The sequence below is a fragment of the Rhinichthys klamathensis genome, unplaced genomic scaffold, assembly GCF_029890125.1.
Source record: "Rhinichthys klamathensis goyatoka isolate OS25496 unplaced genomic scaffold, OSU_Roscu_1.1 h1tg000595l_1, whole genome shotgun sequence".
Lineage (NCBI taxonomy): Eukaryota > Metazoa > Chordata > Actinopteri > Cypriniformes > Leuciscidae > Rhinichthys > Rhinichthys klamathensis.
In genome coordinates this window covers 2829401-3080901 of record NW_026607051.1, presented here as the reverse complement: position 1 = coordinate 3080901, position 251501 = coordinate 2829401, and the positions used below count along the sequence as shown (strand labels likewise).

The window sequence follows — 251501 nt, the reverse complement described above, 5'->3', positions numbered from 1 at the left end:
GTCTCGCGTTGGAGAAGTCGCCTAAGTGTGACTGGGATGGTCGGAAAACTTTTCTCCCTCCCCCCTTGCTAAACATACCTGCTCATCTTGTACGAAATCCGGCTTCCCTTGTCCGGAGAGGACGCTTGAGACGCCGTGGGAAGCGCAGCGGCCAGCTGGTGAAGTTGAAAGCTTACCTAGCGGACTATTCTGCCTGTGGAGCCCGGCGTCACTTTGGTTCGCCCTTGGTTCACTATACAGGTCCTTCTCAAAAAATTAGCATATTGTGATAAAGTTCATTATTTTCCATAATGTAATGATACAAATTAAACTTTCATATATTTTAGATTCATTGCACACCAACTGAAATATTTCAGGTCTTTTATTGTTTTAATACTGATGATTTTGGCATACAGCTCATGAAAACCCAAAATTCCTGTCTCAAAAAATTAGCATATTTCATCCGACCAATAAAAGAAGTGTTTTTAATAAAAAAAAAAAAAAGTCAACCTTCAAATAATTATGTTCAGTTATGCACTCAATAGTCAATACTTGGTCGGGAATCCTTTTGCAGAAATGACTGCTTCAATGCGGCGTGGCATGGAGGCAATCAGCCTGTGGCACTGCTGAGGTGTTATGGAGGCCCAGGATGCTTCGATAGCGGCCTTAAGCTCATCCAGAGTGTTGGGTCTTGCGTCTCTCAACTTTCTCTTCACAATATCCCACAGATTCTCTATGGGGTTCAGGTCAGGAGAGTTGGCAGGCCAATTGAGCACAGTAATAACATGGTCAGTAAACCATTTACCAGTGGTTTTGGCACTGTGAGCAGGTGCCAGGTCGTGCTGAAAAGTGAAATCTTCATCTCCATAAAGCTTTTCAGCAGATGGAAGCATGAAGTGCTCCAAAATCTCCTGATAGCTAGCTGCATTGACCCTGCCCTTGATAAAACAGTGCACCAACACCAGCAGCTGACATGGCACCCCAGACCATCACTGACTGTGGGTACTTGACACTGGACTTCAGGCATTTTGGCATTTCCTTCTCCCCAGTCTTCCTCCAGACTCTGGCACCTTGATTTCCAAATGACATGCAAAACTGAGCAACAGTCCAGTGCTGCTTCTCTGTAGCCCAGGTCAGGCGCTTCTGCCGCTGTTTCTGGTTCAAAAGTGGCTTGACCTGGGGAATGCGGCACCTGTAGCCCATTTCCTGCACACGCCTGTGCACGGTGGCTCTGGATGTTTCTACTCCAGACTCAGTCCACTGCTTCCGCAGGTCCCCCAAGGTCTGGAATCGGTCCTTCTCCACAATCTTCCTCAGGGTCCGGTCACCTCTTCTCGTTGTGCAGCGTTTTTTGCCACACTTTTTCCTTCCCACAGACTTCCCACTGAGTTGCCTTGATACAGCACTCTGGGAACAGCCTATTTGTTCAGAAATTTCTTTCTGTCTTACCCTCTTGCTTGAGGGTGTCAATGATGGCCTTCTGGACAGCAGTCAGGTCGGCAGTCTTACCCATGATTGCAGTTTCGAGTAATGAAACAGGCTGGGAGTTTTTAAAAACCTCAGGAATCTTTTGCAGGTGTTTAGAGTTAATTTAGTTGATTCAGATGATTAGGTGAATAGCTCGTTTAGAGACCCTTTTCATGATATGCTAATTTTTTGAGACAGGAATTTTGGGTTTTCATGAGCTGTATGCCAAAATCATCAGTATTAAAACAATAAAAGACCTGAAATATTTCAGTTGGTGTGCAATGAATCTAAAATATATGAAAGTTTAATTTTTATCATTACATTATGGAAAATAACTTTATCACAATATGCTAATTTTTTGAGAAGGACCTGTATATCCTGGCGTGCTATGGATCCTGCCGGGACCTGGTTGATACCGATTGTCGGCTCAGATATGGAGTTTTCTTGCCAACACTCACCTCGCCCTAGGAAAGGCGGTATTAACCATGGAAACCTTCGGTCTTTGAGTTATGTAACTCTTATGGCCAGTTCCCTTGCTCCTGTCAGAGCTGCCCTGGTCAACGCTAGATCACTGGTGAATAAGACCTTTATTTTAAAAGAGGTTTTTTCCCAGCATAACTTGGATTTTTTATTCGTGACTGAAACTTTAAATATTGGTGAGTTGAGCCCTTTTTCTACCGCTGGACTGTACATACTTTAACTCCCCGAGGACTTGGCGTTATTTTTAAGGAAAAATACAACTGCAGGCAGTTGTCAATGATAACATTTTCGAGTTTTGAGTTAATGTTTGAATTGGGCAAATTTCAGCCCGTTCTGTGTGCTCTCATCTATCGACCTCCTAAATATAACAAGCATTTTATCAGGGACTTTACTGAATTACTGTCTGAAATTATGCCAAAAAATGACGGATTTTAATTGTAGGAGATATGAATATTCATGTATGCTGTCCCATGAATCTGCTGGCTAAAGTTTTTTTTTTTTTAACTAATCGATTCATTTAACCTTACACAGTTTGTAAGTGGTCCAACACAGATTCATGGCCATACATTAGATCTTGTCTCGTCATGCAGTTTGCCTATTTTAAATATTGAGATACAAAAGGCTGTTTTTTCTGATCATCCACCAATTTATTTGATGTTTCTCTTCCAAACAATACTGTTAAGCTTTGTGCTCCACCTCGTATCCGCAGGATGATTAAACCTTCCACTGCTGCACAATTTTCCGAAGCATTTAGTATGTTATAGAGACTATAGAGCTGTCTGCCTTCCTATGTACAGATCAGCTTATTTCATGTTTTTCATCCACCTGTATAAATATTCTTGATAAAATTGCACCACTAAAGCCCAGGCGCTCCAAACCTAATTCTGAACCGTGGATTAATGACTTAACTCGAGCGGCTAGGCAAAAGTGTAGGAAAGCTGAACGCCAATGGAAAAAAACATAAGTTGCAGGTTTTTTATGATATCCTAAAGGATTGTTGGCGTAATTACCAGAGAACTGTTAAAACTGAAAAGGCTAAATACCTCTCTGATGTTATCGATAAAAATGGCCATAAACCTCATGTTCTTTTTAGAACAATAAATTCTGTTCTTCATACCCCCCAATATATAATGCAGGAAGAATCTACTGTGACCTGTGAAAAATTCCTCCACTTTTTTGTGGAAAAGATTACCACTATTAGAGCTAGCATTTCACCTCCAGCCTTTGATCCTTCCATTTTCATAGAGTGTGCTGCAGTCTTCGCTGAGTTTGAGCCTGTTTCCATCATGGCCCTTAATGATATTGTTACACATTTAAAACCGTCAATCTGTTCCACTGATATTATCCCACCACGTATTTTTAAAGAGGTATGGAACACTATTGGACCAAATAGTCAAGCAATCATAAACAGTACTTCTGGTTATGTGCCACTTTGTTTTAAAGAGGCTGTGGTGGAGCCCCTTATTAAAAAAGAAAATCTGGACACTTTAGTTCTCTCAAATTATCGTCCGATTTCTAAACTTCCTTTTGTGTCCAAGATTTTAAAGAAGGCAGTTCTAGTGCAGTTACAAGCCTATTTAGATGTGCATGGTATTCTTGAGGTGTTCCAGTCTGGTTTTAAAGCTTTTCATAGCACAGAGACTGCACTTATAAAAGTTTTTAACGATCTTTTGATTTCAACAGATTCTGGAGATTCTACAATTCTGATGCTTTTAGATCTTACAGCAGCATTTGATACGGTTGACCACAGTGTTCTTATCTTGCGTCTCGAGCACAGCGTGGGGATTAAAGGCACTGCATTAAAATGGTTTAGATCATATCTCTCAGAGAGAGTGTTTAAAGTTGAGTATGGGAGCTCTACTTCACCAGTTGCACCAGTGACATGCGGAGTACCGCAGGGCTCTATTTTGGGACCGATTCTCTTCTCCCTTTACTTGCTTGCTTTAGGATCTATCTTAAAGAAGCATAATATTAGTTTCCATCTGTACGCAGATGATTTACAAATCTACCTGCCTATAAAGAGTAAGGGTGAGGATTCGACAAAAAGGCTGTTAGATTGCTTTTATGACATTAAAGCATGGATGGCTCTAAATGTTTTACATTTTAATGAAAGTAAAACTAAAATTATGATTTTTAGACCTAGCAGTTCTACTAGCACCTCAAAATTGGACCTGGGACCCCTGACGCCCTACGTCAAGTCTATGGTAACGAACCTTGGTGTAAAAATGGATAGTGATCTTAACCTAGAGAAACAGATAAACTCTGTTGTAAAAGCTAGTTTTTTTCAACTTAGGCTACTCACCAAATTGAAGCCATTTTTATCTTTCAAAGATTTGGAGAGGGTTATACATGCTTTTATCACCACCCGCCTGGATTATTGTAATGCTTTATATATAGGAGTTAACCAGATCTCTCTCTCTAGATTGCAAATAGTTCAGAATGCTGCTGCTTGACTCCTTACAGGAACCCGTAAACGGGAGCACATTATGCCTGTTCTTGCCTCTCTTCATTGGCTCATTGGTTTGTTTTAGAATACAGTTTAAGATTTTATTGTTTGTTTTTAAATCTCTTCATGGACAAGCTCCAGCTTACATAGATGACCTACTGATGATGCATGTTCCTCTGAGGTCATTAAGGTCTGCTGACCAACTACTCTTATCTGTTCCTAGAACAAGACTTAAAAATAGGGGAGATCGAGCATTTTCAGTCGTGGCCCCTAGGCTGTGGAATGATTTGCCTATGTGTGTCAGGGTAGCTCCCAGCCTTGACACTTTTAAATCATGACTTAACTCACTTTTATTCATTGGCTTTTAAACCAGCCTGAGAGTTAATTTTCTGCTTTTTGTTTTGTTTTGCCTTGTCACTTGTTTAACTGTGTCTTGTGCTCTTGTCATGTGTTTATAATTTGTCTGACACTATGTCAGTGTTCAGCACTTTGGCGAACCTCGGTTGTTTTAAATGTGCTTTACAAATAAAATTGTATTGTATAATTGTATAAAGTAGTCCATGTGACATCAGTGGGTTAGTTAGAATTTTTTGAAGCATCGAAAAATACATTTTGGTCCAAAAATAACAAAAACTACAACTTTATTCAGCATTGTATTCTCTTCCGGTTCTGTAGTCAAGCCACGTTCAGTGACGCTGCTGACGTAAGATGCTGATGACGTGTTACAGCTTCGTTTACAGTCTGAGGGAGACGCACGCTGTAAACAAAACAATCTTCGCAAACATGTCTAAGGATTTCGACACAGAGGAAGACTTGCATTTTTTTGCCCAGCCATATTTATTTGAACCCGAATACACGGACGCTGCAGATAACACATCCGCAGCGTCTTACGGCATCAGCGTCACTGCGGACTCGTGAACGCGGATTGACAACAGAACCGGAAGACAATACAATGCTGAATAAAGTCGTAGTTTTTGTTATTTTTGGACCAAAATGTATTTTCGATGCTTCAAAAATTCTAACTAACCCATTGATGTCACATGGACTACTTTGATTATGTCTTTATTTCCTTTCTGGACAAGGACGGTATACCGTGTATACATTTTCAATGGAGGGACAGAAAACTCTCGGACTAAATCTAATATATCTTAAACTGTGTTCCGAAGATGAACGGAGGTCTTGCAGGCTTGGAACGACATGAGGGCGAGTCATTAATGACATAATTTTCATTTTTGGGTGAACTAAGATTTTCTTCTCAAATAAAAGTGTCATTCAGTCAGACTGTGTTCTGCCATGAGCTGCTTGCCCTGCTCGCTGTGACTAAATCTGCGATCAAAGTGCAGACTGATATCCAGCAGTGGTTCTCAAACTGGGGTACGCGAGGTGACAGAGGGGGTACGCAAACAAAATGTTGAGTTTTGCCCTTTTTGCCGTCATTTAATTCTACCCCACCTTAAATAACATTAAAACTGAGAATGTGTTTTTAGCAGGTAAAATGCCGTAAATACATGACATCCAATCAAATTACCTCATCTTTTGCGGTCAAAAGTGACTGCATCTACACAAGCTAGCAAATCGCGCTACATTAGTGATGTTCTCGACAATATACCTTGGTAAAAGTGGGGATTTAGCACTTAGTAGGGCTGCACGATTAATCGCAATTTACATGTAATCGCACTTAAATCGAGTTGTCTTATCGCGATTTTGAAATCGCAAAGGCTGCGATTGTTTTTCATGTGCAGCTTGTCATTGATGTCGGCTCTGTAAACGCTGTTCCATCTGAAAGCACTGTGAGTTTATGTCACTTATAGGCTAACGTGAATTTGAAAAAGCAACACGCGTCAAACATCTTTCCAAACATGAGAAGCATTTATTAACCTCTTGTTACTAAAAGACAACATTTAATAACATGCTTTTACTCCAAACTCATTTCATAACGACAGTTGAGCTCTTCATTCTGTGAGATGTGGCTTCTTAAACAGAAAAAGGCAGTCGTGTGTTTATTAGTCAGGTTTAATCAAAGCGTTTCAATCTTCTGTTTATTCAGCTACAGCAATGTGCACACAGGGATTTCCTGGAATGATGTGTGTTATCGTACTTCTGTGGTGGGGGCATATTTGGCGTGTCTGCGTGAGATGCCCTCTGGCTTTCAGATGGAGCAGCATTTACTACCAATCAGCCGTGCTGCACTGAAAGCTGCACAAAATAATCACAGCCTTTGCAAAATCGCGTGCGGTTTCATTGCGGTTAATCGTGCAGCCCTACTTTCTAGCATGAAGAACAATTAGACACAGACGGTGCTTAGAGATTTAAAGGGGTCATATAATGGTACATGCACTTTTACAAGTTGATTGTACTGAAATGTGTGTTGGCAGTGCCTGTACACAACCATCATAAAATGATAAAAATCCATCCAGTGTTTTTTTTTTAAATCTCCTTATACGTTTTCCCGTCTCAAATCAAGCCGTTCGACCGTGTGACGTCACACGGTCGGACGCCCCTCCCACGATTGTTGATTGACAGCAGCATTTCAACACAGACCCGCCCTCGCTCGTGAGCGAGCTGTCAATCATAGTCCGCGCGGACCGGCGCGGTCATTGTTGATATGCTGGAGCACTGTCTATGAGCAGAATGGCGTCTAAGCGATTGTGGTGTTCTGTTCTTGGGTGCAATAAGGAACACAGCAGTCATTTTAATGTTCCTAAATCCGAACCGCTGAAGACGCAGTGGCTGAGTTTGTTTTCGAAGGGAATATTCCCCACGAGCAACGTCAATGCTTTCATATTTGCGCGAATCATTTCACACACCAGACTGCTTAATAAACGAGGAGGGTCAGTATAAAGCTGGTTTTGCTAAGAAGCTGCTCCTGAATAAAGGACAGGTACCAAATATTCTTGTTCCTGCTGAACCTCCAGAAGAACTGAAGTGAGTAACGTTTTATTAACCTTTAATATTTATATTAATCTTTGCAAATCGCTAGATGCACGCTTCACAATGAATGTGTCTAAGGTTTACACTCAGGGTACATTACGCAATGTTTCTATGTACGACGTTCTCAATATAATTCATAATCCCACGTCTATAATGAACAACGCGTTATGGTTATTGTGTTACAAACGGTATACGCACAGAACAGAGAGGCGCGGTGAGCAAAGCTCATTATCATTTAAAGGCATATGCACTGAAACGGCGTGCTGAAAACAGAGCTGTTTTTGACCAGGTAAAATAAGTGTTTTCTTACAATACTAATGATAATTTTTAATTAAAGTATATTACAAAGTTTTAATTTAGACTCTAATGAATCATATTAGCTTGTACAAAAATGGCATTATATGACCCCTTTAAGATTAAAACTCTTCAATAGAAAAACATACCGTGTGAGTTCTTGTTTTTAAATGTTGATCATATATTATACTAGCAAGAATGCTATGTTTCCCGAATATACACACAATTTCAAATGTGACAGTTCAACAAACAAAAGGGTAATATTAATTGATGTTCATTTTAAACACAGTATTGTCTTTTTTTGCCCCATTTTGCAACGAAATAATAGTTACAACAAAAGCCACAGCAGAATTGCAGCACACAGCGGTGTTTCGCGAACGAATCTGTGGCTTTGAACAAAACGTGAAAGTCAATGATTCAATGCCCCATTCATTAATACAGCCACTTGCTTCATTACTGAATGAATGAATGAATGACTCACTCATTCAATGACTCTTCTTCAGTATGGAAGTCTATGGCAGCCCATAGAACCGCTTGCGGGAAAGTTATGAAATATGGCACACTGATAGAGGACAGTATGAACAGTCACCATAGCAAATTTGGAGTCTCTAACTCAATCCCTCTAGTGCCATCAACTGTCCAAAGTTTCACTCATGTTTATGCTAATAACTTTTGAACCGCAAAGACTAGAAACAAAAATCTAGTTTCCTCTGATTACGTGGCTCAAGACGATTCGATTGCACCCTATGACATCATTTTCTGTCATGGAAATCTTTTCGCCATTTTGAATTCTCAGAAAAACCTACTTTTTCGAACTCCTTCTAGACAGTTGCTCCGATTTTCAATTGAACCAGATCATCTTCAGACCATGCAGACAAAAAGTTATGGAATTCAAGTTGATTCGTCAAACCATTCTTGAATACCGTGCAAACGAATTTTACGTAGCGCTTGCGAAAACAGACTTTAAGGCTGTATGTCCGCAACGCTTTATCGTATTCAGACAAAACCTGGTACATGTCACCACAAGCATAACCTGGTACATGTCATCACAAGCATGACCTACCTATGACCCACCTACTGGTCCGGAGATACGGAAAATGGCTATTTTGGCTTCTAACTTATGAACGATTTGTCCAAAAATCATAAAAGTGGTCTCGTTAGATTCAAGGCATCATGTTGAGTCGACTAATTTCTAATTTTCCCCTATCGGCCATTTTGGACGTCGGCCATTTTGAATTTTGTACTAAAATGCTGTATTTTATGAACGCATGAACGTATCGTTACGAAACTCGGTATGGGTCATCAATACGATGCCCTGAAGGAGCCTGAGAAGTTTTGAACCAGCGCCACCTAGTGGTAAAATGTATTTTTCAAATGCTTATAACTTTAGGTGTGGTAGACTTATTTTCACGTGAGTCATCTCCTTAGATTCCTGAATCCTTGCCGAGTCCAAAGATATTAAACATGCTAGGTTTCGCCTTACTGTTTGTGTAACGTTGTGACTTAATGCTTAAAAAAACATTTGCCGATATCTTCGAAACCGTTAGACCAATCGAGGCGAAACCACTGTAGGAAGTTTGGAAACATAGGTCGTTGGCTGAATGCAAATATCCAAATGTCAAAATTTTGATAGTAAGCGGCAAATAAATCCAATCAAAGTCGCCCATGGGTCATTTTTTATGCTCTCACACATATACATGTCTATAACTCTAAAACAAAATGAGATATTTCACCAAATTTGACACATGTATGGGCTCACTCTGAGAACACACAAAAAAACCTATCAGGTTACCCTTCAGCTATCAGGTTAACCATAAGCTACATTAGCATCAAGATAGCTTAGCATGCTAATCTGGTTAACATGCTTTTGTGTGCTAATTCTTACACTGAAGCCTCTCCTCAGCAGTTTGGCAAGTCAGGGTCAACTGAGTGGCGAAAGCTGTTAAACCACATGCACCGAACCATTCAGGCCGTGGGTTCGAATCCTGTGTGGCACATGCCCAGACCTCAATAGGTACTGTGGTGCAAAGATGCTTCAGTTCCATACATGGTGTCTATCTGAGAAGAAACTCAATAAATAAGACATGTGGATGCAAAGACTTTTCGTCAACTAAAACTAGACTAAAACTATGAAAGGCAAAAATTACTAAAATGTGACAGACTAATAAGCATTTTCGTCTGAAGATGAAGACTAAGACTAAATCAAAAATGGCAGTCAAAATTAACACTGGTTTGTGCGCAATCACTTGAATTGTTTTCTTATAACAGGGTAAACTACTTAAAATACTCAATTTGGTAATTTATGGTCATACTGATAAGAGTAAGCCATCCTTGATCATACTTTTATCTGTGTATACTCACAATAAAAACATTGTGCTTTTGTAAAATAAAGAAAACAAACAGGATGAGGTTTCTGCCGTTTCAGTTTCCTTTCCAAGAACTTGTTTTCGGAGGGCGTCACAAAAATAATCGAAACTCAGCATATAGCGTACTACTTGTCGCAGTTTTTTAATTTCGTTTTGTTATAGTTTTAATAATGTAAGTGAACTATATTTTGCGTTTTTTTTTCTTTTATATAGTATTTTATTCCATTTCCAGTACATATTCCATATGTACTGACATATCGCTTGAGACTTACTGCTATAAATATAATTAGACTTTATTTGGAGTACTACTTTATTGCACAATGCACATTTCTTAATATTAAGCCTAAAATGTGTTTTAATATCACTATTAGTAAGGATAGTATGATCTCTGTATAATATCATTCTTTAATGCAAGATATTTAAAGTGTACCTAAAGTATACTTGCAATAGTTCCACTTTAGCACAATCAAATATACTTAAGTATAGCTTCAGTTGGACCTCAGCACTATTTCCGGATAACTAAAGTGCATTAAGTACAAAATTACAACATTGTTCAAATTTAGCAGACTTTAAATATGCTTCCTTGCGCCTTCGGGTCATGGAAAGGCAGTGCAGAGTATCCGGCCCTCTTGGAGTCTCTGGGAGGGGTGCTGGAAAGTGCACCGACTGGGGACTCCGTCGTTCTACTGGGGGACTTCAACGCTCACATGGGTGGCGACAGTGACACCTGGAGGGGCGTGATTGGGAGGAATGGCCCCCCTGATCCGAACCCAAGCGGTGTTCTGTTATCAGACTTCTGTGCTAGTCACAGCTTGTCCATAACGAACACCATGTTTAAGCATAAGGGTGTCCATCAGTGCACGTGGCACCAGGACACCCTAGACTGGAGATCGATGATCGACTTCGTGATCGTTTCTTCCGACCTCCGGCCATATGTCTAGGACACTCGGTAGAAGAGAGGGGCGGAGCTGTCAAATGATCACCACATGGTGGTGAGTTGGATCCGATGGTGGGGGAGGAAGCTGGAAAGACTCGGCAGACCCAGAGTACTGTGAGGGTCTGTTGGGAACGTTTGGCCGAGTCCCCTGTCAGAGAGATCTTCAATGTGTGACTCCAGCAGGGCTGCCCTTTGTCACCGGTTCTGTTCATAATTCTTTTGGATTGAATTTCTAGGCGCAGCCAGGGGCCGGAGAGTGTCCTGTTTGGGGACCACATAATTTCGTCTCTGCTTTTTGCGGATGATGTTGTCATGTCGGCCTCATTAGACCAGGACCTTAAACATGCACTGGGACGGTTTGCAGCCGAGTGTAAAGCGGCTGGGATAAGAATCAGCACCTCCAAGTCCGAGGCCATGGTTCTCAGTCGGAAAAGGGTGGCTTGCCCGCTTCAGGTTGGTGGAGAGTTCCTGTCTCAAGTGGAGGAGTTCAAGTATCTTGGGGTCTTGTTCACAAGTGAGGGAAGGATGGAACGGGAGATTGACAGACGGATCGGTGCAGCTTCTGCAGTAATGCGGTCGATGTACCGGTCTGTCGTGTTGAAGAAGGAGCTGAGCTGTAAGGCGAAGCTCTCGATTTACCGGTCAATCTACGTTCCTACTCTCACCTATGGTCATGAACTGTGGGTCATGACCGAAAGGATAAGATCCCAGATACAGGCGGCCGAAATGAGCTTTCTCCGCAGGGTTGCTCTAAGACGCTCCCTTAGAGATAGGGTGAGGAGCTTGGTCACTCGGGAGGAGCTCAGAGTAGAGCCGCCGCTCCTCCACATCGAGAGAGGCCAGCTGAGGTGGCTCGGGCATCTGTTCCGGATGCCTCCTGGACGCCTTCCCGGGGAGGTGTTCCGGGCACGTCCCACCGGGAGGAGACCCCGAGGAAGACCTAGGACACGCTGGAGGGATTATGTCTCCCGTCTGGCCTGGGAACGCCTCGGCATTCCCCCTGAAGAGCTGGATGAAGTGTCTAGGGAGAGGGAAGTCTGGGCGTCTCTGCTTAGACTGCTACCCCCGCGACCCGGCCCCGGGTCTGTTTGTAGTATACTTAGCATAAAATATTTTAAATACATTTTAGTATATTTATTTTTCACTAGGGTAGACATGTCAAGTCAATTTAATTTGCCACAGGTAGACTTAAATCAAAGTGTAAAAAGATTCTCAAATGTCCAAAGATCTAGAGAAATGGGATCCAGCTGACCATCATAACAAAGGGTCTGAAATTGAATATGTCCGTCAATGTGATTTTTCAGTTTTTCCTTTTTAATAAATTTGCTTAACTCGTCACAAATCTAGCCTTGTCATAATACTAAGTGACGGAGTTTTGATTGATCTGAAAACAAAGTATTTCAGCATAAGGCTGTAAAATAAGAAAAAGTGGGGGAAAATTAAAATCTGACACTTTCAGAAATACTTTCTGAATACACTGTATATGTAAATGAGTGATTTTAAAAACATTAAGGTGAATATTTATGACAAAATGTAAAAATTGTACTTATTCACCAATCAATGGTGAGTGTACAAATGTGATGCTTTGAAAAAGCACAAGTCTTGTGATATTTGGTTTGATATTTGGAGAAGAGTGTGACTGAAGAGTGTTTCAAATGTTTCTGAAGAGTCCCGATCCGATCCACGTCATCAGTATCGTGCCGATACTGGCCCAGAACGCTAGATCGGAGGGGAGAAAAAAATACAATCCGATACCCATCCAACACAAACCATGGGAAAATCTAGCTTAAACCATTGCCTAAATGCTTGAATATTAGCATTTCCCTTGCTGCGACATCCAGTTAAGCAGTACAGCCTGTCACGTCAGGGTTGCCAGATTGGGTGGTTTCGGATCAGTTCGGCGGGTTTTTGTCGCCGAAACAATGGCACTTCAGATCCTTCTTTCGGCGACCCTCTGTTCAGCAGGCAGTAGTCTCACTCACTCACACACACACACACAACATCTCTGGCTGACGTGCCCCCTAAACTCACAACAGACACTCCCTCCCACTACCTTCGATGTACTTTTACATGTCCGGTTTACATTCCTTTTTTAACTCGTAGCCTAATAGAAAAACGAAAAACATGCTTTCTTCTTTATTCGTTTTTAGACTGGTGAAACAATATTCACATACAAATTTATTTTCCTTATATACAATACTTAGAGATTAATTGAAAATCAAATAATTGACAAAACTTTTTTTCCATTTTACGAAATTTGATTTCTGCATTTTATTTGCGTTGACCTGGAACATTTAGATAATAGCCTACTGAGTCACCTGTGAAAAAACCCACACGGTTTTGCAATCCGTCTCCTCAGTTTATAAACCGTAAGCTGTAAACTGTAGCTACTCACGGATTTGTCTATGCCGGCTGATTCAACCAGGCCAGCTGTTTAGGTGCGGGATGCACAGGATTTTTCAAAATGGATAATTTCAAGTCCATTTTTTGTGAGGAAAAAGCTCAGTATAATATAATAAGCAAAAAAAGACACCACATATAAAAAAGAAATATAGCCTAAAACAAAAACATTTCAAAAACTGTAAAATGTTAGGTTATATAAAAATAAAACATTAATAAATTATTTTATGATAAACATATTACTGTCTTAAGTTAACTCATTTATAGTTATAAACGCAAATAATAGTTGTCATTATTATTAGCCTACATTTTGGCTAGAAGACACTTTAATCCAAAAAAGGAACAAAGAAATTCGTCAAATATCAGTCATAATACAGGTTAGACAATAATAATACAGGGCTAAGATTATTAGTATTAGTTCAAGAATAAAATAAAAATATCGGATTGATATCGGTATCGGCAAATAGCCGATATTAGGGACATCCCTAGTTTCTGTCTTTCATATCTGGAGCTTTTCTCTACAGTCTTTAGTAACTTGTCTTGTAAAACTCTTGGATTTAGTGCAATATCAGAATAAAAATCTCTAAATGCTACCTTATATATTAATATAGTAGGATTAAACAGTATTTAATATAGTATTAACCTACACAGTTCTTACATGCTGATGTCTTGACATTCTGGGAAACGTGTGTCATTGAAGAATGTTCCATTGAAGAAAAAGAAAGCAGACTTGTAATGATCCTAAAAAAAAAAAAAAAATCACTTTTTAGCTGTATGTTTGCTACCTTTGCCAATGTCAGTTTGGCCCTGTTCAAATGTGGTTTATATTGAGAAACATCTTGTGTGTTTGTTTCTAACCTTGCTGATGAACTGTGGTACCATGTCTGGAGTGTTGCTGAACTCTCCAAACACCTGCAGGTCACTGACGCAGCAAATCGCATCTCTAAGATCACTCAGCCTCTGAGAGCCCAACACATGCAGAGTCTGATATGCCCTCACATACTTAAACTGGCACAAAAAATAAACATTCATTCATTGGAGAAGCTTACTGAGACTAATTTATATTGTTAAATCAAATTAAACTTATATTAGTGTTTATGTGTTACATACATACCCGCTGAAACAGAATGGGATACATAATATTAAAGGTCAATATGATTTCTCCTTCAGGAATCAGGTCTCTGGGGTTATCAGGCTTCTTACCCACAGATATCATCTCCTGCATGAATAAGACATGGATTAAAGTCTGGGACACACCAAGCCGATGGGTCAACCATCGGGCAATGCGGGGCTGTTTTTGAGCATTGGTCAGCTTAGTTTCTTCAGTGTGTTCCACACTGTTGGCTCTAGTTGGACGCCGTCGGCTGTTTTTTGGCCAATTCTGCATGTCGAATCGGTGGCGGAACTCGCCCGTAAGAGAGAGGTCACTTCAGTTGGCTGTTCACCTTAGCGAATCCCCACACGCATAAGCGTAATTTGCGGGTGGGACATGTCCCCACCACTTTTTGCCAGGGTCGACAATGTCCCTACCACTTTTTGAAACATCTCGTGGCACGGATGTAGCCTACCTAATACAATGAAATATCTCCAGTTGATTAGCAAAATATTAATTTAGTTTTTTTGTTAATGAGAGATGATCTGGCGCTGGAATGTGTTTGAAATCATGTTAAGCATTTGTTGCTGCTGTTATCAGTGGTGGAAGGAAACTGTGCTCTCTTGGCGCTCGTGCACAATCCATCGCTTAACGCCATTGCGGTGAAATTAAAATGCACACAAACATGTCTCTGCTCTTAATATACAATCACTGATGAACATCTTTAGTTTTAATGAGAGAAAAAATATATATTACTATACGAGGATATAGAACTCAGAACCTCAGACACACTTAACAAAAATTCTACCACCAGATTGTTACTGCACACGAGCATTATTATCAAATTATGCATTTATTCACTGACATGAAAATATCATGTTAAAGGGGTCATATGATAGTTCTAAAAAGAACATTATTTTGTGTATTTGGTTTAATGCATTGTGTTTACGTGGTTTTAGGTTGAAAAAAGTCATTAATTATTAAACGACATTATTAAACGACAAACAAGTGCTACTCTATACTGCTCAAAACTCGCGTTTGAATAGTCAGTAGCAAATTCTTAAAATATGAAAACATAGTTACACATCACAAAACGTCTGTGAGTCAGAAGCGCCAGACTGTACTTGAAAAGCCCCACTTTTTAGAATCAGCCTTTGTGCACAGCCGACCTTGATACTCTCCCAGGTTCTGGAAACAGTCCTCCGAAAAATGCGCAGCACAGTCGAATATTTTGGTTGTACTGTTCTGGAACAGTGTTGTTAATTAAGCTTAACCACTGTTTTATAATTGTGTCCTCTTTTGGAAGGCCAAACAAAGTAGTTTGGCTTTCGCAAAAAAAAAAACAGCGTCTCCACGACATGGCGACAGCGGAGGCAACAATAATACAGCGAGAATAAAAGTTAATCCTTTCTTTGCGTATACATTTGGGCGGCGTTATGAAACTCTCCCCCCACATACTGACGTAGATTTGTGGGGGCGTGTTTGAATGAAGCGTTTTAGGAAGGCGTGGCTGAGCCTTAACTTTTACAAAGAATATCTCTTTAGGTTTGAGACTTTGAGCTTTGTAACTCTGCAGATCTTATACATGCAAAAACAGCTACATTACACACTAAAGAAAAAGGAAAACAAGAAATCATATGACCCCTTTAAACAAATTAAACTCATTGTAGGCCTGCTATTGAAATTGATTTCTGGACATTGTAATGTTATTTTTTTCTGCAATTGTTATTGTACATATAGATCAGTAGATCATTTTAATAATAACCAAGGGCTGACAATACCGATGACAACTTAGCAGACATAACTGAATAAGCTAGAAATAAACTGAATAAGCTAGAAATAAAACGTGAAACTCACCGAGTGGTCTGGGGTGTTCACCGATATGCTCACACAAAAATCGCTGCAAAAGATGCTTTCCAACAGATTTTATCATAGTTTTTGTCCAACTGGAAAGCATCTTTTGCAGCGATTTTTGTGTGAGCATATCAGTGAACATCCCAGACCACTCGGTGAGTTTCACGTCTTTGTAAACTAAAGTTGAATGCGTTTTATGAAGGATTGTTCCAGTGCACCTATGCAACCATTTTGGAGGTGGGGGGGTGCAACCACAGAAACCGAAAATTCTCGGGCCAGCAGCATGTGTCCAAATTTCAATCTTAACCGTTCTATTTCATCAGAAACGATCTTAAAACAGGGCTTTAAGTGTAAAATACCGAACTTGTCCTTTAATATATACTTAACCCTCTGGGGTCGGCAAAGGCGCCGGAGCGTTTTAATTGATTTTTTTCACATAGCAGCAAAATAGACTTAAAATACTAATTTATGGTCATACAGACTTAAGAAATATGAAAAAATAAACTGTAAAATGTCTACTTCTTTATGTGTCCACTTACAATCGAAACAAAACATTGTGCTTTTGTAAAATAAAGAAAATAAACAGGGTATGCTTTCTGCCTCTCCGTCTCTGTGAACTTTTTTTCTGGAGCACGTCTCTAAACTTAAACAAAACTCAGCAAATACTATTCACCCAGGCATGAGCTATATATCTTTATAATCATTTAAGCATGTACTTTTAAATGATCTAATTCAAAACTAAAAAAAATATTCTCTGTTTATGTAATCTGTATGAAAAGAGAGAGATGTCAGTCGTTCTCATTTCAGCTCATTATCTGATAATGTAAACACGCCCACGGAGAGCAAGCGCTATTCAAACGCAAATGATCTGAGGCAATCCATGCAAACCTGTCATCAAGTTTAATCAGATTCATGTACTTTTCGTCGTCTTGCTACGCTGTGAGGAATAATACTACCGTAATAATAATCCTAGGAAATTTACCTTAGAAGTGCTGCTTTAGTTTCACTTCGAGGAGCAACGGATCCAGCTGAGGATTGTGAATAGTAAGTTCTTTATTCTTAAGTGCTTTGTTCTAATCGCAATATGGAATAGAGTCTGTAAACCGCAAAACGACTGTTTAAATATGAATAACGTGTCTGTGTGTGAATGAATGAACATTGAATGAATGTTGTTTACTACAGCTGTGCCATTCATTCACACTCGCACTTACATTAGTAAACATGTTATTTTTACATGGACACATCTACTAGTTTAGCTTTTACCAAACTATATTGCTATACTGAGATGAGTAAATCAACTGAAATATGTTGAAATAAAATGTCTTTGTATAAGCAACGTATTAAACTGCAAATTAATATTTTATATGCTAATATATCATAAAAACTATATGTTACAGACGAAATATGAATGTTTAGACAAGATTTCGTTGATTAGTTTTGGATAGAAGTTTTTACTGTAAAAAAGACTACTGCCACATCAAATAAGTTTTGTTCGCCAATTTTTGCTCATGTTAATAAATATATAGTATGGGCTGTTTCGTCAAAAATAAAGTAGGTATATTGAATTATCAACTAAGATGTTATTATAGTGTTTGTTCCAATATTCAAACTAATGAATCCTTAACTTTGAAATACGTATGATAAAATGTATACTTTTTACAAGAAAGTTTACACTTGAAATACTGTTAAAATTGTAATTGTTGTTGTAATTGTAACCTTTTTAATAAAATAGCAAAACATATATTTACAAGGTAGATGTAAACAAAGTCTCAATATAAGCCTTCTCATTAAATTTGGGGAGAGGATACATATTCCAAAACTTTCTGAAAATACAGTACGAGAATTAACAGCACAATTACTAGAAATGTTTACCTTGGATATTATACAATTTGCATGCATACAAAATTTGTGGAAAAATATACATTTTTTTCAAGACTTTTCCAACTAACTTTGAACCAATTTCTGTAGAATATATACATTTCTTTCGTCCTCACATTCTTTCTTGTGGTACCCTCTCAGTGACATACCTGACTGAAAGGCTCATTATATGGCTCATTATGCGGGTCATTGTCTTCTCAGGTGTGATCACAACATTATTCATGATCATTCACGCCCCCACACATATTGTCTTTCCAAACAAAAAGTGTCTTACAAAATTTAAATCAATCTATTGTTTTATATGAATGATTAGGCAGGATGGTTTTCAGATCATTTTGAAGCAAAAACTCTAGTCGACAACATCCATTAGTCAAAAGTCTTGTGGACACATATTTAGTATGTTTTGTGGATTTCAGAAACTTTAATTTTTAGTTTTTTCAATAACCATGCATAAACATTATTCTCAAAAATACAAACATGTACATACATGTTGCTCACATATTATGGTAGCCCTGTGTGTGCTAAATAGAGTGTAATGACACCTTTGCCATTAACCCTCTGGGGTCCAAGGTGTTTTGGGCTCCTTGAGATGTTTTGACATGCTCTGACATTTCAGCTTTTTTCAGTTGCTTATAAACATATTAATGGCACAGGTGAAATTACACTCTATTTAGCACACACAGGACTACCATAATATGTGAGCAACATGTATGTACAAGTTTGTATTTTTGAGAGAATATTGTTTATGCGTGGTTATTGAAAAAACTAAAAAATAAAGTTTTTGAAATAAGGACACAAAAAACATACTAAATATGTGTCCACAAGACTTTTGACTAATGGACGTTGTCGCCTAGAGTTTTTGCTTCAAAATGATCTGAAAATCATCCTTCCTAATCATTCACATAAAACAATAGATTGTTTTAAATTGTGAAAAACATTTTTTTGTTTGCCAAGGCAATATGCGGATGGGCGGAACGGCCCAACCCCTATCATGAATAATTAAGTGGTTCTCAGACAGTGACCCTGCATAATAATGAGCCTTTCATTCAGGGGTGTCACACAAGAAAGAATGCAAGGACAATATATATATATGATTCTGATGATTCTCATGATATATGAGTCTATGATTGTAGCGCCTCTTAGCGGTAAAAGGCAGCAAATACACCCCACATTTTACCGCCGCGGTGGAACGGCTGATGTGGGCATTGTCATGGCTTGCCTCAACATTTGCGTTTGAATAGCGCGCGTCCTCCGTGGGCGTGTCAGATTAACGCGTAATGAAGTGTAATGAGCTGGGGAAAAAAATACTGAAATCACTCTCTTTTCATACAGATTACATAAACTGAGAATATTTGTTTTTTATATAAATTACTTCATTGAAAAGAAGAGAATTCAAGCTTCATAAAGAAAAATCTCTCGTGCCTGTATGACAAGTATTCGCGGAGTTACAGTTAATCTTAGGACGCGTTTCAGAATGGACTGCACTGACAGAGAGAACGCAGAACGCGCATCATGTTTATTTTTCTTTATTTGGCGAAAAGCACAACACTTTGTTTTTATTGTGAGGTTCCACAAAAAAAATACAAACTTAACAGGATCTAATGATGTATAACACTTATATGTAAGATCAGAATCAACAAAGTAATTTGAGTCTCTTTTGCACTGATAAGGAAAAAAGTGAGCTGGTATCGCCGGCGAGACCGCCGACCCCAGAGAGTTAATATGTTTATAAGCAACTGAAAAAAGCACAAATGTCAGGGGATGTCAAAACATCTCAAGGACCCCAAAAACACATTAGACCTCAGAGGGTTAATATAAGACAAAGATAAATGCAGGACAATATTAATATATATATTTTTTTTAAATCAACAACATTTAAACTCCTAAAAGAACAAATTGGAGTAGTTTGATGCAACTCAACAGTAGGGATGGGCATTTCAAGCAAAAATAATATTCGAAGATCGCTGGGTATTATTCGATTATTATTCGAAAATCACACACCTCCCCCATATGCACACACACATGCATGTATAGGCTACACACATGTGAGAAAAGCGGAGCGGTGTGACGCTTAAATATAACTTAAACATACGTTTCATATTTATGTTTAAATAATATAATGTTATTTTTTTTTATTTAATCTATGTTGATTATATGAAAAGGGAACCACATGAGATGGGTAAGATAGGATCATAAGATGCCCAATATATCGGGAGACATTTGGAGTGGGTCAGACATCATTTTGACCACAAGTTTTGTTTTGTAGAAAGCCATTCTTTAAAATGAATTTTGTTTTGTATAAATTGTATCTGAAATTAAAATCAATGTTTCATCAACCAATTGCCTGGATTTAATAAATAAGCAGCAAATATAGCAGACAAAATAATCAGGACACGGAGGTGCCGGCGCGTGAACTGGAGCGCATCTCATAAATGAACCGAAACTCAGCGTATAAGCTACTTGCCTCACAGACCAGAGAAATGTATGTATAGAAAGCTTGAAATGTCTACTTAAAAAAAAAAAAAAAAAATTCAAATCGAAAAGAAATGGGCTACTCTCTGCTTATGTAGGCTAATCCGTATGAAGTGTGCATTTCTCTCTATGGGGCTGTTTACACCTGGCCACTTCATGCGTTTTCTGTGATCGGATAGCTATCCGATCGTGAAAAGACCAGGTGTAAATGCCCTCCGAAACGCATTCGAGACTGATTTGAATCCGATCACTCAAACCAATTCAGGAGGTGGTCTGGGCCGCATTCCAGACAAAACTGGACAAGTGTAAATGCATCTGGTTGTTGAAACCACATATGTAAATTTTACTCCTCCCAAAAATGCTAAAAAATAAACGTGTGAGAGAGTGTTATAGGCTATACGTCATGTTATAGTAAGATATGACGGCGCTACTGCGACACGCATCACCTCAGATGAGCAGCTGAAAGCAACAGATATTGCTGCATTTTATTGATCATCAGCAAATTTCAAAATCAAAGACAGCAATAAGAGAGAGCGTTAACAGAACTGGTAAGATCATTTCGTTTCTTTACTTTTAATGAAGATGATTGTGTGTTAAGCGTCTGCGACTTTCACTTTGATTTGCGATAGTTTGCGGCGCGTTGGCTTGATGAATAGACGTGCACGACTAAAATGTTCTTCTAGTCGACTAGTAGTAGTTCATTTAAGCCATTAGTCTAATCGCATATTTATATTAGCTTTATGCATGCGCTTGAGATGCGGAATAGGCAATATATTACGATAACGCTCATTATGGTTTAGTATTCTCTCCCATATATATTAAAGTAATTAAATTAATATAAATATGCGATTAGACTAATGGCATATTAAAGTAATTAAATTAATAATAAATAAATATTACGTGTATACATCGATATTTAAAATCAAAAGAGTCAAGGATAGTCTATACGTGACTTTCACGTTTCCATGGTAATCAGTCACTCGTGCATTAGCTTACGACACGCCCGCACCCGCGCCGAATCCATCAGTTCTCTTACGAGAGGTTATCTCGTATTGCGTAAGTTTAGCTTACGCTACGGGTAAAGTTCATCTTTGCTCGAGATACTGAAGCCAAAATTATCCTTAATTTGTATATATTGTCAACGCAGTGCAGCAGCTGCAGACCTAGAGCAGGCTGCCTAGCGTGCTCATTGGCTGCCTTGCGGCAACTGCAGCAGCCTACCAGTGAGCCTGGCGTGACGTCACGCCCAATGGTGGCGCTTCGCTCCCACTACGCGTCACAGCCCGCGCGAAGGGGTGTGGCTTAGCGTATAAATACGGGGCTCAGAGGCTGCTTCCCTGATTTTTCATCTCTTCAGCGAAGCTCTTCATTTCCGCTGGATCCGAGAGAAGCCACCGCCGTTGAAACCAGCGACTGCAAGCAGAGGAAAGCGCCTGAGGAAGCCGGTCGACTTCTCGCCGCCTTCAGCCTTTCGTGCCAGCAACGCTATCCGGCGACAATATCCTTTACTGCTCTTGTCTGTTTCTGTGTACTGTGTGTGCTCGCCGCCGCGACACACACTTCTACTAAAAGAGCGCGAGCGTTCTTTTAAGAATGCCTCGCACGTCCTGTGGCTCGTGCCGAGCCCGGCTCAGCGCCGGAGACCGCCACGTGATTTGCGCTCTCTGCCTGGGCCAGGACCACGCAGCCCTCGCACTTTCGTCGGGAGGCTGCGTCCACTGCGAAGAGCTGTTCATGGCGACCCTGCGGGCTTGTCTGGAAATCTCTTCAACGCTGAAGCTGTCACTCTGCCGCGCAAGAAGCGCCGTGCTCAGAGGATGCCGGAGCCCGACGCGGAAGACAAACACTCGCCGGACAGGCTCCCTCGAGTGTCTCTCTCGCCTTCCCCTCCCCCCTCACCGACGCGCAGATGCCGGCTTCCGCCCGCACTGCCGTTGCTTCAGAGGACGAGGCGGACAGGGGCGCCGCGGGCGACAGCTGTTCCATCCTGGCCTCGGACAGCGAGGAATGGCCTGGATCTCTCCACTCCTCCTCTGCTTCCATCCAGGAGTCCGGACGGACACGTTCGGGTGTGGATGCCGAGCTGATGCGTCTCCTGGTGAAGGCCGTCGACCGCCTCGGCCTCGAGTGGTCACCGCCCAAGGAGCCCGCGCTTAACCGCCTGGACGGCTGTTTTCTTCAGCACCGCCATCAGCCACCGGCTTCAAGGCCTGCTCCTTTTCTGCCGGAGCTCCACGTCGAACTCTCTAAATCGTGGAATGCACCTTTCTCCGCGAGGCTCCACTCCGGTTTCTCCGCGACGCTCTCCCATGTGGACGGCGCTGCCGAGAGGGGGTATGTTTCCATTCCCCAAGTGGAAGAAGCGGTAGCAGCGCACCTTTGCCCGCCCTCCTCTGGATGGCGCTCAAAGTCTGCGCTCCCCTCAAAAGCCTGCAGGACCACGTCAGCTCTCGTCGGCCGCGCCTTTTCCGCCGCCGGACAAGCTGCTTCCGCCCTGCACTCTATGGCCGTTCTGCAGATCCTGCAAGCCGACCTCCTCCGTGAATGGGACGAGAAGGGCTCGGATCTAGCTGCGATCGCCGATCTAAGGAGCACGACGGACCTTTCCCTCCGCGCCACGAAGACCGCAGGCCATCGGCAGATCCATGGCTGCGCTAACCGTCACAGAGAGGCACCTCTGGTTGACGCTCGCAGACATGAGGGAGTCTGAGCGCGCCACCTTCCTCAACGCGCCGCTCTCCCCCACCAGTCTCTTCGGCCCAGCGGTCAACGGCATTGTGGATCGCTTCTCCGAAGTACAGAAGACTTCGCAGGCCATGAATTTGTTTCTGCCACGACGCTCTAGCTCAGCCACAGGCCGCACACATGACAAGCCGCCTGCTAGAAGCTCCACTCAGCGTCCAGCCAAGCCTGCCGCTTCGCAACGTCGACAGGGCGGCCGCCCTAGATCGCGCTCGGACAGCCGCCGCAGGCCGCCCCGGCCGAGGATTGCGTTGAAGCCCGAGCAAGCGAAGCCCTCCTAACATCAGGGGAGAAAAGACGGGTGAGTCCCGCTGCGGCCGGACCACCGTCAAAACGCCATGCCTCGTCAGTCCCCCCACAGAGGGCTACTGCAGGAGATTATTTAGCAGCCAACGAGCCGGTTATAATGCCCTCTCGCCTGCACACAAACGCCGTTTTTACGGCGACCCACAGAAATCCCATAAAGAGTGTAATTTCTGTTTATCCGGCTCACGCCGCTGGTGTTTTAAGTGTAGGAAATGTGCCCACGCCCCAGTGTTCACCCCTACACACAAGCACTCAAAAACATGTGTCCCTCTGGCCCACAGAGCCCACTCTCATAAAGCTGGCAAATGCCGCTCGAGTGTTAGATGTAAACATCTCGCGTCCATCTCATGCAGACAACTCGCGATGGACGAACTCGCGCTCGCGTCCATCTCATGCCCGCTCTGTCACACGGCCATTTTAACCTCAAGTCAGTCAGGTTATGAGTTTAAGTCACGTGCCCGCTCACAAGCGCTCACTCTTACTAACAGAAACACTGTCTCCGGCGCTGCTCACGCGTCACAGAATGTTCATGGCACGCTCCCCGTTCACGGTAACCGGGTCGCCTCATGTAAAACAGCCAGCTGTTGCTGTCAGCGAGCCACCGCATACAGACACCCATATGAGTCAGGCTGCGATTGTAGGTCACGTGCCAATAAATGCCTCGCCTCTGGCGCCGCTCACTCGCTACAAAGCTCTCAGAAAACGTTCCCCGCTCAAAGTAACCGGGACGTCACATATGAAACAGCGTGCCATCGCTGCCAGCGAGCCGCCGTGTCTAAGCACTCATACCGGTCAGACTGTGAATGTATGCTACGAGCCCGCTCACGAGAGCTCGCGTGTACTATCAGTCGCTCCGCCTCAAGCGCCGCTTGCGCTACAGAAAGCCATTGTAAAACGCTCCCCATTCAATGTAATCGGGTCGTTATGTGCGAACCAGCCCAAAGCGGCTGTCGGCGAGCCACTTCGTCCAAGCACCAAGGGCGCGCGCGCCGCGCTCACGTCTCCGTTTCAGTTCCCGAAGCCCAAAGTGTGCGGCGATCGGAACCCGGAGGCCATTCTCCCCCTATCCACACATGCACAAGCATGGGAAGCCATTCCAGGGGTTTCAGAGTGGGTGCTGAGCACAATAAGACAGGGCTATGCACTACAGTTCGCTCGCCGTCCCCCGCGTTTTCACGCTCGGACCGAGTCGACAGTGAGCGCGAAAGTAGCACATCTACTCCGGGCAGAAATAGCCAAACTGCTGTGCAAAGGAGCTATAGAACCGGTGCCGCCTTCTCTGAGCGAGTCAGGCTTTTACAGCCGTTATTTTCTCGTACCGAAGATGGACGGAGGCCGGAGGCCTATATTAGATCTGAGATTTTTGAACAAAGCTCTCATGAGGAGACCGTTCAAAATGATTACAACCAGGCAGATCCTCGCACAAATTCGCCCGAGGGACTGGTTTATATCTCTTGATCTGAAAGACGCATATTTTCAGATACAGATTATACCCCGTCACCGGCCATTCTTGAGATTCGCCTTCGACGGCCAGGTATATAAGTACACTGTCCTCCCGTTCGGCCTGTCCCTGGCACCCCGTACATTTACGAAGTGCGTGGACGCGGCGCTCGCCCCCCTCAGATGTCAGGGTGTGCGAATTCTGAACTATTTGGACGATTGGCTGATTCTAGCACAGTCAGAGATAGAGCTCGTATCTCACAGAACTATGCTTCTCAGTCACTTGGAAAGATTGGGTCTCACGGTCAATTGGACCAAGAGCTCATTACGGCCCAGCCAGTCAATCTCCTTTTTAGGGATGGAACTGGACTCCGTGGCTATGAAGGCTCAGCTGTCGACAGAGCGCGCGCGCCGTGTTCGACACCTGGCCGCATCTTTCCAGAAGGGCAGAACCGCCTCCCTGAAGAAATTTCAGAGGATGCTGGGCTGTATGGCCTCAGCTGCAGCAGTGCTTCAGCTGGGCTTACTGCGCATGCGCCCGCTACAACGCTGGTTGAACGCCCGCGTACCCCGTCAGGGGTGGACGCGTGGCTACAAGCGGATCACGATATCTCAGAGCTGCATTTCAGCTCTGCAGCCCTGGTTAGCGTCCAATTGGTACCAGCAGGGGACGAGGATGGGAGCGATTTCCCACCGGAAAATCATCTCGACAGACGCCTCCAACTCAGGTTGGGGCGGCCTTTTCGAGGGCAGACCGGTCTTTGGCCTGTGGTCAGACCGAGAGAAATGCCTTCACATAAACTGTCTGGAGATGTTGGCGGTCGAGAACGCGCTGAAGCGCTTCCTCCCGTTCATACAGGACCAACACGTTCTAGTCCGCTCGGACAACATGTCGGTTGTGTCCTACGTGAACCGCCAGGGCGGTGTCAGGTCCAGGAGCCTCTGCAACCTGACGGAACGCCTCCTCGTTTTGGCCCAGTTCTTCCTGCGTTCGCTGAGAGCGACGCACGTGCCAGGGATCCTGAACGAGGGACGGGATAGATTGTCCAGGGACAATATCCCCCCCAGGGAGTGGTCATTACACCCCCAAACAGTCCAGCTGCTGTGGCGCCTCTTTGGCAGAGCGGAAGTCGACCTATTCGCGTCAAAGGACAATGCTCATTGCCCAGTGTTCTTTTCAAAGAACGAGGATGCGCTGGCCCAACTCTGGCCCAGACGCCCGCTATATGCCTTCCCTCCGATCTCGATGTTACCGCAGGTAATCAAGAGAATCAGGGAATCACACAGCCCGGTGCTCCTCATAGCCCCGCGATGGGAGAACCAAACCTGGTTCCCGGAACTAACACGGCTGTCACACACAGCCCCGTGGCTGATTCCGGTGAGGAGGGACCTCCTCTCTCAAGCCTGCGGCTCGATCTGGCATCCCCACCCAGAGCGCTGGTCTCTGCATGTGTGGTTGATCAACGGATACCCGTTATCCTGCCAGAAGGAGTTATGAACACGATCACGCAATCTAGAGCCCCCTCTACGAGACGGCTATATGCGTCCAAATGGTCCGTGTTCTCCAAATGGTGCACCGACAAAAATCTGGACCCCAAAACGGGTGAGGTTTCGCAGGTGCTCAGTTTCCTTCAAGAGCTGCTGGATAAGGGCAGGTCCCCATCCACGCTCAAAGTTTACGTGGCGGCCGTCGCAGCCTTCGCTGAGTCGAAGCAAGGCCGGTCGCTAAGAAGGAATGAGCTGGTCATTCGCTTCTTGAGGAGCCAGAAGGATGAACCCTCCGCGCCCACCTTCGGTTCCTATTTGGGATCTCTCCGTGGTCCTAGAGGCCCTAAAGATGCATCCCTTCGAACCATTAGATTCAACGAATCTAAAATACCTCTCGCTCAAAACCGTTTTTCTTTTGGCTCTGTCATCAATTAAACGTGTGGGGGACTTACACGCGCTATCTGTTAGCGCAGCGTGCCTTGAGTTTGGCCTGAATGACTCTAAAGTCATCCTCAAACCGAGACATGGCTATGTCCCGAAGGTGATTGGCACTCCCTTCAGAGCGCAGGTCATTTCTCTGTCGGCTCTGCCAGCATCCGACAGCGCGGACCGCGACAGTCTCCTATGCCCTGTCAGGGCACTGAGAGCTTACGTAACACGCTCAGCCCCTTTCAGACGCTCCGAGCAGCTTTTCGTTTTGTTTGGCGGGCGCACCAAAGGTCTCGCCGACTGGAAACAGTCCCTATCCAGATGGATAGTGGACGCGATTTCTGCTGCCTATGCGTAAAAAGGTCTGCGATGCCCTCTAGGCATCAGGGCTCATTCCACAAGAGGCATGGCCTCGTCGTGGGCATGGTCCAGTGGAATTTCCATTCACGACATCTGTATGGCGGCGGGCTGGGCCTCCCCGTCTACATTTGTGAGATTCTATAATCTGGAAGTTCCTGCCTTGCAGGCCAGACTTCTATCAGTCTAATGTATGTATGTTCTGCCCACGTCACTGGTGCGCAGGCTACCTCAACGTTAGCTCTCCTGGTTGAGCTGCACTAATATGGGGTGATTTACATGTACATGCAGCCCGGCGCCACCGCTCTGCATTCCCCATGGGTGCTTATGCTTATACATGTGTCGGCCCGCTTGCTGGCCGCCTGAATTTCCCACTTTCACTGTTCCCCGGGTTGGGACTCATAAAGTGGATGCTGGGCACGCACGGCGTTGACAAAGTGTTCCCGTAGCGTAAGCTAAACTTACGCAATATGAGAGAACCTCTCGTAAGAGAACGTACTCTGTTACCTAACGTAACCTCGGTTCTCTCTAGAGAGGGAACGAGTATTGCGTAACCGGCCGTGCTAAGCGCCACGAGCGATTTTCGCTTCAGATCATGAAAACCAGGGAAGCAGCCTCTGAGCCCCGTATTTATACGCTAAGCCACACCCCTTCGTGCGGGCTGTGACGCGTAGTGGGCGCGAAGCGCCACCATTGGGCGTGACGTCACGCCAGGCTCACTGGTAGGCTGCTGCAGTTGCCGCAAGGCAGCCTGCTCTAGGTCTGCAGCTGCTGCACTGCGTTGACAATATATACAAAATTAAGGATAATTTTGGCTTCAGTATCTCGAGCAAAGATGAACTTTACCCGTAGCGTAAGCTAAACTTACGCAATACTCGTTCCCTCTCTAGAGAGAACCAAGGTTACGTTAGGTAACCGAGTACGTTTCATAGAGTTCAAAATGGCAAACAACTCTTCACTCCTTTTTCACAAAAAAGTCAAGCACTAAGTAAGTTGTCATGTAGTATCCGAATTGTGTTGCACAATGATGAATAACTCCGCCTATTTCTCTTGTTGAATAATTAACAGGTTTTGTTGTAAATTCACTACCCGAACAAACATGCAATATTTTCAATCTTTTTTTACTCGTAATGCATTTTATTTTCACAGATATGTTATCAAAGCCCTTCAAATTAGAATAAACATGGTGAATGTTAATGCTGAACTTGTATTTTCATGCATTAACAGCCACGATCTGCTTGAATCAGGCAGCGTTGTAACGTGTACATGATGTTTATCATAATTTGGTAACACTTTACAATTAGATAAAAAAAGTTTGTAGACAAACTTTAAGTTCTCTTGAAAAAGCCTAACTAGAAAGTTTGTAGTAGTTTTAAAAGCTTGAAGTTTGAAGGTTTTCAATTGGAAAGTTTTAGTTTAGTAAGACAGACTTTGTTTAGGCTAGTAAGAAAATGTAATTTTGCCAAAAGAAGAACTTTTATTTTAAGTAAATGTTATTTTTAAATCAGCTTCAGTGTGATATTTAACCATATTATCATACTTTACAATTATTCAAATGATCAGTGTTATGCGATGATCAGATATCTAAATCAGAGAATATCATATGTTTGGGCAGTTGGATTATTTATTTTTAACAGCGGATTCGGGGCACTCAAAGTGCCCCAGATTAGTGAATTTATCTTTAAAATGTACAAAATTTTCTTTCAGGGGGGCATGCCCCCGGACCCCCCCAACCCCTAAAGGTACAGAGATCGACCTACGAAAATACTGTGGTAACACAGTAGACTATATGACGGTCTATGAAAAATACACATTTTATTATCTTATTAAAATACATGATCAGGATTTTACCACCTTCGCCTCATTTTAAGCCAGGAAAAATCCTGCATGCGCAATATAAAGTACTGGACAACTTTCTTTCTTTTTTTCTGCTTTATTGCTTTAAAATAAATAGCATATTAAGCCAATTAAGCAAAAATCTGTCAACAAAAGTCTGAAGAAAAATAAAACTGGTATTACACTTGACATTCTGTCCCCCTCACTTTTGAAATGATGGCTACGCCCCTGCCCATATATATTTAAGTAATTAAATTAATATAAATATGCCATTAGACTAATGGCTTAAATGAACTACTACTAGTCGACTAGAAATAAAACTTTAGTCGTGCACGGGCAGCCCAACTTATTTCACATATTTTCTAACCAGCATGTCACAAAGGGTATTCTGAGCGAGCGGCGCTGTGTGGACTAAGCGAGCGAAGCATAATCTTCAGAAAGGCACTCTCACTCTGGAGGAAATATTATCACTCCGCTCACATGCTCTGGTGTGAGACAATGTGTATCTTCTTCTGTTGTCTGCGAGTTGATTGACATCTTTTAGATGCGTTATTGTCATCGCCACCCTCTGGTTACATGAACGCGTCACCGCCACATCAGAACCAAAAACAAGGGGATTTTTTTAAAGACAATAATCGCACAACCTATTTGTTATTCTATAATAAAATCAACTAATTGAATTTTCGAAAATCGTGACTCATCCCTACTCATTAGGTTTAATTAAACATTGTTCAATGTTAGAGAGACTGAGAGAGGATAAAATAAATAGAAACATTTAAACTCCAACATGGAGAAGTCTGATGTAACTCATAAGGTTTAATTAAACATTGTCCAATATAAGACAGATGATTAATTTTAAAAAAATAAATATTAGTTTTTCTGCATTTTGGGAAGATAGTCTAATCTTCTTTTCATCCAAACGTGTGGGGCTGTAATGAATAGCGGCTCACTATCAACACTCATCGATGGAGCACTAAGGTAGACTCGTGCTGCCTTTTTTTGCAGTTGCCAGTTTTTCGTATTCGCCATACGTCTCGCGGTGGCTCGTCCTTAAGTGCCGAATCAGGTTCGTCGTATTAAATATTTTGGACAATGCTCCTCCACGTGAGATTTCTCTGTAACACGGCAAATAGCTAATTATTTTCATTGTTTCTCGAAACATCATAGTAATTCCACACCGGCGATGAAATGACTGTGGCGCCAAATCATTTAAGTCCCCTCGCATCATGTACATCCTCACGTGTTGACGTCATCAAATTGTGATCGGTTTGTGAGATCGGCCAAGTTTAGGGAGTACCGATCGAGTCATAAAATGTGATTATCAGCCGATACCGATCTCCGGCCAATCGATCGGAGCAACCCTAGTGTAAACAATGGCAAGTGCTGCTTGCTTTGTATATCCACAGTAGTAATGCATGGATCGCAGTTGTTTTGGGCAGGCCAAGTAATAAGAAACAACATTCTAATTAAATGTGGGTGGGTCGCGGATGACATTAGTTGTTGATTTTCATTATCGATTTTATTGATTAGTTGTTGCAGCCCTAGCTAGGTATGAGATATGGAACGGCTGTGAAGCGATGTATGTATATGACAAACTAATAATGCCTATATCCAACCTTTGCTTGGGCTGAAGCTGAACACATTTAATTTGTGTGTGTGTGTGTGTGTGTGTGTGTGTGTGTGTGTGTTCGGGAAGTTGCAGTGACGGAACCGGTGAAATTTTAAGTTTGAAAGGAGTAAAGCCTGTGTTTAGTCTATTAGGGAAATGTAATTTTGGCAAATAACTTACTTTAAATAAATGGTCATTTAAAACAGCCTACTTCAGTGTAATACCACATCATAGCGCTTACCACTGAGAATTAGAATAATTATAACATGACTGTCGGGTGTGTATATCTAAATAAGAGAAAATCATAGTTCGGGTAGGTGGCAGGTGGATGATTTATTTTTAACAGCAGATTCGGGTGAAGTGTCCGCGCATCTCTTATCCACAGTTCTAGCCCTTCCAGGTTCCATTTTTAAATGCAGAATAAATACTACTGCCACCTGCTTGTATGGGAGAGTTATGTCCTCTCACACAGGAACAAAGCGTGCATGCTAGTTGGCCGTCGATGTAGTCTGTGAGAAGTGTTCAAGCGCAACTTTTTAGCCCTGACACAGGCAATGCGAGTGAACGCCACTGTCGGCTTCCATCAGCGCTAGTACTTTTATCAGTTTGGTGTGTCCCTAACTTAAGAGTGTAAATGTCATATTCAGATGTTGTGTGTAAAGGATTACTCACACTGAACATACCATTTCATTGGCATAGACTTCATGTCGGTCAACAGTGTCTCTGGTCAGTGTTTCTTTATAATCTTGTCTTCTCTTGCGTAATCTGAAGAAACAGCACACTAGATATTTCCAACAAGTTTAATCAAATCAAATTAAATTCAGCAGTAGACAGTTTGCAGTTTGAAATTCAGATTTATTAGGGGCCAAGCACAGAATGTGCATAGGCACCTATTGTTTTCGTTGGCGTTCTTATTAGGGGCCAAGCACCGAAGGTGCGGAGGCACCTATTGTATCTGTTCAGATTATTTTTATTAGGGGCCAAGCACCGAAGGTGCGGAGGCACCTATTGTATCTGTTCTGGTTCTTCTATTCTATTCTATTCTATTCTATTCTTCCGTTTCTTCTTCCGACTGGGTGTCTATGGCAGTCCATAGAACCGTTTACGGGAAAGTTGTTTTGGTTTGACATTCTGATAGAGGACAGTCCCAACATTAAACACACCAATTTTGGTGTCTCTAACTCATTCCCTCTAGCACCACCACCTGTCCAAAGTTTCACTTATATTATGCTAATAACTTTTAAACTGTAAGGCCTATCAACAAAATTCTTTTTCCCTCTGATTCCTGAGCTCATGACGATTTTTCCATCATAAAAATATGTCCGCCATTTTGAATTGTCCAAAAAACCTACTTTTGCGAACTCGTCCTAGACGGTTTGCCCGATTTTCACCAAAATTGCACCAGATCATCTCCAGGCAGTGCCGACAAAAAGTTATGGAATTCAAGTTGATTCGCTTAACAGTTTTCGATAAACGCACAAACTCATTTTCCGTAGCGCTTGCGAAAACAGATGTAAGGCTGTATCTCCGCAACGCTTAATCGTATTCAGACCAAACTTTGTACATGTCATCATAAGCATGACCTGAGGCTACATGCTGCGTTTCGGCACAGCGCCACCTACTGGTCCGGAGATATGAAAAATGGCTATTTTTGCTCATAACTTCTGAACGGTTCGTCCAGAAATCATAAAAGTGGTCACAGTAGATTCAGGGCGTCATGCCGAGTCGACTGATGTCCAATTTTCCCAGATCGGCCATTTTGGCTGTTGGCCATTTTGAATTATGTCCTAATATGCTGTATTTTTTTAACGCATGAACGAATTGTTACGAAACTCGGTATGGGTCATCAGTACAATGCCCTGAAGGAGCCTGAGACGTTTTGAAACAGCGCCACCTAGTGGTAAAATTTAATTTTCAAATGCTTATAACTCTGGCTATGGTTGACTTATGTTCACGAGAGTCATCTCGTTGGGTTCCTGAATCCTTGCCGAGTCCACAGATACCAAACATGCTACGTTTTGTCTGACGGTTTGTGTAGCGTTGTGATTTAGCGCTTAAAAAACATTTGCCGATATCTTCGAAACCGTTAGTCCGATCAAGACGAAACCACCGTCAGAAGTTTGGAAACATAGGTCGCTGGCCAAACGCTAATGCCCAAATGTCAAAATATTGATAGTAAGGGGTAGTAAAATTCAATCAAAGTCACGTGTCAGTCATTTTTGAAGTGCTTTTTCATATAAATGTCTATTAGGGCTGTCGCGATAACCGCAATATTGCAATACCGCGCTACTGACAGGCCAACCGCAGAGGAATGCAAGTAACCGCAGCAACCGCCAAACCGCGTTTTCTTTTTTCATAAGGCCACCCTTCGTAGTTCGTACCATGTGTATTGAATGTTAAATAAGTTAATAATGATAACAAGACTGTTTATCATGGTGATTTGTACAGAGGCTTCGTGGATTTGGACTTAAGCCTAAACAGACAGTGAATGAGATCGCCTGAGCGCGTGCGATTACCTGCGTCTGTCTTTGAAGTCAAGTCATGTATATTCGTGAAAAGGTTGCCGTTTCCAAGGAAAGCGAAATATTTGTCGTATCATCCTTTTAACGTGTAAGGGTATTTACCATGAATGGCGTCAGCGCTGGTCAGCATTACACAGCGCGAGGAAGCCGTGGGGGGAAAGCAGCGAGTCACGCATTGGTCTCTATTAAGTGAAGCATTGCTTCAGCTTTGCCCAAAAGTGAAGCATTGCTGGCCAGCTGAGCCTTGAAAAGTGGAGCTCAAATTTAAAAAAAATAATTAACGCCTTGTTTCATTAGCCTACATCTATCATTTAAGGAATTAGCTTTTTTGAACGTTTTCGTTGAATGAACGGTTTAATGACTCACTCAAAGACAGTCCGTTGGCATAACAATGTAACTGCGCGCTGAGTGACAGTCTTTCAATGCGCAGAGACGCTGTTTAGTTTCGGTTACATTGGTTACATTGTTTTTGTGTATGCTGACCACGTCGTAACACGTATTTATAGCAACAAATAAATATAAATAAATAAATAAATGGCGGTAACTCAAAATTACCGCAAGGGAAATTCCTTCACCGCGACAGCCCTAATGTCTATAACTCCGAAGCGAATTGAGATATTTTCACCAAATTTGGCACACACATGTATGGGCTCATTCTGAGGACACATGAAAAAAATTGTGGGATTTTGCCTCTTGGTGGCGCTATAATAGAAAAAAAAAACATGAAATTCCCATTGACTTCAATACAGTTTTGTGATGTAACATGCTATACTTAAATGCATTGCTGTAACATTATGAAACTCAGAATTTGCCACCAGCACCATCCCCTGAAGGTACTCAAAAGATTGAGACAGCGCCACCTGTTGGTCAAAAGTTAAATTAATTTTCCAAAAATGCTAATAACTTTTGAATAAATATACTTATTGTAATGACACTGGTCTTAATAGATTCATTGGGTAATGCCGAGAACATAGATACCAAGACGTATTTGGACGATTTTCCTGTCCGCCATCTTGATTTTTATTGAATACCTACTTTTTCAAACTCCTCCTAGGCCGTTTGTCCGATTTTCACCAAATTCGAATCGTATCATCTCCAGACCGTGCTGAATAAAAGTTATGGATTTCGTGTTGATAGACGAAACCGTTTTCTTATACTGCAGCAGCATATTTGAGGCATGTGGCCAAAAGGACTATTCAGGCTTTATGTCTGCAATGCCTCGACATATTGACACCAAACTTTGTATGTGTCATTGTCACCTCACTCTGACCACACCACATCGATTTCATAACTTCGCCACCTATTGGTCGAAAGTGATAAACCATTAATTCATTTAATAAGTTACTGTACATGTAATTTAAGCCATTTTGCCTAAATTCATTTTTAAATGTCTTTAATTGCTCCTTGCTGCAGTTGGTCTGAAACTCCCAGCCATGTTGGCATGTCTTGTCGTCTGCTTTTGCGCCTGGCCCCGGTAATGGCTGCTTGCAGCTATATTTTTGGCTATAAATCTGCAGTGCGCTGTTGTAAACATGCAAATAAAATGTCATTCTTCATGATTTGTGAATTCAGGTGATGCGGTCCTCTGGTCTGAAATCTGTATTTTTTCACAGTAACTCTTTTATTCAAAGTGACTTATAATGAATTAAGTGTATGCTAAATGATTAAATGTAAAATTATTGTGATTTGTGAAAGGTTTTACAATACAGTTTTAGTCCGTTACCCTTCACTGAGTGCTTAACATCACTATTCTAATTTGTGAAAACTAAAGTGGAAATGAAGCAGTTAGTCAAGTTAACATTAATAAACACATGGATTTCCACTCTTAATCAAATTATACAACAAACACCATAAATGTAACCATTTAAAAGAAAAAGTTATAGCTTTTGTAGCAAGTGCACTGTCTGAAAATGACTCGTTTTCGAATGTGCCGATTTATGACATCACAGAAAAAACGCCTCTGCAGAAGAAGGCTACTTCATCGTAACTTTTGCCATGCCCACTGGAGAGGCGAGAAGAGTGATACAGGATCACTGGACTAAAACTCTAAAACTACTGGACTCTGGCCAGTTGATAATACCTAGAATATCAAAATCGACTGCTGGCGGTAGATCCTTTTCCTATTTAGCACCAAAACACTGGAACAGTCTTCCTAACATTGTCCGGGAAGCAGACGCACTCTGTCAGTTTAAATCTAGACTAAAAACGCATCTCTTTAACCAGGCATACACATAGAAAATTATACGTTCCTATTATTCAAATCAGTTAAAGGGATACTTCACCTCTGGAAAGATGAATGTGTATTTAAAATGGGTCATTTATGTAGAAGAAATGTGAAATTATTTTTGAATTTGGAGCTTTCTAGACTGAGAAAAGCCAGAAAATTTATTTTTGGCTTATGTGGATGAAAGACAACAACTCCCAGAATGCACTTGCTTCACTGCCCTAGGAGGCCAAGCCTACCAGTAATAGAGCGCAGTAGTTAAACAACAAGTCTAGGCTACTAGCAGTGAGTTTCCGTGATGAGTCTGCCCGGGATTTCGAGATCGCCCAAAATGTCCGGGATTCGGCTTTACATGGCGAGCAGGACGAGACTAGGGCCGCGGGAGAACAGCGCTTGGCCGGTGGCGTGATTACTGATTCCTGTATCTCTCACGGAGGAGCGGGAATTTTCTTAGCAATGTTAAAACGCACATCAACCGATCACTTGTTTAGCGTTCATGTAAACATTAGGGCTGTCAACTTTAGTCGTTTAGTCGACTAATCGGTCGATGCCGTCTTGGTCGACTGACATTCTTATTGGTCGACCAGTTGCATTTTTTTTTTTTTACCAATAGAAAGAAATTTTCAATGATTTACTCCTTGATATTTATTCCTTTATAAGCAGTTAAATATTACTGTATTCTAAATATAATTAGCCTATGGTTTATCCCCAACTTTAAATGCTTTAATTTAGGCTATTTTGTAACAGCGCCACAGTTTAGCGCACACACATAACACTCGGTTCGCACCTGTGGCTGCGCTGCTGCTTCGTGCTCAGTGAGGGATATAGGTAGTTTAGCTGTATTCATTCAGTTAGAACGCTACTTGTTTCGGTTTTTATGTTTTTATACACTATATGTTTGTATCTCGATGCGGCGTGGACGCACTTGGAAAAAAAAGAGCGCGTCGCACCGCGACCGTTGCTTCCATCATTAGCGCACACCGCGCGCCTACATTTGAAATCGAACTTGAGCGCGCAAAAGACGTGAGCAGTCCCGGCTTTATCATGCTGACTTAATAGATTGTGTTTTCTTGATATGTTTTTGTTTTTATTTGTACACTTGACGCATTTGAAAATAGCCTAAATAATGTAACAAAACGAAAATAAACCTATATGCGGTCCTACAATAAAGCCTATTATTATTAGGATTGTTTTTTAGGCTCTTTGGGTTTTTGTGTGTGTTTGTTTTAAAACGCCTAGATAGGCTGGACAAAAGTTAACCTATAGCTTTGAAAGTAAAGAAGAATATACAGCCTGTATAAACGAGAGCTTTTGTTAGGATTTTTCATTGTGGCAGATAGCAGTTATATTTTTTGTAGCGTGTGGTGTGGTCAGGTGCGCGATTGTGACTGTCACTATAGACCTAGGACAGAGCTCCTCACTTTTTGCAGTTAAAAAAAAATCACTTAATTTTCAAAGAATTGTATTATTATTATAGTTTTATGTATTTTTGATGTTTTTTCGTTGTTGTTTTATAAATGCTCTATGACAATTGTTAAAAAATGTTCAATCAAAACATCGCGTCTTTTTTTTTTTTTTTTTTTTTTTTGTCGACTAATCGTTGCGCAGGACAAGACTTTGGTCGACTAAGGATTTCTTTGGTTGACTACAGCCCTAGTAAACATTACATTCAGATTCACCAATCGGAATGAATTCAGTTAGATTGAAACAAAAGGTGTGCATGTAAACAATGAATGGCGACTGCAGAAAGCAAAAGCTGAATCCCGGACATTTTGTACGATCTCGACGGCCGGACATGTCCGGGAAAAAGAGGATGAATGGTAACCCTTACTACTCAGCTTTCTCCTACTAAGTTACTCATCTTTCTCCACAGAGCAAGAGCCTGGCTGCTAGCTTAGCTTCCAAAAAAGATGTCTGACACTATGTGTACATTCTGTGAGTGAGATCCCACCCTCTATGGGCGGGTTGAGAGCATGATGACGCAAAATGACGATTTTTGCGTCATCGGAGGATTTTTTCCAGACAAAAAATACATAAATCTCTCGTCTCAGGGGGATATGAGGGTGGAAAGCACAGTAATTTGAAAATACTACAGGTTTTCTACTAATACAAAGCTTAATGCTAAATCCTGAAGTATCCCTTTAAATGATTATTAGGCTGCATAAATTAGGTCAGCCGGAACCGGGAACACTTCCTATAACACCTGATGTACCCGTTACATCATAAGAAGAATGGCATCTACGCTAATGTTAGTCTTTCTGCTTATATCCCTGCCTCTGTTCTTCTCTTCTGATGCTGCGGACTTGGCCCATCTGATTAGTGTTATGGTCTTACAATTTTACTATTTCTGAAAGTGTTTGTGTTTGTAGCTCCGTCGAATTGATTCATTAACCCTTTAAGACCGTTAAAGACGTTTGCGTGTGTCTGTTTAAAAGCCTATAGAAACTGAAACCAAATTGCTAGCTCAATCATTCTTTTTGCATACAAAACCAGAGATGTAACATGTTCAGATCAAGCCTCCAACATGCCCATGTTGCGTTGTTTTCACCCTCTAATCAGTCTGTACAAACTGCGTAATATGCGTTTACAAAAAAAAAACACAAAAATGCATTGCACGTCTTTGCACACATGTTCTGTAGATCTGCGATTGATAGTTACGTCTTCCGATGGCTCATTGACGTATCACGTTCTGTGCACCATGACCCCCGGGTGTGTCGCATGTTGTGACGTCACAAGCTGCGTCATTTGACCATGCGTTTGACTCGCGTGATTTTTTTTTCCCAAACCACTTCAGCGGAAATCCCGCCCTGCAGCCGATTCTAAAGTTTTCATTGGTCATGTCAATCACTGTACAGATTGCCTACACCAAACACTGATCCCTAAACCTACCCGCCACTGTAACCTAAACCAATGAAATCGGCTGCAGGGCGGGATTTCCGCTAAAGTGGTTTGGGGAAAAAAAATAAAATAAATCACACGTTTGACTCCCGTTTGACTCCCATTTGCTATATGTTCCTTCTTATCGTTATTGTCTTTTTACCATTGCTTTATTTTATCATTTCTTTCTCCTTTAGACACTCACAAATACAAGCACATTCACACACACACACACACACGCGTGCGCGCACGCACGCACGCAACGTTATGTCTAAACGAAAGTACATGGAGGTTTTGGAAATACTAATTGCGTCCGATGACGATGAACTATACGTCTGCTCATCTATTTATTTTATTTTTTAACCAATTCAATGTTCAATCAAAATTCAAAAGCAAAATGTTATCTGTTTGACCACAAATGTAATTGAATATTTTACATGGCATTTCCCCTCCCTTTTTTTGAATGAGTGTAAAAATGAGTGTATCTTAAAAACTAATTTATGTAAACAGTTCAAATCAATTCTGTATAGTTTTAAATTGTTTTATGCACGTTTTTCACATTGACAAGTTTGAGGTTGACATTTATCCATTTTTTGTATTGAATAAAATATGTAAAAAATAAATAATTAAAATTGTTTTTATTTTTCTTTATTGCACTTTTGAGATATTTATCTAGTTACTATTGATTTTTTACAAACATAGCCTTCAAATTGGGAGAGTAAGGATTATTTTGATGTATGGCATATGAAAATGCTCAAAAGAATGACAGCACAGCATGTAAAAATACAAAGATATACTCTGGTGGAATTGTTCTATGGCAGGTCATAAAGGGTTAATCCTTGATTATTTTCTTTACCACTCATTTATAAACAAGCACTTTCTATTTTTACATCGTGTGAACTTATCCTCGATACTATTCCCTATAAAAAACAATCGGATTGCTTTGATATCGCTACTTAGATCCAACTTTGCGAATCTCGGCTACTAGCCTTTCAGCCCGCTAACATTTCACGCGTGGCCTCGCGCCTATTGACCGTCTGATTTTACACCCGTTTAACTGAAAGGATACAGGTTATATCCAGCATTCCAGTCCTAAATTAGTAGTGATATTGGTAGTATCACTACTAATTTACTGTTCATCTGTTATAATGGCGAACATATCGGATGTGTGTCTAACGTTACCTCTGAGTGCAGGTGAGGACACATTCGAGCTGATTTCGGTACGATTGGAGCTGGAATCGGTGGAGAAACAGATCCGTGGTCTGCTAGAGAGGCAAGCCGAGCTGCGGGATCGGCGATCAGCGCTTGAAACGTCACGCGCCGATGCTCATAAGTCAGTGGTTAGTAACTTTTTGACTCCGACTTCGTCTACTCCGTGCGTTTCTCTGCCCAGGAGGACGCGATCATCTCTGGCTTCATTCACTCCGGCACCTACACAACACCATGGACCCTGGGTGATCCCACAGCGGAAGACACGAGCCAGGACCAGAGCAAGAACCTCTCTGCCCCTCCCGGTCTTCGAGATCTCCACCCGGAACCGCTTCTCCCCTCTTCGCGAGTCGGAACGCGACGACGCCGTGATCATCGGCACTTCCATGGTCCGTCATGTCCGTGCTACCTCAGGTAAGGGTAAGGTGCGCACTCACTGCTTTCCTGGTGCTCGTGTTCTTGATGTCGCCGCACAGGTTCCCGAGATCCTGAACGGTGAAGAGCGCGTCGGAGCTGTGGTGCTGCACGCGGGAACGAACGACATCAGGCTGCGGCAGACGGAGGTTCTGAAGAAGGACTACAGGAGCCTGATCGAGACGGTACGCAGCACAGCGCCTGAGGCAACGATCATCGTGTCTGGACCGCTTCCCACGTACCGACAAGGACAGGAAAGGTTCAGTAGATTATTTGCACTAAATGAATGGTTAATGTCATTGTGTAATGAACAGAAACTGCTCTTTGTAAATAATTGGAATCTGTTCTGGGAGCGACCTAGGCTCTACCGTGCTGATGGCCTGCACCCCAGCAGAATCGGAGCGGCAGTTCTGTCGGACAACATCTCCAAGACGTTACACTCCATCTGACTAGTAAGTCAAAGTCCAAATCACAGTCTTTGCTGTCCCAACTTAATTGATATAAGTAGTGTAGAACATTATATAGAAACTGTGTCTATTCCTCGTCTAGTGAGGCTCTAGGAAAGGAATCTAGGAAAAATCTTATTGTAATTAAACCAGAAAATTCTAAAACTAATTCTTCTAAACATTAGATCACTCACACCTAAGGCGGTTATTGTAAATGAAATGGTCACAGATAATAGCTTCGATGTACTTTGCCTTACTGAAACCTGGCTTAAACCAAATGAGTATTTCGGTCTAAATGAGTCTACCCCGCCAGGATACTGTTATAAGCATGAGCCCCGTCCGATCGGTCGTGGCGGCGGAGTTGCAACAATCTATAGAGATATTCTTAATGTTACTCAGAAAACAGGTCACAGGTTTAATTCGTTTGAAGTACTTGTGCTAAATGTTACGCTCTTAGATGTAAGAAAGAAATCCCTATTATCTCTAGCCTTGGCTACTGTATATAGACCTCCAGGGCCATATGCTGAATTCCTAAAAGAGTTTGCAGACTTTCTCTCAGATCTATTGGTCAATGCCGATAAAGCAATAATTGTTGGAGATTTTAACATACACGTAGATAACACAAATGATGCGTTAGGGACTGCGTTTACAGATTTATTAAACTCCTTTGGGGTCAAGCAAAACGTCAGTGGTCCCACTCATCGTCTAAATCATACACTAGATTTAATTATATCATACGGAACCAATCCAACCGATATAGATATTATACCGCAAAGTGACGATCTCACTGATCATTACATGGTAACTTTTATACTACGCACTGCTGAATTTTGTCATGTTGCGCCACGTTATAGACCAGGCAGAACAATCCTTCCGACCACTATAGATAGATTCTCAAATAGCTTACCTGATCTATCTCAGCTGCTAAGTGAACCCAAACAAACAGATGAACTAGAGGAAATGCACCATTTTCTTTAGTACATTAGATATTGTTGCACCAATTAGATTAAAAAAGGTTAGAGAGAAAACTAAAGCACCATGGTACAATAGTACTACACATGTTATCAAGAGAGAAACTCGTAACTTAGAGCGTAAATGGAAACAAACTAATTTAGAGGTCTTTAGAATCGCGTGGAAAGACAGTATGTCACGTTATAAAAAGGCTCTAAAAGCAGCCAGGGCTGAGCATCTCCGCAAACTAATAGAAAATAACCAAAATAATCCAAGGTTTTTATTTAACACCGTGGCTAGACTCACAAATAAACAGACATCACCAGAGCAAAATATTCCGTTACAGTATAGCTGTAATGATTTTATGAATTACTTCAATGAGAAAATAGAAAGCATCCGAAACACAATTGTAAATGTACAATCCTCTATGGTGTCTTATGATTCAGCCTCAATTATGGCCCCTCAAGAACAACTACACCGCTTTACAACTATAGGACAGGAAGAGCTAAATAAACTTATCATTGCATCTAAACCAACAACATGTTTATTAGATCCAATACCCACTAAACTACTGAAAGTAGTGTTACCTGTAGTGGAAGAGCCTCTTCTCAATATTATTAACTCGTCTTTATTTTTAGGTCATGTTCCAAAAATATTCAAGCTGGCAGTAATAAAACCTCTTATTGAGAAACCGCAATTAGATACAAATAACTTAGCAAATTACAGACCCATTTCAAATCTTCCATTTATGTCTAAAATACTAGAAAAAACTGTGTCCGCTCAATTGTGCTCTTTCCTGCAAGAAAATGAGATATATGAAAAATTTCAGTCAGGATTCAGACCGCATCATAGCACAGAAACTGCGCTAGTTAAAATTACAAATGATTTACTTTTAGCTTCTGACCAAGGCTGTATCTCAATACTAGTTCTACTCGATCTTAGCGCTGCGTTTGACACTATCGATCATAAAATAATCTTGGATCGACTACAAAACTACACTGGTGTTCAGGGACAGGCATTAAGCTGGTTCAGATCGTACTTATCAGACCGTTACCATTTTGTCTGTTTAAATGGGGAAAAATCGAAGATAACGTCAGTAGACTATGGAGTGCCGCAAGGATCGGTGTTAGGCCCTCTGCTATTCTCAATATATATGCTGCCACTTGGTAATATTATAAGAAAACATGGAATTAATTTCCACTGCTATGCTGATGACACTCAATTATATATTTCATCACGACCAGATGAAAACACTAACTTATCTAAATTGACAGAGTGTCTTAAAGATATAAAATGCTGGATGATGTGTAATTTCCTGCTATTAAATCCAGATAAAACTGAGGTATTACTTATTGGTCCAAAAAACTACCCACAAAATCTCTTACAATACAACTTTAATTTAGAAGGATGTCCTGTTACTTTATCCACTACAGTAAAAGACCTGGGTGTTATACTAGACCGCAACTTGTCTTTCGAAAATCATATTTCATATGTTACAAGAACTGCCTTTTTCCACCTTAGAAACATTGCTAAATTACGTAACATGCTATCTGTTTCTGATGCAGAAAAGTTAGTTCATGCATTCATGACCTCGAGACTAGATTACTGTAATGCTTTATTAGCTGGTTGTCCTGCATCCTCAATAAACAAGCTACAGTTAGTGCAAAATGCAGCCGCTAGAGTTCTTACTAGGTCAAGAAAATATGATCATATAACACCAATTTTATCATCTCTACACTGGTTACCTATTAAGTTCCGTATCAATTACAAAGTATTACTACTGACCTATAAAGCCCTAAATGGTTTAGCTCCTGTGTATTTAATGGATCTTCTATCGCCCTACAATCCATCGCGTTCTTTAAGATCCCTAAATTCGAGGCTTCTGGTCATTCCTAGAATATCTAAGTCCACTAAAGGAGGGAGGGCGTTCTCACATTTAGCTCCTAAACTCTGGAATAGCCTTCCTGATACTGTTCGTTGCTCAGACTCGCTCTCCCAGTTCAAAACTAGATTAAAGACGCATCTCTTCAGCCAAGCATTCACATAATGCTTACCTTTTATACCACTGTTGAATCAGATCGAATGCATTAATATTATGAACAGCAGCTACGCTAATTATTTCCCATCTGCTTTTCTGCTGTTATCTCGGGACGCTAGTCCCGAGGTAAATAGCGTTCGTCAGCTCCAGTTTGTATCCAGCGTCTCACGGAGACTTCAGATGCCCCAACACCTGCGATGAGACGACTCGACGCCTGTGAAGAGACGACTCAACGCCGGCGATATGTTATGCCCTAAATTAATACATGATGATTAACTAACTGTATTTTTCTATGTACATTTCTGAAATGCACTTTCTGTAAAGCTGCTTTGAAACAATATGTATTGTGAAAAGCGCTATACTAAATTTGAATTGAATTGAAAGCTGCCTTCGTAGCTTTGTACTAGAAATAAGTTCCAAGAATGAATCCTCGAATCAATCATTTAAATCACTTAAGCTGAGGTGTTTAATTGTTCCGTTTCTGTTGATTTCAGGAAATGTGCAACCCAATCCAGGTCCAGACTCTGTTATAAGTTTTAATACCATTGCTGATTTTAAATCTAGGGCTGGTCTTGGTTTTATTCACTTGAATGTTCGCAGTTTGATCGCAAAGATGGATATGATTCGTATTTGGGCACTCTCAACTGATGCTGATGTAATTGTTTTATCACAAACTTGGCTAAGCAAATCTGTTCTGAATGAGGATATCAGTATTGATGGTTATAATGTATATAGGACTGATCGTCCCAGAAGGGGTGGGGGTGTCGCAGTATATATCAAAAGTAAGTTTCATGTAAATGTACTTCTCTCTAAATCAGCGAGTAAGCAATTCGAATTTTTAGCTCTTGATCTCAAGGTCTCTAGGACTCTCCACATTACGGTAGTTGGTTGCTATAGGACACCCTCAGCTGTTAGGGATGCTCTGCCTTCTTTAATGCAGCTTTTATCAGGACTGAATCTGAACGAAATTGTAGTCATTGGAGATCTAAATTACATCCAGTATCTGATGATTTTAAAGGGGTCATATAATGCCATTTTTGTACAAGCTAGTATGATTCTTTAGGGTCTAAATTAAAAGTTTGTAATATACTTTAATTACAAATTCTCATTAGTATTGTAAGAAAACACTTATTTTACTTGGTCAAAAACAGCTGTTTTCAGCACGCCGTTTCAGTGCATATGACTTTAAATGATAATGAGCTTTGCTCACCCCGCCCCTCTGTTCTGTGCGTACACCGTTTTTAACACAATAACACAATAACCATAACGCGTTGTTCAGTATAAACGTGGGATTATGAATTATATTGAGAACATCATACATAGAAAACATGCCGTAATGTACCTTAAGTGTAAACCTTAGGCGCATTCATTGTGAAGCGTGCAGCTAGCGATTTGCAAAGATTAATATAAATATTAATATAAAGTTTAATAAAACGTTACACTCACTTCAGTTGTTCTAGAGGTTCAGCAGGAACACGAATAGCTGGTACCGATCCTTTTTTCAGGAGCAGCTTCTTAGCAAAACCAGCTTTATACTGACCCTCGTTTATAAAGCAGTCTGGTGAGAAATGATTCGCGCATGACGTTGATCGTGGGGAATATTCCCTTCGAAAACAAACTCAGCCACTGCGTCTTCAGCAGTTCGGATTTAGGAACATTAAAATGACTGCTGTGTTCGTTATTACACCCAAGAACAGAACACCACAATCGCTTAGACGCCATTCTGCTCATAGACAGTGCTCCAGCATATCAACAATGACCGCGCCTGTCCGCGCAGACTATGATTGACAGCTGGCTCGCTCACGAGCGAGGGCGGGTCTGTGTTGAAACGCGGCTGTCAATCAACAATCGTGGGAGGGGCTTCCGAGCGTGTGACGTCACAAGGACGAACGGCTTGATTTGAGACAGGGGAAAACATATAAGGAGATTAAAACAAAAACACTGGATGGATGTCAGTTTTATCATTTTATGATGGTTGTGTACAGGCACTGGCAACACACATTTCAGTACAATCAACTTGTAAAAGTGCATGTGACCCCTTTAAAGCTTACTGTGACTCGCTAAATCTCTTTCAGCTCGTCGATAGTCCCACCAGACCTAATCTGAAATGTCCAGATAAATCATCTCTAATTGATCTCATCCTAACCAACGTTCCTTAAAAATACTCAGCAGCTTCTGTTTCTGCAAACGACATTAGTGACCACTGTGTTGTTGCCACAGTCAGAAACACAAAAATTCCCAAAACTAAGCCACACATTATTATTAAGCGTGACATGAAACATTTTATGGAACAAGGGTTTTTCTATGACCCGTTTTATTTTGACTGGGATAAAATGTATCTTATTGCTGATGTTGAAAATGCTTGGAAATTTTTTTTATGATGGTTTTAAAGAAATTGTTGACAAGCATGCTCCCCTCAGAAAGTATAGAGTAAAAGGCCGAAACAATGCATGGTTCACTGTAGATTTAGCCAACTCTCTTCATGAGCGTAATAAGGCCTGGGCAAAAGCCAGGAAAACAAGCCTGGATTCTGTTTGGCTGCTCTTTAGGTGACTGCGCAATTTGTGCACAGTGGCTATTAGAAAGGCCAAAGCAGACCACTTTTTTATAGAAACTTCAAACAATTTAAATAACCCCTTAAAATTTTGGAAGACGATTAAATCCTTGGCTGGAAATAACACTGTCATCGAGCTGCCACCATGCATTCTTTTTTTTGTTTTCTTTTTGTTTTTGAAAGTCTTTTATTCTCACTAACACTGCAATAATTTGATCAAAAATACAGTAAAAACTGAAATATTACAATTTAAAATAACCGTTTTCTTTTTTTTATTTATTTTTTTTATTAAAGAATTGTTTAATAGTTTTACAATATCAGAGCTGTGGTACAAGTGTCTCATGGCAGCACATACAATCATCCATCAACTGGTAGTAAAGGGTTAGTTCACCCAAAAATGAAAATTAAGTCATTAATTACTCACCCCCATGCTGTACCAACCCCGTAAGACCTTCGTTCATCTTCGCAACACAAATGAAGATATTTTTGATTAAATCTGAGAGCTGGATCACTGCTACATAGGCTGCCAAAGGGAATGATACTTGACGGCCCAGAAGGTCATTAAAGAAAATGTTTAAATATTTAATGTGCCTACAGTGGCTCCACTATAAGTTTATCAAGCGACGAGAATACTTTTTGTGCGGAAAAAACAAAAAAGTTCAAGAGATTTCCAGGACGCATGCGCGAGAACTGACATTCTTCTTCTACTACACACTACACAGCGCGCGTCTTACAAGCAGAGGAAGACGCGTGCTGTACATAGTAGTAGAAGAAGAATGTCAGTTCTCGCGCATGCGTCCTGGAAATCTCTTGAACTCTCATCTCAGGCCCACAAGGAAGCAATGGAATAGTCGAATAAAGTCGTTATTTTTGTGTTTTTTTCCGCACAAAAAGTATTCTTGTCGCTTGATAAACTTATAGTGGAGCCACTGTAGGCACATGAAATATTTAAACATTTTCTTTAATGACTTTCTGGGCCGTCAAGTATCATTCCCTTTGGCAGCCTATGTAGCAGTGATCCAGCTCTCAGATTTAATCAAAAATATCTTAATTTGTGTTCCGAAGATGAACGAAGGTCTTACGGGGTTGGTACAGCATGGGGGTGAGTAATTAATGACTTAATTTTAATTTTTGGGTGAACTAACCCTTTAAAGGATCGAGTGAAGGGTAGTAGCAAAAAAAAAAAAAGAGAAGAGAAAAAAACAACAAAAAAAACAACAAGAGTGAAGAATTAAAAACATTCAACAGTCATTCTCAAGAAAATTCCAAAGAGGGGACCAAATACGCCAGAAATCAATAGACCTCCGGCGTAAGTCACAAGTTAGCTTTTCTAAAGGAAGGAAAATAGCAATTTGATTCATATTAACAGAAGGGACATGAGGAGTGGACCACAACAGGAGTATACATTTCCTCGCTAAGTAGGTACAAAGATATAGAACACATTCTAGATCATGGTTGAGGTGCAATTCAGCTTTATAGTTCAGGAGATAGATACTCGGAGATAGAGCAAAAGATTTACCAATAATCCTCTGAACAATTTTATGTATTTCTTTCCAGTACACCTTGATCATGTCACAGCTCCAAAACATATGCATCACTGTGCCAATATTAGACTTACTCTTGAAACACAATTGGGAGACATTAGGAAAAATCTTATGGAGACGAGCCGGTGTTAAATAAGTCCTGTAAATGAACTTAAAGTTTTGCTCGTGATTCAATATAGAGGCTCCTCTAAAAAAAGACACCGGAGCAGACCGATAGCCACGCCTCATCACTGAAATTTGTTTCAAAGTCTTTTTCCTATATCAATTGCAGAGGGTCAAAGGAGGAAGGGCCGACATTAGATAATATAGTATAAAAAGCAGAAATCTTCCTTTTGAGGGAAATTGAAGAATGCAATTGTTTTTCTATAGCCACCATGCATTCTTAAAGGGATAGTTCGGCCAAAAATGATATTTAAACCATGCATTACTCACCCTCAAGCCGTTCGAGATGCATATGTCAATCTTGTTTCAGACGAACACATTTTCAGTTATTTTAGAAAATGTCTTAGACCCTTCAGTGGATATAATGTGAAGCAATGGGGTCCACCTCCTTTAAGTCCCAAAATGTGCATATATCCGTCACAGAAGTAATCCATCCGGCTCCAGGGGGATAAACGAAGGCCTTATGAGGGTAATCCGTGCGGTTTTGTCGTAAAAATATACATATTTAAAACTTTATAAATGAAAATATCTGACTTCCGGCAACGATCGACGCGCGTTCACGGGTGATGTTTTGCTCTGCTCTCTGCATAGCTCTCTGGCTGCGCGGGCGCGTTCGTTCTACGTCACGACGCTACGTCCTACCTCGTATGCCGACTTCCATCACCCGTGGACGCGCGTCGATCGTTGCCGGAAGTCAGATATTTTCATTTATAAAGTTTTAAAAATGTATATTTTTACGACAAAACCGCACGGATTACCCTCATAAGGCCTTCGTTTATCCCCCTGGAGCCGGATGGATTACTTTTGTGAAGGATATATGCACATTTTGGGACTTGAAGGAGGTGGACCCCATTGCTTCACATTATATCCACTGATGGGTCTAAGACATTTTCTAAAATAACTGAAAATGTGTTCGTCTGAAACAAGATTGACATATGCATCTCGAACGGCTTGAGGGTGAGTAATGCATGGTTTAAATATCATTTTTGGCCGAACTATCCCTTTAAGGACTCGCGTAAATGATCCGATAAGGCTGAAATGCTTGGCTGTTTTAATGAGCATTTTATTGCCTCTGGTTCCTTGTTCGACTCCCTCAACATTTCACATCAGAATCACCCTAAAGGACATACTCATGGTCATATTAGAGTCAGTAATTCTCTTAATTTTAAACCATTTTTAGTTTCAGAAGTGCATAAAGCCCTCACACTTTTAGACATTAGAAAATCGGCTGGTCCTGATAACTTGGAGCCTTATTTTCTACAGTTAGCATCTGATTTTATTGCACCGCCTTTGACTTATCTTTTTAATCTCTCTCTGGACACAAACGAAATTCCACTTATATGGAAATCTGCATTTGTTCTTCCTCTGTTAAAAGGGGGAGACCCGACAGATTTAAACAATTACAGACCCATTTCGAATTCGAAATTGTCCGTCCTGGCCAAGGTTATGAAAACTCTGGTGAATGAACAATTGAAAGAGTTTCTAACTACCAACAATATTTTGTCTAACTCTCAACCAGGTTTTCGTAAAAAACACAGCACAACTACAGCAGCCCTAAAAGTAGTAAATGATTTCATTGACTCTTTAGATAAAAAACAACATTGTGCAGCTCTTTTCATTGACCTATCTAAGGCTTTTGATACTGTGGATCACTCAATATCAAAACAGACTTCTCAGTGTCGGGTTGTCAGAACAAACAGTCTGTTGGTTTGAAAACTATCTATTAGGGATGTGCACGAATATTCGAATTTTCGAATATTCGATCTGTAATTATTATTCGAAAAATAAAATACTATTCGAATTTTACTACGTTGCTTTGCTAGCCGCAGTGAATCCATGATAAATCCCAGCACTAACTCGCAATTATAATTAAATGCACTGGGTGGCGCTGTGGAGTGTGTTAACAAGTTGTGTGTATTTGATCACATAATGTTGTCGTCTGCCTCGCGAAGTTTGGAATAGGGCTGCACGTTTTCAAGTTTTTCATTAACCGTTAACCGAGGCCCTTAGCGGTTAATACTCGGTTAACCATAGTGTGCGCGCCGCAACCCCGAGATACAGACACACGAGAAAGGGGTAGTTCATTTTTAACACCTTTAATAACTGGTTGGACCACATTTAAAACGAAATTAATTTATAGAAATAAAACGCAGTGGTAAGGACAGAGCAGTTATGGTGTGTTCAAACCGAACGCGAATTTAATTATATGCGCGAGTGATTACATACAAAGTCAATGCAAAGACGCGAATAGACGCATCATTCGCGCCGGGCGTTGCGAATGACGCGAATTGGGCGACGCGTTTGCCGCGAATGTCTTCCGCGCAAGTTGAAAAATTTGAACTCGAGCGAATGTTCAAGCTAGACGCGATAGACGCGTAACGTTATTTGACGCTCTATTCGCGTTCGGTGTGAACACACCAGACCATAATGATGCCCGGGTGTTGGCTGTTGAGATGGTACAACAACGAGGTTGTACTTGAAGTATATCTAAGCACTGCATTGCAATACTTACATTTTGCCCCGTCATTCTCGATTTTAAAGTGCTCCCACGCTGTGCTTTTCTTTGCCCGCTTCATATTAGAAAACTGTGCTGCGTCCCAATTCGCCTACTTATACTCCGCCCTAAAAGTATGTACTCTTTTTGTGAAGAAAAAGTACATACTTTTGAGTGTGTAGCAAAAGAGTAGGCAAGCTTTGGGACATACTACTTCGTCATCTTTAACAGACAGATCTGTCGCGTGCATCCTATCACCGTAAACTGCCCTGTCAATCATCTCGTCACAGTTAAAATCCTCCATTCAATCTAATATAACTTCTTACCATTTCGGAGAGAAATGTTGTCGCACGTTCATCTGCCAGTCATGGGTCTTTCATGCCGAGACTCTCCTCATGTGTTTGGAATTTGAATATAATAATGCATTTAAAAGTTAATGGCTAAACGTATCTTTGCAAAAGTTCACAATGCTGCTGCAGATGCAATATAATGTGGACAACATTGAATAAATACATTTTCGTCAGGTTAGATACGGATAATTAATCACTCAAACCCCTTTATCTAAACCTCTCTACATAACCGTCGGACTCGCGCGTCCTCCATGTCTGTAGTTTTTGAACACTTTTCATTCGTGTTTGTAGTTCTAACCGAATCCTCGTCCAACGCGCGATGGGTTGTGGGCAATATCAGCCGTTAGAGTGCGCATCGATCTGCACTTCGGATTCTGACCGGATATAGTAGACCATCCGGGTCTCTTTGGGACACTCATTTCAACATACAGTATTTGGGACGTACTAATTCTATTTTCGAATACTATTTAGGACGGATAGTATGCGAATTGGGACGCAGCACTGGTCATGACTACTTCTTGTGGACATTACAAATGTATGGGAGCGCTCTGGCGGTCTCTGGTGGTGCAAAAATGTATTACAACTAAATTCAATGCACGCCATTGACGCCACTTAACCGAGCAAAATGTTTCACTCGGTTAAGCAATTTTTAACGGTTAATCGGTTAACCATGGACACCCCTAGTTTGGAATTACTTGAAAATGATCTTACTAAATGGAATTACTTTTGATCAAATTAATTAATTAACCTGAGTTATAATATCATCACCACAATGAGAAATCGCATGAAATCCAAAGAGTCGAATGAGGAAAGACAGCTGACCATCACTGCATCACGACTGCCAGTAAGCGCAGCTGGACCCCGCGTGATCCGAAATGATAACTTATCTTATAGCAAAATGATTTTGAGACATATACTTCCTTTAAGTTTCGTGGAGGGAGACAGGTTTAAGAACAGAAAACGCAAGTGCTGTTAGAAACTTAGAACACCGTTATCTGTCTCTCAAGCGTCTGTCAGCGCAGCGCCTTTTCTCACTCGAGCATAAAATGCTGGCGGCGCCCCTGCATGTGGATATTGTTTTTCTCAATATAAACGTGAAACAATATAAACACGATAATCATATGCTGATTCGAGTGTGTGTGTACGTTCTGTACGATATCTGCCGCAATCTGCTTTATTAGGCGTTTTTTTCCGTTCGCGCTGCTTGAGCATGCTTTTATTAATGCTTTTGTTTTTTATATTTTTGTTTACACATAGGCCTACTGTTTAATGTTTTCAACTAAAAGAAAACTTTAACATATATTGTAAGCTTGTTGTGTATATTGCCTAATTGTAAGCTTGTTCAGAAATGGTGACAAAAACTTAAAAAAAAAAATTAAACTTAAAAAAATGACGTCTTTTTCGTTAAACGTCATTTAAATAAACGAATATTCGAATATTCGATTTTTATGACCCCGAATATTCGAATGCAATATTTTTGAAAAATGCCCATCCCTACTATCTTGAAGTGAGCCCACTTGAAGTGAGCCCTCACTTCAAGTGGGCTGGAAGTGAGGGCTCACTTCCAGCCCTCTTAGTATATCCAAGGGTGTGCCCCAGGGGTCAGTGCTTGGACCACTCTTATTTATATTATATATCAACATTCTTGATCAAAATGTCTCTAACGCAAATTTTCATTTCTATGCCGATGATACTGTGATATACTGCTCTGCATCTACTCCAAACTAGGGCTGGGCGATATATCGAATATACTCGATATATCGCGGCTTGTAGTCCGTGCGATGTAGAAAATTACTATATCCTGAACATCGCGGACATTTTCTTTTCCTTTGTTTTTTCCCCCTCTTGTCCTGTCCAGCATCGAAGCGCAAGCATAATGATTACCTTGATAACCTAAGTTAAGAAGCTCATTTTATTTTATTTTTGATGCTTGTTTGTAGATTAACTTTTACATACTCGCAGACATTTAACTCCAGGGTTCTCACACTCTTTCTCGGCTTTCCCTCTCACAGAGAGACAAAACAAACGCACATAGTTACAAACGTCAGTCTGTCGCGCATGCAACGTCATACGCCCTCGACCAGCAGAAAGATAGCGGCAGCAGGTGCTAACGGTTACACATGGAGGACGAATTAATAAAAAAAAGAAACAGCACTGGATCCATCGTCTGGCGGTGGTTTGGTTTCAAGAAGGAAGATGTTGAACAAACAACGGTGATATGCAAAATCTGTCGCAAAAGCATCGCTTCAAAATGTAGCAGTACATCAAATTTATATCACTATTTGAGAACCCACCCGCTAGAAAATGAAGAGTGCTCGAAACTCCGCACGACAACATCTCAGAGCGGTGCAATATCAAAGAAAGTGCCTAAGCAACCAGCACTCACGCAACTGAGTCTGGCCTCTTCTATTTCCAGATCTACGCCGTACGACAAAAACAGTCAAAAACAGAAGGAGATAACGTGTGCAGTAACCCACCACATCGCGAAAGACATGGCCCCGGTTAATGTTGTTGAAAAGCCCGGGTTCAGAAAGCTCATCAACACACTTGACCCAAGATATAATCTGCCGGGTCGCAAATATTTTGCAGAGAAAGCGCTGCCTGAGTTGTACATTAAAGTGAGGGAAGAGCTGGCCAGTCAGCTTGTAAATGTGACACACTTCTCAACAACTGCCGACATATGGAGCAGCCGAACATGTGAGCCATACCTCAGTTTGACGGTCCACTATATAGACAATTGGGAGTTGAAAAGCAAGTGCCTTCAGACGAGCTTTCTTCCAGAGGATCACACTGGCGGGATCATCGCACAAGGCCTGCAAGATGCTCTCATGTCATGGAATTTAAATGAATCTCGTCAGGTGTGCATCACCACCGATAATGGCGCTAACATCGTCAAAGCTGTGAGCCTGAACCACTGGACACGTGTACAGTGTTTTGGCCATCGCCTGCATCTTGCAATTGGTGAGTTTTTTACCACTGTGATAAAATAGTAATTATCTTTATTGATATATGAGAATGATGCTAAATCATCACTAAATGAATCACTTAATTATCTCATTAACTTTAACACTCTTGATTGTTAACAATATCTGCGATATATCGCCCAGCCCTATGAGCAATGTTATAATAGCCTACTGCAGGGTTCACCAATCTCGGTCCTGGAGGGCCGCTGTCCTGCAGAGTTTAGCTCCAACCAGCTCCAACACACCTGTTTGAAAGTTTCTAGTATGCCTAATGAGACCTTGATTAGCTGGTTCAGGTGTGTTTAATTGGGGTTGGACTTGGAGCTAAACTCTGCAGGACAGCGGCCCTCCAGGACCGAGATTGGTGAACCCTGGCCTACTGCATGGTCATAACACAGAATTTAATGTTAACATATGTTTCCCATGCCAATAAAGCTGTATTGAATATTAGAGAGAGAGAGAGAGAGAGAGAGAGAGAGAGAGAGAGAGAGAGAGAGAGAGAGAGAGAGAGAGAGAGAGAGAGAGAGAGAGAGAGAGAGAGAGAGAGAGAGAGAGAGAGAGAGAGAGAGAGAGAGAGAGAGAGAGAGAGAGAGAGAGAGAGAGAGAGAGAGAGAGAATGAATGCGAGTGATTTTTCAAAAAAGTACATACTGTTCTATACTAGCTTAGGCACCTTAGAGTTACATGTTCTTTCTTTTTCTGCATTAGTGTGTCAGTAGACTGCTCTTTATTGTGCATTTTTTTTATATTTTGAAACTTATATTTTTTGATAGCATCTTCACTTTTACACAGTACTATATAAATAAATAATTACCAAGAATTAGTTAAGTGTTTGGCTGAGTGGATTTCTTCACAATTACTATACCCTTTTAAATTATTATAACATTTTAAATGTTTGTTTTCATTCTCAGAGAGAAGCATGCAGTGTTAATTTTGTCAGCAAATTTTGATTTAGTTTTAGTCTTAGTCTTTTGACTAAAATGCCATTTAGTTTTAGTCATATTTTAGTCATCTGAATTGTTTTAGTTTTAGTCTAGTTTTAGTCGACGAAATACAATAACATTTTAGTCGACTAAATCTACAGTAGATTTAGTCGACCAAAATATAATGGGTTTAGTTCAATTGTAATGCGTTAATTTAGAATTTCTCTAAAATTTCCAAACCCATATACTCCCGGAGAAAAAATCTATTAACCTATTAATATGAATGATTTTTAAGTTTGAACATGCAATACAGATACAGATTTAACTGCTGTTACTTAAAAAATATCTTAAAATGAAATAAAACCACTTTTCCTAAAGTACAACACAGTCTTCTTTACAATGAATGATATATTCATTCCTTATAACTACTTACACATCATTCTTTATTCTTTCAAGCAGACATATTTATTTGTATGAATTAAATATAATTAATCCTTATTAAAGCTATTAACAAACAGTGAATGCTTTTCTCTTTTTCTTTTGTTGCTTGATCATGACTGCACGCTTCGGGTTAGGTGTGTGCGCACAGAAAACCGCACCGAATAGAGCTCTTTTTTGCATCGTCACTCTTATTCAGAGATCTATATGTCTGCTCTACTCATTCTCCCAGACGTTCACATTTTTTAACGTTTTATGACCGCGGGGTAGATCACGTTACAGTAGCCTACAAATGTGCGCATCTACCACACACGCAGGACATCAGTTCTGACGGATCGCTTCCCAAATCGTCACTATCTAACATTTGTCTAGTTTTTATTCGTTGACGAAAATGTCAATAGATTTTCGTCATAGTCTTTGTCATTCAAAACTAGGTTTTATTTAGTTATCGTCTCGTTTTCGTCTGTGAAAAAAAGTCGTTGACGAATAATTTGTCGTTATTTTCGTCAACGAAATTAACACTGGAAGCATGAAGGACCCCCGTATTGACCGTGCTGTTGCTGTGTGCAAGAAGGTAGTGAGCAGCTTCTCTTTCAGTTGGAAGAGGAGGAGAGACCTGGCCACAGCGCAGCAAGAGCTAAATTTCCCCGCACACCAGCTCATCAGTGAGTCTCCTACCAGGTGGGGATCCCGAGAGAAGATGATTGAGCGGGTACTGGAGCAGGAGCAAGCTATTTCTCAAGTCTTGGCTGCAGACAAGAAAACCCGGCATCTCGTTCTCACCTGGCAAGACCTGGAAGTTCTAGAGTCAGTGCACAAGGCTCTCAAACCTCTGCTGGAATTCACCGACGCTCTATCCGGTGAGAGCTATGTCACAGTGTCCTATGTCAAGCCTGTTCTCCATCTCTTCCAGTCCAGCCTCTTGGCACGTCAGGAGAATGACACCCCACTGACCCAATCTATCAAAGCCTTCATCCTGGATTACCTGAGGGAGAAGTATTCTGATCCTTCCACTAACGACCTGCTGGACATGGCAGGCTTAGTGGATCCCAGGTTCAAGATAACATACTGCACAGAAAATAAGGTGGAGGCCATCAAGAGCAGAGCCATAACCGAGATGGAGGCAATGCTCTATGAGACTGACCAGGGCACAGCTGAGTTGGCTGCTTCACTGCCTCAAGATGCAACAACGGTATCACAGCCAGAAGAGCCACTAAGGAAGAAATCCCTGGGCAGCTTCTTTAAAACTGCAGCAACATCTTCCGCCACACTGTCGCAGAGAGAGCTTATTGAAAAAGAGTTGTCTGCCTACTTGCAGTCTGTTAATGTTGACAGTGAAGCAAATCCATTGCAGTGGTGGAACGACCATGAGGAAATGTTCCCAAACCTGAAAAATGTGGCAAAAAAATATCTGTGTGTGCCCGCCACCAGTTCCCCATCGGAAAGGGTATTTAGTACCAGTGGTAATATAGTTACATGCCATCGAGCATCTCTCAAACCAGACGCCGTTGATAGGCTTGTGTTTTTGGCACAAAACCTCTAAACAACCTGGTATTCACTGGTTGTTGTTACAAAGGGACAACATAGTATGCACGAAATACAACTACATATTTTTTTACTTTTCATTTGTGCCATATATTTCATGTAGAAGAAACCAAAACTAAAGCTGCAAACTTTTCCATAATGGACCAGATTCACCTTTTGTGAATTGTTTTATGTTTAGGTATTGTGTTTGTAACCATAGGATTGTTTATTAAAAAACTAAAAGGAGGGTCCTTTTTATAAATACACTTTCTTTTCCAACATTTGATTTCCTATTATGCAGCTATTTTTTATTTTACTGATTTTGAAATTACCTGTGACATCCTGCACAAAAGCGCATTATATATATTTGTTTTAAAATTAAATATCCTAGTGGCATTATGCACAACAGGTGCACTTAAATTTAGTGTTGTTTTGAAATGTCATCTTAATGACAACATGCACAAAAGGGCACTTTATTTGTTTTAAATTATTGTAGTGGCATTATGTACAAGAAGTGCACTTTAATTTTGTGTTTTGAAATGCCATGTGAGTTTCAGCATGCACAAGCGTGCCCTAATGTCTTGTTTTGAGATGTTGTCTCTGACTTTCTGCACTTTCTGTTGACAATTTTATGTTTGTGCCACTCACTGTTTAATAAATACAATTATGTTAACTTTGACTTAGTTGTGATATCCCCTTTTTTGCATGAAAGTTTAAAATTAGCATATTAATGCAGTATGAACAAGAATGTTTAATGTAGACATATAGAATCATCATACTGGTGTGATTGTATGCATCAAAGTTTTAATTCAAGGCTAAGGCAAAATATCGAGATATATATATCGCGTATCGTGACATGGCCTATATATATCGCGTATCGTGACATGGCCTAAAAATATCGCGGTATTTATAAAAGGCCATATCGCCCAGCCCTACTCCAAACCAAGCTCTTTGTCAGCTACAACTTGTTTTTGATACTGTACAACGTACCTTGTTTGATTTAAAACTTGTTTTAAATGACGACAAAACAAAACTTATGTTATTTTCCAGTGCAAAATCAAAGTCACGGAACCTTTTACCCATCACTACTTCTCAGGGCTCCGAGATTGAGTCTGTATCTCAATGCAAGTATCTTTGTTCCCTAATTGATGATTCACTCTTTTAAACCTCACATTCAGCAGTTAGTGAACAAACTGAAGCTGAAACTGGGTTTTATTTTAGAAACAAATCATGTTTTTCCTTTGAGGCCAAAAGGAGGCTTGTTGCTGCTACTTTTCATGTCAGTGCTGGACTATGGCGATATTAAAGCTGCAGTCCGTAGCTTTTCCTCTTTGTCGCCATCTCTCTGTTCGAAATCTGTAACTGCAGTGATTCGCGGAATTATCATCTTTACGTGGGTTGTAAATCGGCATGAAACAGCGCGGAGGAACACAGTGTTTTGAGGCGAGTGGTGCTGTCAGTCACCGCGCTGTGTGGATACTGTCATACAGAATCAAAGATTCACTTTTTGAAAGTTTGACCAACATAAGAATTTTCATAAGAAAATGTCTTCTGAACAAGTAAGTAACATCCATTTTTGTTCTGACCAACTAAGAGGGAAAAAGCATTCGACATAAGCTTCGTTAGATTTAATCAACGCGATTTACAGCAACCGTGCAAATTATAGCCTACTTTGTTCTCAAATTGTTCATGTTAACAACATCACATCAGCATTGCGTGACTAATGTTAAATTTAATGTGTTTTATGGTTACCTGTGTAGTTCAGAATTCATATTCTCCATAATAGCAAAACGAGAAAGGCACAACAAAGGAAACTCCATAACTGTGTGAATTAAGAAAACGTACTGTTACACGATTGAACTATTGAAATGTCTTAACTTACTTGTTCAGCAGAAAAAAGCCGTCTCTTCTTCCGTTTTGAACCCCTTCAAAACACGGAGTTCACGCACTTTTCAAAAGCCCCGCCGATGTTTAAATCCTTGTGTTCGCATGAGACGGTTTCTTTCTCTTTCTCTAGCCACCTTAAATCCGAAGTACGAAGTCTTTTGGGTTTTATAACTGCTGAATCTCCAGTTGACACTGATGATTGTTGTTTGGATCTTTCTGGATGCCATAAGTTTAATTATGTAAAGTGCTGCGAGAAAAGCCTATACATCTAAACATCTCGTCACGCGCAGTATAGCCGGCTAGCCGAAACTCCTTTATGTGTACGGGTGTGACGTAATGACGCAAAGACATGCTCGAATTTCCCGCGGAAACCCACCAGTACACTGGAATTAAAATCATTATTACAAGCTAACCGTTTTGAATCTAGCTATGGCAAGCAGATAGTTTTGACCACTGGCAGAATACGTTTTTTTTAATATAATTATTTTGGATTATTTTTAACTTAAAAAAGTTGCAGACTGCAGCTTTAAATACATGCATGCATCTATTACAAGCTTAAAACTGTTGGATACTGTTTACCACGGAGCTCTTAGGTTCATCACAAACTTTAGAGCACTTACTCATCACTGTTCTTTGTATGATCGGGTTGGTTGGTCTGCATTGTCCACTCGTAGACTTAATCATTGGCATTTTTATCTACAAAGCTATTCTTGGTCTGCTTCCCCCATACCTTCAATCTTACATCAAAAAGAAAGGCACAGGAAGATATTGTCTTCGTTCTGAGGACTTAGTATTGATATCTGTCCCTCAAGTCTGGACCGAATTGGGAAAAGGGGCGTTTAAGTATGCGGCCCCCTGCACTTGGAATCAGCTGCAAAATGTCCTGAATCTTCAGGAGCCGGTTTCACTTGTTGATTTTAAATTACTTTTAAATGACATAGAGGCTACACAAACTGGCTGTAGATGTTATGACTGACTATTCTGATGATCCTTGCTGTTGTTTATCGCTTGTGATAAATAGATTTGATTTTTATGACCTTGTAACTCACTATTTTTTACCGGCGTAAATTGTTATATGTTTTATGTTCATGTTATAATATTTAACCAAATGAGTCAATATTGAATTAAGATTGAAATTAAATTCAAGAATTTAATTGAATAATACAAACAGTAGCCTACCAGTCATTGTACCATGTAAACATTGTAACATGTTGTCACTAAACTTAATACAATTCTGTTTAGTTACCATATGTTTTGAAAAATCACAATTACACATTGTGATGCAAGTTTTTTTTTTTTAGATACCCACAATCCATCCAGTTTCTCTTGAGCAATTAAAATATCGTGATAATACCGTATACCGTGATAAAATCTCAATCAATTAACCGCAGCATGAAAATTTTATACCGGCACATGCCTAATCACAGTGTTAATTTCGTTAACGAAAACTATGACGAAAAATGTTCGTTGATGACTTTTTTTCCCTGACTAAGACAAGACGATGAGAGACGACACCCATATCATTAAACGATGTGACTTAAACTGTGACTATCAACACATGCAATATCATTGACTAAAAAGGCGAGACTGAAATGTGTTTAAAAAAAAAAAAAACGACCAAAACCACTAGTTTTTGTCAAATAAAGGAGACGACAACACATTGACTGTTTTTACGAGGGTTCATGCTTACGGTTGCCAGATTTCAATAATTTAAACTTCCAGTCAGAGCTTTTCTGTTAAAAGAACATGTTTTTTACCTGGTCTTTTCAATAGTATCTGGCAACCATGCGCACACCCTCTCTTTACACTGCTGAAGAAGTGCGGATGATCGGAAAACACAGACAAGCAAGCTGGAGTTCAGCGATCTTCCTTTGAAATTTTCTACTTAAAGGGCCCTATCTTGCACCCGGCGCAAATGACTTTGTACACTGACGCATGTATCATTCCTATTTTGCACCCGCGCAAAGCGGGCTTTTCCCTCCACAGACGCACGTCGGTAAACTAGGAAATGAATTTGCGCTCCCTGGGCGGGTCGGCGCAAAAAGGAGGCGTGTTTCGGCTAGTGCTGGGTTTCGATTCAAATTTCAAGAATCGATTCGATTCCGATTCTCAAGATCTTGAATCGATTATCATTATTCGATTCGATTCGATCCGATCCGATCTTCGAGATTAAGATAAGTGTTTTTGAAAAAAGCATATTTTTTTTCCAGCTGTTGAATTACAGGACTGTAGTTATGCAACATATTGATACAATTATTATAGACATTTAACTGCAAATTAATGGAGTATTGATGGTTGTAAAGAACAATCCCCCTTCCAGAGTGTTGATACAACTGCTTTCACAAACTTGCACTGGTGTAGACGACAGAGGACGCAGAGGTATCAGCAGCAGTAACCGCAGAGGATTGCAAGTAACCGCAGCAACCGCGATATTCACGTTTTTTTATAAGGCTATACCCTTCTTGTTTTGAACTTCATGCATGTGTATTGAATGTTAAACAAGTTCATAATGATAACAAACAAGACTGTTTATCGTGGTGATGTGTAGCCTACAGAGGCTTCGCACAGACAGTGAATGAGAGAGATCGGCAGAGCGCGTGCGATTACCTGCGTCTGTCTTTGAAGTCATATGTATTTGTGAAAAAGGTTGCCGTGTCAAAGGAAAGCGAAATATTTGTCGTATCATCCTTTTAACGTTCACGTCACGGGTATTTACCATAAATGCGCGTCAGCAGCAGCGCTGGTCAGCATCCCACTGCGCGAGGAAGCCGCGGGGAAATAAAATCAGCGAGTCACGCATTGAATCAATGCCATATTGGTCTCTAATAAGTGAAGCATCAGCTTCAGCGTTACCCATGCGACGCATTGCTGCTCAGCTGAGCCTTGAAAAGTGGAACTCAAAGTTAAAAAATAATTAACACCTTGTTTCATTACATCTCTTTTAATGAATCAGCTTTTTTGAACGTGTTCGTTGAATGAACGGTTTAATGACTCACTCAAAGCCCGTTGTCGTAACAATGTGCGCGCTGAGTGAAAGCCTTTCAATGCGCATACAGGGATCTCCCAGTCGCGGCAAGTTAAAGTTCACGGGGAAAATGTAAACCTATTAAAATCGATCCTCTGAGTTACGGATCGATCTTTAGAAATTAATATGAAAATCGATTCCGAATTGGTGAATCGATTTTTTCAACACAGCACTAGTTTCGGCGCAAACATTCCCTAGTGCTATTTTGCAGTTCCAGAAAACAATTCCACCACTGACCAGAAAAAACCTAGTCTAAAGTCAGTGGCGCGTTGCGCGTTGTTCATAATGCTATTTTAAGCGCGCATGCTTGGCCATAATGTAGCTGGTGCACAACAGCGCATACACTTTGATTCTCTCATCAACACAGATTCAGCAGTTTTTATTTTTGCAAATCATACATTATAACAAGGAAAAATATCAACACATGAGGGAAATCATTGTGGTTTCCATGAAGATGTAAAAAAATGTAGGCCTAAATCTAGCTTACACATTTACCCAAATTTTTCAGGCTAATTGTAGTAATGGCGGATCAGACCTGTTTGCCCAATAGTGGCAAGACACATATGTATATAAGGACATCTGACAAATTAGTTTGTCTGTCAAGAACCAGAAGAAAAAAAAAAATACCCATCCCCATACAACGTCACTTCTCTGTCTTTCACTGCCCTGACAAGAACGTCTGTCTCCTCGGCTATGAACCGCTCCTGGCGCGCGCCTGGTAAATCCGCCATAATAATAACAATCCGCCATGCAACATGCGCACCTGCTCTTAAAGGGTATGTTGGATGACGCTCTGATTGGTTTATTTCACGTTACGCCCAAACCACACCTATGAATAATGAAGCTATTTCAGACCAACCCCTTTTAAACTTGCGTCGGGCGCAAGAGTCATTTATCCCGCCGGTAAAATAGCAACAGCGCCCAAGACCCGCCCACAAAGTTACTTGCGCTTCGCGCTTGATACTTGTTTCAGATCGTTAAAATAGGGCCCAAAGTGTCATTCAGTCGGTCTGTGTTCTGTCACGAGCCGCTTGCGCTGTTCGTGCGGCTAAATCTGCGATCAAAATGTAGGCTGATATCCAGCAGTGTTTTTAATGTTGATCATATTATACGAGCAAGAATGCATGTTTCCTGAATAACCACAAAATTTCAAATGTGACACTGATTTTATACAACAGTTCAACAAACAAAAGGGTAACAATAAGTGATGTACTACATTTGTGAACGAATCTGTGGCTTTGAACGAATCGTGAGATTCAATGATCCGTTCATAAATACAGCAACTTGCTTCGTTACTGAATGAATGACTCAATGACTCACTCATAAAGACAGTGACTTACCGCCACCTACCGGCGATTTTAATTTAATATTTAAAAGTATAACTTTGTTTTACCATCATTGCATATTTATTGAACATTTTTTTATTTAAAGCATTATTTATTTTATAAAAGGTATTTATAAAGGTAAAATATTAACTGGAAAAATCGATTAAAGGGGGCAAATAATGTCCCTTAATGGAAAAGGTGTGACTGCAGTCTAAGTGGAAGAGAGGGGGTACGGCACAAAATTGGAGAACCACTGAACTAAGGAAAAGGGATATGTAGAATTGCACAAGTGCTACTGCTAAAGATTGCAATGTCAATACAGCCTGTTAAAAAAATATATGATCCGATACCTATCCAACACAAACCATGGGAAAATCTAGCTTACACCATCGGCTAAATGCTTGAATATTAGCATTTCCCTTGCTGCGACATCAAGTTAAGCGGCGCAGCCTGTCACGTCAGGGTTGCCAGATTGGGTGGTTTCACGCCCAATTGGGCGGTTTTGCAGGCAAAAATGGGTTTGGGCGGGGGGATAAGGTCCGTCCGTCCGTCCCTCCCTCCCTCACTCAAAAACAATATTAACATACAAACTTATTTTCCTTATATACAATGATTAGATATTTAATTGAAAATAAAATAATTGACAAATAAAATGCAGAAATCCAATTTCGTAAAACGGGAATTGCATAACTGTTTTTGTCACACATTTTCCATTAAGGGACAATATCTGCCCCCTTTAATCAATTTTTCCATTTCATTTTTTACCTTTGTAATACCTTTAAAATAAAACAATGTTCAATAAATAGGCAATGTTAAAAATAGTTTAAAGCTGCAGTCCGTATCTTTTCCTCTTTGTCGCCATCTCTCTGTTCGAAATCTATAACTGCAGTGATTCGCGGAATTATCATCTTTACGTGGGTTGTAAATCGGCATGAAACAGCGCGGATGAACACAGTGCTTTGAGGCGAGTGCTGCTGTCAGTCACCGCGCTGTGTGGATACTGTCATACAGAATCAGATTCACTTTTTGAAAGTTTGACCAACATAAGAATTTTCATAAGAAAATGTCTTCTGAACAAGTAAGTAAAATCCATTTTTGTTCTGACCAACTAAGGGGGAAAAAGCATTCGACATGATAAGCTTCGTTAGATTTAATCAACGCGATTTACAGCAACCGTGCAAATTATAGCCTACTTTGTTCTCAAATTGTTCATGTTAACAACATCAGCATTGCGTGACTAATGTTAAATTTAATGTGTTTTATGGTTACCTGTGTAGTTCAGAATTCATATTCTCCATAATAGCAAAACGAGAAAGGCACAACAAAGGAAACTCCATAACTGTGTGAATTAAGAAAACGTACTGTTACACGATTGAACTATTGAAATGTCTTACTTGTTCAGCAGAAAAAAGCCGTCTCTTCTTCCGTTTTGAACCCCTTCAAAACACGGAGTTCACGCACTTTTCAAAAGCCCCGCCAATGTTTAAATCCTTGTGTTCGCATGAGACGGTTTCTTTCTCTTTCTCTAGCCACCTTAAATCCGAAGTACGAAGTCTTTTGGGTTTTATAACTGCTGAATCTCCAGTTGACACTGATGATTGTTGTTTGGATCTTTCTGGATGCCATAAGTTTAATTATGTAAAGTGCTGCGAGAAAAGCCTATACATCTAAACATCTCGTCACGCGCAGTATAGCCGGCTAGCCGAAACTCCTCCTTTATGTGTACGGGTGTGACGTAATGACGCAAAGACATGCTCGAATTTCCCGCGGAAACCCACCAGTACCACTGGAATTAAAATCATTATTACAAGCTAACCGTTTTGAAACTAGCTGTGGCAAGCAGATAGTTTTGACCACTGGCAGAATAAGTTTTTTTTTTATATAATTATTTTGGATTATTTTTAACTTAAAAGTTACGGACTGGAGCTTTAATATTAATAAAAATATTATATTAAAATCGCCAGTAGGTGGCGGTAACTCATTGTCTTTATGTGTGAGTCATCGAGTTATTCATTGAATCTCTCGATTCGTTCAAAGCCACAGATTTTGTCGTAAAATAGAGCAATAAGCCTGACTATACGGTTTTAAATGTAGTAAATCACTTAATGTTACCCTTTTGTTTTGTTTTTAACTGTTGTATAAAATCAATGTCACATTTGAAATCGTGTGGATATTCGGGAAACATTGCATCAACATTAAAAACACTGCTGGATATCAGCCTTCATTTTGTTCGCACAAACAGCGCAATCGGCTCATGACAGAACATAGACCGACTGAATGACACTTCAATTTAAGTTGAAAATCTCAAATGAAGATTGCTGAACTCCAGCTTGTCTGTGTTTTCAGATCATTTGCGCTTCTTGAGCGGTGTAGAGAGCGCGCGCGCATGGTTACCAGATACTATTGAAAAGACCAGGTAGAAAACATGTTCTTTTAACAGAAAAGCTCTGATTTGGGGTTTAAATGATTGAATTCTGGCATTTGTGGCCACAGCGGATTAAACTGAAACTTTCCCATTTCAGACAAACTGCGCTTGGCTACTATCTTGTTCTGTAACTCACTTGCCTAGTAACCATAGTAACGATATGCTTTCGCGCTTTCTGCTATGACGTTGCGTGAGAGGTGCACTCAACGTTGCATGAATTTTTTATTAGTCTGCATTAGTAACAGTTAATTTTGTTATGGTATGAACTTAATCCTAGTAAAGGCAAAAAAAATATAATATATTTGTAACGAAATCCAAGACTTTGTATACCAAATTCAAGGCTTTTTTCAATGCTTTTAAGATCCCGCGGGTACCCTGGTTAATGTGTCTTGTCCCCTCACAATGACAGTAAACTAATTATTAGGCTACATTACATGAGTCACGGTCTATTTTCAGTTCAAAATGGTGAAAATAGACAAAAGTTTATTAGTTTGCCTGATTATTTTTGTGATTCGTTTAACATTTATGACCTAAAAAAATTGTCAAATAGGAAATGTTTAGTTTAGCAACTTATCTTATCTCGCACTTGACCGACAGTAAACTGAAGCCCGTCGAGTCGCTCCTTTACTGTCTAAATTTACTGTCTAAATTTCGCTCTGCTAAAATTCGCGCTGTGAACAAAGCCCGCCTACTTTGATTTGATTGGTCATCTCAAATATTCCGACATTGACGAGCAGTGTCAGACCAATGAGGCTCAGATGAACACACACAAACACCACCCAGTCTTCTGTTTGTTCTGACGTGGTCGGCGCTGCTGCGGAAGAACGCGCTGATAACAAGACTGAAGCGAACACGAAGGCTTATCACATATTTAAAGATTGAAAGGGAGAAAACAGGACAGAGTAACACGGCGCATATCGCTCATATAATTTTTTTTGACAACGTAGTTAAAAGGTATTGTAGGTAGGAATTTTATTAAAAAACTTTTTTCCAAATTTGTTTAAACTTTCTGTATATATCAATGCATAATTAAAATGTAAGTACTCTGATAAAAAGAGTATAAAAATCGAGTGACTCTAGACCATTTAATCTGCACTAAACACAGCTCATTATTTCCTTCCGGGACGAAACAAAGGATTGGCTTAGGCGACTGTCACTCTCTCGCAACCATGGCAACCACCATTTTGCCACACAGGACCTGCCCACTTGCGCGTATCCGTTTGATTTGAGAAATTCAAGAGGCACGGAACCTAGGAATAGCAAAACAATGGCAAAGAAAGACCAATCAAAATTCACATATGCAGTTCGCGAAGGCAAACCTTAACCAGGCAAAAAAAGGAAGACAGTAACGTTACTAGAAAAGGTAATGAACAAAAAGTCTTTGGATAAACAACGAAATAAAACGCGTGTCAATATCGGCAAGGCTTTCCAGCGATGGTGAGAACTGAGAGACCTCAAGGGGAGAGAGAGAGAGAGAGAGAGAGAAATTTCCTTGTGCTTGAACGGACATACACACTCTCGGTTATGTCTTAAGTGAACGAAAACTGTTAGGAAAGAAATTGGATGTCTCAGTATATTCGCTCCATGCATTCGATCTTAACCCCCTGGGGTCGGCGGTCTCGCCGGCGATACCAGCTCACTTTTTTTCTTATCAGTGCAAAAGAGACTCAAATAACTATTTCAATTTTTGTAATACAGGCAAGTGTTATACATCATTCAAAACTGTTAAATGTCTACTTTTATTTGTGTACACTAATAATAAAAACAAAATGTTGTGTTTTTCGTAAAATAAAGAAAATAAACGATGCGCGTTTTGTCGTCTCTCTCAATGTGAAGTTCATTCTCAGACCTGCAAACTCGTCAGAGTAAAAAAGGTGACAGTGTTCCTTGGGGGGGTTGGTTGGCTTATGGAGGGTGCTTGCAGTGGCAAAACTCGCCGCTCGGTTGCTAGGATAGTTGCTACAATGTTGTACATGATTGCATACGAGCCAACAACAATGTCTTAACGATGTTGTGGAGCTGCAATATGGCTTCTATATGTTGCAATAGACCCTTTTACAGCCCACGTGATCAAATAGTTGCGCGCGCATTTTGGCAACGGAAGTGGTGTTTTTTCCCACTGGCTCTAACGCGTTAACAACTCTGAAAATTTACCAAAACTATTTCCCAGCATCAAAATGTCTGGTTGTTGCGTTTACGGTTGCTCTAATCGATATTCCACCAAGGGGCTTAAGTTTTACAGGATTCCGACAGGATCACGGCCGTTTCAGAAGAACCGGCGGCGCTTGTGGCTGCAGGCGATTAAACGTGTTGATTGGAGCGAGGACATCATAAAAAATGCTCGCGTCTGCAGTGCCCACTTTATATCAGGTACGTTTATCTATGTACTCTTGAGTTTAATGGAAAGCATGGTTTACATTATTGATTATCTGTAGCCTACGGTGTAGTTTACGGTGTAGTTTATCAATGCAGCGGAAGTTTGATGACTACGTGCAGCTAGTTTCAGAAGCTGTTGTTGGATTTGGCTAGTAAACAAACTGTGTGTGTGTGTGTGTGTGTGTGTTATTTGCAGATGAAGCATTATTGGACTCTAGTAATCCTCGTTTACATTAGTGATTGTCTGTACGATGTAGAATAATATTCAAATGCAGGTAAAGTTTGATAAACTGGCGGTAGATTTGGCTAGTAAACAAACGTGTGTGTGTTTTATTTCAAGGTGAGGCGTCATTGGACTCTAGTAGTCCTGATTTTGTGCCTTCTGTGTTTGTGTACACAAAACCGAGCCAGAACCCCGAAGCAAAGTTGGAGAGGTAAGAATATTAAATTTCCCCCTCTGTTCTATTTAGTTTGTTTTTCTCTCTTGCATAACTGTACATTTCTGCTGTTTTTATTGTAGGTACCATAGGAAAAGGAGGAGAGATGATAGACCTATAACGGCAGCAAATCTATGTGTTTCTTCTGAAACTCTGAAACAAGAATGCAGCATGGATCATAGTCCAGGTATGAATATCTTCTCTTCTATCATGGAAAAGTTTTGAAAAATCATTGCTAAAATGTGTAAGAAACCCCCAATTGTGAAATTGTCTGCAATGGTTGCAGCACATGCTAATTTTTCACTTTTCTTTATTAAAGCTGAAGACGACATCCCAGTTACAAAGAGGGAATATGATGACCTGAACCGTAGACACTGTCAGCTTCAGGAGGAGCATGTACACCTGTGTCAGAAGTTTGAGGCACTACAAGCAGAAAATGTAAAGCTGAAAGAGGAGCTGCAGAAATCTACATTTTCGTACACAACTGTTAAGTGCAACATTGGACACTTGTTTTTTCTCACCGGACTGACCTCCGTGCTCTTTGAGTGGCTAGTTACAAAAATAACAGGCAGCTTAGAAAGAATTATCCAAAAACTTACACTAGAAGACCACCTGTTGGTTATATTGATGAAATTAAGGTTGGGTCTATCTAATACTGACTTGGCATATAGATTTAAAGTATCAAAAACCACGATTTCAAATATTTTGCGGAGCTGGGTACCTGGTATGGCCTTGGTCCTTAAGCCACTCATTAAATGGCCAAGTAAGGGTGCAATACTTAAAAATATGCCAAAAACATTCAAGCGGAACTTTAAAAACTGCCGGTGCATAATAGACTCCACAGAAATTTTCATAGCTAGACCCAGTAATCTGACTTCTAGGGCCCAGACATGGTCAAATTATAAACACAACAACACAATTAAATATTTAATCGGCATCACTCCAGCTGGTGCAATTTCATTTCTATCTCCTGGGTGGGGTGGACGGGTTTCAGACAAGCAGATCACAAAAGAGTCAGGTTTCTTAGAACTTTTGGAGCCTAGGGATGAGGTTTTAGCCGACAGGGGATTTCTCATCAGAGACGAGCTTGCAGCTTATGGTGCAACCCTTCGTATCCCTCATTTCACAAAAGGAAAAAAGCAGCTTTCTGCACAGGAAGTTGACGCATCTAGACAACTTTCTCGTGTGAGAATCCATGTGGAGCGAGTTATTGGTCGGTGGAAAAACTTTAAGATTTTGCAAACAGTTATTCCAGTGTCGCAGGTTAACATGCTAGACGATGTTGTGACTGTATGTGGTGCCCTCACAAACCTCTGTAAGAGTGTTGTTTCCAAATGAGTAACACATTACCATGTATTAGTTTTAACGTGATTTACATTTGTAAAACCTATTTACTGTACATGAAACTAGGGCTGGGCGATAAAACGATAACGATAATTATCGCGATATAATTTTTCTCGATAAAACGATATCAAGAGGTCGATAAATGTTCGATAATGTGTATGCGCCAAAAGCGGAACGAAACTCATTTTAACCGCGCGCCACACGGACCGTTTATCCGCTCCGCTCAAAGTCCAAATGGCAGCGCGAGCTCACTAGAGCAGACGCGTTTGTCTCGCTCACGAGATCCAGTGAGAAGCGCTTAAGTTCAGCGAAGAACACAAATGTCCAGTTTAAATCAGTTTAAAGGCAGATGAAACACCGCTGACAAACAGGAGAAACACTGTACGCAACGATACAGTCAGAATCTGAATTGAAACTGAATCCATTTAGCCTACCATGGATTTACTGTAACGTTAGCCTAGTAACATTAACTGCACCATGAAATGTGGGATATACATATTGAATTGTATAATATTATTAATGTAGACAATGTATTAAATGACTAATGGAATATAATTACAGTATTTAATAATGTATTTAACTGTTTGTAGGCTAATGTAGGCTACTGTTTTCCATACAAATACCATAGAAACCATAAAGTTACATTTTGCCATGATAGTGAGGTGCTAAGTTATAGGCTGTACCTGGCTTCTGTGGTTATCATGATCTAAATGCATGATACTGGATGACCAATGGTTAATTTTAATAAAACTCAAACAGTCAGAATATTACATTTTACCAAATAAAAATGTGGTCCTTAAATAAAAATAAAAAAACAAACAGATGTTACTGTTTTTGTTAATGAACATAAATTTAACATAGTAGCATTAGCTTGAGTTTGGATGTAGATTTACTGTCAACTCACTGTCAAATATGCATTTCGAGACAAAACATGTAATTTGAATATTGCAGCCTGCACTGCAAACTGTGCTGAAGAAATATTTTTCTTTTCAAATATTTATTTTGTTAAGGAAAAATGACAAATGTTTGAATGTTCTACCTCAGATTTTTAAAACGAATCGGTTACCTAACGTAACCTCGGTTCTCTCTAGAAGAGGTTCTCTCGTATTGCGTAAGCTAGCTTACGCTGCGGGAAAGATTCATCTTTGCTGAGATATTGAAGCCAAAAAAATTATTTCATAATTTGTATCCATACACAACGCAGTTCCTTTGCGGCAGACCTAGAGCAGGCTAGCTAGCAGCTCATTGGTTCGCTCAGAGAGAACTGCTTAAGCCTATGGGAGAGCGGGGCTGAACCCGCTTCCAATGAGAGGCGCCCGCGCGCTCATTGCGTCATGGCCCGCCAGAATGGGCGTGGTCATGGTGTATATAACAGTCTCTCCCAGGCTTATATGTTGATTTATTTCAGCGTGAAGCGAAACGCTAGTAGCACAAGCACGGCCGGGAACGCAATACTCGTTCCCTCTTCTAGAGAGAACCGAGGTTACGTTAGGTAACCGATTCGTTCTCTAACGAGAGGTTCTCTCGTATTGCGTAAGCTAGCTTACGCTGCGGGAACACCTGGTCAACGCCGTGCGCGCTATGAATCCACTCATGAATCCCAGGGTGATACCGGGGGATTTTTAACGTGGAGTGAATGTATTATGAGGCCGGCAGAGCGGGCACATGAAGTGTATACATAAGCATGTATGAGGCCGGCAGAGCGGGCACATGAAGTGTATAAGCATTTAAGGAGAGCACAAGGGGCGAACCGGTTGTGTGAGGGACTCCCAGTAATGCAGCTTCTTAGGGAGCTGGTCGTTTAGACAGCTAGTAATTTTGCCTGCAAGGCGGGAACTTCCAAGTTGTAAAATCTGACAAAAGTGGACGGGGAGGCCCATCCCGCGGCCACACAAATGTCATGAATGGAAATTCCACAGGACCATGCCCACGATGAGGCCATGCCTCTAGTGGAGTGCGCCCTGATGCCCAGAGGGCAGGGCAGGCATTTAGATGCGTAAGCAGAGGCGATAGCGTCTACTATCCATCTAGACAGTGTCTGTTTAGAGGCGGCCAGACCTTTGGTGCGCCCCCCAAACGACACGAAAAGCTGCTCAGCGCGTCTGAACGCGGCAGCGCGATTAGTTTACAATCTCAGAGCCCGCACCGGGCAGAGGAGATTGGCGTCGCGCTCACTATCGGATGAAGGCAGAGCCGATAGGGAAATAATCTGAGCCCTGAACGGGGTACCAATCGCCTTCGGGACATAACCATGTCTAGGTTTGAGAATGACAACAGAATCATTCGGACCAAACTCGAGACACGCGGCGCTGGATGAGAGCGCGTGAAGATCCCCCACGCGTTTTACTGAGGACAGAGCCGTCAGAAAAACGGTTTTGAGCGAGAGGTATTTTAGGTCCACAGACTCGAGCGGTTCGAACGGGGGTGCTTTCATAGCTTCGAGAACTATAGAAAGATCCCAGATAGGAACCGAAGGGGGGCGCGGAGGGTTCATCCTCTTAGCTCCCCTGAGGAAGCGGATGACTAACTCGTCTTTGCCCAGGGACTGAGCGCGTCGGGGTTCAGAGAACGCCGCGACGGCTGCCATGTAAACCTTGAGAGTGGAGGGGGACCTGCCCTTGTCCAGCATCTCTTGAAGGAAAACAAGCAAAGACGGCACCTCGCATGACCGTGGGTCCAGATGTTTGTCGGTGCACCATTGAGAACACAGACCATTTAGACGCATAGAGCCTTCTCGTGGAAGGTGCTCTAGCCTGTATGATAGTGTTTCTTACTCCTGGCAAATCAACGAATAGTCGTTGATCACCCATGCATGTAGCGCCCAGCGCCGTGGATGGGGGTGCCAGATCGTGCCGCGAGCCTGAGAGAGGAGATCTGCTCTGACTGGGATGGGCCACGGGGCTGTCTGCGACAGCTGAGTGAGCTCCGGAACCCAATTCTGACTCTCCCAATGCGGGGCTATGAGGAGCACCGAGTGGCGTGTGTCCCTGATCCTTTGAATTACCTGTGGTAGCAGAGCGATCGGAGGGAAAGCATAGAGCGGGCGGCGAGGCCATTCCTGGGCTAGCGCGTCCTCGCTCCTTGAGAAAAATATTGGGCAGTGAGCGTTCTCTTCTGACGCGAAGAGGTCCACCTCTGCTCTGCCGAATAGCCGCCACAGTATTTGGACCGTTTGTGTGTTCAGGGACCATTCTCCTGAGGAGATGAGGTTCCTGGACAGTATGTCTGGACCGTCGTTCAGATGGCCCGGCACATGCGTCGCTCTGAGCGAGAGCAGGCGGCTCTGAGACCAAACTAAAATGCGGTGTGTCAGTAGGAAGAGATTCCTGGACCTGACACCGCCCTGACGGTTGAGATAGGAGACCAAAGCCATGTTGTCCGAACGGATCAGGGTGGTGTCCCCGAATGAGCGAGAGGAAGCGCGAAAGCGCGTTCTCGACCGCAAGCATTTCCAGACAGTTTATGTGTAAAGGGCTTTCCTGTGTCGACCAATGGCCGAAGGCCGGTGAGCCCTCGCAGACTGCACCCCAACCCGTGTTGGATGCATCTGTCGAGATGACTTTTCGGCGAGAAAAGGTCCCCATCGTGACGCCCTGTCGAAACCATTCTGCTACTGTCCATGGCTGCAGCGCCGTGAGACATGTCTGCGTAACTCTGATCAGCTGGCGGCCCGTGTTCCACGCGCGGTGGGGTACACGGCTGTTTAACCAAAGCTGAAGCGGACGCATGTGCAGAAGGCCCAGCTGAAGTACAGCGGAGGCTGAGGCCATGTAACCCAGCATCCTCTGAAAAGTTTTCAGAGGTGAGCGGGTGCCCATCTGAAACGAGGCGGCCAGTCGCTGTACACTGCGCGCGCGCTGTGTAGACAGGCGAGCCGTCATCGTGACCGAGTTCAAATCTATTCCTAGAAAGGAAATCGATTGACTGGGTTGAAGGGAACTCTTTGTCCAGTTGACAGAGAGGCCCAGCGTTTTCAGATGGTCGAGGAGAACTGCGCGGTGCGACAGAAGCTCCGTCTGTGATTGGGCCAAAATCAGCCAGTCGTCCAGATAATTCAATATGCGCAGCCCCTGGCTCCGCAGGGGGGCGAGCGCCGTATCCATGCACTTCGTAAATGTGCGGGGCGCCAGAGATAAGCCGAACGGGAGAACGGCGTATTGATAAACATGACCCTCGAAGGCGAAACGTAAGAATGGCCTGTGACGGGGATTTATCTGGATCTGAAAATAGGCATCTTTCAGGTCTAGAGAGATGAACCAGTCCCCCTGGCGCACCTGCGCGAGGAGTTTCCTGGTAGTGAGCATCTTGAACGGTCTCTTCATGAGCACTTTGTTCAAAGACCTGAGATCTAAAATCGGTCTGAGGCCGCCGTCTTTCTTGGGAACCAGAAAATAACGGCCGTAAAACCCCGACTCGGGATAGATGGTGGGACTCTCTCTATGGCGCCCTTTTGCAACAGCGTCGCAATTTCTGAGCGGAGCGTGCCGGTGGCCAGCGGGTTGACAGTAGATTCGAGCCGCGCGCGCGCACGAGGCGGGCGGCGGCGAAACTGTAGCAGATAGCCGTTCTTTATAATGCTTAGTACCCACGGGGAAATGCCTGGAATGGCTTCCCACGCTTTGGAGCATGCGGCTAGTGGCCGAATGGCTATATCGCCCTGATTGCTGCACATAGCGGGCTGGACACAGTGTGTGGGCGCGCTTTGAATGTGTGTGGCAACGGGATTTGCACTCAGAGAGGAGTCTATGGGCCGTGAAACAGAGCGAGCAGAGAGGGGAAACGCGCACGAGCTCGTGGGCGTGTTTATGTTCTCTGATATTAGAGCGGGCTGTGCCCGTTTCATGTGATGGGGCTCTGATAGAGACACGGGATATGTTATGCTTGTGTGTATGGGTGAGCACATGATTGTGGGCACATTTTCTACACAACTGGCAAATTTTCTCTTTTTGAGATTTCTCTGGGTAGCCGTAAAAACGGCTTTTTGTCGCTCGCAAGCGGGCTGGGACACCGGCTTGTTTGTGGCGGTCAACACTACAGCAGTCGGCGAAATAACGGGGACTGGCAGAGGGCGAAGCTTTGACGGCGGTCCGGCCGCAGCGGGAGAGCACCGTCGTTTTCTTAACTTTGCTAGGCAGACTTCTGATGATCAGGCTTCAGCGTGATCTTAGGTCGCGGGCCTCGTGGGGGCGGCGGTCTGCGGCGGCTGTCAGAGCGAGAGCGAGGGCGGCCGCCCTGTCTGCGCTGGGCTATTTGAGTCTGCGGAGGGGGGCGCTGTGGTGGAGCTCTGGCAGGAGGCTCGCGAGAGCGGCCCGCGGAAGAGCTAGCGCGGCGGGGCAGAAACAAATTCATCGCCTGAGTAGCTTTCTGGACCTCAGAAAAGCGATCGACGATTCCCGTGACAGCAGATCCAAAAAGGCCCGTCGGGGAGAGGGGCGCGTTAAGAAACGCAGCGCGCTCAGAATCTCCCATGTCGGCGAGCGTGAGCCATAAGTGTCTCTCGGCAACACAAAGGCTGGCCATGCATCTCCCCAGAGCTTGTGCGGCGGCTTTAGTGGCGCGAAGGGCGAGGTCCGTAGCACTTCTCAGATCCGTGACAGCAGGGGAGGGGTTTCTACCGCCTTCGGCCCACTCACGGAGAATATCGCTCTGTAATACTTGGAGGACAGACATAGAATGTAGCGCTGCGGCGGCCTGACCGGCGGCGGCGTAGGCGCGAGCATGAAAGCTCGAGGTCGCTCTGCAAGCTTTCGAAGGAAGCGTGGGGGAAGAGCGCCATCTAGCAGAGGGCGGGCAGAGGTGTGCGGCGACCAAGTCCTCGACGGGCGGCATGGCTGAGTAACCTTTTTCGGCGGCTCCGTCCACCGAGCGCAGCGAGGCGGATATATCAGAGCGGTTTCTAGCCGAGAGCGGGGCATTCCAGGACTTCGTCAGCTCTGCGTGAAGTTTAGGCAGGAATGGAGCGGCCCGGTTGCACGCGGGGGTCGAGCGCCGATGAAAAAAGCTGCCGTCCATCCGGTTCGGGGCCTGCTCGGGTGGAGGAGACCACTCGAGACCGAGGCGTTCGACGGCCTGTGAGAGGAGGCGCATTAGTTCCTCCTCTATCCCGGCGCGGATCCCCGCCGATTCTCTCGTGGATCCGAGAGATGACCATTCTTCACTGTCTGATGCGAGCAGTGAACAGGAGTCCTTCTCCTCCGCGGCGTCATCGGAAGCGACAGAGCGGCCACTCGGCGGCAACTGTATGTCCGGCAGGGGCGGGGAGGGAGAGCGGGAAGCGGGAGGCGGCGGCGGCCCGCATTGTTCCGCTGGGGGCTCCGGCGGCCTCTGGGAGCGGCGTTTCTACTTACGCGGCGAAGAGGAAGGCGGCGCGGGAGCGGATTTTGCTGCCAGAAGTCGTGCCCGCAGGGACGACAACGGCAGGCTCTCACAGAAGTCGCATCCTCCATCCGCGAGGGCGAGTTCTGCGTGCTCGAGTCCCAGGCAGAGAGCGCAGATGACATGGCGGTCTCCGTCCTCGAGACGAGCGCGGCAAGAGCCGCAGGAAAAACGAGACATCTTTAAAAAGACGCACGGCTCTTTTAGATATAATGGAGAAAAGAGAAAGGATACAGTCGTCGGATGGCGCTAGCTTGCAGGGCGGCTGAAGGTGGCGAAGACGGCCGGCTTCTTCAGGGTCCGGGAGCTCGCTAGAGAGATGCCTTCTCGACGGCGACGGCTTTTCTCAGGACAGCAGAAGCGTGCAGCTTGCTGAAGATGAAATGAATCAACATATAAGCCTGGGAGAGACTGTTATATACACCATGACCACGCCCATTCTGGCGGGCCATGACGCAATGAGCGCGCGGGCGCCTCTCATTGGAAGCGGGTTCAGCCCCGCTCTCCCATAGGCTTAAGCAGTTCTCTCTGAGCGAACCAATGAGCTGCTAGCTAGCCTGCTCTAGGTCTGCCGCAGAGGAACTGCGTTGTGTATGGATACAAATTATGAAATAATTTTTTTGGCTTCAATATCTCAGCAAAGATGAATCTTTCCCGCAGCGTAAGCTAGCTTACGCAATACGAGAGAACCTCTCGTAAGAGAACCACAACGCTCTGGTTTATACATCTTTCACCTAGGAGCAAAAATCTGCCTTTAAACTTGAAAGAAATAAAGATTTGACATTTATCGTGATAATTATCGATATCGACTGATATAAAAAAAAATATCGTGATATTTTTTTTGGGCCATATCGCCCAGCCCTACAAGAAACAATGCATTATAATAAACCTCTCAACATTTGCTGCCACTGGTGTGTATAATGTAACTGCTGCTTTCTCAGTCCTTCCCATCCTAACATAGAGCTCAACTTTGAATAATATTGCAGCTGCATGACTGCAGCATGACCCAAGCCTGAAATTTCACAAAAAACATAAACTTACTGGCTGATCAATAATGTTATGAACAGGGCTTGAAAGTAACATTTGCTTTCAGCCAAATTTCGTCTCGGACTAGAAGTAAGTAAACATCTGACTTACTACGCGTGTATTCGACCTAAGCCTAAACAGGTTTTGAATGTAACTGAATGATATTGGCTGGCTGCTGACATTTTGAACACTGTTGGCACTGTTATTTCGTGAAAATTGTAGTTTCAAACCCTGGTTATGAGAACATGAGAATATGTAAAAGAGAGTAGGTTAAGCCTAAGTTAAACCTGAAAGGACAGTAACACTAACAAAAGGACAGCATAATTCATCTTTGTATGAATATGAAGCCCACAACACCAAATAATAGCCTACTTACCCCGCCATACAAGTGCAGTTCGCTGTGAGGACGTAGTTCTCTCGTTGGTTGATAATAACCCAAGCCTCATACATCGTTGTCTTGTGTCCTTATCTTTGACTAGGAAGAATTTCTGATTTCAACACACAAAACTCTGAGGCTATGTCATGGTATTTGACGTTCTGTACATGACCACAGACAACGTACTCATAAGCATCCAGTGATTTATATGCTCGTAATTTCTCTCGGGTGTACACGCTCGGTTTCTCAACTAAATACGTATATATATCTGGCCACTGTATATTTGGCCATCTACTAACGTCTTCTATCCACTCCACTATAGTACACGGATCTGGTAGCCGGATACCATTTGATAAAGTTAACTTTTTTAAATAACTTTCTCTGTCTGTGTTGCTTAATCCGCTCGCGTAGCTTGACATGTTGTTGATTCTCGCCATACTTCCGTTGCCAATATGCGCGCGCATACGTTGCTACGTCATCATTGTGTACAAACAGTAAAAGGGTCTATATGGTTGCTAGGTAGCTTTAAACGGTTGCTAGGGTGTGGTTACACAGTTACATGTTGTTCTGGATGAACACTATACTGTATATATAATTATCATAGGATTGGCAAAGGAGAAAAAAGGCAGTAAAATATAAATGAACCATGATGAGCAATACATTTGTTACTGTATTTATTATTCTTTGTTAATAAAAATACAGCTGTTCGTTGTTTGTTCATATTACTTCACAGTGCATTAGGCTAACTAATGTTAACAAATAGAACTTTTAATTGTAATAAGGCTACTAGTAAATAGTGAAATGAACATTACCAAAGATTAATAAATGCTATTTATTTATAAAGATTAAGAAGTGCAGTTTATGAATAGTTAATATTAACTAGTTTGGTGTTATCGATTTGTTATAGACCGATTCAGATCTCTTTTGAAGAGACAGATGTTGGACAGATCAGTTATTTTAACCATTCATAAAAGTAAATCGGTTCAAATGAGTCATTAGTTCGCGAATCGGACGTGCCATTAGCTGACACACGGCACGTGTTGTGTGATTATCCCAGCAGATAAGGACATCGCACAAGATTTGTCTCAACTCTCAACACAGAAAACATTTAATCACTGGATAGGTTTTTTGTTTATTGAAAATGTGGTTTATGTCAGCTGAATGTGCGGAACGCTTTTCAGAGAGGATAGGGCAATTTTAGTAGCCTGCAATTCACACCCAGCGGTAATTCAGGAAAAAAAATCTCCACGTGAAACTTTGGTCTTTTACTATCATCGTGTCAATTCTCAATAGATTTTGATTAATATGCGCGATGGAGGGAGAGCAAGGCAGTTTGAATACAGTGAGAGTGCGCGCGCTACCGGCTCTCTCTCTCTCTCTCTCTCACGAGCGCAGCATAACAAAGCGGTAGCTAATTGAATCAAGCAAACAACTAGCTGTTGTTTTTGCTCTAAAAAAGCTTGATTTACCTCGAATTTCACATAAGATTCCTTCACGTTATGAGTTTCCATCAGATTCGCGTGGTAGCCAGGTGTCTCATCCGAGTGCTAAGATTCCGATTGGCCAAGAGAAAAAGTACTAAGATTCCGATTGGCCCAGAGAAATGAATTATCCAATAATGTTTCGCAATTCTAGCCTGCGTGCAGATTAAGGGCAGATTTTTTAGGTAAGACACATAAGCGTCTTATGGTTGTATATACTTTACATTGTAGCTACTAGTTAAACTGGTTCCAGACTAAAATGTTATGAAATGAGATTGGAGTGAATACATGTACACACAAGAATGTTTTTGTCTTCGATAATTAAACACAGCATGATACACTCTTGAACAAAATCTTAAGACCGGGGGAAACATTGCAAGTATTCGCATTTCGCACTGGTGGATCATAACCGGGTTGTAAGTACAGCTTCAAAATGCCAAAAGAAGAAACAGGAGCAAGAGACAAAAAATAGAGAGTAGGCAATTTATTGAAAACGGCATTTAAACTTAAACAGGCTGGTCATCAGCTGATCAAAAGTTTAAGACCATAGGCATAAAAAGGTCAAATCTGCACAAAAATATGGCTTTCGTGTCATTGATCTTCAGGCAGTCACACTGTCATGATCTCCTGATGGCAAAGGCAAAAAGGCTTTCTCTTTGAACGTGGCAGGATTGTTGAGCTGCACAAGCAAGGCCTCTTGCAACGCGCCATCGCTGCCAAGGTTGGATGCAGTAAGACAGTAATTTTACATTTCTTAAAAGATCCTGAGAATTATGGGACAAAAAAGTCAAGTGGTTGACCCAAAAAAAATTTCACCTGCACTGAGCCGCAGGATCCGACGGGTTGTTCGTGAAGACACAGGTCGATCCTCGACCCAAATTAAGGCACTTACTGATGCTGACTGTAGCCCAATAACCATAAGACGTCATCTGCGAGAGAAGGGCTTCAAGAACAAAAAACGTCTTCAAAGGCCACGTCTCCTCCCACGCCACAAACTTGCCCGTTTGAAATTTGCAAGGGAGCACCAAACATGGGACATTGAAAGGTGGAAGAAAGTTTTATTCTCTGACGAGAAAAAATTTAACCTGGACGGTCCTGATGGCTTCCAACGTTACTGGCATGACAAGGAGATCCCACCGGAGATGTTTTCTACGCGGCACAGTGGAGGAGGCTCCATCATGATTTGGGGTGCTTTTTCCTTCAATGGGAAAATGGAGCTTCAGGTTGTCCAGGGGCGTCAAACGGCGGCTGGCTATCCCTCTTGACTGAGGGCCCCCGTCTGTGCGGTAATGACTGGGTCTTTCAACAGGACAACGCTGCAATTCACAACGCCCGCCTGACGAAGGACTTCTTCCAGGAGAATAACGTTGCTCTTTTGGACCATCCTGTGTGTTCTCCTGATCTAAATCCCATTGAGAACATTTGGGGATGGATGGCAAGGAAAGTTTACAAAAATGGACGTCAGTTCCAGACCGTGGATGCCCTTCGTGAAGCCATCTTCACCACATGGAGTAACTTTCCCAGCAGCCTCCTGGGAACAGTCGCATCAAGCATGCCGAAACGAGTTTTTGAAGTGATCAACAAGAACGGTGGGGCTACTCACTACTGAGTCCTTTTTTGACACTTTTAGTTCTGTTGTAGGTTTATTTTTGGGCTATGGTCTTAAACTTTTGATCAGCTGATGAACAGCCCGTTTAGGTTTAAATGCAGTTTTCAATAAATTGCCAACTCTCTATTTTTTGTCTCTTGCTCCTGTTTCTTCTTTTGGCATTTTGAAGCAGTACTTACAACCCGGTTATGATCCACCAGCGCGAAATGCGAATACTTGCAATGTTTCCCCCGGTCTTAAGATTTTGTTTAGGAGTGTATAAAGTATGCTTATTCTTCAATGGTGAATATTATAATGTTTAGACCCGTGTTTACTGTTAAATACTGTGTTTGTGGATATCTGCTCAAACGTAGATATGTATAATGTAACAATAATGTTTCATAGTTTGGAGCGGCTCGATCGCTTCAGTAAACATTCTCTGCACGCGCTGAGTTTGAGTCACTCGCGCTGTGGGTTTGAAAAGCAAAACACGCCAAACATTAGGCTTCATGTTTTTCTCCAATCTCATTTCATAACGAATGGAAACGTTTGAAGTAACATGATAATCCATATATTTTTGTCTAGTGTAGTGTTACTGAAGTGTTCCTTTTTAACGATATATAGGCTGCCTGCTATCTATCTGTATTATTTTATGCAGCCCTATACATAGGCTAGTATAACAATGCACAACAAACGTGGTGTTTATATACAGTTATGTCCATATATATTTGGACACAGGCACAATTTTTTTTTCTTCAGATATTTACCAAAACATATTCAAGCTATAGTTATATAATGGATATGGGCTGAAAGTGCACACTCTCAGGTTTAATTTGAGAGTATTTAAATCCAAATTGGAGGAAGGGTTTAGGAATTACAGCTCTTGAGAGTAGCCACCCCCCTTTTTCAAGGGACCAAAAATAATTGGACAATTGAATCAAAAGTGGTTTCTTGGAAAGGTGTGGGCTATTCCTTCGTTATTTCTTTATCAATTAAGCAGGTAACAGGTCTGAAGTTGATTCTAAGAGTGTTATTTGCATTTGGAATCTATTGCTGTGAACCTACATCATGCGATCAAAGGAGCTCTCCATGCAAGTCAAACAGGCCATCATTAGGCTTCAAAAACAAAATAAATCCATCCGAGAGATAGCTGGAATATTAGGAGTGGCCAAATCAACAGTTTGGTACATTCTGAGAAAAAAAGAATGCACTGGTGAGCTCAGCAACATAAAAAGGCCTGGACGTCCACGGAAGACAACAGTGGTAGATGATCGCAGGATCCTCTCCATGATAAAGAAAAACCCATTCACAGCATCCAGCCAAGTGAAGGACACTCTCCAGGAGGTAGGCGTGTCATTGTCAAAGTCTACAATCAAGCGAAGACTTCACGAGAGCAAATACAGAGGGTTCACCACAAGGTGCAAACCATTCATAAGCATCAAGAATAGAAAGGTCAGATTAGACTATGCCAAAAAACATCTAAAAAAGCCTGACCAGTTCTGGAAAAGCATTCTTTGGACGGATGAAACTAAGTTCAACCTGTACCAAAATGACGGTAAAAAAAAAGTATGGAGAAGGCTTGGAACAGCTCATGATCCAAAGCATACAACGTCATCTGTAAAACATGGTGGAGGCAGTGTAATGGCATGGGCATGCATGGCTTCCAGTGGAACTGGATCACTGGTGTTTATTGATGATGTGACAGAAGACAGAAGCGGCCGGATGAATTCTGAAGTGTATAGGAATATACTGTCTGCCCAGATTCAGCCAAATGCAGCAAAGTTGATTGAAAGGCGCTTCACGGTACAGATGGACAATGATCCAAAACACACAGCAAAAGCAACCCAGGAGTTTAAGGAAAAGAAGTGGAAAATTTTGCAATGGCCGAGTCAATCACCTGATCTCAACCCGATCGAACATGCATTTCACTTGCTGAAGGCAAAACTAAAGGCAGAAAGACCCACGAACAAACAACAACTGAAGACAGCTGCAGTTAAGGCCTGGCAAAGCATCACAAAGCAGGAAACCCAGTCTTTGGTGATGTCCATGAGTTCCAGACTTAAGGCAGTCATTGCCTGCAAAGGATTCTCAACAAAATATTAAAAATAAACATTTTATTAATGATTATATTAATTTGTCCAATTACATTTGAGCCCCTGAAAATGGGGGGACTGTGTATAAAAATGGTTGCAGTTTCTAAAATGTTTACTTGATATTTTTGTTCAACCTCTTGAATTAAAGCTGAAAGTCTGCACTTCAAATTCATCCTGATTGTTTCATTTAAATTTTATTCTGGTGGCATACAGAGCCAAAAGTGTGAAAATTGTGCCTGTGTCCAAATATATATGGACCTAACTGTATATATATATATATTTAATAATCATTTTAACCAGAAAAATCTAAAATGTATTCCCAAAATCGTGCAGCCCTATAGTTTCTCTTGATATCAGCATGTTCACATGTGTTTATTTTTTTTTTTACAGGGACCAGATGCCACTGATGAGTCCTGCTGACTTCAACATTCACAGGAGTCTCTGTACATGAACATGGTAAAATGAAAAATCAAACACCTTGGAAATGACAGGTATGTACTATGTTTCAGGAATGACACAAAGTTGTGTGACTGTTCAAGCCTCTGTCTTTAGATTTGTCCTTTGTTGTGTATCTTTGGATTATGTTGTGTTTTAAATAGGGATGCACCGATCCACATTTTTTCACTTCCGATCCGATCCCGATACCTGAATTTGGATATCGGCCGATACCGATTCTATTCCGATACCAGAGCTGTGTTTGCTTTAATATGATTATCATCATTATTGTTGATTTTATATGATGCTGAAATAAACTCCTCTCAACAGGCAAGTATGATATGTACGTATCTATGTGTGTATGTCCTAAAAGGCAACTTTAGGTAAATATAAGGTCAGAAAAACAGGAAATCCTGTTAACAGGAAAAATCCCATTCTGAAAGCAAATATGCAACTGTAAGGGTTTTAAATTGATTGTCATGTCAATATTTATTACATTCCCAAAATGTCAAATACTTGAGTCTTGAAATATAAGAAAAGTGCAAGTGTAAACATCTTACACACACACACTATCAATAAAACAGTTTGCATCAACAGCAAAAAAACAAGTACACTGGCTCTTGTAGCATCAACAAATCAAGGTTTTAAAATGTAAAATATTAGAAATATAAGAAAAGTGCAATAGTCCAACATTTTCGTAGGCTATTCGTGATTCAGCTGCTCTGAATTGTCAAAACACCATTCAAACTCTATTAAAACTTCTTGCTACGGATGCGAAAAACGCAGATTTTTTTTTATGACGGACGAAAGTTTCAGTGGCAATATATGCAAGCGTGATTGACATAACGTGAGGTCGTATTTATTTTTTAACGTGCGAAAATTTCAGACGTGAATTTCGGACTCCGTGTGCAAGGGCCTTAACGCACACACACACACTATCAATAAAACGGCTCCCGTTGTCTTTCTGCCCACTGGCTAAAAAATCCTCATGCTCTTTAACGTGGTGCTTTTTTAAATGTTTGATTGCGTTCGTTGTGTTGACCGACGCGAGGGAGCTTCCACCTCTCTGAATTACAGCTTTGCAAACATTGCATTTTGCTGTCTTGCTCCGCGGTGTTTCCAGTGTGAAGTATTTCCACACAGCGGACATAATGCTGCTCAATGCTTTCCTGCTAGCTGGCTGCAAACTGCGGAATGGATTTTCTGAGCGGAGGCGTGTCTCATGACTCTGTGTCTATTTGAGCCGCGCCTCCGTTCAGGAAATCCATTCCACAGTTTGCAGCCAGCTAGCAGACTAGCCGGTGGGAACCAATTTTGGAGTCATTTCAGCAGACAACGTTAAAGCGCAGACATGGCTCATGGATATCGGATATCTCCGCAGGTTGGATCGGGAAAATCCGATACGTGAATTTACGCTGGTATCGGTCCCGATACCGATACTGGATCGGATCGGCCCCATCCCTAGTTTTAAATAAATCCAAACAATCTAAAAGCCATTCTTTTTTAAATCTCATTTTTTGTGCAAGGCTCCTCGTAATGATAGGGCCTGATAGCACCTAATAGGGCCATTAGGGGAGGGTCTTTGTCTTTCTCAGGTGTCAAACCCATCAATATTAATGGATAGTTAACGCCTCCCCGCATAAAGCTTTCTTACACAAAACACATCATTCAAATTTTAAAAGACTTTATTGACTTATCTGAATGCGTAATCAGGATGATTTTCACATAGTTTTGCAGCAAATATTCTAGGCTATGTGATACAATTTTCAAAGTCTTGTGAAGAAATAATTAGTATGGGTTTCATGACCTTATTTCAGTGACAATGTTTTTTAGTTTTTTCACAAACCACGCATAAACGTCATTATCTCAAAACTAAAAACTTTTACATACATGCTGCTGACATATTACTGTAGCAGAGTTTGTGCTGAATACAGTGTAATCAGACTTTAGCCATGAAAATGTCACAAGTATCAGAAAAAAGCATAAATGTCAGAGCATGTCAGAACACCTCCAGGGCCCAGAAAACACCTCAGACCCCAGAGGGTTAAAGTGACAGCAGCCTAATATTCCTGCTATTGTGTCATTAAATGTTAATAAAACAACAAAACAGCTTTAAAAAAAGATTAATTTATATTTAACATTTAGGGCCCTATCTTGCACCCAGCGCAATTGACTTGACGCATGTATCATTCCTATTTTGCAGCCGACTCACAGCGGATTTTTCCCTCCACAGACGCACGTCGGTAAATTAGGGAATGAACTTGCGCTCCTGGGGGCGGTTCAGCGAAAAGAGGCGGCGTGTTCCGGCGCAAACGTTCCCTGGTGCTATTTTGCAGTTTCAGAAAACAATTCCGCCACAGACCAGGAAAAACCTAGTCTAAAGTCAGTGGCGCGTTATTCAGATGCTATTTCAGGGCTCCAGACTAACTTTTTTCACTAGGAGCACAGTGGCCCCCAACTGAAAATTTTAGGGGCACAACCAGAAAATTTAGGAGCACACACCGTAAATCAACATACTAACCAAATATTCACATTTCTACTAATTTCCAGTGTATTACTAATAAATACTTTGATAATAGATGCAGAAATTATAATGCCTTTGCCCTCTGATTTAACGTTACAACCTCTGGTCTTCTAAAAGCAACCGGCAGTGGCGGTGCTTTTTGATTTATTAACATGTCGCCGCATACTCTATGCTTGAGGCTAAGATTGTGTTTAACTATAGCGTATTGTGTTTAAACTGTGAAGAGCCTGCACTGTCGGCAAACTTCGTGTTCCCCGCAGTTACTGTAACATTTGCAGGTCATGGAATTCGTCTCCTTCCAGTACTACCTTAACCAGCTGAAGTCTCGCAGCCAGTCTTCACGAAAATTGTGGGTTTGGCCTTTTTCGCCACAAAAACCTCTCACTCTGAATCATCTTCCGACTGTGACACTGTACTAGCTGCAACGTTTCAAATAGCTCACGGTTCAGTTTTTATCACGGTTTTAGGTTCACGGTTTCGGTATGATTCGGTATGTGCTATGTTCAGGGAAAAAAAGACTACTGTCAAATAAAATAAAGAAAATATGAACAAATAATCTAACCACAAGCAAAAGCACAAATAAATACAATAGAGCAAAGAAACTAATAAAATAAACAATGCTTTTCAGATAGGTCCAACATTAGTTTTCAGGTACAGAAATTTAATAAAATAAATCAAATGTAAAATAACATTGCATATTTGACTATATAAATTAAAGATTAATCCTTATTAAAGTTACAAAAGCTATTCAATTCAGAGCTGATTCAGTAGGCCTACACGATACTGTGAGTTTCTTTCTTGACCATATAAGTTCACTTAAGGCATAACAGACTATGTCTGCTATAGGATACTCATCAAGACGGACATGTTTACATACTTTTTGTGTGAATTTGTCCATTCAAGTGCAAGACTTGAAAGAGAACTCAATATTTGCGCCCTGTCTGAGATGAGTAGCCTACACACACACGCGCACAAATCTTCTAGACGCGAGTTCTCTATCGCGTCTTGCTCTTCAATGTTTACATTGGCAAAACTTAAATGAGTTTAGTTTAAAGGGTCACTCCACCCATTTCAACATTAATCTTTATTGAAAGTGGGTTATATATGTAGTCGAAATGTAAAAGAAATTTTGAATTTGGTGCCCTCTTGACCGAGAAAAGACAGAAAATAACTTTAGGGCGCATTTGTATGTAAGACAACAACTCCCACAATGCACCACATTGCACAGCTCCGCAAGCCACTCCCACTAATCCAGAACAGCGCAAACAGAGAAATCACTCTTCCGTCTACAAGACTTGCTGCCAAAAGAGTTTGAAATTCATTTCACACAAAATGTCTAGTTAATTGGCTGTGGCGGACAGGACGAGGGACGTGAGAGGACGGCGCGAGTGATAATGAATGACACCTGTGAGACGCAGCGGTCTCATATCTCTCACGGAGGAGCGGAAGCACAAAAGGAACAGGCCTGATTTTATGTTTTGTTTCTGTTGTGTGTGGCCAGCTGGCTTATACTTTTGTTTTGTATTTGTCTATTTTACTATTAAAATGTTTAAATGTTCGCCGGTTCCCGCCTCCTCCTTCCCACGACAACGAACCCCGTTACATTGGCAAACTCATTAGTGAATTACTCCTCGTTTGTATTTCTTTCTATATGGTGAATTATTGCATGATACCTGGATGTTCAGTCAGAACATATGCGGTGCGACACTAGGATGGTTCACATTTCAAGCAGTGTTTTTTAAGTGTCACTTAAATTTTGAGACTGTTTTTTTTTAACCTGTGGTATCGATTTAGTATCGATACCGAGGTATTAGGTTCTGGTATCGTACCGAAGCCAAAATTGTGGTATCGAGCCATCCCTACCCATCCTCTGATGGCTACTTCCAGCAGGATAATGCACCATGTCACAAAGCTCGAATCATTTCAAATTGGTTTCTTGACCATGAAAATGAGTTCACTGTACTAAAATGGCCCCCACAGTCACCAGATCTCAACCCAATAGAGCATCTTTGGGATGTGGTGGAACGGGAGCTTCGTGCCCTGGATGTGCATCCCACAAATCTCCATCAACTGCAAGATGCTATCCTATCAATATGGGCCAACATTTCTAAAGAATGCTTTCAGCACCTTGTTGAATCAATGCCACGTAGAATTAAGGCAGTTCTGAAGGCGAAAGGGGGTCAAACACAGTATTAGTATGGTGTTCCTAATAATCCTTTAGGTGAGTGTATATATATATATAACAAAAATAACCATTAAGAATAGCGTTAAAGTAGCGGACAGTAGGGGTTCAATCTTCAGCTGGCTGGCAGGAGCCGCCACTGGCATGTCATGTGACCTGTCAGTGGCTGGCTAGTTGTCTGGCAGTCTGCCTTTGCCAAGTATCAGAAACCATTGATTTTTGACAGTTTTTGTGTTTTGTGTTCCTCCCTTTCTAGCTCATTTATTATGCAACTGTTGATATGATTATGTTCTTTAGTATGATTGATGTTTTGGGGACGGTTATCCAAATTAAACCAGTCAAATGGCCATGATCAGACTGGCAGCTTACTGACGGTTTGCTGGATGCTCATGGAGTCAGCCGCGGCTGATCTGCGAGTATAACGCGTTGCCTGACACTCTCGCTGCAAGGAAATAATTTGTTTTCTTATTAAGAATATAATCTCATGCATCTATTCTTTAGTATAATTGATGTTTTGGGGACTGTTATCCCAATTAAACCAATCAAAAGTGCCATGATCAGACTGGCAGTTTACTGACGCTTTGCTCGAGTCGCTTAACGCTCATGGAGTCAGCCATGGCTGATCTGCGAGTATAACGCGTTGCCTGACACTCTCGCTGCAAGGAAATGAATGGTTTTCTTATTAAGAATATAACCTCATGCATTTATTTATAACAATCATATCAACAGTTGCATAATATATGAGCTAGAAAGGGAGGAACACAAAAACTGCCAAAAATCAATGGTTTCTGAAACTTGGCAAAGGCAGACTGCCAGACAACTAGCTAGCCACTGACAGGTCACGTGACATGCCAGAATCAGACTGGCAGCAGCCAGCCAGCCACTGACAGGTCACGTGACATGCAAGTGGCGGCTCCTGCCAGCCAGTTGAAGATTGAACCCCCACTCGTAGCGGATTGATAAGCAGGTTCGGTAAGACAGGGTTGCCAACTCTCACGCATCTGGCGTGACACTCACGCTTTCAGCATCAATCTCACGCTCTCACGCACACGCAAGAAATGTCACACCAAAATCCATTTTTCTCCCCTCTAAATCCATTAATATTCTGTTGATGACTAGACTACCACAGCCTATTAACCCTCTGGGGTCGGCCGGCGTGCCGGCGCGACGAGCTCGATTTTTTCCTTATCAGTGCAAAAGAGAATCAAATTACTCTGTTGATTTTGATCTTACATAAGTGTTGTACATCATTAGATCCTGTTAAGTGTCTATTTTTTTTGTGGGTACTCACAATAAAAACAAAGTGTTGTGCTTTTCGTCAAATAAAGAAAAATAAACATGATGCACGTTTTGCCTTCTCTCTGTCAGTGAGGTCCATTCTGAAACACGTCCGAAAAATGAAGCTGAAATTCTCTTCTTTTAAATGAAGTAATTTATTTATTTTTTAAATATTTCCAGTTTATGTAATCCGTTTGAAACCAAGGAGAGGTACAGTTTTTTCGTTCTCCCTTCATTACCTTTAATGAGCTGAGGCCGCCACGCCCCCAGAGCTTTTCACATGGTAAATAGGTGATCTATGCATCGCACACGCGGCACGGCACGCCCCCCGATCAATGCCATAACACGAAGATTCTTCATCAGAATCACTGATAGTTCATCGCGTTTTGAGGATGGCAGCACGCTACTCCTTCAGAGGATTATGGACAGCGGGAAAAAATTCACCTTTCCCTCAGAGGAATTTGAAACTCGGACGACGAACAGCTGCATTTTGAAGAACGAATTGACCCCGCCGATGATACAAGCTCGGAGTAAGTTGTTTAGTGTTATACAATTCCTTTTCTGATCATAGAGCTCAAATGAATTTTCAGACTATATTTTGCCTAGTTTTGGCTAGCTTTTGACATAGGAAATATTACCTTACAATATCCCTAACATTCGTGTAGGCCTATACGCTCGTGTAAACTTTTTGAATAACTGCTTAGGTTATAATGATTTAGTGAAATATATCGATCCGCAAGTTTTGCTCGAGTACTTCAGTGGTCTAGTGGTTGATCTTTTGCCAAGCGTGTCAGAGGTTACGGGTTCTAATCTGCCCTCGGTATAGTTTTTTTTCTCTCATCAAAACCGAATATGTTCATCAGTGGTTACAGTCTATATCAAGCAGGGACACACGTTTGTGTGCATTTTATTTTGTGATTTCACCGGAATGAATAGTGTCCCCCGCAACGGCGATAGATTGAAGAGCGCGTCCAAGTGAAGACTGCGCGCGCGCCGCCACAAGAGAACACTGTATCCATGACACTGATAGCAGCGGACACGCACGCTTAGCTTGAGTTCAAAAACAAAACATTTTAGCGCTAGATCTCTTATTTAAGAGCGGACTAAATGAATGCTCTGCTAGTTAACTGGAGAGGTTTTATTTGTATTAGGTACATCCGTGCCTCAATGTTTCCAAAAGTGGTGGGTACAAAATGACTCATGACGAAATCTGGTGGGGACGCGTACCCACCGCCCCCACCGAAATCGACACCTATGCAAATATGTGATACTGTCTAAATACAATATATTTTTTTACATATAAATGTTCAGTTTTGGTTAGTCTATTACCCAGGCTGCCAAGGCAACTGCAAAAGGCTGCAAATATAAATGGACAGATGTCAGCATCAGTGAGATGTACCGCTACCTAACTAACCATCAGCCTTCAGAAATCATTCTGATATGATTTTTTTTAAATCAATGTTGGAAACAGTTGTGCTGCTTAATTTTTTTAACCTGTAATAGTTTTTTTTAGGATTCTTTGAATACATTTTTTTTTTATAAAAAAAAAACAAGTTTGGTCTTATGTTTGTTTTTTTGAAAGGCTATATAACATGGCCATTCACACTCCCACGCATACAGCAGTGCTGACCAAAAACTGACGTAAGAAATTTAAATTGTTATATTGTTGTTTGTGAAAGAGTGGTCAGAATGATTTTCACTTCATTTTGAAGTAAAAATTCTAGCCTACAAGAATAGTAACTCAAAAGTCTTGTGGACAACTATTCAGTATGTGTTAAATGGCCTTATTGCGGTGACATTTTTTTTCCCAAAACGTACCAACCACGCATAAATTTTTTTTTCTATAAAATGCAAACATGTATATCCATTTTGCTCACATATTATTGTAGCAGAGTTTGTGCTGAATACAGCAAATTTATATGTTGGCAAATGGTATGTTTTAAGTAAATGAAATAAGCACAAATGTCAGGGCATGTCAAAACATCTCAAGGGCCCCAAAAACACCTCAGACCCCAGAGGGTTAAGGGACGGAGTGGCAACCGGGAGAGTTTTTGGGGCAAGCCTGACCTGTTGAAAAGAGATGGTTACCATCCCTCCTGGGCTGGTGCTGCTATTCTCTCCAAGGTCAGATAAATCCCATCACATAGAGCCTCTTTCACCTAGATATTAGGGCTGGGTATTGACACAAATTTCACAATTCGATTCAATTTCGATTCACAAGCTTGCAATTCGATTCGATTTCGATTCAATGCAATATTGATTATTTTGGATATCAGGTACAATACATGGCAAATTTTCTCAAGGAAAACAAATCTCTTAACTAATGCTGTAAACTATGGGAGTCAGTTGTAGCCTACTAGGCTCCATTAGCCTACTATAATATTAGTAATTATATACTGATTTGTATACAAACACTTAAATTACACTTTTTATTTATTTTTATAATAATAAAGTTATATGAAATATAAACATTTAAATGGTGGCTGTCATAAAAACTTGCCAGATTTATTCAAACATGCATTAAATATTGAAGAACATTAAAAATTATAATGAATATGTAATATGGTGCATATTAGTGTTGTCAAAAATATCGATATTTCGATAAATATCGATACTGAAATATCTGAACGGTACCAATACTAATTTCCCGAAGTATCGATACTAGCCGAGCAGTCACTTTCACTTCTCTCAAAAGGCGCGTTGACAAACACCACACGTGACGCACTCGTCTCATTCGCTCTGGTTAACCCTCATGTGGTGTTCAAAACCCTATAACACCTGTGGTGTTCCCGGTCAAAAATGACCGGGCCATAAAAAAAACCTTATAAATCACTCATTATACCATATTTTCACCCAATCTTGGATTCAATCTTTTTGTCAACATGTTCTCTTTCAATTAGGACTGGTTTTATATTTTGATTTGCATCTGAATAATCATAGGCCTCATTTATTTGAGAGTAGGCATTTCATTTTTTGAGTAATTTTTTTTAATTTTTTTGAATAATTTTGGAAATATTAAATAAAATCTGAAGAAAATTGGTATTGTTGATCACACTAGTCAACTTAACATTTTCACCAGGAATTTTGTTTTGAAACTTTTGTTTTGTAAAAAATATGGCACATAGTCACACTTGTGGTGTTCCCGGTCAAAAATGACCGGCCTATAAAAAATAGCTTTTAAGTCACTCATTATACCATATTTTCACCCAATCTTTGATTCAATCTTTTTGTCAACTTGTTCTCTTTCAATTAGGACTGCTTTTATATTTCTGTTTGAATCTGATTAATCGTGGGCCTCATTTGTCTGAGAGTAGGCATCTCATTTTTTGAGTAAAAAACAAATAATTTATGAGTAAATTTGGAAATATGAAAAAAAAAAATGAAAAAAATGGCTGCTGTTGATCACACTTGTCTACTCTAATGTTTCACCAGGAATTTTGTTTTGAAACTTTTGTTTTGTAAAAAATATGGCACATAGTCACACTTGTGGTGTTCCCGGTCAAAAATGACCGGCCTATAAAAAATAGCTTATAAGTCACTCATTATACCATATTTTCAATCAATCTTGGATTCAATCTTTTTGGCAACTTGTTCTCTTTCAATTAGGACTGGTTTTATATTTCTATTTGCATCTGATTAATCGTGGGCCTCATTCATCTGAGAGTAGGCATGGTCAAAAATGGTCACAATGGCCGACCATTGAAAGTGAATGGGAGAGACTAAAAATAACAGAACAATTTAGTTTTCAGGAGCATGTTCATTATTTTCATGTACACATATGAGCATGTGTGCTTGCAAGCATCGAGCCCTTGGACCTGTGCATGTATCGATACATTTATAAACACGCTACCCAGACACACACATGTTAAAACACACAAACTTTTTTAAATATTACACACATTCTTTTCCACAGAGAGAAATTTGATCCTACCCTAACCTGCATCTAATATACATTTATCCATCTGACATTACCACACACACACACACACACAGGCCGTGATCAGATTTTTGACTCAGAAACTAGTGAGGAGGAGGAAATTCAGGATGCATCTTGCAGTGAAGATGTTTCTGAAGAGGAAGGCACCACTGAATCGGCTACGGAGCTTGAAACAACTGATGAGGAGCAGTCTTCCAGTGATGAGGGCCCAGCTGAGGTTACCGTTTCATTCTGGTCAAAAGATGGAACTTTGTCCTGGCCTTCATCCCCACCTATGAGGCAAGGCAGGTTTTCTTCTGAAGGCCTTCCTCTTCAAAAACATCTTCACTGCAAGATGCATCCTGCATTTCCTCCTCCTCACTAGTTTCTGAGTCAAAAATCGGATGAATAACATCATGTGCAGAGCTGTTTTGCCATTGTGCTGCCACAAATGAATGACAAGCAAGGTGCTGTGAGGCATTTTATATATGCCTGTGCTATCACATGATGTATATTTGTAAATATTGTCTAGTTCTGTGTGAGAACCTCACAGTTCCAAAACAAAATGTCATAATATTTTGTCTGGAAGCTGTGATGAAACAAGACCATGAAAGAAAGATTCTTTTGAAGCCGGGTCACTGCAGTCACGGCCAGTTTGTCTCTGTGTGTGTGTGTGTGTGTGTGTGTGTGTGTGTGTGTGTGTGTGTGTGTGTGTGTGTGTGTGTGTGTGTGTGTGTGTGTGTGTGTGTGTGTGTGTGTGTGTGGGTGTGTGTGTGTGTGTGTGTGTGTGTGTGTGTATGTGTGTGCGTGCGTGTGGTAATGTCAGATGGATAAATGTATATTAGATGCAGGTTAGGGTAGGATCAAATTTCTCTCTGTGGAAAAGAATGTGTGTAATACTCAAAAAAGTTTGTGTGTTTTAACGTGTGTGTGTCTGGGTAGCGTGTGTATAAATGTATCGATACATGCACAGGTCCAAGGGCTCAATGTTTGCAAGCACACATGCTCATATGTGTACATGAAAATAATGAACATGCTCCTGAAAACTAAATTGTTCTGTTATTTTCAGTCTCTCCCATTCACTTTCAATGGTCGGCCATTGTGACCATTTTTGACCATGCCTACTCTCAGATAAATGAGGCCCACGATTAATCAGATGCAAACAGAAATATAAAACCAGTCCTAATTGAAAGAGAACAAGTTGACAAAAAGATTGAATCCAAGATTGGGTGAAAATATGGTATTATGAGTGATTTATAAGCTATTTTTCATAGGCCGGTCATTTTTGACCGGGAACACCACAAGTGTGACTATGTGCCATATTTTTTACAAAACAAAAGTTTTAAAACAAAATTCCTGGTGAAACATTAGAGTAGACTAGTGTGATTAACAGTAGCCATTTTTTTTCATATTTTTTTTTCATATTTCCAAATTTACTCATAAATTATTTGTTTATTACTCAAAAAATTAGATGCCCACTCTCAGATAAATGAGGCCCACGATTAATCAGATTCAAACAGAAATATAAAACCAGTCCTAATTGAAAGAGAACAAGTTGACAAAAAGATTGAATCCAAGATTGGGTGAAAATATGGTATAATGAATGATTTATAAGCTATTTTTTATAGGCCGGTCATTTTTGACCGGGAACACCACAAGTGTGACTATGTGCCATATTTTTTACAAAACAAAAGTTTCAAAACAAAATTCCTGGTGAAACATTAGAGTAGACTAGTGTGATCAACTGTAGCCATTTTTTTCATATTTTTTTTTTCATATTTCCAAATTTACTCATAAATTATTTGTTTTTTACTCAAAAAATGAGATGCCTACTCTCAGACAAATGAGGCCCACGATTAATCAGATTCAAACAGAAATATAAAACCAGTCCTAATTGAAAGAGAACAAGTTGACAAAAAGATTGAATCCAAGATTGGGTGAAAATATGGTATAATGAGTGACTTATAAGCTATTTTTTATAGGCCGGTCATTTTTGACCGGGAACACCACAAGTGTAACAAGGTAACAATACTCCCACAAAAAAATAAGAAAATTTTCAAAAAAACACTGAGATTTAGTTATACCGTTTGGGCACAAAGTCACTAAGTTTCAGTCCAAAGCGATAACATTAACTAGTATTTTCGGGAAAAAGAAAATCTTCTCCGGGTCAAATTGACCCGAACACCACATGAGGGTTAAATAGCAAAAGTGAAGTGAATGGAATATGGCGAGGGCGGCGCCCCCGCGACCGGCTTTGGTTGATTGATAAAGAACACCGCGAGCGGGCATGTCGGAGAATAGCGCGGACACGCGTAAAAAACACACCGCGAGCGGGCATGTCGGAGTCGGAGAATAGCGTGGACACGCGCTACACACCGCGAGCGGGCATGTCGGAGAATAGCGCGGACACGAGCTACACACCGCGAGCGGGCATGTCGGAGAATAGCGCGGACACGCGAGCGGGCTGCGGGCACCCAACAGATTGTTTGACTATCAATAATCCCTCACATCACTCATTTTTTTAAATTATTGTATAGGTGAAAACAGACTTAAGGAACAGGCTCCAGGGGTAGGCTACTATTTAGCAGCATATGCTCAGCATCAGGGGTGTTTGTTGTTTGGACAGACCTGCCCCCACTGCTAAAAAAATCCTCAAGGAAACACTAACTCTTCTCATTTGAACTTTTCTGAAACATTAACCAAGATGGCCTAGTATTGTTGTTGATAAGAGTCTGTGTTGTCTCGTTTTAATTCTTAAAGTTAACATAATCTGACTGGAATCTTAGACAAGTAAATATTGTAACTGTGGTCAAATGTAAATTAACTGGTGCCTATTTAACTTTATTCAAAAATTATTTAATTCTGCAATTTTCCTTCATTAGCGATTATCATCAATTTGATTACACAGATATTAATTAAACTAAACAGCTAGACAATGGCATCTCTGAATTCAATAATGACATGCCTTTAACTGAAAATTGAATGTTTAATCTTATCATTACTGACTCTCTATCCTCCAATTTGATACTGTTAAGTGCTTTTTTGTTACAGTATATTTTAATCTTTGATAACAGTAGGTAATAAAAATACATCATGTTAGCTCTGGTCCAATTAAAAAATATAAACAAATAGAACTCAGGACATTTTTGTTCATGTAAAATATACCTCATTGTCATGTTCTAGACTTGTTATATTTAGCTTTAAATAAAAAAAAATACCCCCTTAATATTGTGGCAGTTTTTTCTCCGTGGTATCGAAAATGGTATCGAATATCGATATTTTTCAAGGTATCGTATCGAAGTTAGAAATTCTAGTATCGTGACAACACTAGTGCATATATTTAGCAAAATGCTCCTCTTTAGAGTTAATTTTTCTAGCTGACTAACGAGTTTATGGTCACTGGATATGGTTTTTCTGAGGTAAATGTGACGTTACATGACGCTGTTTTACTGACGTCTTTCCACGGTTGAAACACTGATTGAGCGATTCCATGTGACATGATACGGATTTCGATAAGTTGTACTCTATCTTTTAACACACTTTCAGATGCTCATTCATGTTTATTTCGCGCTGTAACTGGTATTATTAAGGCAGAAGAGGAGATCATGTGCGCTCCGCGCTGCTGCTTCTCTTGAGCTGAGCTGAGCCAGAGCGATCTCACACCACAGCGCCAAAACGGTATGTTTTTGAATTTCGTTAGAAAATGGACGTACTTAGAAATCTGAGACTTTGTTTCATATCAATAGTAACAAAGCACACAGATTATTGCGATTTATTGGATGGGATGAGTGCTACAATGTTCCATTCATTCATCAACTGAAAACAGGATAGCCTAATCGATTCTTGGGATTTAAGAATTGATATCGGTTCGTAAAAATGAGAATCGATTAAAATCGAGAAATCGATATTTTTTACCCAGCCCTACTAGATATCATCATATAGAGACTGTGTCTGTTCCCCGAATTTGGAAATCCAAAAAACATCAGGTTAAAAATTTAATTGATGTTCAACAAATAAAAAACAGATATAATACAGATGAGCAAATGATAAAGCTTGGGTTGCTGAATATTCAAACCCTTACTTCAAAATCTCTCATAGTTAATGATATGATTTCAGATTATAATCTAGATGTGCTGTGTTTGACAGAAACCTGGCTAAAACCAAACGATTACATTATTTTAAATGAGTCAACCCCACAAGATTACAGTTATAAACATGAACCTTGTCTGAAAGGCAAAGGGGGAGGTGTTGCTGTAATTTATAGTAATATTTTCAAAACCACTAAGAAATCTAGTTTTAAATATACTTCTTTTGAAGTATTGGTGCTTAATGTAAAAATATATAGTGTAAACGATAAATCACATTTTAGAATTCTGCTGGCTACTGTATACAGGCCACCATAAAGATTTTATCAAAGAATTTGCGGACTTTCTATCAGAATTAGTATTGGCTGCCAATAAAGTACTAATTGTTGGTGATTTTAATATACATGTAGATAATGAAAAAGATGCATTGGGATTGGCATTTAAAGACATTGTAAACTCAATTGGAGTTAGACAACACGTGTCAGGACCTACTCATTGTCGTAATCATACTCTAGATATAATATTATTATCACATGGAATAGATGTTGATGCCGTTGAAATTCTGCAGCAGAGCGATGACATCTCAGATCATTATCTAGTCTCATGTAAATTACATTAAGCCAAGGCTGCAAAGCCGACTCCGTGTTATAAATATGTTAGATCTATAACTTCTGCCACTAAAGATTGCTTTATCAATAATCTTCCTAATCAGTTTCATCATCTCAGCATCCCAGATAGCTTAGAAGAACTTGATATTGCAACAGAAACTTTTAACTCACTCTTTTCCAGCACTTTAGACGCAGTTGCTCCGTTGCGCTTAAAGAAGATTAAAGAAAATAGTCCAACGCCGTGGTACAGCGAGCACACCCAGGCCCTTAAGAGAGCAGCCAGAAAAATGGAGCGTAACTGGAAGAAAACTAAACTAGAGGTATTTCGGATTTCATGGAAAGAGCTCGATTGCTTACAGAGAGGCTTTAAAAGCTGCTAGATCTGCTTATTTTTCAACCCTATTAGAAGAAAATAAACAATCCAAGGTATTTATTTGAAACAGTGGCTAAACTAACGAAAAAAAAAGCTTCAAGCTCAGAAGTGTCCAAGCAACACCGCAGTGATGACTTTATGAACTTCTTCACTTATAAGATTGATAATATCAGGGACAAAATTATAACTATGCAACCGTCTACTACAGTATCGCATCAGGGAGTGCATTGTAGTCTCCCTGAGGAAAAATTTGATTCATTTGTTGCTATAGGAGAGGAAGAATTCTGCAAACTCGTTAATTCATCTAAATCGACAACTTGTATGTTAGATCCTATACCGACTAAGCTACTGAAAGAGATGTTTCCAGAGGACATATATCCTCTTCTTAATATCATTAATTCATCTTTGTCTCTAGGATACGTACCAAAAACCTTTAAACTGGCTATGATAAAACCGCTTGTTAAAAAACCATAACTTGATCCTACAGAATTAGTCAATTACAGGCCGATCTCGAATCTGCCTTTTCTGTCAAAGATATTAGAAAAAGCAGTATCTTCACAACTGTGTTCCTTTCTAGAAAGAAATGATATCTGCGAGGATTTTCAGTCCGGATTTAGACCACACCATAGCACTGAGACCGCTCTCATTAGAGTCACAAATGATTTGCTCCTATCATCCGATCGTGGTTATATCTCTCTATTAGTGTTACTTGATCTTAGTGCTGCATTTGACACAATTGACCACAACATTCTTTTAAATAGACTCGAAAACTATGTTGGCATTAGTGGACTTGCACTAGCATGGTTTAAATCATACTTATCTGACCGTTATCAGTTTGTAGCAGTAAATGAAGAGATGTCTTATCGATCACAAGTTCAGTATGGCGTACCACAAGGCTCAGTACTAGGACCGTTGCTGTTCACTCTGTACATGCAACCATTAGGAGATATCATTAGGAAACATGGAGTTAGCTTTCACTGTTATGCTGATGATACTCAGCTGTATATTTCTTCAAAACCTAACGAAACTTACCAATTCACAAAATTAACGGAATGCATAGCTGATATAAAAAATTGGATGACTAGTAATTTCCTACTACTAAATTCTGAAAAGACAGAGATTCTAATTATTGGACAAAAAGCTTCCACACGTAATAACCTAGAATACTGTCTAACACTTGATGGCTGCTCTGTTAAGTCTTCGTCGTCGATTAGGAACCTGGGTGTGCTCTTTGATACCAACCTTTCTTTTGAAAGTCACGTGTCTAGTATCTGTAACACTAGGGGTGGTTAATCTGTCTGATTTCCCGATTCGATTCGATTACGATTATTGAAGTCCCGATTCGATTACAGTCGATTTTCGATTATTAACGATTCTCGATTAGCGATTATTGATTTTCCATTTCACAACAGTAAACGAAAAAACACTACAAAGTGATTGCAGTATTAAAAAAAGTCAGCTGCTGAATTACTTAACTCTTTTATTGAGTAACAACAACTCAAAGCACTTTCTGTGTCGTGTAGTTATAATTTCAGAATTATTTGTATGTAGCTTATGTTCTGTAGAACACAGAAATGAATACATCACATTGTGTTGTGACTCATCAAGTTGAACGAAACAATAACAAATAAATGAAAGGCTTATTTCCTTAAGGAAGTAGATCAGAAACAACATACTGTAGAAATTGGACAATTTTCTTCTAGAAAGACAAGGTGTTGTTCAGGTGGAGGAAGAATGCAGGTTGCAGTCGAAACATGTCAAGGTAAATAAAAAGTTTATAATGCTAAATTTTTTTTGCATTATATGCGGTTAGAACAGCGGTCAGCAGCGCGTCCTCATCCATATCAAGCGCCTCGTCCCCTGAGGCGGCGGCAGCGCGGGCGGGAGCCGGCGGCTGCGAGTCCGGGAGAGGGGGCGGAGAAGGAGAGATAGACGCTCGAGGGAGTCATTCCGGCGAGCATTTGCATCAGAAAACGACGGCAGTGCAACCCGCAGGGTCGACATCAGAAGTGCGTCGCTGAGCTCACAAACCCCTGAGGGCAAGAGCTGCGTGTTCCTGGCCCAGGCAGAGAGCGCAGATCACATGGCGGTCTCCGTCGCTGTGCGGGGCTCTGCACGCGCCGCAGGAAGTGCAAGGCATCTTGAAAAAGACGCTCGCTGCTCTTTTAGACAGTAAGTTTTGCAAGAAAGGATCCGTCGCCGGATAGCGTAGCTCGCACGGATGGCTGAAGGTGGCGAAGACGGCCGGCTTCTTCAGGCGCTGTCTTGTCGCTTCCTCGACGGCGGCTTCTCTCTAGATCCAGCGATGCGGCAATAATAATAACGCAATTTTTTTTTTTTTATAATAAAAAATCGATTTTTGAAAATTTAATAATCGATTCATAATCGTCCATAACATAATCGCGATTAATCAATAATCGATTTTTTTAACCACCCCTATGTAACACTGCATTTTTCCATCTTAAAAAATATATCTACAATACGCCATATGCTCTCATTGGCCCTCATCTATCAAAAGTGCGTACACCAAATTTCCAGCGTACACCTGGCGTACACCCAAAACCACGGTGACTTTGAAATTTATCAATATGGACGTTGGCGTATGGCACGCTCAAATCCTACGCCAGCTCAGGAGGTGGTGTACATGTACGCACGTTTTGAGTTAGTGCGGAAATGCGCAGAAAAACAATTCACACCATAAAATGCACTGACAAACTAAAAGATATGATATATTATGACCCACTGTAAAACAAAAAAACAAAAACATAGTAATTATTTACTTCAGTGTTTATTTTTGTGCAACATGGACTTCAATGTTTAATTTGTGTGACTTTACCAAAGCATTTGATTTATAAGCATATGTATTCCTTCAGTTGCGAGCCTGTGCGCTTTACCCTGACGTTTCATGGTTAGGCCTATACCCGGCAGGTCCGCACGGACTGGGTTCGGTAACGAAAGGCTTTCAATGACCAACAAATAATTCAGACTGACAAAATAATAAAAAATACATTCTTCTTCTTTTAAATAATAATAATAATACAAATAATAATAATGACATTCTTCTTCTAAATAACAATAAGCGTCATTAATAATACAAATCATACTAATAATAAGAAGCAAATTACAAATTGTCATGCAATTATTAATGTGAATGAATGGTAGGCCTACTCCACATCACATCATCATCATCACTATTGTACACCCCAATACATGTAACGTGATTCGAAATTGAATGCTAATTCAGAAGACGTGCTGTAAAATATTGCATTGTGATAGGTCATTTCGGCTCCACGTCAGAGAAGTTTCTCTTCTTTGCCGTCTTCCGTGTGTCCATGGCGTAAAATGAGGGCGTGGGGGAAGCGGAGACTTGGGCGTGTTATTCTAATGACGATCGTTTTCAGCCGTGGGATTTATCAAGGGCAGGTATTGCGTACACCTGGATTTCAAAGGTACGCACAGCTTCATAAATCAGGCGGTGAGAGGAGTGTAAGCATAATCTTGCGCCAACATATACGCCCGTTTCTATGCAAGAATGATAAATGAGGGCCATTGGGAAATGCGGAACAATTAGTTCATGCGTTCATGACCTCAAGGCTAGATTATTGTAATGCTCTACTGGGTGGTTGCCCTGCACGCTTAATAAATAAACTACAGCTAGAACCAGGAAGTATGACCATATTAGCCCGGTTCTGTCAACACTGCATTGGCTGCCTATTAAACATCGTATACATTTTAAAATATTGTTGATTACTTACAAAGCACTAAATGGTTTAGCTCGGCAGTACTTGAGCGAGCTCTTAACGCATTATAGTCCTTCACGTCTATTGCGATCTCAAAATTCCGGCCAGTTGACAATACCTAGAATATCTAAATCGACTGCTGGCGGTAGATCCTTTTCCTATTTAGCACCAAAACTTTGGAACAGTCTTCCTACCATTGTCCGGGAAGCAGACACACTCTGTCAGTTCAAAGCTAGACTAAAAACACATCTCTTTGACCTAGCATACACATAATACATTATAGACTTCTATAATTCAATGTTAGGCTGCATAGATTAGGTCAGCCGGAACTGGGAACACTTCCCTTAAATCTTGATGTACTCGTTACATTATAAGAAGAATGGCATCTACGCTAATATTAGTGTCTTTGTTTATCCCGAGGTTTTCCCGCAGCCTGCCGGATCCAGGCCGTATCCAGATCTGACGAAGGAGCTTCGCCTGAACCCGATGGCAATGCAGTGCTGAAGTGTCAACTATCCTCTCCCTATGGAGGATCCCTTTCCCACTCTACAGATAAAGCGTTGTGAATTTCGGTTCGCGTACCCCGAAGTGATAAAATAAAACAAAATTCTGTATCAAAATTTATAGGCAAGACAAGTAGTTTGTTTAGGCATGGAATTACAAACCTGCGCACATTTTCAAAAGCACATAACTATAGAATCAATTCTTAATGTGCATGTGAACGCCGTCAGCGGTAATCACAGGTTCGCGTTTAAAGTCCGTTTAGAGAGAACGGCGTCGTCTTAGCGGCCCCTAATTTAATAACAAATGATCATTTAGACGGAGGTGAATCAATCAAAACTAACTTTAGCTGGAAATAACATTATTCAAGAACCGCTATAAAGCCAAACAATCTCTGTTACCTTAAATTATATGTTTATCTCTGTAAAGCTGCTTTGAAACAATCCATTGTTAAAAGCGCTATATAAATGAAGATAACTGAAGATGACTTGACAAACGCGCCGGCGCATTTTGCTGGATTTTTCCGCATAGCGACATAATATCAATATGAATATATGCCTACAGAGAGCGCGCGCTATTGACATCAACTCGACAAAACTCATCAGATGCCGATCACATTGCGGGAGTTAAGACCGCAGTTTGAGCCAGCGGCTCGAATTGATATGGCCCTGTGTTCACAGACAATTCACCCTCCTCCACTTCAGGTGAAGGTGGGGGAGAAAAGACCGCTTTCACTTCAAATGACCGCTCTGTTGCAAAGCTACTTGCGTCACTCCAGTCACTCTCCATTTTAGAGTCTGACAGCAGCTGTCACTGCGGTCTCAGGTGCACGCCCCCCGCTCAGCCCCGCCCTCGGTTCGTCCCCTCTATAGAGCTGGTAAGTCCCGCCCATCCGTAAAACTCCAAGTGGACCTCTAGGTTGAAAAAGCGTCAATGCAAGTGAATGAGAGAAAATAATTATTTTCTGATCCGGTTTGAATTGGCTTTATGCCACACCTTCATACTTCCTGAACTTCAGCCAGCCCTTTGTTTCCTGTCTGTCATTATTGGACAAACTGATTAATCCAGGTGTGCCTGGCCTCAGTAACAATAATCAGGCACACCTGGACAGGGTGTCTACAGATATAAACAAGTTAAATTTAAGACTTTTTAAGACCTTTTTAATGCCACTTTGAATGAAATTTAAGACCAAACCTGTGATGGAAATACACATTATTTTACATACGTATATGTAATATTTAATGTTTAACCTAAGCAATTGAAGTAATTTAATATTAACTACTTGTTTATTGAACTAAAATCAATGTAATATTTGCAATCGTGAGAATATTCAGCAAAATAGCTCCTGTCATGTTACTTAACTATATCTTATGATAAAAAAAAATAATAATAAAAAAAACTATATCATATGTTATAAATAAAAAAACTCAACATTTTTTATTTTTACCTCAGTATGTTTCTTCTTTGAGTTTTTTTATGTGCTGTTATGCACATTAGTTTTGATTTCTCACTTTAAAATCTCTCACACAGACAGGCAGCGTGAGTCTCAACAGCGCTGCAGAAATACATTACAGGGCTCGACATTAAGCCTTTTCATGTGCTTGTCCTTTTGACAATTCACTTGTCTGAGTAAAAAAGTTGCTTTGTCCGGATTTTTTTTTTTTTTGTGTTAATTTATTCTGAAGCAATATTCTCAGTGTTCAATCAGCTTTGATATTTAAATCGGCATATTGTAATATCTGCACCTTTAAAGGGCAAATTTTAAATTCCTAAATTTGATCAATAAATTAAATTATTTAGAATAATAAGACACTATAGGGCTGTTACCCTAGGTAGGGCTGATCAAATTAAATCATTTACACTGAAAAATTACAATTGCATAAAATAATGTTATGAAATTGATTTAAATATACAAATAAGAAACGTTGGAAAGAATGATACTACTTTTAAACATAACACTAAACCGCCAGTAGGTGGCGGCAGGCGACCGTCTTAATGAGTGAGTCATTGAGTCATTGAGTCATTCATACAAACGATTCGTTTAAATGGTTGATTCATTCAAGAATGAGACAGATGTTTATGTATGGGTCATTGAATCTTTGACTCAACCGATTCGATCAAAATGCTGAATCATTCAGTAATGAAAACAGGTCGAGTGTTCCTGTGAGATGCGCCGTGGTTCTGCTGTGATTTTTGTTTGGAACTATTTTCGCTGCTGAAACAGAACAAAAACAGCCAATATTGCATCTAAAATGTAAGTGACTTAATTTTAACTGTTTATTGAACTGTTGTAGGAAATCAATGTCACATTTTCAATCGTGATGGTATTTAGGAAAAATAATTCAGTTTGCTTAACATATGTTAAACATATAAAACTCCACATTTAGATTTATTATTGGCAGTATGTTGTTAAATGAGTGTGTGTGTGTTGCGCTCATTTGTGTAGATTTCTCCTCGAGAGGCTGCGCGAGCGTCAACAGCGCAACCTTACCGTCAGTAATACATTAATTATCCACAATCGATCGCAACTTACAATAAAAGTAATAAAATCAGAATCATTCTCTCGGTTTAGTCATTCCCTAGTTATTTTTGTTTTTGTTGATGTTCTCATCAGGCGGACAAGCGTTAATGTCGAGACCTGCATTATCATTATCAATCACTGTTTATGTAATAAAATCAGAATCATTCTCACGATTCGATGCTTCACTGGTTATTAGACGGACATTGGGTCCGTCAGACTGGAGAAATTTTAGCGGTAATGTGACCAGAAATATTTAAGACCCATAGAATCTGAATTTAAGACATTTTAATACTTTTTAAGGCCTTTTATTATGAAAACTTTATTTAAGACATTTTAAGACTTTTTAAGGACCCGCGGCCACCCTGCTGGATTAATCAGTTTGTCCAATAATGACAGACAGGAAACAAAGGGCTGGCTGAAGTTCAGGAAGTATGAAGCTGTGGCATAAAGCCTATTGTGCCATGAATGTGAACATATGTTGTCTGTGAATTTTTTATATAATTTCTCATGTAACGAGTTTGACAGTATATTGTATGATTCTTTGGCTAGCAGTTGTGGAATAGACATAACGAGAAAGACTACACGTCGCATATGTGACGTCACCGCATAACACATTTTTCCTCTACAAATCACGGTGCGATAATCTAAGGAATTAGATCGAGATGCCTGTGTGTTTTGTACCCAAATGTCACCATTCAAACAAAGGCATGTTTAGCGGGATCCGTGTGCTAGTGGTGGTGACGTATATCAAACGCGTCGAAAGCAGCGAAGAGTTGTAGTCCACAAAGTGCTCTCACACAAAGTCTAACCGTATGAAAATTCTACCCGCTAAATTGTAGCATTCTTTACACGAAAAATTATATAAATTAAAGCTGCAAGCAGCATTTTAGCGGTGTTCAAGCAGTTAAGGCCTTTCAGGCCGTTAAGCACAAAAGCATCAAAAGACATTAAAGCTGCAAGCAGCATTTAGCGGTGTTCAAGCAGTTAAGCCCTTTTAGCACATAAGCATTAAAGACATTTAGCAAGCATGTAACCACTGACATAATAGATGGAAAACCGTTTACCATGATTTACCATGATACTAGCATGATTTACCATAGTTTTACCATGATTAACCATGTTCTAGTATGATTTACATGATTTACCCTGTTGTAGCATAATTTACCATCGTTTACCATGATTTACCACGCTCTGGTATGATTTACTATGAACCTAGCATGATTTACCATAGTTTTACCATGATTTACCATGTTCTAGTTTGATTTACCATGAATCTAGCATGATTCACCATAGTTTTACCATGATTTACCATGTTCTAGTATGATTTACCATGAATCTTGCATGATTCACAATGTTCTAGTATGCTTTACATGATTTACCCTGTTGTAGCATAATTTACCATCGTTTACCATGATTTACCACGCTCTGGTATGATTTACCATGAATCTAGCATGATTTACCATAGTTTTACCATGATATTCCATGTTGTAGTATGCTTTACATGATTTACCCTGTTCTAGCATGATTTACGACTGTTTACCATGATTTACTGCGTTCTAGTATGATTTACCATGCATCTAGCATGTGTCAGTACAAATAAAGTGTTACACTCTGACAAAATATGATTGTGTTATAATAGTAATTGTTATAATGGATTTTATAGTAAGCATGGATAATGCAGTTAACATGGAAAAACTGGTTTGCTTTAGTTCAGAATTTTGTTGAAACTCGAGGCTGTTAAAATGAAAGTGAGCCAATAAGTGGTCTTCTACTGCCCTCTGCTGGCCACTCTACTTATTAATAAAGTCTTTTCACAGGTGCTTTCAGATCTAGACACACACACACACGCACAAGTCATTATGAAAATATAATGAAAATATATGAAATGCTTATAGACCATTAAAATATATGTCTTTGCAAGCTATTAATCAGATTATTCAGGATTTATTCAGAAACATGGGACTACACACACACATTCTGTTGTAGATAAAGTGATCTGAACTGTGTCTCATTCAGGATTAACATTTGTCTGTGACACAATGCTTCAATAGATGAATTTTGACAAAATGTGAGTGTAAATGTTAAAATAGTGATTTTATAAACTCTAAATAAGAATTATAGAATATTAGTAGTTAGTAGCATGACAAAATGACTATTTTAAACAGCAGGGGGCAGTAGAATACCACTTATTGGCTTAATATGCCATTATGTCATAACTTTAACCTTTTAAACTGTTATAGATGCATTATTTCTTATCTTATTTAGAGTCACATGTTCTGACTTGTTTTTAAGAAGATCTGAGCATTCATTGAAGAGATATAGGCTTTCTTGGTCAAGGCTACATATTGAAGTGACCCTAATAAAGTTATAACTTTTCTGATAATTATTTATCTAGAGAGTCCAGAGAATTGTACTGCACTGATTTTGAACATTATGATATAAATATTATATGATCATAGATGGAACACACCATTTACAGCCAATACAGGCAATTACCATAGGAAATACATGGTTTTAAAGCTTTTCAACAGTTATAGCGCCACCTATTGTCCGATCTCCATAAAACTTTGCATGCGTGTTCATGATGTTATGGCACATATGCTCACCAATTTTTGTGAAGTTCTGAGTTTTTAATTATGATTTATAGGCTTTTGAGTGTGTTTTGACACGCCCCTTTTTATAAATGATCCTGTTATAATGAACCAAATGGCAAAGTTCAACTTTTTTTCGATAATTATTGATCTAGAGATTCCAGAGAATTGTACTGCACTGATTTTGAACATTATGATATGAAAATTATATGACCATAGATGGAAAAGACCATTTACAGCCAATACAAGCAATTTACCATAGGAAATACATGGTTTTAAACCTTTTCAACAGTTATAGCGCCACCTATTGTCCGATCTCCATAAAACTTTGCATGCTTGTTCATGATGTTATGTCACATATGCTCACCAATTTTTGTGAAGTTCTGAGTTTTTTTGAATGATTTATAGGCTTTTGAGTGTATTTGGACACGCCCCTTTTCTAAATGACCCTATTATAGCCATACGAAAAATGCAAAAGTTAAACTTTTTTTTAATAATTATTGATCTAGAGAGTCCAGAGAATTGTCCTAGACTGGTCTGGTTCCGATCGGGCAAAAAACCAGGGACTAGTTCGCAAAAGTAGGTTTTTAACATATTCGTGAATATTTAATGAACGGTTTGATTGACAGCAATGGTTCTAGAGGCAAAGTTGTTCAGCATGAGGAGATCTATCAAATTATAGGCATTTTGTGGGGATGTGTGCAACACCACGTGATTACAGAGCCATAAAACTCGTTAGCGCCAACTAGTGGCCGATTTCTTTCAAAACTCTTACAGACCTCTTGGGCCATGAGTCGAACATGCCCATCGAGTTTCGTTCCGATTGGCCTCCGTTAACCTCGTCTCACAGGTGCTCAAACTTAATTGGCCGATGGCGGCCATGTTTTTTGAGATACGCCAATGTCCTCATAAACATACATGGGGCCTTGGACCAAGACACTGCATACCAATTTTCAAGTCAATCGGACTAACCACTAGGTGGCCATATGTTTTTTTCATGTTATAGCGCCACCTAGAGCTCAATCAACGCAATTTTTTTACTGTGACCTCAAATTGAGCTCATACATATGTCTAGCAAGTTTGGTAAAAATATCTCATTTTGTTTACGAGTTATAGCCATTTTAGTAAAATAGGCTCCTCCCACAACGTTTATTTTGCACCCCCTAGCGACCGGAAATCGAAATTTCGACTTTTTTTCAATAATTATTGATATTCAGACTCCAGAGAACATTTCTGCACTGGTTTGGTTCCAATCGGGCGAAAAACCAGGGACTAGTTCGCAAAAGTAGTTTTTTGACAAAATTCAAAATGGCGGAAAATCTATATTGGCGGAAATTAAATCGGAGATATACGTTTTTTTCGTCAGGTGACCAGCTTTCCAGTGATATAAGACACTTGAGTCTACGACTTACGGTCTAGGAGTTATGAGCAGTTTCGCGCAATTGGTTGCTATAGCGCCACCTATGGGCCAATCGGGCTCATAATTTGATAACCTCTCCTCGATTTTTGTACTACCATCTGACAAAGTTTCAAGGCTCCAGCTCTTACGGTTTGGGCTGCACGATGCGTTTTACGGCGGAAGAAAAATAATAATAATAATAATAAAAATCCTTACAAATACAATAGGTTTTCAGCACTTCGTGCTTGAACACCTAATTAAGTTTTATGTAGCAAGCATGATTTACCATGATATACTACATTTCAGTGTGATTTTTCATGATTTACCATGTTCCAGTATGATTTACCATGAATCTAACATGATTTTCCATAGTTTACCTTGATATACCATGTTATATGATGATTTACCATGATATAGCACATTCTAGAATAATTTACCAGGATTCTAGCATGATTTACCTTTTTTACTATGATTTACCATGTTTCTGGCGTTATTTACCATGATTTACCACGTTGACAGCAATTATATGAAGCATAAGAACAATTGAAGTGATAAACTCTGACAAAATATGAATGTGTTATAATAGTAATTGTTATATAAGTGATTTTATAGTGTCTATATACAAAAAAAGACTATTAATAAGAAGAGTGGCCAGCAGAGGGCAGTAGAAGACCACTTATTGGCTCACTTTCATTTTCAACTACTTTGTTACTCCAGTATTCTCCACTGAAGCAAACCATTTTTTTCATGTTAACTCCATAATGCATGCTTACACACACACACACACACACACACACACACACACACACACACACACACACTTTTGGGATATGTTATTGTGAAAATCTGTTTTAATGGTATATGAGCATTTCACATATTTCTTTGCAATGTAATAATATAAAACTAAATAAAGAAAATGCTTTGAGCATTTGTTTGTTAGCCAATGCTGAAAGCTGATAAAAAAAAGATTAAAAATATCTAATGCTGCTGCTCCATCTAGTGGACAACAGTGCTATTACAGCCTACTTATACAATAGGCCATGTTTTTCATATAATTTAATCTACACACTCTCATTCTGATGTAGATAGAGACATTTGGAACTTCAGGAGCCAATGTGACTCAATTGTCACTTCAATAGACGATTTTTGACTAAATGTTATTGTAAATGTTAAAATAGTGAATTTATAAAGTCTAAATATTACTTATAGTTGAGTAGTGTGACAAAATGACTTTTTTTAAACAGCAGGGGGCAGTAAAATACCACTTATTGGCTGTTAGCCTTTTTTCAAGCAGTTATAGCTGTTTTTGACCTTTTTTTAAGAAGCTATGAGCATTTATTGAAAAGATATTGGCTTTCGGTCAAGGTTACATATTGAATTGACCCTATTATAGTCATACAAATGAAGTTATACATTTTTCTATAATTATTGTTCTAGAGAGTACAGAGCAATAGATGAATTTTGACAAAATGTGATTGTAAATGTTAAAATAATGATTTAATAAAGTCTAAATATCAATTATATATAAAATTAAAGCTGCAAGCAGCATTTAGCGGTGTTCAAGCAGTTAAGGCCTTTAAGGCCGTTAAGCACATAAGCATTTAAGACATTAAGTTTTATTTAGCATACATTTAACCACTGACATAATAGATGGAAAACACCATTTACAGCCAATACAGACAATTTACCATAGGAAATGGATGGTTTTAAAGCTTTTTAACAGTTATAGCGCCACCTATGGTCCGATCTCCATGAAACTCTGCATGCTTCTTCACCATGTTATGACACATGTGCTCATCAATTTTTGTGAAGTTGCTGTAGCGCCACCTATGGGCCAATCGGGGTCATACTCTGATAGGTTCTCCCCAATCTGAGGCCCTAGCACCTGGCCAGGTTTCAAGTCTCTAGGCCTTACGGTTTGGGCTGCACGATGCGTTTTAGGTTTTTTTTTTTTTTCAAATAGCAATTACAATAGGTTTTCAGCACTTCGTGCTTGAACACCTAATAATAGGGGACCTTTTCGACAGTTATAGCGCCACCTATGGTCCGATCTCCATGAAACTCTGCATGCTTCTTCACCATGTTAGGACACATGTGCTCATCAATTTTTGTGAAGTTCTGAGTTTTCATTTATGATTTATAGGCTTTTGAGTGTATTTTGACACGCCCCCTTTTCTAAATGACCCTGTTACAGTGAACCAAAGGGCAAAGTTCAACTTTTTTTTGATAATTATTGATCTAGAGAGTCCATAGAATTGTCCTAGACTGGTCTGGTTCCGATCAGGCAAAAAACCAGGGACTAGTTCGCAAAAGTAGGTTTTGGACAAAATTGGCCATAACAAATTTTTTTTTGCTCAAATCGAGAATCCGAGATATACATCTTGTCCGTCTTGAGCCAAGGGACACAGTGGTGTACAAATCTAGATTCTAGGTCAAACGGTCGATGAGTTATGGGCAATTTAGTACTTTTGGTTGCTGTAGCGCCACCTATGGGCCAATCGGGGTCATACTCTGATAGGTTCTCCCCAAACTGAGGCCCTAGCACCTGGCCAGGTTTCAAGTCTCTAGGCCTTACGGTTTGGGCTGCACGATGCGTTTTAGGTTTTTTTTTTTTTTCAAATAGCAATTACAATAGGTTTTCAGCACTTCGTGCTTGAACACCTAATAATAGGGGACCTTTTTGACAGTTATAGCGCCACCTATGGTCCGATCTCCATGAAACTCTGCATGCTTCTTCACCATGTTAGGACACATGTGCTCATCAATTTTTGTGAAGTTCTGAGTTTTCATTTATGATTTATAGGCTTTTGAGTGTATTTTGACACGCCCCCTTTTCTAAATGACCCTGTTACAGTGAACCAAAGGGCAAAGTTCAACTTTTTTTTGATAATTATTGATCTAGAGAGTCCATAGAATTGTCCTAGACTGGTCTGGTTCCGATCAGGCAAAAAACCAGGGACTAGTTCGCAAAAGTAGGTTTTGGACAAAATTGGCCATAACAAATTTTTTTTTGCTCAAATCGAGAATCCGAGATATACATCTTGTCCGTCTTGAGCCAAGGGACACAGTGGTGTACAAATCTAGATTCTAGGTCAAACGGTCGATGAGTTATGGGCAATTTAGTACTTTTGGTTGCTGTAGCGCCACCTATGGGCCAATCGGGGTCATACTCTGATAGGTTCTCCCCAAACTGAGGCCCTAGCACCTGGCCAGGTTTCAAGTCTCTAGGCCTTACGGTTTGGGCTGCACGATGCGTTTTAGGTTTTTTTTTTTTTTCAAATAGCAATTACAATAGGTTTTCAGCACTTCGTGCTTGAACACCTAATAATAGGGGACCTTTTTGACAGTTATAGCGCCACCTATGGTCCGATCTCCATGAAACTCTGCATGCTTCTTCACCATGTTATGACACATGTGCTCATCAATTTTTGTGAAGTTCTGAGTTTTTATTTATGATTTATAGGCTTTTGAGTGTATTTTGACACGCCCCCTTTTCTAAACGACCCTGTTACAGTGAACCAAAGGGCAAAGTTCAACTTTTTTTTGATAATTATTGATCTAGAGAGTCCATAGAATTGTCCTAGACTGGTCTGGTTCCGATCAGGCAAAAAACCAGGGACTAGTTCGCAAAAGTAGGTTTTGGACAAAATTGGCCATAACAAATTTTTTTTTGCTCAAATCGAGAATCCGAGATATACATCTTGTCCGTCTTGAGCCAAGGGACACAGTGGTGTACAAATCTAGATTCTAGGTCAAACGGTCGATGAGTTATGGGCAATTTAGTACTTTTGGTTGCTGTAGCGCCACCTATGGGCCAATCGGGGTCATACTCTGATAGGTTCTCCCCAAACTGAGGCCCTAGCACCTGGCCAGGTTTCAAATCTCTAGGCCTTACGGTTTGGGCTGCACGATGCGTTTTAGGTTTTTTTTTTTTTTTCAAATAGCAATTACAATAGGTTTTCAGCACTTCGTGCTTGAACACCTAATAATAAAAATCAGCACAAATACAATAGGTTTTCAGCACTTCGTGCTTGAACACCTAAAAATTCACAGACAACATATGTTCACATTCATTGCAAAATTCAAACGGGATTAGAAAATAATTATTTTCTCTCATTCACTTGCATTGACGATTTTTCAACCTAGAGGTCCAGCGGGGTAAGCGGAAGGGGCGGGACTTACCAGCTCTATCTCCGCTGGAGTCTGCCCATTTTTTCAGCATTTTTCAAATATTGCCAGTGGGTGGAGTCAGGCTCTGACCAGGGGTTTAGTTACCCTTTAACAGACACATTGCAGACGTACGTGTGCTATCTGGGTAGTGACCAGTGATTTCTAATATGTAATGATTCATGTACAGTCAGGTGTTCTTTAGTCTCAAAATCGTTTATTGCTGTTTCTGTGTCAGTAAATCAAACTACTGACTAAACGGTCAACTTCACATTGTTTCTCTTAGTAGGATAAAAATAACTATAAAATTAAGAGTCACTATGAAAAAAAAAGATTTCGGATCGGAGAACCGCGTCAACTGAATTCACAAATCATGAAGAATGATATGTGAAATAATTTTCATGTCTATGACAGCGCACTGCGTTTTTATTGCCATAAGTTATCTGTATTTCAAACAACTAACTATCTTTACTGCGGTCTGGGACCGGAGACTTTAACTTACTTCAGTGTGGATAGATGAGGATCTGATGGCACATTGTCTGCGTCTTCATGTCCACTTCGCAGGGAATCAACACTGAGAAGACAGTAACGTTATATGTCATAAAATAAATAAAACTGAAATAAAATACTAATCTCTCTATTATACCTGCAGATGATTTTGAGTTCATCCAATGTCTTGGGCTCGATGCCCATCTCTTCAATGAACTCCACATCCTCAATCTCTGGGGCTGAGTTACAGTATGAATACACCTCCGGATTTAACACATCCAGCCATAAAGCTCTAAACGTGCCAATATGAAACTCGTTTGAGTTTACGTTAATGAATTCATAAGCAGGCACGTTTTCAAGTAGCTTTTCTTCGCGCATCAAACTAACGTTACTTCCTTCCGCCATAACAAGCTATGAATCAGCCATAGACAGTAAAAGAGGAATCGACATCGCACAGGACCTTCTTCTGTGGATTTTCTGGCTGCTGCTTCTTCTTCTTCTTCTTCTTCTTCTTCTTCTTCTTCTTCTTCTTCTTCTTCTTCTTCTTCTTCTTCTTCTTTATGGAATTTTATTGGCGATTGGCACACAACGAAATGGTGCATTACCGCCACCAATTGCTGCTGCCTATGGCTGCTTCTTCTTCTTCTTGTTTTAATGGCGATTAACTCCTTAGGAGCATTATCGCCACCTACTGTACTGAGGTAGGGCACTTTTTAGTCCCAGTAGTGAAATTTTAGATTTAAGTTAAAATTTGTCATTTGATGCTTCATAAATAAACGTAGTGTCAATACACACCTTGACATAAAAATAATTAATAAATAATATGATTTAATGTAAAATTATGAAGCATTTAAAGGTCCAAAAACCATTTTTGCTCATGTCCCACACCCGTGGTTTCAATGTTGAGATACTTAAAATTAGCTCATTCTTTTACAGTATGACATTATTTCAAATGAATTAGTTTTATTTACATATGACTTTACACCATATTAAAGTTATTTTTTTTGTTTAGGCTACTGATTGTTTATATGATTTTTTTTTCATCTAGATAAACCTGCATGTCCCACACTTTTGAGTCCTTAATGCAACACTAAAAAAGACTCTTAATATGACATTTGTTCAAAACCAAACAAATCTAGTTTTATATGGTAACAGAAATTAGCATGTGAGCACATGTCTGACAGATTGGTCCACCTCCATTAGGTTACTCACAAGATCCAGAAAAAATAAGATAAAGATAATCTTTTCTTCTTGAGTATTTATTGTGCGTCCTTACCATTCAGCTTAGTAATTGTGTATTTTGAATTACATTTTAAAATTTAATTTATATTACTGTTGAATACATATATATTTGTTGCTAAAAGTCAAAACTGATGTATCAGACCTTGCTAGCTGCCAATTATCTGCAACATTAGCAAAAATGTCTTTACCGCAGCATTTTTAGTTATTGTGGTAAAGACTTTGTGTTGCGGTAGAGACAAATTCAAGGTTTATACTGTATATTACATTGATCAGCCACAACATTTAAACCACTGGTGTGGTGAATATAATTTATTATATCAGTACAATGGCACCTGTCAAGAGGATATATTAGGCAGCAACTGAACAGTCAGTTCTTGAATTTCTTGAGTTGGAAGCAGAGAAAAGAGTAAGTGAAAAGATCTGAGTGACTTTGACAAGGGCCAAATGGTGATGGCAAGACAACTGCATCAGAGCATCTCCAAAACAGCATGTCGTGTCACGTGTGGGGTGTTTACGGTCTGTAGTAGTACCTACCAAAAGAGGTGCAAGGAAGGACAACCGGTGAACAGGGTCATGCACTCCAAGACTCACACATGGAGAGCAAAGGCTCGCCTGCCTGGTCCAATCACACAAAACAGCTACTGTAGCTCAAAAAAATGCTGAAAAACGTAATGCTGCCCATGATAGAAAGGTGTCAGAACACAGTGCATAGCAGTTTGCTGGTTTGCAGCAGACCGGACAAAGTGCCTATGATGACCCCTGTCCACCACCGAAAGTGCCAATGGGCATGTGAGTGTCAGAACTGGACCACCCGACCAAGAGACACTATGGGAAGAAGGCAGGCCAGTGGAAGGAGTGTGATGCTCAGGGCAATGTTCTGCTGGGAAACTTTCGGTCCTGGCATTCATGTGGATGTTACTTTGACACGTATCACCTACCTAAGATTGTTGCAGACCGTGGCAATGGTGTTCCCTGATGGCAGTGGCCTGTTTCAGCAGGATAATGCACCCTACCACATGCAAAAATTGTTCAGGAAGGGTTTGAGGGACATGACAAAGAGTTCTAGGCGTTGCCTTGGCTTCAAAATTCCCCATATCTCAATCCGATTGAGTATCTATGGGATGTGCTTGATGAACAAATCTGATCCATGGAGGCACCACCTCTCAACATACCACAGGACACATACGGATGTCTTGTGGAGTCCTTGCCTTGACATCAGAGCTGTTTTGGCAGCATGAGGGGAAACTACATGATATTAGGCTGGTCATTTTAATGCTGTGGCTGATCAGTGTATATTGCAAATATTAAATCTATTGTAAACTAAATATAAACATGTTATTTTTGCAACCCTTGATGATACCAGATTAACCTACAATAAGATGACAGAAGAGGGGTAATGAGAAAAGACCCAAACAGATATGAAAAGTCATGGAAAAAGAGCATTAAAAAAAAAAAAAAGACAGTGGAGGATAAACAAAAGAAACCAGAGGACAAAACAAAATACTGAAGGCCTCAAATTAAGTTTGTTGTTACAAAAGAAATTCATACATGTATTGATACAATACATGTATTCAATACATGTATACATGTATTCAAATTCATACAAATTCATACAAAATACTGAAGGCCTCAAATTAAGTTTGTTGTTACAAAAGAAATTCACACATGTATTAGTATTTGAAACAAGAAAATCAGTTTGTCCCAGTCTTTACTGCAATACCACTACTATCTTTGACAAAATACCTTCTGTTTTTGTCTGTTACTTTTTTTCTCTACAGTAACCTATTGTTAAGGTTACATTATTAACATGTGCCATTAACATTGTGTCCTTACCAATACAAACTGCCATTACCGCAGCAATGATTTATTTTAATTATTAATCAGATTTTTGTTTGCAAAAATTATTTTAACACTTCAGTAGAGATGATTTACACATTAAAATGATAAGATTTGTCATAAAAAAGCTAAATGTTTTATCTTTGGCGTGTATCAAAGCAATTGATATCTAAGGTTAACATCAACATTTTCCACAGAATAAAGAAAATCATAAAACCCCCTAATTTTAAATAACTTTTCAATATTAGTTTTTACAAAAATGGACAAATCTTGAAAGTAACTGTGTAAATGTATATTTTTTTATAGAAATTAAAGAAGAAAAGTGTTTAAATTTAACGTTATTGGAATGTTGCGGTTAGGACATTTTGTAAAAAGAAGAGATGAAAACCATAGTTTTCATCAACCATAGTTCTCTTACGAGAGTACTCTCGTGTTGCGTAAGCTAGCTTACGCTATGGGAAAACCTCTTTTCTCGAGAATACTGAAGCCAAAAATTATCCTTATAATTTTGTATTAATTTAAAACGCATTTGCTGCAGCGAGCAGACCTAGGCGAGGCAGCTCGCGCGCCTATTGGCTGCTCTGCGGCAACTGCTGCAACCTATCGAGGGACTGCTCGTGACGTAAGCACCAATGAGGGCACTGTCGCCCTCAGTCGTCACGTCCCGCGCGAATGGGCGTGGTTTATGCCTATATAAGCCAGAGCTCAATAGGATGCGCCTTGATTTTCATCTCTTCAGCGAAGTCTTCACATCGCTGGATCTTGGAGAAGAAGCCTGCGCCGTCGAACAGCCTTTTCAGCGTGACGAGTTCACTGAGGAAGCCGGTCGTCTTCTCGCTGCCTTCAGTCGCTGTTCCTGCTGCGCTATCCGGCGCCTATATCCTTTCACGCTCCATGTGTGTTCGGCGCTGCGACACTCACGTTCTTGTGTCTAAAAGAGCCGCAACGCCTTTGCAGCAACGGCTCGTGTTTCCTGTGGCTCGTGCAGAGCCCCCCTCGCCAACGGGGACCGCCATATCCTGTGCGCTTCCTGCTTGGGCCGGGACCACGCGCTGTCCAAGGGCGGATGTCCTAAATGCGACACCATGGCCTTGTCGACCATGCGGGCTCGACTAGCCATTTTTGATGTGGATTCCGCGCCTCCGCCTCCCTCTTCTGCGCCGCGCCGTAAGAAGCGCCGCTCTCAGAGGCCACCTGAGGAGGGTCCGTTGGACGAGTGCACGCCGGCGGGTTCCCCGCGTGCCTCGCTTTCCCCCGTTTCACTCACGGATAGCCAGCGCCCGACTTCGGCCGCTCCCATCGCCTCGCCTCGGGGAGTGAAGAGTGGTCGGGCTCCGTTCCGGTCCCCACCCCTTCTCTTCAGGAGTCCAGTGGGGTTAGAGCCAGCGTCGACGCCAAACTTCTCCGCCTCCTTACGAAGGCCGTGGAGGACCTCGGCCTGGATTGGTCGCTGCCCGATGAGCCCGCGCCCAACAGACTCGACAGCTGCTTTCTCCCTCACGGCACTCTATGAAATAGCCGCCTGCCCGGAAAACAGCCTCCCCGGAAAACCGCCTCCGCCGCCAGCTTCTCAGCATCATCGACCAAGAGAGCGCCAACGCTCGAGCTCGGCTGCCCAGGCCGTGCCCTGCCCTGCCCGCCCCCTCCTCGGGGACCCAGGCCCAAGATCACGCTGGATCCTGTGCCACCAAAGTCTTCCTGACTCTAGGAAGACGCCGAAGGTCGAGTCCCGCTGCGGCCGGACCGCCTTTGAAATCAGCACGTGTCGCTCTCACAGTTCCCGCGGCTGCGGTGACTGGAGATTTGTATTCTACAGCCAACGAGCCAGTTGCGCAACCCGCTTGCCTGTACCCAAACGCCGTTTTCACGGCGACCCAGATAAATCTCAAAAAGAGCATTATCCGGCTCTCGCCGAAGGTGTTTTGAATGTAGGAAATGTGCCCACGTCCCAGTGTTCACCCCTGCACATAAGCACGGCCCATTCAGTGACACACACTCATTCAGGGCCTATTTCAATAAAGGCGGTTCATGCCGATTGTGTTTTAAGTGTAAAGAAGGTGCCCGCTTCTCAGCACGCACGCTTACTGTTAAACACTGCGCCCTCTGTGCCGCACACACACATAAATCATTCCCCGGCCCACGTGACCAGAATGTTATGTGTAAATTATCCCGCTGCTGGTCTCAGCGCGCTGCCTCAGATAAACACTGCAAGCACAGTGTCAATTTATCAGCCCTATCAGGTCTCCGGGTCCCTAGCTTACAGTGACCAGAGCCCAGATACCATTCTACCCCTAGCTATACGTGCAAAAGCATGGGAAGCTATCCCGGGCGTGGGTGCTGAACATTATAAAACGAGGCTATTCACTGCAGTTCGCTCGCCGACCCCCGCGCTTTCGAGCCCGGGTCGAAACTACAGTAGATCAGAAAGTAGCTCATCTGCTTCGAGCCGAGATAATGAAACTGTACTTGAAGGGCGCCATAGAAACCGTCCCTCTAGACCAGAGCGAGTCGGGTTTCTACAGCCATTACTTCCTGGTACCCAAGAAGGATGGTGGTCTCAGACCCATTCTAGATCTCAGGCTTTTGAACAGAGCTCTCATGAAGCGATCGTTCAAAATGATTACAACCAGACAAATTCTCGCGCAAATTCGGCCGAGAGACTGGTTTATATCAGTGGATCTGAAAGACGCTTATTTTCAGATACAAATAGCCCCCCGTCACAGGCCTTTCTTAAGATTCGCCTTCGAGGGTCAGGCTTACCAGTACACCGTCCTTCCGTTCGGCCTGTCCTTAGCACCTCGTACATTTACGAGGTGCATGGACGCAGCGCTCGCCCCCCTGAAACAACAGGGTGTGCGAATACTGAACCATTTGGAGGACTGGCTAAATTACCTATGGCTAAGACACGCCCCCAAACGCAATGAGCCAATCACAGTGCGCATAGCTAACCCAATACACTCGGACATTCTCTGCTTCCACGTCCATTGAAATGCATTGCAGTTAGTCAGTTTTCATTCGTTTTTATCTGTTTTTTCTTGTCATTTTAAGTTTAAAATGGTCAAACGATGTGCATGGGGTACTTGGAACTCCGACACTAGGTATCCCGAGAGGCAGGGCGACGGTGTGTATTTTTTACCCTTTCCCAAGCCACATCTCAACCGAGATAAGTATCTGCTCTGGATAAAGTTATGTGGTAGACCACAACACCAACTAAACGTGGATAAATTAAACAAGAATTAAACAAGGATGTCTACATCTGTTCTAAGTCAGCAACGTATTTGAACGTTATCTTTAACATCTCTAACGTAACGTTAGGCTAACGTTAGCCTAACATTAGAAAACGTTGACGTTAGCTTCTAGCTGCGTTGTACATCATGTCATTTAGTTTCATTAACGTATCTTTAAATAACCGAGATAACAAATGTTAGCAATGTTGTGCTGAAAGATTCATGTAAACACTGCAGTGCATGAACAATGCTGATCCTCTATCTTGTTGTCTGAGATGGTGATGGCAACGAGATGCGGTTTATCACGTTTACTCTGTGACCTGTAAATTTTTGCCTGGAGCTGAAGCTTTTCATCAACCTTCTCAACAATTAAATTATTAATATAACCCTCCAATGAATAGTTGAGGCCCTTTTGGTGACTTCGAGATGATATATAATCTTTTTGTCTCCAAAAATCATCAATTGCCTCCTGTGAAATGTATCCTGCCATAGCGCCTGTCACCGAATGTTGACTGTTTGTCCAGGTGAGTGGAGGGGGCGTGGCTTAGCCATAGGTCAATTATGGCCCAGTCAGAGGTGGAACTTATGACACACAGGGCTTTATTACTAAGCCATTTAGAGGCTCTGGGCCTCAAAGTCAATTGGACCAAGAGTTCGCTATCTCCCAGTCAGAATGGATCTGGACTCAATGACAGCGAGGCTGACGTCACAGCGCGCTCTGTGTATTCAGCGCCTGGCGATGTCATTCAAAGTAGGCGATGTCTCTCCTCTCAAAAGATTTCAGAGGATTCTAGGCCTCATGGCTTCAGTCTCAGCGGTGCTTCGTTTAGGCCTGCTTCGCATGTGTCCTTTACAGCACTGGCTAAAGACGCGGGTCCCGCATCGAGCATGGGCATCCGGTCGTTTACGTCTCAAGATAACTCAGAACTGTGTCACAGCTCTGGGGCCCTGGAAGGCGGTCGGCTGGTATCAGACAGGTGTAAACCTGGGGCTAATCTCGAAACTGAAAGTGGTTTCGACAGACGCCTCCAATTCGGGCTGGAGCCCGCTCTACGAGGGCAGACCGACTTTTGGCCTGTGGATAAGCCAATAGAAGCGCTTGCACATAAACTGTCTAGAGATGAAGGCGGTCGAGAACGCCTTGCGGTTCTTCCTTCCTCTCCTAAAGGGCCACCATGTCCTTGTCCCAGTGGCGCAGATAGGATTTTTTAACTGGGGGGGACCAAGCTGTCAGCAAATTATTTAAACTCAATTCGTTATTTTGCGTAATTTGGGCTTTAACTAGTGCTCAAGTAGTTACTTTGCGTAATTTGGGTTAATGATTTGCACTAAAAAGCCATTGGGGCATTCTTATTTGAAATCATGGATAAACAACAATGAACAAAGGTAAACAAAGGCCTACCTGATCACCACTAGCAATGCATGATCAGACTGTTATTTGACTAGTATGCCAATCACCCACCAAAACTTCATGTCTTCAGCAAAGTATGTTTTATTTAAACATTTGCTTATCTCAGCATAAAAAGTCTATCATTATGAGCAAAAAAGCAAAGAACCTATGTGCAAAAAATAAAAATAATAATAAAATAAAATAAAATAACAACAACATATTTTCTACTGTGGCTGCCCTCCTGCAGATCCTTACTTGACTGACTAGGTCCTGCCTTACTGTCATCAGAAATTGCCTGCAGGCCAGGAGGACAACATTTTAAATCTTATAATTTCAGTTAACCCTCTATACCTCAATAGAATTTCACATCAATGTGAAATACAACATATTCCTGAGAATTAATGGCTAAAACTACTATTTCAAAAATGTCTAAGAATAACTTAAACATTTTAAATTTAAGTGTTAATTACAAGTTTGTTGCAATTTATAGATTAGAAATATCTTTCAAATGATGTATGACACATTAAGAAATGTTTTTTAAAGCCCATAATTTAAGAATCTATATCCACCGTTGCTCCTTACAATAAAAAAAAACATGATTTCCTACTATAAGTGGATGTCAAAAGTTTATGTTGGCCTTTATTTGTTGTTTGCATAAACCTTGCACTACACAAATTTACTTATTATAATTATTTTTATAGGGGCTTACACGACAGTGAACATACCTTAGTCAATTTATACAGTACAATGGGTTAAATGATAAGATAAAACATTATTTCCTGACGACGATAAATTGTTTGATTTATCCAACCATTCTTTTTGTGTTCATTCATTATTTGCCTCTGTCCACTCACCTAAATGCATAGTTATGGTCAGGGCCGTAGCTAGAGGATTCGGGGCCCCTGAAAAAATATTGATGTGGGCCCCCACCACCCTCCACCAATATCATATACTGTACAATAGATGAACATGGAGGCCCACATAACAGAAGATGCACTGTAAGCAATTGCTGTAAATTTACGGCCAATTTTCAACACTAAAATAGTTTTCATGTTAAACAGTTTAGTACTGTAGTTAGCAATGCATTGTGGGCTGCTTAACTTGGAGAAACAGGACAGAGGCCCTAAACAGTATGCTGATGTTTTAAATTACAGGAAACTACAGTATTTTTTTTAGAAACTGAGTGACTGGGGAATTTGGAGCACGGTCAGAAGTTTGATACAACGTTAGTCTTTTACATTGAGGCTACTACTTTTGTTCTGGTAAATTGTCTTTATAAAATACAGAAATAATTTGCCATCAACTCCTGCGGGACTTCAGGAACCATCATTTCCAGAAGAGGACGCACAATTTAGATGACGTGCATGCAACACATCATCGAGTGTTCTTCATCAACAACATCCATCGGGTCTTGGATCTACAAATTAAACGGTAATTAAATCGTATTCATATTGCCACGAATGTTTGATATCAAACTGATGCTCAGGAGCTTGTCTAGCTAGGGATTTGAACATGTCATTTATCAGTGAGGGCTAGATTTGAATGACCATACTTTTGGGTGTTTTTTTTATTTTTTTATTTTGGTAACATTAGCCGAACGTTTGCATCCGAGGAATAACACTTGTTAATCGGTAAGAGGATTTATTTCAACCAGACCATACGATTATTGGAACATCGGCTATAACCGAGATGGTTTTGGTGAGATTTATTTTGTGTCGACTTTTAATGTAGCCTATTGTGTTTTACAAACATCTAACAAGAAAATTAAGCTAGATCGGTTAAAGAGAGACACTTGAATCCTCAAGGCTTTGCATTTTTCTGTTTAAACGGAAAATGAATGTGAAAATATTGCCTTTCTGAATGCATTTGATTTATCTGTTGCTGCGTGTCTCCACACAGACTACATCTCCCAACTGTTTTAGCTTTCTCAAACCGTTTTGCATCATCTGTGGCTTTTCTTTCACAATTTTAACATTGCAACTCGGTTAAGATTAAACATTTCTCCGTGAAGACTGATACGGTGTCACTAAAAAGCAGCCAGCCGTAATCAAGACTAATCAGGCAGTAACAAAATGTTCCCATGTCAGATCTGTTGTCATAACTGTGCCACAATAGTGACATACGTAAGGCACATGAGAATTCATAAAAATACACCTAATTTAACTTTTAAGTGTGTTTTGCCAGATTGCAGTCAGAATTTTAAAAACTTTTCAACGTTTAAGTGTCACACTTACAGACATAACAAACGTGTAGTTAGGCCTACTTTGTCTGGTGTTGAACTAACATGTCATGTTAATATCTGCAGTGCAAGGTGTGAGACTTTGACTGCATTTTACTCTCATTTGAAAACACACATTAGAGAGGGGAAAACAGTCGCTTGTCCTTATAGACACTGTAGCAAGAGCTTTACAGTTTTATCAACATTCACATCACACATGAGTCGGAAACATAAAAATGGTGCTGAGGAAAATTTGGTTGAGTCAGTTGTGAATCCTGGTGTTTCCCATGAGAGTGAACAAGATCAGTCTGATATGCAGATTGAGCCTCCCAGTGATGCAGGTGATGAACAAGAGATTTACCCAGAAATTGCTGATGAATCACAGTTCTTTAAAAATTTAGCCCTTTTTTATTTGAAATTGCAAGCAAAGTGTTTGCTTCCATCTTCTGTCATCCAAACAATTATTGAAGATTTTCAGGAAGTACATGATATAAGCCAGTCGCATTTGCTTTTCAAACTAAAAGAGAAGTTGGTTACACTTGGTATTTCTGAACCTGACACAAACAATGTGATTGAAGTCATTAAAACTGAGGATCTCTTTAGGACCTGCAACACTCAGCCACTGAAAACTGATCAGAAAAGAAAAACAGTTTTCAAGAACAGCTTCAACTATGTTGAGCCAGTTCAGATCTGTCTAGGTCAGAATGAGGCAGGCAAAGAGTGTTTTGCCCAGTATGTTCCTATTAAACAGACAATTGATTCTCTATTCCATTGCAAATCAGTGCAGGAACAATATAAGCAAGTACACTCCAGTATTGGTTCTAAGGATATTCTTAGGGATGTGTGGGATGGCAAAAATATGGCTGAGAATGTTCTCTTCCAGACGGAGAGCTCATCACTGAGCTTGATCCTGTATCAGGATGCATTTGAAGTGGTAAACCCACTGGGATCTGGAAAGAAAAAACACAAGATACTTGCAGTGTATCTAACTCTTGCAGATTTAATGCCACACAACAGATCCAGCACTGATCAAATGCAACTTGTTCTTCTCTGTAAAGAACACGATTTTAAGTATTTTGGTCAAGACTTGGTTATGGGCACCCTCGTCAATGACCTTAAAGATCTTGAGCTCAATGGTGTTACCCTGTCTGATGGAAAGGTCTACAAGGGAACTTTGTGTGCCATTGCAGGCGACAACCTAGGCTCACATAACATAGGTGGCTTTGTGGAGAACTTCAGCAGGAGTTCACACTTCTGCAGATATTGTGATATCAGCAGAGAAGCATTCCATGCAGATCCTCTTATCCAGGGCACAAAACGCACAGTGCAGTCATACAGTGGTCATGTTCAGAGCAGTGAAGGACAGTCTACATCTAGTGGAGGTGTTAAATTTGACTCTGTGTTCAATACGCTCAAATACTTCCATGTATGTCAGCCAGGGTTGCCTCCATGTCTTGGCCACGATCTTTTTGAAGGTATTGTATCCTCTGATCTGGCACTGTACATTAACCATCTTGTTAAGGTGGATAAAATGTTTAACTATCTTGAGTTGAATCGACGAATAAATCAGTTCAAGTATCTCGGTAGGGATGCTAATGACAAACCGTGTGAGGTTAATCCAGAGGGTGTAAAACTTGGGGGACATGCTGTGCAGAATTGGTGTTTGCTGAGAATGTTGCCCGTTTTGATCGGAGACAAAGTAAAAAACCCAGGTGACAACAAAGTATGGCAGTTGGTTTTGCAACTTAGAGAAGTTGTGGACCTCATTTGTGCACCTGCAATTTCAAATGGCCAGATAGCCTACCTAAGAGTTCTGATTGAAGAATATTTGCATTGCCGAATACAAACCTTTCCTGACAACCCACTGAAGCCCAAACATCATTATGTCAGTCATTATCCTGAGCTCATTATCCACTTTGGGCCACTTATTCGCCTATGGACTTTAAGATTCGAGAGCAAACACACCTATTTTAAACAGTGTATGAGAAAATTGCGCAACTTTAAGAATCCATGTTCTACTCTTGCAGAGAGACATCAGCTTCTGCAGGCCTTTCTGAGTGCTGGCACCTTCTTCCCTCCAGGTGTTTCAGTGGAGAGGGGCACACAGTTTTTCTCAGATGACTACAATGATGTAATCATAGAAGCAGTTGCACATCACAATTTTGAGTCCACAAACACTCTGATAGCCAATGAAGTGACTGTGAAGGGGACAAAATACAAAAAGAACATGCTCATTGTGATTGATGATGATGATGAGGGGCTTGTAACTGGAAAAATCAAAGTGATTCTCGTTCATAAGGATTCAGCAGTATATTTTATTGCTGAAAAGTATCATGCCCTGCGTATTCCTGACATGGGTATTTACAGCCTCACACTGATGCAGAGAAGCTACTGTTGTATTAATCAGGAGAATCTGCTAGATTACTATCCCTTGCCTGAGTACACTTTCCATGGTACACCACTGATCATTCTTCACCATTCTTTCCCTCTATTCCAGAATGATGGCGAACATGAGTGAAGAGATCAAAGAGATAATCTGCAAGACCTTGCCAAATCTGTCTGAAGAGACCCAGTTACAAATAGTATCGAAACTTCAGAGCTCCGGCTTGGAGTCAAAAGAAGACTTAAAATATGTACAACAGGAAGACATTGCTGATCTGTTACCTGTTATCCAGCGCAGAAAACTCCTGGATGCATTCAAATTAGGTAATGTATGGTTAATTTAGTGTGGCATTCTCTTGTCAAATTCTCTTGTTTACGCAGTTGTGGAATTTCTTTGTTCTAAATCTACATAATGCACTTTTAAACTTTTCAAATATGCCTAATAAGGAGAGTTAAGTAGACTTTTGGCCAAATCTCTGCAGTGACTCTGATATAGCTTATATGTTATGTGCCCTAATTCTTTTTTTTTGTTTGTTTTTTAGAAACCGAGACAGTTACATTGGATCTTCAAGTCATTCCAACTTCATCACCACTGACGAGTAGTGATCGATCGGTGTCTGGGTCTTCATCACCAACATTATGCACTCCGCCTAATTCTAGCTCATCACAGCAGTCGGCCATTTCATCATGTTCAAGCCAGACAAGAAACAGCGAGCCAAGCAACAGACCTTCCACATCTCAGATACTGAAAACATGGACAGAAACATTCCAGGTCCCTTGGGAACAAATGCCACAGGAAATTCGTTCTGCAATTGCAGACGGCAAGAGACCTAAACCAGTGGAGCGACGCCAGATGGTACGAGTACTCGCGGATGAAATGAGAAGGTATGAAGCTAACCCCACTCGTGCACAGTGCCTAACTGTGGTTCGAAATATCATCAGGCAGTATCCAAAGAGTTTTGCTGATATTGCACCAGATGGGTCACTTCTGTGTGGAGGTTATACATCACTTTTGATTCAAGTGAAAAACCGCATTGAGAATGTGAACCGTGACGGAAGCTTCTCATGCCACCGATCCTCTACAGGCAAGAGGGGTCCAACTGACACATATGGATGTACACGATTTCAGCCAGAGCTACCCCCTGAAGAAACTGATGACACTGTGAAGCAGCACCGCCAGAGACTGGAGGAGATTTATAGACAGGAGGGTGCAGGTGGAGCAGAAAGATCAGAAGTTAAAAATCTAATGGAGCTCACATTCTCTCTACAACGTCGCCATATAAATACACTTCCACCACCTGACATTGAAGATGTGAAAAGCAAATGGCCTTTTCTTTTCACGCCAAGGTATATATACGCACATTTTGAGTTGCTCACAGACATCAATGTGCTTCGTAGCTTGGAACTCAGTATGGAGGAATGTGGAAGAGCCATCACAGAATACTTCAGGGGAAAACCTACCAACAAAGATGTAAAGGATATCCTCTCTAATGGTGAAGATAATGAGATGGCACTTCGTGTTGTTCAGCTGCTCATGGCACACTTTGGAGAGGACCTAACCGGGCTGATCCTTCTTACAGATGTAAGTTTTATTTTTTCTTTCTAACCCTGTGTTTTAAAGGGTGACTCCACCAGTCTTAAGTGTCCAGACACCTAATTTGTGTACTAGTTTTGGGGAGTACTACTACATTATGTGAAAACAGTAGTGAGTGTATATTATTTTGTAATATACACTTGGCTCAGAGGAAGCTGCATGTAAGCTGATAAATTACCTCAATGTTGTCACACAGTTGCTAAATTGCATTATGGGTAAAGTAGGTGCAAGGTTTTAAAAAGTATTTCACTTGTCTTCTTTGCCCTACTATGACACTGTTGAACGTTTTAAAAGCAAATGATCAAATCAATACAGCAGAAACAGAAATATTACATTTTTAATTCCAAATATTCTTCTTCCTTTTTAAAAGCTGGTGCCTAGATTATCCACAATGCAACTTGACCACTGAGTGACATCACTTGAGGCAATTTATCAGATTATGTGCAGTTTCCTCTGGAACCACAAAAGGGTTTATACTACTTTTTAGACATTTACAGTAGAACTCCCCAAGACCTGTACAAATAAAATTGTTACCCTTTAAATTTTGAATGCCAAATCTATTTAGCAGTTTGACTGTAGGTACTTCAGAAGCCTATCTCATTTGCCTCTAGGTTACTCTCACTTAGTGTTTACTAACTATTGACCTTTTTATAATTTTTCTTCTTAAAAATCTTGTTATGGTAAGTATCATTTATTTGTTCCCTAAAGGTTGCTGCCACTGCAGCTGATGTTGAGACAACTCTCAGTCTTCCTGCAAGTCCTCGCCTGATACTGCCTGGTATACATTTCATTTAGATTAATTGATAGACACATATATCGTAGCGGCCATTCATCTGGAGTTTACAAATGTTTAAACAAGGTAACATGCATTCTCATGTTGCTATGACTTGAAGTTTCAGGTGCAACAGGGCAAGTCACAATTAAAGGTTGGATGATCACCTTAGAGGGCCGTGTAATCTCTGAGGGCATCACACCAACATTTGCAACAGGACTTGCTGCTGTGTTTGCAATCTACTACATATTCAACCTTCAATATCAAGATGAGGCAGCCTGCACTCTGGAATTCATTCAGAGGTAAAACCCCTTCATTCCTTGTCATCATTATATGGATATATACAATTAAATGAATGTGTTTGTATTGTTTGCATAAAATGGTATTAGTACTGTACATTTCAAGCCACAACACACACACACACACACACAGAGGGAATTTTGTTGTACTAAAGGCTTTATCATAATTACATTTGATGTCACTTCTATACGTCATTCAAGTCCACTCTATTTGTGCATTGAAGAAAGACAAAAAAAACCCAATACATTGCATTTAATTTAATGTACACAAAACAGTATGTTGTTGCAACCCCACTCTGATCTTAGACTATTTTGATTTTAGGCGCTTCATTGGTATAAATCCAGAGAGAGGGACCAAGGTCAAAAGGGGCAAGGTTGTCTCCAAGAAGAAAGGTGTGATCGTCCAGAAGAAGTCTTCTGCAGTCAATACACACGTCGCCATGCTACTGAAGAATCTCCTTGACTTTGAATGGAACTTCATATAGATCGGTGAGCTCTTTAATCTCACTCTCTTTGTTTTGACAGTCTGGCATTGCCACATTAAGCCACAAGAGAACTGATATTATTACTTTATAAACATTATCTTGCAGTGTATCAGGATACTGTACATTCCTGATTGTACAGTTTATTTATTATTATGATAATGATTGTTTGTTGTTGTTTGACAGTGGCAACACTGGAATAATGCTGCAGAGAGGAGTAGCAGCTACCAAAGTGATGGTCATCTCTCCTGGATCCACAAGTACTAAGACGTATAAACACACGCCTACCTCACAGGACTATTTTAAGAGGTAAAAACACAAGCCTACCTCACCAGGACCCTTTTAAGAGGTAAAAATACAAGCCTACCTCACCAGGACCCTTTTAAGAGGTAAAAATACAAGCCTACCTCACCAGGACCCTTTTAAGAGGTAAAAATACAAGCCTACCTCACCAGGACCCTTTTAAGAGGTAAAAATACAAGCCATACCTCACAGGACAATTTTAAGAGTTAACCTGCAAGTCTTGCTCGCAGTGGCACAGGTGCCTACCTTACAGTTTCATCCCTAAATGTTTTTATGTATGCATATGATGCATATTGTCAAAATGTTCTACTGTACTATAATGGTTTCAAATGGCCTTAATGTACATTTTCAAAATGTTCTTAAGTTTGTTTTCAAAATGTTGCCAATTCTGCGTATGTTCAAAATGTTATATGTAAGTATATATTTTTACAGACAGCAGAGAATACATTGCAGATTACATATGTAAATCTTTGAAATTGACTTTTGAGGAAATTTTAATCTAACTAAACTTCTATCGGACTATTTTAAGAGGAAAAACATGTGCCTGTGGGATTCCCCCCCAAAAAAGTGCCAAAGATGCTTGGATGCTGAATATTCTTACTCATGTAATCAAAAAGGTATTAAAGGAACACTCCACTTTTTTTGGAAATAGGCTCATTTTCCAACTCCCCTAGAGTTAATCAGTTGAGTTTTACCGTTTTTGAATCCATTCAGCCGATCTCCGGGTTTGGCGGTAGCAATTTTAGCATAGCTTAGCATTGATCATTGAATCTGATTAGACCGTTGGCATCTCTCTCAAAAAAATGACCAAAGAGTTTCGATATTTTTCCTATTTAAAACTTGACTCTTCTGTAATTACATTGTGTACTAGAGCCAATTCATCCACTGAATTGGCTCTATCACTCTCTCTCCTCTCCAACTATAGCTGGTCTGTGGTGAGCGCACTGGCGCCGTTGTACTGTGGCTGCCGTCGCATCATCCAAGTGGATGCTGCACACTGGTGCTGGTTGAGGAGAGACCCCCTGATATGATTGTAAAGCGCTTTGGGTGTACAGTAGTACATATGGAAGCGCTATATAAATGCCTCATTCAATTCATTCATTCATTCATACTAAGACCGACGGAAAATGGAAAGTTGCGATTTCCTAGGGCGATATGGCTAGGAACTATAATCTCTTTCCTGCGTAACAATCAAGGAACTTTTCTGCAGTACCATAGGTGCAATGATATTACGCCACGATTGAAACTTAGTGCCGGTCACGTTGGAAGTTATAGCTGGGGACTATTTTCAGGCACTGCGTAATATCATTGTGCCTGCTCACCCATGGTATGGCAGCAAAATTCCTTGATTGTTATGCAGGAAAGAGATTATAGTTCCTAGCCATATCAGCCTAGAGCAGGGGTGCCCAACCCTGCTCCTGCCGATCGACTGTCCTGCACAGTTTATCTCCAACCCTAATTAAACACACCTGCTTTTAATTTTCAAGTGAGCCTGAAGACCTTAATTGGTTGCTTCAGGTGTGTTTGATTAGGGTTGGAGATGAACTGTGCAGGACAGTCGATCGGCAGGAGCAGGGTTGGGCACACCTGGCCTAGAAAATTGCAACTTTTCATTTTCCATCTGTCTTAGTGTACGATGTAACTACAGAATAGTCAAGTTTTAAATAGGAACAATATCGAAACTCTTTGGTCATTTTTTTGAGAGAGATGCTAACGGTCTAATCAGATTCAATGATCAATGCTAAGCTATGCTAAAAGTGCTACCGCCAGACCCGGAGATCGGCTGAATGGATTCAAAAACGGTAAAACTTAACAGTTTAACTCTGGGGGAGTTGGAAAATGAGCCTATTTCCAAAAAAAGTGGAGTGTTCCTTAAATAGTCTTTAAGTTAATTGCCATGGTCTAAAGCAGACACTACTAGGCTGTTTCTGTTTGCTACTAGAAATCTCTTCTCAGTGTTGTCCAACAGGGTTTATTTTCATTTTTTCCATTTTTTGTATTCATGTTAATATTGACATTGCTCTTTGAAATAAAGGTTTTTGATTTTGAAGTTTGTATTGCTTATTTAGCATAATATTCACAATAATGCATATCTTAAGAAACTAACTAAATGTATTAATTTATTCAATATTGATTGCAATGAACTTCATTATTCTCAGACCTATAGACATTGTATCATCTATTGTGCCTGTCTACAGTATACTGTGAGAAGTTAAAGTAACAACCTAAACAATATTATTGTAATTTCCAAATAATCACAGAAATATGCTGCATTTATTTTTTTACTGTATTAGACTGTGAAATCATTTAACAGTGTGACTACAGAAATATACTGTAATTCTGGTTTACAGACTACTACTGTAACATTACTGTATATTGCTGGCGTCTTTGCTGCCAGCTCTTTACTGTAAATTATAGAAATACAGAAATATACCGTTTTTCTGGTTTACAGACTACTACCGTAAAGTCATTTTACGTATGAATACCGTAAAAATAACGGTATACTGGTGGCGTCTCTGCTGCCAGCTCTTTACTGTTATTTTACAGGAAAATTTTTTACAGTGTGGTGATGTTGTTGTAAAACCTTTATTTTAAAAGTTAAATGTTTATATAAAAAATACAACTAATAAAAACTAACAAAAAAGCAAGAAATTGTTAAATAATAATAAAACCAATTTTTAAAAAGTAATAATTTTTTTTCCCCATCAGTCTGTTATAATTCATAAATCAAAAAGTAAACATTTAGAAATTTGCAAGAATGCAGTCTAATTAAAAAAAATAAAACCATTCATTGTCTTATTTTTAAATAAAGATAATATGGAACTGGTAATATTATTAAATAAAGCAAATACATTTATTCATCCAAGTGCAGTGTGTTGTATTCGTGTTTTCTCGATGTTTTAAATATCATCAGCCGGCAGGTCAGATGCATAATCCAATGCGTCGTGACTCGTGTAATTTGTTTAAAACTCTAGATACAATAGTGTAAAAAGACAGGAATTTAGACCACGTAATCATTCGGTCGATTGCGGCGCGCACCGATAATAAAAAATGACTGTACAGGGCAGACTGTAGACGGAAGTTTTCTAATTCCCAGCGAAAAATAACAATATATAACCGGTCTTTAAGAACGTCTTGATCGACTGGGATACAACCACTCTCCTTGCCTCCCTCTCCGTCTTTTCCTGGCATTTCTGGTTCCCTGATTTATGTTTTCTTTTCCCCGACATTTTTCAGTCAGTCTCCTGCTCTTCCACCAAGTTCATCGTTAACTTCAGGCTGCCGCCTCAACTCTGATTGGTTCTGTTCACGAGCTGGGGTGGGACTTACAATTTTATTGGGTCCATCTGATGTTTGTCACTGACTCTGACTGAATAATTAATAAATACTTTAGGTCGGACTAAACCATTTTTATGGAGGTAAGAGAAGCAGATATTTGGAAAAATATTTACCCAAATTGCACGTTTTTGTGGTTTTCATTTAAATCTCAGGCATACAACTAATATAAATATTAGAATTATTCATACTACAGGGGCCTAAATAGTATAACTGCTGGATTTTGTGGGGCCCCCTGGGCAGCGGGGGCCCCTATAATTGTCACCACCTTTCACCCCACTAGCGACGGCCCTGGTTATGGTCTCCACATTTTGCTGTGTTTACTAAGTGCAAAGGCCTTATTGTCAGACTAGCTATTCCCCTTAACAAATCTAATCTGCCACATCTGGGAAAGTCAACAGGCATAGGATACTTACATTGTTTGGTTTTTGAAAAAACGAGGTGATTGTTTTTTGTCTCTTCATTGCCTTTATGTGGCATTTATACAGTCGACTTTGTTCAGTTCAGAAAATCACCGACTCAGCTCAGTCATAGATGGTATATGATCACTATGGTTACCAGTCCGCTCCTACAGGCACGATTGAGGCAGCTACCAGCTCCTCATAGGACCCCGGCGACGTCACTCAGGAGTCGTCGTAGCACACACACAGAGAGAGAGCGTGTAAACGTCGGTGGCATGATGTTATTGTGCGTTTATTGACAACAGAACAGCATGTAGTGAGAATGTGGGTACAAAGTAATGGTGACCGGTGTAGATTATTATTACCGATTCTGAAGCAGCGGCGGGCCGGGACACTACTTTGGCTTGCGGAAACACTGGTTAATCCTCTGTTTTACCGATTTTTGTCGCCTTTCGTAGGGATAGTGAGGGCGGGGGACGGATCGGGTCACTATGAATCTGGGGGGGTCATGTCCCCCCCGTCCCTAGTGCCATCTGCGCCCCTGCCTTGTCCGCACGGACAACATGTCGGTGGTTTCCTACATAAATCGGCAGGGCATCTACTAGACGGCTAAGTATAAAGTGACCAAGTGGTCAGTGTTCTCAGGTTGGTGCTCAGCTCGCAACCTGGATCCACAAGATTGTGGGGTATCAGAGGTTCTCTCCTTCCTACAGGAGCTTTTGGATAAGGGCAGATTCCCATCCACGCTCAAGGTATATGTGGCGGCTATTGCTGCGTTTGTCAAACATTCGCACGGCCAGTCACTGGGTAGGAACGACCTTGTAGTCCGCTTACTTAGGGGAGCTAGAAGGATGAACCCCCCCAGGTTCCCGTAATTCCACGTTCGGCTGTAATTCCACGTTCGGCTGCTTTCAGACAGTCAGAACAGCTCTTTGTTTCTTTTGGTGTCCGCACTAAAGGTCTACCTGCCTTTCCAGGTGGATAGTAGATGCTATCTCACTGGCTTATACATCTAAGGGCCGTCGTTGCCCTCTGGGTGTCAGAGCTCATTCCACTAGAGGCATGGCCTCTTCGTGGGCCTGGTCCAGTGGGATTTCTCTTCAAGATATCTGTATGGCGGCAGGCTGGGCCTCTCCGTCTACATTTATAAGGTTCTATAACCTGGAAGCTCCCGCTCTTCAAGCTAGGTTGTTATCAGTCTAGTTAATCTGCTCAGTTCTGCCGAACTCGCTTCTGCAAACTGCAAAGTTTCAGTTCAGGCAGGCTAATGCCTTCCCTGACTGTTATACAGTGTTAAGCACCCTTGTTCACTTAAGGTAACCACGTTGCCTTTTATCATTCTTATTAGCCCACTCCCTGTCGGCTTTTATATCCCCATATCATATGAGCTCAGGGCACTCGCCCTTGGGTCAGTGTTGTGGTAGATTTAGCACGCACACCGTTTTAAATTGGGTTCCCGTAGCGTAAGCTAGCTTACGCAACACGAGAGTACTCTCGTAAGAGAACGTCTCGGTTACTAATGTAACCTCGGTTCTCTCTAGAAGAGGGAACGAGTGTTGCGTAACCCTGCCGTGCTTGTGCTACCATCTGGTTTCGCTTCAGTTGATGAAAACCAAGGCGCATCCTTTCGAGCTCTGGCTTATATAGGCATAAGCCACGTCCATTCGCGCAGTCCCTCGATAGGTTGCAGTAGTTGCCGCAGAGCAGCCAATATGCGCGCGAGCTGCCTCGCCTAGGTCTGCTCGCTGTAGCAAATGCCTTTTAAATTAATACAAAATTATAAGGATAATTTTTGGCTTCAGTATTCTCGAGAAAAGAGGTTTCTCTTCTAGAGAGAACCGAGGTTACGTTAGTAACCGAGACGTTTTTCCAATGTTCCAGATTAAAATCTTAACGACTACATTAAATGTTTGTGCACATCTTTTTATGTATTATGGACTGTGATGGTTAAAATTTAAATTCATAGGGTTTTATTTTTTTAAATTTGGGAGAGTCAAAAGTGCCCGTAGTTGCAGAAACACCCATTAATGTTATTAGTGCTCTGTATAGCTGTCTGTCCATTAAGCCTTTTCCTAAATTATCTTCATTCTTCATTATGTCCTCCCCTTTCTTAAAGTTATTAAATTGTGTATCACGATATATATTATATTTACTACAAATAAAAAGCACATGACATACATTTTCACATACACCACACACATCGCATAATATATTTTCATGTAAACCCATATGTGCCAGTGTTGATTTCAATCGTGTGTGTCCTAATCAGTTTAATCTTAATCCTAATCTTAATCTAGACAGCAATACTTCTTCTTTTCTATTTTCTCCCTGACAAATTATCCTCCCAACTGTCTGTGTAATACTATAACACCATCTCCCTGTGTTACTACTGCCCCATCAAATTTGCCACTTATTCGGTAGGCTACCTTTTTCTTTAAAATCGATTTACCGCTTTTTTCCCCATAGGTAGCCTACTTTAACATCCACCTCTCTCTTGTCTAGTGCTTTTTTTTTGCTAGTTTATCAGCACCCTCATTACCAGAGACACCAACATGTGATGGTACCCAACAAAAATACACCACTATTCCAGCCTCTTTCAATCTGTATAATGATAAATATACTTCCATTAATAAATCTTCTCTGTCTGATTTTGCATGTACTGTAATATACTAATTAAAGCAGAAGAAGAATCTGAGCATATTACTAATCTGTTTGGTCTGATTTGTTCAACCCACTGTAGTCCTATTATTATAGTTGTTAACTCAGCAGTGTACACAGATATAACTCATCGGGCAACTTCAAACTAATTTGTGTTTTAAATTTCGGAATATATACACCTATTCCAAACTTTTGACTGACAGGTTCCTTAGAACCATCTGTAAATATTTGTAAAATTGGATAAAATTTGTTATTTAATATAGCATTTAGGCAATGTCACGGTTCACAGGTTCACTCTCATTCTGTGTGTTACTGCTCTGATCTGATTGCCCATGAGCGTCAGCTGTGCTGACGAGCAATCAGATCAGTCGCAGGTGTACCTCGTTTGTGAGTCCTATATGTAGTGCTGTGTTTGTCATGTTCAGTGTCAGATCGTTGTTTCCCTGGTCCTGTTCGGGTCTCATGTTTGTTTGCAGTCTCGTCCTCAGTTCCTGTTTTCACGGATTCCTGCAGCTCTCTGCCAGCCCTTTCACTCTGCTTCAGTGGATTATCTGGTCCGTGTCGTTTTCACTCTGCTTCAGTGGATTATCTGGTCCGTGTCGTTTTCACTCTGCTTCAGTGGATTCTGGTCCGTGTCGTTTTCACTCTGCTTCAGTGGATATTCTGGCTCGTGTCGGACTGACTGGGTTCCGGGACCACGCTTCACCCACTGCAGTCATCTGCTCTGCCAAGGCTCAGCTGTCTGACTCAGGACTTCACCAGCCTTCCAGTTTCACTGTTCACTGTGTTTATTAATAAATACTTTTTACTTGCAATTGGATCCTGTGATTCCTACCCTGACAGGCAAGGCAAGTTTATTTATATAGCACATTTCATACACAATGGCAATTCAAAGTGCTTTACGTAGAAGAAATTAAAGTAATCAAAACAAATAAGAATAATTAAAACAGTTTAGAATAAAAAATCAAATAAAGTAGTACTGGTCCACCCCCATCTGAGATGGAAGAGATTGAGCCGGTTTACGGTGCCACTGGGCCTCTAGCCCAGGGAAGTACTCTGCTGGGGTGGTGCTACACCAGTAATGCCCAGCGGGGCCCCCACAGAGCACGCTTCGTGTGCGCTGTCTGCTGCCGTTACCCTTAACGACGCTCTCAGCGACTTCTTATACAGCAGTATAACTTACTCCTTCACTCGCCTCATCTGAGTGAAGACTCTCCCGCTCTCCTTCAAAATCTCTTCCAGAGATTATATAAATAAATTAGAAATTAGAAAACAAACAAAGACAAAACCAGTACAGTAAAAACAGTTTAGAATAAAAAATAAAGTACAGTAAAAACAGTCGGACGAACAGTGGCACAGTGCTCATTCAGTAAAATAGCTAAACAGATGTGTTTTGAGTCTGGATTTGAATGTGACTACTGTAGGAGCACATCTGATCTCCTCTGGAAGCTGGTTCCAGCTGCGGCTGGCATAATAGCTAAAAGCAGACTCTCCTTGCTTAGAGTGAACCCTTGGTATTTCTAGCTGATGTGATCCTAATGATCTGAGTGATCTGTTAGGTTTATATTCAGTGAGCATATCTGCAATATATTGAGGTCCTAGCCCATTAAAAGATTTATATACCAGTAATAATACTTTAAAGTCAATCCTAAATGTAACTGGGAGCCAGTGTAAAGACTTGAGGACTGGTGTGATGTGTTCATATTTTCTGGTTCTGCTCAGAAGCCTGGCAGCTGCGTTCTGTATGAGCTGCAACTGTCTTATGGTCTTTTTAGGAAGGCCAGTGAGGAGTCCATTACAATAATCCACCCTGCTGGTGATAAAAGCATGCACAAGTTTCTCTAAGTCTTGATTGGAAACAAAGCATCTAATTCTTGCAATATTTTTCAGATGATTGTATGCTGATTTAGTTATTGCTTTGACATGACTACTGAAACTAAGGTCTGACTCTAGAGACACACCAAGATTCCTGACTTGATTTTTAGTTGTTAGACCCCTAGCGTCAAGGTATGCATTCACCTTGAGAACTTCATCTTTGTTTCCAAACGCAATGACTTCAGTTTTGTCTTTGTTTAACTGAAGAAAGTTTTGGATTTACCTCGTTTCCTATATATTCTTCTTTGGACTTGTCTAGTAAGCTCAAGTCAATAAGCGGTTCAGGGACTTTCCAGGGTGGAGCATCAGTAATCGGCACATTAGGACCGAAGATCTTATTGTCCATGCCACAATCAATCCTTTGCCCACATTCTACTCTTCCATCCAAAACTATTTCCTCCATATGAATATTCCCAGCATTCCTCCAATATTTTCAGAGTAAGATGATTTTTCACTGATTGTTAAAGATTCACCCAGTATGTCATTGCCTGTTTTTCCCTTCTAAGATCTAAGGGAATCTCTCCCATGCATTTCTACCCCAATTGCATCTGGGGATGTTTTGACTCCTCCACAACATATTCTTAGTGCTCTGGATTGAATAATATAATTTTTTTTGAGTAAAGACTTTATTGCCGACCCTTATACAATACACCCATAATCAAAGCAAGATCGAATTAATGCTTGATACATGCACAGCAATGCACTACGACTAGCTCCCCAATTGTAACTAGCAACTGCACGCATGCGATTTAAGATCTTTTTACACTTTTAATCAATTTTACTAATATGAATTTACCATGATAATTTTTCATCAAACAATAAACCAAGGTATTTAAAACGGGTATTCTTTCCAATGTTTTATCATACAACTTCAGATTTAAATGTTCAGTCCTCTTGCTCTTTATGAATAACATATATTGTTTTTGAGACTGAAAATTGCAGCCCCAAATCCAGTGACCATTCCTCCACCTCTTTAATCGACTCCTTTATGCCTTTACATTTTTAATATTACGACCTCAGTCCTCTGCATAAAGAGCTAATCCTATTCCTGGTTTTTGAACTTTATCAAATACATCATTAATCATTAAATTAAACAATATTGGGATAATTGCACTACCATGCGGAGTTCCATTTAGAATGTGGAGCTGATAGTTCTTCTCCAATTTTAACCTGAAAAGTGTGTTCAAATAAAAAGTCTAAAACCCAGTTGTAATTTTTCCACCTATTCCACCCTTACAGAAAAACCACATGAGTTTCACATGTGCAAAAACACATGTGATCCCATGTGACAACGTGGACATGTGATTTTGCACATGTGAAATTTAACATGTGAAATATGTGGAACACATGTGCTTTGCACATGTTAAAGGTAATTTGCACATGGGAAACGTGTGGTTTTGGAACATTTTCATGTGAAACCCATGTATATTCCCATGTGAAACCCATGGGATTGCATGTGAAACCCATGTGATTACATGTGAAACCCATGGGATTGCATGTGAAACCCATGTGATTACATGTGAAACCCATGGGATGTGAAACCCATGTGAAACCCATGTGATTACATGTGAAACCCATGTGATTACATGTGAAACCCATGGGATTGCATGTGAAACCCATGTGATTACATGTGAAACCCATGGGATTGCATGTGAAACCCATGTGATTGCATGTGAAACCCATGTGATTACATGTGAAACCCATGTGATTACATGTGAAACCCATGTGATTGCATGTGAAACCCATGTGATTACATGTGAAACCCATGGGATTGCATGTGAAACCCAAAATTCCCATGTGAAATCCATGAGCTTACATGTGAAACGTAAAATTCCCATGTGAAACATTTAATCACATGTGAAACCCATGAGATATCATGTGAAATGTAAAATATCTCATGTGAAACCCATAGAATGACATTTGAAACCCATCAACAATCCATGTTAAAGCTACACACCATGTAAACCTGTAACTTCATGTGAAATCCATGTAAAAATCATTAAGCAATATACCACAGAAAACGGTAGGCCTACCATGTTCTTGTGTAGGCTCTATAGCCTAATGTTTCCCAACATTAAAACAAATAATTCAAAAAAAAATTTTTTTCACTTTTTATTTCATTTCAAAATATGCAATACAAATTGAATGTTTAAAACAAACAAAGCAAAACCAAATTAAAATTATACATAAAAAGCCGCAAAAAACGCAGGTATACGCGCATGTGTGTGTGTGTGGTGTGCGTTTGTGAAAGTGTGTTGTCTCAGTCCTTTGTGTCTCCTGCAGCAGGCATCCTGTTTTGGGATAGAAAAAGATCAAAGATTAGGGCAGTGCAAACCATAGACTGTAAAAAAAAATATGGACGTAGTGTCCGTGACGTCACCCCGTAGGTTTCTGAAAAGCATTTTTATGGGGCTTAATAATTAATTATTATTCATTTGTAATGTTATTATGTCATTAAACGTTTTACGTAAATATGCTATGGAAATACATCTTGCTTAAACAACTGTATAAGACGAGTGGTGCGTCTCATTTATAAAAAAAACTATTGACAGTTTGTGATTAGATCACAATGTAGACTGAGGAATAAACTGAGTCATCAGTCCTCGCGCATGTCGGTTTCGCAAATGTGAACAGACCACATGGGGATCACACTTGGATGTTGGATCGTCTGAATATTACCTTTCTGCTCGTCTCCTCAGATCTTTTAACTTTTGTGCCATGCAGACCTTGATCTCAGTGCCTCCGATGCCTGGGTGCCTCTTTTTGACATGGTCTGTAAGAAATGAGATTGATTACATTAAAATTTGAAAACAAGTTTGACATGAAGTGACATAACTGTCAGATTCAAACTGTGCTTTCCGCGCTATGGCTGGCGCTGACGGACGCGCTCAGCGCTTGTCATATATAATAACTATTGATAAAAGATATTCAGACATGCTTACCAATTATTAGCTGCACCTTTTGTAGGTCAAGGCTCTTTTTTCACCAACAACCCCTTTTTTTCCGTTCATGCTGCCATCTCTTCGAAAGAGAAGATGGAGTCCATAAGAGTTCTGGTTAACTTTTTGTAGCCCTTACATCTTTGAGCATGATCCAAAGCAACTGGGTTCATTAAGTCAGTCACAGACTTGTTCTGCAAAGCAAAAAATAAAATAAAAAATAGAACATTTTCGTCAGGACAGAAACCGTGATCTTTTCAACGTTATTGCATATTAGGTGAGGTTTTCACTTTGGAGCTGTGAGTGTAAATTTTAGCATACAAGTATTTATTGTTCATGCTCGAGTCTTGATACTCTTTTACCTTCATATTCCAGAGTTTAGGGGTAAAATGCGAGAAATCTCCTTTAGTGGACTTGGATATGCTGGGCACTACTCACTGATCTATATAAATGACTTGATTGCTCATGACGTCATGTAAATTGAAGTCACCATATTCTATTGAATTAATAGGAAATCATCTGACTTTAATGAGTAAACATGACCTAACGAGTCAGTGTTTTTTATATTTGAATTCTATACATTCTTACCATGTAAACATCCAAAACATTTCTGATTATTATCAATGTTGAAAACAGTTGTGCTGATTAATGTGTTTGTGTAAACCATTGTAACAGTTTAAACCATTTTTTCCCCTCCAGGATTCATTGTTAAATAGACCACAAACATATGAAGGGTAGTTTACACTAATGTTCAAACATTTGGGGTCAATGATAGATTTAAAAATGAACAGAAAAAAAAGAAGAAATTCATATTTTTACTCAGCAAGGATGCATTAAATTGATCAAAAGAGAGAGTAAGGATTTCTGTTTCAAATAAATGCTGTTATTTTAACCTTTCTATTCATCAAATAATCCTGAAAAACACAAAAATATGAAGCAGCACAACTGTTTTCAACACTGATAATAATCATAAATGTTTTTTTGAGCATCAAATCGTCATATTAGAATAATTTATGAAGGATGATGTGAAGCTGTGATGCTGAAAATTCAGCTTTGATCATAGGAAGTAATTGCATTTTACAATATATTCACATAGAAAACAGTTTTTATTTATTTATATTATTTCACAATATTATTGTTTTTAATGTTTTTTGGTGAACATAAGAGAAAGAGACATAAACATTTGTACCAAGACAATTAGTGTATGTTTGACATTAGTGTATGTTTGGCGTTTTACTTACTAATCATATGGTTCATCAATAGTGCTTTAGAGATGAAGATCAGCTCCACTCCGCTCCGTTGAAGGGCATCAGCACTGAAGGATCTAAGAACACAACAAGCCATTTGTCACTGAGCCAACAATGCAATGCCAGGTTTATTGAAAGGAAAGAAGCTACAGCAGAGGTGAAATGCAGAAAAGAGAAAGAATTTAAAGAATATACAGAATATAATTTCTTAACTAGGATAACAGAATTTGTTTTTGGGTTTACTTATTCATTTAATTTTGCTCATACGGTGTAACTTCGTTTGGATGTCAAAACCTTCTTAAAATAAACAATTTAAAAAAACAAATTGAGAAATAAAATGAGGTTATTTAATGAGCTTCCTCGGCTCACCTGTGTCCTAACGTTACTTCTCCGGCAGCAGCTTTCTCCAGAAATGTTGAAGTCGTGGAGCTTTCTCTCTGTTATGGGTTATTTTGTTACTACTGAAATCACAGAACATTTTTTAATCAAAATGTGTTTAACGTTACCATTGAGCTAACGTTAGTTTCAGCCAATTTTCTTGCTCCTGAAAGTAACATCACCGATACGTTATGTTTACGTTTGTGTTAAATAAATTAGCTCACTTCCAAGTAAAACCTTTACAAAACCTCTCATCTACACATAAGAGGTGATTAAAAGCCCAAACTTTAATAAATAAAAGTTCAACCGAGTTAACATTACGTTAGCCTAGCTAGCTGCTACCTCTTCAGAAAACGGTTGAGATCCTAACGGACTTTTTCCGAAGACACTACACCATGTAAATTTTTAACAGAATCGTGTCAATTACAAGTAAGAGAAATGTCAAAAACAGTTGTGAGTATTATTCGTGTGATTTTAGAGACTAATCTCACCTGGAAAAAGCCGTGAAAAGTTTAAACAACATCGAGAGAGGGAGTTTTGTTGCTTACCAGTAGCAGTGGTCCCGCGCCGTTTCCATGGCAACTCTGCGCGCCGGCCGCTCCAGTGTTTGAAATACTCGAAAGTTCACGCGCACGGCATTGATTAAACCACGTCAAAATCATGCAGCACTTAAAATGAAAAGTTTAATATCCACTTTATTTTATTTGAAAACGTGCTTGCAGTAGCCTATTGATTATATCAAATATAATATACTGTTGATTATGTAAAATATATTTACAATATAGCTTTAGAAATGGTAAACAGTGTTGAAATAAAAGTATTGCAAAAACTCATTAAAAACTATACGTGTATATAAGTGTTAGTATATACACATGCATTATAAGCTTTATGTTCTATGCATTTTGTGTGAAAAAGGCTATTGAAGCTAAAAATGTACAGTATTTGTGACGTGGTAACATAATTCACATGTTAAAACCTATTACAACGTGCAAATATATTTCACATGAGCTCCACATTATTACCTATAACATGTTTTCCACATGTGCCACGTGTTCCATTAAGTTCACATGTGGTGACATGTTGTTCACATGTGGTCGAACATTACTGCATGTGGTGACATGTTGTTCACATGTGGTCGAACATTACTGCATGTGGTGACATGTTGTTCACATGTGGTGAAACATTGTTCACATGTGATGACATGTTGTTCATATGTGGTCACATGTGGGCATATGTGGTCACATGTGGTCACATGTGGGCACATGTGGAAAACATGTGATAACATGTGAAATTCATGTGTTTTTTCTGTAAGGGCAATTTTATTCAATTTAATTAGCAAACCTTATCTCCACAAGGTGTCATAAGCTTTTTCTATGGGAGCTTCTCATTTCTTATTTGTGCATCCTCGTTTCCTTTCCTCGTTTCCTTTCCTCACGTCTCAGCTCCACCCCCTATAGGATCCGAGGGAAAGATACCCTGTTGAAATATGTGAGATGTGTGGTTTATTTAAACTGCAAAGGTAAAGTATAAATTAAAATTATTGTGACCGATGTGAAGGGGGAGGAGAATTGATACGTGCGTCTCATTTAGTCGATAAAACTCTTCCGCAAAGGACTTTTTAAAAACATTTTTTTTATTGCAGATCACATTTGTTATTTGCCGAAAAAAGAAATTGAACTTGTAATACAAAAATCATTTAGTTACAGTTCACGCTTTCATAAAGAGTAAAAAAAAAATAATAAAAATAAATAAATAAATAAATATACATCTGCCAATAGATAGAAAATTGAAACAAATATCATATAAGTAACAAATAATCTGTATAAAAATTATAAACAACATAAACGTACATGTCACGGATACAGCAGCGTCAGCGCCAGACCTATACACTCCGCCCACTCGTTCCGCATCCCCTGAGTTCTAATCTTCTGCACCTGTCTTCATCACCTGTTGCCAATCTCCGGTTCAATCACTCACTGTTTAAATACACCACCAGTTCTCTCACTCAGGCCATGTCCACACGGACACGGGTATTTTTATAACCGGAGTTTTTCCTACAGCGTTTTAAAAAAAAATCCCGTCCACACATGCTCGGTCTCCGTCTACATGAAAACGTAAAAACACGCAATCAAGCGCGGTCAAGAGCATGCCACGCCAGCAGGCGGCGATATAAACCTTAACCCTAAAGCCACGTTGGCCAATCAGAAGCGCAAATCTGATGTCAAACACAGAGCCATATAGAGTGAGAGTTGCGACAACTCCATTGACTCCAATGGAACGTTTTTTTACAGCAATGGCGGTTCGCGGAGCCTCTCAATAGAGGGAATTCATTAACGTCACTTCCCCGCCGGAACACGCCCCCCTCAGCGGGACTGAGTGGCAGAAGAGCTGCTGCGTGACTGGAGTTAATAGGGGAAACTGCGTTAACGCGAGTAAAACAAACTATTATCAGTTTAAACTAAAAGTTGGACTCGATATAGTGTTCCTTACAACTTATCAAAGATCCAGTGATCCATGGATATTGACATGCAGCCAGGAATCGTGTTTCCTGACATTTATATGTGCCTGATTTCGACGCCGGGGAAATAAATGAAGACAATTTGCCTGTAAACGTTTTATGTAAATACAATATAGATAGGTCTAAGTCCGAGTGATCACTTACATTAATGTAATACTGTATATCATCATATCGTCCAGCCCTAAAACTTGTATAGTTTTTTGTCAGTGTTTATTTAAAAACATCCAATTATGCAGAATATAGTCTGTTCTGTAGCTTTTTGCAGTCTGTAAAAATATACCTCAGATTTCTGGTCAAATCTAGTTGTACAGTCAATCGCAAAGCTCTTTCCCGTTTTAGATGTGTTTTGTGTGATTTTCACGGCGTTCACGCTGAAAACAAATGCTGCCGCTCAGTCTTTTTGCCACTTGTGGGCGTGACCGCATTCACTCCGGCCGACGGTGACGTCATGCGCATACCCTCTATAGTTCCCGGAAGTAGCAGCAGCGCGGTAGAGTTACAGCAGAACAGACCGTTTGTGATGCACTTTTAAAAGGTAAGACGTTTAAAGAATAAGATTGTATATTATCAGTACATCTGAATCAAATTAACTTGTAACTTTAACTGTATTAAAGCATGCTAGTTGATTATTGCTCTCTAAATTAGTAGTTTTAGGGGACGTTATCAGGTAAAATAAAGGTCATTGGATAAAGTTAGTACCGCATAACAAACCACGAACAGCATATTAATGTTTAAACCCGTTCTATTAATGCACGTGTATCCTTTGTTGTATAATAAGAGGGAAATACTTCTAAACAGAGGTTAAATATAACATTGGGGATTGTGAAAGTTGTAATTGATAAAATGAGAATATCGGTTTCATTCCATATTAAATGTGCAATAACGGGAAAAAATCCTTATTTTAGATTTCATATTTGAGTAAGGAAAAACGTATGGTTGGCGTTTATTCATTGTGTTTCTGTTGACTATTACCTTTCTATATTGTGATTTAGCTCAGCTGATTTGTATTGATGGGAAAGGGAGATGGAAGTTTATAAGTAAGATTAAAAAACATGCTTAAAACGGCAGCAAGCCGTGTTCTAGATCAAATCACACTAGGCTAAATGGGGTATTATAAATACCATAACTGTATTATATACTAACTCCTATATATAATTTATCCCGTTTTTGTTTCCTTTATCTCTTTCAACACAAGAAGCACAAAGAGGATTCGGTGGATCCTGAAGACTCCTGCACTGACGCTGTACCCTCATCAATCTCAGCTGCTTGGATTTTGCAAGACTTTACTTGCTCCCTATTTTTAATGAACATTAAACTTCCCAGTGTTGGTCTTTGTGGAAAAAGTGCAGATACACCTAAGTATGATTAGCACAAAAAATGTTTAGTTCTATTTAGATTGCTCCTGACTTGAGCATATTTTCTGTGTCTGACAACATAGAGGAAAGGCCAGACAACATGCTTGACGTGCAGTTTATTAGACATTTATAAATCCCATTGTGCTAATTCAGTGCAAAAGTGTATATATGTCATTGACAAATAAACAAATTACATCAGTTTTGAAAAGATTTAAAAAAAACATTTATTTGTTTATTTGTCAATGACCTCTTTTCAAAACTGATGTAATGTATATTTTTGTGTCAGGAACAATGTATTTGAACAAGTTTCAGTTGTGAACATTTCTAAGTGTTTAAATTCACCTGAAAGTGTACCAACCTACCCATAACTTTAAAGCAATTACCAGTATTTGATAGAGATCTACAAGGATCATTATGGCTCCTCTGGACAATGCATTATCATGCACACTGCAATTACCATAATAAGAGAGCCATGTTTGCAGTTGTGCCCCCCTGACATACAAATTGTTAGACAAAAGGTTTTCAATTATCAGCTATAAATCTACTGAAATGTATAAAATTTGTTTATATGAAAGGTTAAAATGATGCCATAGAATTTCATTTTTATTTTTTTTATGATTAAAACACCATTTAAATGAGTATTTTAGTCTATTCATTTGTGCGGACAGTTACACAACCTGACATTTTGGGGGGTTTAAGATAACAAAACATAAAATATGTATTATCTATTCTAAATGTACTAAAAATTTATTTAAACTAAATAGGTTTTATAGATTAAAGTGATGTCATGAATTTATCAAATTATGTTAAGGAAATAATGTACTTGGAAACTTAGAAAATAATGTATGTGTGTGTATAATCATGTTTTGTTTTAAAATGAAATATATTATGTATTCATTTATATAGTAATAAGTGCATAAGCATTGTAAACATTACGATGAATGCAATGTTACATTTTACTTGTTTGCAATGGCTTTTTAAGACAATCACCTGTTTCCTGGAAGTCTCCTGTCCTTGTGAAACCATAGTGAACATTACATGATAACCCTTAAATAACATACAAGTTTAAGAACACAAAAATACTTCAAAACAACTGCAAAACGGTCTTTAACCAAGGTAAAGTTAGCCAGAAAATATGTTAACAAAGGCAGGCAACACTGGTTGACCACAATAAACATTACATATCAGCAGATTTTTATCTTTTAAAGACAATATTGCTGTAACTACATACACATACTACATCCAAATGTCAATGTATTATATACATATTGTAAACCAACGCATTTATTGACTACAAACTACCAAAAATCACAGTTCAGCTCTCTACCTCCATCGATTTGAATTGGCGCCGAAGCACTTCCTGGAACTATCTGAGGTCTCCGCGAATCACGTGACAACCAAGCATTTAGAACTTCCGTTATCGCAACTCTCTCTCTATATGGCTCTGGTCAAACGCAGCTGATAACGTCTCTGGTTACTCACGTAACCGTAGTTCCCTGAGAGGAGGGAACGAGACATTACGTATGGGGGAAATCCATTTTCCTCGAATCATGAAGTCTGATAGAATAACTCTTTTGCTTGCAAATAGCCAATGGCGGTCCCGCCATCACCTGATTGGCTGACACTGCTCAATATAGGTGACGGCGGGCGCCAAAAACCTCAGAATCTTAGCTGAACGAGAGTAAGGAGACTGAGAGTCCCTCCCACACGGCAGGTTACGTAATGTCTCGTTCCCTCCTCTCAGGGAACTACGGTTACGTGAGTAACCAGAGACGTTCCCTTATCGAGTCGGTCTCTCGACATTACGTATGGGGAACAATAAAACCCCCGCCACGTGGGAGAAACCCCGCCCAGCTCTCAGGAACAGACACCGGACCTGGTTGAAACATCTATTGGCACCGAGCCAACTCGGCATCTGCACCAACGAAGGCCCCATCCCATCAAGCTAAGCACGCTGAACTGAATGGAGGGAGATTGCAGCAAGTGATTGGTGCTTAGGAAAATACTGCCGGCTATGAATGCGGACATAACAAAGGGCACAATATAGTGAACATGATAGCTATGCTAATAATAACTCGCACTGTCTGACGACTAGTCGAACCGTGGCTAGAGCGCGCGCCATCGGGGGAGTCTAGCCTAGTCCAACGAGAGCTCAGCTTTCTCTCCCTGCACTGACAGACATGTGGTGCGAATGAAGGGATATTCAAGTTATAGAATCTCGCGAAGGTATTACGAGACGACCAAACTGCCGCGAAACAAATGTCTTGAATAGACATGCCTTTCGCCCACGCCCATGATGACGCCAAACTCCTAGTGGAGTGGGCGTGCACCCCTATAGGGAAACGGCTTCCCGTGAAGCATAAGCCAGCCAGTGCACAGCCTCCACTATCCAGTGAGATAGCCTCCGTTTCGACAGCGCGCCGCCTCTTTGCACCCGCGTAGCAGACGAAGAGCTGCTCTGAAGTTCGAAACTGGCTAGTTCTGTTCACATAAGCACGCAGGGCACGCATGGGGCACAAGCGTACTTCTGAGACTCTGAAACACTGACCTCATCCGGGCAAAATGCTGGAATTGCAACCACCTGGGCTCTGATGAATATACGCAGTAGATAATAGCCCCATAATAGCATAGCACCTCAGTAAACAACAAACACATAGCCGTAGCTACAACTGTGAGTAGACGAGTTAGCACAGAATAGCCAGTTGTACTGAAGGAAACGGGGCAACATAACAGCATAGCACATGTACGTAACAGCATCGGTCGCTGTAGCGCATCCATGCATGTACATAACGCAGCATAAGTCGCCGTAGCGACAGAACTGCGTAGAGACAGAAACTGAGATGTACAGTTCGATCAGGATGGCTAGCTGCACGGAAACGTAACACATGGTAAATTGCACATCCGTGTACGTACATACATTCAGAAACTGTGAGTATGCACAGTAGATTAAGATAGCTAGTTTTGCACTGAAAGAAACAGAGCAACAAAATAGCAACACGCGTCCTTATACGTACATAAGTGCAGTGTAGTCGCTGTAGCGACAAACTGAATATGCAGTTAGATAGGATAGCTGGTTGTTGCACTGAATGATAGAGGGCAACATAACAGCATAACACATCAGTGTGCACATTTTAAACATCTGTGTGTATAATGCAGCTCAAGTTGCTGAAGCGACCGAAACTGCATGAATATGCGTACACAATGGTCCATTACATTGAAGGGCAGCATAACGCTTCAATATCTACACAGATGCAATGCAAGTCGCCGTAGCGACGACTGAGACTATGCACAAGCATAGTTACATTTTTGTGTACAAAAAACACAGCGTCAGAGGCATAGCGACATCGACTGTAAATACGTAGTTAATCGGAATAGCCGGCTGCACTGAGGATACAGGGCAACATATAACGGCATAAATCATAGACACATATCAATGTACATAACACAGCGTCTGTGGCATCGCGCAACAACTGTGACTACACAGTAAAAGAGTAGCCAGTTGCACTGAAGGATACAGGGCAATATATAGCGGCGTAATAGTTACACATATCAGTGCGTTGTGTGTACACAGCGTCAGTTGCATCGTACAACAATTGTGAATACGTAGTGATCAGAATAGCCATTTGCACTGAAGGATAGGGCAAAATATGACGGCATAGATCATAACACATATCAGTGTGTAGTGTGCACAAACACAGCGTTAGTTGCATCGCACGACAACTATGAATACGCACTGCGTAGTAATCAGGATAGCCATTTGCACTGAATGACACAGGGCAATATATAATGGCATAAATCATTACACATAACAGAGTGCGGTGTGCACAAACACAGCGTCAGTTGCATCGCACGACAACTATGAATACGTAGTAATCAGAATAGCCATTTGCACTGAATGACACAGGGCAATATATAAGGCATAAATCATAACACATATCAGTGTGTAGTGTGCACAAACACAGCGTTAGTTGCATCGCACGACAACTATGAATACGCACTGCGTAGTAATCAGGATAGCCATTTGCACTGAATGACACAGGGCAATATATAATGGCATAAAACATTACACATAACAGAGTGCGGTGTGTACGTAACACAGCGTCAGATGCATCGCGCACGAACTGTGAATACGTAGTAATCAGAATAGCCATTTGCACTGAATGACACAGGGCAATATATAAGGCATAAATCATTACACATATCAGTGTGCAGTGTGTACAGCGTCAGTTGCATCGCACAACAACTGTGAATACGTACTGCGTAGTAACCAGAATAGCCATTGCACTGAAGGACACAGGGCAATATATGGCATAAATCATTACACACAACAGTGTGGTGTGTACGTAACGCAGCGTCAGTTACATCGCGCAACAACTATGAATACGCACTGCGTAGTAATCAGGATAGCCATTTGCACTGAATGACACAGGGCAATATATAATGGCATAAAACATTACACATAACAGAGTGCGGTGTGTACGTAACACAGCGTCAGATGCATCGCGCACGAACTGTGAATACGTAGTAATCAGAATAGCCATTTGCACTGAATGACACAGGGCAATATATAAGGCATAAATCATTACACATATCAGTGTGCAGTGTGTACAGCGTCAGTTGCATCGCACAACAACTGTGAATACGTACTGCGTAGTAACCAGAATAGCCATTGCACTGAAGGACACAGGGCAATATATGGCATAAATCATTACACACAACAGTGTGGTGTGTACGTAACGCAGCGTCAGTTACATCGCGCAACAACTGTGAATACTTACGGTGTGGTAATCAGAATAGCCATTGCACTGAAGGACACAGGGCAATATATAATGGCATAAATCCTTACACATAATAGTGTGTAGTGTGTACGTAACACAGCGTCAGTTGCATCGCACAACAACTGTGAACACGTACTTGCAGTAATCAGAATAGCCATTGCACTGAAGGACACAGGGCAATATATAATGGCATAAATCCTTACACATAACAGTGTGGTGTGTACGTAACGCAGCGTCAGTTACATCGCGCAACAACTGTGAATACTTACGGTGTAGTAATCAGAATAGCCATTGCACTGAAGGACACAGGGCAATATATAATGGCATAAATCCTTACACATAACAGTGTGTAGTGAGTACGTAACACAGCGTCAGTTGCATCGCACAACAACTGTGAACACGTACTTGCAGTAATCAGAATAGCCATTGCACTGAAGGACACAGGGCAATATATAATGGCATAAATCCTTACACATAACAGTGTGTAGTGAGTACGTAACACAGCGTCAGTTGCATCGCACAACAACTGTGAAGACGTACTTGCAGTAATCAGAATAGCCAATGCACTGAAGGACACAGGGCAATATATAATGGCATAAATCCTTACACATAACAGTGTGGTGTGTACGTAACACAGCGTCAGTTGCATCGCGCAACAACTGTGAACACGTACTTGTTAGTAATCAGCATAGCCATTGCACTGAAGGACACAGGGCAATATATAATGGCATAAATCCTTACACATAACAGTGTGTAGTGAGTACGTAACACAGCGTCAGTTGCATCGCGCACCAACTGTGAACACGTACTTGCAGTAGTCAGAATAGCCATTGCACTGAAGGACACAGGGCAATATATAATGGCATAAATCCTTACACATAACAGTGTGGTGTGTACGTAACACAGCGTCAGTTGCATCGCGCAACAACTGTGAATACACACTGTGTAGTAATCAGAATCGCCATACAGGGCAATGAATGCTGCGGCGGGGGCTGGGCGCCAGCCACCGGGAAAGCATTGACTGCTATATGAAATGGTGAGGGCATCATGCACGGGGACATAGATAGCCATCTCCTCGGGTTTCCCCGAGCTTCCGCTATGCGATGCGTCTCCCGTCTATGAGGCGGGTAATAATGTTGGGAAGAGAAGCTCTTTTGCTGAGACATGTAATGTACCTTGTTATTTAAACAGAACACAGCGGTTTCAGCAACAACACATTCTCGTCGAACTCTGGGCGGGAACACGCCCTCTTCGCACCGGTCCGACGAACACGTCCCGCGCTCTTTCCTCCCTGACACGCACATCAGGAGCGCTGTTTTTTTTTTTTTTTTTTAGCGACTTCCTGAACTGCCTCTCGCTTCAGCTTTACAGCCCGCGCCGAGGCCACCTTTCCGACGGCAGCTCCTTGGGCGCTGTCCACTCCAGCACCATATCTGCCACCGCCTCAGTGAGAATGGCCATAAGCTCCGCATCCAAAGAGGCGAGGGCGCCTTCAGACGGAGACTCGGACCATTGGCGTCGTCATCGTCGTAACCGAACGAGATAATTCCCGTGCTTCCTCAAGAGGGCGGTAAATGGCCTCAAGAGTAACTCACGGGCTCTGCCACGTGAGGATGGCGTGGACCTTGGGCCGACGTCAGCGCCTCAACAGAACCCGCGAATGGAGATCTCTGCCGTCTCCCGGTCCGCGGCTCGAAGGCGGCAGACTGGGGAGAGGCAGGAGACACAAGGTCGTCGCTTCGTGTAACGGCCAGCCTTGCACGAAGGATCTGATGGGAAGCTCCTCACAGGCGGGACATCCCGATCCCTCGAGTGCCGCCTCTGCGTGGTCCCAACCCAGGCACAGCACACAAGTTGTGTGCGTCCGGGGATTCAATGGGTCCACCACACGGGCGACAAAGAGACATAATATAATCCACCGGAACGCGAGAGGGGAATTAAAACTCCTTAATATACTCCGCTCTGAATGCGTACATCAACGGTGAAGACAGACTCGAGTGAAGAAAAAAGATTCTGAGGTTTTTGGCGCCCGCCGTCACCTATATTGAGCAGTGTCAGCCAATCAGGTGATGGCGGGACCGCCATTGGCTATTTGCAAGCAAAAGAGTTATTCTATCAGACTTCATGATTTGAGGAAAATGGATTTCCCCCATACGTAATGTCGAGAGACCGACTCGATAAGGGAACGGCGCACACTCTGACGTCGCAAGGCAAAAACCCCGGTTTCACTGTCTACACGACAACACTGTAACCGGCGTTTCTGAAAATCCTCACCCTGGCAGGGGTTTTCAAAAATGTTCGGTTTCAGTGCGTTTTCGTGTGGACGAACGGCCGAACCGCGTAAAAAAAGTCACGGTTATAAAAATACCCGTGTCCGTGTGGACAGGGCCTCAGTTGTCAGGTCTCGTTGATACTCAATCGACTTACTGACTCTCTCATGCCACGACTAGTTCGTCTAGCCTACCTGCTTCGTATTCTCACCTGCATCATCGGATCTCTCAGCCTGTCTTTCGGATTTCCAATCTTCAAAACCAACCAGCCTTCATCAAACCTGTCTGTCGTCTTCAGTCCGTTTCTCATCAACCACCTATAAACAGATAAGAGACTTTGTCACATCCATCCTTCTGTGGATTCGACCCAAATTGTCTACTAACTCTTCACTTACCTGCCGTGTCTGTTCCTGAGTGCATCAATAAACATTACTGCAACTTTACCTATTTGTGTCGTTCTGTTTCATGACAGTACACAGCCAGAGGATCAGACATTAATTAATATCAGTTAAATTAATTATAAAGTTAAATTAGATAAATATTGCATACATTTTGATGCTGATTTACCATCTAATCCAGAAATACAGTCTATATATATTTTTTAAGTCAAGTTTAAAAACATTGAAAAGAGGTTTGTTCTTCATAAATTTCGATTTATGAATAAAGAATTTTCAAAGCAAAATTAATAAGTTGACTATATTGTACAGAGGTATTTGAGTCAGAAAAGTAAAAGATGTCAAAACTAGATAAATGTATGTGTCAGGATTCAGGCTCGGAGACAGAGGTAAGTGATAAACATAAATGTATCTTTATTTAACTCAAAGGTAAGTATGCAGGGTTTCGGGAGTTCAACGGTGATCTCGAAGAGGATATATGTGGCAGGAATGCATCCAGGTGAGTGAATCCTCTTCTTAAGGAATAACGTGGCGGGTAACACAGATCAATAACTTGAGTTTTTCTCTCTTTTCAGATCGTTCGTGGATAGGCGTGATTCAGGAAGGATTCCAGGTGAGTAGATCCTTTGAAGTGCACTTGACAATGAGCTCACCAGTTCAGTGATACTTTCACTTTCTCTTGCAGCTCATCCAGTGGGAAACGGGACTCGTGGCGGATTCCAGGAAACGGAGAACATGAGTCATGGAGCGGATCCTGGGAACATCAGAACAAGGACAACAAGGTTAGTTTCTTTCAGGTAAGTATACTTTACGTCCGTTGCTGAAGGATGGCTCAGAGTGAGACAAGTGGTGACTGGTAAGGGTCGTTCCTGTTGGAGGCTTGACAATGACTGGGAGTGAATCGGGTGCTTTTGTGCTGGCTGGGAAGTGAGTGCTGAGTGGAAACAGGTGCAGGTGATCAGTAATCTGGGGACAGTGATCTTTGCGTGGTGACATGTGAGGGATCTGATTGGCTCCTGACAGTACCCCCCCTCCAGAGTCCGCGCCAGCGGACCTTGGACCTCGACATCGTGGGGGTCTGCCTCTGGGTCGTGGTGCAGGTTTCTCGGGATGCTGAGCATGTAATTCTAGGAGCAGACTGGGATCAAGAACATCATTACGAGGTACCCAACTTCTCTCTTCTGGCCCATATCCCTCCCAATCAATGAGGTATTCTAACTGACCTCCCCGACGTCGAGAGTCCAAGATCTCCTTGATGAGGTAGATGGGCTCGGGTTCAACGGGTGGTATCGGGGGGTTTTCTTCGGGTTCGACCTCGTTGACTGACTGGGGAATCTGTGGATGATGGGGTTTCAGAAGTGAGACGTGAAACGTGGGATGGATACGGTATTCTGGGGGCAACCGGAGCTGGTAAGTGACTGGGTTGACTTGCTTGACAATTGGAAAGGGTCCGATGTACTTGGGATTTAATTTCTTACATGACTGGCGCAGTTTGATATCTCGAGTGGAAAGCCAGACTAGTTGCTCAGGTTGGTATTCTGGCGTGGATCTTCGGCGGGTGTCAGCGAACTGCTGTTGTCTATTCACAGCTTGTCGGATGTGCTGATGAGTTTGGTTCCAGACCTGTTCGCTCTCCTCAAACCATTTGTTAACCGCGGGCACTTCTGAAGGTTCACCGGACCATGGGAATAACGGAGGTTGGTAACCAAGGATACATTGGAATGGAGTCAATTGAGTGGATGCTTGTCGGAGGGAATTCTGTGCATATTCTGCCCAGATGAGGTACCTACTCCAGATGTTCTGGTTGGAGTGGCAGAATGTGCGCAAGAACCGACCTAGATCCTGGATCTTTCTCTCGGTTTGTCCATTGGTTTGTGGATGATACCCGGAAGACAGACTCACTGTCACATTCATGAGAGTGAAAAATGATCGCCAGACTCGGGAAATGAACTGTGGCCCTCGATCGGAGACAATGTCCTCTGGCAGACCGAAATTTCGAAAGACATGTTCCATGAGAAGCTCAGCAGTATCAAAGGCGGTTGGAAGTCCCTTTAATGGAATGAACTTGCATGCTTTCGCGAAACGATCGATGGCTACTAGGATGCAAGTATTTCCATCAGAAATCGGAAGGTCAGTAACAAAGTCCACTCCGATGTGGGACCAAGGTCTATTTGGAATAGGCAAGGGGACCAGTTTGCCCACTGGCAGATTTCTTGGGACCTTAGAGATGGCACATGGGATGCAACCTTGAATGAACTGAGTGATATCTTGGCGCATGTGAGCCCACCAATACTTCTCCTGAAGTGTGGCTAAGGTCTTGGTTATACCTGGGTGTCCAGTGGCCACTGAAGAATGAGCTGAGGAAATCAAGGCGTTGCGAAATTCTTCAGGGACATGAATCTTCCCGGGAGGACATCCGGGAACTCTGGGTTGCTGATGAGCCAATTCTTGAAGCTGTTCGTTTATTTCCCACTGGATAGGATTTACGAATAACCTCTCGGGTAGAATGGTCTCAGGTTGATCAACAGGGCTCTCAGGGGCATGGATACGGGAAAGAGCGTCTGCACGGGTATTCTTGGATCCTGGACGATAGGCAATCTTGAAATGAAAGCGTGTAAAGAATAACGCCCATCGGGCCTGACGTGGATTTAACCGCTTGGCATCTCTCAGGTATTGGAGATTCTTATGATCGGTTAGGACTAGAAATGGGTGTTTGGCTCCCTCTAGCCAATGTCGCCATTCTTCCAAGGCAAGTTTTACTGCGAGAAGTTCTCGATTTCCAATATCGTAGTTTGCCTCTGCTGGAGAAAACTTTTTGGAGAAGAATGCACAAGGGAGTGGCTTTGAGGAGAACTCGGAACATTGGGACAGGATTCCTCCAACCCCGGTGGTGGAGGCATCGACTTCCACCATGAATGGTTTTTCAGGGTCTGGATGGTGAAGCAAAGGGGCACTGGTGAAGGCAGATTTCAGAGCATGAAAAGCTTTCTCAGCCTCGGGGTTCCACTGCAGGATCTTAGGTTTTCCTTTTAGCAAGGAGGTCAATGGAGAAGTGAGAAGACTGTACTGGTTGATAAATCTCCTATAGAAGTTGGCGAACCCGAGGAATCTCTGAAGCTCCTTCACGGACTTGGGAGTTGGCCAGGACAGGACGGTCTCGGTCTTTTGTTGGTCCATCTCCACTCCTCGATCGCTGAGTATGTATCCCAGGAAGTCGATGGTGCTTTGATGAAAGGTACACTTCTCAGCTTTCAGGAACAGAGTGAATTCTCTGAGACGTTGTAGGACTAGAGACACATGTCTCTGGTGTTCGATTGGATTCTTGGAATAGATCAAGATGTCATCGATATAGACCAGAACAAACTTCCCTAGAAAGTCTCTGAGGATCTCATCCATGAAACTTTGGAAAACGGAAGGAGCGTTGACCAAACCATATGGCATGACAAGATATTCGTAGTGGCCAGCAGGGGTTATGAAAGCAGTCTTCCACTCATCTCCTCTTTTGATACGGATTAGATTGTACGCACTCCGTAAGTCAAGCTTGGTGAACATCTTTGCCTCTCTGAGTTGTTCGAGAGCAGCGGGTATGAGAGGCAAAGGGTAGCTAAACTTCACAGTGACTTGATTCAAGGCTCTGTAATCAATGCATGGTCTTAAACCACCGTCTTTCTTGGCCACGAAGAAGAAACTTGCGGCGGCAGGAGATGTGGAAGGTCGGATGTAACCCTGATCTAAAGCTTCGTGGATATATTTCTTCATGGATTCTTGCTCTGGAATGGACAAGGAGTAAATCCGACCCTTGGGGAGACGTGCATCAGGGATCAGGTCTATAGCACAATCCCATGGTCGATGAGGGGGTAACTTGGAAGCAGTGACAGGATTGAAGACGTCAGAGAACTTAGAATAACAGGCTGGGATATTAGTTGACAAGTTTTCTGTGGGACTCTCTATGGACGTGGAGTTAACTTTGAGCACTTGGGTCCTTGGGTTACTGGATGAACGGGATACTGGATCGTTGATCTCTGGACATTGACATCCCCATTGCAGGATTTTCCCAGACGTCCAATCAATGGTGGGTTGGTGATGGACGAGCCATGGCCGACCAAGGATGAGATCTGTTTGGCTGTTTATCAACACAAATGGTTCAAACCACTCTTGGTGCGTCTCTTCCACACACAATTGAATAGGACCAATCTGGGTAGTAACGTTCGTCTTGTTAATTAACTCACCCGTTACAGCGTAGATGGCGTAAGACTTGGGAGTGTTGATCTCTCGCAGACTGAGCCTCTTACAGAGTTCTCCAGAAATTAAGTTTCCCGCGGACCCTGAGTCGATGATAGCTGTTACAGAGATGTGTTTTTCTTGAATCTTTAATATCACAGGAATCGTGAGTGGTGCTGAGACAATGGGTTGATTAAAGACTGAGCTTACCATCATTTTCCCCGGTCGAATTGGGCAGTTAAGTCTGAAGTGACCCTTGGTACCACAGTACATACATAACTTCATCTCTCTTCGACGAACACGTTCAGCCTGAGAAATTTTTGAAGTGTCGACTTGCATCTCTTCAACTTGATTTTCTGGATTGAGATTCTTGGGATTCTGAAAAGACACAGGATGGTGATGAGACTGATCAGCGTAACAACTCAAAGATCGTTGATGGACTCGCTTGGCTTGCTGAATGAATTTCTCAATTCCTAAGCTGTCATCATAGATCGCCAGTTGGAGGCGCAAAGCTGGGTTTAAACCTCGACGGAAAACAGAAATCAGAGCTCTCTCATTCCATCCACTATTTGATGCAAGTGTGCGAAATTCCACAGAATACTCAGTCAATGACTTCTTTCCTTGACGTAATTGTAGGAGCTGTTCTCCAAATGAGGAATCATCCGCGGGTCGTCCGAAAACTTCCTTAAAATGTTTGACAAACTCTTGAACTGACGCAACCACTGTGGATTCCTGCATCCATAACGCCTCTGCCCACCTCAGAGCTGCTCCAGAGAGTTGCTGAATGATAAATGCCACTTTCGATCTCTCATTGGGATAGAGCTGAACTTGCTGTTCCAGAGCTAGCGAACACTGGAGTAAAAATCCGTTGCAGTCCTCCGCCCGGCCAGAGAAGGGCGCTGGGCGCGACGGGGGAGTTGCAAAGCAGGTAATCGAAGAAGCGGCGCTCGCGGAAGTTCTCACTGGAGTAAACATGGGTTCTGTCGGAGGATCGGTGGTAGGTGTGGAGCTGGTAGCAACAGCGGGCTGTCCGGAATCCATCTCTCACCTCTTTCTGTTGTTAGGTCAAGCCTTCTGTCAGGATTCAGGCTCGGAGACAGAGGTAAGTGATAAACATAAATGTATCTTTATTTAACTCAAAGGTAAGTATGCAGGGTTTCGGGAGTTCAACGGTGATCTCGAAGAGGATATATGTGGCAGGAATGCATCCAGGTGAGTGAATCCTCTTCTTAAGGAATAACGTGGCGAGTAACACAGATCAATAACTTGAGTTTTTCTCTCTTTTCAGATCGTTCGTGGATAGGCGTGATTCAGGAAGGATTCCAGGTGAGTAGATCCTTTGAAGTGCACTTGACAATGAGCTCACCAGTTCAGTGATATTTTCACTTTCTCTTGCAGCTCATCCAGTGGGAAACGGGACTCGTGGCGGATTCCAGGAAACGGAGAACATGAGTCATGGAGCGGATCCTGGGAACATCAGAACAAGGACAACAAGGTTAGTTTCTTTCAGGTAAGTATACTTTACATCCGTTGCTGAAGGATGGCTCAGAGTGAGACAAGTGGTGACTGGTAAGGGTCGTTCCTGTTGGAGGCTTGACAATGACTGGGAGTGAATTGGGTGCTTTTGTGCTGGCTGGGAAGTGAGTGCTGAGTGGAAACAGGTGCAGGTGATCAGTAATCTGGGGACAGTGATCTTTGCGTGGTGACATGTGAGGGATCTGATTGGCTCCTGACAGTATGTTTGGAGCCAAAGTGTCCATTAATAAAACATTGTATATCATTCCACAGAAAAGAGCTATGTGAACAGCTATAGAATAAATGGTCTAACGTTTCTGTTTCCAGAGAGCAAAAGCTGCATTTTTCGTCTACAGTAGGGATACATTTTGAAATAATCTTGTTACAGGGGTAATAATGGGGAAGAATTTTAAATGATATTTCTTTTACTTTGTTTGTAATTGAAAATGTATGTGGGTTACTCCATGCTCTATTCTAATTAATATAGCTATAGCTCTGGTTACAATATCAAATTCTTTTCTTGGAGGATGGAAATTAAATTTGTGGGTGAGTTCGTCATAAGTTCAAATTTGATTTGAGTTATTTAATAATTGGGATATACCAGTAGAATATCATGTTTAAACCAGTTTTCTATAAAGAGAGTCTTGTTTCTATGTGTGATGTTCCAGGTAAAACATTTGTGAGGGGAGAAATTGTGTTTGTACAAAAGTGACCAACAAGTTAGAGCCTGTTTATGGAAGTTTGACTGTTTGACTTGTGAGCTCATTGGTGAGCTCATTGTTGATGGAGTATGGGCACTGAAGCAAGAATGGGATTATACCAAGTTTTTCAAAGATAAAGTTTGGGAAAATGTTCCATAAACTGTTTGGATTTTTCAAAAATCTTTTAATCCAGTTGATTTTTAATATCTCATTGAAAAGTGAGAAGCCAATTACCGATAAACCCCCCTCCTCAATTTTATTAGTCAAGATGTTTTTCCTGATTTTATGGGGCTTCTTCCTCCATATAAAGTTATATAATAGTTTCATTTCATTTCATTTATTTATTTAAGGACAGTGCACATTGATTAACATTTCTGTAAATGTGCCAGTGTTAGCCAGCAGGCTAATTTTCAACTGCAGTCCATTGGCAAGATGTTATACTAGGCACATGATGGCTAGAAAAAAAAAAACCATAATCACACAGCAATTGGTATACAACAATAAAACATAATGCCATAGCACTGGTTATTAAAACATAACATCATAAAACATATAACATATAACCATACAGCCATACAACTATTAGGGAATTAAAAAAAGTAACCATCTATCTGTCATACATATACCATAGGTTACAGGACAGCTTAAGTATAGAGGCAGACATATACATTAATTATTATGAAAGGTGTTCACATTTTTGTGTGCTCAAAAGCCAGTCCTTAAGATGGCGCGAAAATATATGGTATGAGGTGGAATTTCTTATGTCCACTGGCAATTGGTTCCATAGTTTAGAGGCTCTCACAGAAAAGCATAATTGGCCAAAGGAACTGGACCTAAGAGGGACTACACAGTCCCCTCTTAAGGCAGACCTTGTGGTTCTGCTGCTAAATGACTTCTGCTGTATAAAAGTACACAGAGGTGGGGGAGCCTTCCCATTAATAATCTTAAAAATTAAGCATGCATCACTGTGTTTTAAAATATTTTCACAACTGAGTAGGTTATATTTATTAAGAATGTTACAGTGGTGATACAGTTTGGGTTTTTTGTCCAATACTTTAAGTGCTTGTTTATGAAGTGATAAAATAGGCCTTAGCGTTGTGCCACATACCTGGAACCAGCTAGTCATACAATATGTTAGGTGAGGAATTATCATAGTATTCATGTATAGCTTTGCTACAGGTGTTGTCAGACAGTTCCTTATATACCTAAAGTTCGCTAGGTTATATTTGGTTATTTGCACTACCTTTCTCACTTGATGTTTAAATGATAGAGTAGAATCAAGAATAATGCCTAGATATTTAAACTGTGTAACTGTTTGAATGACCTCCCCAGACACACAGACATTGGGTTCACAATGAGATACAGTGTTGCTTTTGCTAAAAAACATACAGACTGTCTTCTTAACATTGAGACACAGCTGTGAGCCAGTAAGCCATTTACGTACATGTACCATTGTATCGCTGAGCTTGGCAGCAGCTTGGGCTTTATTTTTCGCATGAACATATATGACTGTATCATCAGCATACATCTGCACCTCACATCCAGTGCACACTAATGGCAGGTCATCTATGTAAATGCTGAACAGAATAGGGCCCAGGACAGATCCCTGGGGTACACCCAGTTCATTCCTCAGGGGTGGTGATGTCTCACCATTAACTGTCACATACTGTACTCTATTTGACAAATAAGATCTCATCCAATCAGTAACACTGGTAGAGAAATTAAAATAAGACATTTTATGGATGAGTATTTCATGGTTGACAGTGTCAAACGCTTTTTTCAGATCTAAGAAAATAGCTCCAACTACACCTCCTTTGTCCAATTTAGACTTGATGTTTTCCACAAAGAAACAATTTGCTGTCTCAGTGGAGTGATTGGGTCTAAAGCCAAATTGCATGGAGTGCAGTTTAAAAGGGCTACTGTTAAGATGTTCAGTCAATTGCTCAGCCACGCATTTTTCAGAGATCTTAGACAAGACGGGTAAAATACTAATTGGCCTAAAGTTATTCATATCAGTTGTATCGCCTGATTTATAGACTGGCACAACAATGGCTGACTTCCAGTCGTTTGGAAATTTTTCCTCCTTAAAAGAGGTGTTTATGATTTTAGTAATAGGCCCTGTGAGGGAGGCAACATGTTTCTTTAAAAACATGGAATCCAGTCCAAATATGTCTTTTGATTTGGAATTCTTAAAAGAAGTAATTATAGACTTAACCTTAGGTTCAGAAATTTCAGTCAGAGAGAAGACTGGCTTTGATACATCAATTGGTGAGGAGTGTAGTGGACCACTTATGGGACTATATACAGTTAGTCTCACAGAATTAACAAAATGGTTATTAAAGATAGCCGCAATTTCCGCTGGTTCCTTATATAGAGTACCATTAACTTTGATCTCCAGCTGCTTTGTTGCCTTATGTCCTTTCCCTGTTAGTTTATGCAGACAGTCCCAGATTTGTTTATGATTACCATTTGCACCCCGTATGAGGTCAACAAAGAAGTTAGATTTAGCTGCCCTGATTTCCTTTATTACTCTATTTCTCAAGGACACAAATCTATGCCTGTCAGTCAATGATTTGGACTTGAGAGAGAGCTTTAAAGCATTATCTCTCTCCTTCATTAATCTCCTTATTTCACTAGAGATCCAGGGAAGGGTATATGTGCTATTCCCTTTAGATTTTCTTTTCTTCAAGAATCGCTTTGTTATATTTTGGATTGTGGACATAATGACATTTGTGTCACTATCCACATCTACACCAGTTATGATTTGATCCCAGTTAATATTTTTGATTTCTCTGTCAAATTCATCAACATCACACTTGGGTATTCGTAACTGGCTAGATTTGATGTTAGGTTTTAAATGAAAACGGGATTTAGTGAGCTTTCTGGCTATAAGAGTGAGGTTATGGTCAGACATTCCAGTGACCAAGTTATAGGATTTTGACACCCTTTCAGGTTTGTTGGTGAATATCAAGTCAATTTGAGTTTTTAAGGACGAGGTTACTCTAGTGGGCCCTTTAATTAGTTGGGTTAAATCAAATTTATTAGAGACCCGTTGCAGTGCTTTACTAGTGCCTTTGTCCTCCCAATTAACATTGAAATCACCCATTAATAGTATTTCCTGCCCTGACCTGCATTTCTTTAGAACAGTTTCTAATTTATCAAAGAAAATAGCTTTTGCAGATGGAGGTCTATACACTCCAATTAGAGAAAAGGACATTTGTGGTGAAAGACTAATATTAAGGCAAATATACTCAAGTTCATTCTCAACTGAGCATTGAACCTCTTTACATGATATATGGTCTTTGATGTATAACAGTAACCCCCCACCTTTGCCAACCTTTCTATCTTTCCTAAAAGCATTATAGCCAGGAATATGTATGGCTGCGGATGGGGAGTTTTTATTCATCCAAGTTTCAGATAAGCATAGGAAGTCCAAGTTAGAGTCCACAAGAATATGTTTTATCTCATCACTTTTAGAAATCAAACTACGGATATTCAGATGACCGCCCAGTAGCCCACTGGGTTTTGTTTGAGGGTCCCACAGAACTTTGGCATTGTTCACTGATTGAAAAAGGTTGAATTTACGCAGCTTTATAATTGCTGGATTTAGTCCTGCGGCTCTCCGTAGAGTGGTACTAACTCCCATTCCACGAGGGTTCTTGATTGGCCCACGCTTACCTGGTTCATTGAGAGCGCAGACGGGAAGAGTGGAATTCGCTGGACACATGTCAACCAGCCGAGCGCTGCCCGAAGACTGGGCAACCACCATCCCCGACGAGGGAACCCCCCCGGCCACGCCGGAGGAAACGAAGCCGTCCGCGCGGCGCACTTCCCGCCACGCGACCACCCCGGAGCCCCACGGGGATGCACACCGCCTCAGCAATCGCGGCCCTCCCGCCTCCTCCACACCCAACATCCCCCGCGATCCCGCCCGAGCGGCGACCGCAGCCAACACGCTCCTCGAACCATCCGAGGAACGAGCACGGCAACTAGGTGGGTGATCCGGACTTTTTTGTACAACGTTAATAGCAGATCGTATCTGTAAATCAAATGACTGACTGGTTGTAGTTGTGTCAGGTTTAGATGATTTAGTAGCAAATTCAGTGTGGAACATTGGGCCAGGGCATTGATGAACGTCACCAGCTAAGAGCAGACAGAAAGTTATGAGAAGTCGTCCCCCTCTTTGATCCATCTTGGTGAATTGTTTGTCTGAGCCCTGCATTCCCATGCCTGGGCGGATAAAGGTGGTAAACAATGCGAGGTGACCAAGACCAAACTGCTTTTGCGATGTATGCCTATTTGTCAAGATTAGGTAGTTCGGTTCATACGGATGTTTAGCTCCCAAAAAATTAGTTGTGAGTGCGTAGAGCAGCACCGCTGCCAGCACTCCATGTCTGCACGCCATTTTTTTCATCACTCAAGTTTGTCTAGATTGGCACATTGTAACTTAGATATTTCTATTGATGTAAATAAATGCTGCTCGTGAGAGACCTTCTTTAGAATGAAGAACCCTGGCATACGTAGATATATCTCTTGCAAGCCAAGAGTCAAACTTTTTATTAATAGAATCGTGTAGTAAAGAGATATTACTCTCTGTCATCAACTTGTGATTATGACTGATTTTTATTCCAAGATAAGTTACTAAATTATTTATATTTATGCCACATATTTGACCCGAATGCTTATTTTTAAGCAGCTCACAGCTCACATTTTGAAAGATTTAGATTCAAGCCTGAGCTTTCAGAAAATTGGTTTACAACATTTAGTGCAACTTCTATTTGGGATTCATTTTTTAGAAACAGGGTTGTGTCATCAGCCAGCTTTGAGATTTTTATTTCTCTTTCATTTAATGTAATTCCTTTGAATGAACTCTTGTGAATTAAATTACAGAGAATTTGAGCTACAATCAAAAATAGAAGAGGCGAATACCTTGGTGGATACCTTTGTTTATGTAAAATCTAGGTGAGGTTCCATTAGCAAACACAACTGTTTCCTTCAATGTACAGAGTTTTTACAGCATTAATACAATTCTTACCAAAATTAAAAAAGTTTAAGGTGTCAATAATAAATTTGTGGCTTACCGTTTCAAAGGCTTTTTGAAAGTCTAAGAATAAAATAAGGTGTTCATCATCTAGAAAGTCTTTCTATTCAATCAGATCCAAAACTAAGCGAATGTTATTGGCTATGTGACGATCTTTCATGAAACCAGATTGGCATTCATCAATTAAAGTGTGTAATTTAGATTTTAGACATTTTGCTAAGATAGATGCTAGAATCTTATAGTCATTATTTAGCAATGTAATGGGTCGCCAATTTTCAATTAATAGAGTGTCTTTGTGAGGTTTTGGAATAAGTGTTATGACGCCTTGCCTCAGAAAAGGAGGAAGCTCCCCTCTGTCAAGAGATTCTTTGAAGACAGCCAGAAGAAATGTACCTAGTTACTCAGAGAAACATTTATACATCTCAGAGGTCAGACCATCACAGCCTGGTGATTTATTGTTCTTTAATTGAGTTATTCCTCAAATAATCTCCTCAAGAGTTATGTCCTGACAGCAGATTTTATTATATTCTGCATCCACACATAGGTGAGTTAATCAAGCTAAAGATTTCCTTTGGATCTTTGAGATTAATATCTCTTGAGTAAAGTTTTTCCTAAAAAGCACTTATATAGTTTGATATTTCTTTACTGTCCTCGCTAATCTTTTCCCCAATGTCAAGTTTTCTTATAGAATTGATTTAATTTCTTCTTTTTTCCAATGGTAAAGAAATATCTGCTGTTTTTCTCACCCTGTTCCATCCAATTCCTACGTGACCTTATAAAAGCTCCTTTTGCTTTGTTCTCATATAAAATGTCTATTGGTTTTGTAAGTCTAATAAGGCATTATTATCATCTTGGCTCAAATGCTCTTTTTCAGCAAGTTTGTTAATATTGTTGATTAGCGTATATGTTACATTTTTCTTTTTGTGCGCCAATATCTTGCCATAACCCGAGCAGACACCTCTAATTTTATATTTGAGAAGTTTCCACGATGTCCCAAAATGATTCCCTTTTCTAGCAGCATCCCACTGTTCTGAGATAAGGAGTTCTATTTTCATTTTTAGCTCTTCATGAGATAGTAGAGAATTATTTAGTAGAGAATTTCCAGTAACCACTAGAGAATCTCCCTCTTTGTTCTTTGCTGACCTGAATGGCTAAAGAAATGGCCTTATGGTCTGTCAGAACAGCAGGAGAAACAGTGCATGACTCAATGGAGGGCTCTAAATCAGCCGAGATCAACCAGAAATCTATCCTGGACATAGACAAATCTATCCTGGCGTGTGGTTTCTATTGCTCCAAGTGTATGTTTTCAACGCTGTATTTTTTTTCTCTCCATATATCAATGAGATCCAGCCTTTTCGTAAAGTCAATTCGTTTTTTTTTAATTTGGAGTTAGTTTTGGTGGGCACCTGTCTAATTGGTTATCCATAACCATATTAAAGTCACCGCCCAAAATTACTTTAGCTACAGGATATTTAGACATCAACTCATTTAATACAGAGTCCAGCTCTGCCAATAATTTTGAATTTTGTGAGAGTGCAGTACCCATAGATGTTGACTAAAATAAAAAATGCATCTTCCAAACAGGTAATAGTAACCAGTGACCATGGGTATCCCTTACGGTATTAAGAACCTTTCCTTTAAATTTATGAGTGAGAATATAGCAACCCCTGCTGAGTGGTTGGATCCGTGAGTCAACCAAATGTCCTCTCCCCATTGACTCTTCCATAACTTTTCGTCCTCTTTACATGAGCGAGTTTCTTGGATGAGAATAACATCAGCATTGTTGTCACAGTGTGGGTTTTGTGTCTTGTTCTTGTCTGTCATGTGTTCCCCTGTCTTTTCATGTTTAGCCAAAGCCCGTCTACGGAAAGCCTGGCCACTCCCTATTAAGTCCTATTGTACCGAGTTTTGGTTGTAGTTCCACCAGAGTTCCACTGGGGGCGATCGTCCGAGTGCAAAATGAATGGGAGTCTATGGAGCTAGACGGCTAAATTTGTCTCTTTCACCCGATTGCCGTTGAGAAATCTCAGATTTGATTCTAGGTTTTGCAAGTTCAACATGGGTTATAGGTCGAAAGTTGAATGAACAAGTACTTATGTCCTTTCGATTTCTAACAGGTTGAGTTGTTGTTGCCCATAACACGCTAGCATTCTGCTAATGGATGCTGATTGGTCATTGAAGGACTGCTTACGACCGCTTGATGGCATCGTGGCATCCGAAACGGGACCAATGTTAGGGCGGACTTAACTCTTCTAACACATGTATTTATTTACCATGGTATTTACCTGTGTCAGCTGTGTTGTCGATGCCTCGAGAGAAAAGAAAGTGCAGAGCGCCAAAGCATAGACATAATAAATACATAGACGCCCTGTCCGCTTTGGAACATTGCTGCGATAGTTTTCTTATTGTGGAAAAAGCATTTTCTGTGATTGACCCGATTTTAGCAATAACAAAGATAACTGATGGATCCTTTATCTATGGTAATATATGATATGGTACATCTACAGTGCAATGCAAATAGTAAATATAAGATAAAGTGAGAAGTAATAGTAAATAGTTTAGTCAATAAAAAAACAAACAGTATACAGCAAATAAAATAGTAATGAAAAGACTATATAAAATATAGGCTATATAAAATAAAATGACACAACCCTGTCTATTTTTGTTAAATTTCAGTTTTATTGATCAGTAATAGACATTATAACAGTATAAGTAGCCTAAAAGGTATAAGTTATACAAGACAAGAAATAAATAAACGATTCAGACAAACATACAGCAGGATACAACGTTAAAATAGCCTAAATATAAAGTTATGAAACTTCACTTTGCCCTCAGCTAAAACGATTTGCCAGGGAACAAATGATAGACTAATGAGACCAAAGATCGCCCTTTAGATATACACAAGACGAATTATATCTCATGTTTAACCACTAGACTAGAGACATCAGAGCCGGCGACAAACGTCAGAAGCACTAGCCGATGTAAGGCTGTTCTCGGCGGGGTGCAGAGCGCTGAGAGCCCGGTGATGGCATGGATCACACAACTCCGAAAACGTCAGATAAAATTTTTAAATAGGCGCTATCTTTATAAATAAACCACAGATTTGAGCTTTAAACAACTACATTGTCGACTGAAAAACTATTAAAACTACATGTCTGTCTATGCGCGAAAGCACCAAGTGACTGAAGGATTGCCGTAAAGCAGGTCTGTGGTCGTACGATGTGTGTGACGTCATTGACATTTTAAAAGACTTTTTTAAAGCAAATAAGTGACTCTTAAAAATCTAACACCCAGTAATGTGTAATTTCTTTGCATCTCCTTTCAAATACAACATTCAAATTACTAGACAAAAAATTATATCCTGAGAAAAGTGGATTCCCTTTCGTTGTCACTCCGAGTTCCGTCGGAGGACGACGAATGGGGTTTTCGCATAGAAAGCCTATCAACTTCGACTATTACAAAACGAGCCAATGGCAAAGAAATGCCATGGGTCTGCGGAATTTGCATAGCGTATCTCCGCCCCACCTCGTGGGTATAAAGCGGAAGACGCCGCAACATGCAGATATGTTTTTCGCTTCGGAGCCAAGGTAATCCCTTCGCTCCACAAGCCATCTCTGACTGTCAGCTTCTACAAGACGAGATTCTCCGGTGTTGGTGTGACGGCGATCTCCCAGCGAGTGCACGCTTTCCTGCTTATCTGTGCAGTGGTTTGCCAGTGAGTGTGTTTCTCCCTGGGTGCTTCAATACCGAGGTTTCCTCTCTAAAAGAGCTTGTACGCGGCACGTCTTTTTAAAGATGCCTCGCCCGTGCACTTCTGGTTGCGGTGGATTCGTGTCTGACTCTGATGGGCACGAGCGCTGTCTAGTGTGTTTGGGCATTGATCACGCTAGATTAGCGCTCGTGGATGACTCATGTTCTCTCTGTGGGAACATGACCATCGCGTCACTACGGTCGAGACTCAGTAATCAGTGATCTCGCAAGAGTGAGAGTCCCCTCATCCACACCCCGATCTACTGACTCTAGAAATAGAGCTAGTACTTCGGCTGGTGGCCAGGGTGACCTGAGGGTGACGGTGTGGAACAAAGCGCCGACTATCAGTCCGTGCTCTGCACCTACCCCTCCCGTGATGGTGCCCGTTAGTGTCCAGGGGATTCCCGCGGGCCCATCTTCGGATGCCCCGCGTGTTTCCTTTGGCGCTACAGAGGACGACGCGATGTCCATCGCAGCATCACAAGGTGGGCAGGATTCATCGGATGATGACTCCTGCCCTCCTTTGGGTGCGCAGTCGTTTGCCGAGTCGGATCCCGAGATGACTGCCATGCTTGCCCGGGCGGCCGCGAGCATCGGGTTGGAGTGGACTCCTCCGCCCCGTCCCGAGCGCTCGCGGTTAGATGATTGGTTTTTGGGTGCGGCTGCGGATTCACGTCCGCAGCCAACCCCAATTCCTTTCTTCCCGGATGTGCATGATGAGATCTCGAAGTCTTGGAAGTCTCCCATGTCTTCCCGTGACCGCTCGTTGATTTCATCCGCCTTTCCTCCCCTCGATGGAGCAGCTGCCCGTGGGTACACTGGGCTCTCCCCGGTTGAATGCTCTGTTGCGATGCAACTGTGTCCTCAGAGTGCTTCTTCTCGTGGCGAGCCTAAGCACCCATCCAAAGCCTGTAGGTACTCGTCTACGTTAGTGGCGAAGTCCTACAGAGCAGCGGGACAGGCAGCTGCTTCGGTGCATGCTATGGCCACTCTGCAGGTCTACCAGGCCCAGATGCTCAGAGACATGCACGAGGGTAGGACCGACCCAGGGCTCTTTGATGAGCTGCGCGCCGCCACCGACCTCGCTCTCCGGGCAACGGGTGACCGCGCGCTCCCTGGGTTTGGTGATGTCCACAGCCGTGGTCCAGGAGAGACACCTGTGGCTGAACCTGGCTGACATGAAGGATGCCGAGCGGTCCCGGCTGCTCGACACCCCCATGTCCCAGGCCGGCCTCTTCGGCGGTGCAGTTGAGGACTTTGCCCAACAGTTCTCGACTGCTCAGAAACAGACTGAGGCTATTAAGCACATCCTGCCCCGCCGACCCGCTGCTGCCTCCACCCAGTCGGCCGGGCAGGTCACTCAGTCTGTTCGCCGCCGAGGACGCCCTCCTGCGGCTCCCGCCCCTCCCACCCGGCCCAAGCAGCAGCCTTCACCCGGGCCCGGTCGTGGAGGAAGCCGCAAGAAGGCGTCCCAGCCCTCTCCAGCCCCGCCCCCCGCTAAACGCCGGGCCAAGCGGCGCTCCTGATACGGGCTGCTCAGGGATGTTGATGGTTACTTCTCAGGAGGTGGTAGCAGGACCACTCCTTCCCCCGGTGGAGAATCTTTTGTTCTTCACTCCCCGCTGCTCACCCCCGGGTGGGCAGCACCCCAATGTGGTTAACCTGTTAAGCTGCAACCCCACTTTTGAAAAATCCCGAGAAATGGCATACCCAAACTGAAACAGATACAGTTCATGAACCCTTTGTACTAAAAGCACAAGGAAGATCTCATTTGAAAGCTGACACTTGGCAGTTTATTGTAAATGTGGAATTAATTAGTCATAATGAAAAAAAAAATTATAAAGTTTTGTAAAGTTATTAGAAATTTATTTTTATGAAACATCTTCATGAAAATAAAATTGAAGTTGGCATTGTATCAATCTAGAAATGCACTGCAACTAAAGCCACATGTCTGACCATGTTATATTTAAAATTTGAAGATGATAAGTCTAAAACTCTGCATTTAGTTAAATGTTTTTCAAGATCATGTCATATGACTTTATTTTGATTAGACTCTAAAATGCAAACTGGTGTTTATTGTCATCTTCTAGCATCTATTCAGTCTATTGTCTCTATTGTTTTGTGGTGCAAACGAGCCCCATTCAGTGTCAGTCTACCCTGCACACATTCACACCTCTCCAGCCTGATTATGGCTCGAAATATGCTTTTCGTTTGTCTACATTATAATCACTAACGACTGGCTATTCACACTGTTTCAATCCCTTTTTTCTTTTATCAAAGTTATCACTTCACATTTGAAACTGTATCAAATGCCCTTTTTGAAAAAAGAAACATTTCAGTAAGCATTCCTATTTAGAAAAATTCATAAAAATAACAGCTAACGTGGTGGCAGGTGCACCTAGATCTAGCTAGCATGTTAGCTTAGCACACCATCAATCCACGACAATTTATGAGATTAAAACCATGTTTGTGCTCCAAACTTTCTTTATAACGCAAGTCGAGTGTTTTAAATAACCTTCTTTGATCTGATTTGGCTTCAGATAAAAAAAATAAGACAGAAAATATATTATTTTATAGTATTCTGCACAATGAAAAAGTCTATATCGATTAGCATTACATTATAAATATAATCTATTATTATGAAAATACCTGACATGGCTCGAAGAACACAGGTAAATCAAATATCATTGCAATCATGTTTATTGTCTTCAAAACATCTTTATCTGCATGTTACAGCGATCTCTGTTAGCTTTGTTTATGTCAGGCAGTTCCTGGAATGTCACATGATTATGGCACTTCTTCATGTATTCCATATATGGACTAGCGCTATACTGTGCATAGGGCGCCGGCGCCCTCAGGCTGCCAGTATGGATTGAAAACACAGTACATCAGAGTATCCAGCGCTCACAATGATTACATCGACGCATTTGGGTATAAATTCAATAAACATTATTCCTGTCTATAGAAATCTGATGTAAACCTATGAGAATCGATCAATATTTCTCCAAATCTGCACATTGTTGAGCTAAAAGCCCTGAGGGACGTTGTTTTGTCAAGCGCTGTCATGACGACACCACAGGAGTTTTTTTTCTGAATGGGAGCGGCTGACGCTCATAATTCATATTAAAGGTATCGACTAATTTTTTCATTACATAACTCCTGACACAAATTAAGACATAACTGTCATTATAAGTTTCTCAGAATACAATAGTGGTCAAATACTGAAACTTGAGTCTTATATTTTTTTAATGATGTATAGTTTGTCAAGGTAATAACATTAAATATGATAGTAACTTTGAACTATTTAAAAAAAAACGTTTCAGTGCGCCGGCGCTCTGGCAACGGTTAAGAGGTTAAAGAAAGAAGTAACATGTCCATCCCTGAGCACACAGAGTTCTCGGACGACACGGAGCGCCGCCCCCGGGCCGTGCTCCCCTCGTCCTCCTCTGTCCCAGAGCCGGATGACAGTGCGCACCGTCCCTGGACCGTGCCGCTCTCATCCCCCTCTGTCGCCAGCCCCCTGGCAGAGCAGACCCCCGTGGAACGTTCGTCCTTCCCTGGTATGCTCTGTCAGGGCGCGGTCAATGACTGTGCCCCCACATCGGGCCGCTATGCCGTCCACGTCTGGGCCAGTCATTCCGCCTCGCTGCACCACCGGTGGGAAGTCTGTGGTTCGTATGACCCCGCTGGTATAGTCTTTGGGAGCTTGGCTAGAGCTTCCCAACCTGTCCCGCTGGGTCGCTCGGACGATCAGGCTCGGCTACGCGATTCAGTTTGCACGGTCTCCTCCCCGCTTCAGGGGTGTCCGCTCCACTATGGTCGGTGGCAATGCCCCTGTCATGAGAGCGGAGATTGCTACCCTGCTGGCGAAGGGTGCAATCGAGACTGTCCCTCCAGCCGAAATGAGGTCCGGCTTCTACAGCCCGTACTTCATTGTCCCCAAGAAAACCGGTGGGTTACGGCCAATCCTGGATCTGCGCGTTCTGAACCGCTCCCTTCACAGGCTGCCGTTCAAGATGCTCACCGCCAAACGCGTTTTCGAATGTGTGCGGCACCAGGATTGGTTTGCAGCGATCGACCTGAAGGACGCCAACTTTCATTTCTCCATCCTCCCTCGACACAGACCGTTGCTGCGGTTTACTTTCGAGGGGCAGGCATATCAGTACGCAGTTCTCCCTTTCAGGCTAGCCCTGTCTCCTCGCGTCTTCACGAAGGTCGTCGAGGCAGCCCTTGTTCCTGTCCGGGAACACGGGGTTCGCATCCTGAACTATCTCGACGACTGGCTGATTCTAGCTCACTCTCGAGATCAGCTTTGCGAACACAGGGACTTGGTGCTCCGCCACGTAGCCCGTCTGGGCCTTCGGGTCAACTGGGAGAAGAGCAAACTTTGCCCCGTGCAGAGGATCTCTTTTCTCGGTATGGAGATCGACTCGGTCGCCATGTCCGCGCAGCTTACGAGCGAGCGCGCGCAGTCACTGCTGACTTGCCTGAGACAGTTCGAGGGCAAGAGTGCGGTTCCACTGAAACTTTTTCAGAGGCTCCTGGGGCATATGGCATCTGCAGCCGCGGCAACGCCGCTCGGATTGCTTCATATGAGTCCCGAGGTGGGCATGGCAGCACGGCACTCTCCGAGTACCAGTTACTCCGACTTGCCGTCAAACCTTCACCCCGTGGTCGAACCTCAGTTTTCTACGGGCCGGAGTGCCCCTGGAACGAGCTTCGCGGCATGTTGTTGTAACGACAGATGCCTCCAACACGGGCTGGGGGGCCATGTGCAATGGACGTGCTGCCGCGAGCTCCTGTATAGGACCCCAGCGCCTATGGCACGTCAATTGCCTCGAGTTGCTGGCTGTACAGCTCGCCCTGCGCCGCTTCCGAGCCGTGCTCAGGGGCCAGCATGTACTAGTCTGATCAGACAATACCGCGACTGTAGCGTACATCAACCGTCAAGGTGGTCTGCGCTCCCGCCGTATGTCGCAACTCGCCCGCCACCTCCTCTTATGGAGTCAGAAGCATCTGAGGTCGCTTCGTGCCATTTATATTCCTGGAGCCCTGAACTGTGCAGACGAGCTCTCACGGTTTCAGCCCCTCTCTGGAGAATGGCGACTCCATCCCCAGTCGGTTCAGCTGATTTGGGACCAGTTCGGGGATGCACATCTGTTTGCCTCTCACGACTCGACCCATTGCGCCCTGTATTATTCCCTGACCGAGGACACGCTCGGCACGGATGCACTGGCGCACAGCTGGCCGCGGGGCCGCAAATATGCGTTTCCCCCAGTGAGCCTTCTTGCGCAGACCCTGCGCAAGGTCAGGGAGGACGAGGAGCAGGTCTTGCTGGTCGCGCCGTATTGGCCCACCCGAACCTGGTTCTCCGAACTCAATCTCCTCGCGACAGCACCTCCTTGGCCCATACCTCTGAGGAAGGACCTACTTTCTCAGGGACGGGGCACCCTGTGGCACCCTCGTCCCGATCTCTGGAGCCTCCACGTGTGGCTCCTGGACGGGACGAGGCAGGTTTGAGTACCCTGCCACCAGCGGTGGTGGCTACCATCACTTCCGCTAGAGCGTCGTCCACGAGACACGTCTACGCGTTAAAGTGGAACCTCTTCGTCAACTGGTGCTCTTCTCACCGAGTAGACCCCCGGAGATGTTCGATCAGCGTCGTGCTTTCCTTCCTTCAAGATGGGTTGGAGCGAAGGCTGTCTCCCTCCACCCTCAAGGTCTATGTCGCCGCTATTGCCGCATAGCATGATCTTATAGAAGGTAAGTCGGTGGGGAAGCACGAGGAGAGGAGCGAGGAGACTGAATCCTCCTCGCCCTCCTCTCGTACCCTCTTGGGACCTCGCAGTGGTTCTATCTGCCCTGCGGAGTGCTCCCTTTGAGCCTTTGCAGTCAGTCGAGCTTAACTTCCTGTCTATGAAGACATCGCTTCTGACTGCATTGGCCTCCATCAAGAGGGTAGGGGACCTGCACGCATTCTCTGTTGACGAAGCGTGCCTGGAATTCGGGCCAGCTTACTCTCACGTGATCCTGAGACCCCGGCCTGGATATGTGCCCAAAGTTCCTACCACTCCCTTCCGGGACCAGGTGGTGAACCTGCAAGCGCTGCCCCCGGAGGAGGCAGACCCAGCCTTGGCACTGCTCTGTCCAGTACGTGCTCTCCGCATCTATGTAGACAGAACGCAGTGTTTCAGGACCTCAGACCAGCTCTTTGTCTGTTCTGGTGGGAAGCTGAAGGGAAAGGCTCTCTCCAAGCAAAGGTTGTCTCACTGGATAGTGGACGCCATTGCTTTGGCATAGCAGCAGCAAGGTCGACCGTGCCCCCTTGGTGTGACCGCCCACTCCACCCGGAGTGTGGCGTCCTCTTGGGCTCCAGCGCATGGCGCCTCGCTAACAGACATCTGCAGAGCTGCAGGCTGGGCGACACCCAACACATTCGCCAGATTCTACAATCTCCGAGTGGAGCCAGTGTCCTCTCATGTACTCGCTTCAACCAGCTAGTACCGGACCCGCTCAGGTGTCTTCGCTTGCTCGCCATTCCACTCCACGGACTGGATACGTGTGATATTTCCTCAGGTGAGCTTCCCGAAAGCCCTGAGTTCCTCCAGCACTCCTGACGCTGGCGCCAGTGTCTTTTGCCTGCGCGTCGGCTAGGTGCCTCCCGTGTGCATGCTCCCTCCTCTGAGCGACCCCCACATGTGTATTTCCACTGTAAGCCTCTCTGAGCATGTGTCTTTCCCTTGGCAAGCCACCTTGCCACCCCTGAGGTTGAAATATTCCACCTGCGGCTGGACACCCCAGTGATTCCCCATATGCATCCCTCGGGTCATATGTGTATTCTCTAAGTCCCCCCCTCTGGGTTGGCAGTAATTGCATATTCCCCTAAAATCTTGGGATATGCTCCCCAGTGTACCTTGGTATTCCTGTGCTAAATTGGAGTCCTTCGTCCGTGCCGAAATCTCAGATTTACGCAGGGCACTGGAAGACAGCTGAGAAGGTGGCGTGATTAGACTGGTATTCCCATTCGTTGTCCTACGACGGAACTCGGAGTGACAACGAAAGGGAACGTCTCGGTTACGGATGTAACCCTCGTTCCCTGAGTTCCGTCTTCTTGCCACTTTCCGCTGTACCGCGGGGATCGCCTGAGCTCAGTCTTGGCTCCTCAGCGATTAAACATATCTGGATGTTGCGGCGTCTTCCGCTTTATACCCACGAGGTGGGGCGGAGATACGCTATGCAAATTCCGCAGACCCATGGCATTTCTTTGCCATTGGCTCGTTTTGTAATAGTCGAAGTTGATAGGCTTTCTATGCGAAAACCCCATTCGTCGTCCTCCGACGGAACGTCTCCGTTCCCTACTCAGGGAACGAGGGTTACATCCGTAACCGAGACGTTTTTAGGGGCATAGCTCCATAGACCTCCATTCATTCTGCACTCGTCCTGTGAGCGCCCTCATATGGAACCAGAGTGGAACTGCAACCAGTTCAGAACCCGGAAGTTTAATGTGAGTGGGAGTTCTCCCCATATTAGACATTCTCTGGTTTAGCTGTCTCCCGTTATGTTGATTAGTCTTCCCCAGAGTCATAGAGAGAAAGAGTTGCGACACTCCCGTAGACCGCCATAGGAACTTTGTAATGCGGAAGTAACGCGTGTCGTGGAGCAGCCAATAGTTCCAAACACTGATAGTTCCAGCATTGAACCCCATTCATTTTCAGTGTTTCCGAAGTACGCTCGCTGGTAAATTAATAAAATTACAGTATTTTTTTTACTTTTACACACATAAGCCGACCTCTCGTGAATCTAGTCAGTAGTTATATTTTATGTAGCCAGTTTTAGTTAATGTTTATTGGAAGATAATAGGTTAATTGCAGCTATAGCTCACGTGACCAACACTTCACTAACGTTAGCTAACTTACAGTAACCTGATGTATATAATATATAATATTATTAATAATAATATTATATACATATATATATATAATATATAATATTATTAATAATAATATTTTATATATATATATAATATTATATTATATATACATACACACACACACGGACACACACACACACAATTCATTTATTTAAATGGGTTAGGGTTATGTGTGTATATATACATACATACATACATGCATATATATATATAGTATATACATACACAATTAATATATTATGTGTATGGGTTAGGGTTAGTTATGTGTGATTTAAATACACGTGTACTGTACACAGTACATCGTATACATGTATTTGTGTGTGTTTTCTGATGAATGGTTTAAGTTAGTCTATGATTAGGGTAGGATGAAGGGGTACATTAGCCATACTGAAATGAATCCCGTTAACAGTTATGGATCGTATTTAGGAACATAGTTAATTCACTCATTAACTATCTCTCCGGTTTCATTTCATGTTAATATTTACCGAACATTGCTGCAAATATAGTAGTTGCTTTCTACGTTATGGGGACAGTCTATTTCCCTCCTAAATCATTCATTTGTACATGCACAGCGTAATTATTTATATTGGTTGGAATTCTGAACGGACCGCCACTGCAGACCTCTTTGCGTGATCACGAAGGTAGGCTAATGGCTGAATCGGAATTTATAAGCAAGATCACGGGAATCAATAGCCTAATACAGCCCAGTTGTGCTAAAATAAATATCATGAGACGTCCATCATCAGATGAAAGCCCCTAAAGCCAGTGCTACTACCCATGCGAACATGAACACTAAGCTTTTCCCTCCAAAAAAAAGCCTAAAACTTATCTAAGTAATATACAGTATTTCGTTGTCACCCTGCCTCTCCAAATGCAAAACTGACATTAACAAAATGCAATAATTCAGTAACAGCTGAAAAAGTACTTGGGTGTGTGTTTTATTTTATATTTACCGTTCAATAATGCAATCGCTGCTGTCTGTCCCATAGAAGAACATGACAGTCAGCGTATGTTTTGGAACTATTGGGGCTTACATGAACCACGTGACAGCCATCGCGGCGACATCAAAGAGTGTCGCAACTCTTTCTCTCTATGGGTCTGGTCTTACCAGGTGTTTCTTATTAACCACACCCCCTTGTTATCTTGTTTAGCTCGGTTTTCTGTGTATTTAAGCCCTGTGTTTTAGTTCAGTCATTGTGGGTTATTGATGTTGTTAGTTTGCATGTCCTTTGTTCTGTTCCGAAGTCTGAGTCTGTCAAAGTTCTAGTTTATTTAATAAAAACACTGCTGCACTTGGATCCTGCTTCCTGCTCTGCATCGTAACAATTGTAGTCCTTACAAAAAATAAAGATGGCTTTTCTTTTAACAATGTTTCATAGTGTAGGATTACAAATTTATTAAAATGTTTAATTTAGATTTATAGTATATAAACTGAGGAAGTTTATTAGTGTGAATTTTGTAACTAAGGTAAATGTCACAAACCTGCCTTTTCCTGTATGTCCAGAGCTCTCTATTGTAAGTTAAATGAGTCAGATTACTGAAACTCTCACCCTTTGTTCCAATGGCTCTCGGAGCCACTGTCCCAGTCATTGAATAGTCCTGCTGATTGGATTAGAATATTTACATTTGAATCACCCTGTTATGCTGATGAGATCAGGGCTGGGGAATTTCCGGTAACGAGCTGACTTCCGTACTACATTTGCATGTTTTGTTTCAGAGCGACTCCACCTCTATGTAACTCCTCCCCCTTTAAATGTATATAAACTACAATATATACTGCCTTAGGCAGACTTGGCTAAGATTTTTGAACGAAGCAGACTACAGCGATGCAACAGCAATAAAGTGAATCCTGCTTAGAAAAGATACACCGAGTCTCCTGGTCTTCGCTTCTGAGTTTCCTACACTTTAGAAGAAATACAGTAAGTTCACTACAATAGTCATCTGGCATTTATAGAAAGTAGTTTCATTAACCGCTAAAGAACAATTCTCTTTACGAAAGAAAAACAACCTAAGCAATCACAGCTTCTGCCTCTTTAAAGTGAATTTGGAACATTTTAAAGTAATTACAAAGTGCTTGTGTTATTCGTGAATGACTGACTGGGATAATATAATGTATAATATACTATTATTAATATATAATAACCCTGAGAGAGAATGGAATTCAACCCATTCTCAGTTTGGTAAAGTATTCAGTCTCTCTAAACCCCTCCTTTCCGAGATCCTACTCTGCTTTATAACACACTACATGAAAGGCAAAACCTGAAAAAGCATAATAGGGGGACTTTAAATAAAAAATTCCAATCTCAAACCTCCACCAGCAACACTATTCTCTTTCCATCTGGCCAGATCACATGGTCCACCTGCGATCTCACCCGCTCCCAGGTCAATTCAGGGGTCCGCAGACTGGCCTGAAAAGTTGAAGGAAATGTGTTAAAGAATAAGGTGCACAATACAAAAACACTTACTCAGTAACCATGTGCAGTTAGAGCAGTTTTCTCACCACATCAATCTCAGTATTGGAGTGGCCCATGTTGCAGACGATACAGCCGTTCTTCATGCGGTCCATGTACTCTATTATTACTACTACATTTTTATTGCCTATGGACATTACACACAATAAGAATGAGATGAATGTAAATGAGAAACTTATTTAGTTGATGAAGGGAGCTTTGGGAATGATATTGATCTGAAATGACTCAAAGCGCCACATAATCCTGGAGTCTCTCGTTCTTCACCTGTCTTTCCTCCATAGAACAACTAATTGGGCTAAGAATCAAGTTGAACCAAGTCAAAATGCAATTATTAAAAGTAATTTCATCCACAAGTGCAACACGCTGCCTACAGATTAAACTGTGATTCAGGTTTGACTCTTGAATTGTCCTGTTCATACTACAGTACATCTTACAGGAGAGACTTGAATGCAAGCCTCTAATTTGTTTTGACAGCAAACTGACATTTGTATTTCATAGTTTTATTTTATTTTTTTCAAATTGTGTTTAATTTCCCCAGTTATTTTTATTTTTTATGAGCAGATTTAGCCAACATAGGTAAGTTAGAACCGTTACCTGAACAGATTTTCTTACCCTCTAAAGCAGCAACAGAAAGAGAAGGCACAAGATCATAATTTACAACAAAGTCCTAGTGTGGCTCTGTAGGAAACATCTTAAAGGATCTCCACATCCTCTATGAAGGCTCGGGTTCCTCTGAAAAAAGCTTGCTTTCCTTGTTTCCTCGCTTCTTCTATGCTGGGCCACAGCCTTTCTCAGGTCTTCTTGTCAGCCTGAGTGAGATCCTTGCCGAAGTGGAGCCTCTTCTCCCTCAGGAAAGTGTGGTTCCCTTTCGTTGTCACTCCGAGTTCCGTCGGATGACGACGAATGGGGTTTCGCTTAGAAAGCCTATCGACTTCGAGTATACAAAACGAGCCAATGGCAAACAAATGCCATGGGTCTGCGGAATTTGCATGGCGCAACTCCGCCCCACCTCGTGGGGATAAAAGGAGAAAGCCGGCAATATGCAGATATGTTTTTGCTTCGGAGCCAAGATGTTCTCTTCACTCCTGCAGTCTATTCTCTGACTATCTTCGAGAATCTTCAAGACGAGCAGCTTCCAGTCGGTGTTGGTGTGATGGCGTGTTCCAGCGAGTTTCACATTCCTGCCTGCTGATCTGAACAGCTGTGTGCTTCTCCCTGGGCGCTTCAGCACTGCTGCAAGCTTTTCTCACACAAAAAGAGCGTGCACGCGGCGCGTCTTTTTAAAGACGATCTGCCCGTGCATTTCTGAGTGCGGTAGTCTGATAGATTCAGCTGATGGGCACGAGCGCCGTTTAGACGTGTTTGGGCTTCGATCACGGTCGAACAGCGCTCGCGGATGCGTCACGTTCTCTACGGGGAACATGACCATCGCAATGACGGTCAAGACTCAATGAGCTCAACTGAGTGAGAGTCCCCTCATTCACACCCCGATCTATTTTCTCCACGTGAGAGAATACTTTGGCTGGTGGCCAGGGTGACCTGAGATGGCTGGTGTGGAACTAAACCGCCGGCGGGCCGGCATCTCATTCAGTTCCCCGGCTGATGAAATCATGTCTATCGCCGCGTCACAAGGTGAGCTGGAGTCCTTTGGAAGTGAGGGCTCGTCTATGTTGCCACTCTCGGGTGTGCAACATAGCGAGTCTGATCCAGAGTTGACAGCTATACTTCCCGGGCCGCCGTGAGTATCGGGCATGTGTGGATTACTCTGCCATGTCTCGAGCACTCAAGGCTGATGATTGGTTTTGGGGAGGCGAACCCAAAATCCTTTCTACCCGGATGTGCATGAAGAGGTTATGAGATCGTGAGAGTCTCCTTTGACTTTCGCGACTGCTCAGCAGCCTCTTCCACCTTCTCTGCCCTCGAGAGGCCGCGGCCATGGGTACACTGGGGTTCCCCCCGTGGAGTGTTCTGTGGCAGCACATCTGTGCCCCCACAGCGCCTCCACCTGGCGTGGCGACCCTAAGCACCCCTCCAATGCCTGTAGGTTTTTTGTCTACTCCGGTGGCAAAGACCTATAGAGCAGCGGACAGGCTGCCGTCTCACTGCATGTTATTGCCATCCTTCGGGGTGCTCAATGACATGCACGAGGGTAGGGCTGATTCAGGGCTCATCTAAGAGACTGCCTGCCGCCACCGACCTCGCTCTACGAGTGACGAAGGTGACCGCACGCTCCCTGGGTCAGGTGATGTCCACTTGTGTGGTCAGACATTTCTGGGTTAACCTGGTTGATATGCGCGAGGCTGAGCGAACCCGCTTCCTCAACTCCCCCATATCCCAGGCTGGCCCTTCGGCGGCGCGGCCGAGGACTCTGCCCAACAGTTCTCGGCCGCCCAGAAGCAGACTGAGGCTACCAAACACGTTCTGACCCCGCGGCCAGCTGCTGCCGCCGGCTCAGACGCCTCAGTCAGCTTGCCGCCGAACGCGCCCTCCTGCGACTTTCGCCCCCTCCCGCCCGGCCCCAGCAGCTCCGGGCCGCGCCGTGGAGGTGGTCGCAGGAAAGCGCCCCAGCCCGTACCAGCCCCGCAGCCTGCCAAATGCCGGGCAAAGCGGCGCTCCCGTTACGGGCAGCTCAGAGATGGGTTGCAGTTCTCCAGGAGGTGGTTGCAGGGCCACTCCTTTCCCCGGTGGAGGGCCGGGGGAGAACCTCTTTTTCCAGAGAGCTGACTTCCCATCTCTAAGCACACAGAGTTCTCGGACGACACGGTGCGCCGCCCCCGGGCCGTGCACCCCTCGTCCTCCTCTGTCCCAGAGCCGGATGACAGTGCGCGCCGTCCCCGGACCGTGCCGCTCTCATCCTCCTCTGTCGCCAGACCCCTGGCAGAGCAGACCCCCGTGGAACGTTCGTCCTTCCCTGGTCTCCTCTGTCAGGACTCTGCGGTCTATGACTGTACCCTCACACCGGGCCGCTATGCCGTCCACGTCTGGGTCAGCCATACCGCCTCGCTGCTCCACCGACGGGAAGTCTGTGGTTCGCGTGACCCCGCTGGTACAGTCCTTGGGAGCCTGGCTAGAGCTTCCCAATCTGTCCCGCTGGGTCGCACGAACGATCAGGCTCGGCTACGCGATTCAGTTCGCGCGGTCTCCTCCCCGCTTCAGGGGAGTCCGCTCCACTTTGGTCGGTGGCAATGCCCCTATCATGAGAGCGAAGGTTGCCACCCTGCTGGCGAAGGGTGCGATCGAGACTGTCCCTCCAGCCGAAATGAGGACCGGCTTTTACAGCCCGTACTTCATTGTCCCGAAGAAAACCGGTGGGTTACGGCCAATCCTGGACCTGCGCGTTCTGAACCGCTCCCTTCACAGGCTGCCGTTCAAGATGCTCACCGCCAAACGCGTTTTCGAATGTGTGCGGCACCAGGATTGGTTTGCAGCGATCGACCTGAAGGACGCCTACTTTCATGTCTCCATTCTCCCTCGACACAGACCGTTCCTGCGGTTTGTTTTCGAGGGGCAGGCATATCAGTACGCAGTTCTCCCATTCGGGCTAGCCCTGTCTCCTCGCGTCTTCACGAAGGTCGTCGAGGCAGCCCTTGTTCCCCTCCGGGAACACGGGGTTCGCATTCTGAATTACCTCGACGACTGGCTAATTCTAGCTCACTCTCGAGATCAGCTTTGCGAACACAGGGACTTGGTGCTCCGCCATGTAGCCCGTCTGGGCCTTCGGGTCAACTGGGAGAAGAGCAAACTTTGCCCCGTGCAGAGGATCTCTTTTCTCGGTATGGAGATTGACTCGGTCGCCATGTCCGCGCAGCTTACGAGTGAGCGCCCGCAGTCACTGCTGACTTGCCTGAAACAGTTCGAGGGCAAGAGTGCGGTTCCACTGAAACTTTTTCAGAGGCTCCTGGGGCATATGGCATCTGCAGCCGCGGCAACGCCGCTCGGATTGCTTCATATGAGACCGCTTCAGCTCTGGCTTCGCGACCGAGTCCCGAGGTGGGCATGGCAACACGGCACACTCCGAGTACCAGTTACTCCGACCTGCCGTCAGACCTTCACCCCGTGGTCGAACCTCAGTTTTCTACGGGCCGGAGTGCCCCTGGAACGAGCTTCCCGGCATATTGTTGTAACGACAGATGCCTCTACCACGGGCTGGGGTGCCATGTGCAATGGACGTGCTGCCGCGGGCTCCTGGACAGGACCCCACCGCCTATGGCACGTCAATTGCCTCGAGTTGCTGGCTGTACCGCTCGCCCTGCGCCGCTTCCGAGCCGTGCTCAGGGACCAGCATGTACTAGTCCGTTCAGACGATACCGCGACCGTAGCGTACATCATCCGTCAAGGTGGTCTGCGCTCCCGCCGTATGTCGCAACTTGCCCGCCACCTCCTCTTATGGAGTCAGAAGCATCTGAGGTCGCTTCGTGCCATTTATATCCCCGGAGCCCTGAACTGTGCAGCCGACGAGCTCTCACGGCTTCAGCCCCTCCTGGGAGATTGGCGACTCCATCCCCAGTCGGTTCAGCTGATTTGGGACCAGTTCGGGGACGCACAGATAGATCTGTTTGCCTCTCATGACTCGACCCATTGCGCCCTGTATTATTCCCTGACCGAGGGCACGCTCGGCACGGATGCACTGGCGCACAGCTGGCCGCAGGGCCGCAAATATGCGTTTCCCCCAGTGAGCCTTCTTGCGCAATTCTTGCGCAAGGTCAGGGAGGACGAGGAGCAGGTCACTCTGGTCGCGCCGTACTGGCCCACCCGGACCTGGTTCTCCGAACTCATACTCCTCGCGACAGCACCTCCTTGGCCAATTCCTCTGAGGAAGGACCTCCTTTCTCAGGGACGGGGCACCCTATGGCACCCTCGTCCCGATCTTTGGAACCTCCACGTGTGGCTCCTGGACGGGACGAGGCAGGTTTGAGTACCCTACCACCAGCGGTGGTGGCTACCATCACTTCCGCTAGAGCGTCGTCCACGAGACACGTCTATGCGTGGAAGTGGAACCTCTTCGTCAACATGTGCTCTTCTCACCGAGAAGACCCCCGGAGATGTTCGATCAGTGTCGTGCTTTCCTTTCTTCAAGAAGGGTTGGAGCGAAGGCCGTCTCCCTCCACCCTCAAGGTCTATGTCGCCGCCATTGCCGCACATCATGACCCGATAGAAGGTAAGTCTGTGGGGAAGCATGACCTGATCGTCAGGTTCCTGAGAGGAGCGAGGAGACTGAATCCTCCTCGCTCTCTTCTCGTACCCTCTTGGGACCTCGCAGTGGTCTTAACTGCCCTGCGCAGCGCTCCCTTGAGCCTTTGCAGTCGGTCGAGCTTAACTTCCTCTCAATGAAGACAGCGCTTCTGACTGCACTGGCCTCCATCAAGAGGGACCTGCACGCATTCTCCGTTGACGAAGCGTGCTTGGAATTCGGGCCGGGTTACTCTCACGTGATCCTGAGACATCGGCCTGGATATGTGCCCAAGGTTCCTACCACTCCCTGTACTGTCTTTTTCAAGCTAACATGGGATCCGTTAGGTGTCTTCGCTTGCTCGCCATGCCACTCCTCGGACTGGATACGTGCGATATTCTCCTCAGGTGAGCTTTCCCGAAAGCCCTGAGCTCCTCCAGCACTGCTGACGCTGGCGCCAGTGTCTATTGCCTGCGCGTCGGCTAGGTGCCTTCCGTGTGCATGGTACCTCCTCTGAGCTACCCCCACATGTGTATTTCCACTGTAAGCCTCTCTGAGCATGTGTCTTTCCCTCGGCAAGCCACCTTGCCACCCCTGGGGTTGAAATATTCCACCTGCGGCTGGACACCCCAGTGATTCCCCATATGCATCCCTCGGGTCATATGTGTATTTTTAAGTCCCCCCCTCTGGGTTGGCAGTAATTGCATACTTCCCTAAAAGATCTGGGATATGCTCCCCAGTGTACCTTGGTATTCCTGTGTTAAATAGGAGTCCTTCGTCCGTGCTAGTCTCACGACAGGGATCTCAGATTTACGCAGGGCACTGGAAGACAGCTGAGAAGTGGCGTGATTAGACTGGTATCCCCATTCGTCGTCATCCGACGGAACTCGGAGTGACAACGAAAGGGAACGTCTCGGTTACGGATGTAACCCTCGTTCCCTGAGTAGGGAACGGAGACGTTCCGTCTGCCTGCCACTTCCGCTTTACCGCTGGAACAGCCGAGTTCAGTCTTGGCTCCTCAGCGAAGAAACATATCTGCATATTGCCGGCTTTCTCCTTTTATCCCCACGAGGTGGGGCGGAGTTGCGCCATGCAAATTCCGCAGACCCATGGCATTTGTTTGCCATTGGCTCGTTTTGTATACTCGAAGTCGATAGGCTTTCTAAGCGAAACCCCATTCGTCGTCATCCGACGGAACGTCTCCGTTCCCTACTCAGGGAACGAGGGTTACATCCGTAACCGAGACGTTTTGTGCATTTTTCCAGACGCCATCCCTTGCTGTGCGGAAGGCAAAGAGGATAATCACGGAGCGAGGGTTTGTGTTGCAGGCGTCCCTCCTTCCAATTCGGTGCACGACATCGATGGCTTGACTCATATTTTGGTTAGGGCCTATTTGCTGACAAATGTCTATCCCCTTTCTTTTTACATTTACCTCCCTTTCCTCTGGTAGCCCATACAGCCTTAGAGCCCATCTCCGCCTGTATCTTTCAGTCTCAGTGAGCCGAATTTCCATGTTTTTTTTATAGTTTTTTCATGACTGTTGCAAAGCTCAGATAACTTTTTGTTTTCATTTTTCAAAGCTTCAATTTCGACGAAGGCAAAATTAATGGAGGTTTTCAGCTCTTCGATGCCTGACTTACCATCAGTTCCAGGTTATCAGCTCTCTGGGTTAACTGCAGCCAGAATGTTAGCCTGAAGATCCTCTAGAGACAAGTCGCTCCTTTCTTTCCTTTTGACTTTTAAGGCAAGGCTGGAAGAGTTACTACCAACCGGTGTTACAACCTCCGAGTCTGTTGAGAAGTCGTCATCCATTTTCCCGCCGTTGTTTTCTTTTTGGCTAGCAACATAGTCCGTCCATGGTCTGTTCGCTTCAGCGCTTGAGCTCTGCCTTTACGTTTCTGTTTCCTATTCTGTTTTTGTTCGGACATAATATGGTGTAAAAACGTTACCGACAACAATAAAGTAGTTCCACCGTCGTTAAAAGCAAAGTTGGGAGGCCAGAAGCAAGTTTTTAAGCAAACTGTTATTAAGCAAGCCGCTCTGTGGTTGCAACTGAGCGCTGCTCCGCCATTACCGGAAGTCTTCCGCAAAGGATACACCCGTGTATCCTCGCTCATGACTCCTCAGGAAGCCTCCTCACTCCTCGATCCTCGACTCCTCGCGGTGCAATTAGAGAATTGAGATGTCCTTCAAGATGGCTGAGCTTGATCGGTTTCCGGGTCATAGGATGGAGGACGGAGGAGCGAGGAAACGAGGAGGGATATTGAGAAGCACCCTATAGCTGTGTCCCAATGTGAAGGCTGCGTCCTTCGAAGGATGCGTCCTTCGAAGGACCCAGCCTACCCAGCCTTCGAAGGACGCTCCGAGTCTAGCCTTCGTAGGATTTGTAATTGCGCCACCAGGTGTTCCCCATTATGCTGTCACCTATACGTGGCGATACGAGAGCTGCCATTCTACACGGCTAAGTTACTTGTTGAAATGGAGCAAGAATTCATAATTTTAATTTTTATATTTTATGTTTTATTGGAGGAGATTGTGAGGATGTTTCACTCATGTATTTTCGGATTAGCCAAGAAGACCATGGCCAGAGCTGTTTTACTGCGTCCCAATTCAGAGCTGCGTCCTGACTCGCCGGATTACATGAAACGTGAAAAATCGGAAATATGAAAAGAAAAGAAAACATAGACATACACACATATATATATATATATATATATATATATATATATACATATATACATATAGGCCTACATATACATATATATATATATTATTATTATTATTATGTAGCCCTACATAAATGGACCATGGTGAATATATTTACACAGGTTTTCAACCCCATAATACGGAGCCCGGGAAGTCACATGTGGGGACAAAACAAAACAGTCCGTGGCGACAATTTGCAATCCGTTACCATTAGTTTATAAACTGTACTCTCAAATTATTAAACTGTTCCCTCAGTTTAACAAATCGTGCACACGGATTAAGTAAACCGTACCCACGAGTTCCTAATCCGCGCTCTCAGATTTTGCAATCTGTACCCACAAATTAATAAACCGTGCCCACGCTTTTGCAATCCGTTCCCACGGGTTTGTAAACTCTACTCACGGATTTGTGTCCTCTCCCCCAGTCTGTGGCAACCAGACCACCTGTTTATGCGGGATGCATTTCATTATGTTTAAACTTAACTTTTTAAAATGGATAATTTCTTGAAATTTCAAAAAAAAAAAAAACGACATTTAGGCTAGCCTACTTGTATCTTTGAAGTCCATTTTCTGGGATGAAAAACCTCAAATCGAATAAGCAAAACAACACTTCACATATAAGAAAAGAAATATAACACAAACACAAAATAAAACATTCATAAATTATTTTATGATTAACATATTACTGTGTCCAGTGAACTCTTTTATAGTTATAAACGCAAATAAGTATTATTATTATTACATAGGCTACATATTTAGAAGGCGCTTTTATCCAAAAAAGGAACAAAGCAATTCGTGAAATGTCAGTCATAATACAGGTTAGACAATAATAATACAGGGCTAAGATTATCCCAAATAAACAAGATTTTGACGCATATCCAAGTGTGTGTGGGAGTGTGGAGCACACACTGCATGGCACGGAGGCGCCAGCGCGAACACATGCATTTTACTATCAACAGTGGCAACAACTTAAAATACTCTAACCTAAAATCATTTCTGCTCATACAGAACAGAATAATAAATCTTTCGCTACTACTTTTATTTGTCCAAACTCACATAACAAGAAAACGTTGTGCTTTTGTAAAATAAAAGAATCAGGCGCGCTTTCATCATCTCCGTGAACTGGAGCGCGTCTCATAAATGAACTGAAACATATACATTTACATTACATTTAGTCATTTAGCAGACGCGCTTTCATCACACGAAGGCTTTTATCCAAAGCGACTTACATCTGAGGACTAAAGCAAACGAGTCATCGTGAAGAGGGAAGAACGACGCAAGAAGTGCTCAAAATACAAAGTTCAGGCATTGCTCAGAGTAGCAAAAGCCAGACAAGGGAAGATTTAAAAGGGAAGGAAAGATTTAAAAGAGAAGTTTTTTTTTTTTTTTTTTTTTTTATGTTAAGTACTCACGGAGGAGATGAGTTTTCAGTTGTCTTTTGAATGCTGTTAGGGATTCTGCATTACGGACGAGGGTGGGGAGATCATTCCACCAGCATGGAACCGTGAATGAGAATGTTTTGGAGAGTGATTTAGTGCCTCGCTGTGATGGCACCACGAGCCGTCGCTCCTTGGCCGATCGTAGGCTTCTGGTAGGGACGTAGACTTGTAGTAGGGAGTGAAAGTAGGACGGAGCTGAGTCTGTGGTAGATCTGTAAGCAAGCGTCAAAGCTTTGAATTTGATGCGAGCAGCGAGTGGTAGCCAATGCAGGGAGATGAACAGCGGAGTGACGTGGGCCCTTTTGGGCTCATTGAAGACAAGGCGGGCTGCAGCATTCTGGATCATTTGTAGAGGTTTAGTAACACATGATGGAAGTCCAGCCAGAAGAGCATTGCAGTAATCAAGCCTAGAAATAACCAGGGCCTGGACGAGAAGTTGTGTTGCATGCTCAGTTAGGAAAGGCCTGATCTTCCTGATGTTATCCATTGCAAACCTGCATGATCGAGCTGTCTTTGTAATGTGGTCTGTGAAGGTCAGCTGGTCATCAAATATTACTCCAAGATTTCTGACTGACCTTGATGGGGTGATTGAGGATGACTCCTGCTGGATAGTGAAGTCGTGCTGTAGAGACGGATTGGCAGGGAGGACGAGAAGCTCAGTCTTTGCCAGGTTGAGCTGCAAGTGATGTTCCTTCATCCATGCCGAGATGTCCGCCAGACAGCTTGAGATACGTGCAGCTACTGTGGGATCATCTGGTTGAAATGAGAGGTGGAGCTGTGTGTCATCAGCATAGCAATGGTAAGAGAAACCATGTGCCTGTATGATGGGTCCCAGTGATGTGGTGTAGATGGAGAAGAGGAGTGGTCCAAGAACTGAACCCTGAGGAACCCCTGTGTTCAGTTGATGTGCTTTGGATACCTCGCCTCTCCATGTAACCCTGAAGGACCTACCTGTGAGATAGGACTCAAACCAGTGGAGGGAAGTTCCTTTGATGCCCAGTGATGAGAGGGTGGACAGAAGGATCTGATGATTCACAGTGTCGAAGGCAGCAGAAAGATCCAGCAGAATGAGAACTGAAGATTTGGAAGCAGCTTTTGCGATCCGCAGGGCTTCTGTGACCGACAGTAGTGCAGTCTCGGTTGAATGGCCTTTCTTGAAGCCAGATTGGTTGACATCTAGCTGGTTGGTCAGAGACAGGAAAGATGACACTTGGTTGAAAGCAACTCGTTCAAGTGTTTTCGCAATGAATGGTAGGAGAGAGACATCTCTCATTAGACACATCTCTAAAAGTGATGTGTCTAATGTTGTTTTTTTAAGCAGTGGAGTTACCCGAGCCTGCTTGAATGCTGTAGGGAAAATGCCAGTGTGGAGGGATGAGTTGATGATGTGTGTGAGTGCTGGTAGAAGTGTGGGAGAGATGGCTTGTAGAAGGTGAGAGGGGATGGGGTCCTAGAGGGCAGGTGGTAGGATGACTGGAGAGGAGAAGTTTAGATACTTCTTCCTCGGTTAGCGGAGAGAAGGTAAAGAGAAGGTTTCTGGTAGTGGGAGTGGGTGGTTTGGGTTCCTGTGTGTGTGGAGTTGAGAACTGACTGCTGATAGAGGTTGTTTTGTTGGTGAAGAAGTTAGCAAAGTCATCAGCAGTTAAAGAGGAGGTGGGTGATGGTGGAGGTGGACAGAGGAGAGAGTTGAATGTCTTGAAAAGTGTTCGTGTGTTAGAGGCGCTGTTGATCTTGCTGTGGAAATATGAAGATTTTGCAGCGTGAACATCAGCAGAAAAGGAAGAGAGCAGAGATTGATACATACTCAGGTCAGACGTGTCTTTTGATTTGCGCCATTTCCTCTCCATTGCCCTGAGTTTGGTCCGGTGTTCACGAAGAACCTCAGATAACCAGGGGTTAGAGGGAGTAGCGCGTGCTGGCCTGGAGGAGAGAGGGCAGATATTGTCTAAAGAAGAAGTTAAAGTGTAGCATAAAGTATCTGTTGCGGTATTCACATCTAGAGATGAGAATTGTGAGGGTGAGGGTGAGGGAAGTGAAGATGACACAGCAGAGGAAAGATGGGAAGGAGAAAGTGAGCGCAGGTTACGTCTGAAAGTAACTGGTAGGGGGGTTGGTGGAGCATGGGTAGTGAGCTGTAGATTGAAAGTAATGAGGAAATGATCTGAAACATGGAGAGGTTTCACCAAAATGTTGTCTGGGATGCAGTTGCGTGTGTAAACTAGGTCCAGTTGGTTGCCTGATTTGTGAGTACCTGTGGTGATGAGCCGTTTGAGATCGAATGAGGCTAGAAGAGAGATGAAGTCTGTTGCATACGCCTTTTCTAGATGAATGTTGAAATCACCAAAGACTACGAGCGGGGTGCCATCCTCAGGGAAAGAGGACAGCAGCACATCCAGCTCCTCAACAAAGCTTCCCAGTTGACCTGGGGGGCGATAAATAACTACAATATGGATCCTAATGGGAGTTGTAAGTGTAATTGCATGATATTCAAACGAGTTGTTATTGCATAGAGAAGAGAGAGTTGAGTATATCCAGTTGTTAGAAATGAGAAGACCAGTGCCCCCACCCCTCCCAGACTGGCGAGGGGTGTGGGAGAAAGAGAAGTTGTTAGAGAGAGCAGCAGGGGTTGCTGAGTCTTCTGGACAGATCCAGGTCTCAGTCAAGCCTAATATATTAAGAGTAGAATGAGATGCAAAGGCTGGAATGAAGTCAGCTTTATTGACTGCTGACTGACAATTCCATAGACCCATAGAAAGAGAGAGAGGTGTGTGTGTGGATGAGAGAATAGGACGCAGATTAGCAGTATTGCGCTGCCTTCTGTGCGTGATGAGTGCACGTTGTCGAGAGACAACAGGAATGTATTGAAAGCACATGTTGAGAAAGGGAAATACGTTTGAAGTGGGAAAGGAAAAGAAGAGAAGACGATACTTAAGTGCCTTGCCGGAGTCCTTGCTCGGTGAAGTCGCACAGGTAGAGTCGATGGTCTTTACCCGAGTCGGTCTTCACACGAGGAGGCTGATACGCTTCCGCTGCCGCTTCCGCGACAGCGCGCGCACTACATAGATATAATGCGTACTAACGCCTGAGTGAGGACAGCTGTTTCTGCCCAGCAATTAACACAGCAAACGCAAATTACCCGAATAATGGGAGAAATCGAAACTAGCTGTTGGACAGCGCTCACTTAAGTGCTATAAAATTTAAACTGCAATACTATTCAGAGCGGCTGTTATATAAAGTGGGAACGCGTCTAATTAAAATACAAATTTGTGAGAAGGCAAAAAAAGAAAATAACCAGAGAATCGAAAACAACCTTACCTTGTGGTAGACACTACACTGAAACAACAGGAGAACTGGATATTCAGAAAAACGACTTGCGCGCTCTTGTCTTGTTCACGGACTGACCGCTTGTCCTGCTTTATATAGCCTATAAAGCTTGAAATGTTCACTTTTAAACAAACAATTAAAATGACTCGTTATTTTTTCAGACACATTTATTATCAATAGCCTATGAATCATCTCTCTGTGGTTCCTGAGACTCTTCTCATTCAGCACTGCGGGGGAAATGTAATTTCCAGGTTCTAATTTGGCCTTAGAAAACCAGTAAAATCGACATTTTTTCCATATTAATTTGTGAATATTTTAAATGTGTAATAAAGGGGCAAAAAGTCATAAAAAAGTTTTTTGCGCAGTAGCCTATTTGTGTAGCCTACAGTTCAAATTAAAATTTTGGTGTTCAACTTCGCGTTTTAAAAATACAACAACCGTTCGTTTTTCGTTTCTCAAGTAGGCTAGGGACCTTATATTATTTCAAATGATTTTGTAGAAAAGTTTGATAGTCTTCGGTCTGTGTAAATTTGCGTCCATTAGTTTTTTCTGTTTATAAGCCATAATTTAAAAACGAAAAATGAATGGTTGTTGTATTTTTAAAACGCTAAGTTGAACACCAACATTTGAATTTGAACTGTAGGCTAGGCTACACAGCAAATGCTGCACTAAAAATGCTTTCGTTGCCAGCGCGCAATGACTTATGGGGTAGGATAGGCCGCTGAGGGTCCATTTCCTTTCACGGGGAAACGAAGGGTGCATTTGGCGTCGCTTTTGAATCAGGGTAGCCTTCGCCGCGGCGCGATGACGCAACCGGCCTTCGAATACGGCCTTCGAGGATGCAGCCTTTGAATTGGGACAGCCTTCATCGCGCCGCGGTGACGCAATCGGCCTTCAAATGCGGCCTTCGAGGATGCAGCCTTTGAATTGGGACAGCCTTCGTCGCGCCGCTGTGACACAATCGGCCTTCAAATGCGGCCAATCGGCCTTCAAATGCGGCCTTCGGAGGACGCAGCCTTCACATTGGGACACAGCTAGTGTCAAAGAAGACTGCAATCATGTTTCTGCTGCTGCTTCTTCTTCTGAATTTAATGGCGGTTGGCAAACCAGCTTTGGTGCATTTCCGCCACCTACTGGTGTGGAGTGTGAAACGTTGATGGACGAAAGACAATTGTTTGTTTTAATTTTTCAAATCAAACGTGTTCTCTTAAGATATTCTAAAGCAGTAGTCACTTTTGAATTATTTTTTAGCAAGTTCTTTAATGTTAACCTTTACATTCTTAACATCTTCAGAATAACATGTTCGAATGTTTCTGGTAATCCACATTTGCTGCACAATCCTGTATTATGTTTACCAATTTTAAAAAGTGATTGATTCAAAGCTGTGTGTCCGATACGAAGTTGTGAAATTATCGTATCATCCCTTCTTTTGCTGCAAACTTCTCTCACTTTTCCTACTTCCTTATTTATTTCATAAGTGTCTTCCCTTTCCTTCCTGAATCCACAACTCTTGCCATCTATTCTTAATTATCTTTTTAATTAAAGGGGTCATATAATGCCATTTTTGTACAAGCTAATATGATTCTTTAGGGTCTAAATTAAAAGTTTGTAATATACTTTAATTAAAAATTCTCATTAGTATTGTAAGAAAACACTTATTTTACCTGGTCAAAAACAGCTCTGTTTTCAGCACGCCGTTTCAGTGCATATGACTTTAAATGATCATGAGCTTTGCTGACTCCGCCCCTCTGTTCTATGCGTACACCAGAGCTCTGGCGTACACCATTTGTAACTCAATAACCATAACGCGTTGTTCAGTATAAACGTGGGATTATGAATTATATTGAGAACGTCATACATAGAAAACATGCCGTAATGTACCCTGAGTGTAAACCTTAGACGCATTCATTGTGAAGCGTGCAGCTAGCGATTTGCAAAGATTAATATATTAATATAAAGTTTAATAAAACGTTACACTCACTTCCGTTCTTCTGGAGATTCAGCAGGAACACGAATATCTGGTAGCAGCTACCGATCCATTTTTCATGAGCAGCAGCTTAGCAAATCCAGCTTTATACTGTTCCTCGTCTATAAAGCAGTCTGGTGAGAAATGATTCGCGCAAACATGAACGCATTGACGTTGCTCGTGGGGAATATTCCCTTCGAAAACAAACACAGCCACTGCGTCTTCAGCGGTTCGGATTTAGGAACATTAAGATGACTGCTGCGAACACCACAATCGCTTAGACGCCATTCTGCTCATAGACAGTGCTCCAGCATATCAACAATGACCGCGCCGGTCCGCGCAGACTATGATTGACAGCTCTCTCATGGAGCTGATCTCACCCGCGAGGGCGGGTCTGTGTTGAGACGCTCCTGTCAATCAACAATCGTGGGAGGGGCTTCCGAGCGTGTGACGTCACACGGTCGAACGGCTCGATTTGAGGCAGGGGAAAACATATAAGGAGATTAAAACATAACCACTGGATGGATTTTTATCATTATATGATGGTTGTGTACAGACACTGCCAACACACATTTCAGTACAATCAACTTGTAAAAGTGCATGCACCATTATATGACCCCTTTAATTAAGACCTTCATTTCACCTTTCCCCAGAGGGACATTAACATTAACTTTTGTATACTTTAAAGCCTTTTTTTGCCAACTCATCTGCTATTTCATTTCTCACAGGAATCCACAAAAAAGACTTTTATTCCTGACTGATGAATTCTGAACATGGTCTGAATAGTTTCTATAAGAATATCGTGTCTTGAGTCAGTTTTTCCATTTTTTAGACTTATAAAGTTTGATAATGAATCAGAACAAATGACAACTTGAGGCAAATGTACCTCTTCCACCCATTGAAGGGCCATTTGAATAGCAATCAACTCTGAAGAGTAAACAGATAAGAAATCAGATGTTCTTTTACTTATTTTAAAGTCCATCTGTGGAATGACTACTTTTGCAGCTGTATGCCCAGATTCAGCATCTTTTGAACCGTCAGAATATATTTGAGTACAATAATGATACACTTGGTCTAAATATGGTTTCACCAACAGATCTTTAGAAATCTTTCTCTGAGGGTCATTCATTTCTTCTAGTAAGTGTAAATCGACCAACGGCATTGGGAATAACCATGGAGGTAGCTGATACTGCCACTGTCAGACTAATTTCATATTCAAAAGTTCCTTATTAGCAGCCCATCCGAAACTGTCTACTTGTGAATATTCATATTCCCAGCAGTTCTTAAGAACATGTTTAACAAGGTGACTAATCTTGTGTCCTTTTACTGATATCCAGTAAACCATTTTCAATTGTTGCCACCTATTTATCAAAGGCATTTCTCAATGGTAATACGATATGGTACAACTACAGTGCAATGCAAATAATAAATATAAGATAAAGTGAGAAGTAATAGTAAATAGTTTAGTCAATAAAATAAACAAACAGTATACAGCAAATAAAATAGTAATGAAAAGGCTATATAAAATATAGGCTATATAAAATAAACTGACACAACCCTGTCTATTTTTGTTAAATTTCAGTTTTATTGATCAGTAATAGCCATTATAACAGTATAAGTAGCCTAAAAGGTATAATAAGTTATACAAGACAAGAATTCAGACAAATATACAGCGTTAAAATAGCCTAAATATAAAGTTATGAAACTTCACTTTGCCCTCAGCCAAAACGATTTGCCAGGGAACAAATGATAGATTAATGAAACCAAAGATCTCCCGTTAGATATACCAAAGAGAAGAACAAGAGGCTTTTCTGGTAACAGCCACTAGGTGGCGCTTCGGTAGCGCGGCCGCCATGTTGGGGTGAAGATTCCAACTGGAGTTACTGGACAAACACAGTTGCGCACCCAAAATCAGAGAATCTCCCAGCCAAATCAGAAGCGCAATAGAAAAATTCTTAAAGGGATACTCTACTGGTTTTTCATATTAAACTATGTTATTCCCTTAACTAAGATGAGTTGATACATACCTCTCTCGTCTCAGTGCGTGGACTAAATCGCTGTCTTGCGGCGAAACTTTGTTAGATCTTATCTCAGCCCTGTTCATTCAATACGTGCCAAGAAGAGAAGCGACCAAACACCTCCACGTTTTCCCTATTTAAATACAGTTACACGAGTAGTGTAACTCGACCTAAGACGGTGACACAAAATAAAACGTTGCGCTTTTCTAAGCGTGTAAAATGGATAACTATATTGTATGGCAGAATACCATAGCAAGTGCTTGGGAGCACTTCGACTCGGCGCAGTAATATCATCTCTCGTGAAAAGTCCGCTCCCCCGCTCCTTCTCCTCCTCCCTCTCATTTCAACGGGAGCGGATTTTTCACGAGAGATGATATTACCGCGAAATTTTGTTCACTTGGTACGCCTACAGTAAATGCGGTATTGTCTTGTATATGTTTTTTTTTATTTTATTTTTTATCAGTTGTGGAATCCAATCATTAAATACATGAGGTAGTTTTTTCTTGCTTTTCTAAATAGCCTACTGAGGTCCCAAAAGTGATCTTGCTAGGGATCACTTAGGATCCCACCCCCGAGGAATTTTTGATGTTCTTGATCTACACGTGCATTTTAAGGTGTTTTAAGGCCCCAAAATTTGATAACTATAGCTTTAGAAGCATGTCAGTGGGCAGTGGCATAAATTTTTTTGTTAAGATGACAGTTTAAGTTTTACAATGAATGATCCACATACAAAATGGAAATGCAGAATGTATATGATTATTGTTTACATGTAGGCTATATCAAAATACAATCACATATTCCAAACAGGAATGGCCTTAAATGAGAAATGTTTCAAGGATTAGGCCTATTCTGCACACAAATAAAGCCTATATATTTATACAATAATAATGGCAATATGTTTAATAGGTGCGTGTGTTGTTAAATTGAGCTTATATCCACTGTAATTAGCTAAACAACATACAGTATATCTGTGTTAAATAGGAATCCATAATGTTAATCTCATGGGCACATGCTTCTCTTGACCTGTAGCTATATTTCCTTTCACAAAGCTGAGCTTTGATTGATACTTTGCAAACTGATTGTTTCAGTTGTTCGTTTAAAACTTCTTTCTAAAACAGCTGTTTAGTTTAGCTATTTAGGCCTACATCTTATCTCGCACTTTATGACCGTTAACTGAAGCGTCGTGCGGGAATTCGCGCTCGGCTTGCAGCGTCTGTGAACATAAGCCCCGCCTACTTTGAATTCATCTCCGACTCAAACATTTTGACATTGACGAGCTGTTAGTCTGCTGAAGCAGCTCAGACGAGAAGGTCAGTTATCATCTCGATGTGCAATATCCTTGCAGCACCAAATTAAGTTAATATTATGCAATTATTTCACAACTTTCATTATCAGAAAAATTACAGAGGTCCGGACCTCGGGGACCTCAATTGTGGGTACGGACCTGTCCCTATGCACTTTTATTTTGATAATGACCAGGCTTCTAATGTCAAATCTAGCATATGGATTCCTCCTATTTTGCAGCAACTTGTGACGCTAAATGATGGCATACCACAGAAACTGGAGGAAACGTCATGCTGAAGTGCTGTCTCTTGCAGCTGATGATTCAAATAGCAGTGATACAGATGGGTTACTGAGGCCTCTGTTCAGTGAGGATGAAACTGACTATTTGTCACCTTCAGCAGATGGCAACATTTCAGATTATGACTCTGATGCGTTAGTGCTCTCTTCTGACACTGACTCTGAGGTTGCTGACAATTTGTGTGATGATTCTGCAGAGGAAACTGCTCCTGATCTGGGTGAGGAAATTGCAGCTTGGGCAGCTCCCAACAAATGCAAGCGATCTGGACTAAATGAACTACTAGATATTCTAAGGCGCCAAGGACATCGCTTCCCCAAGGATACCAGAACCCTGCTGAAAACCCCTATAAGAGTGGAAGTAGTTGAACTGTGTGGTGGACAATATGCCTACTTTGGTATTGCATCAGGAGTTCTGAAGGTTTTATCCCAGAAACCTGTTTTCCCTGACGACCGAATAGATATGTGCTTCAACATTGATGGTATTCCACTGTTTGAAATCATCAAGTCTGCACAGTTAAAGGCACCTATGTGGGACGAGTTGTTCTTGGTGCTACAGCGCCTGGTGTTGTTGCAAGGTCTGAAGCAGATTTCAGTAGACTTGCCTACAAAGACCATCAAATTGGAAAATCCCCACTGACACTAGCTGGAATTCCATGTGTTCGGCCATTTGCATTGGACTACATGCACTTAGTGTGTTTGGGTGTAGTTAGGAGAATGCTTCACTACATGCAGAGAGGACCCCACACATGCAGACTGTCATTTCAGCAAAGGAGTGACATTTCAGATAAACCGAAGGCATTGAATGGAGAACTACCTAGTGAGTTTGCACAGCAACCTTGGACTTTAATGGAATTGGACAGATGGAAGGCTACGGAACTTAGACAGTTTCTCCTTTATACTGGACCAGTGGTTCTAAGAAAAGTGGTTTCACATGCTGTATACAATCACTTTCTTTCCTTGATGGTTGGGGTGTCAGTCCTGTTGAATTCGGATGATGCAGACCGTAAGGAACACTTAGACTATGCCTGAGAGCTACTCATGTACTATGTGAAGAAGTGTGAGGCTATATATGGAAACACCTTCGCTGTATACAATGTTCATTCACTAATTCACTTACCAGATGATGTGGAACACTTCAACTGTTCACTGAATGGGATTTCATGCTTTCCATTTGAGAACTACCTGCAGACTCTAAAGAAAATGGTCAGACAATCTCGCAATCCTATAGCCCAAGTTGCCAAGCGTCTAGCAGAACTAGAAAATTCTACAAAATCTAAGCCTTTTACCAAAGAGAGCTTTACTCGCATATCCACAAGGCCAAGAGATTGTTGTTTCATTCTTCAGAACAAGGACTATGTCAGTAGTAAATACCATACACCACCTGTCAATTTGATTGATGACAGGTGGGCGTGGCTATCCTTTGATCTTCCCCCGCCCTTCCGGTTCCTCCCCTTCCTGTCCCGCCCCTTCCTGTTACCTTTGACCCAGTTCCGCCCCTTACGGTTACCTTTGACCTAGTTCCGCCCTTCCTGTTAAACTTTCTGTCAAAATGATGGATGGTGACCTTTAATCTAGTTCCGCCCCTTCCTGTTAAACTTTCTGTCAAAATGATGGATTGTTACCTTTGACCTAGTTCCGCCCCTTGCGGTTACAGCTTCTGTCAAAATGATGGATGGTGACAGTTTGTTTAATCGTTTGAAGTTAGTTTGAGATGTATTGGCCTTTGATGTTAACATAAGCTTTGATAGTTTGAAGTTGGTGTTTTGTCACCGCCCCCGCATTCCTGAGCATGATGTATAAATGGGTTGGCTGTGTTCTGCAAAAACCAGAAAGAGAAACATGAGCTACACAAGCATGGATGATTTATCCTCCCCCAAAACCCCAGAGGAGGGGTTGAGCAGCAAGATTTTGGAAAGTCTGCCTATGGCTCCGAGAAAGCTTTTCGGACACATCCGTTTGACCAATTTTCTCCATGAAATTTCGGAATGGACTGAAGCTGAATTCATGATGTCTAGTAACTGTGTATTTAGGTACAAATTTCACAAACCATCACGAGTTGTTATGCTCTACACCGTTGACGGTCCAGGAGAGTTCCAGCCTGGGGAAGACCCGTGTGTTGTATTTCCTGAAAAAGACTGGTCTCTATTTTACAAATTTGTCTGGAAGGATCTGAATGACGGCGGCGAAGAGCCTTTGTACACTGCAGAGTGGGATGGAGTAACGCCGAATGTCCGCTACCGTGTGGTAGGTGACCATACTAATAAGGAGCCTAATGATTCTGTTTACATATTCTGCTGTAAAGACAAGACAAAGCTCAGCAGCACTCGGTCTGGAGTTATCCTGCCTAACGAGCATCACAATCTGTATGAAATGCAATTTTTGTTCAAGTGGCGGGATCTGGATATAATGAGTAATGTTTTTTCAACCATCAACAAAATGTTCAAATGGGCAGACATGCATGAGGGGTACAACAAAATCAAAGTGCAGCTGTTCCAACCTGAGAGATGCGTGCGCAGCAGTTCATTTACCATGCCGTCCGCCCCCATTCGCTACAGCCATGCGAAAGCACGCCTGTCAGACCCTCCCAAGCGTCGTTTTTTTTAAACCATGGTCCACGCCCACCTCTACTACATCGCTCATAAATTCCGGCGATAGGACCCTCCCAACCCTCATTTATAAACCATGGCTGAAGAAGGCACTTCAGAACCGGCGCATGTGTGCAGCTGCGGCATCTCTTTCGGCAGCATTCTCGACCCTCCCGACGACAACTCAACCCCTCATATTCCGACCGACGCCTGCGGACCATCGGACCGCCACCACCACAAAGACTGGGCCCCAGTCAAAACTACCAAACGCCACTTAGCCTTGGCACCGTGCTTTGAAAAGGATTGGGCTTCGGGTGACATCATCATCATCAACCCTGAACCATCGGAGCTCGAAAACGACCGTCCTCTGACTGAAACTGCCAAACGCCGCTTAGACTGGGATCCGTTCATCGAGTGCGACTGCGCTTGCAGCAAACCTTCATCACCACCATCCAGCGAAAACCTTGAAACTCGCAACCCGACTTACCTCATCAATCCCCGCAAAGACTTGGAATCACGCGACACACCTAAAATCATTCGCATCGTGTCTCTTGCTGTTTTGTGTGCAAGCATATGGTCTTGTGTTTTGAGCCATGTGCTTGTGTTGTCTCGTTACGTTACCCCGCCCCCTTGTTATCCTCGTCTCGTCATTATTGTCTAGTCAGTTTCACCTGTCCTTGTCTAGTCAGCTTCACCTGTCTTTGTCATTAGTGTTCCCTTTTTAATCTCCTTGTGTTTGCTGTCCTGTGCCGGTTCATTGCCTTACGTGCCATGTCTATACCCAGTGAGTACCTTGTCGAGTGTTTTGTCTAAAAGTTGCGATCTTGTAAAAGCCTGTCTTGTTCCTGTTTAGTTTAATGCCAAAGTCTTAGTCTAGTGTGGTTAGTCGTTTACTTTATCTTGTACTGTTTTGCCCCCTTGTGGGTTTTGTTTTCTCTGTTTTCTGTTATAATAAACGTTGTGTGTTTGTATACCGTCTGCGCTTGGGTTCTTCTGCTATCATCATAACAGAATGAACCGGCCAACAAAGAACCCAGCAGACAGTATGACCTCCCAACTCCAGTTCCAAACGGAGTTCCGTGAGCGATGCTGGTTGTCCGCACCAACCAACGGAGAACGGGTCGTTTGCCCTATCCCGTCCCAGGGTGAGCAGATCATGAGGGATTATGGCCGCCTCTGGGATCTTTTTTCCCGGGAGGTTCTGCAGGCTTCTTCCTCGGGCTCTCCACCTTCTGCCTGCCTGCCAGCTATTCCCGAGGGTCGAATGATAGGCGTCGTGACGCTTGGGGATCAGGCTGGCGCCCTCACGACTCCTGGCACTTCATCTACCCCCTTCCGTCTTCGAGGGAGAAGAGGGAGGCGAACCTCGTGGGACTCTCCTTCAGAGTCCTCAGCGTCGGAGTCTATCCTGCCAGAGATAACCCCTTCTTCGCCCGACACAGTTCCCGCCGTGCTTCCCCAACCCGTCTCAGCTCCGGTGATGGTCGCTGCTTCTCGACCTAAGAGAAAGAGGAGGAAGAGGGGAGCCTCCCGTTCTTCGCCCGCTGCAGTCTCAGAGCCCGCTGCAGTCTCAGAGCCCGCTGCAGTCACAGAGCCCGCTGCAGTCACAGAGCCCGCTGCAGTCACAGAGCCCGCTGCAGTCACAGAGCCCGCTGCAGTCACAGAGCCCGCTGCAGTCACAGAGCCCGCTGCAGTCACAGAGCCCGCTGCAGTCACAGAGCCCGCTGCAGTCACAGAGCCCGCTGCAGTCACAGAGCCCGCTGCAGTCACAGAGCCCGCTGCAGTCACAGAGCCCGCTGCAGTCACAGAGCCCGCTGCAGTCACAGAGCCCGCTGCAGTCACAGAGCCCGCTGCAGTCACAGAGCCCGCTGCAGTCACAGAGCCCGCTGCAGTCACAGAGCCCGCTGCAGACAGTGCTTCTTCCGGTTCTGATTTGAGCGCTTCATCTGAGTCTGTTTTCATGTGTGCCGAGTCTGATTCTGTGAGTTCGGTTCCCGCTCCACAGCCGTCTGCTACGTCCCCTGTTATGTGTCCTGTTCCTTTTCCCGCTGTTTCCCCAGTCAGAAGTCTTGTCTCGCCACCCTCAGCTTCTCCTGTCGTGATTCCCTCTCCGTCGTCCACTGTTCCTCCTGTCCCTAATCAACCCCGGACTGTTTCCTCCAAGACTCCTCATGTGTCCCGATCCAAACCTGCCCGGATTCCTCGCCCTAAGCCCTCAGCCCGTTTTCCGAAGACCCCCAGCACACCCAGCCACTCTGGACCACCCCCCATGAACTCTGTGTTTCCTCCGCCACCTCTTCCTTGTTTATTATTTTTAATGTTTCATCCTAACCCTGTTGTTGTGTTTTCGTGTTTGCCGTTACTGTTATTTGTCATGTTTTGTTGGTTTGTGTCGATGTCTCAGTCTGTCATGTCCCGTGTTTGATGTCCCCTTGAGGAGCGTCTGGTAGCCGCTCCTTAAGGTGGGGGTTCTGTCATGATTCTGCCCTCGTGTCCTTGATTTTCTCTAGTCTTGAGGCAGGATCATGACAGAATCATGTTTTGTGTGCAAGCATATGGTCTTGTGTTTTGAGCCATGTGCTTGTGTTGTCTCGTTACGTTACCCCGCCCCCTTGTTATCCTCGTCTCGTCATTATTGTCTAGTCAGTTTCACCTGTCCTTGTCTAGTCAGTTTCACCTGTCCTTGTCTAGTCAGCTTCACCTGTCTTTGTCATTAGTGTTCCCTTTTTAATCTCCTTGTGTTTGCTGTCCTGTGCCGGTTCATTGCCTTACGTGCCATGTCTATACCCAGTGAGTACCTTGTCGAGTGTTTTGTCTAAAAGTTGCGATCTTGTAAAAGCCTGTCTTGTTCCTGTTTAGTTTAATGCCAAAGTCGTAGTCTAGTGTGGTTAGTCGTTTACTTTATCTTGTACTGTTTTGCCCCCTCGTGGGTTTTGTTTTCTCTGTTTTCTGTTATAATAAACGTTGTGTGTTTGTATACCGTCTGCGCTTGGGTTCTTCTGCTATCATCATAACAGTAACCTCATTATTCAATTTACTTAGATTTTTGTCTGTTCTATTAATACCGTTATATTCAATGTACTTATCGTCTGATTTATTATATGCATGCTTGCTATCTTCTATTATAACCATTTTACTTAGTGTCTGATTTATAATGTGCATGTTTACTATCTTCTATTATATCCATTTGACTTGTATCATATCCTGCAACATTTTTTAATAAAAGATTGATTAAAACCGCTTGTACGTGTCATTCTTGTGCAACTGTTGAAACGGTAGCATGTCGGAGCTCATGAAAAAGGCTTATTATACACCTTCCAACCCCGGTTCTTTAGGGGGTAAAAAACGATTAAAAGACGCCGTCTTAAAAGATACCGGGGTCCGTCTAAGCGATAAACAGGTTTCAGAATGGCTGGCTGGGGAGGACGCTTACACATTACACAAAACTGCACCTATAAAATACAAACGAAATAGAGTGCTGGTGTACGGGGTCGATACGCAGTTCCAGGCCGATCTAGTCGACATGGCCCAATTTTCTGACCAGAATGACGGTAATAAATTTCTCTTAACTTGTATAGATGTATTCTCGAAGTACGCCTGGTCTCGTGTGTTGAAGAATAAGAGCGGAGCCGAGGTTACTAGAGCGTTCGAGTCTATACTCGAAGAGGGGCGTGTGCCGCAGAAATTACAGACGGATCAGGGGAAGGAATTTTTAAACAAACAATTTCAAGATGTCATGAAAAAGCACGACATTAATCATTTCGCTACCGATTTGAAAGCCAGCGTCGTGGAGCGATTTAATAGAACCTTAAAAAGTCGTATGTGGAGATTTTTAACGGCTACAAATTCCCGACGATACATAGATGTTTTACAGGACATTATGCAGGGGTACAACACCAGTTATCACCGAAGTATCAAAATGAGACCCGTCGACGTCAGCAAAGACAATGAGGGTCAAGTGTTTCAAAACTTGTACGGCGATGTAAAGAAGACCGAGAAACCCGTATTTAATTTCAAAGTCGGAGACGTCGTCAGGATTTCTAAAGTGAGAGGTCCGTTCGCCAAAGGTTACGAGCAGAACTACACGGAAGAATTTTTCACCGTATCCTCGCGTATTCCGCGCCAACCTCCCGTCTACAGACTCACGGATTATGACGGTGAAGTCATCGACGGGGTTTTTTATGAAAAAGAGCTGCAGAAAATAATTGTGAGTAAAAACAAATCTTTTAAGGTGGAAAAGATTTTAGGTCAGAAAAAACAAGGGAAATCTACGCTTGTTTTAGTGAAATGGCTAGGATGGCCTTCAAAATTTAACAGTTATATAGATAAAAAAACTCTGGTGGACTTGCAATCCCCTTAAAACGCGGCGACGTTAACGGATGAGATCATACGAGCGGAGGACCGTCATGGACGACCACGGGTTCTACATCACGTTACCATGCAATGCATCGTCGGCGGTTTATCCTCAAAATCGCATATCCAGCTATACAACCAGGCTATCAAAAGCTATAAACTTGGAAGGACAATGGGAGGTGGGACTCGCCGAAATCGAATATCCTAGGAGCTGGTATAGCTTTAATGACGAAGATGGTCATTTCATCCTCCATACGGCCCCGGAACCCCCGGATAGCAATCCCTCCAAAGAGGCACTTGTGAGTCGTTTTATATGCTTGTTTGATGACACGCCTACAGACAGATGCTTTATAAAAAAAAAATTATAAATTTTTTTTTTAATAAATTAAAAAAAAAATTATTAAAAATTTAATAAAAAAAATAAATAAAATTTAATTAAATTAAAAAAAAAAAAAAAATTATTAATAAAAAATTAGGGTTAGGGTTAGTTCCGCCCCTTGCGGTTACAGCTTCTGTCAAAATGATGGATGGTGACAGTTTGTTTAATCGTTTGAAGTTAGTTTGAGATGTATTGGCCTTTGATGTTAACATAAGCTTTGATAGTTTGAAGTTGGTGTTTTGTCAGCGCATCCGCTTCCTATCCCTGAGCTTATCATAACAGGTGTGTGTGAAAGTGATAAGAAAAAACTGTGAAAGTTTATCTGACACAAACGTAAAAAATAAAAAAACATTCTTTTCTTTAAAAGAATATAAACGATTATAAAATAAATAATATAAATAAATCATACTAAAACCTCACACAAAAGTTTAAAATAAATGTATTCAGTGAAGCAAGCATTTCAGATTAAATAAAACGGAGCCATAAAAATTGTAAACAGTTAAAAATGTATTAGAGTTGAATAATATAAAACATACAGTTTATGTAAAACCTCACACAAAAAGTTGAAACAGTTGTTGAACAGTTGTAAACAGTTAAAAAATTATGAATGATCTCACTCTGCCTCAAAACAAAAAGAGCTGCTCTATGTGTGTGTGTGTGTGTGTGTGTTTGTCAGAGCAGTAAAGGATGTGCTGCGTGCACTTATCTGCCTGTTTAGATAAAATAAAATAATCTTACACAGAAGAAAGAGAAGATGTTCAAACCTCGTGTTGATTTTAAAATCCCCATATTTTGCTGGAAAGGAAGTTGCTCGCGAAATTCTGTTGCGGTCACCAATTTGTAAGTCCGTCTAATTTGATCCAATGGCGGCATTCAAATTAGCGGTGAAGGTCTCACGCGCATTCCGTCTCTTCCAATGGCAAAGGCAAAGGGATTTTTAATTAAATGCAATACATTTTATCTTATGTATTAACTCGTTTCTTCTGACTCCATAAAATGAAAAAGTTTTTCTATGATATCTGTGCATCATTAAATATATGTTAATGTTTGACTATTCCTTTTAACTCCAATGAAAATAAAGTCAAAGTCTGTTAGAATAATCAAATATAACAATTTATTATGTCAGGTAAAAGTATTATACCAATTTCATAATCAGTTCAAAGATCATCAATACAAAACATCAAATGCTTTAGGATAAGAGAAATAGATGCAAACCCAACATTTAAGAACTACATGAGTTAATCCTCACGGGCTATCTGAAATACAGAAAGAGCAGAGACCACCATTTCTCCAGAATCCTCCCAATTCTTTCGTCTTTGTGTACCTCACAGCCATATACTTCCTGAGTAAATAAGTGGAATACATTCAATTATTTACAAGGTAAAAATTAGTATTTCTAATGTGGCCTAGTTCAATTAGCCATCTTTATAAAAGAGTCTGTTTGCAAGTAGCAGAAAGCTGCCTTCACACAACCTATAGAGCCACGCATCATTCACTCTGCTGTGAATAATAGCGCCAAAATAATAAAAAAGTATATATTGCACTTCTGTTTTCCATCATGCACTGTGATGATACGCTATACATGGGGCGCGCCGCGAACACTATAAGCAAGTAAGCCAATAAGCAAGAAGAACTTAGTTCTGTTGGAGTGAAAATATGTACAGTATGACACTACACTATGATTTAAAAGACATGTACAGTAACATTACTCAATTTGTAAAAATCCTCTAGCTTACCTCCACATATCAACATATGTGACATTGTTTCCTAAAAATGAGTCTAGTACTGATACTTCCATATTTGGAACATCTGCTACCAGAAGTATCCAGTGATTGCCCCTCACATGGATTGGAAGGAAAATCCACTTCATTCGGGAGAACGCCATCTTGGAACGAATTTTAAAACGGTTAGATACATTCCAATATTTGTATTGTGTGGCAGAAATCATCAATCAAAAGCTGGGTCACCATTCATAGCCATCTCAGAACAGGCACCATGCAACCATTTTATAAAAGCAACAAGGTAATCAAGTCTAGTGCTGTATTGTGAATAAGTCAAGGCTGAAGGACGTTGTTAGGCGCGAAGAGTTCACAATACAGCACAGCCTTGTGTACCTTATTGCTTACAGACATCAAGAAAAAAAAAACTGTGAAATGGTTGCAATTCACTGCAATTAAAAATGTAGTTATACTGAATGGCAAGTCTGACATTTTTGCGTTTCCAGGAAGGAAGTCATATGGTTTTGAAATAGGCAAGGCAAAGCAAGTTTATTTATATAGCACATTTCATACACAATGGCAATTCAAAGTGCTTTACATAGAAGAAATTAAAATAATCAAAACAAGTAAGAATAATTAAAACAGTTTAGAATAAAAAATCAAATAAAGTAGTACTGGTCCACCCCTATCTGAGATGGAAGAGATTGAGCCGGTTTACGGTGCCACTGGACCTCTAGCCCAGGGACGTGCTCTGCTGGGGTGGTGCTACACCAGTAATGCCCAGCGGGGCCCCCACAGAGCACGCTTCGTGTGCGCTGTCTGCTGCCGTTACCCTTAACGACGCTCTCAGCGACTTCTTATACAGCAGTAATAATATGAGAGAGCAAATAACAGAATTTTAATTTTTGAGTTAACTAATCATTAAAGACTCATTAAACATGCCTTTAAATATACCACCATTGATGCAACAATTTCTGAATCTCACTACAATTCAATTTTACTATAAAAGCATTTCATTTTTTAGATACTAATGAAAAGGAATGCATATTGTCTCTATGTTCAGATGACAAAGTAGGTACTACCTGTGTTAAAGGGATATTTCCCCTAAAAAATGAAAAATCTGTCATCTTTACTCACCCTTATGTTGTTTCAAACCTGTATAAATTTCTTTCTTCTGCTAAACACAAAATATATTTTGAAGAATGTTGATAACCAGACAGTTGATGGTAGCCGTTGACTTCCATAGTAGAAAAAAAAGAAAGTCACTGACTGCCATCAGTAGATATCATTATTATCATTATCATTAACATTATTAAAAATATATTTTGTGCTGAACAAAAAGAAAGATACTCAAACAGGTTTGGAACAACATAAGGGTGAGTAAATTACAATTTTCATTTTTGGGTGAATTATCCCTTTAACATAGCAAAATGTAAATATTGTAAGATTTACACTAGTCATAATCACCTTTTCAAACATCCAGGCATCAAATCTGTCACGTTCCCAGAGCACAGGCATGTATGTAGAAATATTGAAACAGCGGTAGCCAGTGTTGGCTTCGATGTTGCTTTCGAGCGTCAACGTGTCCAAATATGCATTTATCACCTGTGACAAAAAGTAAAGAAACTTAGTTTTGAAGATTTCAACCTTATTTTTTCCTTTTGACCTATCATGATACTTAATTCTACCTTATCATTTAACCAGTGAGGATGTTTCAGAGATTCAAAATCACTGCTCTCTAACACCTGTCCACAGACGGACAATCTAACTCCACTGTCTACCTCAATCTCATGCTTGCTCAGCTCTGCCAGAAGTGTCTCAGCCTCTGTCAAATAGTATTTATTAAATATACCATATTTTAAACTTCAAAATTGTAATTGTAAATTTCAATAACACACCTAAACAATTTACATCAATATAGTTGCAGTATATTAAATGTATAACTTTAACATACTACTCACCTGTCAAATTTTTTGCAGCAAAGTCTGTCAACAAGTTCTCCTTCAAAAAACCAGACTGGTCCCCTGTGTCACGTACAACATAAAAAAAAATAAAAAAACGTTGCATTGAATGATGCATGATAACATGGATGCAGACAGCAGTCCTTCCCATAGTAACCTTACCACTGTTTCTTTTCTCAATTCTACTTTTTTTGCCTTTCACCTTTCCTTTTCTTTTCCGGGCTGGAAGTACACGCAGTTTCAGCTTGTCATCTTGCTTACTTAGAAGAGGTAGTGAGTCTTCTTTTGGGACAAAGAATTTCATCTTTCCTGTAATTTCATGAATGACTGCAGTTGCATTTAGCAACAACTCATTATCCACACATATGTATGACAGATCCTGGAGAATTTTTAATTTCTCTCGCAGGGCACACTGTGCAGTGGAAACTCCATTTGCCTCTGTGTCTGTCTTTGTATACTGAATATCATGACAGTCTATGGCAACAGGATGTTCAGTATTGTCCTCGTCATTACATGTCGGTGTGGTGCCCACGAGGCTATTGGCACAGACTGTATCGTCCTTGTCAATCACTTCTTTCACCTTCAAATTTTTCTGACTTGACACAACATCCGTGTCAAGAGTGACATATGGACTGCTGATGTAATCTGGACACAATGAGTACCATGAGCTGTCAGTGTGTTTGAAAACAGCAAAAAAATGCTTGCAGGGTAAAAAAGTGGACTTAAAAGATCTGCATTCACATGACGGAAAACGGTCTTTGTCTCCGAGATCCACAGAGTACCATTCACATGATTGCTCACTCTGGACTTTATAAAGCCCCTTACTCTGCTCTTGAACTTGTTGGGAGCTATAACAACAAGCTGCCTCTAGGCTTTTCAGGCAATGTTGCACAAAGGTTCTTGGACGGTCCCAGAGGAACTCAGGAACATTAGCACTGTAGACCTTGTGTTCACTGCTGTACATGTAATTAAGTTTAGCATATGAGAGGAGCTGCTCAGGGATGAACTCAGTAACTATTATATCAACCAAAGATGATACTGTTTTAGTACCCGAAATCTTCAGGTAAAAGCTCTTCAATGAGTTGTTCATTGCTTCAGTGCCATTGTTTGTGGTTACAGACACATTAAATCCATGTGGAGAAAATCCTCTGCACCACCTCTGGAAATAAGAAAAAAGTAATTTAACAAAGTAAAAAAAAAACCTTTCTGATCTCCCTTTACTGTCAATGTACATAAATGCATTACAATGAATTATAAACAATGAAACAAACCATCAAAAAAATTCATTCTCAAGGTGGCACTGTTGTAACCCTACCTCTTTAATATTGAGCCATCTTTTCTCAACATAGTTTCGAACTTCTGGATTACTCTTATACAAGACACTGTCCCTGAGCTTACTTATTGCTGCCTCACATGTTTCTCTATCATGTGCAGAAGCTACACTACGAAGGAGGCCAAGAAGTTCACTGCGATCTTGATCAGATAGATGGTTCTTGCCTGCAACAGGTGCATTACAATGCCTAATTAGTAATTACTTCAAAATGTTACAACTATTACTATTTAACACACATGTAATTTCTAGTTTTGTCAAGTTCAATAAACTAACATTACTTTTTTTTCATATTATTTCTCTAATAATAAGCATTTATTTGTAGGTTCCTCAACATATAGCAGCTGAAATTATAGGGAAAAAAACGTAACGCTTATGACAAATATAATTGTTTATCATTTCCCTTAATATTTTGTTTAATATCAATTACTGCAATGTTAATTAAAATACTCATTTTGTGTGGGACAATTACATATCATTCTTAATGTAGACACATTTTAAATGAGCTGAGATTTGATTTATCTGAATTATTGCAGTGTTTCAGAAACAGTGAACCCTAACTGTGACATCTGCACTTAGCCGCACGGAAAACAAAATTATTACTCATATTAAATTGTCTGAGTTAAATGAAAAAAATAACTGAGTTATGATACTGATTTGATCGTAGAGAAAAAAGGTTTAATAAGACAACTGTAAAAAACAAAACAAAAAAAAAAACATGTAGGGCTAGACATTCCTGGTCCATCACCACATACATTTTGAGAGAGAGAGAGAGAGAGAGAGAATAGTACTTACTTTCCCTTGTCCAGCGAATCCAGGCTTGCTCTCGATGGAAAGAACACAGGTATTTGTGAGTATTTGGGAAGACCAATTGAAGTGCCTGGTATTCTTGTTCACAATAATCAGTCATGAAATAATTTGGATTCCAGGCATCATTCCATTTTTTTATTAAAGACAAGGCCTCAGAGATCGCCATCATGGTGGACTCATTTTCACAAATGAACTCTGCAATCGGTTTGTAGCCAACATTTGTCCTGACAACAACTAAAAAAAGTGGCAAGGCATATTTTGTTGTTCTGTATGTGGCATCCAGGAGAACCATGTCTCCATACCGTTTAAGAAGTCTCTGCTGTTCTTGGGACTGATGTACAAACAAAAATGTGTTCTGCATGGTGGACTCTTCTTCACTTTTCACACCATCACCATCTTGGGATTTATCATCTCTGAGCATTTTCTGAAGTAAAAATGTGCAGCAGGATCCTCTTCTTTCCATTTATTCAGCTTTATTTCCAAATTAAGCTGATCAAGACCAGAGTACCTTCCTGCTACTAAAGCCAAATGCACATGGTTTTGAATGGTATGGCTAGTTGGAAAGTAGCACTGATCATGTGACTTTGGGAGGACACAATCCGAAACTGAGAGTTCAGTGTTCACAAACTGCCGAAGCACTTTTTTAAGGAAAGGCACAGATGTAATTCCCAATGACACATACTCTAGAATTTTTTTCTTCACAAGAGGGTGGATATTTCTTGTGTATCCACTTTCTGCCGAAATCTTGTGGTGTTGGTGAGCTGTCTCAAATGGTAAGATGATGTGAATTATGTCAGATGACTTTGCTTCATTTTTCTGTAGAGCTGCTTTCAGAGTGTCCATGACGACTTGTTTTCTCACTTTTGAAGCTCCTTTCTCAATGCTGAATTTGTCGAATCTGGAAAAAAATTATATATGCTTTGTAAGAATATAATTGATCGAAAGAGTTGCTAAACAAACAAAAAATCCTAATGGTTTGATGTATTTTATAAGAAAATATTCTCTGTAAACCCACTTGGAAATTATATTTATTCAAAAAAATGCTACATAAATAAATTGTAGGTCGTCTGCCCCGACTAAAGATATTTCTAGTCAACTAGTAGTTATTAATTTAAGTCATTAGTCAACTTAGCCTCTTCCTGTTGAATAACCTTTGTTTGTATATTTGTTGGCAAAATAAATTTGAATTTAATGCATTTCTTTTCAGGTTATACAATAAAACCATCAGTAGGTTAAAAGAAATTGTTACCTTAATACAGAATATGTATTTTTTGTGTGTTTTAAAATATTTCTAGACAAATCCAATTTGGCTATTGAAATAAGTTTCCCAACACTATTGTACAGAAGCAATGTAGCTTACCTTCTAATATACCTAATAAACAGTTTGGCTGTGCAGCCAACTTTTTTGGTCGTTTGAATATACATTCTCTTCCTTTTGCCAGAATATATATGCTCAGCCTCTGAAAAGAGCTGAAATATATGCAAAAGTGTTAACTGAAAAGTATGTTTTTGAAAATTGTACATTACTTACCCTAAATGAAAAAAGAAATCCCCTGAATCTTACCTCCTGAGTTTTGCAATTCTTTCGTGGATTTCCATGCTGACAGCAATGAATTACTCTGTTTGTGACAGCAAGAGGTACATCCTCAGAAAAATCTTCTACCTGCCAAACCAGACGATGCAGCCCCTTTTCTTTCTTTCTTTTATCATCAGACCTACGAATAAAAGCAAGCACTTAAAGACAAGAAATTGTAATAATAATCTTCAGTTCTCTAAAAGCAACCAAAACAACTCTTATTCTCATTCTTACCAAGCAACGAAAGATGTCAGAGTTTCTCTCTTGTGGCATTCTAGCACAGTGTTGAGGTCAGCTTCGTTGGTGATGAAGCCAGACACATGGGTTTTTGAAATGTTCAGGACATTAAAACAATCAGGGAGCCATTCTGTGGCAAAAGATTTAGTAAGGTAATCTGTAAATAAGAACTAGGGAGAACATGCTGCATTTGAAGAAACTTTTTAACTTGAAATAGCATATTCTGTGGTAATTCTTACCTGGAGTAATTATGGTCTGGTCTGCCATAATGCACACAAAACAGAAGGCCTAAAAAAACATAGCAATGTGATAACAGATTCTTATGATAGTATAGCCTAACATTACATTATATGTGCTCTTTAAGTGAGTCTTCAATAATTCTATTATAAGGACTATATTAACAATAATATACGAGACAAGCATCTCGAACGAAACACCTAGCATAGTATAAAACATTATTCCCAATTGTCAATATGTAATAACGTTTCAGTCTACAATTATCCAAAATAGTTAAAACGGCAGAATCTACTAAAACGGCAGAAACGACTAAAACACCAGTAAACATTTGATGAGACATTTGATCAAAAAGTGAATATTTAAACAAACCGTTAAGCATTAAAGTAGTAAAGTCATTCCGTCATTGGCAGTTAAATTAATATTAATGTTATGTCAGTAAAGTTACTCCGTCGTTTCGCGGTATTCCCGGAGCAAACAAAGTAAACTGCGCATGCTCCATGACCTTGCGAACAAACCACGCCCCCCTGTTGTCGTCAGACTCGAAACCCCAAGTATTTAGTCTGAGCCGTCCAGCCACTGGTGTCTAGCGAGAAGTGAGTCTGCGGGGCTGCAGCTGGATGCCTCTCAATAATCCGGTGTGGTGAATAATCCATAGACATAATAAATACATAGACGCCCTATTGGCCGCTTTGGAACGTTGCTGCGATACGTCAACGGGTCCGCCATTTTGCGGAGGGCAAGACTGCACTGTAATCAAATGTAAGTAAACGGGGGAGCTGCGTTTTTTCTGGATAAAAACAAACTGTTTTTACATTTATCAACCGATTTCAGTGGTTTGTATGTGGTGTACAAAAAGTTCCATCTCTAGTTATTTAAAATCTCGATAGTTAGACTTGTAAAATATATTTTTTTTTAATAAAGAATGGTCAAAGCTCAGGCTTGTCATGTATCTGGCTTTTTATTCTTGGATAAGAATGGTGAAGACCCCCATACTGAGATATAATTTAAGTTTTCTTATTGTGGAAAAAGCATTTTCTGTGATTGACCAGATTTTAGCAATAACAAAGATAACTGATGGATCCTTTATAATAATACGTAATGGTACAACTACAGTGCAATGCAAATAGTAAATATAACATAAAGTGAGAAGTAATAGTAAATAGTTTAGTCAATAAAATAAACAAATAGTATACAGAAAATAAAATAGTAATGATTAGTATAATTATATAATATCATAAGTACAATAATACAATCATAAAAATATTGATAATAGCATAGTTTATTAATAATACTATAATAATAGCAATAGAATAAGAAATATCAATTACAGAATATACACAATAAAAAATAAGTTAAATAGTGACTTTAATATTTAACTCTTTTTGTTAAATTTCAGTTTTATTGATCAGTAATAGCCATTATAACAGAAGTAGCTTCAGTCAAACATACAGCAGGATACAATGTTAAAATAGCCTAAATATAAAGTTATGAAACTTCACTTTGCCCTCAGCCAAAACGATTTACCAGGGAACCATTTATAGATTAATGAGACCAAAGATCGCCCGTTAGATATACACAAGACGAATTATATCTCATGTTTAACCACTAGACTGCAGACATCCGAGTCAGCGGCAAAACTTCCGAAGCACTGGCCGAGGTACGGCTGTTCCAGGCGGGGTAGACGAGCGCTGAGCGCATCTTACAACTCCGAAAACGTCAGATCAAATTTTTAAATAGGCGCTATCTTTATAAACAAACCACAGATTTGAGCTTTAAACAACTACATTGTCGACTGAAAAACTATTTCAACTACATTTCGTGACACAATAACAGTAGTATTTTTAAATTTATCCTCTGAACGTTACTATTACTAATTAAATCATGACCAAATACAACCAAAAACAAACGTTCAGTCTTGCTTGTGAAAGGTAATTCCTCGAAAGCTGTTTTCAATTGTGTGGCGATGTGTACAGCCCCAAACAGCGCACAAAACATGCATTTTTCTCAATTCCCGGTATGAGATTATGGGAAAGTTGCCATCTCCAACATGGCGGCGCCGTTGACGTACGCTCCAGCGGCCAATAGGGCGTCTATGTATTTATTATGTCTATGACTGGAAACACTTCAGGAATGTCGAAGTCGTCATCTGATTGGTTGAATTTTATCGGATTTCCGGGGGGCGCGAGTGTCGCGTTTATTTTCGGTCCGCCGGGAAACAAAGCGCAGACGTGTGATTGCGGAAGAAAAACTGATGTGTTTACATGAGTGACAATAAGCATTTATCAAGATCAGCTAAACGTAGGATTCTCAAAAGTATGCGAGGTTCACGGCATAGACTCTTGAAGTTTTCTTCTCCTTCTTTGATTTTCTATGCTGACTTGTTGCACGCCGGTCTGTTGTTGTGGGGACATTTTCACGCCCCGAAACGTGACGCTGAACGAAACGATCTGTAATTGGTTGTTTTACATGTCGGTCAAACAGCCTTATGGGCGGGCCTTGGCCAAAGAAAGCTGCTATGAATTCCAGACCTTCAGCCGTCAGTCTGAAGGTCTGGCTACGCGAGACTAGTTTTAGTCACTGTCTTAAACACCATGTTGTCGATACAGGAACTAACCAGCTCTCCTGCGCCACCTGCTTTCCCGGCGATAAAACTACATCCTGTTATGGCTAAATTGCGTCCCCCTAGAGCCCCGGCGAGCTATAACAGTCATGTTATGGCGAAATTGCTCCCCCTAGTGCATCTCAATGATAAAACATGTTGTTTTTGGTGAAATTGTGCCGCCTAGTGTACCAGGCTGATATAACATTATGTTATGGTGAAATTGTGCCCCCTAGTGGAGCTGTGAGATATAACATGCTGAAAATAATGATGTTCTTATTTTATTTTTAATGATTATTATAATTAATTTTTTAATAATTAATTTTTTATTAATAATTGTATTTTTTTTTTAAATTTTAATAAAAAATTTATTTTATTTTTTATAAAATTTTTAATTTAATTTTTTTAAATTTTTAAATTTAAATTTTAAAAAAAAAATTTTATAAAGCATCTGTCTGTAGGCGTGTCATCAAACAAGCATATAAAACGACTCACAAGTGCCTCTTTGGAGGGATTGCTATCCGGGGGTTCCGGGGCCGTATGGAGGATGAAATGACCATCTTCGTCATTAAAGCTATACCAGCTCCTAGGATATTCGATTTCGGCGAGTCCCACCTCCCATTGTCCTTCCAAGTTTATAGCTTTTGATAGCCTGGTTGTATAGCTGGATATGCGATTTTGAGGATAAACCGCCGACGATGCGTTGCATGGTAACGTGATGTAGAACCCGTGGTCGTCCATGACGGTCCTCCGCTCGTATGATCTCATCCGTTAACGTCACCGTGTTTTAAGGGGATTGCAAGTCCACCAGAGTTTTTTTTATCTATATAACTGTTAAATTTTGAAGGCCATCCTAGCCATTTCACTAAAACAAGCGTAGATTTCCCTTGTTTTTTCTGACCTAAAATCTTTTCCACCTTAAAAGATTTGTTTTTACTCACAATTATTTTCTGCAGCTCTTTTTCATAAAAAACCCCGTCGATGACTTCACTGTAAGCCCGTCTAATTTGATCCAATGGCGGCTTTCAAATTAGCGGTGAAGGTCTCACGCGCATTCCGTCTCTTCCAATGGCAAAGGCAAAGGGATTTTTAATTAAATGCAATACATTTTATCTTATGTATTAACTCGTTTCTTCTGACTCCATAAAATGAAAAAGTTTTTCTATGATATCTGTGCATCATTAAATATATGTTAATGTTTGACTATTCCTTTTAACTCCAATGAAAATAAAGTCAAAGTCTGTTAGAATAATCAAATATAACAATTTATTATGTCAGGTAAAAGTATTATACCAATTTCATAATCAGTTCAAAGATCATCAATACAAAACATCAAATGCTTTAGGATAAGAGAAATAGATGCAAACCCAACATTTAAGAACTACATGAGTTAATCCTCACGGGCTATCTGAAATACAGAAAGAGCCACAACTCCTTGCTGCATTCCATTAAATAGCCAGAACTTCTTTATAATGGTAATTTGCATTCAGGTTACACCTTATTTTGGGGGTAGGGGAGAAAGGCCATTTGCCTAGAGTCCACCTTCCTTTGTGTGTCATCTCTAAACTTCTAAATAACCTTATTAGCTTTTGTTTTACCAATTTGGAAATGAGACATCTGTACCACTCACCCTGCAGATTAAATTATACTAAACAAAATACTCAATGATAATCATTCACATTGAACCATATTCTTATGTGAGTTTTTATGCGTCACTGAGAGAGAATAAAATTTAGATGAGGTGAGACTTTTGTCTCCGGGGAAGAGGGGGGAAGCCAAATGTTAATTTCCAGCTTCAACCAGTTTTCTTCAGTCTTACAGATTTCCCTCCTTGACCCCGTGGGTCATATTAGGATAAACACATACGGGGTCACAGTAAGACGTTTGTTGTAATCCTTGATATGTAACTCAAAAATTGTCTTTGCAATGTTCGTATCTGTAGAAGCTCAGAGGGCTGTGTTCATCTGCAGAACACCTGGTCTCCCCAGGTGTATATACAGGTCCTTCTCAAAAAATTAGCATATTGTGATAAAGTTCATTATTTTCTATAATGTAATGATAAAAATTAAACTTTCATATATTTTAGATTCATTGCACACCAACTGAAATATTTCAGGTCTTTTATTGTTTTAATACTGATGATTTTGGCATACAGCTCATGAAAACCCAAAATTCCTATCTCAAAAAATTAGCATATCATGAAAAGGGTCTCTAAACGAGCTATTAACCTAATCATCTGAATCAACTAATTAACTCTAAACACCTGCAAAAGATTCCTGAGGCTTTTAAAAACTCCCAGCCTGTTTCATTACTCAAAACCGCAATCATGGGTCAGACTGCCGACCTGACTGCTGTCCAGAAGGCCATCATTGACACTCTCGAGCAAGAGGGTAAGACAGAAAGAAATTTCTGAACAAATAGGCTGTTCCCAGAGTGCTGTATCAAGGCACCTCAGTGGGAAGTCTGTGGGAAGGAAAAAGTGTGGCAAAAAACGCTGCACAACGAGAAGAGGTGACCGGACCCTGAGGAAGATTGTGGAGAAGGACCGATTCCAGACCTTGGGGGACCTGCGGAAGCAGTGGACTGAGTCTGGAGTAGAAACATCCAGAGCCACCGTGCACAGGCGTGTGCAGGAAATGGGCTACAGGTGCCGCATTCCCCAGGTCAAGCCACTTTTGTACCAGAAACAGCGGCAGAAGCGCCTGACCTGGGCTACAGAGAAGCAGCACTGGACTGTTGCTCAGTTTTGCATGTCATTCGGAAATCAAGGTGCCAGAGTCTGGAGGAAGACTGGGGAGAAGGAAATGCCAAAATGCCTGAAGTCCAGTGTCAAGTACCCACAGTCAGTGATGGTCTGGGGTGCCATGTCAGCTGCTGGTGTTGGTGCACTGTGTTTTATCAAGGGCAGGGTCAATGCAGCTAGCTATCAGGAGATTTTGGAGCACTTCATGCTTCCATCTGCTGAAAAGCTTTATGGAGATGAAGATTTCATTTTTTTAGCACGACCTGGCACCTGCTCACAGTGCCAAAACCACTGGTAAATGGTTTACTGACCATGGTATTACTGTGCTCAATTGGCCTGCCAACTCTCCTGACCTGAACCCCATAGAGAATCTGTGGGATATTGTGAAGAGAAAGTTGAGAGACGCAAGACCCAACACTCTGGATAAGCTTAAGGCCGCTATCGAAGCATCCTGGGCCTCCATAACACCTCAGCAGTGCCACAGGCTGATTGCCTCCATGCCACGCCGCATTGAAGCATTCATTTCTGCAAAAGGATTCCCGACCAAGTTTTGACTATTGAGTGCATAACTGAACATAATTATTTGAAGGTTGACTCTTTTTTTTTTGTATTAAAAACACTTCTTTTATTGGTCGGATGAAATTTGCTAATTTTTTGAGACAGGAATTTTGGGTTTTCATGAGCTGTATGCCAAAATCATCAGTATTAAAACAATAAAAGACCTGAAATATTTCAGTTGGTGTGCAATGAATCTAAAATATATGAAAGTTTAATTTTCATCATTACATTATGGAAAATAATGAACTTTATCACAATATGCTAATTTTTTGAGAAGGACCTGTAGCTTGAGTCCAGCAGGTGGATGAATGCGTTCAGGTTTTCTTCCTGTGATGTAAGCAAAGTTCATATAGTCAATCTGGACCTTTTGACTTGTTCAGTTGACGTGTCATTCCTTCATGGAGAAACTTCCGTTTCCCTGGCACCTTCCCCATAATGATAATCTGTCCCTTCTTGACCAATCCTATCACCTCCAGCGGTGCGGTTGTCTGGACAGACCTCAGTGGGTGAAGGGGCTCTCCTTGGCTTCACATTGCCTTGTGTGAGACACCTGAAAAGCATCTTAAATGTCCGCTTCACGATTGAACACATATGAACTTGAACTCGCGAAGAAATCCATAGAAACGCATAATGCAACAAAACAAAATCATGTCATGTTCAATGTAAAATACCATGTTCTTGTCAGCAGGTGTGAATGGTACATCTGTCTCATATGTTTCTCAAGGTCCTGAATGGTAAGGATGTCTCATATTAAATATCAAATTCTTAAATATATATATATATATTTTTTGGTCTGAATTATACAAATGAAATGCAGCAAGAAGTCGGTGCAACTCAAATAATCAGATAAATGGTATGCATCAATACGTCTTGTAATAACAATAATATTCAAAAATAAAAAAAATATGAAGAATCACTGTTTGTTCAGGAATCTTCCAATGTAAGCCACTTATGCAAATCTAAGAAGTGACTTGGAACATGCTTATTCATACAAGGATGGAGATTGTTCATTCCTTGCAACAGGTGTGAGATTGTGTGTTTGTGTGAGGGTGTGTGTGTGTGTGTGTGTGTGTGTGTGTGTGTGTGTGTGCGTCTGTGTGTGAGTGTGAGAGTTTGTGTGAGAGAAAGAGAGAGAGAGAGTGTGTGTGTGTGTGTTGTTGGCTAAGTCACAGTCAATGACAGGGTTGAATTGTAAATTCTGTAATTGATCGAAGTGCTCACACTTCAGATCTATTTGTTATTTATGATGTTTCTGTTATTAGTGGTTTGTTGAGAAATCATGGGCCCTATGATTTTCCAACCACCCTAACAACAATCAGAAAGTTTAAACATTTTTAAATTTAATAGCAGGTCTGCCTCTGCTTTAATTTTGTTTTTGCATCATTGATTTGTGACTGTAGCCATTCATATGTATATTACAGTGTTTTCCCATGAGTTGGCAGAGTGTTGTGAATAGCGTATGCTATGTGTGTCTCTGTTAGACGGCCATCATGGGATCAGCTTTACCATCCTATGTGTGTGAAGCTATCTGGATCTGTTAGTGTGAAGATGGACAATAGATCTTTAGTGAAGTGACACTTTTGGACATCTTCTCATGATGTGTAGTGTTCAGTCTGGATAGACTTGGATCTATTCCAGGTCATGATGATGTGAGGGTGTAGTGATGGAGGAGTGTGTTCAGTGTTCATGTTTAGGAGATGGGTGGAAACTACTCTATAACAATTGTGTTGCAAATTTAGTTCCAGTTCTAAACTGGGAGGCCATGCTAATGTAGTGGTTTGTGAGATGTAAATGGCCTTTGAAGTGTCTTTTCACCCATCTCCCGAATCTCAGGTTATATTCTAACAATCCCGCTGTCCTGGCTTTTATCCAGGTGAGGTCCGGCCCCTCCTGGCATCCGTCCTCCGGGGAATTGCAGAAGTAAACCTGACAAAAACAAATGCAGAGAGAACCACAGTTAATTCTGATGTTTTCAACAGTTTCAAATTCAGACATGTGGAATTCTTTTGCTTGCTCCATTATCATGTCCATTGCAATTTTAATTCCAGCTGTCACATGAAACCGAGTTTTCATTGACCAGGTCTGAATTATTGATGTTGTTTCAGTGCAGTGTGCGACACCTAAAAGCTGCTCTTGCAGTCGAGCCTTCACAGTCTGCTGTGTCACAGCATTAGAGATCCCAGTTTTCGGGTTTTACGTCAAGTTGCTTTCATTACAGCCAGATCTGTGGGCATGAATTAGTTCATGGTGTCGTTCACACGTTTGGTTAGTGCAGGTCTCTAGTTACCTGCAAAAGGCTGTGGTCTGTCTGATGTTTTGTTCACACCCTCCTTCTAAATTTGCTTCCTTGATCAGTTGGCTATTACCTGTGCCACACTTCTGGGAGTGTTTTTTAAAGGCAAAAAATTAAAACACACCTCCGCCCTTTTGGCACTGGGTAGCAGGTCAACGAAATCGAACTGTAAGGATTAATGTCACACTTCTCCAATTAATGCCTGCTTGGCGATTACAATATAATGTATATTAGAATTTAAGAATATAAATGAAATTATATTGTTTCTGGTCTCTGAAGAGTCTCTGCTCGTTCTCGTGTCAATACATTTGAGGGAAAAATGTGACAGATTCAATGAATTTAGATGTTAAACTATTAAGCCATTTGCTATTGGGCTGCTACCCGACTAGCAAATGACGCTAATAGCTGAAGGCCTTGAGTGACCAAAGTTGTTAGCTCAGTGAGGGTTTTAGGTGCATTTGAGCTTTGGTCACTTGCAGAGCGCTGGTTTGTGTCATCAGAGTGTGGCTGTCTGCGTTTTTTGAAATAGGGTGGAGGTCTGCCTCTGCCCAATGACCAGCACTTTTCCTCTGTATGGCCTGTTTTGTGACAGGAATTACAGAGTCTGCTCAGTTTTTCACCATGTGGCTTTCTGAATTCTCCTGCAAATGGAATATTTTCATGACATTCTAACACAGCTACCTCACCATGCATCTGGTTTCGTGACTCAATTCTTGTTGCCCAGCTAACAATACCTTCGAATGTATTTTTTGCTGGAGAAGCACCATACATGAGCGATTGCTGTACACGCGACCCTGCATTTGTAAGTAGTAAATCAAGGAGAGTTACATTGTTGTGGTTAACACCTTCAATTCCAGAATACTCCTCAAACAGTTCAAACATTTTTTCTGCATACGTCTCGAACGATTCTTCAGTACTCTGTTTCCGATTGAAAATCAATTCCCATCCAACAGGACTACAACCACGTAGATCGCGAAGACATTGTTTTAGTCTATTAAAGATTTCACCCTCAGGCTCATCTTGATACACTGACTGCACAATGTTGCCTGTCATCAAAGCCTGTGGTATCTTATAGTTCAGAACATCTGGAATTGAGCTGATCACAATTTGCCAAATATCTTTTGGTTCAAGCTGAAATGCATGTTTTAGGCTAACAATGCGTCTCCACCATGGTTCGAATGACCCTTTCAAAGGGAATGGTCCGATCTCTGCTTTAAACAAGCTACATTCAGTTACCGTTAGAGGACGCCGAATGGTTGACTCTGTGCCGTTTGGGTGCCGTATCACCTTAAAGGCTGAAACAGGCACTCTGTTCAAAACTCTATCACATGCTTCACCTGTCTGAAAAGATACAGGATTATTAGAGCAGGCTGGCTCATTTAAGAAGTGCACATTTTTAGTCCCATCGCTGTTGAGCGTTTTGGGAGACATGGACTTTTTAGCATTTAGTTGAGCCTTAAGATCTGCAATGGTGTATTTGTGATTTTTACACTTTTCAGTCAGGGCTAACTGCTCAGCTAGTAATTTATCTAGCTGTGTTTGAAGATCTTGAATCTTTGCCTCAGACATTTTTGCCTCTGCATTTTTAGAATGCACTTCTTCACATTTAACATCCATAAGCGAAGATAGAAATGTTGTTGACTTATCTAGCCGTTTATAACTTATGAAGTTTAAAGCCTCAATTATTTCGCCATGTTTTGATTTCTTCTGCTTACTACCCACTGTTTTCCACCAAGTGACAATTTCATTGTCAATAGCGTCCACGTTAAGACCTTTTTTACTGAGTTTGTACAGTGTAGGCTCGACCTTTTCGGCCCATAATGTAAACAGGGCAGGATCATTATACATGTTCCAATTTATATTTGGGGAAATTTCGTTCCCTGAAGCTTTGAATATGAAAAGGTTTTTTTTGTTTTTTTTTGTTTCAGGATTAATGAGATGCGCGTTGACAGTTTCTGATTCTCATCTATGTTCCTTTGCGTGGTTTTACCGCAGCTATGGGAGTTTTCCACCAAGGATACAAAAATTCAGACTATATGAAGGCAAAGTCATTTTAACATTTGATAATTCTTTTCATTCTTTACTTATATTTTCCCCGTTTTTAGATTAGGAAACTATATCGCTCTGCAGTCCTTCTCTAAAGTCCGCACGACACACTCTCGCCAGGTCCGGTCATCAAATCAGAGGTAATTTGACTAAATATCTAGGATTTGCCGTATCCACACGTACACAATCAAAGACATATATGTAAGTCCCCTTAAACGCCTCCTCGTTCAAGTACACGTAAAATGATACCGGATGTTAGCCATCGCTAAACTGACGCAAAAGATGTGGAAATATACGAATCCAATAATCTACTTGGGAAAATAATTGTAGAGCAATTCAGAATGGGTTCAAAAGTGACAATATTTCGTTTTCCGAATATGAAAAGTATTTCTGTCTCGGAACTTTCAAGATTCAATGAGATGCGCGTTCATGGTTTCTGACTTTCAAATTCATTGTGAATCACATTATAACCACATTCAGCATAGACACACACGTGTTTAATTCAGTTCACACAGGATATGTGGCCTATAATACAACATCAACAGCCTTTACCTAAGTGTTCCAAATACACTCACAGTAAAGCAATCCTGTGTTTAAAGAATAAACTTACAATTAGCCTATGTGCACATATAGTAGCACAAACAACTAAAGTGTGTTCTATGAGTGCATTACAATGTTTGAAGCACAACTCCCAATTTGAAAATACAAATTATTGCATTATTGCCTTTTAATCCCATCTGTGTTAAAGTGGAAGCTTTCAAATGCAATATAGAGTTTGTCAAGATTAGTTTAGGTTTAGTATAGAATATCATTCAATGTGGCTTTTGTGCCCACCGGTGGGCCGGTCACACAAAGGGTTAAGCGTTTTTGGATGCAGCATGGCTTTAGCATTTAGCATTAGCTTCGTTTTTTAAGTAGCATGGACAATACCGTACTAGCATTTAGCTTAGTCTCCTTTTGGAAGCAGCATGGAAAATAAATAGCATTTAGCTTAGCCTCATTTTGGAAGCAGCATGGAAAATAGCTTTAGCCTTGCTAACTGCTTCTTAGCCTGTAAATCATATCATCATGTTTTTTCAAAATTTGCTTTTCATAAACAATGCATCGATCTGCCTTTTTATTTATAAAATCACGTGTTCTCCGATTTTACTCCGTTTACAAACTTAGATTTTTCTTTCTGTTGTTTGCCGATTCTCTTCACGTGTTGCTAGTTCGTTTCAACAAAGCCAATACTACAATGGCGACAAACATGCGGCTGATTTGAAAACTTTTAGGCTGTTTTACAGCTCCTCATCAAGTAACGTTACACGAAAAACATTTGGAAGATGTTATTCCGATTTTAGGTTTCGTTTTTTGTTGCTTAGGCAAACAAGGATATCTTTAATCTATTAACAAGGGTTTTCATTCTTCATCTGCGCTGCCGCTATCACGTCCTCACGTATTTCAGTTCCGGACTAAACAAAGGGCTTTCCTACCCAACAATGCAAACAACATTTTCTCAACACTGCTCAAAAGGGAAGAAAAAGTTGACTTACCACAGCGGCAGAAGAAAGAGAAGATGTTCAAACCTCGTGTTGATTTTAAAATCCCCATATTTTGCTGGAAAGGAAGTTGCTCGCGAAATTCTGTTGCGGTCACCAATTTGTAAGTCCGTCTAATTTGATCCAATGGCGGCATTCAAATTAGCGGTGAAGGTCTCACGCGCGTTCCGTCTCTTCCAATGGCAAAGGCAAAGGGATTTTTAATTAAATGCAATACATTTTATCTTATGTATTAACTCGTTTCATCTGACTCCATAAAATGAAAAAGTTTTTCTATGATATCTGTGCATCATTAAATATATGTTAATGTTTGACTATTCCTTTTAACTCCAATGAAAATAAAGTCAAAGTCTGTTAGAATAATCCAATATAACAATTTATTATGTCAGGTAAAAGTATTATGCCAATTTCATAATCAGTTCAAAGATCATCAATACAAAACATCAAATGCTTTAGGATAAGAGAAATAGATGCAAACCCAACATTTAAGAACTACATGAGTTAATCCCCACGGGCTATCTGAAATACAGAAAGAGCCACGACTCCTTGCTGCATTCCATTAAATAGCCAGAACTTCTTTACAATGGTAATTTGCATTCAGGTTACACCTTATTTTGGGGGTAGGGGAGAAAGGCCATTTGCCTAGAGTCCACCTTTGTGTGTCATCTCTAAACTTCTAAAAAACCTTATTAGCTTTTGTTTTACCAATTTGGAAATGAGACATCTGTACCACTCACCCTGCAGTTTAAATTATACTAAACAAAATACTCAATGATAATCATTCACATTAAACCATATTCTTATGTGAGTTTTTATGCGTCAATGAGAGAGAATGAAATTTAGATGAGGTGAGACTTTTGTCTCCGGGGAAGAGGGGGGAAGCCAAATGTTAATTTCCAGCTTCAACCAGTTTTCTTCAGTCTTACATCACCGTCATAATTCGTGAGTCTGTAGACGGGAGGTTGGCGCGGAATACGCGAGGATACGGTGAAAAATTCTTCCGTGTAGTTCTGCTCGTAACCTTTGGCGAACGGACCTCTCACTTTAGAAATCCTGACGACGTCTCCGACTTTGAAATTAAATACGGGTTTCTCGGTCTTCTTTACATCGCCGTACAAGTTTTGAAACACTTGACCCTCATTGTCTTTGCTGACGTCGACGGGTCTCATTTTGATACTTCGGTGATAACTGGTGTTGTACCCCTGCATAATGTCCTGTAAAACATCTATGTATCGTCGGGAATTTGTAGCCGTTAAAAATCTCCACATACGACTCTTTAAGGTTCTATTAACCCTCATGTGGTGTTCAAAACCCTATAACCCCTGTGGTGTTCCCGGTCAAAAATGACTGGCCCATAAAAAAAACCTTATAAATCACTCATTATTCCAAATTTTCACCCAATCTTGGATTCAATCTTTTTGTCAACATGTTCTCTTTCAATTAGGACTGGTTTTATATTTTGATTTGCATCAGAATAATCATAGGCCTCATTTATTTGAGAGTAGGCATTTCAATTTTTGAATAATTGTTGAAATATTAAATAAAATCTGAAGAAAATTGGTATTGTTGATCACACTAGTCAACTTAAAATTTTCACCAGGAATTTTGTTTTGAAACTTTTGTTTTGTAAAAAATATGGCACATAGTCACACTTGTGGTGTTCCCGGTCAAAAATGACCGGCCTATAAAAAATAGCTTATAAGTCACTCATTATACCATATTTTCACCCAATCTTGGATTCAATCTTTTTGTCAACTTGTTCTCTTTCAATTAGGACTGGTTTTATATTTCTGTTTGCATCTGATTAATCATGGGCCTCATTTGTCTGAGAGTAGGCATCTCATTTTTTGAGTAAAAAACAAATAATTTATGAGTAAATTTGGAAATATGAAAAAAGAAAAAAGAAAAAAATGGCTACTGTTGATCACACTAGTCTACTCTAATGTTTCACCAGGAATTTTGTTTTGAAACTTTTGTTTCGTAAAAAATATGGCACATAGTCACACTTGTGGTGTTCCCGGTCAAAAATGACCGGCCTATAAAAAATAGCTTATAAATCACTCATTATACCATATTTTCACCCAATCTTGGATTCAATCTTTTTGTCAACTTGTTCTCTTTCAATTAGGACTGGTTTTATATTTCTGTTTGCATCTGATTAATCGTGGGCCTCATTTATCTGAGAGTAGGCATGGTCAAAAATGGTTACAATGGCCGACCATTGAAAGTGAATGGGAGAGACTGAAAATAACAGAACAATTTAGTTTTCAGGAGCATGTTCATTATTTTCATGTACACATATGAGCATGTGTGCTTGCAAACATCGAGCCCTTGGACCTGTGCATGTATCGATACATTTATACACACGCTACCCAGACACACACACGTTAAAACACACAAACTTTGAGTATTACACACATTCTTTTCCACAGAGAGAAATTTGATCCTACCCTAACCTGCATCTAATATACATTTATCCATCTGACATTACCACACACACACACACACACACACACATGCCGTGATCAGATTTTTGACTCAGAAACTAGTGAGGAGGAGGAAATGTCACGGTAGACGTATTCGCTGGTTCCTTCTAGTCTTGTGTTTATGTTGTTGTATGAGTGCACGTGTGCAAGGGGCGTGTCTGTATGTCATTACCTGATCCGCTCCAGCTGTTCATCATTACATCACCAGCTGCAGTTCATCTCACCACGCTTCATAAACTCACCGCTGTTCTCTCATCTTTGTCAGATCGTTGTTTGATGTTTCCCTGTCTTCTGGTTCGTGTTCCTGCCTGGTGTTCCTGTTCGTCGTCTTCCGTGTGGATTTGGGTCGTCTCACCGTCTGTCTTCACTTCACCGGATTTGACCATCGAAGTCCCTGCGTCACCTTTCACCAGCTGGCTTACTGTGTCCTGGACTTTGTGTGTGTGCTCTAAATAAACTGTTAACTCGCGTTTGCTTCCTGTTATCACTTCAGCATGACAGAACGATCTGACCAAGGAATGGAAGCAGCGAGCGCCTCTTCATCCTCACTCGAGGAATTTATTCATCACAGTATCCGAAGAATGGATTCTCAAGAGAAGGAGATCGGCGATACGGGCCGAGCAGTTCAAGCCCTGGTGACGCAGGTGTCCGAGCTCACCCAGCAGATCCAGCGCCTACGACCTCCCACTGCGCCACCCACACCGGCCGTTCCCCCCGCACCACCAGGAAGCCCCTCCCAGTCAGAACCCCGGCTACCCATCCCAGAGGCCTATTCAGGTGAACCTTCACATTGTAGAGCATTTCTTACACGATGTTCAATGCACTTTGCACTTCAACCTCGTACTTTTCAGACCGAGCAGGCCAAGGTAGCGTTTGTACTGACGCTGTTGACTGGGAGAGCGGCACTCTGGGGAACGGCGGTGTGGGAGAACCAGAATCCATGCTGTGCCTCGTTCCAGACCCTCGCCGCCGAGATGAGACAGGTCTTTCACCGAGCGGTCACGGGAAGAGAGGCGGCCAGAGCATTGGCCGAACTACGGCAAGGAAGAAAATCAGTTTCCGAGTTTTCCATTGAATTTCGGACCTTGGCGGCGGAGTGTGGATGGAACGAGGAGGCGCAGTGGGACATGTTCCTGCATGGGCTGGCTGACCACGTCCAGAAGGAGATCTACGCCCTGGATCTTCCCACCACCCTCAACGGACTTATTGACCTGGCCCTGCGGGTGGACGCTCGGCTGTCCAGAGTCGAGCGTCGAGCTACATCCACCCGCACACTTGAGGCATTCGACGGTCCACGATCCAGCGGCAGGGACGTGGTCAGCCCCGTCTACGATCACGAGGCCATGCAGGTAGGTCGAGCTCGGCTTTCTCGGGAGGAGAGGGAGAGGCGGAGGTCCCAGGGCCTTTGCCTTTATTGCGGAGGAGCCGGACACTACGCCTACAACTGTCCGGTAAAAGGCCCAGCCCGATAGTAAACATGAGGCTACTATCGGGTGGGATCTCCGCCAGGAAGACCTCATCCACGACAAGATCTACCTCCACTCTCCTCTCGGTAAGACTAAGATGGTCAGTCCACCAGCACGATTGTCAAGCACTGTTGGATTCGGGGGCCGAAGGTAATTTTATGGACCATCATTTCGCACGCAGATTTCAGATTCCCCTCAAACCCCTCACACAGCGGATTGCAGTTCACGCACTCAATGGACAACAACTTCCCACCATTTCATTATCCACCGAAGAAATCACTCTCATCACCTCTGGCAACCACACGGAAACCATCTCATTTTTTATTCTGGACTCACCCCTGGCACCCGTTGTTCTTGGACACCCATGGCTCATTCAACATAACCCCCGAGTGGACTGGATACATAGATCTGTGCTGGAGTGGAGTCAGGAATGTCATAAGTCTTGTCTCGTGTCTGCTTGTTCGTCTGTACCTGTTTCTGTGTTTCAGGAGGAAGCAGGGGATTTGTCTAACGTGCCCGCGGAGTATCTGGACCTGAAGGAAGTGTTCAGTAAGTCTCGTGCTGCTTCTCTTCCTCCGCATCGTCCCTACGACTGTGCAATAGATTTACTGCCAGGTAAGTCTCCGCCTAAGGGCAAGTTATATTCGCTTTCGATTCCCGAAAGAGAGGCTATCGAGAAATATATTTCTGATTCTCTAGCAACCAAGTTCATTCGCCCTTCCTCTTCTCCAGCGGGGGCGGGGTTCTTTTTTGTGGGGAAGAAGGATGGTTCTCTGCGACCTTGCATTGATTACCAAGGGCTGAATAACATCACGGTAAAGAATACTTATCCTTTGCCGTTGATGTCTTCAGCCTTCGAGAGGTTGCAGGGAGCATCCATTTTCACAAAATTGGACTTACGTAACGCTTATCATTTGGTCCGCATCAGGGAGGGAGATGAGTGGAAAACTGCTTTTAACACCCCTAGGGGGCACTTTGAATATTTGGTCATGCCGTTCGGGCTGTCCAACTCCCCAGCAGTTTTCCAGGCACTGGTCAATGACGTGTTGCGAGATATGATCGATCAGTTCATATATGTCTACCTGGATGACATATTGATTTTTTCTTCATCTCTCCAGGAGCATGTGCAGCACGTCCGACGAGTGCTTCAGAGGTTGCTAGAGAATGGGCTTTTTGTCAAGGCGGAGAAATGCGATTTTCATGCACAGTCTGTTGCTTTTCTAGGGTACATCGTGTCGTCTGAGGGGATGCGGATGGACCCTGAGAAGATTAAGGCTGTGGTAGATTGGCCAAGTCCAGATTCCCGCAAGGCCCTGCAGAGGTTTCTGGGATTCGCCATTTTTTACCGGCGATTCATTCGCAACTTCAGCCAGCTGGTCGCGCCTCTGACCGCCTTGACCTCCCCCAGAACTGCGTTCAGGTGGTCCGACACAGCTGAGACTGTGTTTAAGAAACTGAAAGGCCGCTTTGTTTCAGCCCCCATTCTCATCACCCCTGATTCATCACGTCAGTTCGTGGTGGAGGTCGACGCATCAGAGGTGGGAGTAGGGGCGGTGTTATCTCAGCGTTCACCTGTAGACGACAAGATGCACCCTTGCGCGTTTTTATCCCATCGTTTATCTCCAGCCGAACGTAATTACGACATTGGTAACAGAGAGTTGTTGGCAGTCAAATTGGCGTTGGAGGAGTGGCGCCACTGGTTAGAAGGGTCAGGGGTACCTTTTATCGTCTGGACTGATCATAAGAACCTCGAATATATCAGAACTGCTAAAAGATTGAACTCCAGGCAGGCTCGGTGGGCACTTTTTTTCGGTCGTTTTGATTTTTCTCTCTCATACCGTCCGGGGTCTAAGAACATCAAACCCGACTCACTATCTCGAATATTTGATTTTTCCGAACGCCCGTCCACTCCCGAGTGTATTTTACCCGAAACCTTATTTGTTTCAACACTCACATGGGAGGTCGAAACGAAGGTCAAAGAGGCCTTAGAAGGGGTAACGCCTCCGCCCGGGTGTCCACCGAACCGATTATTTGTGCCGGAGGGCTTACGGTCTGACGTTATCCAGTGGGGTCACAGCTCCAACGTAGCTTGTCATCCAGGAATAAATCGCACTGGGTTTCTAGTCAAGCAACGATTCTGGTGGCCACTTATGGCTCGTGACATTCACGATTTTGTTTTGGCTTGCTCTGTTTGTGCCACTGGTAAGTCTTCCAATCGACCTCCAGATGGGCTACTTCAGCCGCTGCCGGTGCCTTCGAGACCCTGGTCCCATATCGCTCTAGATTTTATTACCGCCCTCCCACCCTCCCAGGGTAACACAGTCGTTTTGACTGTGGTGGACCGATTCTCGAAGGCAGCACATTTCATTCCCTTACCCAAATTACCCTCAGCTAAGGAGACAGCGGCTATGATCGTAGATCATGTCTTTCGGTTACATGGCCTCCCGATAGACGTGGTTTCCGACAGGGGACCCCAGTTTGTGTCCAAATTTTGGCGAGAATTTAGTAAATTACTGGGGGCGACGGTTAGTCTGTCTTCTGGGTTTCACCCCCAGAGCAATGGTCAAACAGAGAGAGCCAACCAAGATCTGGAGAGAATGTTGCGATGTTTGGTTTCCAGAAATCCTTCTTCTTGGAGCCAACAACTGTCTATGGTGGAGTACGCACACAACACGTTGCCAGTGTCAGCGACGGGCCTATCTCCGTTTGAGTGTAGTGTAGGTTACCAGCCACCTATTTTTCCCAGTCTGGAATCCGAGGTTGCGGTTCCCTCCGCTCACGCCTTTGTCCAGAGGTGTCACCGCACCTGGACTAGAGGAGACTCTACTCCAGGTGGGGGCGCGCACCAAGGCCAAGGCCGATCGCCACAGGTCAAGGCCTCCCGTATACGTCGTTGGTCAAAAAGTGTGGCTTTCAACTAAGAACATTCCTCTTCGCACCGTTTCTAATAAACTTGCACCCAAATTTATTGGCCCGTTTCCTGTCACCAAGATTATTAGTCCGGTGGCAATCCGCCTCAAATTACCTCCTGCGTACAGGATGGTTCATTACGTGTTCCATGTATCTAAAATCAAACCCGTTTTTCATTCTCACATTAATTCGCCAGTCCCGGTTCCTCCCCCACCGCGGCTCGTAGATGGGGAGACCACATATTCGGTCAACCGTATTCTGGACTCTAGGCGGAGGGGACGCGGATTTCAGTACTTGGTGGACTGGGAAGGTTACGGTCCGGAGGAGAGAAGTTGGGTTCCTGCTAGAGACATCCTGGATCACTCCCTTATCGATGATTACAATCGGCAGGTAAGGGAGTCTGAGAACGCCAGGAGGCGTTCTTAGGAGGAGGGGTACTGTCACGGTAGACGTATTCGCTGGTTCCTTCTAGTCTTGTGTTTATGTTGTTGTATGAGTGCACGTGTGCAAGGGGCGTGTCTGTATGTCATTACCTGATCCGCTCCAGCTGTTCATCATTACATCACCAGCTGCAGTTCATCTCACCACGCTTCATAAACTCACCGCTGTTCTCTCATCTTTGTCAGATCGTTGTTTGATGTTTCCCTGTCTTCTGGTTCGTGTTCCTGCCTGGTGTTCCTGTTCGTCGTCTTCCGTGTGGATTTGGGTCGTCTCACCGTCTGTCTTCACTTCACCGAATTTGACCATCGAAGTCCCTGCGTCACCTTTCACCAGCTGGCTTACTGTGTCCTGGACTTTGTGTGTGTGCTCTAAATAAATTGTTAACTCGCGTTTGCTTCCTGTTATCACTTCAGCATGACAGGAAATTCAGGATGCATCTTGCAGTGAAGATGTTTCTGAAGAGGAAGGCACCACTGAATTGGCTACGGAGCTTGAAACAACTGATGAGGAGCAGTCTTCCAGTGATGAGGGCCCAGCTGAGGTTACCGTTTCATTCTGGTCAAAAGATGGAACTTTGTCCTGGTCTTCATCCCCACCTATGAGGCAAGGCAGGTTTTCTTCTGAAGGCCTTTCTCTTCAGAAACATCTTCACTGCAAGATGCATCCTGCATTTCCTCCTCCTCACTAGTTTCTGAGTCAAAAATCAGATGAATAACATCATGTGCAGAGAGCTGTTTTGCCATTGTGCTGCCACAAATGAATGACAAGCAAGGTGCTGTGAGGCATTTATATATGCTTGTGCTATCACATGATGTATATTTGTAAATATTGTCTAGTTCTGTGTGAGAACCTCACAGTTCCAAAACAAAATGTCATTATATTTTGTCTGGAAGCTGTGATGAAACAAGAACATGAAAGAAAGATTCTTTTGAAGCCGGGTCACTGCAGTCACGGCCAGTTTGTGTGTGTGTGTGTGTGTGTGTGTGTGTGGTAATGTCAGATGGATAAATGTATATTAGATGCAGGTTAGGGTAGGATCAAATTTCTCTCTGTGGAAAAGAATGTGTGTAATACTCAAAGTTTGTGTGTTTTAACGTGTGTGTGTCTGGCAGTAACGTGCGGTGAAGTCTTGTCATGGGTAGGCTGTGACCTATCAATGTGGCATATTCACAGGGGCGTAATTTGCCGCTGCGATCGGTGGCGCGGTTACAGTGTATATCTCGTGGCTAACGCAGTCTTCACATGCACGCGCGGAGACTTTTTGTTCGTTTCGGTGAAATCACAAAACAAAAATGTACACAAACGTGTCCCTGCTTAATATAATACAACCACTGATGAACATATTCGGTTGTGATGAGAAAAAAAAAAAAAAACTATACGAGTGCGGATTAGAACCCCGAACCTCTGACATGCTCGGCAAAAGTTCTACCACTGGACCATTAAAGGACTCACGTCAAATAAATGTATTCACGGGATTCATTCATTTATACACACATACGCGCACACACATACACATGTCCCACCCACTTTTTAAAACAAAGTTAAGCCACTGTATATTCATTGAGGTAATTTAGCAACCCAAGTTAATATCAGGCATCATCACATCGCTGCCTGCATACAGAGCAAAGTCAGAATCGCGGATTGAGTGAGAGCGAGTGGATCACGTGATATGAAGCAGTCTCGGTCTCTGCCTCAATGTTGATAATTCAAAACAGCATGAGAACTGACTGCGCATGCGCAAACCTCCGTAAACTACGTTCTATGGACCAAAGAGGCACTGCGAACCTCTGCCTCAATGACCATGGCCTTGAATTTCCTGCATGAAACAATGGTTTTTAGGAGCAAACTATGGCAAAAGGAGTATTATATAAGTATTCCTGATTATTTTTGTTACAAAAATTAATATTTGGAATAAAATAAATGCAATTAATAATGTGGTGAATTAATAAAGCTCTTGGGATTAATAAATGTAATGTCAGCATTTCCTTTGGTGAGGCACTGCCTACCCTGCCTACCCTGACCGCACGTCCCTGGTGTCTGGGTAGCGTGTGTATAAATGTATCGATACATGCACAGGTCCAAGGGCTCAATGTTTGCAAGCACACATGCTCATATGTGTACATGAAAATAATGAACATGCTCCTGAAAACTAAATTGTTCTGTTATTTTCAGTCTCTCCCATTCGCTTTCAATGGTCGGCCATTGTGACCATTTTTGACCATGCCTACTCTCAGATAAATGAGGCCCAAGATTAATCAGATGCAAACAGAAATATAAAACCAGTCCTAATTGAAAGAGAACAAGTTGACAAAAAGATTGAATCCAAGATTGGGTGAAAATATGGTATAATGAGTGATTTATAAGCTATTTTTTATAGGCCGGTCATTTTTGACCGGGAACACCACAAGTGTGACTATGTGCCATATTTTTTACAAAACAAAAGTTTCAAAACAAAATTCCTGGTGAAACATTAGAGTAGACTAGTGTGATCAACAGTAGCCATTTTTTTTTTTTTTTTTTATATTTCCAAATTTACTCATAATTTATTTGTTTTTTACTCAAAAAATGAGATGCCTACTCTCAGACAAATGAGGCCCACGATTAATCAGATGCAAACAGAAATATAAAACCAGTCCTAATTGAAAGAGAACAAGTTGACAAAAAGATTGAATCCAAGATTGGGTGAAAATATGGTATAATGAGTGATTTATAAGCTATTTTTTATAGGCCGGTCATTTTTGACCGGGAACACCACAAGTGTGACTATGTGCCATATTTTTTTAAAAACAAAAGTTTCAAAACAAAATTCCTGGTGAAAAATTAGAGTAGACTAGTGTGATCAACAGTAGCCATTTTTTTTTTTTTTTTTTTTTTTTACTCATAATTTATTTGTTTTTTACTCAAAAAATGAGATGCCTACTCTCAGACAAATGAGGCCCACGATTAAGCAGATGCAAACAGAAATATAAAACCAGTCCTAATTGAAAGAGAACAAGTTAACAAAAAGATTGAATCCAAGATTGGGTGAAAATATGGTATAATGAGTGATTTATAAGCAATTTTTTATAGGCCGGTCATTTTTGACCGGGAACACCACAAGTGTAACAAGGTAACAAAACTCCCACAAAAAAAATAAGAACATTTTCAAAAAAAAAAGTGAGATTTAGTTATACCGTTTGGGAACAAAGTCACTAAGTTTCAGTCCAAAGCGATAATATTAACTAGTATTTTCGGGAAAAAGAAAATCTTCTCCGGGTCAAATTGACCCGAACACCACATGAGGGTTAAATCGCTCCACGACGCTGGCTTTCAAATCGGTAGCGGTAGCGAAACGATTAATGTCGTGCTTTTTCATGACATCTTGAAATTGTTTGTTAAAAAATTCCTTCCCCTGATCCGTCTGTAATTTCTGCGGCACAAGCCCCTCTTCGAGTATAGACTCGAACGCTCTAGTAACCTCGGCTCCGCTCTTATTCTTCAACACACGAGACCAGGCGTACTTCGAGAATACATCTATACAAGTTAAGAGAAATTTATTACCGTCATTCTGGTCAGAAAATTGGGCCATGTTGACTAGATCGGCCTGGAACTGCGTATCGACCCCGTACACCAGCACTCTATTTCGTTTGTATTTTATAGGTGCAGTTTTGTGTAATGTGTAAGCGTCCTCCCCAGCCAGCCATTCTGAAACCTGTTTATCGCTTAGACGGACCCCGGTATCTTTTAAGACGGCGTCTTTTAATCGTTTTTTACCCCCTAAAGAACCGGGGTTGGAAGGTGTATAATAAGCCTTTTTCATGAGCTCCGACATGCTACCGTTTCAACAGTTGCACAAGAATGACACGTACAAGCGGTTTTAATCAATCTTTTATTAAAAAATGTTGCAGGATATGATACAAGTCAAATGGATATAATAGAAGATAGTAAACATGCATATTATAAATCAGACACTAAGTAAAATGGTTATAATAGAAGATAGCAAGCATGCATATAATAAATCAGACGCTAAGTACATTGAATATAACGGTATTAATAGAACAGACAAAAATCTAAGTAAATTGAATATAATGAGGTTACATAGTAAAAATGGATATAATGAGGTTACATACAATGTCTAAGTAAAATAACTACATAGTAAAGAATGGATATAACGAGGTTACATACAATGTCTAAGTAAAATTGACTACATAGTAAAGAATGGATATAATGAGGTTACATAATATTATGCTGAATCCAAAAGAGAAAGTCACGGCAGGCCATCATGTCACGATCTAGGATGTAATCAACATACATTACAACAATTTTGCCGACGTTTTTAATCACGTCCTCAATTTTGACCGCGTCATCATCAGAGTTATATTCTTTTGCATTCTTGACCAGTTCGGTACACACATCCGCCACATACGTACAAGTACACAACACATCGGTGACCCGAAGCGGGCGTTGTGATTCACACATCATATCTAGAACCTGTTTTATCATATCGACGGATCGACGATCCGAGTTGGGTCCGAGTCCACCTTTGTCGGGTCCGAGTCAAGTCCAAGTCCTTAACAATCGAGTCCGAGTCCGAGTCCAAAGAGGGCCGAGTCGGACTTGAGTCCGAGTCCTTAACATCCGAGTCCGAGTCGAGTCCGGCCGAGTCCACAAAGATTTAAATGATTTGAAATCATTCACAAAGACCCGCCCCTCTTAGTTACTGTTGCTATGTCCGATAAGCCATTCCGCTCTCACTTCACATGTTCTCACAGTGAAAAATATATTGCGGAGCAAAGAGGACACTGACAATGCGCCTAACATACAAGACAGAGCAGCCTACTTTTGGTATGAAATAAAAGTTAAATTAATTTAATAAAAATTTTTTTTTAAATAATTATTATGAAATTCAAACAATAAATACTGTTTTGTGGTGCTTTAATGTGTAGGCCTCAGTTCAAGCAGCACATGAACTGATAATCTCTTCTAGTTATAGCACAAATTATATATGAATGAAAATCAGAACTGCAAAAAGAAATCAATACACACCATTTTTTGGTGGTCCACTGACTTTAATCTACTAACTGGTTTGGTTTGTTTGTCGGACAAAAATGGCGGGTGTCTGCATTATAATTGGTCAGATCGCCTGTCAATCAAAGTCCGGCAAAAGGTCTCACCACTGAGCTCTTAAATTAATATTTTAAACCGTATAAAATTATTGCAATGTATAGTCACAGTGATACGTTTACCTATTGTACATCTTTCAGAATCTGCAATGTAATACTCAAGAATGCAACACGATGCATTAAGAGCCAGGGGGTACAATTTTTAGCAAGATGATGTGATGATTAAATTTTTCTAATATTGTTTTACATGCTAATATCTTTTTTAGCCTCTGAAGGGCAGGACTAAATTAATTAATTAATTTTTAAACAAAGTAAGAACAATTTACACCAATTTACATTGTTCAAAAGTTTACACCCCCTGGCTCTTAACAGATGCTTCCTTCTTGAGCATCACTAAATATTTGCAGGGTTTGTAATAGTTGTGTGTGAGTCCCTCAGTTGTCACCAGTGCGAAAAGATGGATCTCACAATCATAGCCACTGCTAGTAAGGAGTCAAATATGAAGAAGATGTTGGAAAAGCAAAGAATGTGCAGGAGCTGGAGGATTTTTCCTCATGAACAACCATTACAAAAACAAAAACAAAAAAAAACACACAAAAAAAACAGTTGTGGATCATTCAGGTAATGACACACAATATAAAAATCAAGTAATTTGTCTTGTATTTTGTGTTTGTATTTTGTCTTGTGGACTAGGCTATTAAACATCTGTTATGTGAAAAATCTTTTTCAGTGCAGTACTAAACAGAAACAATGTTTTTATGATCCTTTCTTATAAATAAATAAAAATGACATTTTGGAGATTCTGAAAGGTGTATGTAAACTAAAGAGTAAATGTAACAAAAATCATAAAACTATTAGACGCCAAAATGTTGCTATGGTTACTATGTCAATCATCGCAATTTCATGACTCACATGACTAAAATTTTGCGGATTCACTCCCACATTTAAATGCATTTATCACTCTTTATAATTTACTGTGTGAACGTAACCACTGGTCCTCTAGAAGCACGAAAAACAAAACTATTATTTAGATTGTCAATAGCGCTCCCTTTAAGCCATCACTTACTTACCGCGTTCTGCACTCTCCCTAAAACTCTCGTCATAAACACTGAAGTTGTCCGCACTGCACAGTGAATCTCTCATTTATATCGCGTCTATATCGCGTCGCGTCTTTGTTGATTATGAGGGGATTTGCGAAAGGATAAAGGTCGTGCTGATTCTGAACATACATTTTGAGCGAATTCTCCGCATGTTGACTAAAACGCCTCTGATTTGCCACTGTGTTCATGCGCTTAATATACATGTCTGTGATTGGCTACAATGCTCAACGCGGAAACAACACAAGTAGTTTCGTTTCGTTTTTGAATAATATTGTGTCCTCCAGTCCCCGGACTCGACTGGACTCGGACATTTTTTCCGAGTCTAAAATGTCCGAGTCCGTGTCAAGTCCGAGTACAAATTCATCAAAGTGCGTGACAAGTCCGAGTTCATTCAAAATTGGACTCGAGTCCGAGTTCGAGTACCCCAACTCTACATCGTTACCGTTAACACATTTGTCCATCAAATCATCCCATGAATTAGACAGTCCTCTTATATGAACCATATGTTTCTTGAGATTTGCCTCACGCACAGTGTCATAACACGGAGTATCAGGGTGGGATGCGTCCATAATAATCTTGCTCATTAGATCGGTCATCTGGATTCTGTAATGGTATTTAAACATGAATTCCATACAGCACTTTAGGCTACAGGCTACACCCATGTTGGACTTGGCCTGGTCACTCGCCATTCACGATTGGAAGACCTTGCCAGAGATCAACAACGTCGTTGATGATTTCCTTGCAGGGGTTGTCCAGAAGTCTCTCCCTGATTTCTTCTAGCTTAGCGCTGATGAATGGTTCGTCTTTTAATTCGTGCAGAATACTCCCGACTGTTCTTTGAATACGCTGGGGTTGAGATTTTTACCCACACCGCTTCAGGAGGACGCCGATGATGGAATGAAAATAGGGTTTAAACAACTTGCCTGTAAGTTCGTCAAAGTGTGAGTCGAAGTAGTAGTTGGGAGGGTCAAACAGACAGGAATGTTGCAGCTGGCTGGGATGATCAATCTCACAGCCCTCGCAGTCGGCCTTCAGCTTGTTGGCGATGAGATGCTGCAGCAAAACCACGGTCGCGGCTTTTATGATTTTGAATCCAACATCGCTGAAACATCCGTCTGTAGCGTCGAAACCGGGTTTAGCAAGAGACACGATGCGAATGATTTTAGGTGTGTCGCGCGATTCCAAGTCTTTGCGGGGATTGATGAGGTAAGTCGGGTTGCGAGTTTCAAGGTTTTCGCTGGATGGTGGTGATGAAGGTTTGCTGCAAGCGCAGTCGCACTCGATGAACGGATCCCAGTCTAAGCGGCGTTTGGCAGTTTTAGTCAGAGGACGGTCGTTTTCGAGCTCCGATGGTTCAGGGTTGATGATGATGATGTCACCCGAAGCCCAATCCTTTTCAAAGCACGGTGCCAAGGCTAAGTGGCGTTTGGTAGTTTTGACTGGGGCCCAGTCTTTATGGTGGTGGCGGTCCAATGGTCCGCAGGTGTCGGTCGGAATATGAGGGGTTGAGTTGTCGTCGGGAGGGTCGAGAATGCTGCCGAAAGAGATGCCGCAGCTGCACACATGCGCCGGTTCTGAAGTGCCTTCTTCAGCCATGGTTTATAAATGAGGGTTGGGAGGGTCCGATCGCCGGAATTTATGAGCGATGTAGTAGAGGTGGGCGTGGACCACGGTTTAAAAAAAACGACGCTTGGGAGGGTCTGACAGGCGTGCTTTCGCATGGCTGTAGCGAATGGGGGCGGACGGCATGGTAAATGAACTGCTGCACACGCATCTCTCAGGTTGGAACAGCTGCACTTTGATTTTGTTGTACCCCTCATGCATGTCTGCCCATTTGAACATTTTGTTGATGGTTGAAAAAACATTACTCATTATATCCAGATCCCGCCACTTGAACAAAAATTGCATTTCATACAGATTGTGATGCTCGTTAGGCAGGATAACTCCAGACCGAGTGCTGTTGAGCTTTGTCTTGTCTTTACAGCAGAATATGTAAACAGAATCATTAGGCTCCTTATTAGTATGGTCACCTACCACACGGTAGCGGACATTCGGCGTTACTCCATCCCACTCTGCAGTGTACAAAGGCTCTTCGCCGCCGACATTCAGATCCTTCCAGACAAATTTGTAAAATAGAGACCAGTCTTTTTCAGGAAATACAACACACGGGTCTTCCCCAGGCTGGAACTCTCCTGGACCGTCAACGGTGTAGAGCATAACAACTCGTGATGGTTTGTGAAATTTGTACCCAAATACACAGTTACTAGACATCATGAATTCAGCTTCAGTTCATTCTGAAATTTCATGGAGAAAATTGGTCAAACGGATGTATCCGAAAGGCTTTCTCGGAGCCATAGGCAGACTTTCCAAAATCTTGCTGCTCAACCCCTCCTCTGGGGTTTTGGGGGAGGATAAATCATCCATGCTTGTGTAGCTCATGTTTCTCTTTCTGTTTTTTGCAGAACACAGCCAACCCATTTATACATCATGCTCAGGAATGCGGGGGCGGTGACAAAACACCAACTTCAAACTATCAAAGCTTATGTTAACATCAAAGGCCAATACATCTCAAACTAACTTCAAACGATTAAACAAACTGTCACCATCCATCAGTTTGACAGAAGCTGTAACCGCAAGGGGCGGAACTAGGTCAAAGGTAACAATCCATCATTTTGACAGAAAGTTTAACAGGAAGGGGCGGAACTAAATTAAAGGTCACCATCCATCATTTTGACAGAAAGTGGAACTGGGTCAAAGGTAACAGGAAGGGGTGGGACAGGAAGGGGCGGGACAAGGGGCGGGACAGGAAGGGGAGGAACCGGAAGGGCGGGGGAAGATCAAAGGATAGCCACGCCCACCTGTCATCAATCAAATTGACAGGTGGTGTATGGTATTTACTACTTATGTCTTTGTGAAGGAAATGCATGAAGAAGGCACCTTGGTTTGCGATGTGCTACGCCAATGCAACACAGAGAGTTTCTTCACTGTTCCTTGTGATTCTAAACTGCTCAACATCGTCCGTGTTAGAGAAATCAGTAGAACTACACGTCGACTGATCAGCAAACAGCAGTTGATTTGTAAAGTTGTCTGTCTGCCAGCCAACCCTGGTGAAGCTGACACAGGATTCATTTTGTTCACCATGTTGCATGAAATAGAACGTAACTGAATTGTAAGTATATCACTGGTATCAACTAATGTTTTTAACTGCTCTTCCATTATCTTTGTGAGGGTGTGGAGGTTGTATACTTGTTCTGAGAATGGAGGGGAAAATGCTGCCCTTATATAGATTGCATGCAGCATCTTCAGAGAATGATTAAGCTGCCCAGTTGTTTCAACTGCAATAAAATATCTTTCCTGTAGCTCAGTGGTAAGAGCATTGCGTTAACAACGCAAGGTTGTGGGTTCTATCCCAGGGGATTGCACATACCTATGTATAGGATAATGCAATGTAAGTAGCTTTGGATAAAAGCGTCTGCCAAATGCATAAATGTAAATAAAAACACTTCTCATTTACTACTGACTCATTTTGATTTTTGTATAGGTGTCATGATGTGGGTCAGGGCGGTTTGGAAAGAGCCAAATGGAGAGGAGGAGGGAGTCATCCCAGAGGTTTGGGTGAAGGACAACATGGTACACTGGCCACCAGGGGCTAATGTAACTAAAGCAGCTAAAGAGATGCGAACGCCAGCAAGTAGCTGGAAATGTTTCCACTGCTGAAAATCAAATTCAAGTCAAGTGAGTTAACATCCATTTTTAAAAGCGAAATAATGTTTTTTCTACTAAACAAATCAATGAAGGTATTAACAGCTTGGTAGGGCCCAAGCCTTGAAAAGGCAAAGGCCCTATTGTTTTCCTTAGGATTCTTCTTCTTCTTCTTTATTAGGGCCCAAGCCTTGAAAGGCGAAGGCCCTATTGTTTTCCTTAGGATAATTAGGGCCCAAGCCTTGAAAAGGCGAAGGCCCTATTGTTTTCCTTAGGATTATTTATTATTATTAGGGCCCAAGCCTTGAAAAGGCGAAGGCCCTATTGTTTTCCTTAGGATTATTAGGGCCCAAGCCCTGAAAGGGCGCAGAGCCCTATTGTTCTTCTTAGGATTATTTGTTATTCTGTCACGAACACACACACAGACAACGTAGATCCAATTGCAGGTATTTATTAAAAGGGGTAATCCGTACTCACATCCAGTTCAGGCAAGGGTCAAATTTCAACAAAGACAGTCCAAGAACATAAACGACAAAACACGAGAAAGAAGCTACAACAGGAACGGAAGTGTGGGGACATTAAACAAGGACTCCGTAACAAACACTGACACAGACAGGGAATATATACACACAGAACTAACAAGGTGACGGGATACAGCTGAGTGTGATAATTAGATGAGCGACAGACTAGAATGCTGGGAAATGTAGTAAATGTGAATGACACCGTGAGAACGAGGACCTCTAGTGATAACCCAGGGAAACACAACCAGACACTGTGACATATTCTTATTATTATTATTATTATTAGGGCCCAAGCTTTGAAAAGGCGAAGGCCCTATTGTTTTCCTTAGGATTATTCTTTATAATTATTAGGGCCCAAGCCCTGAAAGGGCGCAGAGCCCTATTGTTCTTCTTAGGATTATTAGGGCCCAAGCCTTGAAAAGGCGAAGGCCCTATTGTTTTCCTTAGGATTATTATTCTTTTTATTAGGGCCCAAGCCTTGAAAAGGCGAAGGCCCTATTGTTTTCCTTAGGATTATTCTTTATAATTATTAGGGCCCAAGCCCTGAAAGGGCGCAGAGCCCTATTGTTCTTCTTAGGATTATTAGGGCCCAAGCCTTGAAAAGGCAAAGGCCCTATTGTTTTCCTTAGGATTATTATTAGGGCCCAAGCCCTGAAAGGGCGCAGAGCCCTATTGTTCTTCTTAGGATTATTTGCTATTCTTCTTATTCTTTATTAGGGCCCAAGCCCTGAAAGGGCGAAGGCCCATATTGTTTTCCTTAGGATATTTTTTTTTTTAAAAATTCTAACGACTATTCAGGCACTTTTGGGGCCCTTAACATGCTCAAAAACTCTTGAAACTTTGCACACGGGTCAGAACCTGCGGCCATCAGGGCCGGGCTGAAGCTGGTACCCGGGCGTGGCAGGGGGGCTCGACAGCGCCCCCTGGAACGGGGTCCGAAAACTTGGTCCATAAATCAAACACGTTTGCATGTAATAATATGAAACTCAGTACACATATAGATCTCATCGGTTCATATATCCTTCATACTCTTACTTTTTACCCCAGCCCAACAGGAAGTCGGCTATTTAGGGTTGTTTGGAAAACGCATGCAATGGAATTTGAAATACTCCTCCTAGAGAATTCAAACACACGGCACGAAACTCGGTCAACATGAAGTCAAGACATTGAGGATGAAAAGTTGTCAGGGGATTTTTGATATCTCGAACGGTTTGGCCGTGGCGAGGAAACGAATTTATGGCGAATAATGGGAACAGGAAGTGTGTTATAACTTCTTCATACATTAACTGATCTTGATGAAACTTCAGCAGTGTGTTCGCTGTAAGAGGCCGGTCACATGGATGTGACTATTGTGAGTCAAAGTTATAGCGCCACCAACTGGCAGCAGGAAGTGTGTCACTTTCAAAATGCTTTGAAATCACCCTCTTATTTTTACCCGATTTGCTTCAAACTTCATCTGTATAATGCAAGCACACGGCAGATGTAGACCTGTGAAAGGATTGTTTAATATCTAAGATAATGTTGCCATGGCAACGCATCAAATTTTAATATTCTTTTTTGATGCTTTTGAGACTCTTAGCATGCTTGAAATTGCATGAAACTCGACAGACACATCTCATTTATTAGCTAGTAGACACGTGCAAAGTTTCAGAAACGGGCTCAGTAGCGCCACCTTTAGTCAAAAATGGGGAATTAGTTTTACCTACAGTAACAAAAATCGGTATGTATATTGTTCTCCTCGAGCCGGACAACTTTCTAATTGACAGTCATTAGCTCCGAACAACACGAAGTCAGATATTTTGGTTTGAATGTGATTTTCAGGAGAATTTTCTCCCTCCCTCTTCCTCTGTCTCTGTGTGTGGGGGGTTTGGGGAATTTGACTATTATTTTAATGGTGTTCAAGGTTTCAGGGGCTTTTGGGGCCCTTAACGTGCTTGAAAACTCTTGAAACTTTGCACACAGGTTAGAGCCCACGGCCATCAGGGCCGGGCTGAAGCTGGTAGCCGGGCGTGGCAGGGGGGCTCAACAGCGCCCCCTTGAACAGGGTCCCCAAAACTTGGTCCATAGATCAAACACGCTTGCATGAATGAATATGAAACTCAGTACACATATAGATCTCATCGGGCCGAACAACTTTCCCTCGGCCAAGTTTTACGCCAGCCCAACAGGAAGTCGGCTATAATGGGTTGTTTGGAGAACGCTTGCTCTGGAGTTTGAAGTACTTCTCCTAGAGATTGCATCCGTTTACCACCAAACTCGGTCATCTTGAGGTCAACACATTGAGGATGCTAAATTGCGGACGGATTTTTGATATCTCGAACGGTTTGGCCGTGGCGAGGAAACGAATTTATGGCGAATAATGGAAACAGGAAGTGTGTTATAACTTCAGCATACAGTAACTGATCTTGATGAAACTTTAGCAGTGTGTTCGCTGTAAGAGGCCGATCACATGGATGTGACTATTGTGAGTCAAAGTTATAGCGCCACCAACTGGCAGCAGGAAGTGTGTCACTTTCTAAATGCTTTTGACAAAAGTGGGGGGGTTAGTTTTATCTACAGTAACAAAAATCGGTATGTATATTGTTCTCTTCGAGCCGGACAACTTTCTATTTTACAGTCATTAGCTACGACCAACAGGAAGTCAGATATTTTGGTTTGAATGTGGAGAAAACCTCAGAATTTTGCCAGTGTCTGTGTGTGTGAGTGAGAGGAGGGGGGCTTGTCAGGTTTATTTTAACCCTTTCTTTGCTGTGTGCGACTTCTCTGGCATTTTTGGGGGCCTTAACATGCTCGAAAACTCTTGAAACTTTGCACACAGGTCAGAACCCACGGCCATCAGGGCCGGACTGAAGCTGGTACCCGGGCATGGCAGGGGGGCTCAACAGCGCTCCCTTGAATGGGGTCTGAAAACTTGATCCACATATCAAACATGCTTGCATGAATTAATATGAAACTCGGTACACTTATAAATCTCATCAGGCCAAACAGCTTTCGTGCTCTAAGTTTCACGCCAGCCCAACAGGAAGTCGGCTATTATGGGTTGTTTGGTAAACGCATGCTTTGTAATTTGATGTATTCCTCCTAGGAAATTCATTCAATCACCACCAAACTCGGTGTGCATGAACTCAAGACATTGAGGATGCTAAATTGCGGACGGATTTTTGATATCTCGAACGGTTTGGCCGTGGCGAGGAAATTAATTTTATGACTAAAAAAGGACACACAAAGTGTGTTATAACTTAGTTTTACTGACAGTTACAAAACTTGCCGTGTATATTGTTCTCGTCAAGCCAAACAACTTTCTAATTTACAGTCATTAGCTCCGACCAACAGAAAGTCAGATATTGTGGTTTGAATGTGGATTTGGTCTCTCTCTGACAGAGAGAGGGCACCCTGCCATTCTGTGTGTGTGTGTGTGTGTGTGTGTCTGTGTGGGGAGGGGAGGGGGATTTCTCTGTTGGGTACAAATATATTGATCTGAAATATAGCACATTCATTTTAAATTCATTTAGGTTCAATTACCAAACATACAATCTTAATTTAATTTAAAGCAACCAATAAATGTAAAAGATATGGGTTATGTGAATATTTTTTAAAAATAAAATAAATATAAATATACACTCACCGGCCACTTTATTAGGTACCCCATGCTAGTAACGGGTTGGACCCCCTTTTGCCTTCAGAACTGCCTCAATTCTTCGTGGCATAGATTCAACAAGGTGCTGGAAGCATTCCTCAGGGAGTTTGGTCCATATTGACATGATGGCATCACACAGTTGCCGCAGATTTGTCGGCTGCACATCCATGATGCGAATCTCCCGTTCCACCACATCCCAAAGATGCTCTTTTGGGTTGAGATCTGGTGACTGTGGAGGCCATTTTAGTACAGTGAACTCATTGTCATGTTCAAGAAACCAATTTGAAATGATTAGAGCTTTGTGACATGGTGGAAGTAGCCATCAGAGGATGGGTACATGGTGGCCATAAAGGGATGGACATGATCAGAAACAATGCTCAGGTAGGCCGTGGCATTTAAACGATGCCCAATTGGCACTAAGGGGCCTAAAGTGTGCCAGGAAAACATCCCCCACACCATTACACCACCACCACCACCAGCCTGCACAGTGGTAACAAGGCATGATGGTTCCATGTTCTCATTCTGTTTACGCCAAATTCTGACTCTAACATCTGAATGTCTCAACAGAAACCGAGACTCATCAGACCAGGCAACATTTTTCCAGTCTTCAACTGTTCAATTTTGGTGAGCTCTTGCAAATTGTAGCCTCTTTTTCCTATTTGTAGTGGAGATGAGTGGTACCCGGTGGAGTCTTCTGCTGTTGTAGCCCATCCGCCTCAAGGTTGTGCGTGTTGTGGCTTCACAAATGCTTTGCTGCATACCTCGGTTGTAACGAGTGGTTATTTCAGTCACTGTTGCCCTTCTATCAGCTCGAACCAGTCTGGCCATTCTCCTCTGACCTCTGGCATCAACAAGGCATTTCCGCCCACAGAACTGCCGCTCACTGGATGTTTTTTCTTTTTCGGACCGTTCTCTGTAAACCCTAGAGATGGTTGTGCATGAAAATCCCAGTAGATTAGCAGTTTCTGAAATACTCAGACCAGCCCTTCTGGCACCAACAATCATGCCACGTTCAAAGTCACTCAAATCAACTTTCTTCCCCATACTGATGCTCGGTTTGAACTGCAGGAGATTGTCTTGACCATGTCTACATGCCTAAATGCACTGAGTTGCCGCCATGTGATTGGCTGCTTAGAAATTAAGTGTTAACGAGCAGTTGGACAGGTGTACCTAATAAAGTGGCCGGTGAGTGTATATAAATAGCTGGTAGAATGCCAAAACTTCGCAGGCGCCTTCAGCACTTCGTGGTAGTCCAGAGCGTGCTCCCCGCTGAGTCTCAAGATGGAAAGCTATGCGCTCGTACTTCGTACTTTTCTTGAACGTACGAGGAGCATGACACCTTCGAACACGAATATACTATAAACCAGAATTATGTTGTGTTTGGTCTATGAAAAAAAAATTGTTAGTTGTATAATGGATGAGTATTAAAAAACGTTAATAGTTTTTTAAAAGTTAAAATAATACTTTATCCATTTGTTGTGTCAAATGATTAACAATATAAATTGAACAAAGCTTTAAACAAAATGGCACACTTCATATAACTTTCAATCTTGTGTACTTATTTCATGTGTCCATTAAGTCCATGAGACCGTATGGGTGTCTCATTTTTCATTTTAGGTTTCAGAAGGTTGCTCACGCATACTTTGTGGTTGATATGTGCCCTCAATGCACACTTTTGCAGAGCCCACACCAATGCAATCTCTACAGCACACATCTTCTCAACAGTCAAAGCGGGGTTACGTTATTGCCCGTCATGCACAGTAACCCTAAAGGCACCGGGGTTGCGGTGCCACCGGCTTGGGCCCGTAATCGCTGCTCGCAGCTATATTTATTATTATTTTACTACCTTTTGGGCACTTTTGGGGCCCTTAACGTGCTCGAAAACTCTTGAAACTTTGCACACGGGTCAGAACCCGCGGCCATCAGGGCCGGGCTGAAGATGGTACCCGGGCGTGGCAGGGGGGCTCGACAGCGCCCCCTGGAATGCGGTTTGAACATTTGTCCATATATCAAACACGCTTGCATGTAATAATCTGAAACTCGGTGCACATATAGATCTCATTGGGCCAAACAACTTTCGCACTCTAAGTTTTACGCCAGGCCAACAGGAAGTCGGCTATTTAGGGTTGTTTGGAAACGCATGCTCAGGAATTTGAAACACTTCTCCTAGGGAATTCATTCGATCGTCGCCAAACTCGGTGTGCATGAAGTCAAGACATTGAGGATGAAAAATTGCCAGGGGATTTTTGATATCTCGAACGGTTTGGCCGTGGTGAGGAAACGAATTTATGGCGAATAATGGAAACAGGAAGTGTGTTATAACTTCTGCATACATTAACCCTCTGGGGTCTGAGGTGTTTTTGGGGCCCTTGAGATGTTTTGACATGCCCTGACATTTGTGCTTATTTCAGCTACTTAAAACATACCATTTGCCAACATATAAATTTGCTGTATTCAGCACAAACTCTGCTACAATAATATGTGAGCAAAATGGATGTACATGTTTGCATTTTATAGAAAAGAAATAGTATTGGGGAAAGTACGTTTTGGGGAAAAAATGTCACTGCAATAAGGCCATTTAACACATACTGAATAGTTGTCCACAAGACTTTTGAGTTACTATTCTTGTAGGCTATAATTTTTACTTCAAAATGAAATGAAAATCATTCTGACCACTCTTTCACAAACATCAAGGTGCTGTGAGGCAGCCTGAACTAAGAATGATTCACTGATGAATAAAAAGTTAAAAAGAACAGCATTTATTCAAAATAGAAATCTTTCCTAAGAACGTAAAGACTTAAAGTCATTACTATCACTTAACACATCCTTTAAAAAAAAAAAACATAAAAAGACCAAACTTGTTTTTTTTATATATATAAAAAAGTGGACTGCCTGTTGCTTGCCTGCTTGTTTGCCTTGGCTCTCTTCAGAACTGGTGGATGGACGTGTTCATTGTCACATCTGTTATAAAAAAGAAAAACGCATGAGCATGCTGATGATAACACAATCAAATAAACTGTATTATTTTCATTATCAATCACTAATTGCCATGGGTATTTTTTTTTTTTGTAATTTCACACAAGAATAGGTAGCCTACATTATGACGATGTAAACACAATTAGGCTAAATTTCATCTGTAAAATATTACGTCTGTGCACTTACTCAGTATGATTCTCGATCGCACTGAGAACTGAACGACACCTGCGTGTCCCTCTGCGAGGTGCTGGCGAAGGAGAGCATGATGCAAACACATTCCTAAAAAAAAAACTGTTAGCATACATTATCCAAAGTAAACTGATGGACAATTAATGGTTATGTATGCACAATGTATGTATATATCTGTTGATGGGCCATGGGACGGAGAAATATCTGTTGATGGCCCATATAGACCACACACATTTAGTGATAGGACTACACGCAATGAACGGATCGTTCGCGAACGACACATCACTACATTTCAAACATTTACACCTGTATTCAGTTATTTACGCATGATATAGTGTCATAACCAAAACTGAACATTTAATTATATAAAAAATATATTGTATTTAGACCTCTTTTACCGGAGCCTGAAATATATTTCTCGTTATATAACCTAAGCAGTTATTCGCAAACAAAATGGGCTACATTACGCATAAGGCACTATTTTAGCATAATTAGTGTCATAGGCTAACCAAAACTCAACATTTTTATATAAAAAATATATTGTATTTAGACAGTATCATATTTTACCGGAGGCTGAAATATATTTCACTAAATCAATAGGCTATACCTAAACATGCAGTTATTCGCAAACAAAATACATAACGCATAAGGCAGTATTTTAGCATGATAATCAGTGTCATAAGCTAATCAAAACTATATATTTAATATACAAATATGTTTAGAGAGTAATATCACATTTAAAAAGTTTACACGAGCGAATGTTAGGGATATTGTGAGGCAATCTTTTCTGTAAGATGTCAAAAGCTAGGCAAAATATAGTCTGAAAATTCATTTGAGCTCTATACGATCAGAAAAGAAATCATAAAACACTAAACAATTTACTCCGAACTTGTAGGCCTATCCTCGGCGCGGGATCAATTCGTTCTTCAAAATGCAGCCGTTCCTCGTCCGAGTTAAAGGCTAATATTGTAATCTTCCTCTGAGGAAAAGTGAATTCTTCCTCGCTGTCCAGAATCATCTGAAGGGCCTCTTTGTCGGAGTACCGTGCCATCCTCAAAACGCAATGAATCTATCAGTGAAGAAACTTCGTGTTTTTATGCCATTGATCGCTGGGCGTGTGCTATGCATAACGTTAGATCACCTATTTACCATGTGAAAAGCGCTAGGGGCGTGGCGGCCTCGGCTCATTAAAAATAATGAAGGGAGAACGAAAAAACTGTACCTCTACTTGGTTTCAAACGGATTACATAAACTGGAAATATTTATTTATTTAATAAATTACTTCATTTAAAAGAAGAGAATACAAGCTTTAAAAAGACACATCTCTCGTGTCTCTGTGGCAAGTATTGACTTAGTTACAGTTCATTTTTCGGACGCGTTTCAGAATGGACTTCACTGACAGAGAGAACGCAGAACGCGCATCATGTTTATTTTTCTTTATTTGGCGAAAAGCACAACACTTTGTTTTTATTGTGAGGTTCCACAAAAAAAATACAAACTTAACAGGATCGAATGATGTATAACACTTATATGTAAGATCAAAATCAACAGAGTAATTTGAGTCTCTTTTGCACTGATAAGGAAAAAAGTGAGCTGGTATCGCCGGCGATACCGCCGACCCCAGAGGGTTAACTGATCTTGATGAAACTTCAGCAGTGTGTTCGCTGTAAGAGGCCGATCACATGGATGTGTGACTATTGTGAGCCAAAGTTATAGCGCCACCAACTGGCAGCAGAAAGTGTGTCACTTTCAAAATGCTTTTAAATCACCCTCTTATTTTTACCCGATTTGCTTCAAACTTTATGTGCATAATGTAGACACGCCAGATGTAGACCTGTGAAAGGATTATTGATATCTTAGATACTGTTGCCATGGCAACGCATCAAACTTTAATATTCTTTTTGGATGCTTTTGAGACTCTTAGCATGCCTGAAATTGCTTAAAATTGCATGAAACTCGACACACAGATGACATTTATTAGCCAGTAGACATGTGCAAAGTTTCAGAAACGGGCGTGGTGCAGGGACTCAGTAGCGCCACCTTTTGACAAAAGTGTGTGTGGGGGGGGGGGTTAGTTTCATCTACAGTTACAAAAATCGGGATTTATATAGTTCTCCTCAAGCCAGACAACTTTCTAATTTACAGTCATTAGCAACGACCAAGAGGAAGTCAGATATTTTGGTTTGAATATGGTCATTTCTCTCTGAGCCTACGTCTCTGTGCCTGCTGTCTGTGTGTGTCTGTGAGTGTGGGGAGGGGAAGGGGGGGCTAGATTAACCATTTCACTGCTGTGTGATTTGGCCTGCATTAAAGGTGCCATGTGGAATGTCTGCCAAAAAATAAATTCATACTCCACATATTCCATACCAGATGGGGGCAGTATACCTCCAGAAAGTTGGCCTAGTCTAGTCTGTTTTTTAGTTTCGGGTTGTTAATCTTCTAAAACCGTCAAATCGTCCGCTTTGTCCCGCCAAAGCCTATTTTGATCGGTGAGTGATGTAGAATATAATGACTGCTGCGCTTAACAGGGCTTATAACGAGCAGAGAGAGAGAGCGCCCCGGCCGCGCGCGCGCGCACTCTCACGTCTTCAAACAACACGAGCGCAGTCCTCCTGCTCTCTCTCTCCCTCGCGCATATTAATCAAATCAATTGACACGATAGTAAGACCGCAGTTCATTTTGAGATTTTTAGAGATTAGAGACTCAATGAACAACATCTCAACACTAAATAATAAAGGCCGGTCTCATATAGACGCGATTGACATCAGGTTCAAGTACGCCCACAAGCCGTGCGAGTTATTCGTGTACTGCAGTTTGGCTGGTGGTTATGTATGTTGCCCGCCTACCGCCTCCCATGGCCGAAACTGGTATTACGACACCAGTCGGGCCGGCGCTAGTAATTTAGCATGCTAATTTAGGTTTATATCTCGGCAGCACTATAACTTGTCAATTTTTTAATGACATCATTGCACTTATTTCTTCTCATTCTTTTGATGCATGTAGCTAATTTTTTGGATAATTTTACCTCAATTTTTACATAGGGCACCTTTAAAAAAGAAAATAAATGTCTTAAGCCTTGTATTTTTTAAATACGTTTTTTTAATAAAGTAAAGGCATATAACCAGTTTAATTGTAGTGCATTGACAATAGTTTTATATAATTTGTTTATTAATTAAATTAACTTGGTCCATAAGCTTGGTCTCTGTCTGTCCTACTCTTTCCCCTCCCCTCGCTCCATCAATCTCTCTCTCTCTCTCTCTCTCTCTCTCGCTCAA

General features: G+C 41.7%; 1 protein-coding gene and 1 long non-coding RNA gene across 2 annotated transcripts; one reads left to right on the top strand and one right to left on the bottom strand.

The window, feature by feature from the left end:
- Positions 1 to 13729: 13729 nt before the first annotated feature.
- snapc3 (small nuclear RNA activating complex, polypeptide 3) lies at positions 13730 to 113418 on the bottom strand. Its single transcript, XM_056240382.1, has 6 exons — positions 113161 to 113418; positions 113017 to 113088; positions 31488 to 31569; positions 14415 to 14519; positions 14159 to 14308; positions 13730 to 14041 (listed from the first exon to the last, which is right to left on the bottom strand). The coding sequence occupies exons 1-6, from the start codon at positions 113406 to 113408 to the stop codon at positions 13955 to 13957; spliced, it is 744 nt and encodes a 247-aa protein (XP_056096357.1). The 5' UTR covers positions 113409 to 113418; the 3' UTR covers positions 13730 to 13954.
- Positions 113419 to 122033: 8615 nt separating this feature from the next.
- On the top strand, positions 122034 to 128752 carry LOC130075642 (uncharacterized). The gene is made up of 5 exons (XR_008805559.1): positions 122034 to 122129; positions 127601 to 127670; positions 127786 to 127966; positions 128286 to 128452; positions 128632 to 128752. It is a non-coding gene; the product is annotated as an uncharacterized LOC130075642 (long non-coding RNA).
- The last annotated feature ends 122749 nt before the right edge of the window (positions 128753 to 251501 follow it).

Coding starts and splice junctions, on each gene's coding strand:
- snapc3 (XM_056240382.1), bottom strand. CDS start 113,408: ATGGCGGAAGGAAGTAACGTTAGTTTGATGCGCGAAGAAAAGCTACTT. Junction 14,520..31,487: donor AAGTCTATGCCAATGAAATG/GTATGTTCAGTG, acceptor TTATTCATGCAG/GAGATGATATCTGTGGGTAA. Junction 14,309..14,414: donor ATCCCATTCTGTTTCAGCGG/GTATGTATGTAA, acceptor TTTTTGTGCCAG/TTTAAGTATGTGAGGGCATA.